Source organism: Chelon labrosus (assembly GCF_963514085.1).
Source record: "Chelon labrosus genome assembly, chromosome: 18".
NCBI classification, from domain to species: Eukaryota; Metazoa; Chordata; class Actinopteri; order Mugiliformes; family Mugilidae; genus Chelon; species Chelon labrosus.
Window position 1 is genome coordinate 17,568,659 of NC_140351.1, and position 246,266 is coordinate 17,814,924.

Genomic DNA, 246,266 nt, shown 5'->3' on the forward strand with positions numbered 1-246,266 from the left:
AGATGAGAGGAACAGATAAGAGGAGAGAGAGAAAAATAAAGGTTTCAGTTGGGCCGTTTTGGATGAAAATGTTTTTCTTGTTTGTGTAATGATAACTGGTGACAGAGCAGATGGTGGTGGTGAGATAAAAAGTTCAAAAAGTGCGTAAAATTGCTTAATGGCAAGTAAAAAGGCTGTTTACTCTGCCCAGCATAAGTCCTAGTGCTCTACCAATGTAGAGCAGACGGCAAACAGAAGGGAGGGCAGAGGATTTCACAGGGCACAAATGAAAACATTAATACCGACATTATAACCTGACATCGTTTCACTATTTTTGCGTGCTGATGGATGCTGCATAAAACGCTAGTGAGTCAGGCTGTTCATGAATGTTACATATTTGTGCCTGAAAATACAAGAATATGAGGTAAAATGCAGCCTGAGCAATAACACAATAAATGTAAAACCCAGCTTCTGTGCCTCATGTAATACCACTGGATCCAAGTCACAGAACTAAGCATCTTATTTTGCAAAAATGAAAATATCCTCAGCAATCTGGCACAAATGTGACTGTGGCTAAAGAAGTGCTGACCTTTGTGTGAAGCATAGACATTCATACTGAGATGCAATCCAGCATTCATTTTTATTTATTTATTTATTTTTTTACATGCACTTGATATTTGAAAGATTTAGTAATTCAAAATTGTATGTAATGTACAGTATATTAGATAGTAGATTATAGCATTCTTTATTTATCAGATATTGCAGAGGGTGGTGCACATTCTTCGCTCCATATAATGCAATTTACAGAGTTTACAGTTGCAAGTGTTTTTTAAATTTTAATTAATGAAACACATTTCTTCAGTTCAATCTATTCTCAGTTTACCAGAGAGGCCCAGCTATTAATGTGCACCCTGAATGTATTGATCACAAGTCGTCTGCTCTGAGTACATGTTCACACCTAGCTTCCTCTACCTGTATCTCAATGGCAACTTGGATAATTGTCTGGTAAATCTCTGCTTCATCATTTGGAGTGCAGTAGAATATAGTGCATGAGGCTGCTGTCCCACTACCGCTGCCCCTGACGTTATTTTAGGGTTAGCCAAGCTGGCTATTGTAAGCGAGCCACTTGTGATTGGATCACTCACAAAGTACCATATCAGGGCTAGGGCAAATGCCAAAGTATAAGCATGTTGTTGTTGTTTTTTTCTCCAAATTCATATAAAACAAAAAATGGGAATCATTTATAAAAATATTCGGACCTCTGACACCACACGGCACCAAACAGAAGGTGACAATGAGCGCTTTTTTAAGGAAAGAATTAAATAGATAAGATGCACTTGAATATGATCCCAGAATTTACATGCCGTGTGCCAGAGCTTGAAGTCCAAGGAACTGTCTGCAGGACACCATAGCAAAAATCAAGGCAAGAGCATAAAACCATTAGCTTTTATTTGGAAAATCCTTTGTTCATTGGCTCATGTATTTCAGCATTTTTCCAGAAAACAAACGTGTGTTTATAATATTTCAACAGCTGCAGCTGAATTAGAGGGAAAATGGTGCATCATCATTGAGTGGTTAACGTATAATCACGCATGAGATCCCATCTCTGGCTCAGCTCTTGTGCACAAGCCAACCCTGAACCCTAAGGCCCAGGGCAACTGCCAAAAAGCTGGATTTACAGCAAGCACAGCTCACCCTTCGACAACATATCATTGCATTGGCTCGGGTCATTTTCAAAGGCTATTTGAAAAGAAATGTTCTTTACCAGCTGAGTCTAATCCAATGTGTTGTGTATCTCAGGGAAACTTGGAGAGGGAGGGAAGGATACTGCAGCCGGTGGGATAAACGGGTTGATAGCGGAGGTGGTTTCACAGAATTCCTGCCGTGCAGACACACTCTTCAATTTAACTGTTTATGTTTTTCAACAACTACAATCATAAAGTTATCCAGTGAGAGACACTTTTTTGGGGTTTCCAGCATCAATGAGCTTTCCGTGGAGTGTGTTTATGGAGATTAGGAAGCAAATGAGGGTGTAATTAAGGACGATCAGATGAGGTAAATCTTGGCCAGTGGGAAGAGAGCCATGGCGCTGATACTGGCAATCACAGCGGAACAGAATGGACACCCGGGGTTGGGAATAGGAAAAAGATGACAAATCCTAAATTAAAGGAGAGGGGCTGTAGGTAAGGCAGAGAGGGAAGTGATGGGTGAGAAGGAAGAGTGTTTGGGGGTAAATGACTGGACATCCAGATGGATATTACACACACTACTGACAGTGTGGAAATTTGTGAGAGCTTCTCCTCACACCATATTCATATATCAATGGTACTTGTCTCTGATACTCACAGCCAAGACTGATGCCTCCATGCAAGCTGTTATGATCCATTTCTCCATTTTTTTACACTGCAAGCAAAGAACGTGTTGTAGAGAATACTAGTAAATATCAATATTGATGATATAATACTAATATTGAGGCGTAATAATTGTAAGCAGAATAAATTACACTTTAATTGTCATATTTCAAATATGTATTGAGCTTTTGGCAGCTCTTTGCTCCATGCTTTTTATGATAACGTTATTAATGAGACTGTGATATATTTAATATTGAGCACAAGGAAACACTCAGCTAGAACTGTCTTATCTTCAAGCGTCCGCAGTTCATTAATTCACAATAACATATTTGCAAACTTTGATTAAATCCTTTTCTACCTTTCAGAGTCTCATTTAAAATTAAATCTATTTTCTGCCGAAACGAAACAGGGATTTGCTTCACGAGCACCACCCATGATAACATCTAATATGTAAAGATTTAATGTTGTTTAATGCAATATGTGTCAGCTCAATATACCAGCAAGTTGGAGGATGTTATCTCTGTGTAGCTGAGCCCATTATGAAATGGGGAAACTAATTTAACTTGCTCAATGAGCGGCGGATTTCACAGTTCATTTGGCTGTGCACTCAAAAGCAAATCACCTTTAACACTCCGAAAGCTTTCAGCACTTAACTGTACAGGTATATAATGTGTGTGTGTTAAATCTGTTTTTTGGCACCAAATAAAAAGCCGTGTCTTTATCATATTATTTAATGAATACAAACACAAACAATATTGCGCTTTGAATAACAGCTCATGTACTTTCTTCCCTCTCAGCCAAATAGAAGAATATCTTTCTAAATGTGCATGTCACTTATTCGTGTTTTAAACATTTAAAATGTTTATTTCACTCAACCAATGTACACTCTAGTGTCTGTGGAAAACCTGCCTATAATATCTATGCCTATAATAGCCTGTAAAGCATGACCTGTCTACCACTGCTGTAAAAGAAACAGAACAGAACAGAACACTCTGAATGTTGGAAATTATGTTGACACAATTAGAGGAATGATCTAAAAAAGCTGAAAATATTATTCCAGCTTGCAGAGGGAAGCTGCACTGGACTATAACATGTAAAGTGTTTAACTGAGAGATATTTTAAGGCTTTGGACTCGTAGAATTCTGTCCAGCCAGCTAAACTAAATTAGAAACAAAGAAGAATTAATTAGGGGCGGACATTATATATATATATATATATATATATATATATATGTATATATATGTATATGTATATATATGTATATATATATATGTATATATATATATATATGTATATATATGTATATATATGTATATGTATATATATATATATATATATATGTATATGTATATATATATATATATATATATGTATATATATATATGTATATATATATATATATATATATATATATGTATATATATCTTGAGCAGCAGATTTGTGATGCATTACGCATCCATTTCTGTGTTCTGTCTCTCCATCTCTTTATGTCTTTCTATTTCTTTTTACTCTCAACTTTTAATTTAATGCACTGCTATTAATTATAAATGTTGCTAAGGGTCTGTCCTGAATGACATAACATGCTGACCAGAGCTTCTAGCTGTGGGAGCAGACAGCAATTCTGCTGAGGGAAACGGTCTCAGTAACCACAGTTGAGTCTTCAGTAGACTTGCTTGAGTTGACAGGAGACGTAACGTCCATTTTGATGACATAAGCCTCGTAGATTCTATTTATTTGGGAATTTGTCAGCGTCGCCTAGTTTTGATGCGAGGTCAGCTGGGAGCTAGCTGCTAACCGTCAGCGCACAGCACTCACCTGGTCTGACACCTGCTCTGTGTGCAGGCTGCATGTTTGGTTGAAGATCAGATCTCCACAGCGTGCAGGCAGAGCTGGACTAATGTCGTTGTGTGAGTGTGCCCATGCAGTTGTATTTGCAATTGCTTGACTTGTGTACGTGTGTCGCATAGGATATGCATCCACCGGCGCTCATCCGAGAAGACAGCGGGTTAGACCCCCCTCTCTCCCCTTCCCCTCTTGCTCAGTTGGATCTCACTCCCAGATCTGTCAAACATCTGCTGATGCATCCTCGATGTGACATGCCACCCACAGCAAAGGAGAGACGCGCATCATCAGGCTTTTCTCGTCATTTTAGCCAAGTAACCAGGCTGTGACCTCTGCTCTGATTAGTTAAGCAGATATTGTAGCCTGGCATTAGTCTCAGGGGTGGAGTCAAGGTAATCTCATCAAAAGGCTTCTGTTGCTTGTCAGCCCATTGTGTAAAGTGTTTCCCAAAAGAAGCCAACAATTGTTCACTTTTTTTCTTGTATGCTTAATTATTCTCTGAGCTGTAATAGGGAGTAACTTCATTATAGAATTTTATACAAATCGCAGATTACTGCATGTCATTATCCCTGACCTATTGTTATTGCAATATTTAATCTTCATCAACACATGTTGTGTAGTAAAAGTTGAATAAATTGTATGGCAAAAGGACATTTTGTAGGCATTTAGACTATATTCGCTTTAAGCATATTAACACATTAGCTGTGTGCACTTAAGGTCAGCTCTGTTTCCTGACATGTAATTAACTGTAGAGTCAGTTGCTTGAAATCACCTGACACTGTGTACGCCTCTGGCAGTAGTTTGATGCTAATGCTGCCCGACAGTGGCAAGTGACTATACTGTGCATACTGTACGATCAAAGTGCATGCGCATAACCTGATTTCTACTGCAGAGACTGCAGAAACAACAACACAGTTTTACACACAGTTTGTTTTGGAAACTTTAATTGTCCCAGTCATCTCAGTTGTGCTCTCATACGCAGCTGCATGACTGGAAACAGACTCTGGAATGAAGCAGCACTCTTATTATCAGCTGTATGAGCGCTGCAGAAAACAACACAAGGAGGAAACAGTTGCTATACTGGCATTAGCAGCATTAGCAGATTTTTCACATGTGGGTCATGGCCACAGTTGATGGATGAGGGTACAATACGCTATGTAGCACGTGCACACAGATGCACACACGCAGACACACAAACCCCGACTCTCCAGGGTTTGATTTGGTTATCGCCGTCACGGCACCAACACAGCTTCCACATAGTCCAGAATTAGGAGCCCCAGATTTCACAGTTCTTAAGAGAGAATATAAACACAAATGTCATTATTCTATGTGAGCACAGTTGGAAATGCGCATATCTGAACACAGGCAGATGCCTTTTACCTGATGCTTTATTAGTTTGTGCGTTGGCAGGCTCAGAATAGCTTTGTGAATGTAACGGTGTCCCACTTTTTTTTTAAACTTCTTTTTATTGACAAATAGAAATAAAAAAAGGACATAAGAATACAGCTACAATTGTATTTTCTTAACATATAAACAACCCTTCACCCTCCCTCCCTGACTGGACTTACTGAAAAAGGATAACCCAAAATGTAGTACATACAATTTCTCAATAAAACAAATTCAAATTACATTATGAATTAAAATAAAACATATACATGAAAAAAAAAAGAAAAGAAATGTGGACAATATGACCCTTGAAGTGTCAAGCATAACATGGTTTAATGGACTGTTGGGTTTTCTATGTTGTGTTGGGGGGTGAGCCCTCTCCTTGGATCATGAATGATCCTGTTAACTGGGCAGTTCTTGAAGGCCATCAAAGTATGACAATAAAGGCTCCCAAACTGAAAAAAATTTGGTAGAGCCTCTTAAAGTAAATTTAATTTTTTCCAAATGTAGAAAAAGCATTACATCCTGTAACCATTGTGCCGCAGTAGGTGGGATGCTTGATTTCCAAAGTAATAAAATTCTTCTACGTGCTAACAGAGATACAAAAGCTATGACATTGAGTTGTTTTTTTGTCAGGTTCATTTCTGTATCTGGTACACCAAATATAGCAATCTCAGCACAAGGCTGTATAGTCACCCCAAGAACATTAGACAGAACCTAAAAAATTGTTGACCAGAAATTTGCCAGCTTATGGCATGTCCAGAACATATGAGATAAATCCGCTATATCTGTTTTACATCTAACACATCTGCCATCCACCTCAGGATAGAATGAAGACACTTTAGCTCTACTCCAGTGCAACCGGTGTACTACCTTGAACTGAATGAGACCCAATCTCGCACAGGAGGTGTTGTTATTTACCCTTTGTAAGGCTTCAGTCCAAATTTCTTCAGACATTTCAATCCCTAGTTCTTTTTCCCATTTAGTCTTAATTTTCTCTAACTTATCATTATTCATAGACAGAATTAATGAGTATGAATGTGATGTAAACCCCTGCACCCAAAAAGGAATTTCCAAAAGTGAATCCACAAGGGATTTAGGTGTCCCACTTTTAAAGGGGTTGTGATAAAATGCATATTAAGCAAAAGGATTGAAGCAGTTCATTGACTCACTAATACGTGATTACGCGAGTCAGTGTAGTTCAAAATAATAAATAATTTAGGAATGATTTCAAGTCTCATAATAAATGATAAGTCTAATTTCTACTTTTGTATATGGGTAATTAAAAAAATCTATATAAAGAGTGTTAGTAAACTAATAGTCCACGAGAATGGCTTCATTTCTTCTTGGCATAGGGTCTGTCTCTAGAACTCAACTGGAAGAATATCACTTTTTCCAAAAGTTGTTCCCTCTTTGGGTTTGAATATAAAGTGTAGATAAAAGCCACAGATTCTGTAGTACACTATGCCTGATATTTTTTAAATTCCATTTTCAGATATAATAAATAGTCTATTACTTTCTTAGTCACCAATCGAAATTTATATCCTCTAAAAAATAGATGATACGTCTGGGGTCTGATCATTTTTCACAATTTTCCTGCATTCCCTGTGGCTACATGAAGAAATAAAGCAGAAGAAATGGCGACTTCTGTTTCTGTCCACACTTATGATCCCAAAGCGGTTGGTACATATGAGTTCTCATTAGCTGCGGTGAAAACACATTGTTTTCCACCAGAAAAATCCATTTGTTTCCATGGCGATGCTGTCCTCTTTTGTCCAATTTCCTTGGCAGCTTTTTATGGATAGCTTTATTAAAAAAAAAGGAGACAGAAGAAAGAAAATAGTAATTTCACACACCGTAAATCGAGGTTTGTGGAGGTAGATTACTCAGAGAGGCTCAAAGTGACCTTTTATTCACATATCATTATCATTCCCTAAAATGGCTTTTGGCCAACAATCTAACATCTATAATCCGTTATGCTTTATCTCTCCCTTGTTGCTTTTTATCCAGTTTGCTTTTATCTATAATTGAAAACAGGAAAATTAACTTGTTGAAAAATGAAAAATCTTTAACTAAGAAAACGAAAATCAGTGGATTTAATATAGTCTGCGAGGAATTTGAAGAAAAATTGAAGGAATTTGAATTGCCTATGTCAATTTTGGAACCCACTGTTTTTTATATTATGACTTTCATAAATTTATAAGCGTTACAAAACCTCACAGTGTGACCAGCTACGTTGTCAAGTAGTTGCTTGTTGATGTTGTTGGATGTCGTCGTCTGTTTAGGATAGAACTGGTGAAACAAGCACATTTGATTGGTCGACGCATCACACTGAAAAAAAGTCAAGCCAGCTTAACTTTGATTTGTAGCGGATCTGATCATCTGTTAGTGCTACAAATGCCCTGGGATTAGTCTGTAGCTTCATATCGCCAGCTTGAAAAGGACTTGTAGATAATGTTTTGCCGGGAGTTGCCTCTGGTTGCCTGTATTTCAGGGGTTTCTGATGCAGCCAGCAGATATCAGAGCCAAGACATCCTGTTCCATGCATTGTTTCAGTCTCATCTAGAAAGTTGCAACGCAAAGAACTGAGTTGAGAGACAACGTGTACCACAGATTTGTTTCACAAGAAGCCAGTTTCCACTCATTTAAGAGTATTTGCACGACAAATATGTCACGTTGGCTTGCTTGCCTACAGGTCAGGGCATTCTGCCTCTTCTGCTCTCATGGAAACAATGCCTGCTGAAGTATGGTTGGTCAATACTACTCCGACCACAAATAGAAAGTAGTAATTTCCGGTGCCAAATTTTGTCCTTTGCCTACAGATTCTTAATGTGTTTGTAGAGACTAAGTTACTACACGGCATTCATTTAACTTTTTCCATCTGTGCTGTTGCCTTTGCAGATGGTTTAGCATCATGTTAAGCAGTGCTCGCTTGTCATTCGGCTTTGACGAAGAGCATAACAACAGCCGATTATAACAGCTGAGCTCCCATTTCTGGTGTACTCATACACTGTGAATTTGAATCGGCACGGATCGTTAGAGATTTATTACAGTTTTATTGAATCCCACCTTCAACCAAGGAGCAGCAGTAGCAGCACATATTGACACCCAAAACAGACATGATTGACAGCTAGTGTAGGGCAAGAGAACATTAGATTATTAGTGTCAAGTAATCGTGTTAAAGTGAAACATACATTTTCAGGATTTGGGTAACACATCTCAGTAAGATGAGCTAATTGCTCCATGAAATCAGATGGCTGCCTTATGAAAACAATTATATTGTTTCTAACCGTATGCAACCTTAAAAATGAAAAGAACAGATAGGAGCTGCCGTCTTTTGTCCTTGATTTCCACCTATGATGGATTTAACCTTAAAGCCATACAATAGCAGTCTCAGTGGAGTCATGGCCTTTTGTTATAGAGTCAAAGCCAAGTGTCACAGCCACTCAGCTCAATCTTTTCCCTTAAAGATCAAGGGATTCCAGGAGGAGTACATACAGTCTTATGGAAAAAAAAAATGTGAAGAATAATTTTCAGCTAGGCCATCTTACACAACTCAACAAAATGTCTGCATGAATCCATCATATGAGACGCCACTTAGGGTTGAGTGATTTCCTTGGAAACAAATAAATGTTAAACAGCTGAGCATTTTAATTCATGGAACTAAAAAATGGAAAAGTAGAAGCAAAGATGAAATGACACATAAGAAATGACAACATGAAAGAGTTACATAGAAATGCACTCTGAAAGCCCAATTTGAAAATGACCTTTGAATCCCATGCTCGGTTGCCTCCATGCCGGAATTTTTAGTACACAACCCTGTGTTGTTGAAGTTCTTTGAACCAGCAGCATCAGCCTTGACTACCCGAGACAAACAACACGGGCTTTTTCTACACTTAATGCCTTTGTTAATTTGTTTACCTTGATCAAATAGACCTCATCACTAGGGGAATTTGTCTCCGGAATGTGTTTGGCTGGTCCTGAGCCACAACTCAACGTCACTCCATTTGTCAGCGGGGGCCCTGACAGTCAGCCTAATTAGTTTGGTTGTGACAAAGGGGCTGTCTTGTGGAAACCAGGAGCATCAATCCGTCTGTGAATTTGTGTGGTTTCATAATGAAGCCAACACAGTGTGCATAAATATGCATATTACAGTAGGCGGCAGGTGAAACTGGCTCCACTGGTTTAAAGCTTTAAATATGTGTTTTTATTTGTCAGGTCATTTAACATGTTTGACACTAGTCCCTAATTACAGTGGAAACATGACATTCATTGAAACAATAAACACCTACTACCTGCTTATCTTCCTTAATGTAAATTTTGAAGCAGCTTTGTATAAACCTGTGTTTGCTGGAAAGGGAATACTCCCCACATGAAATGAGATGCCACGCTGAAAGCCTTTTATTTCTACCAATTTCCCCGTTTTATATGACTTTTATCACGTCCGACGTTGCTTTTGTGGGCATATATTTTATGAAACGCATCCCATAAACCAAAAGCAGTCATTTACAGTTTTTCTGCTGCAGCCCGTGAGGACCGCCAAGGGACCGTCATCTATCATTTAGGAATCATCTTAACAGCAAGACATTAAAGTTAGGTTCCCAGCCTCTCTTGACATCCCTAAAAGCCACTTCTACATAATCCGGAAACACACACACACACACACACACACACGCTCACACACACACACACAAAAAAACAACATTTTCCTTAAAGGCTTTTTAGCCCCTGGCTGTCTTTATGTGTGACAACATCATTCTCTGAGGGATGTTGTGTTTTTAACGGCGCTGTTCACATATGCACAATGAGAAGATCCTCCCTGTCACGGCTTCACTACTAGCTGTAGCTCTCCAGTGTGTGTGAATGTGGTGAGTTTTGTTCAAGATGCTGTGAGTGTGTGTCTGCACAGAACATACTTTTGTGTGTGTTTGAGCATTTAGTACTTTTTTTGATATTGCACTGTTTTACAGGGATTTTTTTTTGTACTGATTCTGCTCAGAAAAGTGTAATGCTAATTATCCAGTTTATTCCAGAGCACGCAGCCTTTCATTTTTAAAGGGCCATTTTCTCTAAATCAAAAATTCAGACTTACTAAAACAGTGAAACATGAACAGTGACAAGTAAAGCTTTTTAAATGTCATTTTCAAATGCTGTTTGCGTAGCTTGTTACCTTGGCATTCTAGGTCATCTGTGCACAAATACTGACGCTGAAACAGAGAAGGTGCACAGGTGACTCCTAAAAACAAAAGAAGAACTATTTTTTTGCAACTCAAGCAAATATAGTTTTTGGAAGATTTTATGACTGTTTCCTATTGCACACAAAAGTGAAAAATAAGTGCATGCATCAGTTTCACCTATCAAGTTTCATACTATGGGTTAAAAAAAAAATCTATTCCATCCTCCTTCTGTCTCACACATGCTCACTGATAAGAAATACGTTTATCTGGCCACAGTATCTTTACCCCTGTGTCTGTGTGCTGATATCACACAGGAAAGCCCCAAACTGCAAGCATTTGCAGGATGAAAGGCAAAACCTGAACATTTGATCTGAAAACTGGAGGTAAAGTGCAGCGCTTTCTTTTGATTTTACCACACAAACACAGAACCACACACACATAGGAGATGAGCCACAACTTCAGAGGTGATTTGAACCCCCGTGGAGAGGAGATTGGCAATGTTTTCTGTCATTGCAGAAAACATATCCAGGTCCAAAAGAGAGGTGGAAACATTCTGTACCCTTTTTGTTACCAATGAGGCCCTGTAAACCCTGAGCTCCATCTGGCAACCAGCGTTTGATGTCAACTGAGGAAGGTAGACCAACTGCAAGCCTTTTATTTTGTCAGCGAGAGAGGCTGCAGTCATATTCTCACACTAAGGCATATTGATTTCACTTCTTACAAAGATTGCGTTCAGTATGTCAATGTTACTTTGCATTTTCATACCATCTTTGTTTACTTGCTTTGCTCAGCCTCAACGTTCCAGGAGATATAAAGAAAATTAGAAGTAGATGTAACTACTGTGAGGCCACATCCAAGAATGCATACCGAGTCAGAAGATTTCTATTTTCCATCTATCTCATCTGAGCCCAGAGAAAAAGTTACTGCGAGGTTGCCACCTCTCATGGACTTGGCGTCAATCACTGACTTTCAGTCTACATCTCACGCTAACAATTCTCACATCAGATGAAGGAAGACTCAAAGCCCTTTCTTCAGGGAAAGATTTATTTCTTTGCATGCAAGACAGTCTGAACGCAATCCGTTTCCACATGTCATCACCAACATTTTTCCATAAGCGTTGCAGAGAGGACGTGCTTTAACAAAGTTGAAAAATGAAAGTGAGTCAGACGTTGGCTCAGCATACGATGCCACTCCAAAATTACAGATTATATAAAAACCTTTTGTGTACAGTATGTCGAGTTTTGCCTGATAACACTTTGCTCTATATTTTTACTGGTTGAAATGGCTGTAACATACAACTGTACTGCGGTGTATCCTGCACTGTTGAAGCTAATCAGACCCCTGTTTGCTTTTCAGCCAATTCTGTATGCTGAACTGGCAGCGGAACAAGTCAGTCAGAGAGAGAGTCAGTCAGTTGTTTATGTTCATCTCATTTGGACATTCCAATACGCAAATATTTTCACATCAATAATCTGAATGAACTGTAGACCAACGAGCTTCCTAGCATCTCAGCAGATCTTCCAATTTCCCTTTTGAATGACCAATACCGACTACTTCCACCTGCTGGTATGATGAGTTGCCATTGTCAGTTTTGTGTGTCCAGGCTCTACTGGAGACCTACCCTTAAAAAATACACTTGTCAGACATAACATTATGACCACTGGCCTACTATTGTGCCTCCAAAACAGCTGTGACTCATCAAAGAATGGACATGGTCCTTCTGAGGGTGTCCTGTGGTGTCTGGCAACAGAATGTTGTTAGTGGGGGGCCTTTGGGTCCTGTGGGTAGAGGGAAGGGGCCTCTGTGAATCAGGTTTGTTCCAGTGCATCCCACAGATACTTGATCAGTTTGGGATCTAGTGAATTTGGAGGCCAGGTCAACAACTTGTGCTGTTTTTCATGTTTTTTGAGTTGTTCCTAAAGCGTTTTTGTGTGTGTGCCTGTGTCAGGCTGCATCCTGCTGGGGATGGCTGCTGTCTAATTAACATCTACATGAATGCCAGGTCCAAAAGTTTCCCAGCAGAACATTGACTTGTCACAAGGTGGTCGATGTGTATTTACTTCTACTGTCAGTAATTTTAATGTTATGGCTGATCAGTGTATAATCCATATTTTCCAAATCTTAACTGTAGTTGAAGTTTACTTTGCTGCCTTCAGTTCTTTGTTGAGTCTTTTCTCTGAGTTTATTGCAGCATCATACAGCAGCAGGATCATATGGGCATCTTCATCGTAAGAGAGTTGCTGATTTATGCACATGGATAATTTCATTTATTACTTGCTTGACAGAATCAAATGGCAAATAACACTGTTTATCTCTTTCCTTCACTTCACACGGGCAAGCTGTCACATACAGAGTCACAGTTTACAATTATTGCTTGTAATTCTGACATCAGGTCGAGTTCTGAGCAGAATCTCAGCAGCTTGAAAGTGTATTTTTCTCATGTCAAGGCTATTATTATGGAGATTTTTCTGTATCACACTCTCACAATGGGATATTTGCAGTAGTGACATTGTTGCACACATGGATGCTCCCCGTTACTTTATATAGAACATGAGTACACCTCACAATGAAAAGATATTTCAGAGGACTATAATTTGTTATAATCAGATTTAAATGTTCATTACCCACACATTTTCAGCATTTGGGAAATCATAAAGTTGGTAACAATAAGATTTTGCCAGCAGATTTGGGCTAAGGGCTGTATTATTGGACCCCCCATCCATGCAATCTTCTCCAAATCTCTCTCCAACTGTTAACTGGCAGTTGGCAAGCCTTGAACCATAGAATCCAAATAGATTTTGTCCTGTGGTGCTGATGCAGCGCAGGTGTTAATGGGCATTAACATTCATAGGCTTACTTGTTTTATAGAGTCCTGCATGTTGTTTGCACACCTTGCTGTTCAGCATACAATCCTGTTAAATGTAATGAAGTCTCAGTGGGTTTTGGAGACTGTTCACACAAAGTGGAAAGAGCAAGTTGTTTGAGTTTTATTGCTGTTTTTCATTTGTTTGCTTGCTGCCTGTGTGCTGTGGAAACTGTGATTTTAAGCATCTGTTCGTACCTGAGAACCTCAAACAATAACTGCACCACTCACAGCTAAGCATCTAACAACAGGCATAAGAGGTTTGTCAATATTAGGACTTCTCCACATATTGAAGTTTGTTGCTATTATAGAGCACAATTTGCAGTCGGGACGAATTAAGCACATCATATTTCAAGCATATTAGTGTGCAGGATTATGGGTGAATGTTTGTGACTAGCACATCCACTGTGTAGTATTTCCACTTTGCACATTTAGGCCCCTTTTTAAACGTTAAAACTGAACATTGTGTATGAAAATATGGCTAACATTCAAAGCTAAGCAACCAGATGTATCTTTGAATGGAGTGGTCTGATCTTTTCCTTATAATATTAGGACTAACTTACTCCACACAGCAATACAGGAACAATGGTGGTGGTCATTTTTCATCAGTCTTTTGTAGCCATCAATAGTATCAGTGTTTTTCAATTAAAGCGAAGTTTATGCCTCGGCGGGAAATAGACGCCGTAAGCCTACACCAGTGCAAGCCATTTATACTTGTGCACTCATCATCAGTCTGGCTCGCTCTGTAAAAACACCACCCAAACGCTAGTCGATGCTGTGTCTTTTTTGCAAGTCGGGTTCATTTTTTGTTTGTACTTCCTGCTTCACTTTCAACAATGGCGACTGAAACTTTCACCAAAATTTACCTGAAGACGAGTCATACAAATGTTTGTAACTATGAACCTCTTCAGTTAACCTCAGTGTGTTCCTTCTTTATTGATCCAAAACAATCTTCAATTGTGAAGATGGAGAAGCAGCCGGAAATACTAAGGCGGAAATACGCTACTACCAAGTGGACCAATCACAGCTCTTGCGCTCTGGGTCACCGCGGCGCGTTGTTATGTTTATGGGGAGGTGCACGTCAGTTACAGCGCCAGGGTCTGCGTAGGGGTTTGCATTGTCGCCGTAGTCTCTGCGTCAACTTAACGCAGAACTATAAACTGCCTATTAGTCATTCAGCTTATGTTAGCTTAACTAGCTCCAAATATCTTGTGAAAATCAAATTTATGATTCAGTTAAACTTGATTATTGAGGCATCATGTCCTGTGATGGATGGAATTCAGCAGCCTGCATAGATTACAACCTAACATGTTTTACTTCAGTATCTTGACTCAAGTATGTTATTGCTGCTTCAGAGTGACCTGTCCAGTCTTTGAAGTGTTACATTGTGGTTGGCTTGACCAGACAGGTAAAGACACAACTGGGTCATACAGTATAATACATAACCACAGCTGTCTATAAGCACATGTCACTTTAGGCTGTACCTGACAGACACTGTACAACCAGCCCATCCCCTCCTTGTTGTTGCTAAACTAAGCTTTACAAGCTAACAAATTCAGGAAGGGGTACGCAGCCTGTCAGGTACACTGTGTGTGTGGGTGTGTGTGTGTTGCTAGCAGGCAGATAGCCAGCATGACCCAACTTCAGCTTTTCAGCTTTAGTGCAGCGCTGCAGACAGCTGTGCCACAAACACGCTGCTGTGGATCACCGCGAGGGCCTTTTATTTAGGTCACATTCTGTGCTTCAGTGGCCAACAGAAGGGATCTCTGTCAACTGCAATGAATACCTTTAGTTGGACGCAGCCCATGTTTTAAGTGCTCTGCAAGAAGCGGACACTGTGCGTGGGTTTGTGGCATGTAGTGTGTGCTTTGTGTGAGTTCGCTCTTGTGTGAGTGAATTGCGGATCGGAGTGGGGACTGACCACGCTGTATATTCCATTTTCACTCTAATAATAAAAGAGTAATATATTAGTGTTATTCTCTCCCAGAGTGATTTAATCCTTTGGCTTAGTACAGACAATGAGTTTTCATAAATAATTCCCCTAGTTTTCCAATTAAACAAGTGTCCAGTTTACAGTATAAAAAAAATGATGAATCTATATTGATGCTCATAAATACGTTTTGCATGTGGCCTACTCTGTGTCCTCTAGTTATGTGAAGACTAAACATAATATTTTATTGTGCTGCTCTGTCTCCCTCATCTTCTCCTGTTATGTTTGTTTCCTCTGCCCCCTCCTCTCCCTTTTTCACTTTTTTTTTTAAATTTTATTTACCACAGTGGCCTTTCATACTGCATTATAAATCGCAGTAATGAATTGCCTGCTGAGGCTTGGCCACACTGCTGTCACGGTGGTACTCTGGGGTGCGTGGGCTGTTATTATTGTCTCATTAGCTTCACCTCCAGTCCATTGGAAACAGTGTGGGTTCTGTGACTAGCCGGCCACAGCCCCAGATGGGTAAGGAAGGCAGTTTAAGGGCGCTGATGGATGCCATTGTTTTCATGTCACCATATAAGGAAAAGGTCAACCAGCCCAGAAGCTGTCAGCTGGGTTTTACTAGCCAATTAGTTTACCCCTAGAAGAACCAGAGGTATGGAGGGAAAATGTGGGATCAGTCTGGGATCATTTGTTGTGTTTCTGGGTGGGAGGATGTGCGTGTGTGCTCACTGAGCAGGTGTACTGTACAGCAACATTAAACATACATTTTGACTTCTGCCTGATCTGTTTATCCACTGTTCTGAGACAGCACTGGATTAAACGTAGGAGACTTCAGGCAGTAGTAGTGAAAGCACAAGGGTTTAAGAATTTGCAGATTATTGTTTATGTCTTAGTAACTTCACATTCTAAGTTTTTGAATTAGCCTGATGCTTAATTTTTTATTACCCTTGGACAAATATAGAATACACTTGAGCTGGAATTAGTTATTGATAGCTCTTCTTCTTTTGTTTTTCTCTGTTTCCGCAATCCCCTGCCACTGTTTCACTAAAATCTATTAGAGCGAACGAAGAAATGAAAGAGGAAGCTTGAGGACAGATCTTGGTGTCAGGGATAGCATGCCCAGAGCCTGCTAAATTTAGAGATCTTCCTTTTGAAGTTTTGAAGGACAAAAATAAAAGACGGAAAGAGGAAAAAACTGTGCAGCTCCTGTCAGCATTAGCAGGTTTTCTTATTTCTGAAGGAGTGCCAAAAAGCATCGTCTTCAGATCAAAGCTGTGAAGTCATTGTCATTTGAGTGACTGCAGATTCAAGATATTTATAATTTTCTTCTCTCTCTCTTCTTGTTTGTTTGTCTGTTCTTCCTTGTGCCCGTGTTTTGTTGTAGAACTTGTTTTGGGTCCTGGGCAGACTTCCTGCAGTAGCAGTTGGATGTGCGTGTTGACCCGACCACGATGACAATGAAAGGCCTGTCCAGCAGCCGCAGTCATCACCACGCTGTGACCTGCGACCCCTCCTACGACTCTATGACCCTGGGACACTCGGATCGTCGGTCCTACTTCCTCAACCCTGGGGAGGGTCATTCTGCTGACCACCCTTGCTACACTCAGCGGAACTCCTTCCAGACTGAGTGCAATGCCTATCCTGATCTGGCCAGCTGCACCTTCCCTCGTAGACATTACAGCTCCCATCATGAGCTGAAGGAAGAGTGTGGTGCCGTGGTGCCTTATACCGGGCCGCCAGGGAGCAGTAAGGGAGGAAACAACAACCGCATCCCCCCTAACCTGCTTGAGCAGTTTGAAAGCCAGGCACCATTGCGGCATGAAGGCTACCACACACTTCAGTACAAGCGCACTGCGGTAGAGCACCAGCGCAGTGACAGCCCCGGTCGAATTCGCCACCTCGTTCACTCTGTCCAGAAGCTTTTCACCAAGTCCCACTCCCTGGAGGGCCCCTCGGGCTCTGGTGGAGGAGGGAGCGGGAGAATGAATGGCAGCAAATCCAGTCCTGATGATCCTCCGTCAACTTCTGGCACCCTAAAGCACAGCAAGCGCAGTAAGAGCAAAGACCGCTCCAAGTCAGAGCCAAAGATGCGCACTGCCATCTCAGGCTACTGGAGTTCAGACGACATGCTAGACCGGGAGGTGTGCCTCTACCATCACCAGGGAGCCAACAGTGGAGGCATGCCCTCTGGAGTCATGACAATGGGGCGCCACCCGGACAAATCCCAGTCTCAGTATTTCATGGAGTCCTACAACACCATCAGCGCCCAGTCTCTCAAGACGTCACGCAGCAACAACGATGTGAAGTGCTCAACGTGCTCCGGGGGCAGCAGTGGAGGGCTGCCGCTCATGAGTGCGCTCGATGGCCAAGTTCAGCTGAAGAAGAGCTCGTGGTCTTCTACTCTGACGGTGAGCAGAGCAAGAGAGGTCTACCAGAAGGCCTCAGTCAACCTAGATAAAGCTCTAGTGAAAGCCGAGCAGGGACGCACCTGCCACTTCCTACAGGTAGGACTGTTAGAACATGTCTCACACGTGATGCTTCATATATCATTCGGCCAGCTGCTCCTCCATGCCTACATTTTTCCTGCATGTCATCAGCATTTGTTTATGTGTCTGTGTGACTTAAAGAGATTGATCAGGAACGCAATGGGCCGGACCACATCCTGTCTTGGGCTGCATGTTGACTTTGTCCTATTTGTAGTTTTAAAACATTTTGCAGTATCATCACACATGCCCTCTGCTCCACTGTGTTTTTGCCCATGTGTTTGGAATTGTTGGTAAAGTATAGGTACATTTATGTAGTTAATTCTCTACAGTACATGATGTCAAAAGTCACATTATAAAGTATTTTGTTGGAGAAATAATGCAGTAAATTTAGATCAAGATAATACAAAGATGCAAATTGTCACATGGAACTATATTTAAGTGGCTGTCAAGATAGTACTTGCGGTCATAATGGTGGTAGCGTGGGTGAGGTGGTGCCAGTATGAGATCAGATGGAGCCAGAGGTAAGCAGACAAAGAATGAAAAGAAAACTGTTCCACTTCCTAAGCTCAGTGGTCACACAAACACACCGGGACACATGCACACAGCCAACCCACCCGATAATGGAGCTCTTTTTCTGTTTTCAAAAAGATAAAAGTGTTTCAGATTGCACGTGATTCCTCACATTGGTGTGAGCTGCGACTATATGCCTGAGGAGAGAAATGTAGAGACAAGGGAGAGAGAATAGAGGAAAGTGTGTGTCTTTGTGTCTGTGTCTGCAAACAAGGGCAACAGAGGAGAGTGTAAACGGAGAAAGTAAAAGGCAGAAAGTGAGAGAAGGGGAACATAAGATGGAGAGAAAGTTCTGTATGGCCTTGCATTTTAACATCCTGGAAAACGGAGTGAGCAGATCTTGGAAGGATGTTATCACTGCAGTGTGGCAACAATTCTTCCAGCCTGAAAGAGCTGTTTCTTTTTCTTTTGAACAGAACGGGAAGGGAAAGCTGGCTTTCACGTTGGTCTGTAGATTGTTTTTTTGTCCTTAAAACATGAAGACGTGCTATTTGATTTCTCAGATGAAAAGCATAACTTTAATTCATTTTTTTTTTCTTAATAACAACAATTCACTTGCCTTGACGTCATCGTAGAGCCAGATTTTCCCAAGATGTTAACGCAGTCAGTAGTTGCCCCTGACATCAAGGTCAGCTCGGTTTCCTAGCTACGCACTAGTCTGTTGAATGATTCTCGTGCACTTTTCTCCAGCTCTGTATCTCCTTTCTTCCACTCCAGAGCTGGTGCCCTAACAGCCACTCTCGTTGGGACTGCAGTGGTTCTGCTGAACAAAACACCCTTTGTTTCCCCCGTCTCTCCGTGTCTGCTGTCATTGACTCCCTCTCTTTTAGATTAGGGCTAGGAGATAGCTTTACCTCCTTTTATTTATTTATTTTCTGCCTTCATTAGCGTGTGTGAAAAGTCAGGAGAGCAGACAGGGGCCAGGGTACTGCAAGGTTTGGTCAAAACAATTAATTAATTCCCTGCATTTGATATGCAGCATGCATCACAGGACACACAAAAGACGGCCAGCGGCAGTGACAAGCTTATGGTATGATCAAGGCAGACGCTGCATTAATACTGTTACATTTATTTGAAGTGCACTATAGACACAAGTATTTACATCAGCTCAGTGTAGAAAATGTTGACATCTGCTTGGATTCATCAGTGAATGCATTTGTCGGTGCTCTCAAGTTTGGAAGGTAATGTGTCTCCATTCCCTCTTCACCTAATCTCACCTCACCTCTACAGGTGCCTCAGGACGACTGGAGCGGTTTCTCTCCACTGGGAAAGGATGACGAGATTCCATGCAGGCGGATGCGCAGCGGGAGCTACATCAAGGCCATGGCAGAAGAAGACAGTGGCGACTCGGACTGCAGCCCCAAACCTTCGCCTAAGGTCCAGGCGCGACGAGCCAGCTACCTGAAGGCCACACAACCGTCTCTCACAGAGATGACCACGCTCAAGTGAGTGCATGCTAGGGAGGAAACCATTGTTGTATGTTATGTTTGACTTATTAATCAGAAAGGTCTGGAAAAAGTTGTAAATGCACAACACAATTCCCCAAAGCCCAATGGGATATTGTCAAATAATGAAAATTATTTTTAAACTGACAATAATTTGAAGCAGCTGAGAACTTCTAGCAGTGATGTGGCTAGTGTCTCATCTGTTTAAATTCATCTGTTTTGCCCTGTAACTAATTGGCTCATCACATCAGCAATGTTGTGCGTATGTATGGTTGCCTGCGTATTATGAGCACATGTTTCTGAATGGAGCATTCAAGTGTGCTGAAAGCCGGCAGTCAAACTGCGCCGTGTCACTAAAACTGACAGGAGAGATAAAGAAATGAAAGTCTTAAGAGAAAAAGTCAACAAGCACGCTGAGATGGAGCCAGTCAGCGTTACTCCCATGTATTCCTCGCGTCAGTCTGGCTTATGTGTAAATTCCTGTCTGTCTGCGGCCACAGCTTAATTACCTGTTCCATAACTCAGAAACACGTATCTGTCTTCATAGCTGGCATCTCTACAATCGCACACTGAACCGACTGAGCCTTAATTTGACATACATGACGCCTGTTCGTGCACTGAAGTCTCTTCAAAAATAAATGCCATCTCCATCAGAAATGCGTTGCGGGTTGAGGCATCATTTTCTCCTGCTCCAAACATTGAAGCTGTGTGTTACTAATGGAAGGTTGTTTCTTGTTACTAGTTGTCAGCTGTGTATTTTTCACAACACGAGTTCATAAAGTATTCATAGGTAAATCTAGTCTGACATGTATTTTGTTTAATCACTGTCTAGATTAAAGGAAAATTGACAATTGAAATTCCATAATTACAAATAAATAGAAGGAAGAGTGTTATTCATTATAAATAGTGGTTTCATAAATCTTGTGTCTTATTTTTGTAGTTGTGCCACTCATTCATATTGAAGAGAGTCTGCTATGGGCAAGAACAGTGAGCAGGAAGTCAGCCATGCAGATTTTAACGATAGCCATGGAGGTAGTGCATATTTGGAGTAGCAAATGAAGTGAACAGGAAATTGTTATTCATATTTTTTGGTGAATATCAGTCAGACCAACTTCTGAACATCTTTGCTGTGCATTGAGGAAATGCTATCCACAGTCACTTTAATTATTTTCCAAGTAAAGAGGTGTCTAGTTGTTTTAGAGCTCAGGTTTCTTTTTCCAAAGACTTCACTGTTGCACTGTAGCATCTTATTCCATGTTGCTTTGGTGAGTACCAAGTTATTGTAACCGATAAAATCCAAAATATCAAGAGACAAGTTGTAATAACCCCCAAATCTCCTTTTATTTTATCACCATTTTACATGTGTTCCCATAGTTTGCCATATATTGCATAACAGCACATAACTTATATTAACTCACACTCAGTGGACATATTTTACATCAAAAGCTGAGGACGCAAGTCTTATTACAGCAGGGGCTGTAACTGATTAGCTGTATAATATACAGAGATGAGAAGCGCACCAGTGGGTGCTCAGTCATTGTTATTAGTTGCGCAAACACACACACACACACACACGTACGTACACACCCTTACGTAAGCTGCAAGTAGCACAGCTTGGGGCCCACTAATGACTTGAATCTGTCCCCGGGAACGCCATCAACATCTGATGGAACCCAGTGGAACAAACCAAACTGCAGTGCTGCACTTTGGAGATAGAGACAGGGGCGGGAGCAGCATCTTGTTTTCACACTGCTCTTTTGGTAGCTGGCACAAGTCCGCTACACTCCGCAATGATTAAATAATCAGCTTTGTTGTTTGAAATGTTTCCGAGCCCATTTCCTAGTCCTTGACTACTTGTAAATGTGTCCCGAGAAGTTGTGGAATTAGTTTGTTCTTTCCCAGCGCTAACCTTCTGCTTTATTAAAACACTTCGTACACAGATAAAGGATGTATTTAAATGCCGTGGATTGATCCCAGCACACAAACAAGCTTGGGAGAAAATTACATCCTTCCTCACTCGTCTTTCTTTTTTTAATTTATTCCTGGCTTAGATTTTATCAAGATGAAAAAGGATAGCGATGTTAGACAGAGAAAACTTGAGACAGGAGGAGCCTGATAGGGAAGACAGGGTGAAGCTAACAAGAGGACAACATGTGATGAGGGAGAAGACTGAAGAAGACTCATGAGAGAAAAAAAGAACAGATTTCTTCAGTGCTCACTGCTCAGGAGAACAGTAATGCATTGGAAATCAGCAGGCAGCTTTAGACAGCTCTAAAGTCCTGACTGGCAGTGGAACATGTGTTCATTAATGTCACTTGTTCCATTGAGGGACACCCTGGGATTCGCTGACCTCCTCATCCTTAGGTGGTGCTGATTACAGACCGGGTCTCCCATTCAGGTTGCCACAATAGACATCATTGGCTCTATAATCAGCCCCACAGGGAAATCAGGGAAAGATGTGGAAAGAAATAATGAAGTTGGTAGTTTCTATATTGGCTTGATTCCTGCATCACCCACAGTAAGAGACTCCAGGTGGTTGATGTGGCTGATTCACATCCCTGAGGTTTCAAATATACATTGGGACTTTTTTTTTTTTCTTGGATGAAGCATATATATTTTCATGATGAATGAACAAAGAAAGAACATGCTTGCATCTTGAAGATCTTTGATAGTTTATATACTATTTTATGTATTTTCCCCCAAACCGTATTATTTATTGATGTGTTTAGTTGTATTTCAAACTGTGCTTCAGCCAACAATTACACTGATTGCTTTCTCCATCAGTAGTTTGGTTTATAAAATGTCAGAAAAGTTTAGAAGGTTTGTTTTGTCCAAGACAGAGTCATAAAAACGATGACTGGTCAGAAGAAAAAGAGAATACTGTTCATTTCTGTATGCTTCTAAATATCCAAGGTTAGTTTCTTTGTATCGTGACTTGTGTTATTCCCATAACCACGTAGTTGTCAATGTAACCATGACGATGAAGATACCCTAACCTTAGCAAAGTGGTCATTTTAATCTTAATCTTCTTCCCCTACCCTTATTTATTTAATCAAACCTTAACCACCACCACAGTAAGTGGTCCGTATTGATTTTGAAATGGCAGTGACAATATTAAAATTGTTGTTGTGTAGGGTATGGATTGCTAAAATATATTTAATTTACTATCAAAGAAACCCATTCAGAAAAATAATAATATAATTACACAGATTATTATTATTATTATTATTATTCAGCTATTCATATAGTTGGTGATTGATTTTCTGTCATTGAGTAACTGCTTCAGCTCCTCTCTTGAATGGCCCATTACTGCTTTATGTTGTGTGTGGACATGTCATAGCGGGATGAATTTGTGATATTTGTCTGGTTTTGTCCCTAAAATTGATTTAGTTTTACAGATAAAAACAATATTCGTCTGGTAAAGCTTTGATCACAACACACCGGATTCCTCTTTCTCCTGACAACTGACAGAAATACTTGTGTGAAGCAACAGAGCGAGGAGTTTTAAATCTGCTGTCTGCGTCAGTGATTGGTTTGTCAGAGCTGAAGACCGGAGCGGCCATAGCAACCGAGACAGAGTGACCCACAGCATCTAGAGAATGGTGGAGCCTATGGAGAAATAAGAGTTATGGATGCACTCTTTGTTCAATAAATTCACCATCACTGGTGGTCAGGAAGAATGAAATACAATCTAGTAAGTGTCTAAAAAAAGCTTATGATGCCTAGGATTAAAAAAAAAAAAAAACTTAAAAAGGAAGGATTACAGTCTAAAAAAGAAACAATCTGACACCGAGGACAAACACAATGGCTTCCAGTTGCTGTATTTTTTTCTTGTTGGAGAGTGTTGAAAGCAGAGAGGAGACTGTAGTCTGTAGACGATAGCATGTGTCAACGGTGGACAGTGTAATTACTCTCACTGTCAGAAGAAGGAGACAAAAGTTCTGCACTGTAGTTTTAAATATGCATCAAAAAGAACATTGGAACACCCCAATGGGAAAGCTTTGATTACAAAAGAATGAACTGTTTATATTAAACATCCAGGAGGACAGTATGGCTGCATGGAGACATTCTTTAAATTAATAATAATTCATTCAGCATGCTTCTTCCTATCTGAGTGGTTAAACCTCTTCTTCCACTTAACCTCTCCCCTGTGTTGGATCTACCATCCAAGAATGAGTAATCTAGTTTGCTTTTCTGTGTTAACCATGCCCTATTTTAACAAGGAAATGCATAATTAAAGCAGAACTGACCCGGAGGCAGAAAGCAGAAGTCGTAAATAGTATGCACTTTGTTCTCCAGAAGTTAGTTTAGTAGGCCACAGTGTTCATCTTTAGGAAAGCAAGTTAGCTTTTTAGGTTTTACTTCCCCTGATTAATGAATTGCTTAGATTGCACGCAATTTGCTGCGTAACCCGAATGTACACACACACACACACACGTCCCACATGCACATGTGGTGTGAAGCATGCTGAGTGATTATATTGGAAGCAGGTGAGAGATAATGAGACACCTATTCATCTTCCTTGGAGACGGGCTGTGTGTGTGCATGTATTGTTGCGTTAATCTGTAGGTCTTTTTGGTGTGTCTGTTAGACCAGTTTAAAAGTCTAAATGCAGCGCACCTCACAGGCACGCATACCGTCCCTTTTCCTTAGACATGTTAAGTGTTTTAGAAAGTGCTTACCAGGTGCTTCAAGGACAGCCTACCTAAGCTCCTGCGAGTGTTTCTCAATAGTACTGAGCTGCTTGAATAAATAAGGGTGCCTCCTGAAGCAATTGTAGATTGATCCGTATCTTTGGGTTCACACACGCTGCCAAGTACTTCTCTCACTTTCTTTTCATCTCCTTATCTCTCCCACTCTTGCTGTTTTTCTGCATCTCTCTTGCTTTGTTTTTCACCTTCGTTTCCTTCTGTGACTCCCTCTCTGTCCCTCCTTTTTCTCTCCTCCCTTCTCTCGTCGCAGGATTTCCACTGAGCACTCGCCCAAGCTGCAGATCCGGAGTCACAGCTATCTGCGGGCGGTGAGTGAGGTTTCCATCAATAGGAGTCTGGACAGCTTGGACCCGGCAGGGCTGCTGGCCTCGCCTAAATTCCGCTCCCGAAACGAGAGCTACATGAGAGCAATGAGCACCATCAGCCAGGTTAGTGGCACTCTGGGGCCTGTGCCTCACTGTCGTCGGGCCCTGCACCCCTCTGTACACACACCGCTACGTCCAATAAGGTCGTGCAGTGGGAGGAAATCTTATCCAAAGCCATTCTATGGCCCGGGGTAACAATCAGGTCACCATCCGGCGAACAGTATGAAAACCCCCAATCTCCTAATTAGTGTATACGTCCGCTTGCTGGTTTCTGGAGCTCAGATGATACGGCCGTATTCAGATTTTCTAATTAAACAGGAGGGCATACAGAACTTCCCAGTAAGCTTCTTTACCATTATCTGGTCCTTACGTCTCAGCATATTTTGCAAGCCAAAATGACTGGTGTGCGCCTCAATTTGTCATCTTCTATATGAGAATTGAAAACAAAAATTAACACTGAGCGCTAGGTTATTAATCACTGAAATTGGATTATTTTTCTTTTTTTTACATGTGATAAATAGATATTGAACATATTGAAGAATTGACCAGGAAGCACTCGTTCTCTGCAGAGGTCTATAATGGCTGTGGCTGCTGCAGATTGGAGAGCTGCTTCATACTCTTCATCATTAGGACTAACAGGGAAGTTTTGCTTCCGTTTTTGCCTGAGGTAATGGGGATATGTACTCCCCCTCCCAAAACCCAGGGGCAACACTTTGCCTTACAGTCTGAATGATGGACCCTTGGGACATCCCTTCAAGTCCAGGCATGGAGCAGCCCCAGAGGAGAATGTCACGCTGGACCTGGCATTAGCAAAAAGAATAAAAACAGGTGCTGCTCAGGTTCTCTGCCTCACTCACTCTTATATTCGACTGCTGTTTGCATAGAGTGAGACACATAACAGGATTGAATCGAGGTCCACAAACCTTTCGGATTCCAAGCTCTACAGTACACACTTGTCTGACTGTACGCTGTCCTTACTGACAAACACCCTAACCCAGAGATTTAGTCCAGTTCCATTCCTGTTCCCTCCCCCCGTGCAGACATCTTGGAGTTTCTCCAAGAAATGGAATGGAGCTTCGTATTATCTCCCCTCACCTAACCCAGTCTTCTACACGTACCCCTCCCCTCAAGTTTATGGAAAGTTTTTGTTTGCTGTATTGAAACCAAGACTGCACCACCTAATGATGTAGGTGTAGTTAGATTTCAACGGTTCACATCTCAAAATCCCAGTAGTCCCAGCTTTGACACTTCCTGTTCTCACCTTTGATAGCAACACATGTAGTATTTCACTCTGTTGTACGGTCCTTTGAAGTTTTATTCTACAGTGATTCCTCCTCCTCCCCACCCCTTGGATACTCTTTCAGTTCCCTCAAATGCATTTCTCTTTTATGTGTACCGTATAGAGATTTATGCTTAAAGCTTCACGAGACGGCACGGAGCTGAGAGCGGTTAAGGCTTGACTAATTTGAATTAACATGGTAATTCAGTGATATGATGTGCATAAACAACTTGACTGATAAGTCTGTAATGCCTCACCAAAACGCAACATTAATCTGAGTACTTGACTACAAATATGGATTAGTCTTTCTTAATGTGTCTGGGTCAGAAGATTTGACATGATAAATAATAAATTAAACTAATTATTTGAACACTGTAGTCTAAGGCATTGCCCAATTTGCTTTTTAAGTGTGTTTGCACATAAAACTCCTGCCTAGTGAAGCTTTAATCAGTGGAGTAGCCAGAAGAGATACTTAATATATTATCCTCTGCGTTTCACTGTGCTGGTGTTCGCCTGTGCATTTTTATTTTTCACTTTTATTTTTGTCCCCTCACATGGGCACGTACACCTCTGCGTGCTGTTTTTCATCTGGGTTGTTTGCGGGCACGCGCTATATGTCTGCGTGTTTCCCCCCCTCCTCCGCAGGTGAGCGAGGTGGAGGTGAACGGGCAGATCGAGGCGGTGTGTGAGTCAGTCTTCAGCGAGATGGAGTCGCAGGCAGTGGATGCCCTGGACCTGCCCATGCCCGGCTGCTTCCGCATGCGGAGCCACAGCTACGTGCGTGCCATAGAGAAAGGCTGCTCGCAGGAAGAGGAGGAGAGAGGCGTCGTGGCGGGCCACAGGAGGACCAACTCCCCCCCGCGCACCGCCACCACTGTCAGAACCATCCAGAGCAGCACAGGTTGGTGGGAACATGTCCTATAACACATGCACACTCATGTACTTGTGACCATGCTTGAACGTACATAATACATGGCCCATTATAAATTGATGCTTTATGGATGTGATGTGTTTTCTAAATTATGCAGCATTTGAATAGAATCAACTGAGAATAATAAGTACATTTGTATACAGTTACTGCAAAGATTGGACATTTGATTAATCCAATCAGTCAGCCTTCCATGAAGCAAATAGCTGACTTAGTTTCACTGCAAACACAGACCCAAGCCCTTTATATTATTATCCATCTGACCCAGTTTTCTCCTCTGATACAATAAAATGAACCCAGTGCTGTTTTTCCCCACATAAGAGCTTATTTGAGCTGTAAAGCTCAGTGACTGCTGGATCTTATTTTAGCCCTCTTGTGTGCCTCATGGTCTGGAGCGCTTGGCTTTTCAGCATTACTGCATGCAGTATTGATGCTGAGTGGCGCTGGCATCCTGCACTGGGTGCTTCTATGTTTCCCCACTGCAAATCCAAACGTCATTCCCTTACACCGTGCACACTGAATCACCATTGCCTGGCGCACAATGGCTTTCACCTCCATTTTTATTTAATTACGCCAATTAAAAGGCAGCCTCTCTCCAAACCTGGCAGACAAAGGTTACAGCCGGCTTATTAAGCACATTTACTGCAAATTGGAAAAATGGCAAAACTAGTTCATTGTATTCAGAAGGCTTACCACTGACTGTGAGCGAACATTTATTTAATGCCGTTTAAAAGAGGAATCTTTCTTTCATAGCTATCACTTCCTTCTTAGCGAAATTGGATAAAATATGAAGTTACACCCTTGTGATTTTGTCATTATACAGTAAAGTATTAGCTGTTGCAATTAAAGGCAATGGTGGATACAGCTGATTGGTCTGTTGTGTGGTGGTAGTTATTGATCAACAAAAGGTGACTGATAAGATGAAGACGCGAGCATTCAGAGCTCCCTCGAGGAAGGTCGCGATAATGAAGTCCATCCATCAGACGGAGTGTTGTAGTGACCAAAATCAGATTTTCAAGCCGCTGCACTTGATGCAGGAAGTATCTCTCTCAAGCTGTCTGATGTTTCTCATGTACCTTTAAACACATTATCAGGTAAAAGGTGACTCAGCAGAGGTGTCAGTGGGTGCCTGAGCTTGTCACATGATGGACAGATGTCAGGGAAGTTCAGAGAAGAAATATTAGTCTCCTACGTGGCTGCTGACGATCTGATAGTAGGCTATTGCTTCCATGCATCCTGACTGCCTTGCACGGTTGTTCGTGAATTGTTTTTTTATTTTTTATTTTTTTTTCTGTGACCCTTGACGTTTATTTGATGACGACCTTATTGTGCCTTGAAATCAGCCACAACCGAGGCTCAAACAAATGAGACAAGGACATGGGGCTCAAGTGATATATTACAAGGCGACGTGGAGAGCAGTTCACTGTGGTCGGTACTGAAGATATGGGGGACTGCTTCAGATTAGTGTCATACCTGCAATACCACACAGTTCATCACCTCCTTAGATCTTCACCGCTGAGTCGTCAGTCAGTGTAATTAATTAGCTACCTCTCCTTTTTCTCCTCCTAAGGGAAGGCTGTGATTGAGGAGGAAAGGAAGAGATGGAGACTGGAGGGAGAATAGGAATAAGCTCTCAGTGAGACTACATTTTTCCCGGCTCACTTTCTTAACATGTGGGAGTTACCTTGATTGGCCTTTTTTGGTCATGCAGTGTGTAAAATACAGGAGTTACAGGTGGTCTCAGACCAGTAACCCACTCAGATCTTAATCAAACACCCCTTTACACCGAGTTTAAAAAGCAAGCTATTGGTGAAAGTGGCGGGCCAGCACAGGGAATTAATATAATCAATATTATCCTCACAGTGGTGGAATGTAATGAAGTACATTACATACTGTATTAATTAACTCATTATTTCATTATTACTGACGCTCTAGTAGGCATAGTAACTACACATGTACACTATGTTAAACTTAAACACATTGGATTATTTTGGTAATTAAGATTTCAAACAAAGTCATTTAGAACATGCTATTAAATGCCTATATTTTTGGCAGTTAACGAAAACTTCTTAAATTTTTGCTTTAAGTGCATTTTATTTTTTTAATTATCACGTGCCTGCACTCAATTCTGACCGAGGATCTTTTCTTCTTCTTTTAAATACTGTCTTGCACCTCTGCCTGCCCGTGCCTACTTCTAGTGTTAGTGCAAAGTTGTAGCGCCCTCATAAATTTATGCAAGCTACTCATGTTTCTACTTAATACTCTACTTCTTGTACAGATTTGAAAGGCCTCATTTAAGCTCAGTGCAGATGAACATTCCACATGCACAACAAACAGCAAAGAGAAGCATCTGGGCTCAAAACTGGCATATAGGATGTTTTATTTTGTAGGGGTGGTGTAAAAGTGCAGTGATCACTTGACAACCCCAGATTTTACAGCTAGGTAGACAATTCATGAGGCTTCACTCTCTCTGTTAGTTTGTGCAACCACGCATTTTTTTTTTTTTTTAAATAAGTGGAGAAAAAAAGTGCCAATTCATGCATTTACCGTGTGCAAAAAGTCAATGTTGATTAAAACACCATAAGGCATGAGAGATAGTTATGTATAACATGTTCACATAATGGAGATGTGGTGTAACATCATCATACCCTGATTTTGTATTGCACTAGCTTTCTAGTACTCGTTCTTCAAAGTGGAAATCCACAGCACTCATAGGAAAAAAAGATTTCTTTTGTACAAGCGTAAACAGTATGCGTCATATAATCCCACATTCATCGCAGACATTTGTAATTTTTCCATCTCCCTCTGTGCTCTCACATATACCGTAAAAACACTAGAACTTACGGCACGGCACTCTCCTGCCAAGTAAACATTCACAGCTTTCACTTTGGTTTATTTCTGTTGTTGCGGGAGACACACACACTTAACACACATTCATACATTTCACAGGAAATCGCCTCGAAGCCCAATGTGAGAAAGCAAGACGTTGTTGTGGTGAATATTGCATGATGTTTCTGGAGGCTGGTTTAAGCACCAGTTCCAGAAAAAAACAAAAAAAAACAACTCGCATTTATGGTTTCTGCTCCCACTTGTCCCCGTGGCAAACCGCCAAAATATCTGACAAGCACAGGCAGCAGAGACCTATCAGCTTCCGCTCATGCTCCTCTCCGGTTTGCCCACTGCGCTGCTCCAGCCCATTATTATTGATGATCTTTTTAATCCTGAGGAAGGAGACTGGAGTAAGAGGCTGTCCTTTGATCTCTTCTCTTTGAACGTCAAGTGGCTGTAGCTGCTATTGCCTGCCTTTCTGCCAGCTCGAACTGGCACATGTACACATGCTAACCCGTGCAATCACTCAGACAGATATACTACTATTACATCGGACAGACGCGTTGGCCCAGACATCAGCTCCTTTGGATCGGTTTAACAAAATCTGGAGCAGATCCTCTTTCTAAAGCTTGGGAAAATCCATAGCAATCGGTTAATGTGAGGATTTTACTGCCTCTAAGCCTTGGCTCCTCCACGACACGTCGTCTCCACTTAACATATTCATCACCTCTCCACTCTGCTTTGTCTTTTCCTTCTTTTGAAACACTTCCCGTGCCTTTTCAGAACAGTGTTTACGTGTGAGGATAAATCAACCTGTTGTTTTGCTAACACAAATAACTGACCTCCAGTTAGAAACCGCATACACACAGATCTTAATCTGGGAAATTTGCCACGGTTTCTGTTTTTCTCACACTCTGTTTCACTTGCTCAATGACCTGCCGCCAGTTATCCAGCCTCGGTTTTTCCCTGCATCTATTTTTCAGAGGTGCAAAGGTGAAGAAGAGAGATTTTACTCCCATAGCTCTCTGTAATAGGTTACAGGACAATGCTTAATTTAATGGCTGGGAACTTTCTTAAGCTCTGAACAAAAGGAACTGCTGAATAAATCATTCCGTAGGAAGCATCTGTGACATGCTTGTGATTCATATTGCTGATGGACTTCTATAAGATTTAGATTCTGGATGCATCTTCGATTGACACCTTTCTGTCTTTGAGCATTATAGCAGTGTTTAGAGCCCTAAACCTACACAGTGTCATACGTCATTACACTTTAGGGTTTCTATATTAAAGATAGAATTCTGTAGAAATGCGATGAAAAACTAGAACAATCAAAAACATAATTAGCATATAGGAGATAAGAATGTCTATGAAATGATTCATTTGTTACGGAGAAATGAATGAAACAATCTGTAAAGATCTTTAGCATTTAGTCATGTTCCATATGTGAATACCTAATCAAACCCCTACTGATCAAATAAAAGCTTGGTGAGAGTAGCTGAAGACTCACAAGGACTGAAAGGGTCCAAGTATGTATGTATAGCTGACTTCATGTAAAGAATTCAGACATCTAACTTTCAGTCAGTCTTGGTATGGAGAAGACACAACACAGAAAAGACAGAAATAACTGACTGTATTAATATTGGCATATCCATCTTAGGTTTGGGGAAATTTTAGTTGCAGCTCATATTTCAAAGAATTAGCAGATACACTGTAGGATTTTATTGAACAAAACATCTAAAGCAAGTTTAAAGCATATCCACCAGTTAAAAAAATTAAAAAGTGACGCCCACGGAGAGAGACATTTTGACTTGTCACCTGCAGAGAAAGCACAGGTTTATTAATGATGGCTGAATTCCACTTTGGAGAGGTCATTTATTTTTGCATGCTGTCATTGCTTAGTGTACACTGAATGGAAGCGAGCCATCATGAAGTCACTTGTTTTCCCTACTGAGACAAGTCAGGATCTTTGCTGTTAGTAAGAAAGTTCGTCACTAACTCATTCCAATGAATTTGGGCATCTTATGTATTTATCAGGAATATCCATGTATGGTCACACTTTCTTTCTGACAACCAACTATTTTCACATTTGACATTGACATGAAAAGGTGTATTAATGATGGATTCCACTCTGGGGGAGGTCCTGCATTTTTCATTATAAAGTCACCTTTGCTTTCCATTCTGTGACAAGTCAAAGTCTCTGACATTCAAAAGATATATTGCTATAAGAGGTAACTTAGTCACATTAGGAGTAAGTTTCAGGGTCTCATCGGAAAAAGAATAGAAAGATTTTTAATATTTTCTGATGAATTTCAGACAGCAATATGTTTAGTATATTGTGTTGTAAAAACTTGATATGCTAACCGTTTTGGAAGAATCTTAATGCAGTCTTTATTACACAGACATCTCACTGTGCTCCTGAGTGTTTCTGACTATCTTAGAGCGTTACAGTCTGAAAGGAAGCCTGTACAACACTGCCCCCAGGGGCTCAGTGCAACACAGCACTGCACGTCGGCCCTTTCTTCCTGCAGTGCAGCTGTATTTGTGGGTGGATGAAAAACTACACCAGACAGCGCGACCCAATTAACAACAATCACTGCCATCACTGGCCCTTTTCCAGGAGTTCTGTCCTGAGAGTGCTCGTGTGAATAGACGTGTTCGGATTTCCCAGCGCGCTAAATATAAGTGGCAGAGACGCAGACCTCTAAAGTCGGACCGAATCAAGATCAAGCTGAGCATTCAGCCAGATCTCCCCTCACACCTCCACCAGCCCACGCAAGTATCCAAGAGTAGGGATGAAATTTGTTTGTCATATGTCAGGGTGACTCATATGTTACAAAAGTAGAAGAAATTGTGCTCTAGGACCCTCTCTGTGTGTGTTCTCTTGTGTGTTTTGTGTCAATCCCCTCTCAAGGTGTGTTTAAGTATGTATACAGGTAAGGGGGCTCATGTGGGAGCATTAGGTTTGACAGTGATATCAGTCCAGAGAACACTGACCACTGAGTAGTGTTTCTTTGCTCCATGCTGCTTCAATCAGTCAGTGTGGATTTGGCCATCTGTTTGCCCGTTAACAGAGAGTGATGAGTTCAGACCTAGGTCAAGACTAATGGTAAATATACCATCCCAGGCCTGTTTGAATGAAGTGCAGTCTGGTTACTACTGATTTGTTGCCATGTTTTCTGACTGGTGGTTGCTGCTGCAAGTTCGTTTGTAAAATAAAAAGGATTAGACAGCGCGGTGTTGTGAAAGTATTTTATGTAATCTGAGCGCAAAGTGACATTCACAAGGAAAAGACTTATCAGTGATATTAATAACAAGGGTAGCTCTGAGCTAAATGACTGCCTCCTGGGGAATTAACATGACACAGTCACTCCAGCTGCAATCTCTATAAGCTGATATCTGCATGTGGATATGCAAAATCTGTGGGCAAGGGTTACGGTACCAGAAGCTTTTTGGTTTCTGTTTTTAGTCTGAGTAGTCTGGACCAATCACGTCTGAGCAGATGGGAGGGAAATAGTGAAGGGAACGCCATGTCATACCTAATTAGCAAGCAAACTAATTTGCCGTATTGTAATGGTTTTAATTAGTCTTAAAACCATTACAATACGGCAAATTTGTTTGCTTGCTAATTAGGTATGACATGGCGTTCCTTTCACTTTTTCCAACTTCATTCTTTCTTCTGAGGTTGCTAGTTGGATTTTTAACAGTCTTTGTCAAACAGAAAAGGAAGTCTGATCTCCGGTATCCTTCATTCATTCATTCATTCATCTTCTGTAACCGCTTGTCCTGTGAAGGGTCGCGGGGTCAGCTGGAGCCTATCCCAGCTGTCATCAGGCGGGGTACACCCTGGACAGGTCTCCAGTCTATCACAGGGCTAACACAGAGAGACAGACAACCATTCACACTCACATGCACACCTACGGCCAATTTAGAATCACCAACTTAGAATGTCTTTGGACAGTGGGAGGAAGCCGGAGTACCCGGAGAGAACCCACGCAGACACAGGGAGAGCATGCAAACTCCACACAGAAAGGCCCAGTCGGCTTTTGAACACGGAACCTGTGAGTCATCAGTGCTAACCACCACACCACTGTGCCGTCCCCCCCAGTATCGTTTATCGTCTATCTGAATACTATCATATTGCACCAAACAACAGTTTGGGTGGTTGAATTAGGCTGTATTCTGGATATCGAGTTATTTATTAGGTGAGTCCGAGGTAACCGGTAAGGACACAATTGTCAAGATGTCTGTAATATTTTTGGAAGTCGGGGCAGTTTAAATAAAATTAAAAAAACAAACAAATCCTGACTGGAAACCCACTGGAAAAATAAATTGGATATTTATATCATAGAATATTTGCTTCTTTTTTTTTTTTTTTTTGTTATGTACTCAATTCATGAATATGCATTTTATAACAAAGAGTTATTACAAATAATACATATAAACATATAGATCTTTATGAATAACGGTATAGGCTATGAACAAACATGGGCCTGTACCTTTTAGTCTGCAGAAGGGCAAGTTTAATAGAATAAAAGCCTCAACATTACCATAATTTTATCAGGGTAATTATGTCACTTCTGAGCAACACAGACTTATATGATGTCAGAGGGGAAGTCACGGTAAAGTTTTCAGGATGACTGTGAACGGGACTGTCCCACCCTGAATGGGTTATTAAGTGCGGAGTGGAGTTGAGTGGGGTTGGGTGGGGGGGATCAAGGCGCGTCCACATCCTGACATAAGATCTAATATCGTCAGAGTGAAAGAGGAAAAGAGGGAGAGAGGATCCTGCTGTCATCTCCGCTCAGTGCTGCGGATTCACCGTGTTTCATGACGTTACTTCAGTGTCTGTACAGCGCGCTACTCGGCATGTGTGACTACTGGATACGCCTTTGTGAGTAGAAGCCGCTGTTGTGTTTGTTTGTTTGTGAGCGAGGCATGATGACCGATGGCGAGCTGCGTCAATTCAGGCAGCGGCAACACGAGTTTTAGGCGACGTGACCTTCAAAGTAAAAGCTGCCCTGGAAGTAACGCAAGTAACAAATTGACAAAAGCGGCCACAGTTTTTTTTAAACACACTCAAAATTGAGCTTTATTTCTAAAGATATTACAAAGCTTACAGTCATGCACACAACGGAGGCTACAATGGAGTGTCTACTTTTATGAGCAATGGCAGTATCTGCAAAAGAGTGGCGTTTACTTTGAAACTTCAAAGCGGAAGTTGTTTTTATTTTGATTAGCTTGACGCTGAAGTCATCGCCCATCCCATGCTTTCTGCTTATTCATGCTTCACATGAAACTCGACGGAATCTGTTGTTATAATTAAATACAAGTAGAAACGGGAACAGCAGAGGCAAGGTCTTAGTAAAATCCAGTTAATAATAAACTGGTGTTCTGTGATAAATCTTAAATTTCTTAACTAAATGAAGTTTAAATTAAAAATTTCAAATATGTTCTCAATGTAATTATATAGGGCAGGAGACAAGGTCTTGACACTACTCTTAAATAAACTTCCAAACACCTCTCAGGTCCTTTGCAGCTAGTTTTCTCTCCACACTAGTCACCATGTGAGCATGTGCAATGTGCTATATGTTGGTTGCTTTCGGCCTCCACTCACCAAAGCCAGGAAATGTTGATCGTCTTCCAGCTCCCAGTTTATTTTGGTATATCTCTGATGGGGGGGTGACAGGTGTGGCCTTCATCATGCATGCATCACAACACACGCCTCTACAGGGTCTAGGTATTTAGGTCAGACCCAGGGCCCCTCTGGAGCTGCAGCTTATAAGGGGTCATCTCAGGCTTCTGTGCTTGTTAAAGTGAGCATCCAGAGGGCAGAGGAGAAAGGCTCGGAGCCCCACAGGCCTCATGGGATAGATCACTGCTGCCACTTACCAGTCCAAGGCCTGCTAGGGAACACGGAGGGCCGCTAACACCCTACTGTTTGACAGACGAGCAGTCTGTGGCCCCATGTTTCTATCTGACCATCTGTGTTTGAGTGAGTCATGCACGCGCTTGCCAGCTATGCAGCCTGCCTGCTCACCTACCATCCCTTTGCTTTCTATTTTCAGACGAGGTTCAGAGACCCTCCTGAGCACAACATGCAATGGACACACACTCGCATGTTCAGTACACATACGGCCCCTGTGATCCAACTAGGCCACAGTCATGTGGGGTTATGTTATTATCATGTAAATGGCAGTGGCCTTCCTAAATATGAAAAGTCAACCGTTGACACATTCATCCGGAAAGGTCTTAGTCACACGGATACTAACTAATTATCAAGTCATAAATAAAAACAATGCATGTTTATATACATATATATTTAACATTTTTTCTTTCTATCTTTGCATTTAGTTTTTGTGCTCTGGCTGTACAGTCATTTTATTTCCTGCTGAATCCTATTACTGTCTTTGCCCTGAGGGATCCGTAGTATCCCTCAATTTTCGTTCTTGAGTTATTCCAGCTCATCAAGAGCAGCTCAAAATTCATCATGAAAACATTTTCCTGAGGGAGTAGTTACACAACCAGATTTCTTTTTTTTTTTTTCAAGTGCCAGCTGTTTAAATCTTTTGGGATTTAAACGTATTGTGCAGTAAGAGGTTTTCAGGAATGATTGTTCCCACTAGGTTAGGTCATTTTATGACAAAATACTTCTCTCTGACTTTCTGACTGCCTCCTCCGGTTGCCTAGCAACCGCACCTTGATGACAGCCGTTGATGAATTAATTTTATTCTTTTGAGGCTTAAGAGTCCATTACCAGCGGAGAAATTGATCTAAATAACTCAGTTACAGCATTTACTGTCTTTAGTTGAGTAATATTACTTCTATTGGCTAGTGTGTGTGTAGAAAGAAAATATAATATTGAAACTATTTGATGGAATTTTAAACAGACTGAACAAGTATGGTACAGTATAAAATTAGTAATGCTCACAGAGGGGTGATTTTTTTAGGATAAACAATACATCCAATTGAACATTTTGTGTTCATGGATGCTTTAAACTCATAGATGATGCTGTAGTTCATGAATCTGGGACGGTTCTGTGTAGTGAAAAGCGGCGTTGTTGTACATGTACCGTATGTGACTGACAGAATCAGCCATGACTTCCAGTCCTCCCCTCTCTCTGTAACTTTGATTCTTACCATCTCTTTTTTAAGTTCAATTTTATTGAAGCACGACAATAATTGCCAGTTCAAATTCCCAGAAGCTTGTGCTCCTCCTTCTCTTTCGGGCATGTTCTCTGCTGTCAAATAGTCGGATTTCCCCAGCAACACTGACTTTTGATAGGTGTCAAGACTTCAGCTGGCCCTTTCACTCCTTCACTGTGTCTTTTATGAAGCAATTATCGTGTTAAAGCTAAGCCTATAAAACGCTTGCCAAGGGAAGGCAGACACTTTAACTCCTGTCATTTAGTAAAGGTATGAGGAGTCCACATTCAACTTTGGATACAGATGTGATGTCAGGCAGCTCATAAACACGGTCTTTCTGGTTTAGGGCTACTACAGACACAACAATGTGAGATTAAACTGCATCAATACTCAGAAATCCAGTAAATCAGCTGTCTGAATATAAACTTTAGGGTTATGGTTAAAATTCAATGTATAATTATGTCTATATGCTACTTCTCCAGCATTTATTCAGTTTACACAATCTAATCTTTAGCTCCCACATCCTCAAATGTATGTGCATATTTAGGTGTTATCTGAGATTTGCGTAACTCACTTTCCTCTTTTCATCAGCCGCTTAATTCCTCAGCGCTGCAGACAAAGTTAATACCAAGTTTCAAGTAATCCACAGGAAAAGCCAAACACAGACAGGAGAAGATAAAGAGGTCAGATGAAAACAGTGCATGGTTGTTAATTAAACCTGCAAAGCCATGAAGCTCTGTGGAGCTCCACAGAGAAGACTGCGCGCACCAACTTTTTCCCATCGTTCCCCATCTCTGAATACGCTTTTGGAAACTAAATCCCCAATTATTCAGCAACTTCCTCACGGAGTCAGTTGCAGCTAGATAATTGTACGGAATGAGATGTTTTTCATCAGTTAACCTAAGGCGGTGGGAAAGGAGCATTTTATATTCCACTTCTTCTTTCACTTCTCACTGCCGTTTTTTCGAGCCTATTTTAATGCAATGCTGAGGTGACGAACAAATGCGTATTTTCATGTCAGGTAGTTCCTGCTGCATGCTCGGAAACATTATGTCCATGCTCGTAATTTCAAACAAAGAAATAATTCTAGGTTTATCCTGTACATGTAGAAGGTCCGTTTAATTAATCAGCTTTTCTTCTTCTGGTCTAACCCTCGATCCAGTATTTGATGTTGCAGAAATGTCGCCTATGACTTCAAAACTGCACATGAAAATCATTTAATTTCATGACAACAAATGTAACTTTTGATGAGGAAAATACGTCCAAATGATTAGACCAGCAACTAGCCACATGCATTTTCCAACAAATAAGCTTAACTGCATAAAAAAGTCCTGACTGGATCAACTTGTCAGATGATATATAAATATAAAGAGAAATCATTTGTGTATTTGCATAAAAAATGACTCAATCCCAGTTTGTTACCACTAGATGGAGCTGCACGCCTATATTTAGAATAAACCTGATTATCTTCTGGCGCTCCTGCACAGCAGTAGGTAAGTATGTGGGGCAACTCAGATTCTCTATCCTGAGATTACTGTCAGATATTATTTTAGGCAGTTTCTGTTTCATCAGCGCTGCCAGTGTGTGTGTAATAGTCAGAGAGACTGAGATAGAGGAAACCATTGTGTGAGCTACTGTACCCCTGAGTCACAACTGACATTCATGCTTTCCTTGATGTGCATGTGCCTCCGAGACACGGAGATCAAACAATGCTCGCTGAGGACTTGGTGCAGGAATGCACCTTTGAGCTCCGTCAATCCTCCCCTGCCATGTCTGTTCCTCGGTTACACGGAAACCCACGCATAGTATTCTCTATTTCCTGCGTTAATTATAGGGGCCGATAAAGCCCTGTCTTAGCGACGTATGCCTCTGCATGTGAACTACACCTGTGTGTCAGGGGATCAAAGCTGCCATCCTCTAAGGTGGAATTATTATTCAAAGAGGGATGTAAATTAAACAGCACTCTGGTGTCATCCGTCTCCAATTCTCTCTCTTGCTCTCTCTCTCTTTCTCTCTCTCTCTCTCTCACACACACACCTGCATAATGCTGTCATTCCACATGCTTTGATGGTGCAAGTAGGTGTGCTTGACAGGAAACTAGGGCTGGGTCAAGACATGTGGGGACACACTGGCACACGCACAGCATACGTGTCGGAATAAAAGAGAGAAAGACGCCGCTCTCAGTTGTGGTTGGCAGCTGTATGGGGCTTTTGAGCATGAGGGCGTGCATGTGATGGTGTCAAAGTGTCTGTGTGTGGCTTCTCCATTTGCAGCTGCGGGATCAAGCCCGAACTGGGAACCCGATGTGGGTAAACTGTGATTTGGCTATCTCTCTTCCTGAAGGAGATAAATCCTAGCCATGCTGGTGTGTCAGCCACTCAGTAATTACTTCATCCTGTCACGACTGTCTGAGAATGCAAGCCAGTGGGAACTTGCACTGTCGCTCTTTCACTGACAAGCGGGAAAAACACTCAGCATCTCTTTTATACCGCTCGGTGTCAACTTAAGAGTGTTAATCACCAGATAAACAAATCCAGAGCCACTGAATTTAGTTCAAATTTATACGACAGTGAATGCTTTATTTCAGCTTGTGGAGTGGCAGTTTAATTTGTCACTGATGTGTCTGCTCTTTTATCTTCCTGTTTATCTTGACGTCATTCTGATCTGTCTGAAGTTCAATCTGATGCGAATCGTGCTCTTGTGACCCTAATGTGGAAAACAGACAAAAGTCTCAAAGTGCAATATGAAATCTTTCACTAGATGTCATCATAGCCTCACCTGCTTTGGAGAAAGTCAGCTTTAATCTGGTCCAACTTGTAAGTTGTTGGCCCAAATAGCGTGTAACATGACGCTCTGGTGCAATGTGATCGTAGGTAAACTATTCTGATGAGCTGCGCCTGTATGCACTTGTTGATATGTCTGCAGACATTGGTGTAAAATAGTTCCGGCCTAGTTGTTGTGTATTTCCATGAGCTGAATCACCAGTGATTTCCTGCCCGTACATGCTCTCAAGTAGAATCAAATGTCAGAAGGATAAATCTGCAGGACTTAGAGCTTTTCTTTAGTGGCTGTTAGGTGTTTATGTTTACTTACGACTTAATTGGTCCCAGCTTGTTAGAGCCTGGAATGCTTTGATTATAGCCATCTAGGGAGGAAGAGTGGCGTTTGGATATCTTTTGACACAGGAAGCGTAAGAAAGAGAATGTCATTCATTCCTCTCCTCCTGCTCTCGGTTTAAAAAAAGAATTAGGGGGAAAATGAGAGAGGGGACACAGGGAGGAGCTGACGGGCTTACACCAAACACAAAGAATGGCTGCAGCAGTGCACCCCTGCTGTCCCCGCTCTGCAGAAAGCAGAGGCAGCCGTTTTCCTGATAAAGTGAAGAAATCTGTTGTTTACTTTGAGGATTACTTTCCCCAAATTCCTAGAAGTAAACAGGGCATTTGGTGAGCCAGATCAGGTGGACAGGGGCTCCTCTGTCAGGTAGGGGACGTCCCACTCCTCCCATTTTTTGCTCTTCCTGTCCGTGTTTTGGCATCAGAAAGAGCAAAGGAAAAGCAAAAGCCTGAAAGGATTTCCTCAGTGTTGACTGTGGATGATCCACATGGCTCCTGCATGCTAAAGCTGGGCAGGGCAGGGCCTGCAAACTTAAAGCCCTGGGGGAATGAAAAACATAAGAGGGAGCGGGGGTATATAGTTAAATCTCCTCCAACAGAGATGGAGTTGTTTTTGAAGGGGAGAAAAACTTGTTTTTTGCTATGTCTTGACAGACTATTGAAAGTTTTCAGACTCTACTTGACAGCTAAATTGTGTGGTTGAGAGTTCATGTTCCTTTCACTGTTCTGGAAGGCAGAGATTTTGTTGGAGTAACTCGGAGGAATGGTGCATGGCTGTAAGTGGGTGGTTTGGGCTGTGCAGTGTGGGAGGCCAAGCCCCAGTGCAAATTAAAGACTTCTCTGTGAAAGTCCCAGACTCAGCTACAGTAATGTGTGTGTGTGCCTAAGTGACTGAGCCTGTGTGCAAGCGGCCGGCGAGGAAGAGACCCAGCCCTCCTCCTCTTCTTTTTTTTTTTTTTTTTAACCCGTCATTAAAAATAAGCCACAACTCACCCCTGTTACATACTGAGAGACAGCAAGAGGGAGAGAAAGAATGCATCTCCTCTTTCTCCTCCCTTTCTTAAAGCCTTGCTGCTTCACTAACCAAGTAAAACAGAAAGGAAAGAGGAGGAGGGGAGAGGTTGTGTTTAAGGGGACTCAGATTTTTAACACTCAGACCCCTCCCCCATATAAAGAGTCGTTTTTTTCTGTCCAGGAGGAGAGAGAGAAAGAGATGAATGGGCAAAGGAATGCATGAGACAAACGAGTGCTCTCGGCAGGAGAGTGGGAATGTTGGAGAGACCATTGTTGTTTCTCCCCCACAAGGTTCTGCAGGGAGTGGATGTAAACACACAGGAAGAGAGAGGGAAGGGGGGGTGGGAAAAATCACACCTGAGAGACAGACAGAGCTCTGTAGCATCTTCTACGATATTTATATTTATCTTGTTGCTTGCTGATTGGACTTTGCTTTGGACGCACTCGGAGGAACGCACATGCAGCCAGTGCCTATAGCTGCCATCTCGTCTTTCCCTCCACCCCTTCAACAGGATGTATAGGGTCAGAGGGTCAGGACTGGAAACCACAAAAGACAGTGTGCACCAGCGTAGCCTGGTTCTTGTTCCAAATCCCCCTTCAGCCTCTCGTGCACCTCCTGCCTTTCTGTCTCCCCCTCTTTTTTTTTTTTTTCTCCCTCATTTTCCTCTTCCTCTCTCTTAACTTTCCATCTCCCTTTCTCCCCCGCCTGCCTCGTTCCTACTCTCATATAGGAGACACAGAAGGCCTGACGTTTGGTTTAGGGCCCAGATGGCTTTAGTGTGCCTCTGGCTGTGGATTAGGCCGCCAGTGTCTCCTTTCCTCTCCATGTGCTAGTGGTCAGGACAAAGAACGTCAAACAGGGGGAAAGGGGGAAGGAATGCGAGGAAGAAAAAAAAAAAAAAAAGCCAGGACTGTGAAACAACACCCGACGCTGATGTTTCACGGCATTCCTGGAAGAATAAACTTAAGCGCTTGTAAAAACTGCCAGCCAGCGTTCCTGTTACTTTTTAGGCTCAGTCGTTTTATGAATCAACTTGTGACTTTTGCCATTTGGAGTTAATCCCCAGACAGCTCGTAGCATGCAAACCGTGCTCTTTTTTTTTTTTTTGCAAGCGGAAAGGAGTGAACTTTTGACCACATTCTACTGCATTTATATGTAAATAGCAGCTGCAGCAAACAGTGATCCTTCATGTAATGGCATGACATTGGCATTGTGTTTCAGCCCTCAAGGCTAATTCCTGCGCATGAGTGTGTGTTGGCCTGTTGTCTTTCTGTTGTCTGTGTGTTGCCTTTTTTCTCCCAGTGTCCGTTATTCCCCAGACTTGCGGTTCTGTTTTCCTGTACTTGGCTTCACTTCAGCGGACAGTCATGTTTTATCAGGGAGCTGTGTTTAGCACTTGGAGACAGTGTGGTGGCAACATTGTCGTGTTGTTGTGGGGTATTTTTAGTTTGCCACACACTAGCCTTAAGTGTGCTCTGTTATCCACTTAGCAACATGGTGACTCTGTCCTATCATCTTCTTTCTCTTGAATTTACGTTACAGATAGATTCTGACATTCTGACATTTCTCAATCACAGGTCCAGTTTCGTTTAATGTCTTACAGATTTCCCCCCAGCTACATGATTCTGTTTTTAGGTATGCCAGACTTGTAACGGTTGCCCATGCTGTCATTGCCGGCACATATGATGTGTCACTCTGCACACTGAGCCAGTCTTCTCTTAAAGTATCAGTCACTCTGTGAGCAATGCTGTGGGAAATGAGTGCAGTGAAAGCATGCGTGAGATGCGTGGGCGTGTTAGCTTTAGTGTTAGGGGCTAATGCTCCGGTTTATGCCCCATGAAGCAGCTGGAATGTACAGGAACAGAAGGAAATGGCAAATTTACCCTCTGTCCTATCCTCTTGTCTCACCTCTCTTTCTATTATTCTTACTCCCAGTCCTCTCCTTCTCCCTGTACGCTGAGTGACTCTGCGCGCTCTCTTTCAGCCCCCTGGAGGCAGGGTTTCTGGTCAGAAACAAAAGACTGGTGTGTCTGCTCATGCGGTTGTAGACTAGTCAGGGTAAAGCCCTCGCCAAGGAGGAGTAGAGAACAATGGAAACTGCCTGGAGCCGTCACAGGGCAGGTCTAATGAGAAGCCCCTTCATGTAAAGAAAGTCTTCAGGAGCTACAGGCTTCAGTACTGTACAGGGAGGAACTTTGAGGTGAAATATTTACTCCAAATCCTGGATGATTACACCTGACAGTGCCACAAATGTAATCTAGTTGGTATTTTCAGTGTTGACGTTGACTACAGTTAGATTAAGCGTTAGTTATTTTGAGATTTTATATGGATATGTCAGTTGAATATATGAATATTTTGGGATTTATGTAGCTTCCGCCATAGTTAAACTATCTGAACTATCAGATAGTTCAGAATAAAAATAAATAAATAAAAATAAAAAATGAACTCCAGATTTTATTTCCACACCTCATTGTTTTTTAACTCACAGCATGTCTGTCCCGGCCTGTCACTGATTGACAGGGTAAAGAGAGCGCCAAGCCATTAAAAAAAAAAAAAAAAGAAAGCGGAATGCAGGTTACCAGGCTTTCTATTTGAACTTGGAACACAGGAAAGTGGGTTAAGTGAAGTGAATCTATTGCCTAACAGGGAGCAGCTGCCTGCCAGATTTAGCGGCGGCTGACAGTTGTAAACACACTCTTATCTAGCGATTCAGGAGACACAAGCCTGCCAGAGCAGTTACCCTCTGTTGACACGGGTTTCTGACAGAAGGGACACACTGAGCACACGGATATGGTGATAGTACTGTTGGTCTCAGGACACTGGAGGCATATTTAATGAATGTTTGGTGCTGATTCTTGCGAAAAAAAAAGATCCATTTAAATTCAGGAGCTGGTGCAGGATTTTTACAGCTCTGGTAGCATTTGCTTTTAAAACTCCCTTCCCGACGAGCACTCACACATGCTTAGATGAACTCCTGCTTAGAGGCACTCACACGACACCACCACCACCACCTTCCTCTCCCGCTCACACACACACAGGCGCACACAGTGAGCTATTGTGTCTGAGAGTTCAGGCATCTGGAGAGCAGAAACCCTCTCTGGCGACCTCTGACCTCAGTTGGCTGAGAGTCGTAGACTGATATGAATGTCTACCTTTCAGGTGACTCAGACTTTAAAGGGCCGTTGTATATTGTGTGCATGGTTTATTTTGTCTAAGCAGTGTTGGCTGATTTAAAAGCGATAAGTGATGAGCAACAAACCTGTTATGTTATTTTTGCCTACTAGAAAAAGTAGAAACACAAGGCTTTTTTTTTCTTACAGTTACTTCAGAAAGCCTACTGGAGGCGATGTTGAGTCGAAATTAGGATTTGTTGAGTTGTGCTGCATTGTTGTTTACAACAGCAGTGTAATGTCACACCTTTCTAGTTATTGTCATCCATGACACTGTCCCAGAAACACCTTGACAAGCCTTTTTGAAAAGGATCCAAGCTAAACTGGTTGGTAGAGTTCAGCATTTAGCTGCACAAAGCCTCGGGGCTAGAAACATTATTGGATATTCGTTTACAACACTTGTTCGCTCTCTCTGTGCCGATCTTCTACTGTTCATTGGATTGTTAAGTAATGCTTGCTGCGACCAATTATTCCTGCTGTGTTTTCATGTTGGCTGGTGTTTAGGAGAGCGTCAGTGCAGCTGCACTGTACCCTGTCAAGGTAAACAAATGGCCAACAGAAGCTGCCCTCTACTTGCTGCTGGTAAAACGCCAGGCCTCCCAGCAAACTCCATGTTGCTATGTGTCACCATGGTGACACTATCACAAAGGACTCCAGCTGGTTCTCTGTGCGTGTGTGTTCATGATGGGGAGAGAGGAGAGACGGACAAATGGACAGAGTGAGCAGACGGGGCCAGGCAGTAACTCTCTGATTTACCCCATCCCTCCTCCTCTTCTTCAGTCCCGCTCAGCTCTTCTTCTCTGATAGCTACTCTTCTCTCGCCCCTCTGGCAGACCCTTATCCCAAACACTGTGCAGCTGGGCTCAGCTGTCAATGTTCCCCCATACCGACCGCCCCCTGTCCTGGCCTTTGTATTTCTTTGGATGGAGGTGGATTTGCCCTTGGCCCCCGCACGGGGGAGCCCATTCCTGTTAGCTAGGCTCTTAAACCAAACCGTCTGCTCTTTGAAGTGGCCTATCACACAGATATACAGATTGGAGATTACAAGGCAGCTGCCTGCCTTCAATCTGTCCAGTAACATGAACGCAGTGATTAAATAAAGGAAACAGCATACACCTACAGACACACACACACAAATAGTGATCAGCAGAGTCAAAAAAAGAAAAAAAAAGAGGTGGCTACCAAGTCTGTTTTTGTTCTGGAGGCTGGAGAAATGAATGGAGACTTTGCTTTGTCTCAGGGGAGGGAAGAGGGCTTTCTTTGATATTATCAAGCCCAGGGGTGGGGAGAGTGCTCTGCCAAGAAGAACTGCTATTCACACCAACTTGTCGGCGTGGGACTTTTGAAGCATTTGTCAAAAGAGGGATTTGGCAGAGAGCCACTAGAGTTTTGTCATTCACAAACTCCTCTCTTCTCTGGGATGACAATGCTCGCAGCAGGCTGCACCTACCTCTGTGAGGGAGGAGAGATGAAATTCCTCAACCCCATCTCCATTAAGTGAGGAAGTTGCTTTTCCTTTTTTTGCACACAAGAGAGCATGTCTGTCTTAGTCTGTGATCAAAGCTGCATTACCCTGATATTATGAAGTGACAGAAAAACATTTGTGTGTGGTTGTCTGTGTTTATCTATCTGAGCTTGGTGAAGAGAGCTTTCTACATTCCTTCTTAAGGGTTTGATGGAGTCCTGCGACACATTCCTGCTTCACTCTGTCCTTGACTGTCTGTGTGTGGGAGGTCCAGGGCAGTGTAGCTCTCTAACGCTTTCATGGCTGCAAGAGGATGAAGCTATTTTCTTATCATGCCTGTGGAAACTGGAAACTTGGCCTCTGTCTTATCAGGAGAGTTGTTTTGGTCAGATGTTTTCTCCTCACTATTGTCAGGAATTAGAGGATCCGCTTATTCTATTTCACTATAATTTTATGCTGACATAAAACTCAAATCCTTTAATTTTGCTAAATATCTAATGGCTTATTTTGCCACATACTTACACACAAGCCACTAGCCCAGGCCAGGTCTTTACTGACATTAGCTCCTGATGGATAAAGAGCATATCATTGGCAGGAAGTCTGTGGTCTCCCTTGATGTGGAGAGCTTGAAACTTGAAGCTGGTTTGTGTCAGTGTTATTTGTGTGCGTCTGCAGGCCTGTGTGCACATACATGTGAGCGTGGGCATGTTCTGACTCCTGAGTGTGTTTACTTAACCTGTCCTGGCATTCGAAACCTCTGCCATTCTCTGGTGTGTCGGGCTCTCACAGTGACAGCTAGGTGGGACACTGCATGTCGTCTCCTGTTTCATACCGTGCTTTATTGAGCGGATGGAAACCATCTTTTAACCCTTCCACGCGCCTTGGATGCATTGCACATGCACACATACAGTCATCCTACATGCACGCGCACACACACATGTGTGACTTTTAGACGACTTCAGGGGATAAAAGCTCTGAAAGGAGCTGACATTCTATCCTTTGAACCTCCGCGGCTGATAGGGGCAGGACCTCACCCTCTGTCTCTCTCTCTCTCTCTGTGAGTGCATGTGTGTGTGTTCACTGTGTGTTTTTTGTTCTCTTGTGGGTCTGTACTCTGTGACCTTTCTGAAGATTAGGCTTGGATGTTGATCATATTCCCTTGACATCTGTGGCAGTCGAGACAGCGGTGCGTATCGTGGCATGCTCAGATGATTTTGTCTGAGGAGGGTTTGGCAGTAATTCATACACATACAGTATCTCTGTAAAGAAATACATATGACATGAAGGATGTACAGTAAGTCATTTATTTTGTCTTTCTTGTGGTTTGTTAAGTCATCATCAAAGGCAGCCACATTAGCAACCGTGATCTCATCTCAATGCAGCACTCATCCCGTCTGAATGCTTTCCAGCTTGTCAAAACCTGACTGAAATCTTTTCTGGTGTCATCCAATCACTGCTGATGAGGCAGGAGGAGGGAGGGGGAGGAAGGGTGGAGGGCGGAAGATGACTCCGACAAATCAAAAGGGTGAAGTCAGCCCTCAGTTCACCTCCAGTATGTTAAGGCCCCTCTCTAGCTGTCAGTCAGATGACAGGATACAAAGCGAACAAGATCCCACTCTAATAGTTTTAGACATGGCTGCGTGTGCTGGGTGTGGTTGGCAACAGTTGTGTGCCGCACACAGAGCACCGATCCCGCCACGGTAGGATGTTTGTCTTTTGTAGGGATTAAAAAGATCCAGGAAACCCGCTGTCCTAGTTTTGCTGCAGAGCACAGAGTGGGCGACCTAGTTTTGATGACAGGACCAAGCAAGGAAGGAGATTCCAAGCCATAATGCAGTTAGGATGTGTCTGTTTTTGTGTTTCTGTAGACTGTTTTTTTAAGCCTGTTTGTATAGACAGGCTTCTGAGTAAGTGTGGGTCTGTGAGGATCTCTTGTCTGTGCAGAAGCTGTGGATGTAACCTGAGAGGGAGTGTGTTACTGACAGAAGAAGGGAAGAAGAGTGTTACTGAGGAGAGCTACAGTCATTTTTATTGTCAAATTTAATACAAAGCCTTGAGCACTGAGCTCGATGGCTGACTTATGCAATGTCATTTAACTCCTGTGCTTAATTATGCATTCAAACAACAACAAGGTCCAGCTATATTCAGCCCAATCAAATTATTCTGGATGTGTACAGTAAGTGCGTAGAGGGCTTAACCATCTAGATCAGTGGGTCAAGTGGCTGACATACTAATCCTATTACGAGATGCGTCTCTGATTTGTCAAAGTTGGTCTTAATCTACTGTCCATTTTGACTCAGACACAGTGACCTAAGACTTCTAAGTAAAGTAAACTGTCAATTCCCGTCAGCCAGAGCATTAGTCATATATGTTTACACATCAAAAACACAACTATAGAGAAACTGAAAATGAATATAATTGTATGTCCATCCACTAAATTTGCAGAAACTGAGATATCCTTAGTTATGTTTTTGCTGCTGTTGTTCAAGCTCTAAAAGGACTTATGTGCAGCAATGCAGCTTTAATTCAAGATTCACACCTCTAGTTTGCAGTGCAGTTCATTCAATTTTAAGTCCAGAGCTCATGCCAAGATAGTCTTGATCATATCACAAGGGCTTCATCAGGGTTATTTTCTATGTATGCTCCTTCAAAGACACACAACAACATCATCGACAATATTATAGCTCAAAGGCACCTATTGTGAAGAAGTTCACATTATTAAGGGATTAACAGATCTTTCTCTGTGTGATAATCTGTCCTCCTCTGTCTCCTCTCTGCAGTGTCATCATGCATCACCACCTACAAAAAGACGCCTCCCCCAGTCCCACCACGAACCACCCCATCCAAACCCTTTATTTCCATCACGGCCCAGAGCAGCACCGAGTCCGCTCAGGATGCGTACATGGACGGAGGCTCCGGCCAGCGGACGGGCATCAGTTCCCAGACGGGCCTGTCCAACTCCACAGAGAGCATTGACAGCATGAAGGCCCTGACCGCAGCCATCGAGGCAGCCAACGCTCAGGTGCACGGCCCCGCCAGCCAGCACGTCACCAACAGCACCATCATGATCACTGCCACCGCCACCACCTCCGCCGTCGCGCACGTCTCCGCTGACAGCAAGGCTCAGAGAGAAGCGCTCCGCAAGTGCCTCTCCATAGGGATCCAGGTTTGTAGATGAGTCTACAATGTGTTCAGTCTAAACCAAACCCCTGGCATTCAGTTTGACAGTTTCTCCCCTCCCCTTAGGTGGACCCAGACGAAGGAGGGCCAACAGAGGAGCAGTCTAAATTCCAGTCGATAGGGATTCAGGTGGAGGATGAGCGAGGGTGAGTAGAAACACAAAGAGGAAAAGGAAACGCACGGGGTTGTAAAAGTGAAACTGGATAAGTCTGAGGGCAGGGATGAGGGAGAGATAGCAGGAACCGGATTTATAGAAACAGAGAGAGGTTTGTGATGTGCGCTACAAGTTTTTGCCCCCCTACACTGGCTTCCCCACAGCAGCTGTCCCCAGCTCAGGGGAGGTTGGCGTCAGAGCCCCCTCAGCCAGGGGCCTCAAGTGACAGCTGGGCCAGAGGATGTGGTGCTGTGAGCTGGGGAGGTAGAGGGGGTGAGTTGACAGCCATCTGTTGCTCCAGTCATTGTGATTCAGTCTACTTTGAGGCTGTGTGTTTGTGTATATGTGGGAGGCAAAGAGAGACGGGGAGGGAGTTTTTTTGGATATATTTGAGAGACACTGCTGTGCTGTCAGCTTCAGTCTTCCACTCTGCAACATGTTCCCAGTCTGAGGAGAAGCAGCCTAGTGTGCACAAAGTTTCTTTAGTTGACATCGCACCAAGCTTATCAAGGCACTTGGTGGGACGCAGGCATTTATGGCGTCTTGGCCTCTTTGTCTGCTTTCATCCGTCGTGCCCTGTCAATACAGCGACCTTCTGTTTGGTGAGGAGGCTGACCAGTTGAGTCACAGTGCTGGTTTTTGGTTGTCAAGGTGTGCTTCTGGAATTCAGAGACGCATCAGCTTTAATCAAAGGTCACAGAGAGGGCTTAGTCCAGCACTTTAAAACACTTGCTAAGCATCAGGGAATGCAAGGGGATTTCTGAAAGAGGAGGCCTCAGCTGACTGACCAAGCACCGAGTTCCAAGAGTCGCCAAGCAAAATATTAACTCATCCAAACATCTTCTCTTCTGCCGAGGCCTGGATGTTACGCAGCACTGTGCATTGCTATGGTTAATGTTTGGAGGAGGTTTGACTTTATTTTTGCTTGATTGTTTACCTGTTGGCATGCATATGTATTGGTCTGTGCGTGTGTGTGTGTGTGTTTGTGCACCTGGGAGGTCTGGGCATGATGCCCCCTACGTTAAATTCCCAGACAGTGAGAGTGCCAAACTCCTACGGCTTTGCTCCAGTGCGTCTGTTTGTCTGTGAGTGTGTGTGTTAGTGTGTGAATGTGTGTGTGTGTTTATATGCAGCAGTCATAGGTCATAACCTCACCTTGCTGTATGAACTAGGATTAACTGGGAGGGAGTGGAAGAGGTGAACAAACAAATAACTTGCTTGTCTTTACATAAACCTTTTTTTGTGTGTACTGAAATGTTAAGTGAATTTTTATTGTCGCATATTTTACTTTAAGAAATAGTGAATATATAACTAAAAAACACAAATATGCAGACTTACACAAAAACAAATAAACTGTGAAATACAAAACGGATAGTGTTTATCATTTAATGTGTTCTGGTATTTAGGGCCTTACAAGTTTAGGTTCTGTCTTCTTGGTCACCAGATGGCTTTGCAGTCAGAGGAGAAAAAGAGCATTTCTAATGGTCCTAAACCATATGCACAACCATCTTGAAAAGTCAACTTAAGGGACGGTTAGCCCTCCCCAACTGTTTGTACTAACTAACAGAAGGTTTGTCATTATTTGCACAAAACACGGAGACAACAAGAAGCCTTGTTTGCTGATGGAACTTTTAAATGTTAGGTTTGTGCTGCACAATGGCACGAGTAGCTGTTTTTTGTCATTCCACATACAGTTACTATTACACTCTCCATTCAAGCTTCTCTCATGTTTGGGGTTTGTATCACGTTAGGTGCAGGTGAGAGTAAAAATGATAAGAGTTCAAATAAAAAAAGGTACAGGTTAAGAGGTGTTCTTTAAGCGGAAGCATATGGAATGCAACACTCCACCTTGGTGGTGATTTACAGCTTTCCTTCACATGAATGTAATAAGAACGCACACTTTCTTGGTTTTTACTTGCTCCTGCATACCTTCCTCATATTTTACAGTCTCTGTTCTCTCCCTCACGTTGACTTTTCTCTTTTAAAAGCCCTTGTACTTCTTGTTTTTTCTTTGCGTCCCGTCTTTTGATATGTCTGTCTATCTGTCTGGGCCGTGTTTGGCCTTGCCTGTCTCTGCCCCTGCAGGAAGTTGTTCGCAGCCTGATAGAAAGCAGGCTGAGGTCATTAGAACTGAACACCTGCTCAGAGGAGTTACACTTTAACTGCTCTTCACACACACCTACACACACACACACAGTAGGCTGCTGGTATGAAGCACATACACACACTGTTTGATCTGCCCGAAGCCACTCCCTTGTTCTTGCTCTCTTTTTTCGTGTTCACAGACGAGGGGAGATGAATGAGCAAAGGGGAAGTTAAGATGAAGGGGTAGCGTTCAGGAGGAGTGTGCGTCCGGAGGTCGACTTGACGGAGCTGTGATCGTTTGTGTGTGTCATGCTGCCGGCAGGTCAAACTGAGGCTCATGTGAGGGGACTGTGGGCATGTTTGGATCAGAGTACAGCTGGCAACTCAGTCTGTTTCTCGGCTTGGCGAAGTTCTAAGTTCTTCGACTGCAGTCTATTAACAGAAGAAATGCTACGTCTTACAGTAGGATGTTGAGCTCATGTGGGATCTGATGCACTTATATTTGCACTTGGTTTGTAACTTTGGAGCCTCCTGTCCATGTGGACTCTTAGGTCTATCTATCAAAGTGTTCTGCTTGTTTTTTTAAGTGGTTCAGTGAGCGGCACACTGCTCCATTTTTGTATGTGTTAATAAATTATGTGCTTTGAGTCTAGTACCACTTTGAGCTGTAATCTGGCAATGATTAGACTGCTGGCTTGTCCAATCACTGCACAGTAAGCTTGCCAGTTCCCCTTCTTGCCGCTCAACGCTGGCGTCCCTCTAGCGTCCCATTCATTACCAGGGTGGTGAGCTGCGCTATAGAACGTATCCAAATGTGTGTGTGTGTCTGTTGATTTAATCTTTGAATGCGTGTCTACTGTTGTACATACTGTGGAGAGACTTGGCAAAGGCTGCACACCAGCAGCACAAACTCTTTGAGCCAAAATACGACATGGCACTCCCAGCTGTAGAGACAGTCCCAGGTGTGTGTGTGTGTGTTTGTGTGCGTCTACTGTCTGTGTATGTACATCTGCCCCGAAGCAGAGCTTGTGGTGTGATAGAAAATTGCACACTCTGTTGCTTCTGAATGAGCCAGGTGACAAAACACACACACGTACAAAAGATGTTCCACACCTCAGAAGCTGTTCATCACTATCAGTGATCTCTCTGATCGCAATTTCCATTTTTCATACTGGGAGCTTCTCCAAGAGTCGTGCGTTGATAATATAATTGCTTCTAAAAGATAAAACACCAATGTAATCAACTACAATAATAGGAAAAAAAAAACAATAATACTTTATTATTCACCACATAACCTCGACCTTGCATCTTCTCCTAGTTACCGCAGGATGACACGCTCCAACAGCGTAACCACGGCTGTACAAGCCGACCTGGACGACCCCACACACGCCCCAGAGCTGCCGCCGCGTCACTGTGCCACCATGCCGCGCCAGCACTCCCGCGATGCTTCCACCTCTACTGTCAGCATCCAGGGCTCTGGGAACCACTACCACGCTTGTGCCGGAGATGACTACGGGGAGGTGGGGTTCGACCCGTCCATCCTGCCTCCTCCAGACCCCTGGATGGACAGCGTGCCCGAGCCGGAGGTGGAGGCTCTGGAGATCGTCGGGCGATCGGTGTGCCCCCGCGACGGACGCTGGTTCCTCAAGTTGCTGCAGGCTGAGACGGAGCGCATGGAGGGCTGGTGTAGACAGATGGAGCAGGATGAGATGGAGAACGAGCTGCCTGATGAGAGTGAGTTGAATCATGGGGTTTAAATGCCATGATGTGAAAACGAGTCTGTTGCACAATGATAAGAGCATTTTTCAACCTCCTCTCCTTTCCTTTCCTCTCCTCTCCTCTCCTTTCCTTTCCTTTCCTCTCCTTTCCTCTCCTCTCGTCTCCCGATTTGGAGGGAGCTGGTATTCATGGTATTGGACCACAATAGCTGCTTGTTCCTGTCTCAGGCCCTCTGGCCTCCACAGACATACCGTGCATACTTATCAATAGGCCGCTGCCGGCCTCAGCCACTCATGTGTCCTCTAGACACACTGTATAATGATTCCTCACTCAAACAGAGATCTCTCAGTGCTACTTCGAGGTAACTATTTGATCTAGATGTAACACACATGCACACGGAGCAGCCCTCGTGTGCACGCACATATCTAAATATGTTTTTCACACACCCACACGCACATGGACATATACCGGATTGAGTGAACAAGCCTCTAGCCACTGTATTAACACCTGTCCTTACCGCGCAGCTGATTTAATGTCTTGCTGAAAATGCCATTGCTTATGCAGCGAGTGTTATGCTGTTATGGTTGCAGGCAAGAAATTCTCTCACAGAACGCGGAGAACACTGAGGCTGTCTCAAGGTTATGTTTTCCCAGATCCCACGCTAACATGCACACGCACATACACACTCAGACAGGCATCCTGAAGGGGCTGAAGACTGTGTCTGTAGTGCAGATTCTCCCCCTCAGAGTTTCTGATTCCACTGCTGGTATGCAGTAATGTATGCACTGACAGTTGCTTTCCATGGGGATATATAGTATGAGTTAATAACACTGTGCGGTGCAGTCTAATTATGCCATCCAGCCTTCTCTATCGTACCCATACATTGTGAAAAAAAAAATAACTGTAAGGCCATGCTTAATTTGGGAACGTGTAAGGCATTTTTCATGTACTCTGAATGTGGCATATTGCATTTTGTGCTTATAAAATTTTAATTATGGGAAAAAAGAAAAAACTATTTTAGTAATTAATTCACTTCCTTTAATTATTTCTGTTCCCTGAAAGTGAAAAAGGATTTTAGCGCATCCTTTTTTTGTTGCATTCCTAATGCGCCCCTTCTGCCAGTGGTGCAACATGCCTGCAGTATGCGGTTCTGTGAGTAATTGCATTGAGAATTCTCTCGCTCTCTCTTTGTGTGTGTGTGTGTGTCTGTGCATGCATGTGCGGCTCTGTCTTTCTGCAGTCATGGGGAAGATCCGCAGTGCAGTGGGGAGTGCCCAGCTGCTGATGTCCCAGAAGTTCCAGCAGTTCCGGGAGCTGTGTGAGGAGAATCTGGTATGTGTCACCTCATCCTCTGCATGCTACCCCGGCCCTCCCCCCTCCAACGCTGACATCATCCCTGCACAAATCATTGTGACAGGCCAGGCCAGCAGTCATTTACTATGCATCTAGTAGAGCCTTCACATCTTTGCCGCCTCTCCTGTACAGGAAACAGAAGTTGCTGTGTAAAAGCGAGAGTCTTGGAAGAAAGATGATGTGATATAAATGACTCCATCAAAATAATTATATTTATTTAGCAAAATCCATAAAAGTACAGCTTGGAATTTGTCTTTATTTATGTTTATGTAGTAGTGGACATCATGATGAGCTTTTGGCAGACGGACTGACAAGCTGGATCTTGTTTTGTTTTTTTTTAAACCACAATGGATGTATGATTCTAAACAAAGCATAATGAAGAAATCAAAGGCACATTCTGGATACAAGCCCAGCACTCCAGCCTCTCACAGTATGATGCCAGTGTGGCAGTTCATAATAAACTGGCTGCAGTTTGGCATTTAACTGAGAGCCAAGTTTATGATTTGTACAGCTGCTGTAAAACTGAATCACGAGATAGAAGCAACATATAAAAAAATAAATAAAAATGTGTGTAATGTTTGTGCTTCAGAACCCGAACGCACACCCGCGGCCCGTCTCCCAGGACCTGGCCGGTTTCTGGGACATGCTCCAGTTGTCCATCGAGAACATCAGCCTGAAGTTTGATGAGCTCCACCAACTCAAAGCCAACAACTGGAAACCTCTGACTCCCCCGGAAATTCAGGTGCAGACACACGACACTCACTCAGCTCCGTTAGAAATGATCTAACCCTGATATTGTTTTGGAATGCTTCACTAACCTGCATGAAATCTGCTGTCATTGCTTTATACTTTAAAAGTCCAAATGATTCACAGTTAAGCTTATGCATGCAGTTGTGTTGCTTACTGTCTTGTCGCCTGCCTGACGCCGCCACTTGTATTTGTGTGTTTTGTTCTGTCTTGTTGACAGTGAGCTGCTTTTGAGAAGCGACTCTACCTGCCATGCACCGTTGGGGCCCGTCCATCTCCAATGGTCTTTTACCTCACGCAATGGCCACCGTCGTGCTCTCTTACCCCAAACAAAAATGGCTGCCACTGTGAACCATAACCTCATTTGAACTTGCATGCTCTGACATTGTGCCGGCAACAACCACGCTGCTCTGTCTAACCCTTCCGGCTGCAGTTGTGTCGCTCGTCGTTGTGTTTAGCTGGGCCTTGCCATGAGGACTCAAGGTGGTTTGTCTTTTAAGACTATTTGTTATTCCTGTCCAGGAGAGAAGGATGCCCCCTCCTGTGCCAAAGAAGCCCCAGAAGGGCCACCCTCCCCTGGCTAGGGACCGCTCGCTGGAGAGCTCTGAGCGCCAGCGTCTGGAGGCTCGCAAACGCCTGCTAGCTGCCAAACGTGCCGCGTCGGTTCGGCAGAGCTCTGCTACCGAGAGCGCAGACAGTATCGAGATCTATATCCCCGAGGCTCAGACCAGACTATGAGACACAGAAACACTTGTACCGACACACGTCCAACACACTGTCCCGTAAACACAATAGCACTGAATGATAAGGCTAGGGTGCTAACATGATATAATCACACTTTTTGCAGATCACTGTGGGGTCGCTCACGATAGAAGCTTTTTGAACAAGAAATGTACATTACTTACTTACAGTATTTATTTATTTATTTATCTAAACCCCCCTCCGTCCTCCTTCATTTTCTTCTCCCAGCTTTGATGTAGCACCCCCTCTTTTCCTCCACCTGCCCCCTCTCTCCCAAAGAAGTATCTTACGGACCCCCCTTTTTTTAAAGTGGCCTGATATTAAAACGTAAGCCTGGTGTAGCACAGCAGTGATGCTTCACATTAATGAGCTGAGAGCACAGGGACACAGGGAGGGAGCATGTATGTGCATGTGTGCGTGTGCATATGTCTGTATATGTACAAGCAAACACACATATACTTAGAAGTGATGTATTTGATCTGATCGGCTCAGGTTAAATACATCAACTCCAATGCAGAGACCAGACCCGTTCAGTCCTCTTGATATGTATTAAGTTGATTTTTATATTTTTTAGCAAAATCTATATTAAAGTCTAACAGATTCTGAAAGTACACTAGTTTATGTTTTGTATATTGAGGTAAAATATTAAAACCTAGGTGAGAAAGCAGACCAAAAAAGGCAATTAAAGTGTCGACGGTGGCACAATTCGCCTTCCGTCTGGGAAAAAAGGGTGATTCTGGTAAAAAGCTAACCCTGTAGGTCAAGAGGTTAGATGTTGCTCCTACAGGTGAAGCGGAGCGGCTGTGGAGCCGGGAGCGCAGTTCACTGAACGCCACAATCCTAATCTGTGTGCACGCGCGACAGAAAGAGTGTGTGTGTGTGTGTTTTGATTGAGATGTTCGTCTTAAAAGTGCTTCCTATTTTTCTAGGTCTAAAGGGTCCTAGTTGTAACTGATGACTGAGGTAGCAGTATCAACAAGCTGTAAACAAACCACTCATCTCGTCTCATTTTAAACTGAGCTAAAGCTATTTGTACAAAGGACATGACATGCTTGCGTCTGACACAAGGTAATATTTTTGTCTTTTTTTTATTATTATTATTATTTATTTAATGCCTAACTCATATTGTGTTCAAACTCTAAAGCTCAAATATACATTTTTGGTACAGTACTGCTAGTTGTACTATATTTTATTATGTCATTTTTAGACAGGTTTATTGACAGTATTGTGAGACTACAGGACTGAAAAGGGACTATTTCTCCTCACTGTGTGTGCACTATCTCTGCCTCCAAATGAAGCAATTATTTAAAGGTCATACAGAAGAAAAAAAAACGTTTCTAATATTTTGTATCCGTGTTTAAGTTATTGATTAGGAGAACAATGACTGTTTATTGACATTGTGGTTATTATTATGCACTGACAACAAGGCCCTTATACTGTGTTGTATTTATTTTTAGCATGACAGGCACCTTTATGTCTTTTCCGTTTCAGTGATCAGCCTTAATTTCTAATACAATAGTCGAGCACAACAGCAGTCTCAGGGGAAGAAGTGTGTGCTAGCGTGTGTGTGTGTGTGTGTGTGTGTGTGTGCGCGTGTGAAGCAGAGAGAGTGTGACTTCATGTGACTGTATGTGACCCATGGCTTTGTCTCTTATTGTATATAACCCCTGCCATCAGGATAGGCCATGATCTTAAATACAGGAGACGGCGAGGACGTTCCTCCTGAACATCTCTGCCCTACTTTAGCATTAACAAGGTATTTCTGTCAGCTGCTTGAATGTGGAGACAATCCTGAGCCGGTTCACGGTCCCAATTATTGTTTTGGTAACACACTAGCAGGTATTAAGTCAAATTTCTCTGTATTGATCTGGAAACGTTTCGTGCCATTGGATAACTAAGGATATTCCTATCTATCCCTAACTGAACGGCTACCTGAAGTTTTCATAGTTTCATTCGTTTGTGAAGGAAGTGATGGTGTAACCGTACGGTATGATTTGTATTTCCTTTAGCTGGTCAATATAAATTTTAGCGAGGGCGCATATAACAATATTTCAATGCCATTTTATGTAGATGAAGCTCATTTTATTATTTTTACTTCAGAACTTGTATTTGAACTGAACTGTCTGTCAAATAATTATTTATGTTTATTATATTAACATATCAATATTACACTCCTGGTATAGCAGGGAGTTAGAAACCAGAATGTTGGACTGTGGTTTTATTGCTAAACTCAAAAGACACTCCAGCAGCTCTGAGGCTTGTGATGTAGTTACATAAGAGAAAAACATTCAAATAAACATTTGTACATAACTGAATGTTTCCCTATGTACATGTAAACTTCAAAAACTCAAATAACATATTAAGCAGATATACATTTTGTAATTAATGTTACTACACTGTTGATGTTATGGCACGTGTATGAACTCTTATCGGCATTAAAAAAGAAATATCATTGCCATAATTTTGTTGTGTTCATTTCTTTCCCGTCTCTACATGTGTTTTCAATTGGAATATAATTAAACAGATTACAAGGCCCGCATGGTGTGTTTTTTAGGGCATTTCCCTTCCGCAGAGGCGGATCCCCATAATTAGACAGCGCTTTTTTGGCCTTAGCTTAGCCTCGAAGCTCCTGTACGTGCAGCTTCTGGTGATTCGTCATTCACACATCAGTCATGCCGTGGGGAGGGGCGCGCCGGCCTTGGCGGCCAGAGTGAGGGTTAGGGGTTGTGTGAGGAGGGTGCGGGTGTGTGTGTGGGGGGGGGGGGGGTTGGTGCCTTTGTGCCTTTGTGTGCGACCCCGGCCCTGGGTCAATCCAGCCATCACATGTTCTACCCTGGTGGGCTAAAACGGCCTTCTGTGCGCCTGGAGGTCTGTTTAAACCCTTATTAGTGATTCCGTCAGTCAGGGTGGACACGGCCTCCGAAACAAGACACTTGACGGGAAACATCTGACAAAAGGTGAACAATGCATTCTGAACATTTGTTGATGGCTGGCTGAGGCACTGATCCACCCACTGACTACGCAATAAAAAGCAGATAGATAGATAACCAGTGTCCTAGCCAGTGGTGATAAAAAATACCACAGTGCATTAAAATTTTCAAAATGGATGCATCAGCAAAATATACTTCATGCTAAATGTACTTCATGGCAACGTGAGTATTGTATTACTATGCATCTGTTATATTTAACGATATTTTTACTGCTTTAGTTGATCAAAGACTCGCTAACTGAAGTATTAAATGTTTTAATCTATGCATGCACTTGCCAGTTGATTAGGTACATGCATGCACCCTGATATAACCATAAATCCCCTGTCATGACTGTTTTAATGTTCTTTTTATGATCATTTTGGAGGCTGTAATTTGTTAAACTGGATTAAACACAGAGGTGTTTCTGTTATTCAGCCTAGCCCACTGACTAAAATGGTCACAATAATAGAAACATGTCGGTACAGTGCTATACAATTCAGAAGTACTGCAAACCACAGCCTCCAAAATGAAAAAAACAGTAATGTGCATATGTCTAGACTCTTTCTCCGCAATAAGTGTAGTGAAGTATAAATAGTCACATGAAATACTCAAGATTTTAAGTACTGTACTTGAGTACTGTCTGTATCTTCTGTACATTCCACAACAGGTCTGAACTCTAACACATTAGCTGACTGATTCATGCACATTTCCTAGGCAGTTATGGGTTTTCATTTCTTTCATTTCTTCAGCGAAGGATGTAACACATCCTGTGGCTGTAGAGGTACCAGAGGGGAACAGCTGTCTGCCCAACAGCCCCCCGGTTGCTCGGTTGCACGTTGGCTCACATCGACTCCATCGAGACGCACATAAAACCCCGTCGGCGAGAAGCTGTTGACGTCTGCCGTTCGCCCGTGTTAATTTATGCAGGGCTATGCAAATTCACGGGAGCTGTCGTAAAAACCTCTCGCACACAGGAATGCCTCCGAATGCCTGTGGAAAGACACCAACGCCATACGCCGTACTATTTCTGTCCTCCCGTGTTCTTTTATTCGCTCCACTTTGAATCCCAATACCTTCAGTGGGATTTACGAAGGTGTGACCGGCGTGAATGTTCTGCAGAGTTACTGGATCTGGAAATAGAAACAATCAAGTCTGAGATGTAGAAAAACAAAACTTTATTTGAATCCCGTGTGACCCCTATTCGCCACAAACATTGCACAGTATGAAAAGAAATCACATCATTGGGCATCATGTCACATTGACTATACACATGGTCCTATTATACATGAAAATGCGTTTTTGGTGATTTCAAAAAAAATGCTGTCTTTGTCCGGTTGTAAAACAGCAAATGCAGAAAAGACATCTGTAGTGTTTCATTTTCCAGTCCACTGGCCGTTGTTTTCGCTGAGTGATGGGATGAAGGCTCAGACTAAGAACCTGCTACATTGGTCATCTGAAATATCCCTTGGTAAGAAAAATAAAGAGTAAAAAAAAAAATAAAGAAAAAGGAAAAGCATAGAGGGTTTTTTTCTTTTAAAATAGCTAAAAGTAAATTACAAAATCAAAACTATACTCATGAAAACACATAAACATTTACTACAGTAGTGAATAAGTTCATAGATGTCATAGATGCCAAGAGCAAAGTATGTTTAAGACACTGAGATGACCTTCTTCTGCCTTTAGTGTGCAAACAAACGAGGCAGACCAATCATGAACTGATCTCTGAAATGCTCAACAGTAAACGTGTGTGGATGCGACCGATCCGACTGAAAGGTCCGTGAACGACGACGGATTCTAGCTCTTGCTCTGTTCTCTAAAATGATATACAGTTTAATGGAAAGACATAAAGACGGGCAGCATTTCTCTGATAACATTTTTGGTCCCTGTGTGCAAATAAAATACACATGTAGATACATACGCATGTATATGAAATGAATGAACAACTTACAGCCAAGGCACCTCAGTTTTTTTTTTTTTTTTTCAATAAAAAAAACATCCTCATCAATTTGATTGGTATACCAAAAATAGAAATGATCAGGCTTTTATGTGGATTTGTTCTCTGTTGCGTGCAGACAAGTCACTGAGCTGAGGAGTCCCATAGTCGAGACACAAAGTCAGTCTCTATTCCCTCCTCTTCTGTCACTTTCTCCTTTAGGACACCAGCTGTTTGGCTTGCAGCTCCATCTCTGCAGCCCGTTTGAGGGCCACATCCACCAGGAGCTGGAAGCCACTGAAGTCTTGTGTGAGGTCTGGAGGGGTGGGGGGAGGGGTGTTGAACAGCCCGCTGCGGGGGCTCAAGTTGCCCTCCATGCTGGTGCTGCTGAGGATGGTGGTAGTGGTGGGGAGCGGCTGGCTGCCTGGCCCTTCTTCCCGGCACCTAAGAAGTGCCTGGGCCTGCACAGACTGCAGCAGCTCAGCTGCCCTGTCACAGTTCATTCCTGGCACAGAGGGGTGGGAAGCTGTCGGGCTGGCTTGCATTGCTGTGGTGACAGTGGTGTGACAGATGACGGAAGGCCGGGTGGGCACGAGCCCTGGAGATGGGGACGTGGAGGTTGGAGAGGGTAGGGAGGGCGAAACTGCCTTCCTCAGGACGCCGGGCATGGCGGGGTCGAAGCTGGAGGGATGAAGGACACGTTTGTCGTAGCTCTCCTCCGTACCTGCTGCAGGGCTGCTGTGTTTCGGGGACTGGGAGCTGTCGGAGAAGCTGTCGCCAGCCTTGCTGCCTTTCCTGGATATGGTGAACTGGTTGGGGTCTTTGCCATCTTTCCTCAGCATCTCGGGGAGAAGTCGCCGCCGTGCATTAATGAACCAGTTGCAGACCTGAAAAAGACGACAACAAAGATCCATGCAGTGAGAAAGCTGAATCACATGGCTCACTCACACTCTGCCTCGCAGTCTGAGGAGAAACTCTGCTGGTGCTCTAATCTCAAGGTACAGTTTGTGCCCGTTTCCAGGAGAGAAATCAAAATGAAAGGCTAAACCTCCTCGAGCTCACGGACATTTCACTTCGCGCTATGTAATTCACACCATCAGCATTTCCTGTTTACATAATTTGAGCGCTGCTGTAAATCACAGAGCAGGCCTCTCAGATACACAGCAAACACCTCCAACCTTTAAGCAAAACATTAACTTTCTCCACAATGTCTCCTCCTTAATCCCGCATGTCAAATAGTTTTCAATAAAAACTAATCTCCTTTGTCACAGCAGTAATCACGGCCATCTCTCTTCTTTTTTTCCCTCCATGCTGCAGGCTAGTCGTAACTGGCTCAGGGAGGCTTGTAGCTCTAACTATGTAAATGACTCTGCATTGTTCCCAGACAGCTGGGATGGAGAGGGGCTAGAGGGAGGGAAATTCCTGTCCAAGTGCTTTGGCCAAGCCCACAAGCACACAGGGAGTGAGTTTACTCACGCTGTCTCATAGACTTTTATGTTGCAACATCAAGCTGGTCTGGATGACCTTCAATGCACTGTTTATGTGTCACACTTTGTTTGCCATCTAGACAGGAAATGATTCAGTCGGGCTGACACTTGTTTCCTTTTGACTTTTACAGTGGTCTGTTTACACCACCGCTGGGGGTTTAATGCCGGCTATATATATATACACATTTTTTTTTTTTTAAATCATACCTGCAGAGTGGAGAGCTGAGTCTGCTTGGAGAGAAGAGCTTTCTCCTGTTCCGAGGGGTAGGCGTTGTAGCGGTGCTCGTACAGCCAGTCCCTGAGGATCTGAACCGACTCCTTGGGCAGGTTCCCCCTCCGTTTCCTCTTCCCGCTGCTCCCTGCGCTGGACGACAGATCCAGAGGGGCGTCCACGCTGTCCTCGTCGTCCGTCTCGCTCCCCGACAGCATCATCAAACCTGCGCAGGGCGGGAAGGGGGGGGGGGAAATAAAAAATAAAAATAAATGAAAAAGAGAGCGCGTGCGAGAACAAGACAACAAAGAGGAACGCGGACCGTCTAACGTCAGCTACCCTGTTGTCAGTCTCCCAGCCGCTCTGCCGCAGCCATTTACCAAGCTGTCTGGGAGGCAGCTGATGTGTCAGAAGCAAGCTGTCAAGTTCAGCCATGTGATTCATATAAGGAGAGAGGGAGGGTGTGAGGCAGAGAAGGAGGAGGAGGTGGAAGAGAGAGAGAGAGAGAGAGAGACAGAGAGAGAGAGGGAGGGGGGGACGTCACAAAGGCTGGTCTGATGCTGTGTCAGTTATAAAACCTGCCTCAACAAATACAAGCCAGGTCTACTCCACAGACAGCAACAATCGCTGCATGAAAGGAGGTTTAGTTTCTCAAAGGGCAGCAGCATTGAAGATTACAGGGCAGCTTTTTTTAATTTAGGTCCAATCAAAGTCAATCACGATCAAACAGGGGCTGGGCCTTTGAATTGCTGTGGATGTCAACAAGATAATTACTTTTAATGTATTTTTGGTCGGGAAGTAGCCTGGTTTCCATCCCATATTACATATTTACCTAACACAAAGTATTTGGCCCGCTTCTGTGACAAAGATTTGCGTCAGTGACTGATCAATATTTACATCCGAACACCAGCAGATTACCGCGCTGGGCGGATCAGGCGCCATTGCGCACATCCAAAACGAGAAAATGGGATTTAATCCGCAACTTTACGCAGTCCGCTCTTCGGGCAAACTAGTGGGGAAGGAATAAGAAAGTTCCCAAGTCTGCGCGGCCAACAGGATGAGGTAATTACGTAGGCTGAAGCGAGGGGAAGGGGGAGGGGAGACCTGTTGCAAATCAGCGTCTCCAGACTAAACAAAAGAATCTGGGGCTGCGTGGTTTCTTTGTATGCAATTCAAAAGTTTCTACGCGCAAACAGCGAGCCTGGCACAAACTTAACACCACTCGAAGCGCCACGGCTTCACATAGTGAGCAGGGAAGGCGTTTTTAAGCAGGAGAAGCCGCTGCTTTTGTGAGTTTGAGCAACTTGTAAGGGGGTTTCTATTGTGTATGTGTGCGCTCTGCACCACGAGGTCTGCGAATGTAACAAGGCAACTTCCCACAATGAGGTCAGGATGAACATTAGCCTACATTTGGCTTTCCGTCAGATTTAAAGCCGCTGGAGGCGTCTCTGTCCGCGGCAGACGGCGAAAAAGACACAACGTGTCGATTTATAAAGCTCCCAAAGTTGTCAAAATGTGACATTTCGGACTCCCGAACTCGCAGCGGGCGAACAACTTTGCCCTCGCTCGGTCAAACTTTGACACAAATGCAGCATTTCTCAGCACATTGGCTTTTATTTCGACTCGGAAAGGAGCGCGTTCGAATCCACTTTGGCGTTTTAAATGAGATACAGAGTTGAGCCCAGTTACGCTAGAAAACAAGACACATGGCGACACCCGCGGAGTGACTAAAACTTGAATAAAAGCACATGTATTTAAGCGCAAACGATGCGTTAAACTGAGCTATATCGACTTTTGACATCGCGCCAGCACATGGCAGAAAAAAAGCCCCCTGTCATGTCTGGAAAGGAAACAATAGACTGCATGGTTTGCATATGAGGGGAAATCGCTGTTAGTCGCCCTCAACGTTGTCTCTGTCTATTTAAAAAATAATAAAAAATCATTTAATTCTCATCTAAAGCCTCCCACATACCTTTTTTCGACTTCATCTCCGTTTGAAAATGCTCACTTATTCCTCTTAAGGCGCTGAAGAAGAAGAAGAAGAAACGTCTCAGTGCTGTGTTTTTCTTCTTTTCTCCGGAGCGCGTATCCGCATATAATCCTTATTTATCAAAAAACTCCGTTTCCGTTTTCTGATTCCTTCCTTTCAGCCTCTCTCTCTCTCTCCTTTTCTTTCCCTTCACTTCTAAATCGTCCTTGTTTGGAGACTGGAGGGGGGTTACCTGAGATCTCCGCGTCCCTTTTTTCTCATTGACTGTGTGTGTGTGTTTGATCCTGAAACTGGGTGACAGCTATCTTTGACAGCTGCGTGACTCAACGCACAGAGATCCTCCCACCGCGGAGCGAGAGCGGAGGGGGGGGGGGGGGAAATCTCTGACATCAGCATGGCTTGTTCCACTGACATGAATACAGTCCGGTTGAGCTTTAACTGCTGCAGCCCCCCCCTTGAACTATAGTCAATGAATCGCCTTCATATAAATATATATGTGTTAAACGGTTACATGCGCAGCGTTGATCTGGGCGGGCAGTCGGAATGAAAACAAACAGGCTGCCGGAAAGCACTGCGGACCTCGTGGTAACACCTACACAAGACACCTAACCACAGTGAAAATTCACATTATTGCTACAGGCTATTCCTATCGAGACTTGCGGTGTGTGTGTGTGGTAAACAGCAATACGTTTAGTCACCGTTTCTCACTATGCGGTTTGCTTTTTTGTTTTATTATCGTGCAGGATTTTCTGTGGTGTAGGCTACTTTCAGTGACGCCTACACCTCTGTGGATATTTTTTTTTTTTTTTTTTTTTAATAGTGGCGTATTAAAACTCATTCAGAAACTGTTGCCGTGTCGTTTAATTTAAAAAGGTTAACATTATCTTAAGTGTGTTTGCTCTGATTCTTCGAAATGTGTAAAAATACAATAAAACACGCGGGTGTAGCAGAGGGGTGTTAATGCAGCCTGGAGGTTAGTGCACCGGTGCAGGTTACTAAAGACAACGGTACGGCGAAGGAAACGATCAATGCCTTCATTTGTATGCGGTGCACAACCATGCGACAGCTGCTGTAGCATCGCCTCTCTTTGCATGCATTTGTTCCAGACAGGCGTTCAGTTCGCGCCCCCCCCCCCCCATTCGGAAGCTAAATGTCGCCTCCCCGTGTGTACGTGCGGCACTGCACGTAAGTTCAGCATAACATGGACAAGCACGAGGCGCTCGGGTTCCCTCTGGTGGTGATTGGGGCGTACTGCTTCGTGATGCGTGCTCGACGTGATGACGCGCAGATCGGTTAATCCAGTTTCTAACAAGTTGAAGCACAAACCGTTTTCTCGGGAAGAATTAATATATTTAATAATTCATTGTAATTTACTGTCTGATTTTATTTAAATTAATGATAGGGAAATCTGCTATTTAGTTTTTTATTTTTATTTTATTGGTATGTATGTAATACATCGATTGAATCCCTCGCTACAGACAGTCTATTTTAATTATGTATAGTTAGAATTAAAAAATAAACTGAATTATGTATAATTAGTTTAACTGTAACAGCCCCCATCGACTACATATCTATATTAAGAACCCATTCACATAGCGTGACTCTGTTTCCACACCAGGCAAGCTCAAACACTCAGACAATGTGTTAAAAATAGGGATATGAGCCATGCGGTTTGCCGTTGCCACTCACTCAGTCAGTGTCACTGAGACCTGTCATGGCATTTAAATTTAAAGGAAACAAATAATTTTGACATTGTTATTGTCGCTTGTTAGTACTACTAACTGTTTTGTTATTAGTAGTTGTTAATTTTCGTCTGACAACACATTAGCCATCAGCATTCATATCCTGGTGTTTGTACTACACTGGGAGTGAGCTCATGAAGTATTTTCTCCGGGAATGTCGCCACAGACATCCGGTTGACAGGAGATTATTTAACTTTTTTCTCAGATATAAACAATAATCTTCATTTGTGAGCTTTTGTTTGGCTTCGTTTTTACATTGTCATATACAGAAGCTGACACATTAAAGGTAGTCAACTTTGTGAATTCAGATGACCAGTTAAATAATGTTAAACATTCGTTTAATGTATAGACGCACTCCCCAGAAAAAGGCTGTCCACTTATTTTGTTTGTTGACAATTTTTTCTTTAAATGGAAGTAACTGGAGTCAAACGGTCTGCTGAAAGTTCAGTAAAACATACTTTGTCTAGTGGTAAGCGTTTCTGTCTTAGACTCGAATAATTGCATTGTGACGCATCAAATGCCTCACATTTTGCAACGCTTCAGTCAGGATTGACAGTGGAGAGCTGTGTCAAGACGTCGACAGAGAGAACGGATCATACCAGGAACAGGAAGACTGGATTTCGCAATAAAAGTATCACTTTTAAAATGGCGTGCCAGTTAAGTTTTTCCTTCGTTTTCCAATTAAAAGTTTTCTGCACTTAGCCAGGATATTTATTTTTTTGCTCCAGTCGGTTTTTGAAAAGAACAAGAACAAAAACTTTTCCTGCTTACAGGCGGCAAAAGGCGTCGTCTTTGTGCAGAATTTGGGACAAAAAAAGTTGTTTCTGATCATTACCTGAAGGAGAAAAACTTCTCTAACCTCACCTTATAATTCATTTTGAGCCTTACATGTTATTTGGGAAGCCAGTGCAAATCTGAAAAGCTGCTTTAAGAGGCGCGTGTCCATACTGTACGTCCATGCTCTGAACATCCAGAGTGGACTTCTGAACTAGGACAGTTCCCTAAGCATTTTTAGTAAATAGTGACATGAATACTATTTTGGATTTTTATTGTTGTGGCGGGCAAACAGCAAGTAGCATGATTTATTATTCAAAACACAGTCAAGTGTTGCTCTGTGCACACCTGAGTTATTGAGATTTTGTTGGCCTTGTGCTGGATGCAAAGCAAGGTTGCATTGCCATCCAGAGTTTATGGTATCTGAAGTTACCAGGCTTTAACGGCCTACTCAGAATCATGATTTTTATATCATAGTGAAAGTGGAAGAAAGAGTGTGCTCACCAGGTAGGTTCACTTCACAGTAGATACAGAGAAAGGGTAAATTACAAAAAGTAAAAACACAAAAAATCAGAATCTGCTGAATACAAACAGACTATTATTAGAGGATTTTAAACGTGTTTCTCTTCTAAAACCAGGTAGCTGCATTAATGACGAGGTGGACTTTACTAAATGAGATTAAAAAGTTACATAAATGCATACTTAACTTAGATCTCTTTGTAGTTTAAGCCTCATGTCTCTTGGATAATGTGAAAAACATTTATTTAAATATAACAAAACAGATTGCTTAAAACGTCTCACTTTGGAGAATGAGAATAAAACTTGATTTTATTTTGAAATAATTCAAACGGAAGTGGTGTTTTTTGTCTGACTTGACCGTGTAGGAGCGGACTGGGTCCTGTTACAGTTTGAAGTCTAAAATTAGGGAGGCACCCCAACGGCAAATGACGCAAGAAGACTAAAGTGGACAGTCTGCTCGTCTCTGTGTGTCAGTGATAACAGCGCCGGGGACCATGGAGATGTCCCATACTACTTTGCTGTTGTTGATGACATGGGGCGTATTTTTAGCTGTTGTTGTCATCTCTCCGTAACGGCCCCGCTGCGGCGTTCAGTATAAAGGACCGTTTCAAAATGCAGTTGTACAACAGTGCGCTGACACACTACCCGAGGTCGTCTCGCAAAGTTACAATAACTTTGTCGGCCGCGTCCGAGCGCTTGAACGGGACGGCACCGAGTTCCCCCGAGGCGGACAGAACGGGCTTTACGCAGCCAGACGCAACTTCAGCCGTCAGTCGTGATCCGGTGAGAGACGCCGCTTCTTCCGCAAACATGCCTGCCTTGTCGTGTTACGAAGCTGCGTCCATGAGGCCAGTTTACTTCACGTCGACCGCTGAGATATTAATCCGCAGACCCGATGGAGTGGAGAGGTCCGTGCCCGTGCATATCATGAGGGAGTCCAAAACCAAATCACCCTCTCCTCGCCCACATAACGTTGAAAATGTCCTCTGTAATGACTCTGATGTGATGGTGGACTTCATAGATCATCTGAGAAATGGGACGGATGAACTTTTCCCTGATTGTCCTGAACTGGTTGGGAATAACCTCTTCAACAGCAATAACATCAGTGAATCCAGAATAGAAGGATACAAGAGGATGGTGGAAAATGCAGCTGAAGACGATGCAGCTTCTCTGACTAATGCCCCCTTCAGAAGCAATGGATGGGCCTCATTACGTGAAGAGGAGCTGGTTCCACCCAGATCAGCTCAGCGTAAGGGCCTCATAAAGGAAGATTTTAGTGATATGAGCAGCGGCAAAGCTGCTGAAGCATCAGATGAGAGACAGGGGTTTGAGCTCAGCGTTCTGCAGGACTCTCCTCAGCAGAGGAGCCGAGAGAAAGCAGACATCAACGACAAAGTGGCCCGCTACCTGGCTGAAGTGGAGAAGCAAAACAAGTACCTCCAGGAGAGGCACAAGTACAGGTACCACATCATTCCAGATGGCAACTGTCTGTACAGAGCTGTGTGCAAAGCCACATACGGGGACCAGGCGAGACATGGAGAACTGAGGGAGCAGACGGTGCACCACATCGCCGACCACTTGGACGAGTTCAATCCCATCATTGAAGGGGACGTAGGGGAGTTCCTGATCAACGCGGCGCAAGATGGTGCCTGGGCCGGTTACCCCGAGCTCCTCGCCATGAGCCAGATGCTGAACGTCAACATCCACCTCACGACAGGAGGGAGCTTGGAGAGCCCCACTGTCTCCACCATGGTGCACTATCTCGGGGAGGAGGATGCTTCAAAACCAACTATCTGGCTAAGCTGGCTCAGCAACGGTCACTATGACGTCCTCCTGGACCGGTGTCTCCCCAACCCGGAGTATGACGACTGGTGCAGACACTCACAGATGCAAAGGAGACGAGACGAGGAACTTGCAAAGTCCATGGCAGCCTCATTATCCAAGATGTACATAGAGCAAAATGGTTCTGTGTGAAAGAAATGCAGTTCATTGAGAATTCATGGACATACGGTGTGACAGAAGATTGAAGAATGCAGTGGTTGTCTCTGCCTTCTACGGGCTTTAAATTATTTTTTTTATAAGATTTCTACCGTGAACAAGAAGAAGTGCAGTGCACATACTTTGGTTTTTGTATATGCCAGCATTTCCAGATTAGCAGTAGTCGTCTCCAAAAGTGTGTTTGAAAGTGCGTGAGCGTGTTCTTTTTGATAGTTTGGGTTATGTTGACATGAGCGAAATACCTTTGTGGTGTTCAGATACGACTGTGGAGCTGCTCTTGGACTTTGCAGTATTTATTTGCCTTTTCTTGGCAGACCAGTTATTTTTCTATTATGCCTGTGCTTTGTTGGTAATTGCCAAGTATTTTCAGATACAGAGGAAACCTGGTTTGCATTTTTCCACATAGTTTGTCTTTTTTTAGCAACTCTCTATTGCACAAAAGTCCTAAAAGTCAGACTAGTTGAGAGAGTTTGTTCTGTGAGAACAATTCAAGGGTTCATTTACAGTTATTCCAGTTGTTTTTGGGGATTTGACAAGATATTTTAAAATAAAGTTTTGATGAAACATGAGCTGCAATGACTTCATATTTAATTGGCATGCTTGTTGCCTGATAATTTGTCTCTTGTCTACATTTCCACAAATTATAATCCAGTGTCAGTGATGTGTATGAAACTGTTTTGGAATCTATTTGCTGAATAGCATCGTGGTAGGTCAGATGAAATGACATGTGTTGCACTCCGCCTCCGCTCACAAAGTGAAAAGTGATGTTTGGAATTTATTACATGCAGTAACCCTGCAGCTTCTCTTTCAAGTCAGACTGCACTTTTAGTGCAATACACAGAGCAAAAAGAGCTAGTATTACACTGCTTCAAACCTAAGATAGCTTTTTGTTAAATTTATTCTGCTTGATTTCCTCCATACTATAATTTTTAAGGAAAGAAAAGCATATTACGCGCACAAACAATTTGCTCATACTTAAACTTAGAATGAGTTGTGTGTTCCTAAATTGGGACCAAACCTCCCCGGGACAATATATACACACTTACTTGTTTAGTACATCCTGTTTGGCGTTTTACTTTAATGTTCCCTGACCTTGGAAAAATATTTTGATGTGAAATTTCAGTAAAAAAAGATATGTTAAAGTTGATATTGTCTTGGCCCATAACAGATGCCAACATAATTTCTGAATATCCAGTGCTTTCCCTAAAGATACTTACATGTAAAGTACTTCGTCCTTTTAAGCGTTCAATTTTAATACGAAGCACAACCCACTGATTCATGAAGAAAAAGCTGGTATGGGAAATAAAGATACTTTTTCGACATAAACAAGATTCGAGAGGACTTTATAGTAATATATACATATAAATGGAAAAGTAGCTGTAATTTGCTAATAGCTTTTTTGAAACTATTTTCTTACACACGAGCCAGTTCAGCACACGCGTTTGAAACTGTAATTTATGACACAGCTTGTTTGTTTTGGACTTTACCAGAGAGCAAAATATTAGCTGTGGTATTTTCCCCACCCACTTTCTGATCTCTTAACGCCAGACGCACGTTGCTCTCTCTTACCACTAGGGGGCAGGGTAGTCCTCCATATTCTGAGACCAGTTTACTGGCTTGTAAAAGGAATTTATATTTCTTAAACTTATTACAACCTGGCGCGATAGCTGCATTGAATTCAAATTAAGATGGGGCAAACGTGAACATTTGGGGATTATGGGACGGAATAATGGTGGAAATTATTTGAAAGTTTATAATAAAAATGATTTATTAGACTTCGTTAAAAAAAAAACTTCCAGGTTCCCGATTTAGGAGAGTGGAAAATGTACATCATGTGATCCCATGCTAGGTTATGTTCACGTAACATCAGAATTTGCGCAGCTAAACTTTATTATCTTTTTCCCTGAAAGATTTGCAGTGATGACGTAAGGCTGCAGTCGCGCGTAAGGAAAAAAAAAAAAGTTTGTATTTTATTTTTTTTAATGCGGTAGGAGTGATGGTGTACTTCCTCTCAGTGCTCCAGCGGCTCCCGTACGGACCGTAAAGTGGGCTACAGAGAGGGCAGGTGAGGGTGGACCTAGCGGGCTGCTACACCGCAGTACTGGCACGCAGTCAGAGGCAGAGGAGGGAAAGTCACTGACAGACGCTCCCCATCCACTGTGAGCTCCTGGAGGATTCCCACGCACCGAACCTCGACGCCCGGTCCTCGGAAGTTACCGGATACTTTTTACCCGGTGAAGAAGAAGCCGAGCCGGCGGTCGTGTGACTCTGACCTGAGAGGTGGTAACCTACTGGACATGTCGGGACACCGGGTGCAGTTCGCGGACCTTCCTCCGACTGATGTTCCCCTCCGAGGAAGTCCCAAAATTCACAGTAAGGAAATTATTTTAAGCTGCTTACTCTGTGCTGACCTTGATTTCACCAGAATAAGACTAAACAATATGCGAAACTAAGCAAAAACTTAAGCTTGTGAAGTTCTAATTAGCCACATTTAATGTGTGTTTCACTACTTTAACAAATCCCTCTAGAAACGTTTTTCCTTTTAACTTTAATGTGTGCATTATTGCAGCCAAAATGTCTGTAGATGGGACACCTAAGCAGGGGCCAACTGTCAGGAAACCAAGCAATTAACCCCTTGAAATAATAAAAAAAACAAAAAAAACAAAGACTACATTTTGGCATATTTTGCAACGGCAATTGAAAACCTCCTTACACCTATGAAGGCCTTACAATGCAGTTATTAGGGCCCTTCTTATATCTACCCTCTGGCAGAGTTTGGACTGCCTATATTCATTAAGTTTGATTTAGACACTTGTTTATTCAACTAGTACAATAAAGCAACATCTCTGGGTGATAGCACACCTGTCTTCGTCTGGGCACCCCTTGAACCTAGGATTGCCACTGCTCCTAAGCTGTCCACAAATGATGTATGAGTCAAAATACAATAAAGGAGAAAGTCCCATCTGCTCCCGTTTTTTAATTATTGTGCCCTCTTGTGATCCACCCTGCATGGGCATGAATGTTGAGATCCCATTCAGTCCCCATCCTGAAAGGACAGTTGTCCTTTACGTGCTGCTGCTAACTTTATCTCCTCAAGTCACCTCAGCGAGTGTAACACTTCCCATGCTCTAGTTTTAGGAAAGGTGACGCTCACCTTGAGGCGCATTTAGTGGCCACTTCGCTGCACCCCACAGTTCCAAAGTACAGCACTGTATAGAATAAGGTCACATGCAGGGATTTGATCTCGAGTGAATGGTTTAAAGATCTGAGTGCACGTGAGTTGTGTCAGCAGCTGCCTGTGTGCTGCAGTGTGTATACTACAGCATGAGAGACAGAGAAACTGAGCTCATCGCCATGGCGACAGGTTGAGTGACAGAGCACGTGAACAAGGACGCAATGGAAAATTGCCAGTTTGCTGCAAAGACCTCCAGACGGGTGCATCGTGTATAGCACACTCTGGTCTTATGACAGCACGTGGTGATGATTTGTGCCTCTCGCTGTCAGTTTGGACGATTTTTGTGCGCGCTTGTGTGTATTTCGTCATGGCAAGTCTATAAGATGCACGTGGAGAAGTGCTGATGTTGCATGCAGGTTAGGTTCAGATTATATGCAGGGCATGTGTGGAAGGACACAACAGCAGCTTCAGCAGCAGACCACATTTTCTGACTCAGCCCATCCGTTGTTCCTGCTGCTCAGAAGCAGGTGACGGTGGGGTCGGGTTTCTGTCTCTTCTCTTTCCGTCTTCCTGATCTACACATTCCCTCCGTCTATATTCAGCAGGTTTGCATTTTTATCTGGAGTACTCTTTCCTGATTAGTTAGCTTCAATGGTCAACTGCAGCAAAAAAAAAAAAAAGAGTTTCGAGATTAATACTTGAGAATTGCAGAAAAGAGAGAAGGCATGTTAAATAGCATCGGTTCTGTCATACCTGGTCAATTACTCATCTCTGGAATTATGAACAAACTTGTGAAAGGCTGACTCTTGTACTTCAGTTGTTTTAACAGACATGACGGTAACAGACAGACATGTTTTCAGATTTTTCTGCAGTAGTTTGTAATGTGGTCTTGAAGACAAGGTCAAATAGCTAGCCAGTAGTTATTATGGTTGTATGAGGGATATCTGCAAACCACAATGTAATTTATTTGTTCATTTGAGTAGTATGGATTACCTGCAGATGGATCGTTTCTGCTTTGTTCCTTATATCTTTTGCCATGTTTCCATTTTCTATTTAGACTTAAACTGTTTCTTTACTATTCAGCAATGCTACTATTCAGAGACTCTTTCTTGGGTCTTACCATTAGACTCCTTTTGGCAGCAGGAACTTTTCTTATAGTTCCCAACAGTTGGAGAAAATACCTTGTATGTTTGTGTGTTTGCACTGCCGGAATTGAAAACGACTGCTGTTCTTAGTATGCTGTTTCAAGGATTTTTCAGCTCTTTGTCACACATTCCCAGCAAAGTCCTCCCCCAGGTCTCATCATTAGGCGCTTTTGAGTCACAAAAAACTTTTTCATTGTTTTTCAAACTTTTGGAAATCATCCTCAGTATTATAGCCGTGTGAACTCTGTTTTTAGGATCTTTTTGTAGCTCCTACTTCAGGGTGGGTAGTTTCCCAGCACAAGAGGAACCATGAGTGACCCAAGTGTACATTGATTGGTTGAACACATGAATGCAGCTCCGGGAACAGCCATTAAAAATAAAGTGTAAACACTGATAGTGTTAGATGTTCAATCAGCAGCTTTTAACCTTAAAATGGAACAAAGCACGGAGAACTGGGCTCACAGTGTCCGACGGCGTATGTTGCTGTGTGTGTGCACAGAAGTGACGCAATACAAAACCGGCTATTATTCCGCCTCAGCCTTCTTAGTTTTTAGGGGGAGCTCCCTAATGTGTAGTTACCCTCAGACAGTCGCCACATCTGTTTGGTCTAAAAGTGCACACTGAAACTTGCAGAGATCGTAGAGAATAGTTTCTACTCCACTTCAAACATTTGACAGATTTAGTTACTTTTAAGATGAAGATTTTGCGCAATTGGTGATGTAATGATCATTTCAAATACAGCACAGAGTTAAAGGTGTGAAGTGAAGTACGCGCTTCAGATGAGTTGTTAAATTAGGATTTTTCCCCGTAAGCTTCTCACATGTTTTAATTTCAATAAATGCTCAAATCACCCATTATCTCAATTAAAATAAATTGCTGAAATACTAAAAGAAAAAGTTTTTAAAACTGAAAACAGATTTGTGCATGAGAACTTTTCTTCTTTGCTCTCCCATTAATCATCACGCATCTTAGATTTATCTGCTGTCACTGTACATAAAATGTAAATAAATTAGTTTGAAGTCGCTCCAGCTCTAACAACTGTTTACACAAAGATGTTTCTGTATTAATTACTTGTTATTCCAATGATGTTATATAGAATATATCAGCCAGAGGGACCAAAACCAACACTTTTATTTTAAGTCTTTTACTGTGTTTTTCTGTTAATAGTAGGATCTGGGTACTTCCTCCACTACTGCGTCTTTGACAATGGCCCAGTGTGGAGCTGCTCATTCAATGTGAAAACAGTGATACGTCTTTCATTAAGCTGCTTTCCATCCCGGACAGCTGCACTCTGAACCGTGTTGTCCATCATATCAGGTTTCCAGTTAAATTTTTGAAGATTGTATCAACAGTTTCTGGAGAAAAATACGCAGTCGTGATGGGGTGGCTGAATGAGGAGTTTGACTTCTTTGCTCCCACAACTCTGCCAGCTATTTTTGTGAAGCCAGGGTGGAGCAGCACTTTAACACTGAACTCTATCACCAGTTTGATCTTCACATGGTTTACATAAAAGTTCAGTTAGCCAATGTTGTTGTAAGACGTTCTGCATCAACTCAAGTCAGTTGTGCCTGTTTATCCACCAGTACCCGTCACTGCAGTAACGAAGGTCATTGCATGCATGATGATATACCAACAACAGCTGCTCAGGTTCAGCACTGAATCCCATTGTTTGATGTAGCTCGAATGTGTGGAAAGTTACAGTGCAGCCAATGCCGTGTCTGATCTTGCTTTAAGTACGTCACCGTAACAAAATAGGTTTTCTTCAGCACTGATGGGCTCCCGACACCATTAGCTGACTAACACCAAGGTTGGCCACTAACTAACTTTGGTATCTTTGCTCTTGTTAAAACTATTTTGTTGTAGTCCCTTATCATTGTTTCACTCATGATGTCCAGGACAAACGGTAAACATGACCACATGTTATCGTACGCTCGGTCCCTGCGCCATTGCCAGGGGAATATGGCAAATGTTGCTTTGGAATGATAATCACAGAATGTGCTTCTTTACCAGCTCAGGAATGCAGATGGTGTCTGTGCCAGCGTCAGGCTTTAGAAACCAGAGTGGGGGGATGAGGCTGTCTCTGCAGTTTATAATTCTCTGTGAAAACGAATCAAATAGACGTGAAGGTGAGGATGAAGCGTGGCTTTAATTCCCTGAGACACGTTTCTATACATAGTTAACTTGCAACTATTAATGTATTTTTAATTTTTTTTTAGTGAGTCGCTGTTGACTCGGGTTAGGTGTGAAATGCCGTGTCTCGTAGGCTGATCACATTTGATAGCCACTTGAAATGATCCCCCTGGAAATAGCCAAGCCCCTGAGATTTTAAACAGCTGTGGATTAAAAGCATGTCTCTTAAGGGCTCTTAAGTTCCCTGAGAGTGTAAAGCACACAGATTTAAGGGTTTGCCATGGCCTTCTCTGCTCAAGAGTATTAAGCTGTTGTTTTTCCAGCTTTAACCAGGGATGTCTCTCTCAGATACAAGGCGGTAACCTTGACTTAATATCCACTTAGTTTTTTGTTGCCATGATATTATCAATCTGCGTGCAAAAGATTTAGCTGCTAATATATTTTAAGTGTAATTGACATATCAAAATATCTTTCAGGGTCGTTTGATCTCCAGCAATCTAACATTTCATCCATTTTCTGCTGACCTTTTCATGTCTTTCCATCCATGCTGTTCACTACATCCAGCTCTAATGTAACGCACACACACATACAAAAGAAAGTGAAAGCTTCTCTTTGACCTATTCTTAAAACAAACATTGCATCCTACTTCTAGCCTTGTGACATTTTGTTCCATCATCAAGTGTTTGTGAGTAAGGAGGGTTAACATAAAGGTCAGTCTGAAGAAATGAAGTCAAAGGAAGATGTTATTGTGAAAAGACAGGTAGCTTTACAGTCACTGGGACACTGCAAGTTATTGTACAGTAGATGATGACTTGTGGCTAGGACTACTCCTGGGTGAGTCACCATCTCTGTCTCACTGAGTGGCTGTGCATCATGAAACTTTGCACGGCTTATGAATTATCCATCGTCTCCTGACTTCTCTCTCTCTCCAGCAGCGGGATGTTGGTGCTATACGGAGAGGAACCAGATGTTTTGCCTCTTTTTTTATAATCTTTTTATAATTGATTCCCCTTCAGGAGTTCCTTCCTGAAGCGGATGATGGAGTATTTTCTCAAATAAAGCGGTAGAACATCGTGCAGGATGTCAGTGCAGATTTTCACCGCCTCAGACATGAGAAATGGGGAGATAACAAGCGGCGCATCAGCAACAAGTGACACATGGACCTCTCAGCGCGAGGCACTCAAAGATCCTTTTTGGCTGCTGCAGACGAGTGCCTGTAGCCTCCTCAGCATTGTCATTCCCACCACTGCTCTTGTGTCGCCTGTGGAATCAGCTGAGGAGTAAACAAACACGTCTATCTTTTTTATAGTCGTCTTAAGTCTGGAAGGATCTAAGGCCTGATAACACACAGATGGGAATGTACACAGTTAAAATGATGACTCCCAACGGGAACCACAGCTCTCCACACAGTTGTCATTCATCCACCCTGAGCAGTGCTTTTGAAATATCTGCTCTTCTTTATTGGTGATTAGAGACAGTCTGGTTGTATTTCTGTGCTGCTGGGATGCAGGATTTAATAACATTCTCTGCATGCTCTCTCCAAGCACTAATGATGCATGATACCAGGCCTGATGGCGTTTTTTTTTTTTTAAAAGGAGCAACGGGAAGAAAAATTGATTTGGACACAGATGAGTGAGAAGTCAAATAGTCTCTCCTTTGATGTTGCAGCGAGGTCATGTTCAAAGGAAAATATCACATAGGTATGTGGGGGAGAAAATGAGGCAGTGTTTATAAGACTGGGCCCTTCGTATTAAGCGTGTGTCTGTATGTACAAATGTGTGTGCTTGTGTGCTTGTGCGTGTGTGTGTGGGTGGGTGGGAGATTAGGTGGTTTCTGATAATTAGGCTTATCTTAGGCTGATCTTTAAACTTCATGCTGACGACATTGAGTCTTTTCACCAACTGTGATTTTAATGACTGCAAATCAATCAAAAGATCTGGGTCACTAGAGGTCAGCCTAGACACACACACACACACACTTGGACAAAAGAAGTTCGGCATCTGCAGTCCTCGTTGTTGTTTCAGTGAAAGACGGAGCAGCCTGGTTCTTTAAAAGACTTGTACACATTTCACTTTCTTGAAGTAACTTTATTATTTTGTCAAAAATATATTTGAAGCTGCAGCCAAGAGCTGGTTAGCATAGCTTAACAAAAAACTGGAAACTAAGGGAACCAGCCAGTAAAATCAACTAGCCACAAGCCAACAAGCCAAAGTATAAATGTTGTAAAAAGCAGTTCCTTTACTGGCCACTTGGGGCAGGCTATGTTAAAATGCACAACTTTACAGCGGAAATAAATATGTTTACAGGCTGGTACAAAAACAGATTTAGTCTGTATAGTCCCTCTGTGTGTTGGGTGAGTCTTTATAGAGCTCACTTTAAAATATATTAAGGCTTAAATGCATAATTAAGTACGTTGCCACTTCATGTGGCAGGTGGGTGCCTTCAGAAGCAGCTAGCTGTCTACCGAGGTGTCACTTGCCCGCCTCAGCTTCACCTTTTGATTAGTTGGGAGGTAGGTGAAGTCAGGCACAGCCATGATCGCAGCCAGAGTCACCATGTTGAGCTTGAAACAGTCCTTCAGGAAACTTAAGGGTGACGTCACAGAGATTTTATCCATCTTCTTATACAGTCCATATTCCAAATGCAATCAGGCTTTCAGTGTGAAACTGAACAAATATATCCAAAATGACAAATTCATTACATTTTCATTTAAATAAATCTCTGTTAAGTCGCCGCCTATTGCCAAACAAACTAAAGCATATGGCTTTGTAGTATTACAGTGTTTGCTGTAAATATTTTCATCATTACAAACCGGGAGTCTGTGCCGACATTCATGGAAAAAAAATGCTGCAGTAAGTTATTGCTAATGTTATCTCTATATCTCTCTAAACAGATATCTGGATATGAGTGCTGAATGCAGAATTATCATCAGACGGGCAGCTGATGGTATCAGAGTTTGCTGCTAATGCAGTCTGAACATTTTTTATAGCCGCAGCTTCATATTAAAAACATTTAACTGGCAAAACCCAAAGTTGACTTTATTTATGATGTAATCACAAGAAATACACTGCATTATGTCTGTGAGATTAACAGTTACAGCTACTGTTCATCAAAAATACATTTACCGAACGAGGCAATAGTCCTCGTTTTGTATTTTTTGGCTAAAGTATAGTTGAAATATTAGAATAAGAAGGAGCAGCCACAGTGAGCTGTTAGATGAACAGCTGCAGGACAAGATTTCCACGACTTGTGGAATTAAACCACATTTGTTGTTGCCAAATCAACCAGGACTGAGATGATCTTTAAGTTGTGTATAATGTGTATAACCCCTGGAGCAGCTGTCTGGATGTGTTTGATGTGTCGTGTTAATTAATCATGTTTGACATCCAATAGTATTTTGTAGAAAGTATATGCTGACAAGATATACAATCCTTGCAAATGAAGACACCTAAGACAGAGATTTTAATAGAACTGATAGAGGTCGAAGAGAAACAAGTCTGAAAACAACTCCTCGGAAATACTGTATTTGATAAGCCCCTCCTGATGACATGTAATTAATGCTCAGTTAGCTAAAAACAAGCCATCTGACACCACTCATTTAACATTCCAAACATTTTGCTTCAGCATCTAATTTGATAACTTAGCTTGTGGATGGGAAAAGAATCCACTCCCAGTCAATAACCACAAGCCGCTCCTGTCAGTGTGATAAATGGGCGGTTTAGCGCGAGGATACGAGTGGGTGTTTATAAGTGGATGGGACGCCACTGATTGGGTGCGGTCGCGACAAGGGGCTGTGGGAGGAAAACATACATCTAGAAAGTGCTGAGAAGTCCTGTGATGACCCTTTAGCACACTTTAGCAGCTACTTTTCTTTCTAGAACTGATGGAAAAACACCTTCAACTGCAGCCAATTATGCCTTCCGGCTGGTCGCAACTTCTATTTTCATTCTATTTTCCTTTTTTAATAAGAGAATATAATGATTGGCAGGATAGCCGGCAACCTATTGCTTTATCAGCAAGCATTTTTTATAAAACGTTATCAGCAACATTCCCTATGTGAGAATGAGGAAATGAATATAGTGTAATTTTGTTTGGCTTCCTTTCACTTCCTGTGATTTTTCAGGTCACGTTAGGCTAATCCACTTTACTCCCTGGAAAGTCTATGAAATACCAGCATGCCAATAAGTGTGGTGCTGGCATCAGCAAATGGCTGCTGATCCTTTGATCCCAACACTAATCTGAAGACAAAGGATTTTTCTTTAATTAGGGCCCTTCTTTTATATTGAACCACCAACCACATTTAAACCTACCCATTCTCTATGTTTGGTCAAGCTTCTCGGAATGAAAAATGAATAAGGTACTTATACCAAAATTTGGTTCTATCTAATTTCCTTTTCAGAATTGTTACAAATCATAATGGAGTTTATTCTTTATCCTAATTGATAACTGTGACGATGTAGTTCCCAAGCTGCTTCAGCAGACAAAAGACTCTGATGTCTAACAATCAAATATGATGTACAGCTACTCTGTTATCGCATGCGAAGCTGAACGCCGTGGCGATGCGGACTTGGCTGTCGGGAGCCGCTGCAAAGGCCAGCGGTTGTGTAAGAGATTTAATGGCAGTGGCTGGGAGTCTAAAGAGGGGGGCGGCAATCATCAGACCTTTTGGCAAGGTTAGCAAAGCCCTTTACTCTCTGCTTCTCCGATTCAATCACTCTGTTAGTCAGCTTAAATAAATAATACTCTGTTGCTCCCAACCTCCAGACGCTATACTGTATAATCTCTGAAATCTTTTAATAATCTTCTCCTCTCATTTATAGTTCATATGCTACCCATAATATTTGAGCACAATGCATTAAACAATAGCCTGATGATACTTTTGATGACACAGTTTATTAAGTAGGATTAAATCAGGCTTGGGATGTGTGTGAATGGACTAACCACTTAGGCTTATGGGGATTTCAAACCTTCTTCTTTGGCTTCATGTCCCAGCACTGACAGAAGAAACTTTGTTGGTGTGTTTGATCCCTGCTGTGTCAGTGATAGAGTAGTTCACTCAGTCTGTGTTGTTAGGATGTGAGTCAGCCTATCTGTACTTTTTGGACCACCTGAATGGATTACTCAGCGTTTTTAAAATGTAACCAAGTGTTGCGCACTTCTCTTTGTTCTTACATACATTTCTTGAGAAAAGAAGGCATCTGTAAGGCATCTGTTTCTGTTGTATGTTTGTTTTATCCTACTGCCCAACTCAGTTTTTATGTAAGTCAGAGGACACTGACTATTAATAATAATTTTTAGTGATGCTTTATCTTAAAGCTGCACTGATCAATATTTTCATTATGAAAGGGAGAAAAAAAATATTGTGTGTATGCAACAGTTTGCTACCATGTTTGCCTCAATAACTTCATAATTTATAAGAGTATATTATTTTAGTGTGATTGCAATATCCAGTTGACATGGATTAACACTTTAACTTTATATATATGTATATACATGTTGTCAACTTAAGTAATGATATGACATGTCTCAAAATATCCACTTAATCTCAAACTGTGTTTATGGGAAGCTTTATTAGTGTCGCTTATTACCCAGTGTGCCTTGTTTTATGGTTATCTTCATGGCAGTTCTGCTTTCTTCAGATACTCTGTGTTATTTCTGAGTCACTAAGAGTAACACAGAGTTTACCTTTACATTTGTTCTAACAATTGATGACAACAGGTATTAACTGCGCTGTAAAAACTGTGAGGATTATGTGGTATATGAAAAACTGGTCGTTTCAAAGTGAGAGTATAAATGTTACCATAAAGCAATGCTGTTCCGAACATATATGACGAAACAGATTAAAACCAAATTACTTTTATCAGCTCATCAAGTTAAAGCAGTTTTACAGTACAACAAAGTGTTTTACGGTGTGCTCACAGCTGCTAGTTACCATTATGACCCCACAGCTGCTTGTTATCACTGTCTGCTACTTTTAAGAGTGGGCAGTCACTGAGATGAGGAAAAGTTAGTTCAAACTTTCAAATGACCTTCAAGACCTCAAAGTCCCTCAAATCTTGAGTCACAGAGCCCCAGCTCCTGCCTCAGAACTTGACACTGAATGGCGCCCAGGAGTTTTAATATCATGGGGATTGTGGGTGCTCCTGACTGATAGAGGTTTGGGGTTACTCTTTGATGTTCTTTGTGCTTCTTAATGAGGATCAGACTCTGGGGTTTTTGGCCAAAGTCCCCCCCCCCCCCCCCCCCCGTCTTCCACTTGGAGCACTGCAGCAGCAGATATTGAAGAACCAGTAGTACCTCAGGAGAGGAGGATTTCCCCCCTCTTCTTCTCATCCCCTCCATACATTTCTCCCTCTCGCCTTGCTTCCCCTCTTTCTTTAATCAGCCTCTCCGGCACGCACAGCGTCTCTCCGTCTCAGAGTGAGTTCATCATTTCATTAAGGAGGCCTTGGCCCAGATGAATCATCCCTCTGAAGTCCTTTCATCAGCACCTTGGCGTAGCCGGAGGTGTGGTTAGAAAGACCCGAGTGCGACACAGCACAGGAAGCACACCCAAAGGGGGTCCAACTCAGTCTTGACTGGATACTAACACTGAAACATGTGTGTACACAAGCCTGTACCAGACAGAGGGTCAGGGCAGATGTCAGACAAGCAGTGGGTCCTAACTAACCTTTGGCCCAGGTTCTTAAAGCGAAGGGCAATCTAAAACATGTGTGCCAGTGCTCCGCTTACTTGCTTTTCCTGTTGAAAAGACACATTTGATGAATTAACTCTGAGAAACAAAGACTCACTGTAGTGTCATTGCCCTTTAGAACATACGGAAGTTGTAGCAGGGTCTTGGAGGACATGAGTGACTTCTGTCAAGTGAGACCTTTTACTCTTGTTGGTTGTGAAGGAGTTCACTTCAAAATGACACTTAGAGACCCTGTCTTTGTCTCAAACTGGGTCTACAATTTAGTAGATAAATGCCACATGTTGGAGCATGAGACAACACTCATCCTAAAGTACAGTTTCCCATTGCCTGGGCTGTCACCAATCTCCTGGAGCTATTTCTTATGCAGTTTATTACTATTAGCCTCAAGTCAAGGCTATTTCTAGCTCAGTGACCGGACTGTTAATTCCGATTATGGCCATAGAAGAAAGCCATAAAGCTCAGAAGCCATTATTCATGTAGCATTTCAGCCGTAGCATTATGACGAGAAGTGAAGCCAAAGAATCTGTATCTTGTGTCTTCAGACCGGACCCTCTATATCTCACATGACTGGTCCAGCCCCTCTTGTCCGTCCTCCATTCAGTTTTACATCCTCAGCCCTATAAACCTATCCCAAACTTCACATTTAATCCCCTAATGTGCCCTTCTTTGTATCTTCACCACTTTTCTGTCTCTCTGCATCAGATGTTTATCTCTGTCCTGCCTTTGCCCGAGCTCAGTCCATGCTGTTGGTTCAGCAGATCTCTGCTGCTGACTGGAGCCTTGTGTGTTTTTTGTGTATAGCCGTGCATGTGTGCCTCCGTTGGAGGACTTCCTGTCGTGTTGTGACATGGATGCTGGTGTTTGCTGTCACTGCAGTTCGCGTGTTGTTTTTTCCTCACAGTTGCGTGTTCGCTACAGAAACTTTTGGGAGCTGCACCCACACTCATTGAACCGTAAACCCTCATTATCTATCATTTTCCTTGAACTCCAACCCTCGTTGTCTTCCAACACACATTTCTACAAATATCTGTGGATCTTCACTACAGTTGGTTCAGCAAATTGTCTAAAATTAGTTTATTCTGTTCTGTATCAAGACTTCGAGGTGCAGAAAATCCAAAGACATGATTTTACTCCAGACGTTTAATACTTAAGAACACTGACGCTGGCGACAGTAGGTTGTCTATTGATACATCTGTATATCTGTATGGCCGTACATCCGTTTTCTTGTGATGTGACACATCAAGAAAGCCAAAATGTATTCAAATGACTCTCATACTGGTAGGTGTCAGTAGTCATTTTTAGATTATGTTTATATGGTATTTACTGTAAATTTATGTACATATACAACTACCCCCCCTCTAAGTTTACACTTGAGTCTTACAGTCTATATTTTTATTTTATTTCTCTTGGTGTACATTAAACTTATATTGCTTACCTTGTGTGCAAACTACTGTTTACTGTAGTATTTTTTTTACTACTGGCTGCAGGTACAACAATACATTTCACTGTGCATTGTACTATGTATAACTGTGCATGTGACAAATAAAACCTATCTATCTATCTATCTATCTATCTATCTATTGGTCAGATGAGATGAAGCAAATTGAGAAGAGCCTTCTTTGTCCTCTTTGAATGTCATTACTTTGTTTACTTTTATCACTTCTCTTGCACTGATTTGTTAAACTGAACAGCCAATCAGAAAGATCTCTTGGACCAACTTGTTCCCTGATTCGTCGCCTGAAAAGCGGTCTACAGTGGTCTGTTTAGTGCCACCCGCGAGGGACGCACCACGACCCTCTCACTCCAAGCCACTGAGGTCTCTTGACTACATGGTCACTGTCACTTGTTTTAAATGCATAACTTAGAGTTTGAAAAGGCATTCACCTTCCATCCAAGCACTTGGCCAGATCTCCTGCTGTTGCAGGGGAAGAGGGCAGGATGCTAAACAAGGAATGAAAGAAATTAAATGTCAGCGAAGGTCTGTAGAGATCTTTGTGCTGCTGGCTAGACTAATCCGTCTTGCCTCTGCAGACATAGGTTATAAAGATTCTGGGATTAAACTGAGCATTGAAGTGAATTACTGATTTTAATAGACCTTGTTAAATGGTGAAACTAAATTCATAAATGATGAGGTCATACTTTAAATAAATCTATGTTTTATACAAGAGTCTCTCTTGAGTTATAGATTTTCCCCTCTATAAAATTCCCACGATGTGTTCCACATAATTCACCTCGGTCTGATTTACAACTTGTGATATAATTTAAAAGACTGATGCATTTCTGATGTTGAGTGAAATGATATTCACCAGTGAAAGTATGCAAAATTATGGGGCTGATAATTGTCCATTTGAAAGCCGTCAACTTGATTTAGAGACTCACGCCATGAAAACCTCTAATGAAAATCTACTTTCTTGGCGTGCATGTTTACCGCAGCGTCATGCACACATGCATGCCCCCCACCCCCAGGGAGCGCTTAGACGAGTGACATTTTCACATGTGAAAGGTCACAAAAGAGATAGGCCTTGTGAGCATAAATTTAGCTACTCTACAGCTGCGATGGCGGAGAGGGAGTCATCAGCATAAAACATTACTTACTTCAGGTTGAGAAACCTCCAGAGTAACTGTGCAGGAATTTATGCTTGACTACTTGAAGCCTCATATAATTCGGCGAGTGATTTTTGATCAGTATATTTCACACAGGATGGAGCGTTCTTAACTATATTTTTCTTAAATGAAGTTCTCTTCTCAGTAAAACAAGAAAACTAAGTAAATGTGACAAAGAAACAATAAATTCAGAAAGATGGCGTAGTTTACACATTTGAACTTTTAGCTTCAAGTCTTTTAGTTATGACTTTGTACATGTGTCGTCATTTAGTATTTCCAATAAATTGTGCATGGTGTAACCACCTAGTGTCTTTAATCATAAAATGGGGTGATTTACATCAGATTATTACAAATTATAGAACTGAATTCTGCAATTATTAATTCATTCACTGTTGTGCTTTGTAATCATTTTAATTACTGTATGCTGGGATTTGGTTTTATTTTATATTCATAATATGGTAGCTCACATGTGTGTGCCATTTGCACTGTCTCATACCTTCTCTGTTACCTCAGTATTTCCTGTCTCTCTTCACTTTCGCTGTCAAAACTAGAGTATTGAAATAGATGTAGTATTTGAAGTATTTTCCTCCAAATGTGTATTTATAGGAGCAGAAATTGTGTGTAAAGGTCAAGGACCACAAGACTGTATTTAAGCACAGTACTTGAGTAAATCTACTTAGTCACATTCCACCATTTGGAATTTATAGTGTTCATCCGAAGGCAGGCTTGACCATATACCCCCTTTTTAAAAGAGACAAAAGCAGAAACGCTGCAGCTGTTCCAGAGAAAACACAGTCGTTCCTCCTCCATATATAAATTATTCGCTAGAAGCCTCCTTTAGCTCTTCACGCTGTTTACACGATGCTAACAACAAGATCCAACAGGTCCTCATGGTTAGGATGTGTGTGCCTGCTTGGTTGTGTTCTCGCACGTTTTTGCATTCGCGTCTAATTTAGCTGTGCGAGCGAGGAGCAGCGGGGAGATAATTTGACAGACTTTTAGATACCTCATCTTGAAGACATTCCACTGTCTCCGCGTGCATGGAAAGACTTCAGAATTTATTTGAATATATTAACCTTTTTTTCTGTTTCTGGAACATAGCTGTGCATGTTTTGGCTGTGTGTTTGTGCCAAATGCAGCTTTGACTGCTGAATCAAAAACACCTCACAGTTGACTGTGGAAACCTCACCCGCCTCTAATTCCTTCACTGTAACACTAGAATATAGTTCTCACAACATGAGAATAAATTAAGCACATCTCACAGCGACTTTTCAACTTTTTTTCTGGGCACATTTACACTGTTTTTGGTTACTTGACTTGAGCCAAAAAGTGTAATTACTGTAAAGATGTTGACAATATAATTGGATTGTTTCTCTCTCATAAAGGCTCTGATTTCACTTTGATAACTTTTAAGTTTGTGTGTTTCTCACTTCCTCTTGTTTTTTTTCTTGTGTGCTTTGTAGTTTAAAGTGCTATTAGTGTGCACTATCATTGTTCTCACCAAGATGCTGCTGTTTCTGGATAACTACTCCTCTTCGTCTTTCTTTCTTTTTTCTTTCTTTCTCTCTCTCTATCTCTCCCTTCCTCTTTCTCTGCCTCCGTCTGCAGCCAGCCATTGAACTAAAAATCAATAAGCCATAAAGAGAATGGAGAAGCCTTTTATTTACATCAGTCTGAATGTAGAGGTAGTTTGTCTCTCCTCGTATCCTCTTTATGCACTTCGGGCAGAAGCATTCGGTTGGCCTCCAATAACACACTTGACAGGCTGTCCAGATAAGAAGCTAAACCCCACTAAAATGCTGAGGCGTAAAGGATAGGACGAGGCTGTGAGTGTAATGCGTAGCCGCTGCCTCTGGGGTAAATGGATGAAAATATATGTTTAGACGTTTCCAAAATGTGTGTGGGTTTTTTTTATTTTATTTTAAAAGCATGTGACTGCTCACATGTTGGTGCCTGCCGAGGGTGAAGAGCATGAGTGACTCATAAGGCCACAGGGGGGCCCCAGAGACGGGACATAAGGAGGAGGAATTCATCATGACACAGGACCGCAGTCTCACTTAAAGCTGCATTATTGACTCTCCTTTGCTCTGTTCTGTTGTATTACGTCTGCACGTTTGATTCATGCAGGAACATCTGAGGTACACATTTCGGCTACAATAATCCTTTCATGGCTTATTGTTAAGAAAGGTTGTCACTTTATAGGAGATCCTAACAGATTCAGACAATTAATCACATTCATTTTCTGCTGATCCCTCGCATTTATTTCCTTAGTCACTTTATAAACTGTGTCAGCTGCTTGAAAGTCTCAATACTGATGTGTCCGATGTTGCTCTAACATGTAGGATTTGACAGTATCTTGATGGAAGAATGGAAATGTACGTCTTCCATGGAAAAAACTGCCATCTGTGTTCATTCTGTCTGCCGAGAAGTCTAGGTTTTCCGTCATGTTTGTTCATCTTTTTGCTACCATAGTATTTCAAAAATTGGAAAGATTTCAGTGACATTGAAAGGAAAGTATTAATTCTTTTGTTTTCAGAAGTGTGAGTTTCTGCAAAAAAATGCATCCACACACAAACACACACCCACACAGACACACACAGATTATACATTTCTAAACATCTTGCTGCCTTCTGGATTTGAATTTTCAACAACATGGCCCTCATTGTAATGCTTTTTGGCAGTTCAGCTGTCAGATGTTGAACTTGAGAGCGTCATGTTGTTACAAGCTGATCCCCATAGCATGGCAAGATGAACAAACGTGGGAAATCAAACATCAAAAACGCTTGCTTGCAGCAAATGTTGCATTGAATCTAAAAACGGTGTCCTTTATGTTTTATTACCCAGGAGACTTTATAATGTATTGATGTCAGCTTTAAAACACCCAGCCATAAAGTCCCATTTAATTAGGGCGCAAGCGAGACGACAGTAATGTAAACTCACCTCGATCAATCTTTCTTGTTCAAGCGACAGCTGATGATAATGCTCCAGACAGCACTTCTCCTGACTGGGCAGTTGTCTCAGTTGACTTGTTAAATGAGTGACAGTCACTCGTGCAACAATCAGTACTGCATTTACTGACTTGATGCGGCAGATAATGTGACATGTTACGTGGCTTTCCCCTTGGAGCAGCTGAGTGTTAAGACTAATTGGTCCTGCCTGTCAGGGAGTCTCCTCAGCTCATGGCCTTATTTTCTGCCTATGACTCCCTTTTCTTCATCTGGGACTCGGGAGCAGTCAACAGCTGAAACAACAGAGGAGATTTGTTGATGCCGTTGACCGATTTAAGATACAGTATGTGTTCCAGATGGGGGTTCTGATTCAAATGTTCATTTCATGAGTCTGTGAACTACTAAAAAGCCTCTGATGAAATATTGATTGTTTGCTCGGGTAAGAAATTGTTATTCTGCAGAACATTTGAGTTTTACAGAGTTTGACCAAGTTTGCCTCCAAGTGATTGGCTTTTCTTGGTCGGATCAACTTAATTCATTCTAGATGATGCAGGAATTTCCAATAAGATGCAGGTTTTTTTAAAAATGTATTTGATAGTATTTCTGTGTAATTCATCATGAATGATAACAGGAAAGGGAGAAGGAGAGTTGAGGGTCTCGAACCTGCATTTGTTTGCACCCCACCTTGCTGCAGAAGTTTTTTGCCCGATGCTCAATGTGTGCGTTGTTGTTGCCTTCGGTAACCGATTCAGCATCTGATATTGAGTGAATGTTACAGTCAGTAGTGAGTCATGATATGGTTGGGAGGGAGCTCTGAGATGGAATGTAGGAAAAGAAACAACCAACCCCCAAGGGCTTGGAAAACATACTCAACCTTAATCCTCTGCAGAGAGGTACGCAGGGCACCCATCCCCCCCTCCCTCAATTACCTCCCAAATCCCACAACCCCCTGTCCACCTCCAGCCTACGTGGCCTACATGTTTACACTTCTGCATGTCAGTCACCGGTGAGTTAAAGCTGCTATTTTTATATCAACAATGGGTGCAGTATGTCCACAGATATGTACTAATAGCCCACAACTCTGAATATCAGTTCAGATGAACCCGCTGTATACTATGGAGGACATAAACTGTTATAATCAAAGATAGATAAAGCAACAAATAAATGACGCTGCACATAAATACAATTATGCCATTAAATGCACCGTATGACAAGAATGAAATGTGTTTGCAGGAAAAAATAATAATTAAATGAGTTTGGAATAAACAGGGGAATACAAAGGGAATCAATACAAAGTCATTTCACAAATAATTAATACCACCATTTATTTAGTAAAAGTATTTAATGATTTATTTTGACAGTTTTGGTCCTCCATACATCATTCCCAACACAAAGCCGCTTGAAATTTTGTTGTTAAAGACCAAGGAACTTTATCTAAAAAGTTGGTGGAGCCAAAAAAAAAAGTCTTTAGTGGGGGTTGAACGACTTCGGATTTTTTGAAGTCGACTCATATGTGGTGAAAGTCGAGTCGACGTCGACTAGTCGATGATTTCACACATAAAGACACAGTAGAAAGTAATGCTTTGCAACAATGAAATCTATATTCTTGACCCGGATACATATTGTAGCGTCTCACACAAAAGAAGCTACGGAGGCTTTTGTGCAAGGTTATTGAGCCCACGTCAACAACACAAACACTGTCAGTTTGACACTTCTAATATGCGACTCTTGCAGAACTGAACATAAACTGTGTGCTGCAGATATGTTTGGCCTATATAAATCGACGCCATCAATAGCAGTACTTCATAGCGTGTTATAAGATAGTATAATGTAGTCAGTATATCTCCGAAGCCTTTTCCATGTATAGCAGCTAAAAGTCTAATAATTTTAGACAATGAAATTCACCAGCAGATTGTTGATTTCATTCTCTCTGTTACCTCGGGTCAAGTTGTTAATTGACTGTCGTTGAGAGGATTTGGACCGTTCCTCTGCTAGTGTTGCCTTTTCAGACGAGTGTGTAATACAGTACAGACTGACTTACATACTCTGCATGTCACGGTAGAATGGGCTTCATCTTAAGTGAAGTATTTCCACACACTTGATGAACCGCTGCTAGTTTGTTGCAATGACTCACTGGGCTCCTCACCTGTCATCTAGGAGGCGTCCATGTGGTTATTGTCCCATGATCAGTGACTAGTCCACTTCCTGCTTAAAGCGTCATTGCACAGCTGTAAAATCGATTAGTCGACTAGTTTAACACATAAACATGATTTGATAACGATAATCCAATCACAGGGGAGATCCAAACGGGCCAATCAGAGGCCAGATGCACATACACACACACACAGTAATATCTGGATTTCTTTAACAGGATTATAAAAGTTGACGTTCAACTGCAAGCTTTTGAATTTAAACTTTACAAGCTCAAAATTGGATTTGCTCTTATTTGAGCCCATACATTTTTCAAGTCAGTTGCTTTCTTTAAAGGTGGAATTTGTAAAATACTATATGTGGTATCTTTCTCCAGATGTCGGTTGCTGTTGTTTCTGTGAAATATCCCTCAGATACTGAAGCCACGTTAATCAAGATGTGCTGTGATATGATGTACACATATTTGTGTTAAAATTCTGACTTATAAGGTACATTAAACCAGTGTAGAAGCAGAGTAAGGGACAAGCCACTACTAATTGTGTAAAGTGACCTTAAAGTGGCCTTAAACCTACTTTAGCTGGACAGTTTTCCTATCCATCCTGCTTCTCAAATGTTGCTTGCTTCATTGCTTTTACACTTTAACTGACTACCTATCCTTCATTCTTCTTATTGAGAAGAAGTTAGAATTATAAACGGTATAGAAGAAAACAAGGGTTCTCACTGTCCTCTTGAACTTCTGAAGACAGAATAGACTCACATCTTGTGGTAAAACATGGTATTACAGGAGAGTACAGGCCTTCACTAGCTTCCATTCTAAGTAGATATCTCTGCAAGGTAATACTTAGATGTCTTTAAGGTAATGCATGGCTGTTATTTTTTTGTCTTTTTATAATTGTAGTTCATTTCTAAATGTTTTTAACAACCTATATATTGTCCCTTTAAGTTTCAAGTGACTACAAGCACTATTCAGGGATGGGGATACTGTATAAATGTTGGCAGATTCTGCACAAACATCAAGCTCATGCTAGAGCTAGTTAATGGGCACTGCGTCTTATCTAACCTGTGCCCCTGGGTTTAATAATAACCGTCGGACTGAAAAGTTAGTTAATTAGAGAAATACCACAGAGGCACTCAGACAACCCTGCTGAGCCTGCTACCCTTCTTAAATATGTCAAACAGCCCCTCCTTCACACACACACACACACATATGCGGGGTTTTCTGCACCATCGTATTTCCATAACCACCCATCCCACTGTTCCACAACTTAAACTTCTCAGTCCCCGGCTGCCTACTCCCTGCCTAAATTTGAAACAGTAGTTGGCATGAGCTCGCCCAGCTGTGGGTGGCAGTTATATCTTTCAGGTCTTTATTGTCAGAGCCAATTTCAACTCATCAGATAGTCACAAGTTTTGTTTTTGAAGTGCTTGTGTTTGATATTCACACTGGTGCCTGGATAGTACGCTGAGATCGGTATTTGATACAGAGACAGACTCTATGATCTGCACAAAATCACAGGCTTAATTAGGAAACTCAAATTACATCCATCCCTAAATACTATGTTATTTAAAGTCTTTGAACCAAGCTCCCTTTGCTTGTCTACTGTACAGTCAGAGCTGGCTAAAAGCCTGGGAGGCATCCAGTCCACACAGAGGGCTTTCATTTACTCCCAGCATGTACACAGACACAGACACACAAATAGCTATAACCATAGTATGAGAGAGTTACCATCCACTCACAAAGTGGAACCTATATGGAGCCTGTGTTTTATCACCGTAACCCGCGTTTTAGGTTTGACGTAATCCCCAGCGCTACGATTTTGTAAACATAGTAAAACTCAGCCAAACGGGTGACGCACAAAATATAATCTGACACAATTCCAATATTTAATCTTATGGTAATGTCTCTGCTCCTTCACTTTTTTCCCTCTTTTGAAAATCCATCAGACATGCCGCGGTTCCCGTGAGGTTCTTAGCCCTCGAGTTTTGTCGGCGAACTGTTCATTTGGAAAGTATGTAGGTCAATCTGCTTTGCTCTTTATCTAAATCCATACAGATACGTGGCAATATGATTAATATTTCATATCTATATGATCAGTGAGGGCTGTCATCGTGTTCAGAGGGCTTAGTAGTGTAAAAGGCAATCGTTGTGTGGAGAGAGTGCAGCTTTGCATGGAGGAATTGATCGAGTTGTCGATAGCACATGTGTGTGAGTGTTTCAGTTTTTTCTTTACTTGTACATCCCTGTGTCTTCTCCTTTAATCGTGTCATGCAGTTGTGTACTTCCAAACAGAACAGTGGATACAAATGGGCACATTTGACTTTTTCTGTATTGGGATTTCTCCGTTTTATGATATCTGAGTGGCACAGAACAAGTTCTGTCAAACTAAGCTCGCAGCCCAGTCCATGTGGATTGTTGCTCTTTTATAACATGTTGCCTGGTCACAGCTGATCCTTTTGCTCACTGTAATCCATTTTCTGGTGTGTAGTCGGCAAGCACGCAATGGTGTCCCTGTGCGTTATATCACATGTCAATTTTGCATGCAAGTGTCACAGGCACACAGGGTTATAGGATTTTTGCTCCATTCCCAGGGTGTGATTCAGGAAAATGTGTTTTAATACCAAAAAGAAAACACTGCAAAATGCCAGGAAATCTTTTGAATCTGGTTTAAAGCTCTTTCAGTCCCTGTGGCAATGATCACTGTGTACTCTAGAAGAAATTTCTGTGGGTCAGACAGCACTGTGTCAAAAGACGAGAGATGGTTTTGCTTTATGAGAGACTGTTTCTGAGGATGAGAAGTGTGTGTTTTTCATACAGAGGAAAATCTGATCCTCTCTTCTTTGCTTTTTCTCTCCAACTTCTGCTCCGTTTTTTTTTTTTTTCTTGTCACAGCCTTCGGTGCAGCAGAACAGAATTTGTGTCTCTTGCACATACACACTCTTGCTGTAACGTTCCCCTCCTTTGGGCTCTTTAATTCTCTGTAAATTCCATCGTTGAGTGTGTTGTGCATCTGTGTGAATTCCTGCCTCTGGTAGGCTGAACATCACATCACATGTGAGGAGTACGGGCTGTCTGGATTAGAATAACTAGAGACCGACAGAGGAAAAGATGAAGGAAAGAGAAAAAAAGGGAAAATAGGACGAGGTGAAGTAGTGATTGTACCAGAGTGTGGCTCAGAGCGGTTGGCTGATGACGTGAAGTGCTGCACATGCATCTGGAACAGCTTGAGCAGCTGCACCTGAAGAGATGGGTTCCTCCGCGAAACCTCTGCCGGCACTTTTTCTTTTTTCCCTCGTGCTCTTTCCTCCCCCTGTTTTCTCTTGCAGTCTCTAAATTTTTTCTCTCTCTTGTTACCGCCTGCCTGCCGGAGCGCTGGGATGGTTACCCGCTGTGCATCAGCAAAGGAGAGCGAGTGAACCGGAGCAAAGGAGAAGAGGAGAGACAAGGCACAAGAGGACAGTAACATGGGAAAGAAATATTAACTGTGAGGTAGGAGAGAGAAGTTGACAAGCATATTATCAGTGTCAGCGAGGAAGAGAGGGAGCACGAGGAATTTAGAAAAAGAGAGAGGGATGGAGAAGGAGAGAGTGTGAGAGGCAGAGAAGGGATTAAGGAGCCGGAATGCGCTGACACTGGAGACCTGAGTTTCTGTTTGCATTCGACACAGCACATCCTGTCACTCCACAGGTTTATCCACGCATACACCAGTTTGCCAACACACTCACCTACTGTTTGCTTTGGAGGATCTCAGGAGGCCACACCACGAGAAGAGAACACCATCCAAGGAGGTATTAACCTCCCACCCTCAGTTTGCCTCCCACTCAGCTTCCCAAAAGTACCCTCCCTCTCTCCGGCCCTACCTAGAGCCTACCTGCACTAGTCACAACACGCTGGAGCTGTGGAGTCACCGAGTCACAGTCACTGAGAGCGGGGGAAACCCTGAATTGCCCATGGGACACAGCTGCAACCACCCTGGCTGAGAAAGACAGAGGAGCCTCACTGATCCGCTGACCTGCAGGATGTCTAAAGCCTCCAGGCTGGCCCGGCCTCCTTCGGCAGGGGCTGGATCTAAGTTGCCCTCCCAGAGGAAGGAATGCCCTGGCACGGCCGCCGTGGCCAGTCGAGCCCGGGTGCTGAGCGTGGGGGAGAAGCTGATGAGGGCAGGTAGCGATGGAATCCTGAACAGACAGAAGTCTTTAACGGCAGCAGCGATGCCACAGGGCAAAGCACAGAGTGAGACTCAGGCCCCTAGCCAGAGTCAAGTTGAGAAGGGCCAAAATATGGAGATGGTCCCTCCCAAGAGCAGGATCAGCCCACCTAAAGCCTCAAGCCAGCAGCAAGGCTCTGTGCACAGTAAGTAAAGGACCAACCACACATTATAATCTAACGGCTAGCTCGTCTCTAATGGTCTTTGGTCTACTGTTCTCATGTCAGATGTAAATAAGTGATCTGTGCACATTAGACATTTGTGATCAGATTTGTGCTCCATATTTAGGGGACATCAGTAGTTTTGTTTTGTGGTTCTTGTTAGACATGTTTTGACATGATTGCCAGATATTACTTCTTGCTGTTGCACAACTTCAGCTTGTTTAGTCTGTTATATCCCAGAAGTCCTTGCCTTCTTTCCCCGTGCTTCCTTAACTCTGCGTCTTGGTGTCACTGCAATTAATGAGGGCTCTCCATCTTCTGGCGCTGTGCTGTCTGAGCACCGTCTTGATGGAGACGGGGGGATGACTACTCACAGGATCTCTGTCACCATCCCTCCGCGTTGGTCTGTTTTGTGCGGATTTTTCAAAATGGGGCTTGAGAGGTTGACGAAAAAGGTCTTATCGTCCCCTTTTGGTCTTCCTGCTGGATTCCATTCTGCAGGGCGCCCGCTTTCATGCCTGGTCAAAGGCAGCCTGACCAAGACTGTGCAGAAACGAGAAAACGATGAGGATGAATTTGTGTGCTGTGTCAGTGGCTGTCACCAGTCTGACAGATCAAACTTTTTTTTTTTTCCCTCATCTGTTGAAATGTTTTCCTGTCAATCACTCTTGAATCACTCTTGGCTGTTCAGCATGTAGTCAAAGGCGGCAGTTGGGGAAATGTGTGTTTAAGTGTGAGGTTAGATGTAAGCAAGAGAGGTGAGTCAAGTGAAAGAGTGACAGAAGGAGGTCAGGAATGTGAGCAGGGCATGCTGGGAAATCAACAGGTCTCGAGCTGTGTCTGTGTGTGAATCCCCCCCAACACTAAAGACAGGTTATGGGTTATAAGGGGGCAGGTTTGTACTGGAAACCAGATGCTGTTGTCTGTGCAGCTTCCAGTCGTCTCTTCACACAAATAAATACTTTATATCCAGAGCTCATACACTTCATAAGGGTCGGGGTCAGTTTCTCTTCAGTTCATTTGGCCCTGTACTTGAGTTGAAATAACTCTGATAACTCTCTTTCTTGATTTAACACATCGTCAATTAGAAAGTGGCATTCTATATTTTTAAGCATTGTCTCCCTGCCTGTTTCTTTTTTCCTCCCTCGCTCTTTATTTTTTCTTTTGCTCACTCCCTCTTACACTTTTGTCTCTCCCTGAGTCATTCTCCTCTTCATTCCTTTCTCTCGTGTCGTGTTTTGACAGCTTTTGAATCCGTTATTCAAAGATGCTGCCACTGCCCCCCCACACACACACACACACTTACAAACTCACAAAAGACCATCAAAAAGAATAAATGAACTGTGTGTATTCTCCACATTTCTGTTGTGTCCTGCTGTGTGTTTTCAAGTGTGAGTTTTTCTTCGGAGGCTGCGAGAACTCTGCACTTTTCGAGTCAGTAACTTTGAAGTTCCGCAGTGAAAAGGCAGCGCTTCTGTGGTCCAGTCTCTAGGAACCAGCTACAGTAGACTGATTCCACAGCCCTTTGATATATAACACTTTATTTTTACCTGCCATGCAGTGTCTTTGCTTTGGGAACTACTGCTGACTACATGTGCTGCCTGAGCATTTGGATTTTAATTATAGCAAGCACAATTAAGTACCCTTTCGCTGCAATCTAATGGGCAGCTCACCATATTCCCTACACATACAAACAAGGCTTGTTAATGTGGGGAGCTATGACCATGTCAGGTCTCCATCTCCCAAGCTAATGGCTGTTACAGGGCATGACGGCAGCTAAAGCACAGGCCCACAGGGTCAAACAAAGCTGATGCACACAGTGCTGGCAGACAGTAAATGCGTGTGACAGGTGACATTTCCACTGTGTGAAAGCTTCAGAGCTGACTGCTGCTCGCCAAAGGGCCCAATTTCAGTCTTAAAGTGGCAGCTTCCTCCGAAAGTGAAATCCGTTTGACATTTTCTGTCCAGAGAGGGTATAATACAAGTCTCAAGTTCAGCTTTTTTTTCTGATACTGTTCAACATTGCATCATATGATGGATCAGCCACGTTTGGGCATATTTCTTTGGGTATTTCTCCTTCTGCTTTACTTATAATGGAGTTCCTTAAGTTGCCAAAAGGGTGCAGACACCCAAACATTCCACACTTGATGTGATTGCGAAACCTCCATCCTTCTGAGACGGCTTTCAAATAGATTTGGAACCTGGTTGTAAGGATTTGCGGCAACAAAAGCCTTTTAGAGGTCTGGCACCGATGTTGGGTGATAAGACCTAGCTTGCAAAATTCTTTCAAGCATGTTGGATGGAGCTGAGGTCATTTTCTCTGTAGCCCAGTAAAGTTCTTTACCATCAAAACAAACTTTCTTCATGGAACTTTTGATTTTAGACATTTTGTTTGGTTTATATTTGTCCACACATAGTGCAGATAAGTTTCTGATAGACGACAATGATGTGATTATCAACTGAATGAAGCTTGTATTCTTTGTTTACAATGCTCATTCAGCTACCATTTATGTTTCACATATAGGTTTCATTTTTACTTACATTTTAAATTGTAAGTAAAAATGAAACCTATGTGTAAAACATAAAAAAAAAAAAAAAAAGCTTTTGTTTTGAGTTAGTCTTTTCTTTTGCTTTTGGTCTCTGCTTGGTTGGGTTAGGGTTCTGGCTTGAGTAAAAATACAACCTTCCAAATACGTGCTGCTGTTACAAACAATACTGCTAATTGAATTTGTTTACTTCAGAAGTCGTGCTCTTTGTGAATTCCTGCAATTTTGTGACTATTTCATGAACTCCCATGAGCCTCGGGTTGAACTGTTGTATAAAACTAACTAGGAAGTTCTAACCAGTTGATGAACACATCTGGAAAGGTTAAGGTCTGGAAAGACTTTGGCTAAAATGGCCTAATCTCTGTCTTGCTCTTCTATCAATCTTTGCTATCTCCAAATCCCAGACTCTTTTCTGTCTTTGTGTCTAGACCGACAGACACAGACGCTGAAAGTTTTTCAACTTGTGTGTAACCATATGGGCCCTTTGATCCTATGACCCATCAGCCAAGGTTTTGCTCTCAAGATGCTCTTGAGATAAAGTCACTGCTCGGATTCTGGGTGACCTCACCTTCTGGTGATTGAAAAGGTGAGTCAATAAAACGAAACAGAGAACAGTGTGTGCGTATTTATGTGTGTCATAAACTTTGTCTGCGTTTTCTGAACCGGCAAAAGTACTAGTGTTGTGTTGTTTCTTGCACCATATGGGTTTGTGACTATGTTACCACATCAGAATGCGCAGAGTTGCTGCAGCTTGTTGTCAAGTGTCCGAGGCTGTTGAGACATTTCAAGTGTTTCAGTGTGCAAACATGCTCTTCTATCTACTGACAGCATATGGATGTGAATCACTGGCGGGAGATGTGTTACATGCTTGTACATGCTTGCTGTTTAGTACACTTTGTCAGTGTTGCTCACTGTTAATGGTGTTTATCTATGACCGGCTTTTTATCGCAGATGCTGCCTTACTTCCTCTTTGAAAAAAGTTGAAAAGACAGCTTAGTGTGATGGGAATGAGTTTGGGGATTGGGATGTGATCACCCAGTTCTTTGACATTGAAGCCGAGAGTAGGGATTACATTAATTACAGTCTCTTGTGACTCTTAAAAGCACCAGTTATCCCTGACTTTTTTGTCTTTGTCATCTGTCAGACAGTCTGCAAGCATTATTAAGAAGACAAAACACAGTTTGTCCTCTAAAACTGATATGTAGTTGAGATAATCAGAGATTCGTTTAATAGTCTTTTCAAATACAATCTGGCACTCGAGAGTGTTTGGAGAGCTTTTGTTATTCTGCCCAAAGGAAATGTTAGAGAGTTACCTTTGCGTCATCCAGACTTTGCATTTTTGTCAGTATGCGGGGGGCTGATTTTAAGCAACCCCCCCGCTCTCACTTTGAATCAAGCAATCACAAACTTCCATTGTATGGATTCATATGATTTACGTACAATTATGTCACGCTGTTCTTTTTCCTGTGCATATGACTGAGTAAATATGTCAGATACTTCACATCTGCTGTAAAAGAGATTTACCTAGTTATGAAATTAATATACTAAAAGAGAGTTTATTGTCCCTTAATGTCAGTTCTTGTAACCCAGTCAGCTGTTTGTGTAAAGGGTAATGATTTTGTCCCTCTGTTGACCTAAGTCAATTAGGAGTGTCTTAAAACTTTTGAAAGAGCCTTTTCTTCCAAATGCCACAAGGGAGGAAGTGACAATGCTTGTGATGTTTTCTCAGCTGTGGGAGACAACTTACCTTTGTCCTTGGCTTGTCAATAAGTACCCAGTGACGGAAGAGAAGTCCCCTGAATCATTAGGAGCATGAGAATAGGTGAGTTAATGGGGTGTTCAAGGACCTGTGGTCTGTGTTCAGAAAAGGAGTTGAAGTGACTCATCGGTCAAACAGAAACAGACGGTAATTGGGCCACTGAGCAAGAAGAAACAACTTCAGTTTTGTGACTACTCATGGTTGTCTACTGTAAATCCCCCTGTAGGCTCTGGTGTGTGTTTTTCTTTTGGGGGTGTAGCTTGGGGCGCCGTTGCTGCTTCCTGATTCCTGTGGCGGTGGGAGTTTGGGGATTGGGCTTTTATCCGCATGTCAGATTAAGGATAAAACAAAACACTTAATCTTCTCTATTCCTGCCTTGACTTAAAGTAAAAGTTTTCACTTGTTAATGTCAAACTGATTATCACGTCTACATCTCTAGCATATTTACCTTTCACTGTGGCCTATCGTTTGTCTTACACAGCATAGTCTTCAAAGCTAATACTGCAAATGGGGCGTGAAATTCCTTCAGACTAGACATCTCACTACAGCGTTTTGTTTTTCTCAATTCACTGTAATGTGTGTGTGTGTGTTCTAACCCAAAGCATAAACTACCCAGCTGTGGGGAGTAATCAGATTCAAGGGCTCCTTCAGGGTTTCCTCTCGACAAAGAAATCGATCAAATAAGAAATCAGAATCAGAAATCAAATCAATGTGTCCACCTCCCCTCTCCCACCCTTTTGCCCTTCAGACTTACTGGATGTGGTATGTATGAACGTTTTTCTTACTGTCTGGGTGGCCACAAGTAAACATGCACACAAATGAATCCTGTGAGCACAAATGGCTGAATATTCACACACTTCTTGCTCGGTAGTGCAGAAGATTGAAACTTACACTCCTGCTGTGTTTATTTCTATCATGTGGACATGTTGTTTTAGGGGACTGAATTTTATTTAATATCTCTCAAAATTTAAGTTACACCATCTGTGGCCATCCATATGAAGAATATCTGGTATAAATCGTTAAAAGAAACTTTGTGTCCATGCAGCATACAGATAAAAAACAAACTTTTGTCAGATTTGAGGTGAATTTAAAGGAAATATTGGGAAATATGCAAATGAGTTTTCTTGCTGATAGATGATTGATGCTGCTCTCGTGTGACGTTTTTAGAGGGAGTTTGGTTCTGTAACAGTTTCTTGGTGACCAGCAACTAGTGACTTAATGGAGTCCAAAAAGTTACGGGATGTCATCTGACTCCCTGTAAAGCGGTAACTAACTGATTGTACATCTCACTTTCTGTCCAAAATATAAACACCGGTCAAGTAGTTGCTAGACCTATGTTTATATATTATTATATACAATGGGAAAAATGACTCTGCCCGTCCCCAAGTCACATCATCAAGACAAAATTGTCAACATCCTACACGCAGAAATGCTACAGATGTAAGCAATGCTAACCCTGCAGTCCAGCATGTCCATCTTTCACAAGCGCTAACTCCACTTTTATGGAACTGCATGACGTTTTTTTAATAACAGCATATTTTAAATGAATCATATGCTATGACTCCCCTAATCATTTCCTTTGCTCTTTCATAGAAATACTGGGAACAGCTATCAGTGTGTCATTTAAACGCTTAAAGCAGCACATCATATCTTTAACCTCCTTGTTGTTTCCACATTCTGACCTAAAAGTGCAAGGACACATTGAACTCGGACGTATGAGACCGTCCAAGGAGCATGTGAATACACTATTATCACTGAACTCTGGAAAGAGCCATTTCTTCGGGGCCACCAGTCTTTATAGGTTCAGATAATCCTCTTCACTCTCATGTCTATTTGATAGCACTCCACTTTTAATTGGAGTGAAGAAGTGTGTTTTCCAAAATACGCAACTTAAGCTGACAAATTGTGTCACCATACCGAATGAGTGTAAACCACATGATCTGCCATAGAGAAGTAGTGTCCTGCTGCGCACCCAGTCAGATGATAAAAACCTGTCATGTGGCTTAAGACGGTGGTGGTTGAAGGTCAGAGGAAGTGCATGTTGTGTTATGATGTTATGCGATTTCTAAATGTAGAGATATCTAACACTTTTACTGCTGTTTGTGTCCTTGAGTCCTAACCAGAATAAATGTGCCTTGGAAGCCGATCTTCCTTCCTTACATTGTCACTTTCTTAGTGTTTTTATGAGGTTAAACCAAGGCAGAAATGAAAGTGAAAACTTCAGACCTATTGACCTTTAGCTGACACTCTAAGATAATGCTAAAAAGAAAAAGAAAAAAGAAAAAACAAATCACTCCTGCAAAAATGTGTCCAGACATTTGACTGAGACCAGATTGTTTATCCAGTTGTTTAGTTTATTTCAGTTGGCCTCTCTGTGTACATGTGTGGTCTGTTTAAAGAACAGTGAATAGAGTTGTTTTTTTTTTTTTGTCGTCCAAATGGAGTTCCGAAAGACCACTTACAAATTCAGAATGAAATGTTGAGCAGAAGACAGTCTGAGTTTCCCAGCGGGTCTTAAAAAGCATTTGAGTCATTTATTTCTTGAAAGCATATTTGTGGGTTTTGGGTTAGGAAGCGGAGTGACATGAAACGATCGTATCTGCAGTCTTTGTTCAGGTCAGAAAGAGTGCTCAGTTACTTCTTGCTTGACCCGTGATCTTTGGCTGTGTCGAGCTAACAGAAATCAACGCTGAAACAGAAATTCACTTTTTGCTCTGTGAAAGCATCAAAAACACAAACGTCGCGCATGTCCGAAGCACCGTGGTCATTTTGGATTTTCCTTTTGACTGTTGTCTTCTATGGCGCTTTACTGCAACAGCAGCTTTTAGTGTCTAAAATGTGCCCTTGTCTGCCCCGGTTCTCAGCACTGAAAGCGACAGAAGAATGTAAATACACAATATCTGGTGTGACAGTGACACAGCTCAGCAAACAACAAAAATAAAAAGGAAACTTTTATTTCTTAACATAATGCTTTTAGCTGAATCTTCATCTGTGATATGTTACTAGTGTCAACATTTCTTATCTTTTGGTTGATTACTGTCTCTCACTGTTCTCAGTGGCTTTTTTAATGTCTTGATGCAATTATGAGCAGAAAATAAAAACTGAAAATGAGCCCCAAGATGCATGATTAGGAATTTGGGGTTCCAAGAGGAGCAACACGTTACCCAAGTGTTTTAGCCGAGACAGTGGATCGTAAAGGTTATTGATGATGTACACCATGTGATACGAGCGCCAAGCGGGATGAGGCGGCATTAAATCTCGCTGATGTATAGGCCTCTTTTTCCGCTGTGCATCTTCCTCGCTGTCTTGTGAGTGAAGGAAACAAATGAAGAGGAGGAATTAAATAGTCGCAGGAAAAAACGGCGGGGAGGAGGTTCCAACTTCACATTTTCTACTTTTTACTTGGCTGCAGCATCAGTGCTGCTCCTTGGTCATGGTTTACGTGGGTATGCGTCAGTGTGTGTACGTGTCGATTTGCAACTGCATCTGCAGCTGAGACAGGTATCAACACGAATTTAATAAAGCTGGATGTGACATGATAAATGTTTGTTCACCTGCGGTTGTAGCTACATATGTGGTTGTTAAGGACGTTTTATCGCCTCCCGCAGCAACTGTTTCTCAGCAGCAGCTAAACCTTTTGCAAGAATACGCCGTACATTATGGTTTCTATACAGCCTGCCATGTTTAGATAATAAATAATGAACTGAACAGCTCCTTTAGCAAAGAGCTTCTTCAGGTTTGCAACACGAGACACATAAATTGTATTCGCTCTATGTATGAAACAGATAATTCAAGCATTTCCCTGTGTTTGAGATGCTTCAACCTCCATCATTGTGGTCTCACTGACAAATCCAGGCGCAATTTATTTGCAAAAGCAAACTGTTCCAGTTTCTCCACGAACGCAGTAGCTTGTTACTTTTAGAAATTGATGCCAGGAGTCGAGAGAGAGGCTTTTCATTTGATATTTGAGTCTCTTCTCGATGTGCTGCTTTAGGCTTTTGACATGCACAGTAATTAAGAACTTATTCAGAACTTACAGGTCAAGGAGTCTTAACAGCAAGTGTCGTTATATTGATGGTATAGAATTGTTGGATTTGATTAACATTCATTTACAGTGATCTTTGCTTATCACAGCCCCTGTGATTGCTTAAAGCCAAAGCAATCACGCTCATTATAAATTAATTAGAAAGATAGAGAGTTGTGCTGTTTATCACAGTGCTCCAGTTCAATAGCAAAGCAGTGAAGTGCAGAGAGCGCCTGTTCCTCGAGGTTTCGCCGCCCGATCAGAGCAATGACACCAGGCCTAGCCAGGTGCTAGATGTGAGCGTGCAGCCCACCTATGGGTTTACCAGAACTAATTGAGTCAATTTTAAATGTTCCTCATTTGCAGAACAGACAGGCAATTTGCCATAATTGTCATGTGCTCTGCGGGATCTCAGCCTGCCAAACATAATGACTGTCAGACACAGAGAACACCCTCGACCTGCTCTGAAGCCGTTAAGATCACCGTGACCCGCGAGTGCAGAGTCATTTTTTTTGTGCATGTGTTCTGTCAGTATAAGAGTATAAATTCATAACGCAAACACCTGCTTCGGTCATTACGACCTCAACTGCGTGTCTTTTGTTCATCTTTTTCGTCTCTAATTAGACAAGATTTCACCTCCCAGCTTTCTTTGACCTTTTAGAAGTACTGGATCATTTCAATTCATGTTCTTTCGGCCGATATGTGACACGTGGAAGCTGTAAAACATAGTGATGTTGTTTACTACAAGAAAAGAGATTTATTCACTGTACTTATAGGTGGAGCAGCTGGAAATAAAGCAGACTTCCTGGCCACATATGGGATCTCTCATCTTAACCTTTTGATACTGAGCAGGTTTACTATCACTACACATAATTACAACTCATAGCACTTCAGTGAAAGTGTGGTGAGCTTCTTCCGCTCCATGCTAGAGAGTTCAACATCGCCTGGCATGTACAGTAGCGCCCCCAGCTGTACGGCTGATAGGATTTCAGGTCGATCTATCTTCACAGGAGTCTGACTCCCCGTGTTGGCTTATTCCTCTCAAACTGTTCTGTCGAAGTATATTTGACATTCATTCATTTTATCCCTGCTAGCACAGCTTGTTCAATTAGGCTGTGACTAAAAAAAAAGACTTTACCAACTTTCCTTCTCCCCTCCATATGAAACCCTGAGATGGGTTTGACAGCCGCACCGTGCCTCTGAGAATCTCTGCTGCATTCTTACAGTATTAAACAGCAGAAACACTGAATCAGGGATCAAATGCGCTCCTCCCCCATACCACTTTTAAATCTGGGGATTTTTCAAACGGTGGAATAATATGGCTTGGCTGTTTGATGAAGTCATTGGTGAGACACGCTTTTAAGCTGAAGTTATCCTGAGACAGCGTTTTAGCCTGAGCAGAGAACGAGGGGATTTTTGCTGAACCGATGCCAACAGCTGGGGCTTTAATTCATGGGTTGCCCACAAGAATTTTTCTGACAGCTGATTTCTTCAAATCTCTTTGTTTTCTCTTTGTTTATTTTTATCAAAAAAAGGTGACCGTTTCTGGAGCAGTCAACGGCCGGATGGGAGCGAATTTAATCGAGCATTCAGCCGAGTGACAGGATAAAGATTTAATCCCTTTGCTGCTATACTTTTTGAACCTGCTCTGAGAGAAGCAGTGGGAATGCATTTTAAATCTGATTAGTTTTTGTGGCGCAATCATGAGTTGTTCACATCCATTGTTTGTTGAAGCTGTTTGTCAGCTGCAATTGTCCGCTCAAATTATACTCACCCAAATGGCCATTTGTCATGATCCTTTCTGGCCAGCAGTTTTGCACGACGCCCAGCAGAAGAATGTCGATGGGTTGTGATAGGCATCAGAAAGTCTTATCTAACATCTCTTATATAATATTTGATTTCTTATGACCAGAGAGACTGGAGAAAAACACAATGTGCAGCAGGACAGACAGGACCCATTGTGGCGTTATGCAAGAGACAATGAAATGAGGATAGATCAAATATGAATGGTTTGGAAAGAGGGTGTTTGCATGGAAAGCAGTTCTTGTAGTATTCCTCTGTGATGTTCTGCCTGTTTCTCCCACTGAGTCCCGTAAGTATTAAGGTGTAGAGAACCAGTGTGCATATTATGTTCCTGGGTGGTGATGGTTACACTGTGTGGCTCTGCAGGCTTGTTTGTTTTAGTAGAGAACAGATGCTGGGCTGCTGGGCTTTGGTGACCCCGCTGACCTGTGCTGCTCCCTGCAGATTGTCACGCTAAACCCTATTTGAACATCCTCAAATTTAAAGAAGAAGAAGAAGAAAGATGGCTGCAGCCCTCTATTAATTCCCCCAGCCTGTTAAAAGCATGGAAGAAAAACACATTATTAAATTATGAGGAATGTGAAGACGATTAATTCTTCATTTGCTTGTGCAATTGTCGGGCACATTGACAATATTATTTTTATGACGGCATTATTTTGTCGCTCAGTCGCTGATGCACTTCAAAATCAATCAAGTCGATTTACTTCTTGGAAATGATGATAACAGTGATGAATGAAAAAGCAGAGTTTAATAAAACCCACAGAGATGGTAGTGAAGTCATAGTAAAGCTAGCATGCTGAGAGCAGTATTTAGTGACTTGATGTACTTCCTGGCTTCTTATTGTGTCCATATGGAGATGCAAACACGCTATAGAGGTAATTAGAAAGCAGTCAAAACGAATTTCTTTCTTTCTACGTCCCCCTCTCTCGCTCTCTTCATCCTCTCAGAGACAATATATTAATTGTGACGAGGACCAAATGTTTCTGAGTGCTGCATATTTCATGGCACATTTGTTTGTTGTTGCGTGATCGCCTGAAATCCTTTGACAGACAGACAGGGAGAGCTCTCGTATCAATGGGAAGTCAGCGAGGGTACGCTAAGTTGCCGATTGAGGCCCACAGTTCACAGTGAGACAGCTGGCAGTTAATGTGATGCGCAACCAGCGATCATCAATTATTCATAACATTTTCCGGAGCACCAATAAAGAATGCTTTTATCGATAGGGAAATTACTTACATCTTTAGGGCTGTTTTATCTCGAAATTCCTCCCAGACATGTTTTGCATATTAAATATTTGAAAGCACAGTGGCGCTAGTCATAAAGCCCTCGCTCGTAGGGAAAGCTTATTTGTTCATTTTTCTTCTGATATTACATAAAACATCTGATAAATATTTTAGTCTCATTATTCTTGGCCATTTCAAATGCATGTTATTAAGACCAGTAATTCTTGACTTGCACCAGAAGGCACAAAAGTGCACTTATGGGCCAAACACAATTAAGCTAAATGCTTTTTATTACTCTATAAACCTGATTATGAACCACATTTCTATGACAACAAAAACATGTATTTACAGTTATTGCTTGCTGGGCGCCACTTGCAATGATTTGAAAGAGTTACATAACAGAGAGAAAACTGTGAGAGGCAGAGAAAGAGATGGAGTGATGAACAGATGCGGATGCAGGTGGGAGAGGAGAAGTGCCTGACCTGACAGGTCCACAGTAAACCAGCTGGTGGCCCTGCATTTGTCTCATCTGTTCTCCTTTGTGTAGCCCTCTCTGTCTTTGTTTATATTCCTCTCTTTATTTCCAGCTTCTTTTTCTGGTCTCACTTTATTCACCTCAAAATGACCTCTGCTGTATATTCTGACGCAGAGTAAATGAGATTAGCTTAGCATTGGCTCATGGGTAAATCAGTATGACACACAACTGCTGACTGTACATAAAGATTGACGAACCCTCCGTAACGTCATTCGTAGGTTACCAGGAGAGCGGTTTTGAAGCTCAGTGTGGTGGTGTCAGACTAAATCACAGCTAATTCAAATATGGGAAAAGAAGTGGAGCTTGAGTGGAGCTGAGATAGGTGTGTGCCGCCAGTTAGCAACCCGTGACAACAACCACCTGTCACTCAAAGCGGCCACTACCTAAATCATGCGTAACTTTAAGCGTTGATGTAATTTAAATGGGTAAGTTATATACAAATTCTCTCAAATACAGTTGTCATAAATGGAGAAATTAGCCACAGACCAAAACAGTTTTGCGCTTGACTGTAAATATGTAAGAGGTCACATGGACGTCTATGGGATTGATTTTTGACACCAGCCCCAAGTGGCCATTCATGGAACTGCAGTCTGTTGGCACTCCCTGGAGTTTTCTGCTTGTACACATCAGAAGTAAGTGCAGGATAAGAGGGCATTGACTCACTCTAACCCTTATTAAAGCTTTATTTATCAAAGAAGACCTGGTTGAGAGTACACTGCCCTGCGTCGTATCTACAGTTGCTTCCTGCTGCACATGGTCTGCACAGCAGAGCAGTCACAATGTTGGCTGAAAGTCTGAGTTGAATGCAAGGTCATGCACTGCCTGACATTTAAAACATCCCTCTGTTTAGGATTAGCCCTCTGAAAATAAACAGTTTCAAAACATTACTGGGATTTTTTTGCTAATTAGGGGTTGTTGGCACTTATGACAGAGATGTCATCACAGACAGGGGACTCTCAAATGCCAGAGTTCATAGAGGACATGCCTGTGTTCATAGTAAAGGCCACAATCCAGCTGTTTGTAGCAGGTTAGCATAGGTAAAATGGTGGCTTCAAACTTTTTCAAGTCGCTCTTTAAGCGAGTTGTAAGGACTCAGTCATACTGGCCCACAAACCAAACATTAGCACAAAGCTGGCAGGGCTTTGCTGAATCAAAGTCTTAGATTAAACCGTTTCTTGTCAGATCAGAAAACATCCCGAGCTAATATTGCATGTGTTATAATATTATGAGCTGTTACATTTAACCTGCTGCCAAAATGTGTTTCTAATCAGTTGTCAGAGGATGAAAAAATGATTTTACTTTTCTTAAATGCCCCAGAAATGTGAACAGAGGCTAACAAATCACCCCTCAACCCATCATGAGATAATTCTGTAAAACTACAGGGTTTTAAGCAATGCAATGTGAACTCGTCTCTCTGTTATGCATCTTTTTGTTTTTTCTTTAATGCCTGTCATTTAAGAATTGACAGTTTGACTCCAGGGCATCCTGACGCTAGCTGCTGACTGAGGGAACCACTCTGATTTACTTTTGTAAAAATTTTCTTCACTTCAGTTTTCAATCTTTAATTCAGACCTGCGATCATCCTTTCAAACCTTTGTCAGGCTTGCTGTCTTGTGTTAAAAACCGTTAAAACTGTGATATCTGTGTTGACATGGGTGTCACCACACTCATATTCTCTCTAGAACACAATATGTCTAATCTTTGCGGATGTTGCCACTTTAATTCACTCATGCATGTGCGACTCAAAGGCAGGCGGGCAAGCGGGCAGACAGAAACAGAGTCATGTGACCCCTCTGACCCTCTGTGCTGTGTTCTCTGGGTGAGTTATGTCTCATTGTTCCTCTCTGTCACTGTAGCAGTGGGCCACAGGACAATCAGACTGGCCTCATAGTGCCACATTCACTTCTTCGGCCCGGGTCTGATCTCACACCTCTCACTTCGCATTCTCATTACTTCGGGCTGTTATTAATTTATTTAATCAATAGCTGTTTAAGCACTCCTCCCCAGAAATCCATAATGGCAGCAGCTTCACCGAGCTGTTACATCAGGTTACGAGCGTGAGTTGTAGTGTCTCTGCGGGCTCAGCTGTGTTCGTGACGGGTTAAATGCAGGTTGTAGCACACCGTGCGGTGCATTATTTACGTATCGGTTATCGTCTTCAGACTGCTCTTAAAGACGGTGTTTGCTGACCCAGAGATCATTAATAGTCCAGTTTATCCATTGTTGCCATCAGCTAAACTCTCAAGCTCTCCCTGTGGAAGATTATGAAAGTGGCTTTAAAACAGAGAGCTGAGCTCAACAGGGCTTTAAATGGTTTCAGGCTAAATATATGTAAAGGCAGCTTGGTTCACCGGCTAGAGTGGGATCTGGGTGGATGGCAGCCAAGGCCTTTGGTGTTGGGCTTTTTTTTTTTTTTTTTGCACTCTATCAGTTTGGTGAAAAAATGCCCCAAAAGCCAAAACTAAAAGTGTGAGCAAAAAAGTCTCACTTTGAGTTTCAGGGGTTTTTTGAAGTGAAAAAGACACCTCTGACTGTCAAACCGGTGTGATACTGGAGTTTGTTTCAGTTTAACACTCCACTGATTTCTGAGCGGCACATAAACAACTGAGATTTTTAAAACACTCTATAACACGCAATGGCGATGTTTATTAATGCATTTCTCCTATATAACTTTGTGGAGAAATAATGAATGCCAGTATAATATAGAAAATAAAATGAATAATAAAATAATTTTACTATATGTGCAGTATGCATTAATCAACTACAATTAAAACTTCTTTCCAAGAAAATATGTGCACATCATAAACAATAAATTGACAACTGCAACATAGGGTGTATAATGAGCGATAAAAAAGTGTATAAAGTGTCAGAACATCAACAAGAATAGTGTAAGGCTGTATCTTGATTTGTACATTTTCACTTTTACTCAGTGGCGAGTGAATTGTTTCTTTCTTTGTCACTTGATTGTGCGTCTCAATAGGTGTTTCGCCACCACATATCAAGTGGCAAAGGTCACATGACGAGCTGTCACGTCGGACATCATTGTCACAACTCATCCAATCCTCCTTTTCTATGATCTGACTCTTTACTTAATTTCACCATCATGCTTGCCACATTTTTCCCTCTCCCTGTCTTCAAAAGCTGTCTTTCAGCTCATGACGCTATTGAGTCTCTTTTCCTGAACCTGAATGTGTGTTACTGAAAGCAAACTGCCTGTCATTCCACCCTCTTTACTGAAGTTACATTATTCAAAGCACAGTGAAGTATCTTCCAAGACGAGCAGGTGGCTCATTCAGGATCGTCTCCTCGGTGGCAGACTGGCACAGGCTGAGGCACCAACCTGAATAGCCCCAGGTGTAATCCTCACCTGCTCTCTCACTGTTAAATCCCAAATGTTTTGATTTATTTTGTCTCCTCGCTCCATTTGTTTGGGTCTCTTTTCAGGAATGGAAGGATTTAGCATGAAAGGATTAGTCAGAGCAGGTCCTGTTTATAGTAATCACGCAGGAAGAAATAGAGAAAGGAGCGTTTCCTCTTTCGCATGGCAACGCAAGTTCAAAAACAAACTCATGAGCACATGCACGTACAGTTACATACCTGCACACCCGTGCAAAAACTGCACTGTACACGCATCGTTGCACCTGCTTCTTGTCATCTGCTCCACAAACGACTCTTAGTCTGAGTCAACATCTCTTTATTATGTGATTAAAGCGGCATAAGAAATAAATGCTGATGTACAAAGCCTTTGCTGGCGCACCTGAGCTGCAGAGGGAGTGACTGGGCATATTTTACCTCTTCACGTTGGTGGTGTTTTATACTAACTGCCGCTTTGAAGTGTTATTGTTCTGTGCGTCTGAGCCCCTAAACGATTAACCGCAGTGTGACTGTCCAGATCGTGTCTGTCAGTGTTGGGTTTTTGTGCTTGTGTGCATAAGAGGAGGGGTCTGTGAAAGAGAGCGGCCTCCCGACTCCCAACACATGGTGCCCAGACTAAACAACAAGTTTCCTGAATTCAACTTGGCATGGAGGCACCCCGATATGCCCATGTGGCCATACTGGCTGACTGAAAGACTTGCATTCAGAGTGAAAGAAAGGGGAGGTTAAGGAAGAGAAGAAATGAGTACAGTGAATGAGAAGGAATAGTGAGAGTTTTTTTTCATTTCATGTCTGGACTGCAGAAGCAACAGTTAAAAGATTATTTGTGAAGGTGCCATGATGTTGCAGCCAAACGTCATAGCCTCTTTATTCTTCCTAAATTATTGTACAACAGCAAATGTTCCTGTTTTTATATTATGCTTTTCTACCTATTGGTACTCAAAACACTTCATAGTCACAGCAACACACCTACTCTTCGGCATGTGCCATGTTCCGGGGATCGAACTAGCATTCACATGTCTGATCTAGCATGATTGATAAGCCTCCCTCTGGTTCTCAGTGAGATCCACCCCCCACTCCACCCCAGGTCCTCCCTCTCATTCAAACATTGTCGCACGTCGAAGGCCAAATGTAAAATGCTTCAAAACATTCCTTCGCAAACCACTGGTTGAGATCCCTGTGGAGTCACCTGCTGGTAAATGTGGTCATTGTGATATTTGCTCATATCCAAAATCTTTTGTAAAGTTTAAAGTAGATTTGTAACCAGTAATGTGGGTTTTTCCTTTGGGGAAGACTCTCTACCCCGGTCTTGAAGACCTTTGGCAAGTTGGTTTATAAAGCACACAGCTGACCATAAACAGCCAGAGAGCCCATGTCACATAAACTACAGAAATAACCCAACTGCGACTCATATTATGTCCAAAGAATGCTTCTAAAGCCTAATATCAACATATCCACACAAGTCTTCATGGTTCCAGATTGGAAATATCCAAACAGAATATGCAGCATTATAGTCTGACCGAAAATGTCTGCATTGCATTAATCATCCTATTCTTTTTGTCTACATTAGCAGGAGGTGCTAACTCATCTTAACTGTCAACATAATCTTCTGCTTCTAAAAGCTTTATCTCAAAAGGATGACAGATGTTTTAAGTATAACCAGCTCTGAGTGCCTTCAGGTTGGTCTAAACACTTCCACAACCCACAAGGTGTTACCGTCACGCGATGATGGAACTGCTAACAACGGCAACAAAAGCTCAATGTGCTGCTGTCAACCTGTCTCCTCCCCCACATCACCTTTCACCTCGCTGCTCGGCGCCCCCACATCACACCTCTTTGCCTTTCTTATTTCACCCAAAGCCTGGGGAAGGCTGGGATGTGTGCGTCCAGGCAGCTTAGTGAAACAGTGAATTCGAGGTTGGGGCCATGGGAGAAGGGGCTGCGGTGTCGTGGTGGAAACGTTTGGCAGCCGATGGGAAAAGCGCCTTGTTGTGGAGGCCGAGCACTGAGGCTCTCTGGGGGCTGTGATGGGCTGAGCCTCGCTGCGGTTTGTAACAACAAGCTGTTGGATTTGGAGAGAAAGTTCCAGACACACCCCCGGCATTTACTCAGCACTGCTACCCCCCTTTTCCCCCATGCCTGAAAAAGTGTATCTGCCTCAGTTAGACGTTGAAGCAGGAAGCCCCCACCATGTGTTTTTCTTCAGCCTTTCTCCCATCCTCCCTCCACCTTCTCACTCTCCTTCAGTTGGCTTCTCCCTGGCTCTTCTTCTCTTTCTCATTGAGGAGAGCCAGGCTGTAGGTAGTGGCAAGAGGTTAAAAAAACCAAGAGGGAACGCACAAATACGGAGACGACTACATGTGACAAGCCCCTGCCAAACAATGGCTGAGAGAGAGGAGGGGGCAGCGGTAGTTTCTTGGAAGTCCTGATTGGAGCATAAACAGCAGCCCAGGAAGTGAGGAGTAAGAGGGAGAGAGAGAGAGAGAGAGAAAGAGAGAGAGGGGCAGGGAGGGGGATCAGGGGAAGTGCAGTTCTGCCGGGACAGAGCAAAAAGTTTTGGGATTGCAGCAGTGTGTTAGTTTGTGTCACTCTGGCCGTACCCTGCGACAGAGACTTCAGGTTTCTTCTATCGGAACGTACTGTATCACAGAAAGCCCCGAAAGGAAGGGTGAGTAGCTGCATCTCACACAAGCACACACTCTCTCTCACACAGATGTGATCTCAGAGACTCACAGATGCTCAGTGAGAAAAAAAAAAACAACAACAACAAAAAAAACACATGATATGAGGTGAACAGCCTTGCCTTAATTGAGAAGTGGATTGTTGTTGCGATTGCAGTGTCATTTTGAAATTCCAGGGGGTTCTGGAGTGGCTTTCAGTGTGGTGTTGTGAGTGTGTGTGCTGTTTTCTGATGGTTTCCCCCTGGCTCTGAAAGCTGCTTGTTTTGCATAGCCGTTCTTGTGGTGCCTTGAACTGCGGCCAGCCATTCAGTGCGTGAAGCAAAAAAAAAACAAAAAAACAAAAAAAACGGGGGAACGTCTAATGTGTGTGTGGCTGTGTCTAATTAAGCTGATGGGGGAGAAGAGCGGTGAGGGTCAGACCATGAGAGGGGGAACTTGAAAACAGCACGGTCACTTTCACAAGACTCACACCAACTATACGTTACAGTAATTGTCCCGGATCAGAACGGGACACTTCCTTTGATTCTCATTTGCCTTTTTAGATCACAGAGAAATTCAATCTGTTTCATCTAAGTAGCTTCTTCTGGATCACTTTTACTGTAGATTCGCTACATATTCCCACCAGGGTGATGCTGCATTCCTCCCCTTGAAGTGAACATCAATGTCACTTGCTACCTCTAAGTTGCTGTATAACTCAAACTGGGCAGATTAACCCATAAGGCAGAGCAATAATTTTCTGTGCCACAGCTACTAATGCCTACAACTACATTATTTGTCACTACCCTGCAAATAAAGTGGGATTTGAAGTTATTTTACTAGTCTTAACAAGCTTATTTTCCTGTCTGGTTCTCATACCGCTGGAATTGCATGAACTTTTTCCACCGCTGAGTAGATTTGCATCTGGAAAAGGCTGATCTGCCCAAGCTCAGTCAAATGGAAAAAAAAAATAAAAATAAAGCTAATTTCATAGCTATTCACATGTAAGTGCATGATATGAATCTCACTTAACTGTCAAACTTGGTTTAGTGTCTACTTGTATCCCCATAAAACTATCTAAATCCAGATAAATCCAATAAATATTCAGCGAGAGCAACATCCTGTCAGAAAGAAAAAAAACTACCTGCCAATTAGTGTGTGTTTTGTGAGTAATATTGATCCTTAAAGTTTCCATAATCCCTTTTTTTACCACTCAGGTATGAGTGTAATTTGTTGTGTCTCTTTCGGCAATGAGTGTTATCACCTTCAAGCCCCCCCTGCAGGGAAGGAAGGTAAACAGGTACTAGAGGAGCTCGTCGTCAAAAAGACAAATGAGCTTGCACCCTTGCACCCTTTCCAGAGCCCCCCGAACCTCATACTTCATCGCGGGTTTCGGCACTTTGACAGACTGTCTCTCACAAGTTTCGCCTGTGCTCTGCTGATGTAGCAAGTTGTCAGTTCCTCGCAAGACCGGAGGAAACCGTTATTAACTTTTAGGCAGCGCTTCGGCTGCCAGTTGAGTTCAGCCGAGCTATTTGTCTAAGTGGTAGCATATGAGGCACAGTGATTTTGCCAGGGTTTTTACAAGCAAAGGCTCACAGTAGCTCCTGACCATGTGCCTCCATTTGTCTGATAGTATTAAGAGGCACTTAGGTTAGGACTTGACCGCTTCATTACCTGGCTGGGCTAGTGTGTTGCATCAGTATCCAGACATAACACATTATATCTGGACCTGTGCGGGAGATCAAGCGCTAACCCGGGCCAAATGTATTAGCCGATGCAAATCTGGGTCCGTGGAGGAGTTCGATGGCTGCCACGGGACATTGAGCTGGGTGAAAAAAAAAAAATACACCTGGGCTGTAGGCATGTGGCCGAGCAGCACTGAGGCTGGCGGGGGGTTGGGGTACGGTGAAAGGCCTGACCAGGTGTTTCTCTAGCAAGCCGTCTGCACTGTCATCCCTCACTGGGCCCCGAGCCAACTCACGCCACGTCCCACTGAGCTTCAAGGTTTGATCAAACCTCATTATGGAGCTCTCTTTTCAGCTCCTATTGAAGGTTTGAGTTATGGATATGATAAAGCACACCCACATAATGGAGATCCCCAAAAAAGACAGAGGAGATCGGTAATGTATTTTTTACTTTTGACTTTCATTGGGGCTTTTGTGTGGAACCAAGTAGTTTCCATTGTTTGGCCAAGTGTGTGAATTTTCTACAGCAGTTCCAGTGCTGAAATCCATGACATGTGGCTGAAAGCTAGGTCAGACTTGTTCCAAAGTCAATAATGAACCCGAATGTGTTTTTTATACAAGTAGAATGCAACTCACTCGACACTTCAAAGCTAAATTAGCTTATTTCTCCATTTCACAAGCAAGTTAATTACAACCATATTCTTCTAAATTTTTGAATAGGGGTTGTATGAGGTGTTTACCCAAAGTCAGTGTGTTACTACCTACAGTAGATGGTGGTTTGAATGTGCCCAGTTTGGAGAATTGGTGTCGTCTGTCTCTCTGCGATAGACTGGCAACCTGGCCAGGGTGTGCCCCACCCCGACCCTCCAGAGGACAAGTGGTTACAGAAAATGAATGACTGAATGAATGGGAGTTGCTCGTCCAAATTTGTAATTCCGATCTGAACTAAACACACACCAGTCAATCGAGGCAGTGATAGACAAAGCACCCTGTGTTCTGCTAGTTTTTGTCAACAGTCTGGTGGCTTTGAAGAAAGCAATATTATGACTTCAGCTGCCCATCGGAAAAGCCATTCTGTCAACAAGGTAAAGTGGTGATGGAATTTTAACTGTAACATACACTCTAGCTGATACCGATGCTTTAACTGGACCTAGTTTTAGATGACGAGAATCCGCTTTGCTGCTTGCTCCAACCAGCTGCTTGGCTTAATCGTTGATACTCCTCTCTAAATTATCCCTTCAAGGTTCATATAAAACATCCCTTTCTGGGAGATTGCATCCACTCCTGGTATCATTTCTATAGTCAAAAGACTTTTTGAGACTTGAGCATGAGGCAAATTACATTCTCAGTTAGCTGCAAATAACAGATCTTGTCCTCCAGGAAGATTTTCTATCATTTCACCGGCTTAGACCAGAAGCTGTCCTTATGGCCAAAACAACTTGATAGAGGTGGGAATTATAGCAAGATGTAATCATGCAGAATCTCCGTCACATTAATTGACTTCTGCTTGTAGTAAAGTGACCTCATTGTAAGCGGAATAATTTTCTGTGGAAGGCTTTGAAAAGCATTTATGTCTGCCCCGGAGCGAAGAACGTAAAGTGTGGGGCACCTTATCTTGCCACTCTTTAAGGTACCAGGCGATATGTCGTCTTTATTATACACACTGTCCATCCCTCTTGGATGCAAGTGAAAGGACTTTCTGTGAGCTACTAATGGCAACATCTTAATGACTCGTAGGGAGAAATGTGACACAGCAGGCGGAGACTTGTTCTCCAACTAATAATGATTCATTACTGTCAGTCTTCTCTGGTTCTTCTTTTTCCTCCCATAATTTCATAATAGCTTTCAATTGAACTGAATTATTTTTTCAGATGACTGGGAAGCTTGAGAGAGACTGGCAGTTAAGTCACAAATACAAATCTGAAGATGAAAAAAAACAAAAAACTCAGAGATTAGTGCCAAAATGGGAGAAAGCAAGAGCAGCAGTATGGAAAATATGTTCCTTTTCATTTATTGTTGTGCTTTTGGGCAATGGTAGCGTTGTACGTTAGGCCTCAGCATGTGCTACAGTCATTTCTGCCAGTAAGCTTTGCTGTGACAAGGATTAGAAGAAAAAAAAAAATCAAGCTTGCTGTAGCGATGGTGGTGGAGCTAATGGAGAATTTGCCAGGACATAAAATAATTTTTTTATATAGGTCTGTGTGCAGAAAACATGTTGGATCAAATGAGTGGGCCTGTAATAGGAGAACAACTGTAACATCTGTTATTGGTCGTAAAGTTTCTTTCTTTTAATTCAGGAAATAAATCTTCCTTTTCATATTAATGTCCTGCTCACTTTAAAGGAAGTTCCTTGTATTCCCTCTTGACATTTATAAGCTCCACATACTATAGTGACTCCGCCTGTTCGGTGAAGTCATTTTAGTTTGACCATTTCCCCCTTCTATGAGATGGAGGGGAAGCAATGAGCTCAGACAGAGGCCGGAGCAGACACTGCCGCTGACAGTCGCTGCTAACCTCCCTGCTTCTTTATTCCCAGTGTAAACACCCCCTCCTCCTCGTCCCCATCCATCCTCTCCGTTGGCATTTGTTTTGATGGGTTGCCTCCTACAACGCACAGCCAGGGATGTTTTTGTGCGGTGACGGACATGCTTTGTGGAGACACGAGTTGTCTGTTTTTGTTGGTAAAGTTTCGGGCCTCTGAACGAATTAATCCCGAGGCAAAATTGGGAAAGTTAGAGGAAGTTAGAGTTAAATGCACTGAGGATTTTTACCTACAAATGCCTGTCAAATAATACTTGCTCAAGTCATTTAAATGTGTCCAAAGCACTTGAGGTTTTCTGTCCCCATAAAGCCTAATTAAAAAAAGTCTGAATACGAGTGTTAAAGCTGCCTAATCCCAATAAATATGGATGAGACTTCTGTCCTCCGTCCTGTTTAACAACCTGCAGTGTCTTGCCCTTGTCCCTCACGTGTTGGCTTTTTAATGTTTTTCTATCGACTGATTTGACTGCTCGCTAATGAGTCATTATCGTGGCACGATTTCATAATTACTCCTCTGCCTGACAAACCCTGTGCACCCTGCACGGCCGAGATTATGAAACTCCAATCTCTGAAAATATTCTGTAAAGCCTGTGACACACAGGATGTTTTTGTTAAGCCGAGATATTCTAGGAACAGCGGCTAACTCAGCTGTGGGAGCTGGAAGTTTTGAGGAAACCTGTCCTCCATCTCTACATGGTCTGTTTGGAGAACTCCTTCCTGCTCTCACTGATAAATAGATGAGACCATGTAAATACTGGAAAGAAGCCCAGCGGAGCAGGTTTAAAGTAAAACCATTTCAGGCCAAATGGAATGACAGGTACGCCAAGAAAGAGTTGCTATTTTAGCTTTGTATGGCTACACGAAAGCTCAGAATCAGGTCCATATACTTTGAGGACTTTCTTTAAGTAGCGGAGGGATTATACAAGCGTGACATGTCTTAACGTCAAATCCATATGCAGCCGAGGACACGTTTTGCCACATGGGTTAGAGGCAGTAAGAGTAGTTTCTGTGCAACTTTCAGCTAAGCATAGCTCCGTGGATATAAACGTTGGTTAGATGATCGCTTGCACCATTTTGGTCCTGATAAATCACACAACCTCTTGCACCGTGTTGCACCAACAATCTTCTTCAATGGAGCAGGAATCACACTTTTAGTGATGCTTCATCAGTGCAGTGGGGAGCAGATATCCAATGAGAGACCCAAATGATTGTTGTGATTCCCCTGACTTTTTGTCCGATGCGTCTAGAAAGTTGACATTAGTTGTCCTGAACTGGAATTCGTCATCCAGTACTTGAGTTTCTCTGCAGTGATCACCAGATTCTCGCGGAGCCGCTAAAGTGGAGTGACAAAATCAAGAACAAGCATAACAATCTCTTTTCAATTCAGTGTTTTCCAACTTACTCAGCCCGAGTCTCTCAGCCACAAAACACTTTCATTCTCGCTGAAGATGTACGTCTGAAACGTTTCTTCACAAATGTTTAGCAAACTTCACCCAAGCAGGAATAAATAGCGCCTTTGTTGCGGATTGCTCTCAGTTGTGACTTTGGTGTGCTCACTATCATTGACGACACTGTTTGGACTGTTTGCCTTCAAAGGGAACTCCTGAGCCTGTGGTTACAATATGGGAAATCATGTCCATAAAATGCTTGGCGCTCACGCGGTAACATCAGCTGCAAGTTGTGACAACACAGCTGCTAGGCAACTGTTGCCGTCTGGAAGCCCCCTGGAGAGTGACGACTGGGTAACTTAATGCAGGAAATGCAAAGGCATAAGGAAAAGATAAGGAAAATCAGCTTTTTATTCAGACAAAATACAAACTTTTAAAACTAAATTACATGTATTAACTTACCATCCTTACGTGTCACAAATCGTGAACTCTGGTCTGAACAAAAAAAGACTGTGAATACCACAACCTATCTCCTGAACGTGGTGAACACAACTCCAATTGGAGGCAGCATACATTTTGACTCATTTTGACAGCCAGGGTAGTTTGTGGTTACTTTCCATTAGCAGCCAGTGTTTGTTAATGTTTTAATAAGATTAAGTTTGATCTTTTTCATTGGATAGTATAAACATCTAGAATATTTCCAAATGCGACGCCACATCCTGTGTGTTTGCTTTTTGAGTAAGAACATTTTCATTTACCTCCAGATTTCCTGGCTCAGATTGGTCCAGCGAGCCGTTTCACCCCAGGCTCCCCTCAGTGTAATGAAAGCCATCTTGTAAAACCTGACATTTTCATTGTTTGAGTATTCTACCTTTGTGATTCATCCCAGTGCCCTTCTATGGTATTGCCAGTGTCTGTAAAAGCAAACGTGGGAAAATATTTTAGTAACATCGTGGTAGGCATTACAGATTTTTCCATTTTAGCATTCCCAGCAGCCAGATGGCTCATATTTGAGTTTTAAAGAGTATAGATAATATCTATATTATGGGCAGTCACAAGGTTTACAAGTCTACCATTACATTTGCCTTAACATCTATGGAGGAAAAATGGTTAGTAATTGGTTTTCTTGGATTTTCCATTCCCCCAAGATCCCACTCTGCTTTTACCTAAACTCCAAGGCCACAGAACATTCCACGAAGCATTTCCATTCGTTTTTATAATGGCAGGAAGAGGGGAAACAGCCCCTTGACTCGAATGTTCACCTACACACCAACCCTGCACAGTTCCGTCCCTTGTGCCCTTTATCACCTTTTCTTAGCACTTTGTTTCGAAGTTTCCTTCCCGTCAGGTTTTCCTTTCACCAGAGTGTGTATCCTTCCCAGCAGCAGCACAACAATGCCCCGCTTCATTTCAGCTCTCCGAGATCTGAGACCTCTGGAGCCAATGGGCTGCTAGGCACATGCTAAAGCCATTAGGTAGTGGATGACGGTGGTTAGCCACAGAGGCATCACAAAATAACCATCTCACTACGTACATAATGAAGCCAGAGGGAAGGAATGGGGTACTGTACTGGCTATCTGGATGTCCGTACGCATGCCTGTGTCTAGAAATGTGGAGAAAGGAGGAATGTGCCTTGCGTTCCTTGTTCACATATTAAAACATCAATTTATATTACCCTGTTCGGCTTTTTTGAGAATTTAACCAAAATTCCCTATGTCTCAGTCTGTCAGATGCCAGCCATGGTTGAAGAAGGCTTTTATTATTAGACATATCCCATTTGGTCTTTTATAGCTCAGCTCAGACAGTTTGATGGAGGACTCTGTGGAGCTGCCTGAGATGACTTAATTACAGTCCCTATCTCAATATGAATTTGCTGGCAGTGCATCCATTATGCATATCTTACTTAGTGGACCTCAGTTAGAGCAAACCAATAGTTGTGACAGAACTGTGAAGTTCAGCTTCTCTGCAGATGTTGAGACACAGCAGTGTTTTGTGCTCAGTACTGGAAAGCAGGGTCGCAACTGAGGATTAGCTCTAAATCTATGGATTCTTAATTGAGTGGACTGTAATGAAAACATGTGATCTGTCAGAATGTCATCGGACCTGCTTTGATTGATTTTTTCACCACTTGGGGGCAGCACAACAAACTTAAAAAAATACCAACACTGCACCTCAGAGAAATGTTTAGTTGTTAATGCGCCACTATGTTCTCCAGATCATTTGCTGCAGTGCTGTGCAAGTGGTGATCAGTGGAGCTGTCATGGCCTTTAAAACAGCTGCCTGTTGCTGGTGAAGTTGCAGGCCGCAAACCTGCAACATTAGGAGCCAAATTCATGTGTTCATTCTGTAAATCCACTGAGTTACATGCAGTATTTCTCCATAGCTTGTGATATATAATGTGACAGAGAATAAAAGCGAAGGATATCTTAGAGGCAGAGAACATTGTTCTGCTGATTTGGGCGTTGTTATTATGTTGTGAACCAAGGATGTATCTGTGTCACCAGGGAAGAACTCCCAATAGATTCTCTTTGGACTATTAACCAATACAGTTTCAATGGAGCAGCTGACAGCTGCATACTTCACACTTGATGATGGCACTTAGTTTGAGTGTTGCTTCCCTGATTTCCAGCTTCGAGCTCTGACCAGAATCTGTCTAGACAATCGAAAGACTTCAAACTGTTCTCTTTCAGGAATCTTTGCTGCATTGCAGTTGGTGGTCTGTGGGTCTGCAACATGTACAGTATCATTTCCGTGGGGGTTATGTGTTACACAGTGTGTCCCAGTAAGCTGGATTCTGTGCTGCTTTGATCAGTATAGAGTCCCCTCACTAATCCGCTTGAGCTGTGGATGTTTGCCAAGGACGCATGCAGACACACACACACACACACACGACCTCACACACACTCTCGCAAATTGTGATTAAAAAACAGATGTGAAGGCCTCGCCAAAAAGAGGAAATGGTCCGAATAAATCAGAGGGGACGAACATTTGGCTGTGCTTACGTGCCACTTTTAGGGACTTAGAAGGTTTATCTGTTGTGAAAGTTACCTCATTACAGTATGTGTGTGTTTGAATATACCCTATGTGCAGAGCCACTATAACTAGAATTTAATGACGTAATGCCCACTTGTGTTTTTATGTCTTTATTAACACCCTATGAGGGGAAAGACGCACACGATCTCTGATCCATATTTTAATTACAGCTGCAGGACACACACAGGATTAGGAAATGTAAATGCTTCCTAGCAGCCATTTAAGAGCTCTTAATGGCTCGGAGCTTAACTGTAAATCTTTGTGTCCTGCGCTGGATTGCTAATAAACAGTTGGGAAGCGGTTTTATCTGGATACAGCTGATGAGCTGAAATGACAGGGTTGGAAAAGAGGAATGAGAAAGACGAAATGGGAGGAGAAAGGAGAGCTAGGCAGGGGAATATGAAAGGGGTGCTACTTGAGTGTTAGCTGGCCCTCCCTGCATTACATCACTGAGATGCCTCAGCACTGATGACATCGTCGGGCTGAGACGGTGGGTCGGCCCTGGGGATGATGTCATTAATAACCAATCAGAGGACTCGGGGGGCCGGTGGGATCTAGCCAGCTCCTGAGGCTGAAATTGTTGGATATCTGAAAATGTCTTTTCCTCCTCTCAAATCATGGAGCCTTTGTGCCTCGCGCACTTTTCCTGAGGTTATTTTGAGACCTATAATAATTTCTATCAGACACTGCTTCTGCCACTGAACAAAGTGTAACTGTCCAGAGAGGATGGAGTCACATAAATATAGCCGCAAAGGAATTACTATTTGACTGACTTAACAACACATGAATGAACTGCTTTGTTCCTGCCCACGTGAAAGTGCCTACTAGACTGTTTTTAGTATACAGTGTTAAGCATCCATTTCAAGGGCTTGTCCTTAAGGACTGAGATGAAAGAGAGGCCTTTTTCAGCACTTTGCAAACCTAAAATATAACAATGTGCACATGTATAAAATGGACTGTGACCTTTGGGGAAGAAATCGACTTGATGCAAAGTTAAGTTTGTCGCAGCAACACTCAACGATGCAAGCAAGCGAAGTCGAAGTGACAATTCATATTTAAACCTGCAATGACTGATTCTTGGACTCTATGGACGGTGCAATACATTTTACACACAACACTAACATAACATTAATAAATAACTTAGAAGCTTCCTATGCAGAGCCACATCAGGACCCGTTTACGGTCGGGATGAACAATGCAAATTCAAGTTTCCACCAACTCCCGAGGGAAGTATTTGTCTCTTTGGTTGCTAAATCCTCTGCTGTGTCCACCAACCAGCTGCTAAATTTGTCTGCTGCTGCTGTGAGGGGAGCATTTAGTTTGTTTATCTAAGCCTTTTTTTGCTGGAAACAGCTGCATCTGGAAACAACATCATGGGAGCAGTACGATCCCAAAACAGTAAAATTTCTGCACGCGAAACCAAAACATTTGGCTGAAAGTCTCTAAAACGTCCCTTAGAGCTTACACGTTATAGACAGACAATTCATCCATTATTAATCTATTATTTTAAGTATTAACTACTGATTGGAGCCGTTTTAAAAGCCATTTGATGCCTCCATAAATATTGCAATTGTCAGTTCTGCATCTTTTAAAACGTCATAGTAGCATGCTGTTAGATTAGCCTGCTGCGCTACTCATGGGAGGAGTTAGGTAATTTAATAGTGTGTCAAATTAGGTTTAAAATTAGAACTCCTGACCGCTGTTGACAAAAACTGATTAGAGCACAGTTACACTAGGAGGGATTGTGATGCGAGGTAACTGTTCCATGTGGGTAAATTGGTCACACTGAGAAACTGCTCTCCCCTCCATGTTCTCATGACCTGATCCCTGCTTATGCAACATGGCTCCATTGTGGTAAAACCATTAAACTTTGCAGGCGCTCACTTTTTTTCTCCTCCTGTGCCATGGGAAAGCTGCAACATTTCCGCTGCAGCAAGCTCGCTACAATAAAGCTTGTGTTGATTCTGCTCTTGCTTCCCCCTCAGAGTTGGTCACCTGCATTCTTGTGATCCCATTAAGAAATCTCCTTTTTCAGTTGGTGATAATATTTACATTGCGCTGTTTTTCTTTGTTTGAAGTGAGCGCAGACTAGTGAGGTGAAAGAATGCGCTTAGCTTACACCACTACAGTTCATGCATACTTTTATGCATCATGGTGTTTTCTGCCTCCCCCTGAATAGGTCTGTTCAAGCTGCGCCACATTCACAAACCTTCCAGCCTCGGCCCCGTCTGCTCCACAGAGCTGGAAGCCTGGAGCCGGTCCACCCACTGACCGATGCACATATACATCAATGCGGGAACGCACGTCCATGGACACACAACACATGGACAGCACACAGCAGGTTGTGGAGATAAAGGCCGGGACAGAGGCTCTAGTGTTCTAAGGATCTGAGAGTGGCTCCCCCTCTATGGGGCCTTTTTCATATCCCACCACCACCTGCATCCTTTATCAGCTCCAGCAGCACTCACCCCTCTATAGCAGGACCTTATGTTCTTCATCAGCCTTCCAAACTACCCAGATGTAAATGCTTAGTTCTGTCTACTTGGAAAATATAAAGTAACCTATAAAAATCTCATACAGTGCATCTTCTTTATGGGAAATACATATTTTCTCTTAATGATCATGCTTTGTGCATTGTTGAATCGCTGGTGAGCAATAACCTTTAAGTTAATAACGGTTATATTGTCTTAGCATGCAGAGAAAAAGGCGGAGGGTGGGAGATGCGCAGTGCAGAGGGGAAAGTGATTGACTTGCTGGCAAAGTCCAAGCCCTAAGCTGCTTATCGCTATGAAAAGAGTCAATTGCAGCGCAAACACTTTTTAATAAACTTGAGGGAAAGCCGGCATATTGAAAGACGTATTAATGTGCAGGCGGAATACATAGTTAACTCACTGCAGCAAAAAGGTCTTAATTTGCTTTGGACTTTTGTTGTGATAAGCGCGTCTTCGTCCGTCTCAAAATCTATCTGAGTAAACCTAATTATCAAAAGAGCAGGTGCTCTCCCCCCAGTGTTTTAAACCCCATCATCCAAACTGATCCTTATTTAGTTTCTGCTCGTATGTGTTTGTGCTCGTGTGCCTCTTTGTGTGCGCATTTTTTGCGCTGATGTCATGGGTGCGCTTCTGCCGCGTGCTCTTGTTTTGAATTTGTTCAAAACAAGAGGCATCACAAAATAAGGAGGCAGATAAGAGATAGCTTATCAACGGGGACACAGAGAGCGGCCCGAGAATTTGACTTGCAGTTCCTGTTGCCGTACTCAGGAAACGTTGTATCGGCTGACGGACAGTGGGCATTTTTCTGCAGGCAGCTCTGATGTGCAGTGAAATTATCATCGCATGGCCAGAGTTCAACAAAGACATGACTAGCAATGAAGTGTTCTGATGCAGTCCCACGCAGATACAGGTTTCAGTTCTAGAAAGAAAGAAAGCCATAAATGCTATGTATAAAACAGCTCTGCATGAAGTGCAGTTTGAGGAGGTTTTGATTTAGTTTTTGTATTTTCTTGTTGTTGAATTGTGTTCTGTGTATTATTTTCTTTTTTTATTTGATATTTTCCCGTGGAGGCCAAAGGGCTGCCAAAAACTATAAATCTAAAACTGAACTCTGATATCTAGTCCGAATTACGTTTCAAGTGACACCCAAGCCCAGTCACACTTGGTAGGGTGTTAAACAGATGAGTCACTCACACTGGGGATCTGTTGTGATTAAATTAACTGCAATGAAGTATTTTCTAGCCCAGTGCACTCTTATCTTTCATCTGGGGAGAGAATTCAGGCAAGATCTTCACTGGGGATTACAGTGCACGGGAGGTTGCAGCCGTCAAACCAGAGATAGATTCAATGAAAAAGTTCTCTCAGGCTTTGGAGAGGAGGCAGCAAATTCCTCCCCTCCGGCTCCTGGGTGGATGCCCTCCTCCCAGTTGCAGCAGTTCTCAGCATCTCTCCATCACTCCCCCTCAGGAAGCCACCGGCCTCGCTGTTGGCCCAGAGACTGTTGTCACGGGAAACCGGCAGACATCTGAGCCGATGGCTAGGTTGACTTACACCTACTATGGCCATGGCTTAATGAAGTGTACACACTGCTGGGGTTTCACGGGCAAACACATGTGCGCACACACTCATAACTGCACGCACAGGCGCACTAACAAACACACAAGTTCATTAAGAAGCACTTAGTGTCTTAGTTAATAAATGAGACAGGAAACACTGTAGACCATATTTCCTTGAGTGGCTGAGAAGTTACACAAACACAATATTCTTATTTTCTTCCATCACATGCTGACACACACACACACACACACACACACACACACACACACACACACACGCACACAAGCTTTAATTTCCTCCTGATCATTGCACAACATGCTTGGAGCATGCTCAGCAGCACCCCCTGGTGTGGCGAGAAGGGAGGGCATCTCAAAAGTAGCAACAACGCGCTTGGTTCGTTGCCTTGGATTGATCATGTGCTGGTGTGTGTCAGACAAGGGTAGCAGACAGACATGCTGACGAACGGAGCCGGCCAATAAACCAAGCTGTTTGTTTGAGTTGTCCTCTGGTTGCCTTTAACAAGCCTGCTCTACCAGTGGCTCATACCCTGCTTCCCCTCCCCTTGTTTGCTTTGTTAGGCGAACAGAGAAAGACGGAGAACAAAATGAAGGATTTTCTTTGACTGCTCAGCTTATTAGATAGTTAAACTTTATTGAATTTGTAGTCCATTGAGTAGAAGGGGGGGTTAACCTCAGTTAAAGATCTACAAGTCTCTCCTCACTGAGGATAAGCTGTTCCACTCGGAAGTAATAAGCGTTGAGATCAATTTGCCATGCCTCACTGAGTCCAGCTTCAAGCTTACTGAATGTGCTATGCATCTCCTGATATTTGATAAATACGCCTTTAACCATTATTTTTGCAGCCTTAAGTTGTCTCTGCTCTTCCCTAACTGTTTTGACATCACGTCCACTCACCCCACCACTGGTGCTACTCTGAGCGCTGACACCCACACACACACACCAGACCACATGTCAGTAACTCATATCTTTTGGCCGACTGCCTGTCAGGTTGGCAGCCCCGTCTGTTTACATGGCTTCGGCAGAGCAGGGAGTCTGCAGAGGCCCGTTTATCTAACTGCAAGCACACACACACATACTCTATATGTATGCTCGCACAAACTCACACATATCTTAATTGAAAAGTGAACTGCAATCAGCCTATGTACCACAGAGCTTCTGGAGTCTGGAAGTTTTGAGCTGAGACAGATGTTGCCGCGGTCTTAGCAAACAGGGTGGGAACCAGTGGTCATTACTAGTGGCACGGCAGCTGGGAGATGCCTCATTAGGTGAGAGATGGGGTGGGAATAAGTAGCGAGGAAAAAAAAAAGAAATGTTTAGATACAAGAAGAAAATTCGCTGAGGAGTTGCAATCTTCACAAGAGGAATGTAACATCTGAAATCCCGGCGACTCGTCACTAATGAGATTTCATTTGTCAACTTCAAATGTATAATTCACACTGTATGTGATGTGTATTTGATTCTTGTTGCAGTGGACAGTTGTATATTTTAATAGCCAGGGGTGCTAGAGAGGAGAGATGTGGGACATGCTGTTTTGTTTACTCTTGCATACAGTGTGTCGGTGGCAAAGTCCCGAATGGGCAGCACAACTATGGGTGAATACTCTTGAAGCACACAGAGCCTCTGTGGACCTCAACCTCGAATCAACAGGTTATATAAATATAGAGAGAAGCGACGCAAGAATACAGACTGTTAAATGAGAATATCAGAAAGCAGAAACAGTACAACTATAAGAATTCCTAAATTATCTGACAACATAAGGCCATATTGAATTCATTAAGTCCAACGTCGTTCTTAGACAACATACATTGAAAAAAAGATAAGAGGCTTTTGTTCTCTGTATACTATGACATCCTGACCTGCAATGCATATAATCAACCTGTCAAATCAAAACAAAGCCCCTCTCATCACCAGGCTATTGGTGGGAAAACCTTAGGGTAAAAGGTCACCTTATGCACAAAGACCTCTCTGATTGGTGGATTTTATAAGTGGACAATTTTCTCTGTCTGTGAGCTTTAGGCTATACTAAAACTGAAGTTCCTCTTATTTAAGAAAGCCTTCTGTTTTCCCCTTTCGCCGTGTCAGGAATCGCTTTCACACAAGGCACCATTCCCCATTGTGTGCACAAACGTGGAAGCGTTGATGTGTCAGAAAATTGTAGTTTTTATGGCTTGTGCTGGGAGAGGGTGAAACACATACTCAGATAGGAAGAGAGATATTTTGCTTGCATGAAGGTCTGCGTTTGTGTGCTGGTGTGAAAAATGCGGCCCAGCTGCATTGCGACGGCGCTGAAAGGTTGTGTCGCTCGCCTCCACGGAAACAGCTTAGCCTATCAGTCAGATCAGCAATCAGCGAGATTTCAGTTTAGAAAGTGGCGTCTTTTTTTCTCCGAAGTTTGAGCAGGTCACCTCCACAGACGCTCACAGTAGAACCTCTGCTGCAGCTTGGTTGTGTTGGTGTGTGGCGCTGGATGTGGGCGGAAGTAATGTGATAAGCGAAGGACATGGGCTCTCAGTCTGATAGAAACAAAAGATCTTTAGGCACAAGATGCAGGATGTATGCAGCTTTTACACACTGTTCATTCCAGTTGAGGAGCCTGAAATTAAACTTTTATTCGATTATTTGACCCTTTAGAGGTTACTCATTTTATTGTCATTATAAAAGAAGAGTTGACAGTTATGCTAACCGCTGTTTGAGGATGTACCTTGAGGTTGTTACTCACGCTAGCCTGCTAACATGCTAACTGTGCTAAATGTTATCTAGCTAGTGATTTTCTTCTCAGCAGTCCAGTTGTAGGCAGTATATTTCATTCAGTAGCGTTAATGCAATCCAACATAGTGGTGGAAATTGTGAAAATGGTTCATCCTCTTGGGACCACTATGCAAATATGGCACCAAATGACACTGTAGATGCTGAGATATTTCACCAAATTACTGAAACCTTTGACCAGGTATTTGAAAACTCACCAGGATTCATCCTCTGGGGACAGTCAATGTTTGTACAAAATTTAAAATGAATCCATGTAGTTCCATATAGTTAGGACCAACGTGGAGTACCAGCTAACCAAGTGAGCAACATGGTCATCTCAGAAGCACACCAGCATGCTGACATGCTAACCGTGCTAAATGTTGACGTTTAGCAGATATCAGCTAGTGAATTTCATCTCACCGAACCAATTGTAGTCAGTACTTTTCATCAAGACCCATAAATGCCAATCAAGATGTTGTTGGTAGCTGAAAATGGGTCATCTTTTTGGTATGATCAAGGTCTAAACAAATGAATTAATGCCCAGTGACAGAAGAAACTTATTTTGCCAAGCTAGTGAAACAGTTGATCCTCTTGGGACAATAAATGTCCAAAATTGTATATCAGTTTATAAAGTTGGAGAGCTATTTCACCCAGGACCAATGTGGCGGACCAGTTGACCAACAGATGGAGCAACACTGTCATTCCTCACCTCTAGCATTGTTTAAAATCATAAACTAGGTCATAATCATCGCTCCATAGGCAGCATTTTTTCAAACAAGATTTTAAGTGTCTCTGGCAGTCTAAATGACTTGTGAAAATGGATATTATTGCAGCGTAAGAAGCTGTATTTATTCTAATCACATTCAAATTAAATCCTTTGTGTACATCTGGCTCAGTTCCACATGAACGGATCTGATCCCCCAACTCTGATAACTTGTACACAATAAAAAATACTGTCACAGTGGACTGTATCACCATTCATTGCTTCAGGGTATTGCTTTGTGAGCCCTGCTTTTATTACACACAACAGGGCTTTGTATCTAACTGCATAGTTATGGGACAGTAATAGTAGGGGACAGTGGGAGTGTGCACGGGGATGCATTCCTCCATAAATAAGTGACAGTCAGAAAGTAACTGTAAACAGCAGGAAGCGCCGTAAGACCTGCCGTTCACGGGCAAGCACATAACACCGTCTCTCAGCTGAGAGCACTGGCAGCTGTGAAAAACAGAACGATATTCTTGAGTCAGTGGCGCGAGACACAATTCACGTGCGGATCTCTTGTGAAAAGAAGGAGGTCATTTTTCTGGCCGGGAACGCTGACAGTAAAAAGCGCTGCGAGCCAGGTTGTTGGGACCACGGGAAGTAATTGTTGGTTTGGAGGAGTTAATTATGCGTTTGGCTTAGCAATGATTGACCCGTTGGTTGGTTGGGATGAAGCATGTGTCATCGTCAGGAGCAAGGAATTTTACGCATGAACACTGACACCTCCGCCATAGCTGAGTTTCCAAAGGAGTTCATATTTCCCCTGAAATCGGCAGCATTTGAAATGTATGTGTATATTTGACATTTTTGGAGTCAGCCTTGGATTGCGTAGTCTCTAATTTCATATTAATGTTCGGGCAAAAGCAGCAAATGTAAACTATTGTGAACTATTTAAGGATAAATGATTGTGCAGAGAATAGAATAGAATGTCTTCATTGTCATTGCACTGGGAGAAATTCAACGAAATTTAAAACCGCTCTCCTCTCCGTACACTCACTCACACATCCTCACATATGCACAGATAAAGTTGATTTGGTGAGAAAGATGTATAAAAACTTAACTCAAGCTTATGAAGATATTAAAACTTCATTGCAGCGAGTCCAGAAGCTATTAAGATGGTGGAGGTGGGGACACCGGGATAGGGGGACAAGAATTGAGTTCTTGGACAGCTGAGGGATAAAAGATGCTTCTCAGTCTTGTAGTGCGGCACTTCGGGGCAATATAGCGCCTTCCAGAGGATAGCGATGTGAAGATATGATGAATAGGATGAGTACTGTCCCCGATAACTCTTTATACCCCAACATTTCCACTGATAATTTTGGCTTACGGCATAAAACAGCTAAAGTAGTTGTGATTAAATTATGTTGCAAGCGGTTCCACTATTTCCTGCTTCTTGGATGAGAAGATAATTGAAAAGAATGAACATAACAGAATGTTCAATATCAGCCTCGCATAAAGTTAACTCAGTTTCGGAGCATGACTAAATGATCCCCGTCCATTAGCGTCCTAACTCTGCCTATTGTCCCCAAGCGGCTGAGCGAGTGAGTAGGTGAAAGCAGACAGAAAGTGGGTGGAAGCAGACTTGTCTCCATATGTTAGACATTATACGTCAGCTGCTGCATTGTGTTTGTTCATGCGCTCACCCCTCCAGTTTCAATTACATGGCCCACAAAGTAGGCCATTGATCCCCTCACGTTTTCCTGTTAAGGTACGTCAATTTGTGCCTTCTTCTCGCGCATTTAGATCGGCTCACTTTCACCAGCAGCTGCAAAGAAAAGAACTCGCGCGCGGACGCGGCCCTTCCCCCTCCCTTAAACACACGCACATATATCTGAAGGCGGCGAGAGTGTTTGTGTACCTCCGGGCAAACCGGACAGTGTTGCTTCTCATAAAACTCCAGTGCAGGAGCCAGCACGAGACTCACCGCGTCTCCTGTAAGGGTCTTAATTGGAAACAACACTGCCCGCGGGACCCGACGCTTGTCTCATTCTTTCTTGTTGATCAGATAACTCAATCACACATTAGCTGGCTGCCATATGCTGAGAGCAGTTTAGATTTGGCTCAGAAGTAGGTTATGACACATTTGGATGCCTGCTAGCGTCCAGTGGGCCTCTCGGCAGGGACAGAGCGCTAAACAAGAGACAGCTCGCAGGTAAAACCTTGAGAAGAAGCAGACTACGTGTGTGTGTGTGAGAGTGTGTTTATGTGTTTGACACCTGTTAGTCTCAGAGTCCAGTTTTAAGAGAAGCTTCCTGTCAGTGCAGTGCTCTATACGCTCTCTGTTCCTCTCACACACATTTACATTCAGGCTATCATCACTCAGTAGCAGCGGGAGAGCTTTTAGCCTGAGGGCGAGGGCCGAGTCGCTCTGCGTCCTGGAATGCAGTTGACTTTCTAAATCCCCACCAGTCTATCCTGGGGCAGCGGGGCAGGGCCTATCTCAAGCCCCCTTTTCCACGTGAGCCACGTCTGGAATCCAAGCAAGCCGCTTCTCCCAGCCCTCGCTTATTCACCGGGCGCTCCTCGCCTTGTCTCCAAAGTGCAATGGAAGAAGAAATTGCAGATGAAGACAAAGATTGCTCACTCGGGGAAGGTAATGGGCTTTCTGACACGCCACTGGCAAATGAATATACATCCTTCAGAGGTTTGTGTGTGTGTTCTGTCTGCTGAGTGTAATTTGGTTAGCAGTGGGGAAACTGTGTTCGGGAGTTAAAAATAGGATTGGAACTACATGAGACGTGCTGCGGCTCTGCACTTGAGCACGGTGGGGGTTTGGTGAGGGGGCATGATCATGACGCACCACCACTTGGTATTTCTCAAAAATAATGCCTGTTTTTTTTTTTATATTTACCGATCAAAGCAGTTTTGCATTGACAGCAAAACTGGATAAAAGTGTAGATTGGAAGAGGGGAACGTAGTGGACGGGTTGAGTGGACGGCTCAGCTGATGCAGATACGAAGCAGGTGTTTTTCCACTTTCCACAAGTCACAAGTTACTGCAGTAGTTCAAACTATGAAGTAACCTTTGCTTCAGTTCTAATGTATCTTTGAGGGGAAAACAGGAAATTCCTTTTTCACCCATCCGTGGATCAAAACATGCTCTTAACCTTTAAAAGAGGAAAAGAGAAGCCGTATTAAACCACCCGCAAAATAGCTGCAAATGAAAATTTCCTCCTTCAGCTTGTTGAGGAGCTGAACTCTGTAAGAGACCCTTTATTTTTCATCATTACCCTCTGAAAGGTGCACATTATGGCTCAGGCTACCTGTCTCCAAAACAAGACAGCACATCAGCTCATTTTATTGCTTTTTCCTCCCTCTGTTTTCACACTCCAGAATCCCTCTTCTCTTCTCTTCTCTTCTCTTCTCTTCTCTTCTCTTCTCTTCTCTTCTCTTCTCTCCTCTCGTAGCGCTCCCGCTGATGGATTTACAATTTTGGTCTCGGGCGATGATTGATTTAAGACAAGATTGCATGGGATTGCGATGTTTATGTGCCTAAGGAGTTGTGCTCACTTTATCTCTCCATTCTGCCACATATCAAATATCTGCCTCGCATCGTTTTTTTTTTATTTTCACATGGTGATAAAGAGAGAGCGTTTCCTAACGGCAGAATTAAGCCCGCTTTCGATGAGAAACATCGCCCATCGACGTTAACTATATTGCCGTGATCACGCAGTGTAAAACTAGACATCCACAGCACTCAGCGGGAGCAGAGCACAAAAAAAAAAAAAATGTTTTACTCTATTTTAAACATCTCCTCAATTAAACGTATCGCATCTGGGAGTTTCTTCTCAATCTCAGAATTTTACAAGCAGTACGAACAGATGCTTTGGATATCATCTCCAAGTTTCTTCATTTGTGCCTCATCTCGTTAATGTACATCCTTGGCATTTTTTTTTTTCAAGTAAAGAAGTCTGAACAGCTGTTTTTCATCACTAATATTGTGCCTGTTATATTACATTAAGGAGTTATTGCAGAAACATATAACAGCATGACTATGTAATGAACTGGACCGACTGTGCAGCCGAAAGCTTTTGTGTTGCTTCTGCTCCTTCTGAATATGGATGAAGTCATATTTTCCTTGTCTACACGCAAAGCATGTTTCAGTAAGAGAGGTGCATCAACAAGGCAAGCTTTAGATGGATGATTTGCCCTGACATGCCCTCTTTATGACCTATGGAGGAAAAACATACACGCACGCAGTTGTTGTTGATGTGAAAACAGCAGAGCACATTTGTTTTGACCGCTCCGTGTCCCCTCTGTTCCCCTTTAGAGCAAACCAAGAGCAACCTGAAGGTAACCTCCCCGGAGGACTCCGAGCACACAAGCCGCAGACAGGCCTCCCCAAATGGGACGCCCCTTTCGAGGGGGGACGCCAAAGGCAGCCGCACTGTCCCCCGAAGGCACACGTTAGGGGGAGCCCGGGGCTCCCGAGAGATCCTGGCAATGCAGCCGTCAGATATGGACAAGAAGAGGGAGGCCTTCCTGGAGCATCTGAAGCAGAAATACCCTCATCATGCCTCGGCCATCATGGGCCACCAGGAACGGCTGCGGGAGCAGGTCAGTGGTTTGAAGCAGGCCGGGGAGTGCAATGTTTCTAGTTTGGAATATTGTAGTAAACTCAATGTAAATCTGCAATTTTCTGTTTTTTTTTCATTGATTGACCACGAATCAAAACAGAAAAGGGGTTTTGATAATTGTGCAGAGAATTATCAACTGTGTTACCATTAACGTGTCTTTTAAGGCATGAAAAGAGTTTTGCTCTGCCTTATTTCCTATAAAGTGCACAGGAAGGAATCTGGTGGTGAACAAAACTGAGCCAATGGAAGAATAAATACTATAGTACTTCACAAAAACAAGATTAATCCTACTTTCAATCTGTGTCCACTTGATGTGTAAAGTCATCGTCCCTCTGTGTGGCCCAGCAATCTGTTTAGGTAGACTTAGTGTCAATGTGAGACCTTCTATTTTAGCCTTTACCATAAGGTTGTAGCTGAGCTGAAAACATAAGTATCCAACATCTGGAAATCCACATTAGCTACAAACACTGATTAACATGAAAACTGTGAAGAAACTCTACTCTCTGTAAAGAAAGTCTACATTGCAGCCTCAAAACGGCATCCTCTCTCTTTTCGCTGCAGGTTAAATGTGAAGTGTATCCTATAAATCTGCCTGTCAGGTTTCCCTCCCACAGCTGCTGTGAAACAGCGAGGTGTCTTTTTTTTTTACGACGGAGTTGAAAACATGAAAACCACAAACAGTTTGAATTGCACTCCCGTTTTGATCGCGGCAATTTGTCTTGCTTGCACAGTAGCGTCATTCTGGTTTGTATATTCTAGACAGCCAAATGATATACGTACTGTATATATATACTGTATATATAGAGAGAGCATGTTTTCCAGTGTCGGTTGGTAGCGAGCTATTGGAGGTTAAAAACTCTCCTCATGCCTTTTTTAGCTTTCCGAAGTCAATGGGGACGGCAGCACAGAGGGAGTCTCGAGGTGGACATTTGGCTCACCTGGCCATTGTCTGCGTGTTTGCTCTGGGTCAGGGGACACAAAAGCGAAGAGCAAGCCGGCTTTGTAGCCAAAACAATTGAGGTAATGGTGAGACTGGCACCGAGCCACAGGGGAGCTCCAGGCGATGGTACAAGGCATTGTGCAAGAGGGATTGTGTGTGCTGCTTTCAGACCAGCCCTCACTGCCTTGCCTGCATGCAAAACAAACCCTTTTCAGAAGGCGCTGCTTAAATCCACTCATTTCCTCTGTAGATTTGCATAGGCAATATCAGTCACCAGGGATGATGGTGTTTTGTGAGCAACAGAGTTGTGTGTTTTTTTTATTTTAGCCACCGACTCATCCTCTGATTCTTCTCTGTATAGGCTCGCTGATCTGTATTTATAAAAACTAAGTGGTGTTTTCAAGAGCAAAGGACAATGCAGAGAGGAGACTTGTGTGAAATACAGGCAGTCAGACAGGTAAGTTCAGATCAGTACTGGGGTGGAGTCAGAGTTGCCATAGTGACTCGTGATGTCACTGCTGGAGGGGCTCAGTTTACGTGTAGGTGCCTGTAGGAGAGAGCCGGCTCCCTGTGAGAGAGCTGTGTGTGAGCGCAGGAGCGCTGCTCTGCAGGAGAAAAAGAAAAAAAAAAAGGCAATGGACCTGAGGATTGTTTGGAGACATGGCTCTCTGTACGTGAAGCGCGCGGAGGAATAAAAATAAACTTTTTACGCAGACCGGAATAAACTTGTCACATCGGCGGCGTCGGTCCTCTCAGAGGGAACGCAGGTAGGCTATACCGGGAATGTGCTATTATTTCAGGCAGCCAGTGCATGCTTCTCACAAACTGAAACTCAATGCGTATCCACTGTAAGTAGTACGCCGAAATGCATGGATTGTTTTGCGCTTTGGAGCAAAGTGGAAAAAAAAAAACGCCCAGGAGTTTCTCTACTCCTGCTCGCACCGACACGCTGTCAGGTGCTGCAAACTTCCAAGAGGGGAACTCGGCGCACGAGTTTTTTTTTTTTTCAGCAAAAAGTATTTTAACACAACTGATACTTATCGACGCCTTGAGGTCGTCTGTTGTAAACTGTCCCAAAGTGCACCTATCCTGTAATTTTACGCAGTTGTGTAGCAATAATTGCGCAGCAAATTGTGAGCGGACGTTGGTGTTTTTTTTCTACATGCTGTGTCTTGCGTAATGATGGTTATGATGATACAGTAATAACAGATGATTGTTACGCGGCTGATTGCTGTTGTTGCTGTGCGCTTTTGGCAAAATATTAAAATTGAGAAGATGTGCTCCAATCGTTTTAGACCTTGTTTGTCGTTTTATCTTTGCCCTGGGTGTGTTTTAGTGCCTTTAGCTGCTTAAAAAGATCTTGGAACACAGTTGAGACCTGCTGCGTTTTCTCCAAAGAAAGAAGGATTTGTTAGACTTTCTGTTGCATGTGGACCTAATTCTTGGCACCCAGTCAAACGTGTACATATGATTTCGGTGAACTGAAGATGTGGGATAGTTTCCGTGATCATAGTCTCCATAATGTGCCCTGGGTCGCTGGATTTGTTGCTGCATCTCACATTTAATTTTCAAGGCTAAATGCTTGATGACTTTATATACTGTGGATACTACAGGATCATAGGGAGTGACAGGATGTTTTTTGTCTGTGTGTGGAAAAGAAATTTGAGTTTTGTGTCAAAGAGAATTCAGTTCAGAATCCACTGTCCTTATTAGTAGCAGATTATCTAACAGTACTGTAAAAAATATTAAGTTCCACATCCTTTGAAGTTCTTCCCTTAGATGCTAAAACCCTGAAGCGAGGCGAGGGAGATAAACCGATCAGTCAGTTTGTCAGACATGACACTTTTAAATTGATTTTGAAATCACACAGTTCATACGTTATTCAGATCGGTGGGATGAGATTTGAGTGGCTCTTGAATTTATTATGTCATTAAAGAAGATGTACAAGGCGCTGTCATAAAGCGGGCTGGTTTGAGCACGAATTTCTTGGCAAATAAATTCAGTGCTGAAAAATGGAAAAAAAGAACGAGATGATTGAAGATCGCATTTGGCATAATCTAATTCGGGATGTCAAGAGGAATGTATTCCTTCACTGCTAAGAGAAGCAGCAGAAAACAAAATAATAGTGACACGTTTATGGAAGTGTGTGTCGCCCGCATGTCCTGGGGAGCTGTAATTATTTATTTCCGAGGGAAAACAGCCAGAAAGTGTTGTAAAATCTATGATAGACAGTGTGGGAGAGGGAACACTTGCTGCGGTTCTCACGCAGATGTAAAGATGCCGACCATACAGGAAAAGCAACATCCGTCGCAATTCATGCTTCAAAGGTGAGAAGGAAATGTCTCCGGAGGTTTGAGTTACAAAGGGCGGGGATTTATCAAGGTCAAGCGGAGGTTGAGAAGATGATATCGCCTGAAAAGTTAATGACCCCACTCCACCCAGAATGGCTTCACAAATGCTCTCACACACAGACACAAACTGACTGACTTATCCTCATATGAGGTGCCCCTAGATCTTTCTCTCTTCTTCTGCGGTCCATAAAACCACAACAAAAGCGAGTGGTTTAATTTCCTCCTCTGCTCATCGGGCCTGCAAAGACCTGGATCCCACCCAGGGGAGATGAGATAACATCCCGTTGGCCCAACGGTCACCCATCCTCTCGCCCCTCTCTCTCTCTCTCTCCCTCCCTCTCTCACTGCCCGGGGGCCCTGACAAGCACAAACTGAGCTGCTTGACCGATCACAAACACGCACACCGAATTCCCTCCTTCCGCCTGTGTGTCACAGTCTCTGTGTGATGAGGTGTGACTCGCCGGGCTGAAAGCGGGGCGGCCATGTTAGGACAGCTGTCTGTAGCTGTGGGCACTAGAGAGACAAACGGATGACGGGTCTCCCCCTCCCAAGCTGTGATAATTCATTGGCTGATGAGAGCAAAGATTATGACAAAGGTGTGGGTCAAGATAAATAAATAGTTTGCTGGTGTAAATTTCTGGCGGATGCTCATATTCCCCCAAAGTATGTGGTTTAGTTTGCAAGTGGGCTATGCTGAAAAAACATGTTTCGTATGTTGTGAGACTTTTTTGGATCACTTGCCTTGTGCTAAATGTTGTCAGTCAATCCAATTCAAGTCAAAAAATGATCCAGGATGGGAACATTTTGAAATAGTTTGTAATGTAACTCAGTAATATTTTGTGTACAAACGCACAGTTTAACAGACCGACAAGTTTTTTCTGGATTTTCTTGCTTGGGCTGATTTACATGCGGTCAGCAGTAACGAAGCTTGACAACAAGCAAAAGACTGTTTAAAAGTTGTCAAAAGTCACTCAGTGCCACTAAGTGTTGTATTAATAATATTTATTTCCTTTTTTAAGTGAAACCCAAGGTCTCTGCTTGGCATGATGGAAGTTTATTACAAAGTTAAACTAATTTAAAGGGAAAGTAGACCCCAAAATAATCTACACCGATCAGCCACAACATTAAAACCACTGACAGGTGAAGTTAATAACACTGAGCATCTTGTGACAATACAATGTTCTGCTGGGAAACCTTTGGACCTTGCATTCGTGTGGATGTTACTTAGACATGTTCCACCCACCTAGACCAGACCAGGCCCCCCCCACCACCCCATAGCAATGACACTCCTTGATGGCAGCAGCCATCCCCAACAGGATGCAGAATGACACAGGAACACACACAAAAATGGTTTAGGAACAACTCAAGAAAACATGAAGAACAACACAAGGTGTTGACCTGGCCTCCAAATTCACTAGATCCCAAACTGATCAAATATCTGTGGGATCCACAGAGGCCCCTCCCCTCAACCCATAGGATCCAAAGGCCTGAAGACAAACTTTTATATTTGATATTAGAGCGAACTGTCTCGTGAAGGTGAAGGAGGATATGATGGCAAATCTTCTCTTTTTCGTGACTTTTTAAAAATATTTTCTAAAGTAGATTTAACTCAGTGCCATACATAATGATGTTTTCCATCAATTACCATGCATCCCATGAGAAGAGTGTAAGAAAAAAGTTTTTTGGAAGCCTTGAAAAAGGATCACACTAGTTGCTGGGCTGCATGTCAAAAGCAGATCAGTGATATAAATTTAGCTTGGACACATTGCTTTGTTTGGTAACAACATCAATAACATGGCAGTCCAGTCATCAGTGTTAAACTGGCAAAAACAACAGTAGACCGAATATGCACCAGAAACTGTCCTCCTGGGTCTTTTTAAGGCATTGCAACATTTGGCTGCTCTCCCACATAGTTTTCTCTGCGGGCTCCCAGCCCTGCTACACTCTTGCTCCCTAGAACCAAGGTCAACTAGATAACACTGGCTCCGAGCATGCATTAATTCCCTTCAAGAGATCTGACTGCGATCTGAGGAAGGAAGAACAGAGGCAGAGTTACTCTTGGGGGAGTGTTGTTCCTCTTTTTAACTGAACTGCGCACACAGAAAAGACAATTTGTTGCCATCCTCTCCTGGCACAGTATCTCTGCAATGGCCGGGATATCACAGAGGCTGAACTGGCAAGATATACTTTCACAAAACGCCTCTTTAGTAAAGCCTGTATTTCACCTTGAATAACACAATCGGATACTGTGTCGAGCAGTTCTACCGTAAAACATCTGTTTTTAATCACTGAACCCTGAAAATCAGGAGCAGACTTTGCTTTTAATAGCATATGCCACCTCTGCATGAAGTGACGCTTTGTAGCTCTACCTTCAGTAACACAAACAAGGACCACAAGGTTAATGACGGGCGTGCGCTGACCTGCCAGTTAACCTGCCAGTTAACAGGGGTTATGTGGCGGGGGTTTAGGGGTGCAGCACCCCAGCTGAGGGGACAAGTGGTCTGTGGAGTGGCGCCAAGGCTGTGTCTAATCCCGCGCGTCGCTGGGGGTGGGGGCGTTAAGCCGATCTGACAGAAGGCCCTGATGGACCTGCCACTGATCACTGCTGATAATGAGTCAAGCCAGACAGAATTTTACACACTGTCTCAAACGCAACGCCACTGTGTTAATCAGACCAGCTAATCAGGTCTGAGCTCCTTTCTGTGCTGTATTAGCCTCGGTTTAAGGTAACGACAGCAGTAGGAGCCACCTTCAGCTATATTGTTGCTTAACGCACAGGTAGTCGTTATGAGGAATGCAAAAAGTTGAGATTCTCCTGACAGATTTACAGATACAGGTGAAATGTCAGGGACATTTTTAACCTTTAGGCCCTTACATTCCTTTGGGAACATTTAAAAGCATTTGTCAATATAGCAAGTGTAGCATGAGTACTCTCTGACCTGGCCTCTTATAAAACTACCAGTCAACTAAAGTGTCAATAAAGACAAGGGAAACTGGTCAAAAGGACAGTTTGAATATAAGACAGTTTCTACTAACTATTCCACGTTTTGCTAGTCAAGCCAGTTTGCAGACTAGACGGATGTTCTTTGCAAGCACGCATGCACGGTCACGTGTGCACTTTTGTGTGATTTGGTATGAAGCAGACCCTTTAATGACATCAGTTTCCAGGCACAGCTCTGCAGCACAACAATTCTGCCAAAACCGATCTACAGCATATAATGTGTATGACAAGGAAAAGAAAAAATGTGCAAAATCAGTATTTACATAAGCCGCCAACTAATAATATGAGATTAACTTCACTGTCAGTAACAGCCTTCAGCAGCCTCTCCCAGTTGTGTTTATCATTACATTTAGTTTGTTTAGTTGTCAATAGCTGCTTGAAGGAAGCACCGGGTTCTTAGCACCCTTTCCATATGCTGTTAGTTTTCATCAGCAGTTTGTGTTGTTGATGTTTAATGTTCTCGTTAGTTTAGAGTCACGGCAGTTAGATTAATGGAGAAGGAGTTGCCATAGCAGCAATGTTGTTAACATCACGTACACCATCAAATATGACGCTTGATTTATGCTTCCTCAATCCAGACGCCAAGTTGTGACTTATGTGTGTGCCCAGCGCCTTTGTAAGAATTTATACTTGTGAGCCGGTGTGTCGGTTCTGTAATTATGCCACTAAAACACGGTTGCTAGTCAGCTGTGGTGAGTTTCTTTGAGCACCTCTACAAATGGAGACTGGAACTGAGCGGCTCATGTTGGTGTCAATAAATGTTAACCAACAAAAAGTTTTCACTGCAATGCAGAAAGGAGAGAAGACGTCTGAGTAGATGGTGTGTAGGAGGCATAAGGCGGCTGAATATTCTATGCTCGACTGACCACTGGAAGACACGGACAAGGAAATGCATGTCTGACCAATCACAGTTGTTGGGGTCACACTATATGTAGGTACATTTCTGGAGAGATGGAAGTCAGGCTACGGCATCTGGTTTAACGTAGGGCACAGATCTAGCTTCAAATTCAAGTATGGTGTGCACTCTTGTTTTAGATTGGATAGCTAAAGAAGCTTTTTGAACTTTTGAAGCTATTTTAACTTTATTATGATGGTGTATTAATCTGTCAGAGCCATTTGGACCACATGAGAGACTGTGTACATGTTTATGGCCTGAACCCAAAGCAAGGCGTCATCATGGTTAGCGCTATGAAAGGGAACAGCTACAACTTACCTTCGCATGTAGAAAGGAGAGGCAGCCAGTTTGCTTTGTAACCCCTGAGAACTAAGCAGGTATGCTTTTCAATCTCTACTTTTGCTTTGCAAGTCTTTGCATGCAACCCAACATCTGGACTCCACCTTGGGCTGAAGGTATGAATCCAACTTCAAAAGGCGAAGCAGTTACAGAGACACACCGGGATGATTTCAGCACTGACAGGACCAGCTATAAACATCTGGCTCAAACCTCATTTTGACCTGCTGTGCCTTATTTCCAGTTTAGCCCCTCTCTGTGGAGACGAAGAGTCGGAGTGTCGAGGAGAAAGAACGGCAGCAAACTTTCTTAAAAGTCAAAGGACGTGTTGCTTCTGTAAATGTTTAAAATACATTTTTCCATTGAGGAGAATGTGAACACATGTTTTCCTTTTACTAAACAAGATGACATATATGATAGGGAACACATGGAATGTGTGGAATAGTTCATGGCAGATAAGTATATACCAAGCATCTAATGGAATCAGTAATAAATAAAGCGACTTGACAGAAGTGGCGCATGCGCTGCAGTTATCGTGGCACTTCTACCTCAACTGTTTTACGAGAATTCACACAGGCATGCAACTCAACTGTTGCTACACTCTTTTGGTGGGTGTTAAGCACATTGCAGTTGACATACTAACTTACAAATCAAGTCTGTTATCACCCTGTGCGGGGGAAAACATGCTGGCGATTTAGCACCTGAAGCCTGCGGCTGTTGTTTATTGACGGAGTTGAAGTTTCATGACTTATTGCGTGTGGTTGCCTGAATCACGTGGAGCTGAGAAGCTGAAACCGTGTGCGTTCTTATTGTTTCTGTCTGAGGTCAAACACAAGTCACCTCGGACAGATAATGGGCGTTGTATGTTACCACCAGTCAGCGTGAGGAGGAAAACAACGGGCAGCAATGAGGATGATGTATTCAGGAAATACAGAAATACTCCATGTAGCACTGCCAGGCTTAATGAAAACTTAGTGCTGACTTTTTTCTACCCACACACACACAAACACACTGAGAAACTCTCTTCTGGGAGAGAGGGTATAATAAATCTTAAGCTCAGTGGAGGAGCTGTGTGGTCTTCGGTGACTTATTAATTAGGCATGAATAGCAAAGCCATTATCAGGGCACTCTTCATGGGACTAAAAGGAGACTTGACACTTGACAAAATACTGTGACTCCAGTATCTAAGCACCAGAAAAGATTACCCATTTGTCGTAAATGTAAAGGTGACGTGCAGAAATTTAGTTTACCATTGGCCCTACTGGAAGGTTGTCTTCCTTGTTCATAACAGAAATGTGAGTATATGTGTATGGACCATGTAGACTAAGGATAAAGGACTGGTTCCTCTGGAGGGAAGAAAGCCCTCTTTGTCTTGGTGACCACAGGCTCAGAGCCACACACACATCCACCCATGATCAGATATGCACGCAGGGAGGCTCGAATTAGACCTGGAAGGCCTTTTATTCTGCTCTCTCTGGAGACAGACCAGGTTCGTGTGAAGACGTGTCGGATAAACGGCTCACATCTGAAATGTGAGCGCGGCTCCGTCCACTCTGCTGTGGAGGAATCCTGTGTGTGTGTGTGTGTGAGAGAGTTAATCAAACATTTATTGCGCTATTCCGGGATGCTCCAAGCTTTGAAAGCCGCAGCACGAAATGTGTCTTGCTGTTGATAAAGTAATATTATGAATAAAGAGCAAGTCCAGACAGATCATGGCTCTGAAGCCCCGTCAGCAAGTAGCGTGCATGTATTTCTTTGGCAAGAGGGAGCTGTGAGAAAGGGAGACCTACTTATGCGTGCACACTCGTAGATGTGTACAGATGAATTCATGCGAGACTAGTGCATGATCTGTCAGTCTTGGTGTAAGTCTGGGCGTGTTATCTTACGTAACATGTTGACTTGAGTGCAAGGCAGAAATCACAACACAGCTTCACATCAATTGAATAAGGTAGATTTACATTTATTGGTTTGGTTTGCTTAGGAACCTTTCAGAATGGCGACCATGCATAGGTATGTAGTCATGGGCGTGTCCAAATGTATGTGCTACTGGACAAGAGCCTGCTGATTCCTTGCCAAGGGTCTCAGGATTCCCGGGCATAGAAGGGACTTATCTCCTTGGGACACAAGTGTCATCTTTCTGTCTTTCAGTCGTAGCTTCAGGAGAATGAGATGGAAGCTTAGATTGGACATGGGGATTAGTGCTGAAGCTGCGCTTTTAAGATAATGTTTATTTTTTTTTTAGGTCTGAATGGAAACTTTATAAAGGCTGTGGCAGGGATTGCATTTCCTACTCTAAGGCTGCCTGACAGTAAGAAATATTCAATCATCATGATTTGTGCAGATGTCCTGCCACTGTCCAACAGCCTCAAGCACCAGTGCACGAGCATAATAAGTAACAAACAATGACTTTCCCCGGCCGTGCTCCTGGTACGGATTGTGTGTGTTTGAATTGTGCTGCCAGATCGTTAGGGATGTGGGGGGCGGTGCATGCACGTGGGGGGTGGCCATCCGCTGTGAGGTAGAGCAGAAAGAGACCAGGACAGGGCAGTTGTGCAGAGCAAGTGCTTGAAGGATTGTAATAACATTGCAGGAAGAGACCCTGTTTCCTTTAGAGCAGGGAGTTTCCAGTCTCACATGGAAGCCACTGCTGAAAGAAGATTGCAACTAGTCGAACATGGTAAATACTGCGTTTATTCTTTTTAATGTGAACTAGAACGTGTTTCTTGCTGAGAGTTTTACATGACATATTTAATAGTCAAACAAAATGGCTCAGCTTGAATCTGACATGACGGAAGCAAATGCAGACAGCGTTCTCTAGGTTCATAACCTCCCGTCCACCCTCCTACGTAATGGCTACACACAGTTGGCTTTTGTGATCCTGCGCATTGAGACGAGTAGGTGATGCCTGCTTGTGATAACCCTGACTAACTCCAAATCTGTTTGACAGTGTCGCTGAGCTGTTCAAAATGCCACAAGAAGCGTAAGAGATTGTCATCTCAGCGCCTTCCTTCACTGGGTCAACTGACACAGTATTGTTTCTGTTGTGACTACGCGCTTCGTTATCAGTCTGAATGATCTGCTTTATTATCTTTTACTTGTAAATGCTAACTTTTATGAATGCGACAGTACCCAGTCTGTTTAATGTTTTGCATATACATTTGTGTCTCGGTCATTTGATTACAAACTCGTAAATGCCGGGTCTTGAACCACCACAACTTCAGTACACGCCGTCACCTTCACACATGGCAATTAACGAGCGAACCCATCTCTGAAAGGTCGTCTGGGGATTTTGATGACGGGATTACTGGAGGAATGCATCAGAGGAGGGAGCGAGAGAGGGATGCGGCGGCAATGAATGGGAATGGATGACTGGGGGATTTTGGTGTAATGTCATTTAGGCTCTGGAAGACAAAAGAGGATGGTGTGTCCATAGACAGCCAGCGTACGGACTGAGCGCTGACCCGTTGATTGACAGTGGCTTTATGCCTCAGTGTAGTACACACTGCAGTGACACAGTTTTGAACACACATGTGTGTTTTTTTAATTAACTTTGTGCCTGTTTTGTTGAACTTTGTCTCTGTGGAATAGATAAATTGATTTATAAAGAGGAAACAGGGGCAGTTTTGTTTTAATGTTTTACTCTGGGGCACTCCAACACGATAATCCTTTTACTCATATTTGATTCTTATAAAATCAACTTTGCCAGAGTCGGTGCTCTAAGTGGAATACCATGTCAGCGCGAGTCCAGCTCGGGAAGGGGTTAACAGTCTGCAGAGCCACCGTCCTCTGTTTATGTGTTTGCCATGCAGATCAGGCCAGGTAATTACAGTTAGCTCTATTTCCGCTCCCCAGAGCTCGAGCCAAATTAGCATCTTAAGTGGAAAGGCATGCACACAAGGCTGGCATTTAAAGATACGCAAGTTTTCTCCTCCGCTCTCGTGTTTACATTCTTTTTCCCACCTAGACAGACAGATAATATAGAATCAGTGAATGAAACCCGTTTCTCTGGTTCCTGTGTGTGTTTACTCTGTGTACATAACAAATGATGTGTGAATGCATACAATTGTACTCTGACCCCTGTTTTTGCCTAATGGGAGTGACTTGTGAATGCGTTGTCATAGCTCTCCTCTATTACACAGCCCAAAGGCAAAAAACATCATCATGACAACAGTGATATCAGCCAAATGCCCTCATTTTTTTTAAGCTTAAAGCTATTGCCCAGTTATGTTGATTGTATAAGAAAGTAGGCACCAATCAGAGGGCTTTGTGTGACTGACAGCAGGTGTGGCACATGACAGTCTGGCAGCTTTTGAGGGCTATGTCTATACTTAAACCACCATGAGTGACACAGCAGGCTCCTGATGGGAGCTGCCATTATTCTTAACAATCGTAATTTACTTTAATCGCCCCAGCCCGGCTCCACATGACACGCTTGTCTGTCAGGAGCTAAGACGGGGCCAGCATGATATAACATAATCTACTCCGCTTTGTGAAATCACGAAACATTGTCCCCTCGGTTTGAAAGTGGCTTTGTAATAATCAGGACAGGTGACAGGTTGCACTATGAAAGCAAGCCCATGCCATACGTGCGTGCTCATGACACAGAAATAAAACGCTGGCATCGGAAGAGAGGGCAGCGCATGTAGGAGCACTGACCTATAAAGTTTCGAAATTGCGTATATTTTAGGAATGCAGACACACGGACCTGAGCTTTCTTTCTGATGGCCGTGTACTGTTTGTCAGGCCGCGGTTGCATAAATGTTTGCAGGATGTCCTGGGTTCGGGTCAGATTTTCTGGAACAATGGCCCGACTCACTCATGCACACACGCAGTCTCTCTTGGTATCCCTCTGTGTCTTGAACACACACATGCACAGACAGAACACAATTTAACTACTTTTAACTTGCGTCTACTTCCTCCACAAGCTTGGTTGTTTGTCTAATCGTCGCTTATCCAAATTGTATTATTCTTGACATCCATTTAATATTAAGCCCCTACATGCAGACAATTTGCGTGCTTCGTAGCCTGAGGAAAGGGTATGCACCTTTAGAACACGCGACATGAACATTTAGATCACTGAGTTATTTCTAGACCTGCTCTTACATACTCTGACCATGATGATTATTTGACACGTGTCTCTAATAACAACCCGCTGACGCCGGCTGCAGCACTTTGCAGACAACTCATCACCGACAGTTTCTGATGTCCCTGACACATTCGAGCTTTATTTTCTAGACACGTTCCTTCCCGAGGGGCTCTTTTCAAGACTCCATAACTCGTCATATTCCTCCGTATAAGCTAATGTTGGTGCCTCGGTTTCGCATTCATCACAGCTGTCAGAGTCAATGTGGTGTACAGAGGGAGCCACTGTTGAAAAAGCAGAATACAGGCCCCACGGTTTTGACCGAAGTGAGAGAAATCACTGGTGTGGAATGCGCTGAATGTGCGAGCGGGTTGAAGCAGGTTTTACAGTGCTAATCAGCGGTCGGCCTGCGGCTTTCACATCTGGACCTTAAAGCAGGAAGCGGTTTACGGGGACAGGAAGTGTCTTTGCAAGTGAGGCTTTTAGGTGATATCACACGCAGCCTCTGTCAAATCTATGAGAAGAAGAGAAAGAGTGGAGAGGAAGAGACAGAGACAGAGAAGTTCATTTGAACTTAACTGTTAACCTTTGGAGGGGACACCTCATTTGTCAGATGTGGACTGGTGTGGAGTGGTTTAACTTAATTACCCCTTTCCACAGGGAGGTAGAAGGTCTCATTTGCAATTTTCTCCATCTTTATATTTGACTCTTGCTGCTTTAACAGCCTTTCTCTCCTGTGCAATTCACCTGTCATTGTGTCTATTGTATTTTTTTTTTTCCTCTGAGAAGTAAAACTTTTATTTAACCGACTTGATATAAGACTGTAAATGCTAAGAAAGGACATTAGACCTTTTTAATTAACCACTGAATTAATAATGAATATCTTTTTGTATTCTTTACTGTCAGGGGTTTTGCCACTATATTTGTATCAGCAGTAGATTATAGTGGCTTATTCAAATAGATTACTACTATTCCCTGCTCATCTTACTCTTCTTTTTCAGATTTCACTAATGAGTGATTTTATAATAAACAAAATGATCACTAAATGTATCAATTTAGTTGTAGTTTTGTTGCTGGTATATAAATGAAAAGTTTTCAGTGATCAGTTCTAGGGTTCTGTATCCGCAGGCATCTGGCGATACTGTCAGCAAGGCAGCATATTGGAATTTACAGATCATTTAAAAATCGTATTCAAGGAAAACTGTTAACGTATAATGTACGTGTCCATAAAATGTGAGCAGAAAACTTTTTTGAACGGCAGATCTCTGTAATGTAAGCTACATACACGGGAATGTAAGACAAAGAAAAGTATCATTTGACTAAGTCAGCGAAGAAATATAAAGTTTGTTTATGTGAACAAATCAGTAAATCTTTCCATGTAAAATATAAATTTAAAGAACAATGCGATTTTTGGTATTACAAAATATGGTATTGCAATACTCAAGTGTATTGATATTTTCTTACACTGCTAATCAATATGACTCTAGTTAAAAATGGAGTCAGAAATGAGAGGATTAGCCTAGCTTAGCATAAAGATTTAAAGCTGCGGAAGCATACAGCCATACTCTTTACATTATAAATCAAGCTTTATGCAACTACATTTATCTTCTGTTGTATCTCCTGTATTGTATATCACACTCCATGCAGTTATAATGTGATAAATTAGTTCTTGATTCCATTCAGAAAATTAACAAAATTTGCCATTTAAGCTTTTTCAAATTACTGATATCAATAGTTAAGTTAACTTTTATACAAGGGTAAATACAAGTTCGTCTTCCTCCACTTAAGTAGGGATTTAAATATTGGACTGACATAATTACTACTCTGCAATATGATTCAGCGCTTCCATGGCTACACACGGTAGCATTTGAGAAGGCAGAACAGCATTGTGGGAGGGCTGTTTATACTCACCCATCAGCGAATGAGATCATAAATCATTCAGTGTTCAGATTAAATTCCCGACACATGTCTGGTTTCAGGTGACATGTCAACTCCATGTGACCTCTCTGTTTGAAAAGGTGACTGTCGTCGTGTGTTAACTGCCTAAGAGCTCGTTCATATTCATTCATTTTAATCCTCCGGGTGCTGCAACCTAAGCGTGTTTTAATGGAATTACAGAAGCTGAGTGATGGCTCAGCAGTTTTGCCCAGTCACCGTGAAAGTGCATCAGAGAAATGTTCACACACTGACTCAGCTAAAATGACATGGAGACAAGAACCATTATCAATTAAAATACTACTACTATTATTTTTAAAAAAACAGGGTTTAGTGTTTTTACAGCTTATTTTAACTCACATAATCTTATAAAAAAGGGCTTTAGACAGTGTTGAAGATACCTTTGAATCTTTGAATCTTCTTCCTTCATTTTCTTTGCTCTGCCGTTGACATTGATTGGTTTCCATGGTTCTTCTGTTTTGTTTGACAACCATGTCTTTTTCCATCTCAACCACCCACTGGCATTTCTTAGCCATTTGCTTTTCTCCCTTTCTCCCCTTTTCTCCCGTCAGACTTTACAGGGCATGCTCTCTTCCCTCCACTCTGAGCTTGACATTCAGAGGTATTTGATGAAAATCCAATTGCCCCACAGAGTTAGTCAGCCTTTTATCTTATCTGCATCTCACTGTTGCGTGTGTCAGTGTGTGTGGCTACGTTCGCACCCTCGCTAACATCTGCTGTGTGACCCATTCTCACCCAACCTCTGTGCCCCCTTGTCTCTCAGCGTCTGCCCTGACTGCTCCTGCCGGCTTGCCTTGGCTCTCAGTCTGAACTAGTTCCGGCCGAGAGAGGCTGGCATAAATGTCAACTGCACTTAATATAAAACGTTTAAATTCTTTACTTGGGCGTACCAGTGTGACAGTACAGCAGCAAGAGCATGCAGCTGTGTTTGATAACCTCACGGACCTGGCCTGTGTTGGCTGCGTTAGCTCTGCAGCAGCGTACAGGTGCCAGGGAAGAAGAGCATTTCACAAAGGGCCCAGTGTACACCGGCCATTCACTTCCAGACTTTGAGGTGCAGATCACCTTACAAGAGCGCACAATACCTCAGTGGGCTCTGCAGTCATGTCACACACCGCCTTATTGTAGTTGTGGCTCGAGGATGCCACGTCATGCAGATCTGATTACAGAGTAGAGAACTGATCTTAAAGTTTTGATGATTTCTGATCTTTAATCAGTGCTTAAAAGAAATGTCCTCTTCTGGATTGAAGGTTTCCTTTTGATCTGTTTATGTTGTGGCACCTTTACTAACTGTGCCAATATATGGGTGTGTGTACTATTTAACAGTAGACAGTCCTGTTGCACAATAAACACATCATCAAGTTTTATAACTTTAGCTGCTGTTATATGCTTGGTGGATGATACGGGGAAGTGTTTGATGTGTGAGCATGTATTAACGAGATATAGTAGTAATGCCGCATTGCACTTTGGCAGATATAGTGTTATTTTCTACTCAACCAAATGCATTTTATCTTAAAAATATATGTTAGATGCTCAGTTTGAAATTCAACCCATGTTATTTGTATTGGTGTGACGTTGTAAAAGTCTTGCATGCAGTGCATCCTCTTGCATGCAGTGCATCCACGCGTCTCATCTTTACTGTATTGTTTCCACACGCTTCCCCACTCCAGAGCAGAAGCCCAAAGCACGGCCCCAGCCCGCAGCCCAGTGTCGGCGACCAGGTCGACCACCTCTCCCTGGCCTCCCTGGAATCGTTGGACGCCATGTCTGAGTCTGACGCGCCCACCGCCTTCACCCGAGGCAGCCGGATCCGTGCCAGCCTGCCTGTTGTGCGATCAACCAACCAGACAAAGGATCGCTCACTAGGTACGCTAAGTAATAGACTTTTGACTTCATAGCAGTTAAAATGTCTTATTAGTGGCTAACCACAAAAGGTTTGTGTCACACTGTCAACTTCCCCAAACAAAATAAATCTTAAATTTCACCTTTCCAGTCCAAATCTTTTCCCTCACTCACCCATCTTCTACTCTCCTCCTTCCCTTCTCTCCCCAGCTCGGCTCACGGCTTTGTTTTAATTAGAATTCATTTCTTCTGTTGTGGAAGATAGGGGGGAACCATCCACAGTATGCCATCGTGTTATTGACAGGATTAGAAACGGGTCCCCTTATCAACACGCATGGTGCTTCATTTGCATACGCGCTTGCAAGGGCTCAATGTTGCGCAGAATTAGCTTGCTGCATTACACTGAGAGTGGCGAAAAGAGTTTGGGAACTCTCAAAACAAAGTGTAGAGCCTGTAATTTTTTTCAAGAGGACGGCCTCCGAATTTGGCCCCTCAACTAAGCAAAGATTCTGCTGCTGCTGGATAATAGAAGAGCATCTGAGTGGCTCGCCTTTTGACCAAAAGGGAAATGAATGTAACGACAGGGTGTCATTTTCCACACTTTTTAGGTGCCAGCAGAGAATCGAAACCTATACAAAAACGCAACAAACATGCTCTGCTGCACACACGTGTACACACATCAACACACTCAGTACTCACACACACTCTCTCTCTCTCCCGCTCCATCAAAAACATCAGGACAAAGCGTTAGGGCAGCAGGAGGCTATGGGGTGATGAAGGGGGAGGAGGAAAAAAAGGGGCACCACTTTACGACAGTGTCCCTCCCACAGCCTCTCACACACACACAAACACACTTTGCTTTGTCCCTACGGACATTTGGGGCTTCCTACTATCTCGTGCTTGTGCTGTAAGAGTTGGAGCATGGTCTTTTGCAGAGCATCGTAACAGTGAAAGGAGGAAACTTCTAAAGTGAGTATCAAATTAATTCTAGAGCGTGGCATCAATTTTATATTTTAGTATAGTACTGATTTTGTGGTTATAATGCAGTATTTTGCTGCCCTTTGTTGCATTTTAAACTTCATATTATTATCTTATGCACAATTAATTGACACAGAAGGATATTTTTCATAGCTGCTTTGGTTTAAACTTTTGTGTCTCTGTAGAGAGCCGTGGAAAAACTTAAAACTGCTGTCCTGTGCCCATTTGGTCAGAAAAGCCACCGGCCATTTGTTTCCAGTCCTCAGTGAAGCCAGGCGCTCAGGAATGTAACGCGATTCTTCGTTATAACCGAGCTACACAAGTTAGCAAATAAAACTACTGCTGAGGAATTAAAACGCTCCTGCTGCCTGCACGATCAATGGCGCTTTGTCATCAAGCTCATTCGCCCCAGTTGCTAACATCTGGATGAAAACTAGCCGACTGTTAACATAACAGCTCTCGGGGGAAAGATGAGGTTATTCTGCAAATGGGCACTTTGTTAAGTTATTGCTACACAGGAACCCAGACAGACCAGAAAGAGCAATGGATAGACTCAGCATTTTTATTTCCTGGATTTGCCCCTTCTCTCTCTCTGTCTCTCTCTGTCTCACCCTGTCTCGTGGAGCATGTAGGATCTTGTATAATATTTCGCCAACATCTGGGAGCTTTTACTGGCTAGGTCCTTTTATGGGGTTACACCAAGTAAAACCTCCTTTCCTCATAGTAAGCTATTTTCAGTGAACAAAGGCAAAAGTGACATCAAAATAAACTGCATGTTTTGTCTCTGTAACGAAAGTCTCATGAAATGTGACAATTTGGATGTGCTTTTTAACACAGTAGAACATATTTAGAAAACCGGCACAACTTGATTTAACTGCACTTCTTTTAATCCCTTTGCTGCCGTGGAATGGCTACAAAAATCACTACAGTGGTGTTTGAAGCAATGAATCAGAGACTGGAAATAGAAATGTGTTTTTTTTCCCCCCCTTGGCATTGTTTATACAAGTGCAGCATGGGCGTGTTCATAAATTTTGTGGGAGAGACATCTGTTTTTCCGAAGCACAGTGCAGATGCCACACCCAGGGTTCAGAGGTCCAAGCTTTGGTCCGTTTAATGCACAACTTGTGCTGTTCCATGCAGACCTGTTTTTCTTCTCTGACTCTGCCCCAACTTAATTAGTTAATATCAAGCAGTTTGTCCTTTTTTTTTTTTTCATTGAATACACAGCATGATGTTTTCTAGCATGTGACACGTTGACAGGAGTTGAGTGAGCTATTAAGTGCAAAGTTAGTTGTCTTGCAAATATAATGCTAATGGCGAAAAATTTATTCTGAAGCTGGCTTCTAGGCTGAGTTTGCTGCTCACCAAGCCTGCAGTAAGCATGCCTTTTTGATCAAACAGTTCAGTTTCGGCATAATTTTTTGCCCAAATCCAAATCATGACTGATTTCTACTGAGCAAAATCTCAGCAATCATTTACAAATATTTGTAGCTAAGTCAATACGGTATATTGTGCAGCAGCTAAACAATAAAGCACTTCCACTGCTTTGTAATTGGAAAGTTTTTACTGTAAAGGGGCTGCATGAAGTGTTGTATTTGCACTGACAGATTAACGCTGTAAGTAGAGCTGAACTTCTTAAAGCATCTGAAAAACTGTGAGATTGCAGCCTGAGAGAAATTTGAGGCTGAGTATCACTGCTCGTGCAAGCAATCACACGCCTGTCTTAGTGGCAGCTAAGCTATTTGAAACGGGTTCACTTGTGGCTAATCGCCCCGTTCCCCTGCTTTTCTGTCTGTAGGTGTACTGTACTTACAGTACGGGGACGAGACCAAACAGATCCGCATGCCTAACGAGATCACCAGCATCGACACAATCAGAGCTCTGTTTGTTAGTGCCTTCCCGCAGCAGCTCACCATGAAGATGTTGGAGTCGCCCAGCGTTGCGGTCTACGTGAAAGACGACATGAGGAACATGTACTATGAGCTCGCTGACGTCAGGTATGTATGTATGCATGATAAACACAAGTTGAGGGATTGGGTTTATGCACTAGACGGCATTTATTTTGTTTTGTCTTTCATTGTGCCCCTCCATGAGCACTGTATGTCCTTAGCTCCCCCTGAACAGGAAATGTCTTTGACCAGGAAATCATTTCACTTCCCTTTCCTTCCATTTTAAAAAGAAAGTCATTTGGAGTTGAAGCTCAACAGCAGAAAGTTGTTGATATGCTCAAACTAAGCAGCCATTCTTTCCCAGCGTTCTATCTTGTCCCCACTCCTCTTTCAAATGTTTGTCTCTGCAAACTTATAAGCTTTTTCTATTTACACTTTTGAGGCACCTTTATGCTTTAGAGTGTAGTTTCCAAAGTAATGTGTGCTTGTAAATCATGCACATTCACGACACGCATACCAGCTGTCAGCCTTTCCTTCTTCCTGCTTTAATATTCACCGGTACGTCTTATTAATAATACACAACATTCTATGTGCCGAGACAGTATGCAGCCATTTGTTTCTTTCAGGGAAAAAAAAAAAAAGCATTGCACTTGAAATCATAAGAAACTTTGCCCCTTGTCTCCATAGAGAGTGTCGAGTGCAGTGTGTACTCTGTGACTAATTCATTATCGGGGCTGTAAAAAATTGTCCCGTGGTGCCTTAAAGTTGGTTCAGGTGTCCAAGGTACAACAGCAAAACTGACAGACGGGCAAAAGAAAAAAAACAGATCCGCTCTAGGTAGCTGAGCCTCGTCTCAACGCGGGATTAGTGGATGTTTTCATAGACTTTAGAGATTTAGAGGAAATGTCACATTACAGAGGGTTGTCAGAGTCGCTGTCAGGGTATGCGTCTTTGGGAGAGCTCTTCAGAACATCGGAGCTCAGGCGGGATCGGCCGCTGTCGGATGGTGATATCTGGGCTGCCTACTTACAACCAAGCACCTCCTTCCCACACAGGAACATCACAGACCACTCCTGCCTGAAGGTGTACCACAAAGACCCAGCACAAGCGTTCAGCCATGGACCCCGACCGGCCAACGGCGATGCCAGGGTGAGTGCTTAACTGTCGCTAACACAGCCGCGAAAATTGTCTCATTAACAGCAGCAGCTGCGGGGAGATTTGTTGCGGATAGAATAGTGCCCTCAGCCTCCATTTCTTCTCATTCTCACATTCTGTTTGCAGTTAAGGGAAGGAATGTCCCCCTGCCTCTTGTTAATCTCGTAGAGGGGGTCTCTTATTGTTCTCCCAGGGGCCTTCGTTTGGGCCTCCCCTACATGCTCTAGTGCAGCTTGTTTAAGGGACAATTGAACTCATTTCTCCACTATTTCCCTTGCTCATCCCCCCCCCCCCAATATCAGCTCTAATCTCTTTCCCTCGTTCTGATTCGACTGTGTTTGCTTCCTGCTGATGTAAGTACAACCCCAAACGCCCTTTCCTCGAATGTTTTTCCTCAAATCCGCCGCTCTAATCCACCCAACCCTTTATCTAACCCCGCTGCTCCTCTCCGCCTGCGACAGATTTACGGTGGGCGTCGCAGCACTATTGTGATACAGCAAATGTTACATTAACCTCAGTTACAATCCCGTTGCCACATACTGGACTGTATGTGTCGCACAAATTGATGATGAGCGGTAAGACGTGTCAATGGTCCTTGTTGAGATGGTACGATGACGTTGATGTGCTCGGTGAAGTGAGCAAAAGAATAAGGAGAATTTAACTGCATAAACAGTTTAAGCTGGAAAGTTTCAAACTTCGATTATTAGGAGAAGTTGAGTGTAGACCAGTTTTTCACAGAGTTCTCTCTTTAATAATGCCGGGACGTGCTGAATGTGCTGGGTTGGAAAAATCTAACTCGATGAACAGAAATGAATAAAGCAAAAGGGCGCGGGGCGACTTTATAAGAGTTCTTCCTGTGTAAACATTGTGAAACCTTGGCATAAAATAAACCCCCTGAGTTGTGAGTTGTTCTGTCACTGTTTAACCAAGAGGCAACTGACACAGATACAAAGATAGGCTGTGGCTGCAGGGTGTGGAGTGTACGTACTACAGAAATAAAAAAGAACTTAGACGACATTTGTTGCGCTGATCCCAACAACTTGTGCTCATCCTTTCGGTAAACTGTCCCTTACCCGTTGACGAGACATGTTCCCATTCTTGGCAGCTGTAAAGATTTTGTCTATGTTTGGCTGGCCTTTCAAAGAGTCCTCCGTGCAATGTTTTTCCAGACTGTTTTTTTTTTCTCAGCAACCTCTCTTAATAATGGAACAGGCACAAAGAAAGTGGGCAGCACTGCAGCCTAACGAGCACCTGTTCAAACACTTTTTCAGTGGAGGTCTACTTCACATCTGTCGGGGCTATAGAGTGTCCTCTTTCCTTGCAGGAATGCCAGATCTTCAGGCTTCCCTCCATTATTGATTGCAGCTTTTCTGGCCAGAGAAACCCTTATAGAGCTGTCTCTGCTTATGAAAACAAGTGTGTTGCCTGCCAATATCGATAAAAGGTCGACGGCTGCACATGGTAACTTCATAAGCTGCAGACTGATGCGTAGTTTCTTGCATTTGCATCTCTTACGTCATGTTTCATTTAATGAAAAAGGCGAAAAAGTGTTCATAAGATTAATCTGTGTTTATGTGTGCCTAAAGCAGTGATTTGTATTAATAGAAAAGCCAATAGTGGCTGTCAGAAATGATGTTATGTACACATGGCTGTAAGAGATATTTTGTAAACAGACATTCAATTATTGGATTATCTAACTCTGTTAAGGCGGCCCATCTAATTTTTAAACTCCAGTCATCGTGTTTGCTGTTACGTACGCACATCAGCACAGTACATGCAGACGCTTAATCAGCTCTTTAAATGTTTACACACTTCTGCGTGAACGTTTCAGGCCAGCCCCTCCGTATCTGTTTAGTTTGGCTCGCTCCGTTACTCTACTGTTTGTGAATGAGTTTTGAAACACACACACACACACACACACACCGTCTCTGACACAGCAAAAGATGGAGGCAACTTGCTCCTTCCAGACACGCCGTCCTGAGCCAACATTATCGGACGTTTAAGAGTGGGCCAGTCAAAACTCGCACAGTTCTGTTCTCAACACGGCCTCTCCTTTGCCTGATATAGTTGCTCATGTGTTTATTGTTCAAGCCTTGGCTCGTTTTTTTTTTTTCACCTCAAATCAGTGTGTTGTGCATGAACTGACAAAATCTGTGTATTTGAGGCATATTTTAAGATATTTTGGTTCCAAGGGTGCAACATCTGTTTGGGATTGACAAGTGTTAAGGCTGTGCTGGAATTAGAAAAGCATGTTATTTAGGGCTATTTAGGGACCAGTGGAAGTCATTAGGGTTGGTGATGGCGTACAATGGCTCTGGGCTTTTCACATTTCCTATTTGGACTTGTTGCAGCCACATAAATAGTGTGTGTGAACTTTCGCTGCAGCCTATTTTATTTTTTTTTCCGTTTGTTATCACAGCCATGCCTGAGCCCTTTGTTACTGTATGCTTTGAGCGTTTGTCATTTTCCAGTCCATACATGCACACCTGCTCACGCACGCTCAAGCGCCACACCCACTTTATTGTCCTCTTCCATAATCTGTGTTGGCAGCCGAAAAAAGAAGAAAAATAATCTGAATAAAGACGACGTTGAGAAAGCACCATGTCAGAAACTATAGGTGACATTCTGAAAGAACTTAGCATAAGGTCTTTTACTTGTCTTGACTTCTAGGTGTAACCCGTGAGTCATACCTTGAAGAAACAATAGCTTGTTTGTTTGGCAGGAATAGGGAGTTAGACAGGAAGGAAGATAGATCGGATTCTGCCCTACATGTGACACTTTGTTATCATACAAACACACGTCGCATATCCATGGGTTACATCACTGTTTATACACGGGATCGCAGTCGTGGGAGAACATACTTGGTTTTGTGGAGTTGTTGTAGTTTACTGTATGATTCCAATCTGATCTTTGTCTGTATCTGTGACTGTATCGCATTTTTTTGAACAACAGGGCCTCTAACTGTGTGAAAATGGCCAAAGGTGCATGTTGCATATGAGTTTTCATTAGTAATAGAAATCGTTTATTGCTTCCTGCTTTATGTACGCTTTGTAAATAAAAGTAGAGGAAGTGGTGATCAGACTAACCATAAAGAACTGCTGTAAAACTGTGGTTTTGTGGAAAACCACAGCAGATGGCCGTGGAGTTCCTCTTTGATTTGCCTGCAAAACTTTCACCCCTTTGTTTGCAGTTTTACCATGTACAGCCTGAGCCCTCATATACTACATATCCCTCAACCCAGGCAGCCATACTAGTAAAATCAGGATAAATGGTCTTGTATTTTATTATGCTCTTTCCTGCCTTTTGGTACTCAAAGCACATTAAAGTCGCAATTACACATCCATCTGATCACACACATTCACACACCAGTGCTGTGCCCTGGGACCAACTCAGCGTTCAGTGTCTTAGTCAAGGTGGCATGTGGTCCATGTACCGAACCGCTAACCTTGTAGTTTCATGGACAGCCTCACAAGCTGAGCCACAGCCGTCCTCTACATTAGCCTTCAGAGGTCCTTATATGTGTTTGCTAAAATACAAAGGCTCACATTAGTTGACTGTTCAAACAGACAATGCAAGACAGATCTTGTTGCAAATTAACCAACTCCTCTTTCTTGCCCTGGAGGTGCATATGGAAACTCCTCTTTTAAAAGCCGCAGTAAATGTAAATGGCCTTGTCTATGTAGCGCATCTACCCATTCGCTCACACAAGCACACGCACATTCACCCACACTGGGAGCAACTGGGGGCTTGGTGTATTGCTCAGTGACACTTCGGCATGTGGCACATTCCGGGGATCGAACCCCTAACCCTATGGTTCTTGGACAACCTGATCTACCTACTGAGACTTGTCTCCAAGCCGCCCCTTATCTCCAGCAGCTCCTGTTTAAAGTTGAAAAGTAAATCACCCCAAGTTTGTAAAAGCACGACTGCAGAAAGGGTCTTGTGTTCATATATTGTTTTATCGAAGCCTGTAAGCATAATGTCCAGGACTTAGATTAAAATGATGTGCTACCAGTGTTTGTAGCCTTGCAAGTAACAATTTTCTGCTTCTGGAAAAATGTCTGACTGGGCATTTTCCTTGAAAAGAAACAGTGTAAACTGAGTTAGATGGATGTTTTTGTTTCAAGGGCAACTTCTGTCCTAAAATACAAGATATACACAGAATAAATAGTAGCTGAATCTCTCCAGCAGACAGAGGTATGCGGCCTGGTTTACTGACCAACCTTATACTTAGGTAGGCTTTAAAGTATTATGCCTGAATTGTATGCATTCTCTAATGTAATAGCAAAAGGAGTTTATGTGTAGATCTCTACAATAACTTTATGCTTTTTTTGCTTTTTTCCCAGATGCACAGTGATATGGTGCATTCCGGCCGTGATGGCCAACACCCTCTAAGACATCCTCCCATGGGTCCCCCATCACACCACCCCATGCAGGGAGCACTCCCACCAGCTCCCCACTCCATGCCCCCATCTCCCTCCAGAATCCCTTTTGGTCCAAGGCAGGGCTCCATACCTGGGAATGCCACTATCCCAAGAGACCGACTGTCTAACGCCAACCCCCCAGCCCGCTCTATTTCCCCTTGTCCCAGCGCCATCCTGGAGAGACGGGATGTCAAGCCAGATGAGGACATGGGTGGGAAGAGCCACAGTCTAGCCAGGGGAAATGAGGGCTTGTATGCAGATCCATACCTGCTCCAAGAGGGACGAATGGCCATGGCTACAGCCCATGGACCACACCCCAACCCTGGTCTTGAACATCCAGAACATGTCATGGGGGGATTTCACCGTGCCTCCATCCGCTCCACAAGCTCTTATAGTGGGCCCAGCCCCACAGACACGATCGATCATCCTTCTCTGTACAGACAGAAGTCCAGAAACAGCCAGCTGCCCACTTTGGGTTCCAAAACTCCTCCCCCATCCCCTCACCGGATGACTGAGGTACGGATGATTGACATCCATAGTGGGCCTCCTCATAGCGTGCCGCCTCATGGTGTTCCCATGGAGAGAAGCTCACCGGTGCGCCAGTCCTTCAGGAAGGAGGAAGTGACAGGGACTAAGCCCCGGAACAACATGGGATCCCCTGTGATTTCAGACCTCCAGGGTCACGTCCAGGGGCCCATCCCAGCTGCCAGTGACCATCAGACACGGTAAGCTCTCAGGGGACCGAATGTTACATACAATGTTCTAGGGGGATTGATAAGTTTGGATAGAGTCATTGCATGGGAGCATGAACTAACTCTGCATCCCAGTTTCACCCTATTGTGACCTGTTGATTTTCAGTCCCTGGTTCTTACTCTGTTTCATCATCCATATCTGAAGGCCAGAATATAACCTCCCCCCTCACTATCTTCAGCTTTGAGATGTGCACAATAAACACGGCAGACTAATTCACTTGATAATGCATCAGTTTGGTTTGTGCATACAACCAGCTCTTGCTTGAATGACCCGTTTCCACAGTCTCTCTTTAAATTCTGTAACCAGTGATTATGAAGTGTGTAAACCCAGACTTAGCTAAAACCAATGAAACAGGATATCATCTGAAAGCTCCAGCTGTATATTTTTCTGGTACTCTGTGACCATTGCTCCAACAACAGTCCAGCTACATTCTGTTCAGTTTGGATAATCTAGCAGACATTTTGATACTTGAGTTAGGCTTGTCTTCTCTGACTGAGAACACATAAACATAGAGAAAGGGCTTCACTAAAAGGGAGGCTACAGGGGCTATGTGAGTACCTGGGAAAAGTAAAGAAAATATTGACCTGTTAGAATAAGTATTTGAAATGGCCCAATCAGTCAAACAGATCAGGCGGGACCACCTGGGAAGCCAAAACCCCAATTAGAAATGCCCTGGGAAAATTGGAAAAGAGTGGAACTCAAGTCAAAGTAATCAAACATAGAATGTATTCACGTGAAATAGCGCCGTTCAACGCTGAAGCTGAGGCTTGTCTTCACATACACCTGGTGTTTGTCTCTTGTCTGTAGCAGAGCTAAAACCACAGTCCCCAACATGCCACATTTCCGGTAAATGACATCTGAAAACAAAAGTCGTTCTCCTTTCCAACTTCGAGGCTTACCAAGTAATCTCATTGTAAAGTTCCCTGTTCACCCCTCTGGTGTTTTGGCTTTCTTAAGCCAGTGAAGAGTTCACATAGTCCTTTCATCTTCTCTGCAACCACCACTCTTTCTTTCATTTAAAAAATAATGTTACTTGATCGCCCCAGGCGACAGCTTTTTTGTCCGAAGTCACCCATCTTATTTATTCCATTTGGAGTTGTTTTTTTTTTCTTTTTGTGAAGAGCTCTGATTTATATATATATATTCCCGTAGTCAAGACTTACTCAAGACATAATGGCAAATCACTTGCTGCATAATTCACTACAAAATAACAATTAAAAAAATCAATTATATCCAATAGGCCTCAGTGTTGAAAGTAGAATTTTCTGATGTTTCTGCAGAGAGCGAATGAAGGCTATGGAGCAACAGATTGCCAGTTTGACTGGTCTTGTTCAGCATGCACTATTAAAGGGCCCAAACACTAGTGGCACCAAGGAGCCTCTAAGGTAAGCAATCACAGTATAGGACAGAGTGAGGCGTCGGGGGAAATGGACTTTCAAATAAAAGGCCTGGTGATTCAGTCAGAGCAGGAAAGATAAAGTATCCGTTCTACTAGAGCTTTATCAAACACTCAGGCTAAATAGCATTTGGTGAAGAGGAAATAGGTTTGACTGTGAATCTGATATTGAAGTCATTTGCTCTCTATATAAATGGCCACTGTGTATGGTTTATCTGGCTGCATTTCAACTCTTTGCATTTTGATCTTCTCCGTGGAGACCTTACGCTAACGTTTATGTAACAGTTAGTCTAAAAGGTCTGTGACTGCAGTTAATTTGTGTGTTTCTATGCAATGAGGACGAAGCTCGTTAACACCATTAACATCATTTTAACCTCTCTGGTTTGTCTTTCCCATCATACTTTGTTGTAACGTCTTTGTTCTTACTAATACCAACATGCACATCAAAAGTGCTTCAAAATGCTCTATTTTTTCTGTTATCCCAATCATGTTCTAATGAATTTCTCTCTGGTGGCAGTGAGAGGCCATCGAAGACATCGTCTCCAGCCCACAGTGCACATAGTTCAGGTTAGTATCACTCTAAGAAGTGTTTTCATGCCCTAATGTCTTGTGCAGACAAGCCCACGCATCAGTGTCAATCAGCAGCCTGCAATGAGCACTGCTAGAGGGATGAAAAACAAAGTCTTTGCTTGTCATCGTTTCATATTTCCTTGCACTCCTTACCTCAGTACATCCAGTTTAATAGGAGTTAAGAGACAAGAGCCAGCAGAGCTAACACAAGGCCCTCAAAGCACTACTTAAAACAAGATGCTATTACTTCTCAAGCCTGCCAAAATGATTCAGCGATTCAATCTCTGCGCTGCGGCGGTCTTTGGCCAGATCTAAGTTTGATAAAAAGATCTGCAGCCTTACTAGTAGCAGAGCGGGAACACAGCGCTGTTTATGTGTCTTGAACGCTAATCTCACGTCCCGTGACGCATTAAATATGTGGCTTTGAGAGGGATTTACTTGTCATGTTGTACTTGAGCCAATCTTCAAAACATCAGAAAAGCTGATCTTGTTAGACTGCCTCTTTGTCAAGCATGTGTGGTACTTTTTCTGCATTCCCTCAAAAACTTTCTGGTAGTCTCCACACAGCACACACTTGTTTTGATGGATATTGTCCCTAAGACACAGTCAACAGTGTACATTGTAACCTGTACTTCAGGTCTAGGCAGCTCTGAAGTAGACGGTGTGAACATACTTTTTTGGAAGACAAAAGTTTGTCCTTTGACTGGTCCACAGTCTGTGCCAAGCGAGCTTAGAGTGTTCTCTGAACAGAACCCTGAACAGCTGGTTAACTCAGTGCTGCGGACACTGCCTTCTTTCTTCAGCGGAACTTAAAGGAATGGTTTCTATTTATAACAAAGCAAAAATCTTCTCATGCAGACACTTGTGGTTTTATTTTAGACGTGATTTGTCTCAGACCCAATACAGTAAATGTGAATGAATTTTCCGTTTGTTGTGCTCATAATATCCAACACAAAGAAGACCATTTCCAAGCTGCTGTGGACAGTCCACACATTTGGAACTACTTTCTAACCAAAACAGCTTGTAGCTTGATCTGAGTAATGAGCACATTTTTTCTTTTCAACTTAAATTTGAGCCACGCTTCTTGCGACGGGATAAAGTAACAAACCTGAGATGAAACAAAACTGAAAATGCCCGTAGAGGCAAGTGAGAAAATGTCAGAAGATGGTCTGTGTGTACAGTACAGTAGATGCCGCCTGAAGTTAGAATTAAATTATTGCTGTTCTTGAACTTTTAGGGACTTTCACCCAAACTCCAAATATTAGCTCCCCCTTGTTGCCATGGTTTCAACCTCTTCTCCATCTCTAGTGGTCACCAAAATGCAGAAAGGAGTTGACAGACATTTCAAAGTGCATCCGATATGAGAGCTCCTAAGTCTGTGCTTATTTTGCACCGAGAGTTGCAGAAATCTTTGCTAAACATTCATGCAGATGACTGTGTTGCCCATAAGAGTGTGTTGCACACACCCACAGTGTAACCAGTAATTTAGAGAGTAAAGTCAGGATGACAGAGTGAGGCTTTAGAAACGAGCAACTGAATCCACTCTGCCTAAGAGGGGAATTATTTTCTTTTTACTTTTGTTGCCTTTCCCATAATTTAGCTGTAATTTGTACTTTAGTGCGTTGATAGGACTGAATGTCTGCAAAGGTTTTAGCATGTACACAAATGAAAATTTTCTGGTTTTGTACATTATCTAGAAACAAGCTTCACAAAACAAACTTGAGTTTTACGATTTTTGCCTTGGTCCAGGCGGTTCTCCAGTCTTGGCTCCCAAGAGTGGCGCCGTCCCACCTGACAAGAGTTCAGTTCCTCTCAAAGTCAACCTCCTGCAGTTCAGGAAGAATGTTTCTGACCTCAGGATGCAACTCCATCAGATGAGACAGCTGCAGGCAAGACTTCTTTCTCCTTTTAATTACTCTTTAGTGTCTGTTTAGATTCAGCCACCTGTGTGCAGGCGTGTGAGCGGGCAGGCATGTGCGTGATAGCTTAAAAGTTGGTCTGCTAGTCTCATTTCCGCTGTGTGCGTCCCCTCAGCTTCAGAACCAGGAGGCATTGCGGGTGCAGCTGAAGCGAGCGGAGCAGGAAATCAGTATTAAACTCGCCGAGGCCATGCGACGTCTGGAGGACCCTGTCCAGAAGCAGAGGACTTTGGTAGAAGAGGACAGACACAAATACTTGGGTCTGGAGGAGCGTGTTCTCTCACAGCTTGGGTAAGACTCCTTCAAATACCCTGATTTATCTACTTAACATGGTTTTGTTTTCTAAAAATGGTCGGATACGGTTGCTTGCATTCATTATTAAATGTTTACTGTAAGTCGTTTGGCCTGTTATGTAAGCTCTGCCCAGGTTTTGTGGTCAATTTAGCACACGCTCTTGCAGCTCCACTCCACGTACTGCCATTCATAGGAAATCCCCAAAAGGCTTCATTTTTATCAGCTCACCTGAGCTATTCAATCCTAAACTCTTTGACAAGCCAACACCCTCCAAATTACAGCCCACAGGTTTATACAGGCAAGCAGTGCCTGCCTCTCAGAGACAGCAGTCTAGAACAATGGACCCGACTGTGGAGTAATCACTCACTACCCTGCTCTTATTTTAATTCACTCGCTTCATGTTGCCAACAGGGAGCAGCAATTGAATCCTTTTTATTTGGATGTTTACAGGCAAGGTCAAACCGTGTTGTGGCGCTAGACAGCGGTGAACATATGCTTCAATAAACACAATGATAGCAGCTCATGGATTCTGGGAAATTAACAAGGAGAAGTCGGTGGATTGGAGCTAGATTAAGCTCTCTGTTACCCTTGGTAGCCGGCCATTTGTGAGTCAGCAAAACACGGCTGCTGGCCCCTTAAATAAGGCCTGGTAATTAGGTCTGCCTGGCTTTAAGACCACTGGGAGAGTGTGGTGTAAAAACCGCTGCCCTCTCAAGAGGAGAAGTAAATCTATTATGACCTTTAAGAGCACCATTTTATAACAAAAAAGACTTAAAATTAGGAAACTTGTGCAGTTAAAGAACAAAGAGAAGCAAGGAAACATACATCACAGTTGATTACAGTGGACAGTATTGAGCCTAAAAGTGTGCCACAGGTCTACTTAAAAGTTACTTTTGATCTAAACATCTATTTAAAACTTTTCATTTTAAGTCAGATTCTTGGGAACACGTACTGCAAGTTTCAGTTACAGTAATTTACCAAAAAAGAAATATGAAGAGTGCATGATGATTTCGCTTTGAGGTGCACATTATGAAGACATACATTCATCCGGCTGATAAAATAGTAAAATCCATTTTCTTCGTCCTTGGCTGTAATTTCAATCTTTTCTATCACCAGCAGGTCTTGGCATGGCAGGGCTTTTAACACACTGTTTCCTTATTGCCTCTCCCACTCCCTTCAGGGGACTCCCATAAAAGAGTGTTTCTCAAGGGTGCCCGGGCCACAATGAAACACCATTTTAGTTCCTCACATGCAATCCAACACTGCACACAATGTTATCGTTCGGCACATTTCCCCTCGGAATAGCCGAGCTTTCGTGAGCGCCGGGATGGCTCTGAGGCAGTGTTGTCAATGTGAGGAAGTGTTCTCTAACAAATAAGCCTTCATTCGGTGTGTAAACATTTGCGGTGGGGTGGGACAAGAGCCAACCCAGTCTAGACTAAGCAATCTAATGTAGGCAGGAAAGTGAGCTGCATAGTCGTCAGTCTTATGTGCATATTTGTCTGTATGGATCTCTCACCTTTGCCCAGTCAGTGCTAGTGTGTGCTCTTTAAGATAAATGATTGTATGCTGCCCCCTGGTGTTTGTAAAAGGTAAGTAAGAGTATCAATGTAAGTCATGCCCAAGCACATAAACGTCAATACGGCAGAAACAAAAGTAGTCCCTAGAGTTACACACTGCATACAGTATATACTCAATTGCCACTTCATTAGGTACACTAGTGAAGACAAATGCAATCTCATATAACAGTCCTGCAATAAATAGCGTCTTATGACTGTCATAATGTTCAGTGTAAGAAAAGTTGTACTAGGGGACGTAGTTTGTGTTGCCGTTAAACTGGATTCAATTAAATATAGCTTAGCCCACTGGCGGGGTTGTCTAAACAACACAAACATGTGTTGGAACAACACGATACAAATCAATAGCAGTACAGTTTCTGTTGATATCTGTTTTGCCATTAAACATCAATCACGCTAAACTCCAAATTCCCCCTGTTGTCTGTGCAGTGACCTGGAGCAGTATGTAGGTTCTCTCCAGAAGGACTCAGCAACAACACACAGAGCGGTGACACTAAAGGACGTGGAGGAGGGAGCGGTGACTCTGAGGAAGGTGGGAGAATCTCTGGCAGGACTCAAAGGTATGATGATTTATTTCTGGTAAACATAGTAATCAATATTAAGATATTCAGGGAAGTAGTTAGTAGATGGTTTCCTCTTAGCTGAACTGAGACTTTGGTTTGTATAATATTAAGATGATACTGGGCTCTGGACTATATGGTGTAAATCAATTGGAAAACTGAGACCAAACTCTTGATAAGGGTACAACATGGACCTAAATAATCTATTTGTTAGTTTACTGTTGAATTATTAATCTAAATAATCAGTTTATAAAATAAAATGACATTTAAGATATGATCTTATTGTTCATATCTGTCCTGCATTTGTTCCACATTTACAGTGACAAAGACATTTTATCCTGTTTAGATAAACCAGACAGATATTTTAAACAATAGCTCTTTTCATGTTTCTCTGTGTTTATTTCTGCAGGAGAGTTCCCAGCCCTGCAAACCAGAATGCGGGCCGTACTCAGGGTGGAAGTGGAAGCTGTCAAGTTTTTAAAGGAGGAGCCTCACAAACTGGACAGCATGCTGAAAAGGGTCAAGAGCCTGACTGACACACTCAGCAGTCTGAGAAGGTAGAGGAAAAGTGGAGATAAAGTATGGCTCAGGAGTGGAGGTGCTCGAGTATGGGGGCTGAGCGTGTGAGAAAAGGGAATTGAAGATGAAAACAAAAAGCACTTTGCAGGGCTCCTCGCAGGGTCTATGATGTGGGAGATTGTACTGTTTGATTATACGGGCAAGCCGGCCTTCATCCCATCAAAGAGGTCATTCGATGTGGACTGAAGAGTGTGGCGTCCAGCTTGATTTACTTCCATCACCTTCACTGAAGCGATAAGTGAATTAATTTGGTGGACACTGCAGTGCCTCATTTCCATTTTAATATGTCACTGAAACCAAACTCTTGCTCAACTTTTCTCTCAGACTCCCTCCATGACTCTTGTCTTTTACCCAGACCAAGTATTTCATGTCAACAGTGAATCTGCATTATTAACTTCATTACAGGGTTTGACATGTTTTGCATCGGTTTCTGCTGCTATTTTCTATATGATTTGCATCACACACCATTTCCTTCGTCTCTGCAGATGTGCTACTGAGTCTCAGAAAGGACCTGATCCTTCCACTAATATCTCAGTGAATAACAGCCCAGCCGCAGCAGCGGCAGTAGCAGTCGCAGAAGTCCATGCAGAGGCTCCCCCATCATCAGCCCAGCCTGGCTCAACTTCCTCCCCTCTGGAGCCCCAGAGCTCCACCATCAAATCTGAGGTTATGCCTTCCTCGCCAGTGGTCATCCATCACGTCCAAAGCTCCCCGGTGCACATGCAGCAGTCCCAGCAGTCTGCAGCATTGACAACTCAGCCCAGCCCCCCTCTGACCCCCAGCCCCACTCACTTCCCGAGTCCCAAAATGAGCAAGAGTCAAGGCCGGGAATCTCCCAAAGGGGCAACCTCGGATCCACCGAGTCCTTCCCGCCTTAAGAAGACTCATGTGAACCCTGTCAATAACAGCAATGGCACTGCCAGCCAGGATCTTGTTATAGAGGAGCTCCAGAACAGTAAAGGCAAGAGCAAAAACAGAGCCGTGTCCATAGAGGTATGTTTAGTCACCTCCTTGTTGTCAGTTTGCCTTGATTTATTTTATCCAGCACGAGTTGTTGTGATACTCAGTTTTCTATAGTATCCTCTATATGTCATTATTTTGTTTTAGAATTGAAAGTCCCTCATTTGATTCCTTTAAGAATCTCTAATCTTTTTGACTCTTCTGCAACTTGCAGGCAGCAGAGAAGGAGTGGGAAGAGAGGAGGCAGAACATGGGTCATTATGACGGAAAAGAATTTGAGAAGATCCTGCTCGAGGCCCAGGCCAACATGATGAAGGGCATTCCAAGTCTAGAGGTTGACGAAAATCCAGCACAGCCTCCGTCTGCCATTGCAGAACAGGAACACAACCCTGTGGAGTCTCCATCAGGTAAATATGAAGACAAATCTAACTTCAAGACATCAACATGGACTATGTTGGTGTCCACATTTGCTTTATCAGTCCTTTACATTGTGTCCTATTTAAAATGAATTCATCCGTATGACAGAAGAGCCCCAGTCAGAGCTTCAATCAGACAAATCTACCAAGAAAGGGCCTGAGAAACTCTCTAAGCCTCCGAAGGAGAAACCTGCCTTGCCAGCACTGGAGAGACCTTCCAAAACTGCCAGTAAGCCAGCAGCCATGGACAGTTTGACCAGACAGGGGTCTGAAAAGTCCAGCAAGTCTCCACCACCACCTCCTCCAAGGAAAACCTACCCCAGCTCCAGCTCAGGCATGACCACAACACGGTCTGGTGAGGTGGTCTACACCAGCAGGAAGGAATCTGTCTCGGCTCAGGTCAGTGGGGTAGTTCTGCAGAGAGTTGAGAGAGACTTGTCAAGAGCCAGGTGGCATAGCTCAGACTCAGATTCTTTGTAGCCACATTACCTTTAACTTGGAATAACCTTGCTGTCTTGCTGTATGGCTTAGAAAAGTAATGACAAGATTGTTTCCTGCAAATGAATTCTCACAGGAGGGTGAAGAGGAAGCTCCACCTCCCTCTCCCCAACCCAAGACCACCAAGGTTCCACCGGAGACCAAGCCGAAGCCAGCCACACCACCGCCTGTCATTGCTTCTGTTACCAGAGAAGAGGAGGATGAAGGGGACAAGATCATGGCAGAGCTCCAGGTTAGATGCGTATGAACACGAACACAGAAATAAACACACACATCTACTCAAACAAATGTCCAAACACAGTCAAAGAATGCGAGGTCTGCTGGATTTTGTTGATTTGTGCGGTGTGGGAGTGGGTTGTCTGTAATTTCTTCCTGTGGTGGTTGACTTCAAAATTGGCAAAGGATGGGCACTGACAGCTGCCAAAGGAGTTACCTCCTTAGAACCCTAGTGCATTTGGGGTTTTACGGCTGTGGCAGTAGCGATCATACTCAGACTTCTTCCCTCCTCAAAATCCCCATGTCCCCCCTCACCTTTCTCCATTCTTCAGGTTTTCCAGAAGTGCACAGTTAAGGATGTAGGGCTGAAAAATTTGGTAGAGCCCAACACTCGAATTGAACCACAAATCAGAGAACTAAGACCGGGGGCTTTATTGCCCCTCAAAGAGAAAAAGGTAAAATATACATCGCCGTGCAGCTGCCCACCTAACTGCCTGCCTCTGCCAACTCTATGATACAGTCAGTGGCTGTGTCCTAACACTTCTACAAATCCTGCACACTTGCTTTGGCTCAAGAGAAACCTGTAGCAGCTACCTTCAAAAAGCTCCTTTCCTCGCTGCCTTGTTTTTCCTCCTTCTTTTGATTCTGCTGGATATCACAGCTTGGATATTTTTCCGGGATTAAGTCTGCAGAAAATAAAGCCTCTGAAAAGACGCTGTGTCTTCACTATGTCTGGTCCAGACAATGATGTGTTTGACAACTGATCTTCTCCTTCAAATCAATAAAGACCTCGGCTCTGTATCTTACAGGCAATTAAATTGTCTTGTGTCTTTCTTTAGTTCCATTTCTTCATACAAAATCATTACAACACATATTCTTAAAATCTAACTTAATGGACACAATCTATTTTTGCAGACTTGGTTCATTAGAGGTCAGTCTGGCCACTTTGCATGCTCCTCTCCCTCACTTTTCGGAGGAATTACTTTTTTGGTTTCTCTTTGTCTTTGCACATCTTCCCCCCTAATTTGCTTTTCCCAGCTTTTCACCTACGTAATCAGCGCAGTCCTTTAATAGTTTGTCTTTGAGGTAAACAATTCACACGCATTCAATACGATTTTGACAGTAAGTGTGACAGAGATGCTCATGTGCAACAAGATTTAACATATAAAATGTATACTATGATGATTGTACAATAGGTAGTGTTGCTAAAATTGTGGATTCATTTATTTATATATTCGCTGATATAAATTTAGAATTGAAATTTAGTATTCACGTGGTAATACACAGGAAGTACTATTTAGACAACGTAAAAAACAGGATGTGTATAAGAAAGTAAAATAAACCAAAAGATGATGGTATCTAGGAATCTAAATTCAATACCTGCATTGGTGCTTTGTTTGGCATGTGCCAAGTGAAAAAGGCTGAATTAACCATTGTAAAATAAAGTAGCTTTTAAAAAATCAAATATATGTTTGTGTGGCATGCATTTTTATTCAGTTAATTTTTGAAAAGTAAACAAAACTAAGGTAATAACAGTATAAAGCTAGCATAAATCTGAGCAATACATATTTTGCAGTAGCCTTGTAGAAGCAGATAATTGGCCAATCCAGTTTTGACGCCTTCTTCAATCATACCTGTGAATTCACAGTTAATCCACCGCAACCTAGGGCACCATTTACACAGTAATAATATTCCCTCACACACTGTCCTAGCAGAGCACAGAACCCAGTCGAGACGATAAAGATCCAGACACAGATGAAAACGGGAACACTACTGTACGACAGAGCCCAGGGGTATGTATGATTTTTTTTTATTTTGTACACTACATTCGTTTATATCAAGTATATTCAAGAGTTTGAAAGTTTTACATAAATGACTGTTGTTTTTTAATTGTTTCTCACTCTTAGGTTATATATTATGTGACTGGCCAGATTCCCAAAGATCAGCCACCCCCGTCAGGAAAGGAAGACACCCCTGAAAACAGAGAGCCCACACAGCCTCCAACACAGGTGTCAAATGTCAATGTTAATGACAATTCTCCAAGCCAGCAGCAGCAACAGCAGCAGCAGCAGCAGCAGCAACAGCAGCTGCCACCTCTATCTCCACCACCCAAATCACCCACAGCTGTTACACCTCCACCTATATCACCCAAACCTGTGGGACTTAATGGATTCAAACTGCCGAGGAAGCAAGTTAAACGCTCTGAATCTTTGAAGACCAGTGCAGAAATACAGAAGGGGAAAAGCCTCAACAAAATGAAGACTGACAAGAAAAGTAAAATAATAATGGAGGCAGCGGCGACCACAACACCTAATGCTGTAAAAGTGGCGCCTCAACATTTTGTTGCTCCACCCCAAAAGACTTCCAATGAGGCTAGGGGTCCATCTAAAGTTGCTTTTGAGGACAGTGATGAAGGGGCTGGCCTTAGTCCTGACTTACCAGAAGAGGAGGCACCTCCACCCCCAGACAACATTGCATTTATGATCACTAACAGCAAGGTTCAGGCCTTGTCTTGCGGCGAGTACCAAGAACTGGTCAATGCCAAGAAAGGAAGTGTGCAGACTGTCACTGTAGGCAGTGCAACAAACCGAGGGAACACCACAGCAGATCCGGCTTCCCCACAGGATAATGGCTTCAACAAGAAACCTGTAATCATCATCTTTGATGAGCCGATGGATATCCGGTCAGCTTACAAGCGCCTGTCCACCGTCTTTGAATGTGAGGAGGAAATGGAGAGGATGCTTGCTGAAGAGCGCATCGATGAGGAGAGTGAAGAGTCAGACTCAGAGAGGAGTGGTGGGCTGCAGGTAAAAGCCGGAGGGGCCGAGACGGTCGATGGCAAAAAGGTCAGCGGTTCACAGGGCACTGGAGATCATGCCAGTTTATCATCCTCATCTTCCTCTTCAATATCTGAGCCAACAGACAGTGGAGTAAATGGAGATGCCAAGCTGGATGGTAAGAAGAAATTTAAATTCAAGTTCCCCAAGAAGCAGCTGGCAGCACTGACCCAGGCAATTCGCACGGGCACCAAGTCAGGCAAGAAGACTTTACAGGTAGTCGTGTATGAAGATGAGGAAGAATCTGACGGTACTGTCAGGCAGCACAAGGAAGCAAAGAGATTTGAGATTGCACGCTCAAAATCCTTAGCAGACAGCTCCAAGAGTACACACACTGGTGCGCTGAAGAGGCACAACTCAGACGCTCTCTGCAGGACAAATGAGATTCGGAATAGCACCTACAAGACACTGGACAGCCTGGAGCAGACCATCAAGCAACTGGAGACTACTATTAGTGAGATGGGACCATGTTCCCCTGAGGAGCCAGTCATCACCGACAAGGAAAAAGCAGGGAATGGGCAAAGCTCAGAAGGAGGAGGGCTGAAGAGGTCTTCCTCTCTCCCTACCTCCTCCAGAGGGCCAGGTCCTAAGGTACCCAGCAAAAATTCATTGCAGAAGAAGATTAAACCTCAACTCCTCCCTCGCCCTGTAGCCACCCCTACTACCACCAACACCACCACCACCACCACCACTGTCCCCAGTGTCCCCAGCACAGTACCACAGGTCTCTCTCTAGCTCTTGTTGCTCCAGGAAGCTCTGGGTCCTTCTCTTTCAGTTTCCAAACTGCCTTCACTCCAACCTTAACCACTCAAATTACAAAATCTTTAATCCATTCTACCGGTGATTGAAAAAAGTTGGAAATGTCCCAATGGCTTTCTGCCTCAATGAAATCATGGTGACATGATTGGGGGTGACATTTTGTTGGGTTCCTGACTACCATCTTTTTCCTTCACTTTATTGCTGAAACTCTTAGATTTTCAGCAAGTGCCACACTCATCATCGAAGACATGATGATTAAGCACTGATCTACCTTGTTCTTGACTGCATGTACTTTGTATATTGACTTTGAGGTTTATGGTCACACTGGGTGCATGGGCTCTCACTGGTGTTGATTGTTGAGGTGTTGATTGAACAGGTTTTTTTTCACCTGTTTGTGCCTTGACTTTTCATACTTCCTATGTGGTGAGTGTTTTTTTCTATCTTTTTTTTATTTCTTGTTTTGTTTTTCATTTGGATCCCCTTGCAGAACACCAGTGTCGCTTCCCCTACTAGTCGGATGCCCGTCCCTTTGTCTGCGAAGTCCAGGCAGTCACCGGGTACAACTGACAAAGCAGGAAAACAACAAAAACTGCAGGACGCTCAGAGGCAGTTCCGACAGGTAGTTTTACTGTAGGGCCTTACCAGAGACTAGAGAAAACAACCGTGTAGGAAAGCATGAGTCATGTAAGGGAGAAAAAAAGACAACTTAAGCTGTGCGATTTCAAGTGTGTTGAAAAAAAAAAATAAAGTCACCTTGGTGGCGACCGTGGATCTGTTAAAGTTTCTCTCAAGTCTGCTCTGACACGAAAGGCATGTTTGACTCTTGACTGTTACCCCATAACATCACTGTACTGTATGCTTCTGCATGTCCACACTGCTCATGGTTTTCACTGTGTTGGTGGCTAAACAAAAAAAAAAAAAATGGAAAAAGGCAAAGAAAAGCGGAATCCCATCCTGTGATCATCTGAGTTGTCATCACATCTCCAGTTCCCATCACAGCTGAGTTCCTAAACAGTGTTGCCAAATCCTAAGACGCTTATGGCTATGTTCAGAGACAGCAACTTTTTTCGGCTATGCTCCTACCTTCTCACAATGCACCTCTGCTCAAACCCAACATTGCTGCACAGCTTACTTAACCTCAAGGTGACATATTTCCTTACCGTCAAGACCTCGGCATAACCCACTCATCTTGCATCATCAAGTGGAATACAGACCCACATTTTTTCCCCTGTCTGCTGTCACTCTTCAAACCCCTAACCCTGTTTTCTAATTCTCCTGTGCGTATTTACCATCTGAAGTTTCTCCCACAGCCCCTCACAAGGCCTAACAACCCCTCCTCTAACACACAGGCACTTTGTAGAGATGCCCATCCTGTCTGCCATCGCACTGTCTAACCTTTGCAGTGTTCTGTTTCTTGGTAACATGTCTCTCAGTTCAATATGTCCCACTTTCTGTGTAACCTAGTAATAACAGAGCTTCTCTAGTGTTGTTTTTGGTGTCTTTTAGTTGTGTCTTAGTCATATTAATGTTTGTGCATTCATAGTGTGTGTCTATGTGAATAACTTAGTTTATTTTAACATTGTCTTGCCTTTTATATGTATTATTTTATCAGGTTTCAGTTTTGACAACCAGTATCTGTTTTGGCATCTCTGTTTGCAGGCTAACGGAAGTGCTAAAAGAGTGGGAGGGGATCATAAAACCACTTCCCCAACTATACCCGTCTCTAAAATCCCTGCTTTTTATCCTAGCGCTACTAAAGGCAGCTCCCAGTCTGCACCAAACTCAGATGCTACTAACCCCATTAACCCGTCTTCCTCCTCTTCCTCCTCTGTGACCAAGCCCTCCATCCTGTCCTCTCACGCTCCCCGTTCCAGTACCCTACCCTCGTCCCATATCCCCTCCCTGTCTAACGGTTCCCTCAAACTCCCCACACCCTCACAGCACACAGGTAAAGCTCTCTCGTTCTCCTCGCAGACTCAGAATGGTCGAGTGCACTCCTCCTCTTCATTCTCCTCCTCCTCATCCTCCTCCTCCTCTTCCCCCTCCCCTCTGTCGCCCACCCCTGTGGGCCCAGGTGGAAAGAGCATCCGCACCATACACACCCCCAGCTTCACCAGCTACAGGTCCCACAACGGCAGCAGCGGAAAATCCTGCATCCCAACTGCCACAGCAGCTAAGGACACTACCTAGCCTCATTATTGCAATTCTGGCTTTACAGCTTAGCAGGTTGACCAGATCATGTTTCATATTATATACTTTTAGTTTGTTGTTTTAAAAAAAATGAAAGTATTAAGTGATGCACTCTCAATTCATCTTTTATTTGACACTGGCATTCACACACTTTTATATACTTTGAAATTTTGGATTCCTTGGATTTTCTCTCTTGAAGGTGTACCAGATGTTCTGACAAAATGTTTTCTAATGTAACTATTTAGTTTCACCACTTTGTAGTTGAAGTGGAAGGCTTTTGTGGTGTTTAAAATATATTTTCTTGCTGTAGGTATGACTAGGGAGCATAGAGTTGATGTACAATCACAGAATACCATGTAAAAAAATGTGTTTTATTTTTGAAACGAGAGATTGAATAACCATAGTATATTTAATCTTCTATATTTCTTATGTTGCCAGACATTCAACACAGCCCATGTAAATGCCTTTTATGAATGTATACATGAACAATGTATACACACAGTTTAAAGTCATTAGTAACTTTAATTTTCTAAGAGTACTTTCTCGTTTTCGTCCCATTTGAACTGCCAATTTACTTCACCGATGTAGAACTGGTATCATGAGTATAATACGAGTTTTCATTTTATTGTGCCTCTTTGCCAAAGTTGATGTAAAATGACTCACTTCAGGCCTGACCCAGTCATGAGCTTTAGGGGAACTTCCGTGCACTCTCTTCGTGGTGATGGCTGAAGTGTTAACCTCAGTGTTAATTTCACTGATGGTCTCCGTTTGTTAAGTTAACACAACAATATTGTTGTCTAAATGTAATCTGTACTAAAAACCAAGTGACGATTCTGTTCTACCACGTGTACATATACGCTTCTACTAAGAAAATGAGTAGTTTTGTTAACATACCAAAGTTTATTTGTATGCATGCCTTTCAGATACTTTAGGAGAGTGGTGTAAAAGAAGAATCATGTTTGCACAGATAGATTTTGTAAATATTTGGTTTTCTCTCATTTTTTTTGTAAAGCTTTAAATCATACTATAAATGAGCGATGTGATAAAGACAAAACTGTGTTGGAGTAGCAAAAATAAAGTCTTGCATGCTTGTAGTGCATTAAGCTTCCGTGCCTACTTTTTTTGTTTCAGGTTTCCTGTTTGATTCCTGTGTGTGTGCGCGTGCATGTGGGGGTGTGTGTTTGTGTGTGTGTGTGCGCGTATTTATGTATTAATAACACATCACAGATCAGTTCTGTTATTTTCACTTCCACTTCACCTGCCCTTTGTCTTGACACATTTCCAGCAGCAGTAAACAGCGCTGCCGCTATCCCAGGTAAGGGTATTGTTCATCATTTATAGATTTGGATTATTATTCGATATCAAGTTACAAAGACAGTAATCTGGGTTTAGAGTTAAAAATTAATAGATTTAACTGAATTGTTATAGCTTAGCGATTGCTTGACTCAATGGACTGGATAGTGCATTTTGCATTTTGCATTGCTTCACATTGTTATGGACACAACTGGAGGACAAATTACAACTACCAAGTATATAGGTCATCATATGGGTCCCTCTATATGAGCTGGGTTTTGCTCAAGGTATTTTCCTTTTAAAAGGGAGTTTCTCTTTGCCACCTTCGTCTTAGTGTTTCCTCTGGAGGTCTCAGTCTGGGTTTTGTAAAGTGTCGTGGGACTATTTGTCTCGCTATATGAATAAAATTGAATTGAATGTATTTATTGCCTCAGGGTTAAGGTTAGTTGTTTTCAAATTTTCACATGTGGTATTTTTACTTTTTTTCAAGCATTGTGTAGCAGTATTAATACTGTGAAAGTAAAACATCTGCACTCAATCTTTTACTAGTGTTAGCAGAGCAAATACAAGCCTTCAGTCTTTTACAGAACTGGGACCAGTTCCTCTTTCTATTAAGCCTGGATATATATGGCATTAGATTTGGTGCTTTCAATGCATGCTCTTCCCACACACACCTTACGTTCTCAGTTTTGTTATGATATTTTGTGTATATGACGTATTTTCTTGGGTCACTTAGAGAAAATGTGACTGCACGTTGTCACGGGGCTGTTTATCATCATAACATGGTTATTTGTGTCTTAGTTTGTGCTGCACCGGGCTGAACATCACCACGACAACTATGAACAATTCTGAGGAGGAGCAAGGGGGCTTGTTTGACACCTCTGTGGCGCTTTGGAATATTACGCTGTCCACGTTCTACGCCATGATTTTCGCCATCGCTGTCCCCGGGAATGCCTTGGCTCTGTGGGCCTTCTTCCAACAGAACAGCACGTCTCCATCTAAAGTCTTCCTCAGAAGCCTCGCTCTGGCCGACATCTCTTACGTGCTCATTTTACCCATGCGTATAGTTTACCATCTGTCCGTCAACCACTGGCCTTTTGGACACATCTGCTGTCAACTGTCAGGCTTCCTCTTCTACCTAAACATGTACTGCAGCCTCTACCTAATGAGCTTCATCAGCCTGGACAGATTCCTGGCTGTGGTTTTACCTATAAGATCACAGTCGGTGCGGAGGCCCGTGTATGCAAAGGTAGCTGTTGGCATACTGTGGGTGACAGTTATTGTGTCTATGAGTCCGATACTTTTCGCTAAAAAGAACATGTCCAGCTCACCTGATAAATGCAGCAAGCTCTATTTAGAAAAGACTTCACCCACTGCTTTGGTTTCCACTGTTGTAGCATTTGCCATTCCCCTCACCACCATAGTTGTGTCCTACATACTGATTCTGTTGAAACTAAGGACACTTAAGCAGCAGGAAGAGCGGCCAGTGAAAGACAAAGCTATTAAAATGATCATACTCATCGTGATGAACTTCCTGTTTGCCTTCGTGCCATATAATGTGTGCAGGGTAGTCTACATTAAAAGTTCTGGCCACATTATCACAGCTTCCCTAAAAAGAGCCAATCAGATCACATCTGCGCTGACCTGTGTCAGTGGTGTGCTGGATCCTGTGATGTATTTCTTCTTGAACCGGGCATACAGGGACACATTACTTCGGCTGTTGTGCAAAAATAGTGAACGTGACAAATAATGTCTGTAATAAAGATTTTAAAACTGACTGTCCTCTTTTTCTTTCAGGTGATAGACATGAAACATTCAGTCACTGTTTAACACCTCTGAAGCAATAAGCTACATGTATTCCTAAATGTATTCCTCCTGTCATTCTCTTAAACTTAATTCTAACAACTCAGAGATACTCCTCTCCTCTCTGTGCATATCTATAAGTGGGTGCCATATTTCACTTCCTCATGAAACTGAAATATCAACACTTTGTTTTAACTTCTGATTTAGAGAGACCCTTTGCTGTGTTTAAACGCAGTTCATGGGAAATAGTGACATCATTTTCTATTATCTACCCCTCACTTCTAGGGGAACTAAAAGCCCCTGGCTCTTAAATTCAAAGTCTGAAACATACTGACTTCCTCTTACATGTGCCACTTCTTAATCTGAATATTTTTTAAATATGTGATGTTATTTAAAATTTGAGTGTCACCGTCTACATATTTCTATTGAAAGAACGTCTACAATGACAAGTTACTATAAAAATTATAGGATAAAAAATGTATAACTTGTTGCATGAATTATGAACAAATTGACCCTTAAATGGTGTAAGATTAACATTTGCTGAGGTACTTGTACTTGATTGATTGACGGATATGTAATGATAAATAGTATATAATAAATGGGTGGATTGCACTTGAGTGTTTCAACTTAATGATGTCTTTATGATGTGTGGTCACGGGAGTAAATATCCAAATTGGCACTGAATTAAATAACTTAATAGCACGCTTTCCAGGAGAACATTTTAGGAATCATTTACAGGAATAGCGCAGTCCTTGTCACTTTCCTGGTAATAATCTGACTTAAAACACAAGGAGAAAGTATAAATAAATGCAAGGACACACATGTTCTACAGCGACATGGCTTTACTCAAAAGAAAACATAACAAGAATACAACTGACGACAACGAAGACAAAATACTCAAATAGTAGTTTCGGAATGAATGTTACAGTAAGATTAGAAGTAGCCTAGCGCTACCAAAGAGCACCCCGCATGTTGCTTGAAAGTTTACTACAAAGTGCATTCAAGTGAACATCCTTCGAGCAATACAGCACACCAAACAATTACACCAACATATTTGCATGTTGATGGTACACTAGCAAGAGGAAGCAGCTGTGCATTGAAAAAAAAATAAAAAGAAGAGGAAGAAGAACTGAAGAAGAAGAATTTAGAAGAACTGCAGTCTGTGGGAGGAGGTGCTGCATTTGGCTGGAATTTGCACACTTCAGTTGTACTATCATGATGATGATGATGATGATGATGGTGGTGGTGGAGACAGAAAAACCAATGACGTGCTTGATGCAGGTGTGGGAGCAGAGTGAATGAAGTGGGGGGACACTGCCCCCTACTATCCTCTCCTGGAGGAGCACAGAGAATAAATCCAATAAAACATGACAGTGACACTGAATACTTGCATACTTGTGCTGCTTTTAAAACTTTCACTGGTTTCCGAATATTTATTTAATTTGGCTATTACTATTTTTACTTAGTTAAAAGTTCTGACCTCTAAATCAATATCTGCGATTCGCTTTCTATGCAGTCACCACCATACTTTGAAGAAAAATCGACTTTACTCAGTTTGACTCGTGCGAGCTTCCGTATTTTCGACTTGTTACCAAGGCAGCCAGGAGGAAGCTGTGAAGGGAGCGGACGGTGAGTGTGCGCCTGTTTGTTTAACGTAGCTTCATTTGTTTTCTCCAACACCTGGCATTAAAGTCAGCATTTGTTCGAAGCGAAACTATGTCCATAAGTTGTTGTAACACTGCTTTAGTCTTTACATCAGTGAATGTCGCCATTAGTGTTTTTAACAGCTACGAACCGTTACGTTGAGTTAGCTAACCAAGTACAACTATTGCTATTGGGCAGACAGGCATACTTAAAGCTTGTTAGATAGTTACTGCAAAAGTGTTAAGTCACATTTTTGTTGCTGCAGGTGTCATTCTAAAAACAATAGCCGTGTCAGCTGTCTCTATTGTGGAAGTTAGGCTAGTTTTGTGGCTGTTACTTTAATTTGAGTGCCTGTTTTACTGTACTACACTCGGACAAACTACATCATGGATCAGAAAAGCCAACCTTTCAATGCATAGATAGGTGCATATAATAACGCTGCTCATGTCTGTCCTGTTCATCACAGCACGGGATCAGCTATGGGCTCCAAAAAAGGCTGAAGCCTAGGTTGTCGCCATGGGCACCGCATCCTCCTTGGTCAGCCCAGGGGAGGTGATTGAGGATGGGTATGGGGGTGAAGGTGGGGAAGCCTGTGAGATACCGGTGGAGGTCAAGCCCAAAGCCCGGCTCCTGCGCAGCTCCTTTCGCAGAGGACCTCGGGTGATTGGGGCCAGCTTTAAATCCACAGGATCTGTGGATCTAGAGTACGCCGCAGAGTACGAAAGACTCCGGAAAGAGTACGAGATCTTTCGTGTCAGCAAGAATAACGAGATCTCGTCCATGCAGAAGAAGGAGGCCAAGCTGGATGAGGAGAACAAGAGGCTGAGAGCGGAGCTACAGGTAAATGTGAATGAGCTGGAGAGTAAGACGCAGAGACTACTCTGTCCTAGCCCAGATTTATTGACTACGTTTAGATATTTTAATAGTTTTTATAATGCTGTTTATTGTTCTCAACAGGCTCTGCAGAAGACCTACCAGAAGATCCTTAGAGAAAAAGAGAGTGCTCTTGAGGCCAAGTACCAAGCTATGGAGAGGGCTGCCACCTTTGAACACGACAGGGACAAAGTGAAACGACAGTTTAAGGTGAACAGCACCACATGTGTTACACTATAGCCTTCTCTTACGTGCTCATGATTGCTACTTTAACCTATTGGCTGAATGACCTTTAGATTTTTCGGGAGACAAAAGAAAAGGAGATACAGGATCTCCTGCGGGCCAAGAGGGACTTGGAGGCCAAACTGCAACAGCTGCAGGCTCAGGGCATCCAAGTTTATGACCCAAATGACTCTGATTCAGATGACAACCAAACCACTGTCACCGGTAAGAGTCAGAAATCCACAATGCCTGGGTCTTTTCTTAAGCTAGGTTTTACTTGTCCATCTATTCTGCATACTGTTCGTATTTATTCTCTGGTGGCATGTCTTGCTTAATATGATGAAAGATGCATTAACCGTATGTCTTCAGCTGCCGGGACACACTGTGAGTACTGGACTGGAGGTGTTCTGGGGAGTGAGCCCTCCATGGGTAGCATGATGCAGTTGCAACAGACTTTCAGAGGACCAGAGTTTGCACACAGTTTGATAGACGTGGAGGGACCCTTTGCAAATGTGAGCAGAGGTAAGTAAACTTCAACAGTTTATAGAAAGGGGGCCATCATGATGTGGGCGGAATTATCTCCAAAAACACTAGCTCCTACAAAACTTTACCTACTTACTATAACTTTGTATCAAGTGTATCTTTATGCTTGTATAAACTGTTTTCCTATGCTAAATTTGTATGTGCGCGTTTGTCAGATGACTGGGATGCTGCAGTGGCCAGTCTACTTCAGGTCTCACCTCATGTGCCTCAGGCCTTATGGAGTAACACTGTGCGCTGCTACCTGATCTTTACCCAGGAAACCAAAGCTGAGCTGGATATCTTTATTAAGGTTGGTTAGATGGGCACTATAAGACAACAAAAACTGTAAAAAATAAATAATTGCACTGTGGCACTTCTATTATGTTTTTTATCTGTATGGGGTAGTATACTCGACATGGCTTTAGCAATACAGGAAAAGAACTTAATTTACTATCGTGAGTTTTTTATCAAAATAATCAAGATGCGCCTGTCAAAAAGTACCACTCTGTGGGAATTTGTCTTCACTAACAAAATAAAAATGAAATCAGTATTTTGTTCTGAAGTTGAACTTGCACATAAAGGTGTAATTTAATCAGTCGGGAAGGAAAGAAAACACTGACTGGAAAACAATGCCCATTTTTTTTTTAATTACAGAAACACTCCTCTGTGCTACGGCGAATGTGTGAAGGTCTCGGCCATTTCTACCTGAATGTCTGTTTCCCAGAGGAGAATGCTGCCTCATACGCCGTGGAGCGCCAGCAAGAGATTGAAAGGAGTTCCGTGTGTGTGCTCCTTCTCAAGTCCACGGTCACTAGGTAGCGTGAATACTGGGTTATTGCCACATTATTGATTATTCATTAAATCTACTGTTTGTTTAGAAACAAATGTCAATTTTTTTGCTCTGACATTTAACGCAACATGCACTTGTGCAGCTCTGTGGTGGAGGACTGTGAGGAGGCCTTTGTAAAGAATCCAGATGGCCGTCCACTGGTGCTCTACCTTAGAACTGATGAAGATCACAATTTGACTGGTCCCATCAGGCAAATGCTAGAAAGAGTCAATGCTGCAGACAAGGCTGCTAAAATCAAGGTGTGTATTTGTTTACTGAGTTGCGAAATAATTTACAAGAGAGAAAAAGATATTTTGTAGGATGTCCAAGGTTAGATAAAAGCTTTACTACTACTATGGTAGCTTGTCAGAATGCTGTAGAAGTGCACTAAATGTATATATTTGTAATAAATAGTTTAGTTTAATAATATACAAAAGAAATTTACTTTTTATAAATGCTTTTTTTCTGCTTTATGTAAGTTTCACACAATACACATTCAACATAATCACACATTTAACAGTGGACAGAAAGCAGCTGTTGTGTGTTTAAACTTGACTTTTAGATTTTCCTAGTTGCTTGAGACCACTCTGTGCATGCGCTGACATATTTTAAATATTACCCAGGTGGTGGATCATAGTGGCTCTGCAGAGGAGGGGGCTGACCTGATTTATGCTCAACTAGAGAAAATCATCAAACAGGTACAGACTGTCTCCCAGCAACAACTTTTCAGCAGCTCATAACATGTAATATGGACAGTAATTTATTTTGACATCTCCTGTCCCTTCCAGCTTTTTAAAAAAATGTTTTCCTTTTCCTGTAGGAGTTGCTGGGACTTGAAGGAGCGGATGTTGACTGTAAGGACTCTGGGATAGATGAGGGCCGTGAGGAAGACTCGGGAGATGTGCTGTGGGACCTGCATGATGAGCAGGAACAGATCGAGTCTTATCAGCAGGCTCGTAGCAGCACCACCTCACAACTGGGCTTCCAGAAGGTAGATCGTCTTGAACATAACTGTTTAATCTTGTCTTTAGATCCATAATTTTTCTTCCTTTCATCTCACTAAGAATGTGTTCTATCCTGCTCAGTATATAGACCGATTAAATGACATGATAGCTGCTCCCCCTCCAACTCCACCTCTGCTGGTTTCTGGTGGTCCAGGATCAGGAAAGTCTCTCTTACTCTCCAAATGGTAAGAACTGATTTCTTCTGTTAAATGTAACATGTAGTGTCACTAGTGGACTCATCTTAACTGGAACTAGCATTGTTTTTTTGCTTTTACATTGTGTATACAGTCAGTTATACTCTGTGAGATGAGATGTTTATTTCTTAGAAGCTTCCACTTTGGTAATTGTCTTCAGGATCGAGCTGCAGCAGAAGCAATCCCCCAACACCTTGTTCCTGTACCACTTTGTTGGTCGCCCACTTTCCACAAGCTCCGAACCAGTTCTCATTATCAAACGCCTCACAGTCAAAGTAAGGGGTTTCTCTCATTGGCTCTTCAGTGGGCTTACGTCCAATGAAGGCTCACTGTCGTGCTTGAAATGTGTTTACTCTCTCTCTGTCTGTTGTCACACAGCTGCTGCAGCACTTCTGGTCCATTTCTGGCTTGTCAATGGAGCCCAGTAAGATCTTGGAGGAGTTTCCCCGCTGGCTTGAAAGACTGTCAGCACGCCATCAAGGAAACATCATCATCATCATTGACTCAATTGATCAAATACAGGTTTGCCCCTTTGTCAGTTAGACATATTATTTGTCTCAGTTGAGTTTAGAGTAATTACCTCTTTTCTGGAATAATTTTTCTAACTTGTGCGTCTCTTTTTGCTCCAGCAAGCAGAAAGACACATGAAGTGGCTGATTGACCCTCTCCCTGTCAATGTCCGAGTGGTGGTGTCTGTCAATGTAGAGACTTGTCCTCAAGCTTGGAGGTGAGATACGCTGTTTGAATCCTGCGTATTCCTATCAACTGCTCTGCCCCGTCCCTGCCCATGTTCAAAAAGCACCTCAAAACATTTCTTTTCACAAAGTCCTTTGACCCCTAACCCCCCTCCCCCCTCCCATTGTTAAGCGACCTTGGGTACTATGAAAGGCGCTATATAAGTCCAAGCTATTATTATTATTATTATTAACTGTGTAGTAATGACTCAAATTGGTATTTCTTAATATTCTGTGCAGCGGTATGTGTTTCTAAATATGCTACCGTAGTGACTCCATCTGTAATTCAGTGACCATGTCTGTTTAGGTTGTGGCCCACACTCCACTTAGACCCGCTCAGTCCCAGAGAGGTTAGGAGCGTCGTCAATGCAGAGTGCCAAAGCATGGATCTCAAACTCACCAAAGACCAGGTGAGTTGTCACCCCATCACCGCATCTGAAATGATTAGCATAAGTAGTAAAGGTATGGTTGTTTGTTTTTGTGAGACTATCATACTTGAATGTGTGTATCTTTGTTCTAGGAGAAGAAGCTGGAAAGGCACTGTCGCTCTGCATCAACCTGTAATGCATTATACGTCACGCTGCTGGCAAGGATGATCACCAGGTTTAACACTGCTGCTTTCATAATTCTTCAGCTAGAAAGTGCTTTCTCCCCTTTCGATATGCTTTGAGGTTGCAGAGTTGAAAAGCATATTCTATAAATCTGCCTGATACTTTATTACCAAGTTGTTGTCTGGTTAAAGTGCCGCTCTAAGCAGACACAGTGATTGTGAATTTGCAATTAAATGTGTGTGATCGCATGGGTTTGTTTGATTTGCATCAGGGCGCTTCATTTTTTATTTATCTCTTAGCAGTAAATCGTGTTGGTCACTGGAGAAGAGCCTGGAGCAGTGTCTACAGTGTCAGGAGACCATGTCGCTGTACCGTCTTTCACTCAAGATGACGCTGAACTCCCTCAGCACAGACAGAGAGCGACACATTATGAGAGAGGTATCTTGGGGAGGCTTTCTGTTCTCCTTAATATAAATATGTTCTACGTGCAGCGGAGGAATATGTATTTGTTTTTGTCTCTGCTTAGATACTGTGCCTTGTGTGTGCCAGCCACAATGGAGTGAGTGAATCAGAGGTATTAGATCTTTTCCCAGAGGTAGAGTTGCCTGTTCTATCCTCTCTGCTCTACCGCCTGAACACACTCTGCATTGTGACCCTCCGTTGTGGACTCATCAGGTTTCAACACCTGCAGGTAAATGGCATCATTTACCATAATTAAAGACACAATGAATAAAGGAATTATGATATTCATGAGAGACAAAATCTGACAGTTTTGTCATATTTTTTCTGTGCCTGTCAGGCTTGGGAATCTGTGAGGCTTGAGTTCTTGGGTGGAGGAACCAGCTCATCGTTTTACAGGGAAAAACTAATCCATTACTTCAATCAGCAGCTCAGGTTCCGTAGATTAGTCATCCTCTCCCCCAACATGTGCAAAACAGCGTCTTCCTTCAGTACATTTCATGTCCATGTATGTGTGTGTATGTCCAGCCAGGACCGTGTGACATGGCGAGTTGCAGATGAGCTTCCCTGGCTGCTCCAACAGCAGGAAGACAGGACCAAACTGCAGCTCAGCCTGTTGAACCTGTTTGTCTCCCAAAACCTCTACAAGAGGTTTGTGTTGACTGCAAACTTCCATGGAAGAGGGTTACTAAGTGTGCCAACTTTGGTCACGTAACCTTAAACTGTTGTTATTGTTTTTCCCAGGGGTCATTTCTCTGAGCTGCTGGCATATTGGCAGTATGTGGGCAAAGATAAAAGCTCCATGGCAACTGAGTATTTTGACTCTCTGAAACACTATGAGAAGAGCTGTGAGAGTGAAGACAGCATGACCAAGCTCGCAAACCTGTATGAAACCTTGGGACGTTTCCTCAAAGACTTGGGCCTCCCCAGTCAGGTAGGGTACAGGGCTATAGTATTAAAAAGGCCATTGTTTCTTGACTAAATCAATCAATCCTTGTTTATTATTCACCACACATCACATAAAAAAAAAAGTTAACATATGTTGCTTAGGCCGTGGCCCCTTTACAAAGGTCTCTTGAGATCAGAGAGACAGCCCTGGACCCGGATCATCCCAGCGTAGCTCGCTCTCTGCACCAGCTGGCTGGAGTTTATGTCCAGTGGAAGAAGTATGGTAATGCTGAGCAGCTGTACAAGCAAGCCCTTGAGATAAGTGAGAATGCCTACGGCGCTGAGCATGCCAGCGTGGCACGAGAACTGGAGTCACTCGCTATGCTCTATCAGAAACAAAACAAGTAAGCTTGGACTCTTTTTATGTTTCCATGCATGATGTTCCTAATTATTCATGTGATAATCAGCTGTTCCAGTCAAACAGTGTTTTCTTAAGATGCATACCAGCTGTTGTGAAGATCTTAGGATATAACTAAAACACTACAGGACACTTTGGAAATAAAGGATTCAGTTAAACATTTAATGGCTTACACCTGGCACTTTTTACTGTCAGGTATGAACAAGCAGAGAAACTCAGGAAGAGGTCTGTGAAGATCCGTCAGAAGACTGCCCGGCAGAAAGGTCATATGGTAAGCATATTTCTTAGATTCGTGCACACTTAGTCACAATTCATTTATCAGGCATGTTGTGTATATACTTTTTGTCTTCTCCTCCTGTCAGTATGGCTTCACTTTGTTGAGGCGCAGAGCCCTGCAGCTGGAAGAGCTGACCTTGGGAAAAGACTCTGCAGACTGTGCCAAGACACTTAATGAACTAGGTGTCCTGTACTACCTCCAAAACAACCTGGAGTAAGGCACACAACAACTGGCATGCACACGGACTATTACCACTTTCTGCATTAGTCTAATTACTAGTCTAACCTAGTAATTTGTGTTTGCACCTCAAATGCTGACCAACATCTGCTGACAACGTCCTTCTCTTTCTTCAACAGTGCAGCCAAGGTGTTCTTGACCCGCTCTCTGGAGATGCGTCAGCGTGTCCTCGGTCCAGATCACCCAGACTGCGCTCAGTCCCTCAACAACCTGGCTGCACTGCACACTGAAAGGAGGGAGTATGAGACCGCCGAGGACATGTATGAGAGGGCGCTAGACATCCGCAAAAAAGCCTTGTCACCAGACCACCCCTCTCTGGCATACACGCTCAAACACCTGGCCATGCTCTATAAACGCAGAGTGAGACACACGCCTGTTGATACTTTTTATTAATCGTCTCGTCTGGAGCTGGTTCATGGCTGTTAATGTCATTTTATGTGTGTTGCACAGGGGAAGCTGGAGAAGGCTGTTCCACTTTACGAGCTGTCTCTGGAAATCAGGGAAAAAAGTTTTGGACCTAAACACCCCAGTGTGGCCACAGCTCTGGTCAATCTGGCTGTAATCTACTGCCAGCTGGTGAGACTCGTCATCATGCTTCCTCTGTCTGTACCACATGCTCCAGGCTTGCAGATGTCTGTAGTGTGATTTGTGCCATGGTGAAACAACACATGTTGATGAAGAAACCACTGCTTTAATTTTAAACAATATATTTTGTTATCCTATCATGTTTTAGTATCTATAATTGAACAAAATCTTTGTGTTAAAGTAATGAAAAGCTCTCAAATAGCATTACTTACAGAGATAAGAGTACTAAGTTACATTCGACAGCTTAATTTGTATGTATATGTATACATTTTATTTTGTATTATTAATTTTAATCTTCCACCGAGCGAAGATAATTGTATGTTCCTTTGTCTTTGGCAGAAGAAACACGGTGATGCTTTGCCCCTTTATGAACGAGCGCTGAAGGTGTATGAGGATAGTTTGGGCCGCTCACATCCAAGAGTTGGGGAGACCCTAAAAAACCTGGCTGTGCTGAGGTACATTGTCGGAGGTTATATTTTACATTTTCCTAAATAGAAGTTTAACACATCCCTCTGCTGTGTAATGTATGCAGCAAATCTTTTTGTGTTTTGACTCATTTTTCCCCATCTAGCTATGAAGAGGGCGACTTTGAAAAGGCAGCGGAGCTTTACAAGCGAGCGATGGAGATCAAAGAGGCAGAGCCATCATTAGTGTGCGGGAACGCCCCATCTCGCCACTCCTCCAGTGGAGACACATTCAGCCTGAGGGGACCTGCTCCTCTCCCACATGCCCCGAGGTGACTCTGACAGCCATTTATTGATCAGTAACTACCATAGAGTAACATAAATATATAATCCCATGGTTTAATCAAAAAGGAACCATGTTCCTAATCACACTGTGATTTTTGGTTGGATGGATGCTTTGGGGTTTGGTCAGGTTTACTGTACCGACCAACAAGTATGAAGTTTACCGTATTAGTCTGTGGAACCTGTGTGTATACCAGAAGTATTTATTAATATGTAATCATGTGTGTGAGACATCATTTTAAAAGCTTACAACTCAGGTTACTTTCCAAGTCAAATTTCAACACAGCACAGATATACACATACCAGCCATAACATTACGACCACTGTCAGTAGAAGTAAATAACACTGACCATCTTGTGACAATTCAATGTTCTGCTGGGAAACTTTTGGACCTGGCATTCATTTGGATGTTACTTAGACATGTAGCACCCACCTAGACCGGACCAGGCACCCCCACCCCATAGCAATGACACTCCTTGATGGCAGCAGCCATCCCCAGCAGGATGCAGCCTGACACAGGCACACACACAAAAAATATGAAAAACAGCACAAGGTGTTGACCTGGCCTCCAGATTCAATAGATCCCAAACTGATCAAGTATCTGTGGGATGATCCACAGAGGCCCCTCCCCTCAACCCATAGCACCCAAAGGCCCCCACTAACAACATTCTATTGCCAGACACCACAGGACACCCTCAGAAGGACCATGTCCATTCTCTGATGAGTCACAACTGTTTTGGAGGCACAAGGGAGACCTACACAATATTAGGAAGGTGGTCATAATGTTATGCCGGAGTAGTGTATTTGTTGGCGTGAAATCACTCCAACCATGAAGGTTACTCATATTCATATCTATAAAATATAATTACTATGAATCAGTTATAGTTTTTTTTAATTTAGTTCGCAAGAGAAAGTAAAAGGTAAACCTAAAAATTATTAACCTGACTATCAGAACTTAAGCACTTTTGTTTTCAAGTCTTCATTGTGAGTCAATATTGGGAGTTGTCTGCTGTCTCTGAAATCAAATGTGCATTTTGTGAAAAAATGTCAAGTTAATGTCATAAATGTACTTTTTTAAACAATGTTTATGTTACAGTGTTTACCTTTCAGTATTAAGAGTGTTTTCTAAAAAGGGAACCCATAGAACCCAAAGAAAGAGTTCAAAACAAGTCAAGCACATGTCTGAGGAAACTCTGACAATGGCTTGCTTCATGATGTGATAATGCAAAAAAAACAAAAACATATTTATTCATTTACTAGAAGTATTTAAAGGGAGTTGCCAAAACCATTATTGTGCCATCAAAGCATCCAGGCTGAAGTTCAGAACATTAAACGATTTATGTCTGACAGAATGTACAAGAAAGGGACAAGATGTGCCAAAACTATCGTCTCATTTGTCAAATGTGTCTTCGTGTTTATGTATGACTGATTCAAATCAGTAGAAGCTGCACAGGGCAATAACAAAAAATCTGCCACATCAATAAGACTGTATTCCATCTAATAAATACTTTATTGAGACAACTCAAACATTGGTCTGTAATGTTGCCGTGGATATTGATTTTAAAATGAGTTAATGTCAGAGCACATGGTTGAGATGTTGGGACACTCATCACGAATCAATACCTCAGAAAAAAAAAAAACACATTAATTCATGTATTAGCTGTTTTTTCTTCAGGCTCACTGACTTTTCTTTAGAAACCGTTCCTATTCCACGTGCTACGTACTGTAAGTAGTCAGCAACTTACACATTTAACATTTTGTATGTGTGTGAATTGCCATTAGCAGCACCTTTCATGCATTTCCTGCTTTTCTATAATTGCTTATGTGACAGGAATGTTTTTCTTTCATGGGGATGCTATAAAAGAAAATGTTATAGAAGCGCCAGAAAAGGTATGTCTTATCACAATAGCAGAAATGCGTCTTCAGATTGTTGCCTACAGCTTTCTCATCTGAGCCATTAAGTCTTCGAGGCTCTGTTCGGTCTCCTCCACTGTATCTCCGCCAGCTGTATCCTGGTTTGAACGCAAGAAAACTCATTTAGTTGAAAAGGTCTCTTAGTCAACAAAAGATTGCAACAGAATTCAAGGCTTTTAACATGTTTTTTTGTTTCTTTCGCAGTTATCTACAAGCTTTTATACGTTACTTTTCTGTATAATAATAATAATATAACCATATAGCCAGACATTACATTTATTTATATCAGTTTGGAATGAAAGCAAGACTGGGAACTTGAAACCTCAGTTAGTTTCTTAAAATACTGACCTCAGCTGGGATGGTATAAGCCACAGTGATGCCCTCTGGGAGGTCAGGCACAGTACCAGTTGCAGCCTGCAACTCTGCATCAGTCACCTCAGATACTAGTTCAATACCTGCATGCCACAGTTGGGTGTTAATGCTCAAGAGGTGATATAGAAAAATACAAATAGGACACCGTTAGCTATAGTAGCAGCTTTTGCTCACCCCATTCATTGTCTTCATGGACCACCTCCTCCTCTTCCTCTACAACTTCTACTTTGGGCCGCTCTGCTTCTTTCTTCTGAACAGAAAAGATCATGTGGATAGATACGCAGTTAGCTTTCCCAACTTATATAGTAGCATGTAAAAGTAGCAAAAAAACAAACACACCCACCTTGTACTCCTCCTGTTGACTCCTGCAGTAGCGGTCATTACATTGAGGGTTGGCTTTCATGGCCATGGAAGGGAAGAAGTCCTGCATGGCATTGTAGCCGAGATAATGACTGACGGTACCGAACTTGAGCAGATATCTGGGAGACAAAACATTGAATCAACATTTTTACCTGTACAGTATATACAAAATACATTAAACCTAATGTGTGAACCTACTTCAGGACATTTTGCACCAGGAGACCTGCCACCACACCCATTGTTGTTGGTAAGCTGGCAGCACACACCCCCTCTCGTTTTAGGGTCTTCTCATCGATATTGGCTGCCACCACCAGCGGAGGAGCACACTAACAAAACATATAACTCTGTGTTATAATGTACATCTCTGAATGTTGTGTTAATGGTACACAAAAGCTGTTGCGTTTGTGTGGACCTACAGCGAAGCAGGCCGTCTCTCCGGGAATGATGAGCTGGATGTGCCCTGATACAGCGTTCTCACTGACACCAGACTCCATCCAGATCTGACCCAGTTCATTACAGGCCTGTGAGGGGAAAAAAAAAAAAAACACAACAAAATTAACACAGTTTGCAAGAGCATGCAACCCTGGCTCTTTTTGTGACAGCTATATACTCACTGTATTGATTGCCATTCTGGCCTCAAAGTTGTCAACACAGCTCAGGACCAGATCCACTGGTGTCCCTTCTACCAGCCCTCCATGACTGAGAAAACAGAAGAATTTGCTGTGAAGGTCTGCGCAAATGCAAGAACAGTGGAGGGAAAACTAGAAACTGGAGAGTGGGACTACCCACCTGATCCGATCCATGAAATGTGTAAAATTATCCATTGTTGTAATGTTGTAGTTATGGGTCTCAAACGACACGTCTGGATTGATGTTTCTGTCAGGAGAAGTGAGTCACATTTAGGCAAACTGAGCGGCTTTGAAGGGGGAAAGCGGATCTCTGTTGACATCTGTGTACCTGAGTGTATGTTCCGCCGCTTCCACTTTACTGAGGCCGGCCTGGTGAGGCTGGAAGAACAGTCTGTTCATGTTGGCCAGCTCCACTTTATCATAGTCGAAGAGGAGCAACTGTAAATAGAATAATAAATTAAAACAGGTAAGCATGGGGGGGATATAGAATGGCGCAAATAGAAATAAAGCAAATGTTAAAAAAATAATGGAAAAAGGTTCTATTACCTTACCAATGCCACATCTAGTGAGCATTTCAGCTGTCACACTGCCAACTCCACCAACACCAACTACAGCTACCGTGAATGTCCGGATTTTCTGTCAACAAGGTAAGAGATGGTTATTGATTATTTTGCAATGCTCAAGTCGTTCATGGGAAACGTTAATTTCTAATGGTCAATGTCTATTTTAGCACAGAGAATACACACACACACAAATCCACATAATAAAAGCAAAAGTCATAAATTGGCATTTGGATCATGTAAGACCAACATCAGTCCTCCCACGTTATTACTTCATTAGACATAATTTAATTGTGCACTGGTTATAAAGACCAGCCCTCATTGATCATACCTCATAATCATCCACGATGCCCATTCTCTTTAAAGCCATTAGACGACTAAAAAAAACAAAAACAAAGCCACCATTAGCTCGCAGCTGATGAAAATACACACAATCTTGAAATAGGTGACTCATCAGGCGTCGCCCCTCAGCCCCACGTGCTGTCCAGGTAAAATGTATAGAAAGCCAAAATAATGAGGTGACATATTTTACCTGTATGGGTTGGAGTCCACAACTTCGGCGCTCATTTTGTCAATTTTCGGTCTGTTGAGCCCCTGGTTGTGAGCATCTTCCATGGCACACTGCTTTTGCTTACACTTTATCAGTTCATTTTCCAGTTCTCTCACCCTCAACTTCAGCTCCTCCACCGTCGCCATTCTGGCAGGTAATTATCGATTAAACAATGTAAGCGGAACAGATAATGTTATAGACAAAAACTCAAACGAATGGGCGAACTGATTCGGTCCGGAAAGTACACGTCTTCCCTACTTAAACCAGCTGTCAGGATGTGTGTCCCTGTAAACAACGTCCGTGCAGAAAACGAGCTCAAATACAAAGTGTTCCTACAGCACCAATATTTTGAACCCTCATAGAAAAAATACACGCGTATTATTGGAAAGACCCAGGGAAAATGTCTTTTAAAACTCTACTGGATTCAATATTAGCATTAACATTTACATAAATATCAGTAATTTTATTACTTATGAGGACGTTGCGTAGGTGCGTTTATCAATAAACGGTCCGACTACTATCAACAGTGCCTAAGTTAGCTAGCTCGTGTATGTTAATGATTAATTCCAGTACAGCTGAGACATGGAAGAGGTGACAACTCCTGTTCGGCAACAGCATGCATTTAATGTCGGAAATCTTCAGAAATATCTGTCTGTTAAGTCCCGGGTGTCAAATAATGACACACTTTCTGTCAGACAGTACAGGTAAGCCAGAAAAAAGTTAGCTTGTTTCACTGTTTCTCTAGGCTTATCATGTACAAATGTTTAGCTAGCAGATAACATGCTAAGGGCAGCCTCTTATCTTTTCAGTGCTGGCCAGTCGAACCCAACCTTCCTAATCCAGACACCTTTGCACAGCTATGTTCTCAGGAAGAGACCCCCAGGTGAGCTGCTGCCAGGGGCTCACAAGGTAAGCAGTGTGCAGTCATGTCACTTCTTCTGCATGCTAGGAGACTTAATGTACATGGGTTTGACAGAGATGTTCACGTATAGTATTGTACTAAAATGTGTCAAATTACACTGCTAAATTTAAAAAAAGGAAAATAAAAATCAGATGTATCCATCAATCAATTTTACAGTACTTTCCTGGACCCATCATCTTCCTAAAGCCATGCAATATCTTGATAGGTTAGAGTGGTTTATGGCATGGTCATTCGTTTGCAGGTGGACAGGGAGTATCGGGTGCAGAGGGCCTTGTTCTCTGCTGGCTTCCCCGTGCCTCAGCCCCTCTTACACTGCACCGATGTTGAAGTCATTGGAACAGAGTTCTACTTGATGGAGCATGTGAAGGTAAGTTTCTGCACCCAAGTCCCTGCAACTAATATAATAGTTTTTGTCTTGCTTGGCATCAGCTCTATGTTATACGTGCCAAAAATCTGTCTCCAGAGATGTGTTCCCATGTGTCTAAATGTGTACCGTGGGATGATATAACGGTTTCGCTAGAGATGAAAAATTGTGGAAAAATTCCGTGTTTATCCTCCTCCTCTTTTGAGCAGGGGCGTATATTCAGGGACCTCCGTCTCCCAGGAGTGAGTCCAGCAGAGAGAACGGCGTTATATGTGGCTGCAGTGGAAGTGTTGGCAAAGCTTCACTCTCTGGACGTAGCATCATTGAACCTTGAAGGATATGGGAGAGGACGAGGTTATTGCAAGAGACAAGTGAGATAATACATTGTGCTCAATAAATTAAAATACTTTTATAGTGCATGTTTAATCTGTATCCCTGGTCAGTTTTGTAACACTAAGAGATGTTTGTATTTTTCCATTTAAAGGTGTCCACCTGGACAAAGCAGTACATGGCAGCGGCCCACAGAGACATTCCAGCCATGAATGAACTGTCTGATTGGCTGATGAAGAATTTGCCAGCCAGTGACAACGAAGTCACACTTGTCCATGGAGATTTCAGACTGGATAACTTGATATTCCATCCAACAGAGGTACACTTTCTGCCAGCATTATTCTTACCACTTTGCTGCATTTTTCTAGTAAATATTTCACAAAGTGTGTTTGATATTTAAGGCACGTGTTGTAGCAGTACTGGACTGGGAGCTGTCCACCACCGGGCAGCCTTTGGCAGACCTGGCCTACTTCCTTATGCCTCACTACTGGCCTTCAGGTCTAGATGTTATCAGCACAATGGGCAGTTTAAAAGGAATAGAAGGTAATGTCAACAATAAATAATATTTTTTATTATTGCATCTTCTTTGTGCGATGATTATTATATACATATATTTATGTCCTCTCACAGTATGTACTTGTCCCTCTAACCTTTTCCATTAATGTGCAGGTATTCCAGCTGTGGATGATCTGACTTCCATTTACTGCAGGTGCCGGGGAATCCCATCTGAGCTGCCGCCGTTAAATTTCTACCTGGCCCTGTCTGTCTTTAAAATGGCAGGAATTGCCCAGGTTTGTACAAAGTCAAACTGTAATAATATGCCGATTTGCTGTTTTGACACTTGGAAATTGTAAATGTGGTATTTATGCAACATTTTGATTTATTAGGGGATCTATGCTCGCCACCTTCTGGGTAATGCCAGTGCACCCAATGCAGCTCAGTTCAGCCAGTGTGTGGAGCCCTTGGCTAAGATTGCCTTGCAGCTTGCACAGAGGTTGGTTGCAGTTATTAAGTAACGAATGTACAGAGATGCACTGTCATCTTACTTAAAATGATTTGATATAATTAGCACTAAGACAGTCCAAAGTATTTTATTGTTGTAGGCTAGAAAACTGATTGATTCCACCTGCAGGCTAAACTTCCGCCAGCAGCCATTGGAATTTGGCACCCCGTTGTTTCTTCTGCTTTTCCTTTTTGACTTTTAACATTCGAGTTGTATTTCATGCCAGGCCTCTCACAGGTCCAATAAAAGACGGACTGTTTCTCCAGACAGCTAAGGGGCAGATAGTTCTCCAGCAGGTCAAAGACTTCATGAGACAATACGTGCTTCCTGCTCAGGAGGTCAGTGCCAAGAGCTGTTATAAACAAAAGAGATTTTTGTTTGAAAAGATTCGAGAGAGCAGTTCATTGATGAAATGTGGACGATTGAGTTAGTGAGAAAACTATTCATGATATAAGTTACACTGCAGGCCGAATCATTGCCACTGGCTGCGCATCACAGCATTCCTAATGCTAAACAGCAGTGTTATTCAAAGAGATTTTTTTATTGGGGGAAATTGGCAGAGGGGGACAGAAAAAGGAACGCACAAGCTTGTAAAAGCATTTCCACATTAACAAATTAGAATGTTTTTTTTTCTGCATATTTCAGTGATGAAGTCTGTCCAAGTAGTGAATGTAGAGTCAACACCTACCCTACCAATCCACTGCATGATATAATTTGATTTTCCCTAGGAAGTTGCAGAGTACTACTCCAAACATGCTCAGTCTTCACAGAGGTGGCATACACCCCAAATAATAGAGGATCTAAAGGTGAGTAGGAATACTGTTGTATATTTGTTTAACTTGAAAACTGAATTGCTTCTCTGCAGAGACTCAGCAATAATATTACCAAAGTACACTGCCTAGGGCACACTGCCACAAAAAAAAAATCTCTCACACTCTAATATTTCGTTGGACCGCCTTTAGCTTTGATTACAGCTCACATTCGCTGTGGCATTGTCTCGATAGGATTCTGCAATGTCACAAGATTTATTTCCATCCAGTGTTGCATTAATTTTTCACCAAGATTTTGTATTGATGGTGGGAGAGCCATTGCGCAAAGCACACTGGACTCTGGTCTGGACTCTGTGGTGGCCAATCCATGTATGAAAATAATGTCTCATGCTCCCTGAACCACTCTTTCACAATTTGAGCCCCATGAATCCTGGCATTGTCATCTTGGAATATGCACATGCCATCAGGGAAGGCCCAAAATCAATTGATGGAATAACCTGGTCATTCAGTATATTCAGGTAGTCAGCTGACCTCATTCTTTGGGCACATAATGTTGCTGAACCTAGACCTGAGCAACTGCAGCAACTCCAGATCATAGCAGTGCCCCCACAGGCTTGTACAGTAGACACTAGGCATGATGGGTGCATCACTTCATCTGCCTCTCTTCTTACCCTGATGCCCCCATCACTCTGGAACAGGGTAAATCTGGACTCATCAGACCACATGACCTTCTTCCATTGCTCCAGAGTCCAATAGAAGCCTTTCTTTCCGGTTAGCCTCACTGATTAGTGGTTTTCTTTTTTTTCTTTTTTTTTTAATATATTTTTTGGGGGCTTTTTGTTGCCTTTATTATAGAGACAGCTGAAGATAGACAGGAAAGGGGGGCAGAGAGAGAGGGGATAACACGCAGCAAAAAGCCACAGGTCGGCCTCGAACCCTGGGCTGCTGCAGCAAGGACTCAGCCTCGGCACATGGGTCGCCAGCTCTACCCACTGAGCTATCCCGGCGACCCGATTAGTGGTTTTCTTAAGGCTACACAGCTGTTCAGTCCCAATCCCTTGAGTTCCCTTCGCACTGTACTTTTACTGTTATCAGTGAGGATTTTTTTCTGACCACATTTCTTCCTCGAAGACAATGGTTCCCCACTATCCTTCCAGTTTTTAATAATATGTTGGACAGTTCTTAACCCAATTTCAGTAGTTTCTACAATCTCCTTAGATGTTTTCTCTGCTGGATGCATGCCGATGATTTGACCCTTCTCAAACAGACTAACATTTTTTCCATGACCACAAGATGTGTCTTTCGACATGGTTGTTTAAGAAATGAGAAGCTACCCATTGCATCAGTTGGGGTTAAATAAATTGTTGTTGCCAGCTGAAAGAGATAATCACCCATGCAGTAATTATCCAATAGGAGGCTCGTATTTATTTGCTTAGTTAAATCCAGGTGGCTTTTTTTTTGGCCAGACAGTGTATAAACAGGAACAAAGTGAAAATCACATGCGACAGAGATTAGTCTAAAAGTCAAGTGTTGGTCCAGCAGAGTCACCGGCTAAGTTTATTTAAATCTTGTCTAAACAATACTCGTGCCAGCTGAGTTAGTCACAAACCCCAATCCATCATTAACAGTTTGAATAAAAGCAATAGTAGCAACTGTCTGCGTTGATCTCTCCCAGCATCTTGAGCTCTGTTTATCTTCACCGACGTTTACTTTGAAAGAAGCATGCGTTAACTTTAAAACATATGTTATCTGTGCGTCAAGGTGAAAGCCAGGGAAGCAGGGCTGTGGAACCTGTTCCTGCCTGCAGTCAGTGGACTCAGTCAGTTGGATTATGCCTATATTGCAGAAGAAACTGGACACTGCGTCTTTGCCCCTGACGTCTTTAACTGCCAAGCTCCAGGTAAAACTGTCCCGACCGGCCAAGGATACTGTTATGTGTCTTCTGTTTTTTGTCAGCTACGGCACTATACCTGAAGTGTAACCATGCTCTGTGTATATACAGTGTTTCACAAAGATGTCTTCCACATTAAGAACACAAAAGCCTGTTGTTCAGTGCTGGTTTATTTTATTTAATTACTGGAAGGTGACATATAATATAATATTTCTCCACAGACACTGGAAACATGGAGGTGCTCCATATGTTTGGCAGTGACGAACAGAAGAGGACATGGCTGGAGCCTCTGCTCAGAGGAGAGATCCGTTCCTGCTTCTGTATGACAGGTATTTCCAAGAGCATGTCAAAAAAGACCGGGAAAAGAAAACATACCATCATTTCATAAGAACTGCTGAAAGCCAAGTGTGAGGAATGCAGCAGCAGAAGAAGTAAAATAATGTACCCAGTGTAGATTTTAGGCCACAGTTTGAAGCACTTACTGGAAGTGCTCTTAAGAATTTTCTGCCCATTTGTCGCTGATTTGCTTAAGTTTTTCTGTTAACGTTTCAGTAATGACTGTGGTCTTAAATGAGCCAGGTTACAAACAGCACAGCTACGACTGACTCCGTGGAAGACTTGTTTTATGAGCTTGCATGCCAAACGGTTCCCTATGAGTAATTTCTCCCTGTTTTGCTCCCTTTTGCTTTCAACACTGCCTGGAAACGGCGACATGCTTTTGCCAGAGGTGATTACAGTGGGTGTGAACGTCCCCATGGCTTTTTTTAAACACAGATGGTAATTAGAAGTGCTGCAGAGATGTCGTTTGTCAGCAGTTTGATCAATTTATTCCACTGGATTATGACGAACAATAAAATATTACCGCATAAGACTAAGGGTCATCTGTCGGTAAAATATGGAATGGTGTAATTGTAATCTATCTGTGGTTTAAGCATGTAAATGTAGAACATAAAAGGGACAGTAGGGGAGTGTAGACATAAAATTTGTTAAGAGTTACTTATTGCTTTGTATCCTGTTGTGATCCAGAGCCTGATGTGGCCTCCAGCGATGCAACCAACATGGAGTGCACACTTCGCAGGGATAGAGACAACTACATCATCGACGGAAAAAAATGGTGGAGCAGTGGTAAGTGAGTTTCTCTTTCTTTTAGTTGTGAGAAAGAAACTGAGGACTGGTCTGAAGCCTTTGCGAGTTCACTTAGGCTTGAAGACGCCAATAGAGAGCTCAGGACACAATAAACAAGGCGTTGTTTGATGAGGTGAGTCCCCATAGACCGGCAAAGGTTTTTCAAAGAGTGGACCTGAAACTGTTATTGTCCATTAAAAGCACTCAAGAGTTTTTCCCAAAAAAAAAAAAAAAAAAGGACTTTATATGTAGTCAAGATGTTACCGACAAAGCATTGCACGCTTACCCAAACTGTTTACATATGGAAAATAAAAAGTGCTTGGATAACATAAATACCTTCATGAAATCTTGGACCAGTTTTACTCTGGGAAATATGGCTTTGGTTTGCCAGCATGTTGGAGTCCAAACGTAATACATAACATGGCCATAATTTGACATCTTAACTGTAACTGATGAGTCATTGTTAGTAATTCAAGATAAGAAAACGACAACAGCTAAATGACTTTGAAATAAACATTAATGGATAAGCACGTCATTGTCTAAACCACACATGTACGTGTTAATTAACTGGACATTAAGTCCAATCTGCGTCAGTATTGTTGTGGTTTGTGGTACAGTTTAGTTTATCTTTAATTGGTTCTAAAAATATATTAATCACAGAGGAGAATTCTGCAAGGCTGTAAAATTCTACCCCGTGTATTAGGGTTAAGAATTCTATTGACAAATATGATCCAAAGTTCACTAGCATTTTTAGCATCTCTCAGTCTCTGTGAACTGACATTACTGATGTTTCTTCTGGCTCTTGGTCTGTGCTGTAATCCCAGTTTCACAGAAATCAGTGGCTTGTTTTTTCCAACCTGCACCGAATTCCATCTTACCGCTGAAAACTTAAAAATGCTATGGTTTACCAAAATTGAGCACAATTGTGCACTTACTGTCTTTATGCAATGCACACTTTGTGTCTGTTGAACATCTGTCTTTTTCTTAACTTTTCTCTTTTCCGCAAAAGGAAAACATATTCTGGATTTGTGAGAATGTCCTCCACCAGCATGAATATATCTCTCTGTTAGGAAGGAATGTGAGTGTGTTGATGGCCGTTCATACTTTCGTTGATCTGTGGTTGCTTTTGCAGCAACCATATTATTCTAGATGGGAAATGGTAGATGTCTGTGCTTTTGCAGTGAGTCATAATGGCCGAACCCATGGAAATAAAGAGTAAAAGTAAAATTAGAAAGTTTGATTTTATTTTCAGGGCTGGTGTTGCTATGATAAACTCTTTCCGTTGGTTACATCCACTCAGAGTTAGTCATCGATGTGTTGTTGGTGTTTCCTAATACGCTGACCAGGGCACTTGGCAGCCTTCATTAAGGAGAATATACAAAGCGTTATCTTTTCATAGAAAAACCGAAACTAAAGACTAATCACCTGTACTTTTATTTGGCTGCATTTTGTTATACTGTAAGTACAAACAGCTCCCACTTAGATTCAAAATGTTGAACAGGCGCTACAGAATATTTCATTTTTTCCACTCTGCTTTCCTTTTTTGTCAGAAGTTATGTGTAGCAAATCATGCTAAATGGGAGGGTTCAGACATTTCCAGTGCAGCACTGTGGTGTGGAAGTTGTAAAAGACTGTCCTGTGGGCATGATAATGCACCACAATTATTCCCAGGCCTGCGATCTTTTATCTTGAAGGAATAGGCGTTTGTATTTCTACACACACTTACACAAGCAAAGTTGATGGATTGTATAACTAAGAAGGTCATGCAGTATTTAGTTCTTCCTCGTTTAGCTACTTTGTCTAACGACACGCAACTCAATACTTTCCTGGGAATGCAGTTATCCCTCTGCGTGGAAAATAATAAAGCTGTCGCCTAGACACACCTAGTTTGTTTATTGAAGGGAATGCAGGTCCCACACAAGGTAGCATTGCATTGGAAAGAAGATGACTAACAGGTACTGCTGATAAACTTGTTATGTCTAAAGATCATTGTGGTGGATCTGGTTATAAGGTTTTGACAAACTTAAGTTGATCTCTCATTTGATTAGTTAGTAAAGTGGCTTGAATAGAGGGTTTATATTTGATGTGAACTGAATGCATCAGGGTTAGCATGACTTAATGTTAATGCGCTGAGAAGGAAGAAGAAAAGTCTGAAGTCACATTTAATTTTACTGCAAACCAGTTTCACTCTCAATCTCATGTTATTGAAATATAAAAAAAAAGATGAGTGGATGAAAACTGACAGTTTTGCTTTAACCTCCTCCAGAGGGCAGGCAGCTTTGCTGTGCCCTAGTCCGATAGGAAGTCCTTCCTGCTGTTTGCTTCCTGGCCTCCTTAAATGATTTTTGACCAAATATGTCAACCACTATGCAATCGAGCCATCCGTCATCCCAACCCAAAGCCACGGGATGTAATAAAATGAGACGCAGATGATCTCATGTAAGACGGTGCAGATTGTAAATCTGAATTGGAACCAGAGAAGTACATGTTGAGTTTCAGCTGCATTTAATTGCGTGTCACTGAAAATCTTTGTTCTTTTATTTAACAAAATACATAATTTATACAAAATACTTTGTGTAGTTAGTGCATGTAAACTCACTGTACATATATATTCAAGAATTAATATCCATGGTTAGTGATATCTGTCCTGTATGATAGTAAAATATGTAAATACATATATAGAGACGTATAATTTTGTAAGGATGCTTACAAGGAAATGGATAAATGTTAGAGTCTTAAATAGTGAAGGTGCTGGTATCTTGGTCTTCTGAACCAGACTGGGATTCGGTTTGATTGCGCGTGTTGAGGGCAATCTCCACTGCCGGCTCCTCTGTGACATGTTTTGAGTGTCTTCCAAGTCGCTGTCCAAGGTGCTTGGCGGTCTTTAACACGTGACCTCGAAAGGAGGACCCGATGAAGGCGTAGAGGACGGGGTTAATGCAGGCGTGGGTGAGCGCCAGGCTTTCTGTCATTTGGAGAGCACGGTCCAAGCTCTTGCTGACTTCACAGTCGGTCACTAGGATGTAAATGACGTCCATCGCTCGGCACAGCTTGACCACGTTGTAGGGCAGCTGGGTGAGGAGGAATACAGCCACCACAGCCAGGAGCACCCGCAAGGCACGCCACTTCCTGTCCCTTTTCACCCCGACTGCCTTAGTCAGCGCCCGCCCAACCAAGGAGTAGCACACCACCATGACCAGGAAAGGTAGCAAGAAACTGAGAGTCACCTCCAGCAGCTCCAGGGCAGCCTTCGCAGGTCGGGCCATGCTGGGCGGATAAACAGCTGTGCAGAAATTCCTGTGATGAGAGTGCTTCACTCTAGAGAAAATAAATTCAGGAAGGGCAAGAAAGCTGGCTGTAGCCCACAGCACGACGCACACCAGGAGCCACTGTCTCTTGACCCGGTGCCCCGTCCCACTTCTGCCAGTCGGATTTTGGATGACGGCACGGTAGCGGTCCACGCTGATGCACGCCAACATCAGCATGCCGCAGCTGAAGTTGGTACTGTAGAGGAAGCAGGTTATCTTGCAGGCTGCCGAACCCAACATCCAGCCGTGGACAGCGTCAGCCGCCCAGAAAGGCAGGGTGAAGAGAAGCAGCAGGTCTGAAATGGCGAGGTTGAGGATGCATACGTCCGTCAGGGTTCGTAGCCTCAGCCGTGACGTGTAGACCACCACTACCAGGGCGTTCCCAGCCAGGCCCACCACCAGAGCCACGGCGTAGACAGCCGGGAGGAAGACACCAGCGAAAGAACGCACTTCTTCTTTGTCGCAGACACTGTGTTCGTAATTGTACTCGTAACTGTCATTAAAGCTGGAGTCCTCCTCGTCGTGATACTCAAAGTCAGCCATTTTTCTGCAGAGAAAAAGAAGAAAGAGCTTAGTATTCACTTGATTTTTATAAATCATTTAGCTCTTTTGACTGTAAATGTGTAATTTGCGTAATTTAGCAGAAGAAAAACAGAAAGTGATTGTGAACCATGAGCTCTTTTTCATTAGAAGGAGGAAAAGGGCATTGTGTCTGGGTTCTGTGTCAGGAAACTCTCCTGCGTGGTTTCCCTGATGGTTTAAGCCCTGTCTGGCTGACATGCTTGTGGGCTTGAATAACGCCATTGAACACAACATTGCGAGAGAGAAAAAAAAACCAGACAGGATACTTGCAGAGCCTCTAACTCCCACTTGAATTCAGTTCATATGTATTTCGTCGGAAGCTCAGTGGTCTACAGCTTTTGGGAAGTGACAGGTTTTGGTTTTCTAATCCTTTAATCTCAGGAGGAAAAAGATAATATCAGGTTTTAAAATAAAGCTCAACAGTACACGCTGTACTGCAAACTAATAACATGATGCAGGACAGAGTACTTGCAGCTTCTGATCCGTGAATACTGTACAGCTCCCTCCAGCTTGTTGTCTTTCTATTAATTATTGATGTCATTTTACATGTAGGGGAAGTTAGAAGTCAAGAATGCCAGGAAATATGCGTGGAGAGGGATAGGGATGACAAGGTCTCTTGCCAGATTTCAAATCCAGGATGTTGGTTTAACTGTACATGGTATGTGATGGTTCAACAGGACGTCCCAGTGAAGTTAGACTTTAATCCAGACTCTTATTGTGTTGTTAACACCCCCTCCTCCCCAGCTGTTCCCTCCAGATGCAGATGACATGTGAACTTTAGAAATGTGTATGTGTGGGTGTACATGGAAATCATTGTTTCTCACAAAGTACCCCTTTCACATTGTTCTCATATTTAATTCAGTTCACGGACAAGTGGAATTTGACAAACTGTGGATCCACCTTACGTGACTGATGATATAATTGCTGGCCACAGACCAAGGATATTACGCATGGAAGAGTTTTCCTCTCAAAGTCCCACTTATTGCCAAGGTGATGAGAGTCATTTCATGAAAGTGTCCAACTTTGTTACGTAATGAATTACTGTCTCCAGAATGGAGGGAGTTACTCAAACAGATGTCCAAAGGAACATTCGCAAATATGTCAAATATTCAGTGCTGTCAACAACTGGATTTCATGTCAAAGGGTGGTTTTTGGCCAAATACAGAAAATGTATTAACTGCTTGTTTGTTTTTAACACAAAACGAACATAACTTTGCATATAAAATTAAATAGTTGAATGTAGTGACTGCAGTGTTTTTTTTTTAGTTAGCGTAGATGAGAGATGATACTGGTACTGCAGACATTTAACAGTACAGAAAATGAATGCATACAACAACAAACAAAAAACTAAATTTGAACCGTACTAGAAAAACAAACATTTTGGATTTAGATATCCTGTGGCTCGTCACAAGGCTCGTCAGTCACTTCGGTTGTGTTGGATTTTATTTGCGAAGTGACAGTTTTGTCGTCGTGGATGGACTTTATTCTGACAGTAAAGATGTAACCCATACTACCAGTAGTTAGCAGTAATAATTATATGTTTTACCAATCACAAACCTGTTTTCCAAACATCAAAAGGGGCACACACAGACAGGTAAGCCTACCACAGCAGCAGTTTTATAGGCTCATAATAACAAGTTAAGATTGTTATAATTGTGTTATAATAATGCCATAAAATACTCAAAGCAGGACTCTGACTGTTGGTGAACCTTTGACTAAAGGCATTAAAACAAGGAAGAATTCTTTGCCCTACATTTCATGATAACTTGGCGCGTTTATTGATTTAAAATCAGCAATGTATAACGAAAACCCGCCATGTCCCAACAGTATTTTATATACAGTGTAACACAGCTCTCAAGAGTTTGATTTAAGTCTGTAGCTGAAAATGTAACAAAGCCATAAGGTTTCTTACCTTGTGTTGATTCTTTTTGTGAGATTTGCAAAGCTGATTTAAATCCCGTTTTAACGGCACACCAGCAGTTGCAGTGTGTCAGGGGAAATGTTGTATGGACTGCAGCGCTGAGTGACTACTCTCTGCTTGAGCCCGCCCCGCTCTGACTCTCCACTGCTGACACCCAGGAGCATGTCCCTTCTCCACGTAGCTCTGAAGGCGTGTGTTTTTTTGACTGCAGGCCAGGATGGATGGCTAAGATGAATGCAAATTCTTGGAGTGTTTACTGGCATGCAGAGCAAAAGCACTTTACAAAGAGAAGTTGTTTTTCAGTCTATATATTATGAATTTGCTCTCTCTTGGACTCTGTCATGCAGGGTGTGCCCCTGGTGACTGAACTTTGTTTGCTGCATTTCAGAACAAAACCAGGGCATAGATGGAGGGCAATAAAATAACACACGATATGTTTCATCTTTGTCCTATTTGGAAAGCTTATTGGGATTAGCATGGCTCGCTGGAATGCAGGCTGTTAAAGAGCCATTGGAGTTTTCTTACATACTTGAAAACACCACTGTGTTTTATTACTGTATGTTGATCGCCTTTCCTTTTTTTTTTTTTTTTTCTTGTGAATACCATTTCCTCATTTTTCTGCTTCCTCGGAAATTGACAATTGTTATTAATGTCTCTGTCTCGCATCCTTTCAAGTGTTTATGCTCAGTAAAAATCAACAAACGGGTTTGGGATCAATAAGTAATAAGAAACAGTAGAAACAAATAATAAAAGTAACCTTCCAGAAAATCCTTTCCAATCAGATATTTTTTTTTTCCACCCCATGCAAAGAGGGCATTAGTTTTTGAAGTAGCCTTACTGACAAGAATCTTTTTCCCAAACAAAAAAATAACAATAACAAACAAAAAATAAACAGAGGATGCTTGGTTGTCATGCTCTCCGTGGAGACTAATAGGTCGGCCTGGGCTGTTTATTTTCATTCCAGCGGTGATGGGACATGTACGGGCACGACAGCAGGGCTCACCTTTTTATCTGGGATCGTGTGCGTTATGTAAGTTTTTCACAGGAAAACCCAGCTTGCCCCTGGGGTAAAACAGGCTTTCCTAGATGTGGTTGAAGGGTGGAGCCGGGCGTCAGTGTTGCAGTGTTTGTAGCGTTGCAGGAGTCACCGGTTAATGTTTGTTTGAGGAGTCTAAACTTCTGCCAGATTGACTTTGGTCAAGTGTTCGCATGCACTCGTGCCTGCGCAATTCTCATCCCGTGAATATTCAAAGATGCCTTGTCTGTTGCTGTCTGGCGTCCAGATGTCCTTCTCCGTAGGGGACACTTTTGCCAATTGGATGGAAATCTAAACAGGAAGTCAGGCGGTTGGTCACCCTATTTTTTGCCTTAAGCTGAACGGGTCTGTCTGAAAGTGGATAGTCCAAAATATTCTGCATTTGGGATCTGGTTCACCTCATCATCTTTATTTCTACTGAATCAAATTTCAGCTATGTCTACTGTACATGAGGTCCATATGATATTGCCCCCTAGTGGCCGTTTATGTAGTTTTGCATTCTTATGAATTCTTAATATAATTCAAAAAAATAATCTCCAACAAGAATAATCTTCTCATAATCAGCTGCAGACTATCAGGACAGGCAAACCAAGCAATTGTTTAGGGCCCCGAGGGTGGAAATTAAATAAGAAAAGGGGCCCCAGATGGCTACCCTTTGGTATATTTTGCAATGACAAGCATAAACTCCCTTTATTTTTGAACTCCCTACAGTGCATCAACAATACTATCTATCCTGTGACAGATTTCCCTTGTTGGGAATTCTACGTCTTTTCCTGAGCCCGCCTAGAACCTAGCATCACCACTGCTTATCATAGCTTCCTAAATGTTTCTCCATGTGAACTCAAACAGCCTCAGGAAATGTAAATCAGCCTGCGGATGTCATCGGCCGCACCAGTGCGTGGCACTTCCCCAGCCAGCGACACCCTTCATTTCCCACCACACTCGGGTCACGGAGTGGTTAAGGCCAGGGTTAAGTCTATGAAAAGCGGTTCGCTCCCATTGTCTGTTTCACCAGCAGACAGCAGCAAATCTTGAATACAAATGAACCACCGTATTGCTGCCTTGTCCCCACAGGTGCTGGCAACCCTCAGTGCAAAGTGGCCATTGTGATGTGTAAGAGCAGTTCTCCGGATGCTAGCAGCAGGTCAGTAGAACTGTGGTGACCCGTGGTGAAGGTTCTTTGAGTGTTTTTTTTCCTCTTGTGGAAACAAATATGCATAGATTTTTTTTTTTTCTCTTTGTGTTTGTACAAGACTTCATTCCTCTGGTGTCATGTTTTTAACCACAGGTGTTATTTTGTAACCGTAATCCAGTTTTACAGATGACGTGTGACTTTTTTCGGTTGTCTATAAATACCTTTGTTCCTGTTTGTGGTCCTTATGTACTTTACTGTAGAAGCAGTTTCTCCCAACATAGCTTCCTCTGTGCCACCATTAAAACTGAAATGAACTGCTTTGAGGCACAGTACTTCCCAGCATGCATTTCAACCGGTTTCCACCTGGAGGTGTAACGTTAACAAATCCTTTGGTTGACATGTAATTGGCAGTCATCTTCATCTCGTTCGCATCAGTGTTTGAGGCGTTAATGAGAAAACGGCTACACCCAAGATATGTAATAACACTTTCTCCTTGTTTTTGTCAGCAGTGAAATGAGACACGAACCCAGCGTTCAGCACATTCTCACCAGCATTAGCTGCTGTAAAATGTGCCACATTTAGAGTGGCGTCAATGGTGGTGGTTGTGGTGTTGAGTGTAAGGCGTCATTTCCTCAGAGCTGTGGTTGTCTCCTAGGCATGGCCAACACAGCATGATCCTCGTACCCATGGACACTAAAGGCGTTCAGCTGGTCAGGCCTCTCACCGTGTTTGGTCAGGATGGTAGGTTTTTCTTTCCCCTCAACAGTTAATCATGACAGATGAGATTTCCTTAACTGATTTTAACCCCTTTCCTTGTTCCTGTGCTCAGATGCTATCCACGGTGGACATTTCGAAGTGCACTTTGAAAACGTGCGCGTCCCTGCATCTAACATTATTCTAGGTATAAGTATTGTCTCTTACTTACTTCCTCACATTTCTCCCAAGACGCATCATACAAAGAAAAGAAATACGACCTCTGCTGGAGAATGTTGTGAATGACCAGGACAGAGATTTAATTCCCCAGCTCTGTTATAATTCATTGCTTGTTTTTTTTTTTTTTTCCGCTGTCATTGTATTTGTTTCCAGGCGAGGGTAGGGGATTTGAGATTGCCCAGGGTCGTCTGGGTCCAGGCAGGCTGCACCACTGTATGAGAGCTGTCGGCCTAGCAGAGGTGGCACTGGAGCTTCTCTGCCAGCGGGCTGCTTCCAGGCAGACATTTGGAAAAAAACTGTACCAACATGTGAGGGAATATGTCGCTAGTGATTTTCCATCTTTGATTTTTTGAGGACTTGTATTCTGTGTGTTAAATTCTTTACCACTGTTGACACCTAGTGGACAGAGTGTTATATGCAGCTTAGGTAAATCTGCTCTGCTCCTTGTATTGTGTTGTATCTAGGAGGTTGTTGCTCACTGGATAGCAGAGTGTCGTCTCATGATAGAGCAGACGCGCCTGCTGACTCTTCAGGCTGCTCATGCTCTGGATACACTGGGAAGCCGTGCTGCTCGCAAGCAGGTAAAACTCTTATATTTATTTATTTTTTTCATGCTGTGTCCTCGTTCCAAGCACAAACTCCTACTTAAATATACCAACAGAAAAAATAGCAATATTTGTGCTGTCAGATGTTAAACTGAAGGTTTTAGCAGCACCTTTTTTCAGCATTGCATTGTGGGTAAATAGTGTCAGCAGAGGCTTTTATTATGAAAACCAACTGCTTTGTGTACTCTTAAACTGCCCATATCCCCAGTGTGTGTATGTAAAACCTGACTGAAAGCGTAGAATGCATTAATGAAAGAAAAGCTCTGTATTTATCAGTGTTTCTGCGCTCTAGATTGCTATGATCAAAGTGGCAGCAGCCAGAATGGCGTGTAAGGTGGTGGACTATGCCATCCAGTTATATGGAGGAGCAGGTGTGTCTGGAGACTTCCCACTTGCACAAATGTAAGTTTGCCTTTTTCCCCCTCCCACAGAAACAAGGAGCGTAAAAAAAAAAAAAGCTGTTTCTTAATGCCAGTATTATACTTGTATTCAGGTACTCGTATGTACGGACTTTGCGCATCGCTGATGGACCAGACGAGGTGCACCTTTCCTCCATAGCACTCCTAGAACTGAGGGATCAGCTAAAGAAGGCTCAGGCTAAACTGTAAAGTAATAGACACGTGTCCCCAACAGCTTCACTAAACTGCCTTGTTCAGACTATGAAAATCTATCTTTACAAAAACATTACTTGATTACTGTGATCTGGAAATTCATAGTGATCCTCAACTGCCTTGGATTAAACGTCCTTATGAAGTAAATGCACTACATGTAAATTGACTATTTTCACACAAATGAAACATTCTGTTAATGTCTAATTTAATAAAAAAATGACACTTGCTTATTAGGAATCCTTTTTAATGTGAACTACAAAAACAGAAAATGACAGCATGAATATAAGACTATTGTCCTCACACTCTTTACGGGTGTGGTCTACACCATGGATGAACTCCATTTGGAGGTGATGGGGAATCAGGACACACAAGCACGTTATTCTTTTTTTTACAATATAAAACAGCAGCGGCCCCATCTCTTTGATACACCAGATGGCAACCCATGCAACACCCTCCACTCTTCATTGTCCTCACATTAACGTTCAGGCAGAGATCTTTAGCTGCCCAATCAGTCTCAATCCTTTATACAACATGGCGCAGAGTGGAGAAGGACAGGAAGGGGCAGGAAGAGAAAAGGCTGGTTTGGAAATCAAAGGAAAAGATGTCAGTGTTTACTCTTCTTTGACTTTTTGTGAGATCGGTGTGGAGATCTTGATTTGGAGCGGGACTTCTTAGTTGATTTCTTGGGTGTCCTGGAGCGTGACCTCCTGGATCGTTTAGGTGTGCGAGGCAATGAGGGAGATCTAGTGGGGAGAAAAAAAAACAAACACGATGCTAAAATAAAATCACAGTCACACTCCCAAGACCTCAGTGCAATTAATAAATATGTAGGATTAGACAGGTAGCTCTAATATTGGTCGTAGGAGTCTAGTGTGTCTTACCTCTTGGATGACTTTTTGTTGCTGGATCGTGGTGAGTCTTTATGGGAGGAGCGGGAAGTTGTGTCTTTTGGGTATGATCGGTCAGAGCGTTCCGATCTTTCAGAGCGCTCTGAACGGGGCGAGGATGACCGGCCTCGCCTGCTGCTGCTCCGTGTTGGACTGGGTGACCCGCTGTGACGCCGCTTCCTATCAACCGGAGGGGACAAACGTCTGTCAGACAGAAAATTAAACAAACCCCATGTTTTATGAAGTACATGGAAAAACTACAACTTCACTTGGATCACCTCCAACCAAGTGGTTCTTACCTCTCTTTTCTGGTTGGCGTGTCCTCCTTCTCCTTTTCCTTCTTCAGCTCTTTCAACCGTGCCTCAGCTTTCTCCTTCTCTTTCTTTTCCTTCTCTTTCTCCCGTTCAAGTTTCTCTTTTTCCTTTTCCTAGATAAATAAAATAACCCCATTAACAAGTGCTGCTTTAAAATCATCTGTGGTAAATATGTGCAAAGGCTAAGCTAATACCTTTTGTAGCAGTTTGTCCCTGTAGTGCTCCACCTGCTCCTGAATACTCTGGCCAGGCTTTTTTGGTCTTTTCCCAGACTCCAGCTCATCCTGGAACTTCATGACTTTAACCTGTGTGAAGAACACAAGGAACAAATTCAGCTTAACTGTCAAAACAATGAACACATCGTGATACGTGTAGTATGGAGATTTGTAGCAGCTGCAAAGCACCTCTATCTCTCTCAGCTTGATGCGCTTCTCCTCGTTCATTTCAGATATCTTAGCCTTAGTATCCGAGTCCTCTCTGATGGGGTTGGAGTAGCTCTGAATATCTTCTGAGCGAGGTGTCCTGTCGTCATCATCACTGTCCTCATCATTCCTGCAGAGGTGGATACAGTTCATAAAATAGGATGCCCAGGGGATTTGCAGAACATTATGCACACACTAAACAAGTTAAACTCACTTTTTTGTTTCTTCTGGCTGCTCAAATATCTCCCATTTTGAGGTTGTCACAGCTGTGGAGCAAAATTAAGATTCAGACACTAATGTACAAGACACACAACAAGAAATATAGAAGAACTATAAATAGAGGATGAACTGTACTGTACATATTGTGAATTAAGAAAGAGTGCAATAATAGGGAGAGTGTAACGATATAAACAAGGTGCTTTAATGTAATACATGAGTCTTAGAAAGAAGTTTTCTGAATGTCTCACCTTGAGCTTGCAACTCTGACTCGTCCACTGCTTCCCATTTCGAGGGTGCTACCTTGAAGGCTGTTTCCTTGGACTGGTCAACTACAATCACCAGGAAAACAATAAGATACTGAGTGACTGTACAAGAGCAGCACGCACAAAAACAACTGAGATGATCATTAGGCAGTCACTATGCTACTCACAAGGTATTCCGTCTATGTCTTCTTCCATGGGTTTGATAGGTACTCCATCTAGGTCATCCAGTGGAGCTCCATCGATCGGTGCCCCATCCATGGGCCCCGCGTCGATCGGCACCCCATCCACATCCTCCAGCAGAGTATTATCTACAAACTCACCTATAGGAGCCCCATCAATGTCTTCTGTTGGCTCAGCCTGGGACAAAGTAGAGTAGAGACATTCAAGCTAGGACCTTAGTAAGTGATATTAACTGGTGTTGCAGGCAAATTCACATATTTACCTCAATGACGAGGCTTACGGGCTCCTTCTCTGCTGTGAGATTAACTAGACCCAGGAAGATGTTCTGGAGCTTGATGAGATAGGGATCTGGATACACGGCCCAGTCCTCCCACGCCCGGAAACATGACATCACCCGTTGCTGCCAAACAGAGGACATCAAAACAGCTGAGTGACCTGGGTGATTACCCTCGTAAAGTCCGGCTTGTTCAGTTTATTGAGAAATCAGTTCTACCTTAAAGTTCTCAGACTGAAGGTGACCTTGTATCGTTTTGTACGTTGCGTTGAGGTCTGAGAAAATCTGGCAGAGCTTCGTCTCAAAACTGTTCAGAACAAAGAAAGGTTATTAGAATAAAATAAAAAAAGACGTAGCGGCTTCTAAGTTGTTACGTTTAAATTGGCAGTAGAGCTGTCAAGTGCACCAACTTACTATTTTCTGTAGTATGACGCATTAGATACTTTGGCTGAAGAGTTGAACAGCACATCAGAAACTAAATATAACCGTGCAATCTGAAACATCACAGAGAAAATATCAAATGATTAAATTAGGTTTCTACATAAATGATCATTTCTGTTGCAGGGCGTCAGTGTAATGTAACGTGCCTTCTTGGGTAGAGGGGTCTTAAGGATGGAGAGGGACTCTGTGATACACTCTACTATCTCTTCAGCAGCTTCAGCGTGGCTCAGACAGAACAGCATGGCTTCTGTGATGTCTCCCCTCCTTGGAGTCAAACCACGCAGCATCTCCTCCAGTTTGTCCCGCTCACTGAGGAGATGAGGAAAGAGGCAGAAATGTAATCAGTAAAAGTACAGCACTTTAAATAAATTAGCCAACCTTTTACATGTACCAGAATGTGCGCGTTAATATTCCTAAGGAAATCTTACTCCTCTTTTAAGCAGCCTTTCTTGCTGGATTCCTCCTCTTCCTCCTCCTCCTCTCCATCATCATAAGGACCATGGAGGTAAGGATTAAGAGGAGGTGGACGCCATAAAGAGCCATTTTTAAACATCCTAAAGTCGTCTGTTCTCCATTTAACTGGTGCTTCACCCTGAGAAAGCAATCATTTATAGTAAATATCAAAACTCTTCAGTGTTGAATACTACTGAAACTTTGTGTTTATCGGGAGCCGTTATTAAAACAGCAAACTAACCTGTAGTATGGAGTAGAGCTTCCACCTGTAGTATACATGTGCTGGACTCTGGTTCTCAAATAAAAATCTGGAAGAAAAGAGAACCATTCATTACTCTGCACAAACCATATTTTAACAAATAGAATAACAGTCATTACACTTCTGGTGGGAGACTAAACTGACCTGTACATGGGATTGTTGATTTCTCTGTTCATGATCATGGCTTCAAACATTGGGCCTTCACGCACCACAAACTCGATCATTCGGTGGATGAGAGAGAGCAAATTCCTACAAGAAAGACACAGTTAAAGCAAACGGATTCAGACTGGACGGACTTTTGAGCACTACAAAAAGCCTGAATATCAGATTAATTTACGCTTGGTGGCTGGACACTCACAAGCAGCTGTCTCGCAAATGACACAATGCATGCTACGCAAAGCCAAGAATATAACTGTGGCCGTCTTGTACAGTAGGACATGACTGAATAGTGTGTTACCGTGGTAACACTGCAACACATATTTACTGCTGCTAAAGATTAAATGAACAATGAGGAGAACCTCCTTAAAAGACAACTGCTAAAGAGTGTCACATGACCAAGAATAAATTAAGAACAACAGTGACTAAGCCTCTGGGCCTATATAACTCCAAGAATAAAAAAATCAACATAATAAAATAGAATCTGGTTTGCATTAAATAAAGAAAACAAACAAAAAAAAACTAAATCGATCTATTTTTTATTTTATTTTGGGTAAATTGTTCTATAGTTCATCTTCCACTTCATGTCTGTGTTTAATTACACTGCACTGCTTGGAGCTTTTCTACAAAAGCTTCCTAGATTCAAATTTTATTTTTTTTTTTTTTTTAAATAGTAGTGAAGTTCTGTACACTGGGAAAGTAGGAGTGAGACATTGATAAGACACTGTATTAACTATAACATCTGTCAATACAATGCCTTTGAATCCCACTCATCTCCTGACTAATGTGAAGTGAAAAAAGCAGTACAGGATTCTTGGTCTAAAATAGGCTAAACGGGTCATCTACTGGTGGTACTGACTGAACAGTGTGCAAATGGGATATCTAAAGATCTTCTGTGACATTTTTTGGGGAAATACAAAGTGCAGGCTGCATACATTAAGCCTAAAGTGGCCAACAAGACAAAGGATGTCTTTCATTTGACAACACAGATCACATTTACTTGTATTGGAGCCGATCGTACCAATGACGGTGTAAAATTCTGTATACTTTCCCAATCCATCCCATGATGCTTTTCAGGTCCCTCGCTGCCGCAGACAGTTCAACTTGTGCTGCTCACCAAGGCCAATGTCAAAGGTCGTATATAGACTAATGCTGGCAGGTTTGGATTTGTTGGACAGGGGCCAGATTAACTGAGCTCCCGATAGATTGACAGAGGCCAAAGGGGGGAGACGGTCTGAGTGAGCAATGGTCTGAGAGCAGGTTTTCACAACTACAGATCTAGAATCAGCAGACCATGTATGTAGCAGATTACCACAAGTAGAGCAACACAATTAAATGTCTATGTATGGAGTGTGAAAGCAATGACCTTTGGTTCTACTCAGTAAGCTCTATAATGATGTTTGGCTACATATGTAAAGAAAACATGAATGATGATGGGGATGTGAAAGAGCGAGGTACAACAAACTTGTCAGTCAGTATTATCCTATGTACTAGTGTGAAGATGTTGTACAACAGCCTCAACCATTGCTCATCCACACTGACCAGCCCCCTGTAGCATGCAGTGATCAACTGATCAATCTTTTAGCTTCATTATGGGATGTTTTTTTTCTAAGTTTGTACACCAATTTAAAAAAAGAAAAACATGTACCTTTCTGTTGGGATAACCACTTTGACTATGGCTTGCGACAGAGTCTGTATATGAAGTCACATCAGATAATAAACATAGAATGTGAGTATTGTTAAAAAGGCAACAAGTGAAAAAATATAAAAAATGCATTTAAAAGTGCAAAAAGACAACAACTTTCCTTTACTGCTGTCAGCTTTACTAAAGGCCAAACACCTCTGATACTAACCACAATAACTACAAGCACCTTTCTGACACTGAGCTTTTTCCACGCTAACATTTCATTACACCCACACTTACACATGATTTAATTAAGTCAACAAGACAAAAGCTATCACTAAATCCTGCAATGACTGCTCCTCACAAAGGCTATCATCTCACCACCACAGTTAACAAAACACTGCCATATACCATGAGAAAGCCCAGGCTGACATGTTGAGTTACCTTCTCAAACTCCTCCTTGTTTTTGGGTGGAGGAAGCAGGGGAGCATTGGGGTTTTTTAGCCTCTCCCGTGGCTGTGCGTTGAAGGGTAGGCCAGAGGGCGGTGGTGGGAGTGTATGCTCCATCATGGAAGGAGGGATGTAGATGGGATGGGGTGGAATAGGCACACCTTTGCCCCATCCTAATTTCATCTCAAAGTTCATTATCATCTTTCCTGTAATTGAAGAAGAAAAGATATATTTAGTCAAAGCTGGGTAGATAACCAGAATTTAAATTTAATTTAATATAAAAAAAAAAGCAGCTCTCTACCATTTAGGTTCTTGAGTGCTCGCTCAGCATCCCTCCTGTTCATGAAAGCCACAAAGCCACAGTTCCTCTCCCGAGCCCTCTCCTCGTCTGTCCTCGGCCACATGATTTTCACACTGGCCAGTGGACCGTAGCGGCCGAACTCTTGACAAAGCATCTCCTCATTCATCTATAAAATAATATTGATACAAGTGGGAGAAAATTAATATTTCATATTTTGATATTGTTTAAATATTTGAACAACATACACACTTGAATTTGAGGGCGTGCACAGCACCTTTCTTACTTAGGACAAGACTGCAGGTAAAGCAACAAGCTCATGTTAAGTCCTACTTTTCACAGCAAAGCTTGCTCAAGCAGTGCTATAATGTATTTCCAAGTTATTTGTATTAGGTTACAAAGTCACCTGTGGATTGATGTTTCCGAGATACAAGTTCGTAGTGGAAGGGTCTCCAACATCGTGGGAACCTGGAGCACAATCATCCAAAACTGCAGACACAGAGAAGAGACACACATTTCCTGCTGCTGTTGGATTGCACTGCATTATTTTTCTTAGCAAGATGAAGATATTCACAGCCACATTATTAAGTCAAAATTACCACTGGACGGACGGTTTCTTCTTGAAGAACCATCCGCTAAAAGAAGCAGAAAAGCAGTATAAATTTTGTTTCAGGGCAGAGGTGGATAAGGGTGGAGGCGATGGAGTAAGGCGTGCAGGACGGGGCCATTTCAGGCCGAGTTGGTACATATACTGCAGTAATGCAACTGAAAAACACTCACATGAGCGTCTTCCATCCGCGCCAGGGAGGGGTTCAAAACGACTAACGCGTCCTTTCATCTTATGTCTTTCATCCCTTTCTTCCTGTATTCTTCAGGAAACAGAACAGAGTACAGTTAATTATGCTGACATTGTGGATTTTATACAGTCAGAACTACACCATAACAACTTTAGTTTCACCACTATAATTGAAACTTTTTAATTTTAATGTCAAAACTTACTGTTTAAGTTCTTCTTTAAAGAGTTCCAAGTTACTCTTCTTCTTTTCCTTTTCATTACTTTTCTTCAAAGTCTGAAACACAGATAAGGAAATAATATAAACAATTATTATTTACAGTTAGCAGTAAGAATAAAGACTACTCACTGATTGCAATAATACCTACATGTCTTTTGTCTAAAGCTAAAAACTGTGGTGGGGTTTCCAAAGGCAAGATGCTTTTTGTTTGGGTCTCAAAACGAGACTTGGGCTTGTACAACTTTCCTTTCTTTTCATCGGCAGCTGCTTCTTCTGCAAAGAAAATAAATCACAACAATTACATTTGGGATACTGCGAATAACTTTGTGCTTTGACATGGCTTGCAGTGCATTTTAGAAATAAACAATGACGTACCTTTTGTCGCATTCGCAATGCCGCCACGGACAAAGGCCTTGACTTTACCCTCCCCTCCTCCTTCAAAAGCAGCAAGAAACTCTTCATAAATCTCTGCTGCTGCACGCTCATCTTCCTGAACACAGAAGAGAAGAGAAGATAGGACTTTATATTAAAAGTAAACATGTTAAGTTACAAAAATATTTACATATTTTATCAGTCTTAAATGAGCTAACCAAAAAGTTGTTAATTGAAAGTTGAAGTGGTAAGGGTGACAATACATACTGACATTCAGGAATATCATGAATAAAGACATACTTCAAAGAGGCACCTCAACGATAATAACCTCCAGAAAGATATCCATTCTTACCTTTTTCTTGATTTCATCTTGTTCCTTCTTGCTTAGAGTCCTCTTGGCCACAGCCATTTTTCCAATGCTAAAAGACTTAAGTTTGCTCTCAAGCAGCGCCTGTCGATGTAAACAAAGCATGGTTAGCTTCCCAAAGTATATTTCATAACCACGCAATACAACTCTTCATCGGCTGCATAAACACAAGCAGGTCATCACACACATTACTAGTGCATCTAATAAATACAATAACAATTATTCATACGCCAGTTAAATAGTGACTGTTAATGCGTTGACAGATAAGTTCAGTAGGCCATGTAACCGTAATTCATATACTGTAATATAGACCTTGTCCACAATTAGCTTGTGTTGAGGACATTGAATAGTCATTCTGCAAGGTGTGTTTTCAACCAAGCTGCAGCTGAATACAACTAAGCAAAAAAACAACGAGAGGCCTACACGTCGGTGTTTGCGGTAGCGCCACTAACTGAATTCATTACATTAAGCGGTGAATGACTGTTGCAAGGAGCTAACGCTGGGATACCGTTAGGCCCGAGTTCCCAGATATTGAATTTACTAGTCAAAACACAGATATATAACGAGTAATATTTGTTTCGAATGTGAGCATGGTTACTATAAGGTACTTGGTGGAAAACATGCCTTTCTAGGTGAATTGCTTATACTGGTTTTGCTTGCGGTAGCCATTTCGTTAGCCTAGCATAGCTACATTAGCCAGTATGGCCGGGGAGCGGAGATTCGCTTTAGCGCGGCAGTATGGTACGTAGCTAACATGATTGCGCACCCTCGTCACGCTGCTCTCTTGCAGGCTGCAAATACACCGATATTTGCGGGGGTTCGGGCTACCATTATTCACGCCATTTTCATAGCAACATATGCGACACAGCAAACGCAAGTACAAACGGTAAATTTCACCTTAGCGCTAGCTTTTTGAGAGCCACCAGGCGTTCGGTCCGCCATCTTTTCTGGAACTAAAATAAAATCGATCGTCGATGCGATGATAATGGCAAACGTGAGAGTCCAGGCCACGTAGTCGATAACTGATGTGATCAATCAGTGACGGTCGAACGCTATCTCTCTTTGGTGTCAGATGGGTGTCATTCTTAGAATTATGTTTGAAACGTTTAACATTTAGTACAAAACGAAATATTATTTTAGTTATATTTCCAGTTGTTTAATTATTATGTCACAGAAGCTAACAATTCGTTGCTTTTGTTTGAATGAACGTGCAACCGATCTTATTTTCTCTATAAAATAAATTAATCTTGGTATAAATTTAAAACAAAAAAAGGGGGGGGGGGGGGGGTGCAATGAAATTGCTTTCTAACTTTAGTCCAGCAGGTGGTGCTCTTATTCTATAGACAAATTATCTTACATGTGCATGTCATCCTGACAAGAAATACCAAAAAACTATTTTAATAATTTTTCAGCCGGTAAAATTCCTGCATGACATACTGACTTGCGTCATCTAGCTTTGGTTACGCTATTTATCAAGTCTGCACCATCCGTAGGCTACACTCCACTGACTGGAATGCCAAAACCATGCATGGATTTTCTTGAGTCAAGTTTATTCATGCCACCTCCTTCAAGGTTTTTCAGGCCAGGTGCCGTATGAAGCTAATGTGAGACCCCACACCCTCCCAGCGCGTCTTTAATCCACAGCCCCCTGTGCTCCGTCCCTCCTACCTCAGAACAAACGCTATATTCATCCGCCTGAGCTCGCAGTTGCTGAAACTCCCTGCAGGAACTCCCGGGTACTTTGCTGCTGAGCACAATGCCATTCATGCCACGGAGCGAAAGCAGGAGAAACGCCTGCTCCGTTTATTCAACAATGTGGAGAACATGCAGTATTTTTTGCGCATGGACTCTACTGTTCTTGACAGAAGTCTGTGCGCAGTCTCAGGGGAGGTACATCTTTATTTACTTTTTTTTCCTCCAAATTAATTTGAAAGATTTATGAGAATTCAAGGTGTCAAGGATCCCGTGTAGGCTGTGGAGAAGGAGCAGCGCCAGTATACTGGAGTTAATAGAGGAATATTCTGCAGTCTGGGCTGCCTCAGGATATATGGCGCATTGGCGAGGAATTAAATCTGCTAAATGAGCAGCAGATTTTCATTAACGACTTTTTTCCCCCCCATTGTTTTAACACGTCTTCATCAATTGATAGCCAATTTATAGAAACCATGCTTTCCCCTCCAGACCAACCTTCACGTGTGGCGGAAACATCACAGGGGACTCTGGAGTAATCGGGAGCCAGGGATACCCAGGAGTTTACCCTCCAAACACCAAATGTGTGTGGAGAATCACAGTGAGTCCAATTTCACACTCACACGCTCTGTTTGCCCATCATAACAGCATGATGACGATCAAACTTCTCATTAATTAAAAAGACAACTGGCAGCAACACAGTGTAATAGCCTGACAGTCTTTGGTCTAATCCCAAATTCCCAATTAAATTCCTTCTAAAAATACATAACAGCCAACAGCCAAAGTCAGTTTATGGCAGTTTTTGCTGACTGGCTCTGTTACAATACTTTGAAGCAATGAAGCTGGTGGTGTTGCTGGAACAGCTGCAGTTATAATGTGGTCTATAAGTACATTTGGCTTCTTATTTAATGGAAAACACAGACTATCAAGTATAGCTGAAAGGCGTATACCTACTGTGTCATTTTATATTGCTTAAGAAGAAGATCAGTAATGATCCTTGACCCTTAATACCCTCTGATTTTCCTCCTAGGTCCCTGAGGGCAGGGTAGTGGTATTGTCATTCCGCTTTATTGATCTGGAGAGCGACAACCTGTGTCGCTATGACTATGTGGATGTTTACAGTGGCCATGCCAATGGGCAAAGACTTGGCCGCTTTTGTGGGACGTTCAAGCCGGGCGCCCTTGTTTCCACGGGCAACAAGATGCTTCTGCTGATGGTATCTGATGCCAACACTGCTGGGAGTGGCTTCCTTGCCGTCTTCTCTGCTGCCCACCCACATGAAAGAGGTATGCAAACATAGAGTGGAGAAGCTGGGGCCGTGGTCTTGGCGTGTTGGTTTGTTTCCAAGCTTGTTACAAAGAGCCGCGTGGGAGGGTGTCGACGTGAATGGCTTCAGTGAGGTCGTTGAGGGGTGCCACGGTGCCCAGAAAAAGATAGAAATAGCTTTTGCATGATACAAAGAATTCCGACCAAGATGTGCACTGTCAAACAGAGGTGATGTTTTTCTAAAAGGGGGTGACTTTTGGGGGTTTCATTTGTCTGAGACAAGCCTGTGGTTTTAAAGTTCATGTGGACAAGAGGGCTACATCTCTTCTCACAGTATGATGTGGAATTTCCCATGAGCATTTTTGAGAGCCTTTCAGTAGATAGCACAGGTCAGAGGTATCACTTAGAGTTAAATGAGGCTTTTCCTCTCTGCAGGGCTCCTGAGTCCCAGCTACTGTGTTTGTGGAATTTTAATGGCTGGTTCTCTGTACCTAAGGAGCTGACAGCTACAATGGACAATGTCTTTTACACACTCAACGTTAGCCAAAACACTGTAGCTATATTCATCTTTAAACATTGTCAGAACTGTAGAGAACAGCATGTTCTCCCTTTACATCTGTTTTTTGACTCTACTTGACTGTATTTTCAGTTTTGATATGTTGGAAAGGAAACAACATGATACGTGTATGTTACAATGAAAACATTTCATTGAGAGATTAAAAGTCTAAGCAGCTTGTGTGGTTTTAGAGCTGCGGTTTCTCAGACACCATTGGAAGCATGTCATATATTTTAAACCCCCTGCAGAACACTGGACTAATCACTGACTTACTTTTTATGGTCTCATAAAGGCAACGAGAACATCTGTTACAGCAGGCAAGTGGTTAATAACTTGATCGTATAATTCACGCCCTGTTTTAGACTTCGTAAGTTAGGATAAGTAAGATATGTAATTATTGTGCCATTGATGAGCCATAATTAACTTCAGTCGTTTCTCCACAGGGGAGCAGTACTGTGGAGGCAGACTGGACAAGCCCTCTGGAACTTTCAAAACACCCAACTGGCCTGAGAAGGACTACCCAGCCGGTGTTACCTGCTCCTGGCATATAGTGGCACCGAAGAACCAGGTCAGAACTTTAAATCTACGATGTTGAACTTTTGACTTCCTCTTCTGGCATTGAGAATAATTATAGAAACACCGCCATCGCCATATGCTTACAGTCCTTCTTTCAGTGTGCTCAAATGAGGACACACCAATGGTAATTTGCGGTTGTCCTCTCCGTCAGTCACTTTCTTTTTTAGACTACAAAGCCCCGTCCATCACAAAACATGACACTAACAGGACATGAACAAAACAAAAATACTAGTGAATGAACTCTTCTTGCCATCACCACTTTCTAATTGAAAAAAAAAATACCATCCTCTCTTGCTACCATCTGTCCGGGTCCTCCTGACACTCTGCCAGCGCGATGAATTTGGTAGCAAGAGCTGTTTTTGCTTTGTACGTCTATCAACTGACGCCCACTGGCCTCACCTCTTTTGCTTTTCACTTAATCTTTCCTTTGAACTCCCAGTTTCTATCTGGAGCACCAGAAACTTTTCTTCCATGTGTCCAAAGTTCTTCCTGACCGCCAAAGACGATGAGTTCATAGAACCTTAGTTACATTAGTAACTTGTTTCTTTACTATTGCGAGTTGTTGTTGGCCGCTTTGTCTACATCGTAACGGCTGCTCCTCTCTTCAGGAAAGTTATGGCTGGCGAATGTAAAAGACATTCATATGGCCGCACCCACATGCAAATGACGCCACACACATCAGCTTTAAAACTAATACTGTGAAATACAGAGAGACTTGATTGGCGCTCATCAGCTTTATCAGTGTTCTGTGAACTTGATTGGGCTTGAATATATTGGTCATTCATTTATATGTAAAGATCCCACACTAAAGCTTTAAAGGAGAATTACCGTTTTTTACAAACTGGACCTTATTTCTGGCGTAAAATACGATTGTTTACTCACCCATATAACTTTGGTGTCATTTGGAGTCATTCAGACAATATTTAGATCAATGTAGTCACAAATAGTGGGAGTGAATGGGGCACCAAAACGCAGCCTCTAAATAACGCATTATCTGCCGCGAAACTCATTCATTTCACCAATATTTTGTTATGATATGCTAGTGCTATTCCCTGGTGAGTCCGGAGTTAAACATCTATGTTTTCATTCATCCATGTTTTCTCAGTAGATTATTGATAAAGAATGTCAGTGTTTAAATACGTAAATATCATTACCATGGTGTGCTGCCTGATCTGTCCTTCAAACACGTCTCAGTGAGTCACCTTTTACTCGACCCTGATTGGGCCTTTTACAATTGTTGCCTTGAAAGAAGATTTTGTTGTCTCCTGCTACAGATCATTGAGGTGAAATTTGAGAAGTTTGATGTGGAACGAGATAACTACTGCCGCTACGACCACGTGTCCATTTTCAACGGGGCAGAAATAAACGATGCAAAGAGGATCGGAAAGTACTGCGGAGACAGCCCCCCAGAGTAGGTGATTTCTATCGTGCAGACGATTCCATTTTCACCAAAATATCCATCCTGTGACTTCATCTATCGCCAGTCTGCTTTCCTGTGTTGTTCTGCAGCCCAGTGTTCTCGGAGGGGAATCAGCTGCTAATCCAGTTCCTGTCAGATCTCAGTCTGACCGCAGACGGCTTCATCGGACACTACAAGTTCAGACCAAAGAAATTCCCCACCACCACAATACCACCCACAACTACCACGCAGCCGGTCACCACCAGGCCAATACGTAAGTAGCAACTTGTACTCAATAAAAACCATTAGCAGACTTCAACATCTGTATTTGTTGACATGAGGTAACTATGACACTGGGCTTGAGCTACTGGATTTTGGAACATGTGGGACTATTCTTTTGCTTTAAACACGAGGGCTATCCGAAATCTGCTTCCAATACAAGATCTGAGGAAAGAAACAAGTGGAGCTGTTATCAGTTCTGAATCAGAGCTGCACACATGGTTAAGTAGCTGACTTAGGCACAGACGCTCTCAATTTAACATGAAGTTGTGATCCATGTGTCATTTCAACATACAGTACTTGGGACCGGGACTCTTATTAAAGATTCAGCCCAGAGCACATTCAAACCCAGCATATGCAAAAACCGTGTGCTTCGCTCACACTTGTAAAGTGTTTATATACCGAGTAGGCACGTGTCTGCACCCGCAATCACAGCTCATTTTCATACTCAAACTAACATTCCCACACACTGTTGTTTTTTCCCTGACTCAGGCCAGGTTATTTTGGCACCTCCCTGCCATGATGTAATACTCTGACATTGATTTCTGGATGGCTTATCTTCCCTGACTTTTCCCTTTCCAGTAAGAAAAATATTTAGATAGTTACATTGGCTGTTGTCAAGCCTTGGTTCTTTATAGACGCTACTATCTTTAACTTACAAAACAGCTGTCCATTTGTCCCGTCATCTTGCTATTATACTCCCTGTACATCGCATCAGATGCTGACAGCCATTCATTTGGAGAGACTCTTGTGTTACTGAGAATATCCTGTACATAATCCACAAGAGAAGCAGATGTAACCACAACTTTCATGCCGGTATCATTAGCAGGCAAAATTACAGAGATTGAATTTTCTTTTGTGCGTGTCTCTGCAGCTCTGAAGTACTCCGTTGCCCTGTGCCAGCAGAAATGTAAGAGACGAGGAACACTCGAGAGCAATTACTGCTCCAGCAATTTTGGTAAGAACATCAGAGGTTACTGCAATTTATAAACCTCTAAATCACTTATATATTCCAGATTGCCTTGTGGTATTGAATGTATCTACTGTTAAACACACTCCTAAGATTTATCCCCGCAGACCCCACGCTAAGACTGTCAGCAGGAACGCCCCTAACTAGCAGTTTATAGTCCCGATCATGTCCCTGTCTTTGCTTCTCCGATTTCCCCCCGTACATCTGAAAGACTCCCTTGATAGCCTGTCTGGATGTGAAGGACTTTACAGTAGAGCACAGTTACCTCCAGTGTAAACACACGCGCACAGCCGCTGACTATAAGTCAACCCCTGATAAATGAACGTGTTGATTCAGACTCGGCCTCCGTCTGCTCCTCTCCCGCTCTCTGATGTTTTCCTCCCGGAGATGTTTACCGCACGTGTTAGATTGGCGTTTCAAAGAGTGCGCTTGGATCAGGAACCGAGGGCGTGCTGGAAAAAGCGTGGCGGCGGAATAAACACACGGTGTGTTACATCACACTTGAATAAGAAGTGGTCGAGACAGTAGGGTGAAAATAGTTTGTCAGAGGAACATTTAAAATCTGTGTAATAGCGTGAAATGTGCAACATTGGAACAGCAGCAGCAGATATGACAGCGCAACTGAAACAGGCCGACCACTGGGCACTCCCATCACTGTCAGGAAATGAAACAGGAAGTACGTGCAGTCCAGACATATTGGTACCATCAGTGTAAAGAACCCCTCTTGTGCTCCCTGAGCCGGCTGCACTATATCTCACCTGCCACTGTTAAGTGTCACGTGTCCATGAGTCATTACAACTAAACAGACTTCTGGAGACTTGGTCAGACTAAACAGGAAATGTCTGAAACGTCACCCTGCACGTTTTTGACAGAACAAAAACAACTGGGAGAGAGTAGCAACTCTAGTTGTTCAGCTGAACAGTTATGATTTCATTCAACTTGACCTTGTCAGTCTTGTCAGTCTTTATGTTTATAAAGTCTTACAGTAAGTGATATAGCTGAAGTTGTATTTTCTGAGGTCACGGATGGACGGGGAACCGTTAAGAGATCATAAGGGGAGGGCCGATAGCCTGACAGGAAATGTTAAAAGATGACGCTTTTAATTCAGAAAGACATTTTAACTGACAGGATGCACTTCAAAGTAAAGGAAGTGAAATGTAATATGCACACATTGTTCAGATTTTGTTCTGATTATTAATGAAGGCAATAAAAGACAGATTTCCTTCCCTGAATCTGTCACTGTACACTCCAGGCTCTCTTGTCTTTTGCACTTGCAGAGAATTCTTCATGCTACGCTCCTGATATTCCATGCAGACTTCCAATCACTTTACACTACTGTGTTACAAAATTCAGTTTAATTTTGTTTATATAGTGTCAGTAACAGTCCAAACTGTATCAAGACGCTTTACAGAACCCAGAGCCTTCAGAGTAAGCTCTAAGGAAAGTGGAAGGAAAAACTCCCTTTAACAGGAAGAAACCATGAGTGAGGCTGGCCGGGTAGAGAGATGGAGAAAAAGAGAGGCGTGGGAAAGAAGAGAGGGGAGGAGAGCTGGAGAAGCGAGCAGATAAATTCACAAATCCACAGTAAATACATGATACAAGATGATGCATGATGCATGGGCGATCGGAAACTGATAAAAAATAATGACCTGTATTCAAAGGATACTGTAGAAAATTAAATTTTACACTGGTGGTTTTTAAAAGTTTTAGTTCAAAGCACAACACTTGCCAAAGCAAAGAAAATGACCTTGCAGTTTATCTAAATTAAAATGAGAAGTTCTGCAAACCACTGTAATCACAACTATGGGTCTTCTTGTGATATGAAGCATTTTTGTGTGTTTGATGTCAGTGATAACTGGGACTGTCATTACCGCGGCGATGAGAGGAGGAAGTATGTACGCCACCGTCTCCATCATCAGCGTGTACAAGGAGGGAAGTCTGGCGATCCAGCAGGCAGGAAAGACAATGAGCACCAAGATCATTATCCTGTGCAAGAAGTGCCCATTTATCAGACGAGGTGAGTGTAAGGCGTGCTTGTGAAATTAAATTGGCCCAGAGCCCTTGAATTTTTTAATTTTTTAATTTTTATTTTTAATGCATCACATCATTATCTAAATGATGGTAAATGCTATGCAGTTCCTGGTTGACTGTTTTGAATAACCTATGGCTCTGAGTTTGCCTCGTCTGCTGTGCTGTCAGTTGGCAGAGCTCGACGCGAAGGGTTGGGTGAGCGGCAGAACTCACTGTCCAAACAGTCAATGAATGTGTATGTTTACATGCCTGCATATAATTCCAGCTTCTATGTATGCATGTAAACATATGGAATACAGACCTGCCACGTGCAGATTCTCACATCGGGCCTCCCTGAATGTCTCTGCCGTTCCGCCACTGCATTCAGGTATTTTGTGTGTGACCTCACCAGGCTTGAACTACATCTTCATGGGCCAGGTGGACGAGGAGGGCCGGGGCAAAATCGCCCCGCACCACTTTGTCATGGCGTTCAAGACAAAGAACCAGAAAGGACTGAACGTTCTGAAAAACAAGCAGTGCTGAGCGCAAGTGGCCCGGCAGCTCCGAGGATCCCTCCGCCCGAGGCTCCGCCGTGGATGGAAACAATTAGGGGGAAAAAAAATAAAAAATACCCCAACAATCTCCTCCTCAACAACAAACACAGGCCACAAAAACAAAACTGAATCTGAATGAAGAGCTGCCAGGACAAAACATAGAAATAAATGATTCATTCAGTCGTGGGGAATTGATTTGTGTACGTATTCATTTTGCAGCAGGTTGAATTATTTTGGAAATTTTAATCTGCCTCCAATAAAAACAGCAGCTTCTTTGGAAACCTCAGATGAATCAGTGAATCAGCAACAAAATTAAGTGAAATTTCAGCCTCTAGAGCTTAGCAATTCATATATCATAAAATAAACATTATTACAATTGTTCCATAGTAGCTCCTTTACTCTGATTAGTTCATATTCTGTCCTTTGAGGCTGTAGAGTATAATGTGAGTAAGGGCTGTGATGAATGCATTAAACAAGTTTACCTTTCTGGCAGACTAGATTTAAATTTGACAAGCCTCATTAATAGGGCATTTGTTGCGGCTTTTTGTTGTAGCTTTAAAGTGGTTGTAGCATTCATTTCCTGTGTTCAGTTTTAATGGGCAGGTTTGGAAGTTTACAATGTGGTGATTTAAGTGCAATATTTAATATATAGAAACATAATTATTTCTGCTGGTTTTATGTGAAACAAATGAGGACCTTACCTTACCTGTTTTCTTTTAGTTTATGGATGCAAAGCACCGCCATCAGTATATATGTCACTTACTTATCTGTCGTTGTTTTTAAAAGCAAAGGTATGAAATGCGACCTATTTTCATATGAAAAAAGTCTATGAATATTATTTATATTTTATTTGTTTTCATCTGCCCAAATAAAACTTCTCTTCAACATTTTTCTTTGCGTTCGTCTCTTTGTACAACCGGGAAGCGAAACATGCCAAATGATGTCTGACGGGGTCTGTTTACAGGAGTTAGGGCAACTGTGCTCTGCTGAGCATGAGGCTAGATCAGGTGTGGGTAATGTGACTCCCACGTGGACCAGGTCATCGGGAGCTGGCTGAACCGTTGACTGTTTATTTCAATCAAGTAACTTCTCAAAAAGCAGAAGTGAGATTTTTTCCATAAATCTTTATTTTTTTTTTTCTCTGGTGAAAACAATGGCTTTTTCGTTATTTACAAAAGAGGTTAAATAGCTGAATAATAGATGAGGGGGCCTGAGCTGGGAGGCTTTGGTGGAGAATATATCATTTTCTAGTTAAGTTCCAGGTCTAAAAGTTGCCTCTGACACTCAAAAAAGCAGAGTTTTTCTTTTTTTTTTTTGCACATGCTTGGGTCACAAAGCATCCCAGATAAACAAGAAGCGGAGTAGAAGAGGAAGGGAAAGAATAACTAGTCTCTCTCCTGCTTAGCTCCTTGGGTAGAACATGGCATATTTGGACGTCCGGAAGCCCAACAGGTCCCTCATCTCGTTGCGAAACTTGGACAGGTCTTGGCGCAGGTCGTTCAGATTCTCCACCGTGGCCTGGTCTGTGCTTTGCATCTTCTGCCTCGTGGAGGTCAAGTAGCGGTGAACCAGACAGCACATGATCTTCTGGTAGTTCTCATCGCGCTTCTGCTTCAGGTTCTTCCACTCCTGGAGGGAAAGAAGACGGAAGGTATGTAGACGGATGACAAAACATTGCATGATCCAAGGGCTAATTAATGTGAACTTTACAAAATATTCAAAATTGCATTGATTAATAACTCATTTGAAAGGCTTTAGAATATTTAAGTTTGGGACCATTTGAAAGTTTAACTCTCTCACCTTGAGGCTATTCTGTCTCTTCACTTTCCCCTTAGAGGTATGCGAACAGATCCACTTGCTCAAGCTGGTCACGAAGTAGCACACAGTCTTTGGAGATGGGAGGATATTGAAGGGTGGGGGCAGAGTGCACTTGTCGTCAAAGTAGCTAAGCCAAAGTTTGGCCCGGGCAAACTTCCACTCCTTGTCCTCGTGATTCTACAGATGTCCAAAAGCCAACAAGAACATTAAGGAATGTGGAAAACATTCACACACTGTTTTCACATGAGGAATCTCGACTATGCAGAAGCTATTTCAGTGGAAGCCCTTTGGGGGGTAACTGATTTTTCAGAACCAAATGTTGTTGTACTTTGCGTAATGAAAATCAAACTGCCCTTCAGAGGACACAAAAAAGAAAAAGAAATAAGCACTAAGGCTCCAAAGAAAGAAAATGTTTAACATGTGTGCAACATTTCACGGTGACTTTTTCGACAAAATTAAATCTCAACAGGGAATGAAAACACTTGCAACATTCATTTCCGAGAAGGATTCAAATTGCCCTTGACAGCACTGACAGCTGTTCACACTCACAGCGATTTGTCTGAAACTTTTATGGAGCATGGCCACCAGCAGCTTGGTCAGCACGATCACCACCACGATGTTGTAGGTGCCTATGATCATGGCGCCCACGAAAGAGCGCAGCTCCTCCGTGTAGCTGATGCGGGTGACGAAGAGCGCAACGTGCGCGAGGGAGAATATGTACCAGAAAAGGGCATAGCAGGTCCCCATAAACCTGGAAAAACAGAAGACGCTAGCAGATGAACATCCCTTGCTATGTTCCTACATTTTTTCAAATAATTCTACACTAAATTGTACAGTTGACTGTATATGGCGCTATAATGATTTGTGCTTATTTAATCTAGTAAGATTGGAAAGCACTCTTGCCAAAATATCAGATTATGAAATAAAGTCTGTATTTTTGCTTTCTTCCAAGAAAGATATATTCTAGTTCTATCTATTCCATAATTTATGAAGCTCATGCATCAGAAAATCTGTCGGTACTGAACCAGCTGTGTTTATGCAAGCCCCTATATACAAGAATAACCTCTAACATCTCCTGAACATTCATCACTGATGTCAACACCGTCCAAAAATGACAGACTGAGGTTTGCTCATACGTGTGGAATGCATCGTTGCTCTGTTGCGGGCAGAAGATGCCCTCGCAGTCCGCCGGTCGATCCTTGTCCGGGTCTTTGCGGTCCTTTCCGTACAGCTGGGTGAGACCAATGGTGAAGGAGAACAACACGAGCAGGAAGAGGCCCAGAAACTTTCCGAACTCCTGCAGCATCTGGCCCATGGAGATCTGGTGAGATATGAAGGTTTGTTAATCGTGTGCCGCTTGTTCTCGCTTGATCCAAAATAACTGCAATCACCAGCCAGTGATCCTCATCAACCTTCGAGTGTCTGGCTCAGACTGGACCCTGCTGAGTGTCTAATCCGTGCAACATTTGTCTGATTTGAAAAGACAACAGAGAACACAAGAAGGATGAAGCCTAATTTGCCAAACTTGTAAAAGTTTTATATACTTTTAGGACATAATCAAATACATTGACAGTCTGTGTCATGTTCTGTTTAGAGTTAAACAGATTTGATGAAGCAGATTTTCAAGTAACTTTGTGTATTTCAAAACAATAGGATACCTAGTGATATAAGACCTGAGCAGTTTTTTTTACACAAATACTTAATTTCTAATTCGTTAAAACTTAAAAAACTAGAAATATTTACTTGAGTGTACATGTTTCGGTACATCAGCTTGTTAAATGGCCCATCTAGCTTGTCTTTTCACTCATGTTCTTGTTTAGCACCGATTCTGCCGGGGGAAGTGGAAAAAGCGCCAGTATTCTGGCAGCTGGAGTGCTCTCTCATTACCTGAGGGAGGACAGCCAGAAAGAGGGCTAGAAGACAGAGAACGTCTTCTCAGGCCAATGGAAAGCCACTATTTATAGGCCTGAATGGTTTGTCTGTTTACAAGAACCCAGAGATGCTCGAACAAGGTCAGAACACACCTGCCCGTCCGTAACACAAATAAACATACAGTGTCCAGTGTGGAGGAAGACCACTCTGCCCGGACCTCAAGGTAAATGGCGACAGGCTTGTTTGTGCTAGAACCCAGCGGGCCTGTTTTAGAAGAAGGGTCGGTCTATTGGGGCGATTCATTCTCTTGTCATGTATAAATCCCACCAGTGTGTTCCACTTTGTACACATCTGATTTAGGAGCTGAGGCTGGTCCCTGCTTGCATAAACTGACAGGTAGCCTAACTTAGCAACTGCACAAACAAGGTATGAATGTAGCAGATCAGTGCCTCCTAACCTTGACAAGAAGAAGTACGCAGAAGTAACTTCCTCAGAACTGAAGAAGCTTTTTGTATTGATACACCATGACGGCTTGATCAGACAGGGCCCATACATGTCGGAGTAGAGATTTGACATCATCAGAGCTGATGGTGAAGGTGAAATACAGGGGGGAGGAAGCATAATTAAAGTTTAAAGTCTTTTGATTGGAAGCAAAATTGGCATACACCGATTAGTGCAGTGTGAACCATCAACATTTTTAATTAATTTTCTAGGAAACTCTAAAATACCATAAAAACTAAATTTGTGGTCAGCTGTTGGGGACTGATCCTGGTCTATAAGTGACGTACAGTGCAAGACGTACGTTAAATAGAAAAAAGATTTCACCTCAAACCAGATTTTAAAGGTACCTCAAATACATCTTCTTACTGTAAATACAAACACTTCTTACTAAATAACCAAAAATCAATCAATCATTGAAATATGATATATAGAGGGAGCTGGAGTTAACAGTAGCCTGGCTGCATGGACCATCGACTACCTCTCCAACAGGCCGCAGTATGTGAGGCTTCGCGACTGTGTGTCTGATGTGGTAGTCTGCAGCACGGGGGCACCGCAGGGTACTGTGCTCTCTCCCTTCCTCTTCACCCTGTACACATCGGACTTCAGACACAACACAGACAGCTGCCACCTCCAGAAATTCTCTGACGATACAGCCATTGTCGGGCGTGTATCTCAGGGAAACGACCTGGAGTACCTGGAGGTCATCACCAACTTTGTGGACTGGTGTGCTCTAAACCACCTGAACATCAACGCCAGCAAGACAAAGGAGGTGGCGATCGACATCAGTAGGAAACCACATCCAACTGCACCAGTGAACATTCAGGGCTTGGACATCGAGGTCGTGGAGGATTACAAGTACCTGGGTGTTCACCTTAACAATAAACTGGACTGGACACATAACACAAACGCCCTGTACAAGAAGGGCCAAAGTCGTCTCCACCTGCTTAGACGACTGAAGTCCTTTGGAGTGTGCAGGGCACTGCTCAGGACTTTTTATGACTCTGTGGTGGTTTCTGCCATCCTATATGCAGTGGTCTGCTGGAGCAGTGGAAGCTCAGAGAGGGACAGGAAGAGACTGAACAAGCTGGTCAGACGGGCCGGCTCTGTCCTGGACTGCTCTCTGGACTCCATCGAGGAGGTGGGTGAGAGGAGGATGTTAGCCAAGCTGACATCAATCATGGACAACCCCTCTCACCCACTGTATCAGACTGTTTCAGACCTAAGCAGCTCCTTCAGCAGCAGGCTGCTGCATCCACGATGCAAGAAGGAACGCTACCGCAGGTCCTTCATTCCAACTGCCATCAGGCTGTACAACACCAGCCTGAGTCAATAGTAACTGTACTTTTCTTTTTGCACAAACTAAGCTTCTTTGCACTGCCTGTTTTTGCACAAACCACTACCTCACCAACTCAAAATGTCTTTCTCAAAGCACATTAAGCAATTATTTATTTGTAAAGTTTATCCCACCATTCTCCACACTGTACATACAGAATGTCTCTATATTTTCTAGTTATTTCTCCTCCCTATATTTTCTCAGAGTATGGTCATTTTTTTGTATATTTTTTGATATATATTTTTTAAATTTTTGTATTTGTGTTTTTTGTGCTTTTCTGATAACCTTTTCCCTGTTCAAAGTTGTCACTGTCTTTCTGTATATATATTTTTTTGCCAAATTCTGTGCTACTGGAACAAGGAAATTTCCCACACGTGGGATTAAATAAAAGTCTTATGTCTTATGTCTTATGTCTTTCATTACGAGATATGAAGACATGGGACAGGGACTGCCAAGAAATAATCTCATTGGACACAAAATGAGTATACGCCCCCCCAGTGCAGGGTGAGTCATCAACATTTTTAAAGGGATTTTCAGGCAAGTACTACAAAACACATGCAACATGAGATTTTTCTAATTGTTTGTGTGTACATAGGAGGCTAGGGGAAGTTAAAGATTTATAAAAAAAACAAAAACATCTAATTTCATGGGAACTTTAAGGTACACAGAAAAACGTTCTACTAAAAAAACTAAAATCAAGCAAATTTAGCACCAACAACCCCACTAAAGACTTATTTAAATATCTCTTAAACACGTTGTAGTTTAATAGAACATCAGGTATGGAAGATTAATGCTGCCAGTGAGTTCAAGTCTGGGTGAGAGGACTCACACTCACACTTTCAGTCACTCTTTCCAAACTCTGCAGGGGGCACTGGGCGGCAGAAACATGAGCTGGCCTCCTCAAGAACGGCGGACTCAGAGGAACGTTCATCACTGCAGCCCACATGAAACTGACTCACTGTCTGCGTCTGCGTGCGTGCGTGCATGCGAGCAGGAGCCGGCCTGAGCGCCACTGGGCCGAATGCTGGCGTGCTCAGATATCACAAGAGTGTGGAAATGTGTGGGTGCATGTGCATTAGTGGAGAGGTGTGTCTGCCATGTGAGTGCGAGCGCGGCCGCATCTATTTCCAAAGCTAATACTTTTTCCATCCTGCCAAGCCAGACAGTGATGTCACAGAGTGAGTGAAGGAGAAAGGGGGGGAAAAAATGAGAAGGAAGCAGAAAGATTGCAGCTGAAAAGCGCTCATTAACCATCTACAGAGCACCCTTAGTGTTTTATAAGTCAGCCACAAACAGCACCTCGTCTTAATGACAGGAAGGCTTCTCCGCAAACAGACTTACCTCACTGCATACCTGGATAATGCTTTATATAGTAAAAGTCACACATTGTGGAAAAATCTGAACACTGCTAGCGCAAAATCAGACACTGGATAGCTTTACCATGTATCTCTGCCAGTTGGCTGGGCTAACACAACATCATGATGCAATAAAAAGGGACACCTCTAACACGGAGACTGTTAAAAATATGCAAACCAGATTTTTGGCTTGACTGGGGCAACAAAAAAAACCCCCAAAAAAACAGTGAAAATGTTTATTTCTGCCAAAAAGAACATTTGTTTTTTAAATATCTTATTGTGTAACCGACATATTGCCAATGTGTACAACCGATACTGCTAATAATTTCTGCAAAAAAAACACTAACTTAGTTGTACTGTACATGTTTTTGCTGTAAATATCTATGGTAGAACACCTCTTAAGTGTATTCACGGGTAAAATGCCACTGACTATATGCTCATTCACCCAGTTTTATTCCCATGATGAGAATTTCAAGATTAGATAGCTCTGTGACAGAAATCAATCTAAGATCCAGCAAAAGCGTGCAAATTTAGTTTTAAGCGAACAAAGCCATTCGTGCACACGATGACAGCGGTACAGTAATGCATATGCAAACTGACGTGCCAAGCTTTATAAAGTGGTGCTCAGTTTATGATGAGCACATAATCGCAGCGGAACACATTCATTCACTGCCTCTCTGCTTATGCTTGATGCTTGGGATGATGGTTATGGTGCTGCTCAGCACAGCTGCTGTGATGTTTAGTGTGGGCTTGCCCTTGAGTGTTCACTAAGAGAGGAAGAGAGTGGGTGGTGATAAAAAAAAAAAAAAACAACTACAGGGAAGCAGTTTCATAATCATTACATGCACCGATCAGGCACAACATTATGACCACCTTCCTAATACTGTGTAGGTCTCCCTTGTGCCTCCAAAACAGTTGAGACTCATCAGAGAATAGACATGGGCCTTCTGAGGGTGTCCTGTGGTGTCTGGCAACAGAATGTTGTTAGTGGGGCTCTTTGGGTCCTATGGGTTGAGGGGAGGAGCCTCTGTGGATCATCCCACAGATACTTGATCAGTTTGGTATCTAGTGAATTTGGAGGCCAAGTCAATACCTTCTTCTGTTTTACATGTTTTTTGAGTTGTTCCTAAACCGTTTTTGTGTGTGTATCTGTGTCAGGCTGCATCCTGCTGGGGATGGCTGCTGCCATCAAGGAGTGTCATTGCTATGTGTGTCTGATCTGGTCTAGGTGGGTGCTACATGTCTAAGTAAAATAAAGTAAGTATTGATTAGTTAATACTTTGGACGAGTACGTTTTGCTTGTCTGAGGTGCTTTCTGGGTACATGACTTTAAAGCAGATTGGTATAGATTTAGTAGGGATCATACCTGCAGCTCTAATGTCACAACTGTTTTAATGTAAAGCCCCCACTCCTTTCTTACCTGTAGTGGCCCCAATATGGAGCTGGTGGTGTACATGAAGAAGAGTCGCAGGTAACTCAAAACGTTGGCAAAGGCAAACAGGCCTTCAGCCACCAGGATGGGATGGAAGGCGTCCCAGTTCTTCCTCTCTATTTCTTGTCCTTTGAACTGCAGAACAAAGAAACAGTACAACAAAAGTCTGAATTACTTATTCTTCTCTATGTATATCAATTCAATTCAATTCAATTCAATTTTATTTATATAGCGTCAATAACAATACAAATCATCTCAAGACGCTTTACAAAACCCGGCCTGAAACCCCCAGAGCAAGCCCGAAGGCGACGGTGGCAAGGAAAAACTCCCTTTTAACATGCCATACAGTAATAGCACAGAATTGCATGACTAGTAGTAGATAGGAAATTAGAGGGCAAGAGCTCTGTAACAGAGAAAAGAAATTGGTGGATGCGAGAGAGGAGAGAGAAGAAAGAAAGAGGACATGTGTTTGGTGCATCGTCCCCCAGCAGCCTAGGCCTATATCAGCATAACTAAGAGATGGTTCAGTCCAGCCCTAACTATAAGCTTTATTAAAAAGGAAAGTCTTAAGCCTGACCTTAAAAGTAGAGAGGGTGTCTGCCTCCCGAACCCAAATTGGGAGCTGGTTCCACCCTTAGAGGAGCCTGATAGCTGAAAGCTCTACCTCCCATTCTACTTTTTGAAATTCTAGGAACCACAAGTAGGCCTGCACTTTCGGACCGAAGTGATCTGTTGGGATGATATGGTACAATGAGGTCTTTAAGATATGATGGAGGTAGGCCTTTAACGGCCTTGTATGTAAGGAGGAGGATTTTAAATTCTATTCTAGATTTTAAAGGGAGCCAATGAAGAGAAGCTAAAACTGGAGTAATATGATCTCTCTTGCTAATTCCTGTCAATGCTCTTGCTGTGGAATTTTGAATCAACTGGAGGCTTTTCAAAGAGCTATTTGGACAGCCAGACAGTAATGAATTACAGTAATCCAGCCTGGACGACACAAATGCATGAACTAGTTTTTCAGCATCACTCTGAGACAGGATGTTCCTAATTTTGACGATATATCCCAGGTGACAGAAGGCGGTCCTGGTTACTTGCTTTATGTGCAATTTAAAGGACATATCCTCGTCAAACATAACACCAAGGTTTTTCACAGTAATACTGGAGGCCAAGGTAATGCCATCCATATCACGGCTTTTAAGTCTGTTAAAAGGCTGTAATAAACAATAAACACTACATATTTTTGTTGTATTCTTGCTCTGTATCTGCTGCCTTCAAATGGGGTTGTATTTTCCGTATTTATGTGACAATTCTATGTGAAAGTCCACAGGTTTTGACATGTTTGTGGACGTTTTCAGAAATGGCAAGGGGCGGGAAGTAAGTTAATATATTGTAATTTAGTTGAGTTTTCTTCCTTTTAAAATACTGTATGTCTAAGGAACCCTTGACATTGCCGAAGGTCTCCTACTTTTATTATGCCTTTGCATTTTCTACATTAAGTTACCCAGACATTAGCTTGCTAAACTGTTAGCCTCGTGGATTCTAGAACAGTTGTGGCACTGTCACGACTTATGGCTGATGTTACCACTTCAACGGCAATCATTTAGTGCGCACAACTTCTCATGTCGTAATCACAAGCTCATGAGTTCCATTTAAAGGCAGCAAAAAAACACGATTAGCTAAGTCCATGTGTGCTAGCTAGTTCTTGATTGGCTAAACAGCAGCTAATTAGGCCTCCACATTTAACTGATCGCCTTGACACTGATATTAATATTCTCGATCAATGCAAATCTTTCTTCAAACATATTAATTAAATCATGAATGAAATCATGAAATGTTCATATTAACTGTAAATGATCATCCTCACGTACAATGCAGCATCCTATACACCGATTAGTCACAACATTAAAACCACTGACAGTAGAAGTAAATAACATTGACCAGCTTGTGACAATACAATGTTCTGCTGGGTAACTTTTGGACCTGGCATTCATGTGGATGTTACTTAGACATGTACCACCCACCTAGACCAGACCAGACACCCCCACCCCATAGCAATGACACTCCTTGATGGCAGCAGCCAACCCAAGCAGGACACAGCCTGAAAAACAGCACAAGGTGTTGACCTGGCCTCCAGATGCACTAGATCCTAAACTGATCAAGTATCTGTGGGATGATCCACAGAGGCCCCTCCCCTCAACTCACAGGACCCAAACGCCCCCACTAATAACATTCTGTTGCCAGATATCACAGGACGCCCTCAGAAGACCCATGTCCATCTCTGATGAGTCTCAACTGTTTTAGTGGCACAAGGGAGACCTACACAAAATTAGGAAGGTGGTCATAATGTTGTGCCTGATTGGTGTTCAAAGCTGCATTGATACTTCCACACCCATGGATCGTTTACAGAAACTAAGACCTGCTCTCAAGATTGTCTGTGTGGAGTCTGCTCATCTGACTCCCTGTTGTACCATTAGTTGGCAAACAAGACCTTTATCAATCTTATTGAAGCATTGGTAACCTCAGATAATTCCTAGCATAGCTTTGTACAACTTCGTCTTGGGCTGAGGTCTAATAAATCACAACTGAAAACACCTTTGCATGAGTACAGGGTTATAAATGGAATGATGAATTATTCCCAGAAAGCTGATACATACCAAAATGAAGGGACTTTCTGAATCCAGTATATTGCTATTTTCCAGCGCTTTGAGCCAGCAGTGCATGAGTATATACGCAGTTATATCTTAGGGATATCTTAGGAGTGTGTCTGTGATGTGTGTGTGTTGCTTGTATGTCTTTATGCCACTGTCAAAGACAATTTTCCATTTTATGTAAGTTTTATGGACATTAAAGAAGTCTAAGTCTAAGTCTAAGTGTGTAATGTGCGTGTACCTTGCTGTGAGCAACAATCTTGAGGGCAAAGGTGGCAAGGTAGAGGGAATTCATCACGAAGCTTAGCTGGTTCCTCGACTCTTCCAGAAAGTCTTCCAGCCCTTCGTACCACAGGCGCTTCACATCCGACCACACCATTCCTATAGGACAGCACATACACACACACAACAGTGGAAAAAGGCATATGAGTGTCATCCACAGCGTTTTAAGATCCCTCCCAGACTCAGCCATAAGTCATTTCACGGAGGGAGCCCAGGGAAAACAGGAATGTATGAGACGCACAAATCGGAGATTAATGTGCTGAAAAAGTGTCATCTGTGGGATTTAGTGAGGTGTGCGGAATTTAATAAAGATGGGTGTTTGTGTGTTTCTGTGTCTCAGTGGAATTTCATCAATTTTGCACAGCAGGGACGATAAAACTACGACTGAAAACGAAAAGCTGTACAGAGACACACTCTTAGCAATGATTACTATCCCATGATTTGGAAAGGGAAAGAAACCGAGGAGTGACAGGCTTTGGCACAGAAATCCCATTAGTTGTGATTTTTTTACACATGAACTGTTTCAATCATTTCCATTCATTCACTTTTGAGATCTAATGCAGAAATCAAAGCTCACACACACACACACATACAGTCGTAGACGGCGAGACCCGGGCTGACACGTGATGACACAGACATGCATGTAGCCCTGCACACAGACACACTCGCAAGTCTAACAGCATCTGACGTCGCCATTAATGTAAGCCATCTGGCTCAGGGGAATAGTCGGGAGAGGGAGAAAGATGAGAGGAGCGGAGGTACCGTGGGAGAAAGAGAGAGCAACGGGAAGCAAAAAGAATGAAAAGCATCCGCTTGATTGCTGTCTGCTGACATCCAGCATGTGTAGGAGCTGTAATGGCTCCCCTTCACGTCCCGATAACAGGAGGCTATCTGAGGACGGTGATCACCCGCGGTATTTCTGTTTGACTCATTCTGGATGTTGTGTTCATGCTAGAGGGCCCGCGGAGCTAAAACTCTGCACCACTGCATCACATCTTGCAGTGAAGCTGTTCTAAAATGAGGCAACCTTGACAAAAATAAAAAAATAAAAAAAAAGATGCTGCAGCCGTTCGAATAGATTTTTGATGTTGCTCTCTTGCAGTACTTTAGGAATCGTTCCCCCTCTAGTGGGCTATCTTCACCCACGGAAAAACCCATTACACTTTCACCTAATGACACAACTACAGATGTCACTCCCATAACATACAGAATAAACTACAGCTATCTTTGTAACACAAATAATAAAAGTCCATTGCTTCTTCATCCTTTTTTAACCTGTCAGGTGCCATTATTGGGATGGTTTATCAATGAAAAAGATGAAAACCTAGACCAAAGAGCTGTGGCTGTGTTGTATTTAGATGTTGCAACCATGAGACAAACATCCCTGCTGGGGAGACAAAGCCATTAAAGAGACTGAACGCTCGGGCTAATGGTTTCTTGGCCGAATAGGAAGGTGGCGAGGCCTTTCTCCAGAGAAACCGAGTCCATTTGTCACTACGCGGCCTCGTCTGAAATGGTAGCCGGTGCGCGTACTTGTGCGAATATGCTGCGTGTTTGCAGCGAATGTGTGCCGAGCTCAGTGATACCAGCACTCAGATGGGTCACGGGGGAGACGGAAGAAGCTGCGGCTGCTTTCTATAGAGCTCAATTAGAAGCAGGCCTGACGGATTTAAGGCAGGCTTTCTGCCGTTTAGAATCGAAACAGCCGTTTGTCATGTAATGCCTGATAAGATTATGGATACAAGATACTGGACTTTAGCCAGTACGATAACAGGAGTCTCATATTTTCACCTCACCATGCAATGCTACCTCTTATTTGCAGAATTGAACTGAATATTTTTGGTTTCATTGAGAGCATAAGGAGATATATACATGTTCAGTTATATAAATCTTACTTCTAAGCACTAAAACACAGCGTACGACAAGCCTCTGCGCAGAGCAAATGTGTTATTAACTGGGTAAAAAGCTGACCTATGATCCAGAGGATGAGCAGGTAATCAATCATCCCGAGCGGAGGGCCCATTATGTTCTTCTTGCCCTCGTTGTAGACCAGAGAGTACAGGTTGAGGAGCAACAGGAAGGTGAAGTAGGAGGCGCTGTGGATGATGAACTTAACAAAAGGCGTGTGGATTATCTGGCCCACTCGGGAGCGTGGCACCAGAAGGTAGCAGACGGAAAGCAGCGGCCAAAGCATGGCCACGCTCAGGACGGTCGCCATCTTCAGACAAGTGTGTTTGCGCCGGTAGCTGGCCGTCTCTCCGAACCAGACGGTGTTGAGGAACTGCTGACAGTTGGACTGAGCTACAAACTGTAAAAGGGAGAACACAACAGATAACATGTGATGATGTGAATTAAAAATGTATAATTGTGCAAATTCAGTCCATAGGCTTAGGGTTGGGGTTACTTGAACTTAACCTTCATGAGGGGACAGAAGGCTTATTATTAATGAATTTCTTGCCAAGAGGAAAGGTACATGGCACTCTCATATCTCTAATAAATATGAAGACGCAGTCACCAGCTGGCAGCCCAAAGATTGGAAACAGATAAATAGTGAAGTTTAGCTAGTAGTTCCAACTCCTATACAACCTAATTAGCTGCAGATTGTAACTTCACTTTTATTGCACAGACATGACAGTGGCATCAGCCTTCTCTTTTCAATATCTGCAACAAAGCCAATAAGTACATTCCACATCATTGCACATCAAATGTGCATAAAACACATACTGTTGGTTACAAGGTGAATGAGGACTCCGTAAGAAGTGGATTGTTCTCTGACTCGATACAGTAGTTCGTCCGTGATGTATGAGCCAAGGTTTGCACAAACAGAAATCCCAGTTGTAAATTATCCCTCAGCTTCCAATTTCAAGGTTTAGTTTGTCTTTGACTGCTGGTGCCCGGAGGAAGTGTTTAAAGTGTTTTTTTACAACCTGGACCTTATCTCTGGCATAAAATACGATCGTTTACTCACCCATATAACTTTGGTGTCATTTGGAGTCGTTCGGACGATATTTAGAACCGAGCGTATCTATATAGTAGGAGTGACTGGGACACCGCAACGCAGCCTCTAAATAACGCATTATCTGCCGCAAAACTTGTTCATTTCACCAATATTTTGTTATGATATGCTAGTGCTATTCCCTGTTGAGTCCGGAGTTACCTGTTATCATCATCCGGGGTCTGTAGATTCACCTACTAACCTTGAAAGGAGGATGCGGAGGCAGAGAGAGGAACAGCTGGCCAAAGAACAACAAACTGCTGCACGTCCGTGAATAGATAGCAGGTAACTCTGGACTCAACGGGGAATAGCACTAGCATATCATAACAAAATATTTGTGAAATGAACGAGTTTTGCGGCAGATAATGCGTTATTTAGAGGCTGCGTTTCGGTGCCCCAGTCACTCCCACTATATGGATATACGCTCATCTAAATGTCTCCCGAACGACTCCAAATGACACCAAAGTTATATGGGTGAGTAAACGATCATATTTTATGCCAGAAATAAGGTCCAGGTTGTAAAAAAATGGTAATTCCCCTTTAATGCTGCCATACTAATATTTCCCAAAGGTAGGCACATGGTGCGCCGGAGCAGCTGTTAGACAAGAGGTACATTAAAAATAGAGGTTATTAATAACAGTCTGTTATTCTTTTCTCTCCATAAGTCTGTATGTGGACATTTATCGCATTAAATTGGACGGCTGCATTAGTTGCAGACATTGGCTCTCTAACCTCTTTTTGGTTATACTTTATGGCAAGTTTAAGCCGGCTGAGGTTCATGCGCTCCTCCATTAAGCCCCTCTTGTTAATGTGATCCTCGCTGGACGTGTGGTTGAGTATCACTTCAAGCTCTCGGGAGTTGCGAGCCTGAGCCAGCAGGTCCTTGGCAAACATCTTGCACTGCTTCGCCAGCTCCTCGTAGTCGTTCCTAGAGTCAGGGGGAGAGCACGGGGGAAGGTTACTGTAAGAGTGCTGGAAGTAAGAGCGAGGGCGTGCAGCACGCGTTATTACGTGCAAGGCTGCTTGACATGACTGAAACACGCGACCGTACCTGAACTCCACCTCGACCAGGCTGAGCTCCTTCAGGTCTGTACTCAGCTCAAAGGCCCTGAGTATGGGATCTTCTTCTGTCAGCATGATGAGAGACGGGCTGGCTAGGCAGCGGTAGATGTCAAGGCGGAATCTGACACGTTAAAATCAATACAAATGATGTGGTAAGAAAAAAAAAAAGGAGAAGGGGTGAATATGTTAAAGCAAGAAAGGCGACGGAACAGATATGAAGTGAACCGAAGAGAGGAGAGGAAATGGAGAAACATTCAGTGTTCTAGCTGTTTCATTTGTACCTGCCTGCTTTGACCTGAACGTCGTTTACCAGCCAAACTGCAGACTGATTCATTTAGTGTACTGAGTGGGAGGCTGCAGCGGCCTGCAGAGAAAATAAAACTACCCAGTGGAGCAGATCTCATCTCCAAGTCCAAGGCGCTATGAGGAACCAAGAATCCCCACTTCCCAGAGGAAGCGCTGCTGTTTTTACTGCTTTCCCTCAAATTAGGGTTTGTATTGATTTTCGATTTAAGTGTAAAAATACTAATCTCAGCTACCCATAGCTAGACAAGCAGAGTTCCGAAACAACAGAGAGCATTGGGATTCTTCAGTGTGGCTAGGAGCATTTCTGCTACTGTAAAGAAAAATGGCTGAAAGCTTTCCCCAAAGAATTCATATGATCCTAAATCATATCTTTCCAGATGCCAAAGATGACATTTTCAGGCTGATGCTATCATCAAACCACGGAGCGGCGAAGTTTCACAGCTTTCCTGAACACTTCACTTGACAGACCAACTGATTCATGGTTGTTTTTAAGCTCCTACATACCAGAGCACGGACCACTACAGGGACAACATCATCCGTAAAGAGGAAGGTGATGTTGTCTCTTCTAATTTACGACACTAATGCAGCCTAATAGAACGGTTTAGACAGAGCCAGATCACTGCGGAGGCCTGTACCTGGAGTGTCGTAGGCTGTCCTTCTTGTTTTTGGCGTTGCAGAGCGTGCACTCGCAGCCCACGGCGTGAGGCCGGGGCAGGGAGATGTCCTGTTTCAGCAGCATGGTGAGGATCTCGTAGTTGTTCCTGTGAGCTGCCAGGATGACCGGAGCCACGTCCATGGTGGTGGAATACTCCGGGTTCTGGATCCGCTGCATCAGTTTCTGAGAAAACACAGGAGCGAAGGAGATTAGAAAAGATAAAACATGTAATTACGTTATCTGCGTGTACAGCTTTTATCTGTTTGGTTTACAGCTATAGAGGGCTTGGAAGAACGCCTCGGCCTGTGGTTGAGAAGGATGTCCACAGCTCCCACCACCTCAGAGTCGATGGCCACCAACAAGGCATCTGTCGCCTGCAGAAATAAACGCATACATTACGTGGGTGTCAGATAAATCTTATGTGGAATAACAGAATAACACAAAAGTGGCGATCGTGCACGTTTTTGCGTTCCTGCGTGCTGGTTACCTGGCAGCCATGCTCCAGGAGAAGCTGCAGGATGTCGAGGTTCTCGTTCTCGATGGCGATGGTCACGGCGTCTCGGCCCAGCACGTCCACGCAGTTGATGTTGAGCTCGCCGTGTCGGTTCTCCTCGAGCAGCTTCTTCACCATGTAGTAGTCGCCTGCGAGACACGCCGGGGACAGAACGACACAGACACTTGAGCAGGATCCCTGCTGAGCCCGATCTGCGAGAGCTGTTAAGTGTTATCAGTGGAGAAGGAACACACACAAACACACGTACGCAGCGGTGGTCACAGGGAAAGCACTCACACGGAGCAGGCTCGGCTCCAGTGGCTCTCTTAATCTTGTGTAACAATAACAACTCCCTCAAAGGAGGACAAGAGCCATGTTTGGATATACTTTATATGGTCACAGTGTCTGTTTCATTCGTGAAAACAATCTCTGCCTGTACAATGTTCTTAACTGATCAATGAAACATTCTCCTCCCATAGCTGAGCATGCCCATGCCTCTTTGGGGCTTCACGCCTGTTCTGCGTTTCTCTTCGGTTTGTTTGCATTAACTGTCCCTGTCAGGAGGCAGCAGACCAAGAGAGAAACTTTGAGAGGAGCAGACTATCTTTAACGCCCATGGGCAAAAAACATGTAGGCAGCTGTGAGAGGTATTCACTGGAAAAAATGTGACTGTACAGATTGCAGTGACCCCTGATGGAACTCTATCAAGTCTTTGCGTAGGAAGCCCTCCAGCATCAGACATAAGGCTCCTCTATTATCCTCAGCAATCAATATTGAAGAACGGTAAGAACATCTATAATCATAAATAACACGCTGGAAAAAAAATAAATGATCTTGGATGAAACAGGAGAAGAATAACAGCAGACCTTTCTCGCATGCCAACAAGAAGAGCTTCTCGTCCAGAGTCGTTTCCTCTTTCACTTCTCTCACGTCTTTCAAGGCCAGAAATTTGTCCGGAGAGGAGGCGTCCGTGCCCTGGTACAGAGCTGCCATTACGACGGAGAGCGAGTATGGCCAAACACTGATGTGCATCCCACTAGAAACCGGTGACCATTACACAAGAAAGCCCGTCATGTGCGATGACATTAGACGAATCCTTTTTTTTTTTGTTGTTTGTTTGTTTTTTTAATCGTCTCTCACGGCACAGCAGAGGGATAAAAGCGTCGTCATGAGACCGAAGCCGATGCCATCAAGCGTTGTTATTACCGTCGCATCTCCTCCGCGTTCGTTCGTTCGTTCGTGCGCCCGATCGTGGCTCGAAAACGGTCTTCCGTGGGATCTTTGCGCGCAGACGTGGTTTTGGTTAACGCGGTTGTCAAGCGCAGCCCGACTAAAAGACGCGGTCCTTCATCCTCGGCGTGTTTACACGCACCATCTTCTCGCTCACATCGCAGGGATCTGGGGATCTTTTTGGTCCTGATGCTGATGACGAGGCTCCTACTGCGCATGTCTCCTCCACCACCTGCGAGGAGAAAAAGACTGGGTGCTTTATGATTACGTAACAGTGCATCTTTGTATTGATATTATTTTACTCTGATACAGTCTGGCTGAACACCCCCCATGCAGCAAATATTCATTTCAAACAAAGCTGCAAAACTATAAGTGCATTTCTTAGGCATGTGTGCAGACTGACTATCTATACTAACCATTAGAACAATGTGGTCTGCATATATTTTAACAGCACTGCTCAAGGTAATGTGAATGCACATGAGCTTACCAAATAAAATAAAAAAATAATAAAAGTCATAGCTATAGCTTCAGATCTGTGCAGGATCATGTGTGCATGCAAGCAGACAGGCTACAGTACACAGGCTGCATGGTAGACACATCTCTTCTCCACTTAGTTCCCACGGTTACATGAATTTCAGCCCTCCAAAGTATCCAACAGTAAACATCTATGGAAATACTGGCAGAGGAAATGAATGCAGATCATTTCACATTTGAGTATCTTCCAGCAGAGGGTATTGTTGTGAAACAGGGCATCCAAGGGATGGAATAAACTGCGAATGACATGGTTTTATGGACTAAAACTCACTCAGACACATTCATTCAGTTCATTAAGTACTGTGGGGCAATGAAGCAACATAATCTAAAATAAAAATGGTAAGATGAGCGTCAGTGACCCTAAAGTGGCCCGATGGGCTGTAGGCCGTGACAACGAGACAGCATGCTCAGTGATCAAGCACGTCACAATTCAAAATGGGAGTAAAAAGACATGTTTCCTTGTTTAATTTGTAGCTCAAAACAACACGCACTGTAAAAATATTCAATAGGCAATCTACACAGAGGCTTCTATACACATTACATACTTGTACTAAAAGGAAGAATATTTGCAATGCAGTAAAAATAATTCATATCAACATTCTGTGCAGGATTATTTCAATTTATCACTGACTCTTTGTTGTCTGTGGTAGTTAGATGTCCTCTCACTTTTTACAACACTACATCGGTTGCCCACTTCCATCTCTTGAAGATATTTACGATACACGGTGCCTCAAGACAGCCCACAGCATCCTCAGAGACCCATCCCACTCTGGTCACCACCTATTTGAACTGTTGCCCTCGGGCAGGTGCTTCAGGGCGATCAAAGCCAAAACAAACAGACTGAAAACTAGCTTCTATCCCAGAGCTGTCATTGCACCAAACTCTGAACAATCCTGAAAACACTTGAACATTCAAAGACACTAATGTGTGCAATATTCTGCCATCTGTGCAATACCCCTGTGTGTCTGTATTTTTTTTTAACTCTGTTACTATTGTTTTAATTTAATTTTAATTTATTTGTAACTTTTATAGCTACAGCACTTTTAAATCGTACTGAATGTGGAGAACTGCTACCTCAATTTTGTTGTATTCTGTACAATGACAATAAAGTGATTCTGATATGAAATAATCTTATGAATTCAAGAAGAAAAAAAAAAAAGACAAGCAACTGAAATCTTATCTGACATCCAGTAGTTAACATTCACAGTGGAGCTTGTAAATTTGAAGATCATCGTTCCCATCCACTCTTCATCTAAAAAAATTCTACTTGCTCAAGTTCATGGAAAGACAGAAATAAATGTGTCCTGTAAATGTAACCTGTAATGTATTCTTAGCCTAAAGGAAAGCCAACTACAGAGCTTTCTAATTTGTATTTTCTATAAAAGCATAATTTTAGATGATTTCCCACTTCTAACCGAACATTCAGACCTAAATGTTAACAAATCCTTGAAAATAACCAAGTTACAAATACTCCATATATAAAAGCCATGGTACTGTTAATAAAAAATAAATAAAAAATAAAAAAAAATAAAAAAATAATGTTCTGGGACTCATTTTGAGGAGTGGGCACCCTAAGTTTCCAGCAGGGGGCAGTCTGCACAAAGCTTTTTTGTTGTAAACATCCGCATTGGATGGAGTACTACAAAAAGAGCATTTATGGGATAGAATGGCTAGCAGGCACACATACTTTACACACTACTGCACTACTACTATCAACAAATAGCCCAATGATCCAACATATATAATATATAGACTGATATAGATACAAATAGGTATCGCTTTACCTTGGCATAAATGTCAAAACAACTCAACTTTACAGGAACAATAACAGTTGTTGCTAATATAGGATGCCTAAAAATAAAACACAATGATGTCCGGATAAAATCACTTAAAGATAACCATACGATCACTGAATCCCAGTAGGGATATCGCAGACTGAGATCTCTCTGTGTGGGGTCAAAGGGCCAAACCCCTTTCACACCAAGGCCAAAATCCCAAACAGACAAGCCTCTCAGTGAAGATGATTTTCAATCCTCAGAGCGTGCGGTTTCCTCTGTTCAAACACGTACGGCCTTCCGGCTTCCAAGGCCTTGCCAGCATCCAAGAGGGAACAGCTGTCAAACGTCACATTTCAGCTGATTCCACTCGAAAGGGGAGTGTTTGTCACTGGTGCTGACTGTTTCCAATACAGCCGTTAAAAAACAAATAAATCACTGCTGTGCACCAGAGTTCTACTTAATTATGAATCAGTCTTTCTTTTTTTTTTTTTTATTGCATGAGATAATCAT

At 42.7% G+C, this 246,266-nt stretch overlaps 12 protein-coding genes across 28 annotated transcripts; 7 read left to right on the forward strand and 5 right to left on the reverse strand.

Moving 5' to 3' along the window:
• Window positions 1-16,874: 16,874 nt before the first annotated feature.
• Window positions 16,875-56,151, forward strand: dlgap1b (discs, large homolog-associated protein 1b). Of its 2 annotated transcripts, none has more exons than XM_084566687.1 (10): window positions 16,875-18,038; window positions 19,821-20,035; window positions 24,998-25,175; window positions 27,037-27,292; window positions 48,838-49,223; window positions 49,304-49,383; window positions 52,795-53,210; window positions 54,436-54,527; window positions 55,138-55,290; window positions 55,818-56,151. In XM_084566687.1, exons 1-10 carry the CDS (start codon window positions 16,986-16,988, stop codon window positions 56,031-56,033), a joined length of 3,045 nt encoding a protein of 1,014 aa, XP_084422813.1. In that variant the 5' UTR covers window positions 16,875-16,985; the 3' UTR covers window positions 56,034-56,151. The 2 variants fall into 2 exon arrangements, with proteins under 2 accessions (XP_084422813.1, XP_084422814.1); XM_084566688.1 differs by having other exon boundaries at window positions 16,875-17,909.
• A 4,021-nt stretch (window positions 56,152-60,172) lies between these two features.
• On the reverse strand, window positions 60,173-64,854 carry tgif1 (TGFB-induced factor homeobox 1). Its single transcript, XM_084565871.1, has 3 exons — window positions 64,609-64,854; window positions 62,633-62,862; window positions 60,173-61,825 (listed from the first exon to the last, which is right to left on the reverse strand). The coding sequence occupies exons 1-3, from the start codon at window positions 64,622-64,624 to the stop codon at window positions 61,157-61,159; spliced, it is 915 nt and encodes a 304-aa protein (XP_084421997.1). The 5' UTR covers window positions 64,625-64,854; the 3' UTR covers window positions 60,173-61,156.
• Window positions 64,855-67,502: 2,648 nt separating this feature from the next.
• otud1 (OTU deubiquitinase 1) lies at window positions 67,503-70,228 on the forward strand. Its single transcript, XM_084565664.1, has one exon. The coding sequence runs from the start codon at window positions 68,274-68,276 to the stop codon at window positions 69,633-69,635; it is 1,362 nt and encodes a 453-aa protein (XP_084421790.1). The 5' UTR covers window positions 67,503-68,273; the 3' UTR covers window positions 69,636-70,228.
• Window positions 70,229-71,627: 1,399 nt separating this feature from the next.
• kiaa1217 (KIAA1217 ortholog) lies at window positions 71,628-175,078 on the forward strand (the record flags this gene model as incomplete). Of its 10 annotated transcripts, none has more annotated exons than XM_084566257.1 (21): window positions 71,628-72,032; window positions 133,291-133,577; window positions 149,830-150,025; window positions 152,778-152,976; window positions 153,924-154,017; window positions 158,370-159,172; window positions 160,481-160,585; window positions 161,114-161,163; window positions 162,916-163,055; window positions 163,201-163,376; window positions 165,386-165,516; window positions 165,926-166,073; window positions 166,581-167,088; window positions 167,270-167,462; window positions 167,581-167,870; window positions 168,046-168,201; window positions 168,518-168,640; window positions 169,898-169,978; window positions 170,093-171,745; window positions 172,269-172,400; window positions 173,441-175,078. In XM_084566257.1, the coding sequence occupies 21 exons, from the start codon at window positions 71,957-71,959 to the stop codon at window positions 173,969-173,971; spliced, it is 6,072 nt and encodes a 2,023-aa protein (XP_084422383.1). In that variant the 3' UTR covers window positions 173,972-175,078. The 10 variants fall into 10 exon arrangements, with proteins under 10 accessions (XP_084422383.1, XP_084422376.1, XP_084422377.1 ...); XM_084566250.1 differs by lacking the exon at window positions 71,628-72,032 and adding an exon at window positions 94,524-94,857; XM_084566251.1 differs by lacking the exon at window positions 71,628-72,032 and adding an exon at window positions 94,524-94,857 and having other exon boundaries at window positions 170,093-170,194.
• A 144-nt stretch (window positions 175,079-175,222) lies between these two features.
• On the forward strand, window positions 175,223-178,424 carry LOC311503503 (uracil nucleotide/cysteinyl leukotriene receptor). Its single transcript, XM_084566260.1, has 2 exons — window positions 175,223-175,286; window positions 176,066-178,424. Exon 2 carries the CDS (start codon window positions 176,103-176,105, stop codon window positions 177,012-177,014), a length of 912 nt encoding a protein of 303 aa, XP_084422386.1. The 5' UTR covers window positions 175,223-175,286; window positions 176,066-176,102; the 3' UTR covers window positions 177,015-178,424.
• Window positions 178,425-179,013: 589 nt separating this feature from the next.
• nphp3 (nephronophthisis 3) lies at window positions 179,014-187,244 on the forward strand (the record flags this gene model as incomplete). 2 transcript variants are annotated; one of them, XM_084566371.1, is made up of 27 exons in its annotated part: window positions 179,014-179,551; window positions 179,669-179,794; window positions 179,881-180,031; window positions 180,176-180,328; window positions 180,505-180,638; window positions 180,983-181,143; window positions 181,261-181,417; window positions 181,781-181,855; window positions 181,978-182,148; window positions 182,243-182,346; window positions 182,516-182,630; window positions 182,734-182,877; window positions 182,985-183,082; window positions 183,397-183,499; window positions 183,610-183,692; window positions 183,940-184,078; window positions 184,167-184,331; window positions 184,440-184,534; window positions 184,628-184,750; window positions 184,844-185,033; window positions 185,150-185,391; window positions 185,601-185,676; window positions 185,768-185,895; window positions 186,039-186,279; window positions 186,370-186,495; window positions 186,844-186,959; window positions 187,076-187,244. In XM_084566371.1, exons 1-27 carry the CDS (start codon window positions 179,228-179,230, stop codon window positions 187,242-187,244), a joined length of 3,909 nt encoding a protein of 1,302 aa, XP_084422497.1. In that variant the 5' UTR covers window positions 179,014-179,227. The 2 variants fall into 2 exon arrangements, with proteins under 2 accessions (XP_084422497.1, XP_084422496.1); XM_084566370.1 differs by having other exon boundaries at window positions 179,014-179,794.
• Window positions 187,245-187,282: 38 nt separating this feature from the next.
• Window positions 187,283-191,909, reverse strand: uba5 (ubiquitin-like modifier activating enzyme 5). Of its 2 annotated transcripts, XM_084566376.1 has the most exons (12): window positions 191,618-191,909; window positions 191,417-191,462; window positions 191,072-191,161; window positions 190,854-190,963; window positions 190,686-190,772; window positions 190,511-190,595; window positions 190,313-190,417; window positions 190,095-190,222; window positions 189,880-190,015; window positions 189,711-189,786; window positions 189,513-189,619; window positions 187,773-189,262 (listed from the first exon to the last, which is right to left on the reverse strand). In XM_084566376.1, exons 1-12 carry the CDS (start codon window positions 191,779-191,781, stop codon window positions 189,185-189,187), a joined length of 1,212 nt encoding a protein of 403 aa, XP_084422502.1. In that variant the 5' UTR covers window positions 191,782-191,909; the 3' UTR covers window positions 187,773-189,184. The 2 variants fall into 2 exon arrangements, with proteins under 2 accessions (XP_084422501.1, XP_084422502.1); XM_084566375.1 differs by having other exon boundaries at window positions 187,283-189,262; window positions 190,854-191,161.
• A 280-nt stretch (window positions 191,910-192,189) lies between these two features.
• acad11 (acyl-CoA dehydrogenase family, member 11) lies at window positions 192,190-208,375 on the forward strand. Of its 2 annotated transcripts, none has more exons than XM_084566373.1 (20): window positions 192,190-192,339; window positions 192,445-192,544; window positions 192,799-192,924; window positions 193,131-193,292; window positions 193,406-193,570; window positions 193,653-193,794; window positions 193,921-194,042; window positions 194,139-194,245; window positions 194,481-194,592; window positions 194,983-195,060; window positions 196,786-196,924; window positions 197,137-197,244; window positions 197,942-198,040; window positions 205,962-206,031; window positions 206,678-206,763; window positions 206,852-206,923; window positions 207,109-207,263; window positions 207,420-207,536; window positions 207,853-207,962; window positions 208,054-208,375. In XM_084566373.1, exons 1-20 carry the CDS (start codon window positions 192,218-192,220, stop codon window positions 208,166-208,168), a joined length of 2,307 nt encoding a protein of 768 aa, XP_084422499.1. In that variant the 5' UTR covers window positions 192,190-192,217; the 3' UTR covers window positions 208,169-208,375. The 2 variants fall into 2 exon arrangements, with proteins under 2 accessions (XP_084422499.1, XP_084422500.1); XM_084566374.1 differs by having other exon boundaries at window positions 192,221-192,339; window positions 192,445-192,518.
• ackr4b (atypical chemokine receptor 4b) lies at window positions 198,331-204,154 on the reverse strand. Its single transcript, XM_084566377.1, has 2 exons — window positions 203,843-204,154; window positions 198,331-201,895 (listed from the first exon to the last, which is right to left on the reverse strand). The coding sequence occupies exon 2, from the start codon at window positions 201,889-201,891 to the stop codon at window positions 200,776-200,778; it is 1,116 nt and encodes a 371-aa protein (XP_084422503.1). The 5' UTR covers window positions 201,892-201,895; window positions 203,843-204,154; the 3' UTR covers window positions 198,331-200,775.
• A 29-nt stretch (window positions 208,376-208,404) lies between the features above and the next one.
• u2surp (U2 snRNP-associated SURP domain containing) lies at window positions 208,405-217,130 on the reverse strand. Of its 4 annotated transcripts, none has more exons than XM_084566378.1 (26): window positions 217,061-217,130; window positions 216,149-216,247; window positions 215,800-215,914; window positions 215,573-215,697; window positions 215,411-215,481; window positions 215,192-215,280; window positions 215,011-215,046; window positions 214,818-214,900; window positions 214,415-214,580; window positions 214,108-214,319; window positions 213,688-213,731; window positions 212,028-212,132; window positions 211,866-211,932; window positions 211,600-211,763; window positions 211,318-211,480; window positions 211,145-211,224; window positions 210,950-211,037; window positions 210,719-210,856; window positions 210,444-210,633; window positions 210,262-210,342; window positions 210,009-210,060; window positions 209,777-209,924; window positions 209,567-209,677; window positions 209,358-209,485; window positions 209,053-209,262; window positions 208,405-208,914 (listed from the first exon to the last, which is right to left on the reverse strand). In XM_084566378.1, the coding sequence occupies exons 1-26, from the start codon at window positions 217,103-217,105 to the stop codon at window positions 208,776-208,778; spliced, it is 2,949 nt and encodes a 982-aa protein (XP_084422504.1). In that variant the 5' UTR covers window positions 217,106-217,130; the 3' UTR covers window positions 208,405-208,775. The 4 variants fall into 4 exon arrangements, with proteins under 4 accessions (XP_084422504.1, XP_084422505.1, XP_084422506.1 ...); XM_084566379.1 differs by having other exon boundaries at window positions 209,053-209,238; window positions 217,061-217,129; XM_084566380.1 differs by lacking the exon at window positions 215,011-215,046.
• Window positions 217,131-217,824: 694 nt separating this feature from the next.
• Window positions 217,825-226,391, forward strand: pcolce2b (procollagen C-endopeptidase enhancer 2b). The gene is made up of 9 exons (XM_084565936.1): window positions 217,825-218,053; window positions 218,345-218,453; window positions 218,883-219,138; window positions 220,118-220,242; window positions 221,525-221,661; window positions 221,760-221,923; window positions 222,803-222,886; window positions 224,748-224,915; window positions 225,321-226,391. The coding sequence occupies exons 1-9, from the start codon at window positions 217,920-217,922 to the stop codon at window positions 225,449-225,451; spliced, it is 1,308 nt and encodes a 435-aa protein (XP_084422062.1). The 5' UTR covers window positions 217,825-217,919; the 3' UTR covers window positions 225,452-226,391.
• Window positions 226,392-226,617: 226 nt separating this feature from the next.
• Window positions 226,618-243,270, reverse strand: trpc1 (transient receptor potential cation channel, subfamily C, member 1). The gene is made up of 13 exons (XM_084565756.1): window positions 243,081-243,270; window positions 242,209-242,363; window positions 241,994-242,095; window positions 241,702-241,904; window positions 240,750-240,881; window positions 240,431-240,626; window positions 238,675-239,011; window positions 236,663-236,802; window positions 233,762-233,908; window positions 228,417-228,601; window positions 227,830-228,031; window positions 227,263-227,457; window positions 226,618-227,091 (listed from the first exon to the last, which is right to left on the reverse strand). The coding sequence occupies exons 1-13, from the start codon at window positions 243,244-243,246 to the stop codon at window positions 226,864-226,866; spliced, it is 2,388 nt and encodes a 795-aa protein (XP_084421882.1). The 5' UTR covers window positions 243,247-243,270; the 3' UTR covers window positions 226,618-226,863.
• Window positions 243,271-246,266: the final 2,996 nt, after the last annotated feature.

Coding starts and splice junctions, on each gene's coding strand:
- dlgap1b (XM_084566687.1), top strand. CDS start 16,986: ATGACAATGAAAGGCCTGTCCAGCAGCCGCAGTCATCACCACGCTGTG. Junction 20,036..24,997: donor ACAGAGATGACCACGCTCAA/GTGAGTGCATGC, acceptor CTCTCGTCGCAG/GATTTCCACTGAGCACTCGC. Junction 55,291..55,817: donor TGACTCCCCCGGAAATTCAG/GTGCAGACACAC, acceptor ATTCCTGTCCAG/GAGAGAAGGATGCCCCCTCC.
- tgif1 (XM_084565871.1), bottom strand. Junction 61,826..62,632: donor CTCAGCTCTCCACTCTGCAG/GTATGATTTAAA, acceptor CGTCTTTTTCAG/GTCTGCAACTGGTTCATTAA.
- otud1 (XM_084565664.1), top strand. CDS start 68,274: ATGCAGTTGTACAACAGTGCGCTGACACACTACCCGAGGTCGTCTCGC.
- LOC311503503 (XM_084566260.1), top strand. CDS start 176,103: ATGAACAATTCTGAGGAGGAGCAAGGGGGCTTGTTTGACACCTCTGTG.
- uba5 (XM_084566375.1), bottom strand. CDS start 191,781: ATGGCGACGGTGGAGGAGCTGAAGTTGAGGGTGAGAGAACTGGAAAAT. Junction 191,463..191,617: donor GTGGACTCCAACCCATACAG/GTAAAATATGTC, acceptor TGTTTTTTTTAG/TCGTCTAATGGCTTTAAAGA. Junction 189,263..189,512: donor CTTATACCATCCCAGCTGAG/GTCAGTATTTTA, acceptor CGTTCAAACCAG/GATACAGCTGGCGGAGATAC.
- acad11 (XM_084566373.1), top strand. CDS start 192,218: ATGGAAGAGGTGACAACTCCTGTTCGGCAACAGCATGCATTTAATGTC. Junction 193,571..193,652: donor TGATATTCCATCCAACAGAG/GTACACTTTCTG, acceptor TTGATATTTAAG/GCACGTGTTGTAGCAGTACT. Junction 195,061..196,785: donor AAATAATAGAGGATCTAAAG/GTGAGTAGGAAT, acceptor CTGTGCGTCAAG/GTGAAAGCCAGGGAAGCAGG.
- ackr4b (XM_084566377.1), bottom strand. CDS start 201,891: ATGGCTGACTTTGAGTATCACGACGAGGAGGACTCCAGCTTTAATGAC.
- u2surp (XM_084566378.1), bottom strand. CDS start 217,105: ATGGCGGACCGAACGCCTGGTGGCTCTCAAAAAGCTAGCGCTAAG. Junction 215,915..216,148: donor AAGATGAAATCAAGAAAAAG/GTAAGAATGGAT, acceptor TTCTGTGTTCAG/GAAGATGAGCGTGCAGCAGC. Junction 215,482..215,572: donor TAGCTTTAGACAAAAGACAT/GTAGGTATTATT, acceptor TCTGTGTTTCAG/ACTTTGAAGAAAAGTAATGA.
- pcolce2b (XM_084565936.1), top strand. CDS start 217,920: ATGCCATTCATGCCACGGAGCGAAAGCAGGAGAAACGCCTGCTCCGTT. Junction 218,454..218,882: donor AATGTGTGTGGAGAATCACA/GTGAGTCCAATT, acceptor TTTTCCTCCTAG/GTCCCTGAGGGCAGGGTAGT. Junction 224,916..225,320: donor GTGCCCATTTATCAGACGAG/GTGAGTGTAAGG, acceptor TGACCTCACCAG/GCTTGAACTACATCTTCATG.
- trpc1 (XM_084565756.1), bottom strand. CDS start 243,246: ATGCACATCAGTGTTTGGCCATACTCGCTCTCCGTCGTAATGGCAGCT. Junction 241,905..241,993: donor CTTCCAAGCCCTCTATAGCT/GTAAACCAAACA, acceptor GTGTTTTCTCAG/AAACTGATGCAGCGGATCCA. Junction 233,909..236,662: donor AGATTGTTGCTCACAGCAAG/GTACACGCACAT, acceptor TTTGTTCTGCAG/TTCAAAGGACAAGAAATAGA.